At 45.6% G+C, this 242216-nt stretch overlaps 2 protein-coding genes across 3 annotated transcripts; both read left to right on the plus strand.

Moving 5' to 3' along the window:
• Window positions 1-66562: 66562 nt before the first annotated feature.
• On the plus strand, window positions 66563-231596 carry ANK1 (ankyrin 1). 2 transcript variants are annotated; one of them, XM_049866339.1, is made up of 41 exons: window positions 66563-66653; window positions 110771-110872; window positions 135931-136029; window positions 141499-141597; window positions 142476-142574; window positions 143675-143860; window positions 145053-145151; window positions 145697-145795; window positions 146107-146205; window positions 149691-149888; window positions 151487-151585; window positions 152043-152144; window positions 152644-152742; window positions 154285-154482; window positions 155077-155166; window positions 155632-155730; window positions 167454-167651; window positions 169992-170090; window positions 172270-172368; window positions 172612-172710; window positions 177178-177270; window positions 177738-177804; window positions 179327-179411; window positions 180573-180648; window positions 183110-183207; window positions 183316-183540; window positions 184529-184683; window positions 185064-185275; window positions 185877-186081; window positions 186462-186558; window positions 187036-187264; window positions 188447-188572; window positions 188701-188820; window positions 190096-190174; window positions 190857-190931; window positions 192690-192821; window positions 194133-194279; window positions 207608-208166; window positions 213826-214006; window positions 221718-221783; window positions 228774-231596. In XM_049866339.1, exons 1-41 carry the CDS (start codon window positions 66627-66629, stop codon window positions 228798-228800), a joined length of 5343 nt encoding a protein of 1780 aa, XP_049722296.1. In that variant the 5' UTR covers window positions 66563-66626; the 3' UTR covers window positions 228801-231596. The 2 variants fall into 2 exon arrangements, with proteins under 2 accessions (XP_049722296.1, XP_049722295.1); XM_049866338.1 differs by lacking the exons at window positions 66563-66653; window positions 110771-110872; window positions 135931-136029; ... (35 more) ...; window positions 213826-214006; window positions 221718-221783 and adding exons at window positions 219569-219882; window positions 220595-220678.
• A 3183-nt stretch (window positions 231597-234779) lies between these two features.
• Window positions 234780-239928, plus strand: NKX6-3 (NK6 homeobox 3). The gene is made up of 3 exons (XM_049866808.1): window positions 234780-235161; window positions 237333-237502; window positions 239689-239928. Exons 1-3 carry the CDS (start codon window positions 234780-234782, stop codon window positions 239926-239928), a joined length of 792 nt encoding a protein of 263 aa, XP_049722765.1.
• Window positions 239929-242216: the final 2288 nt, after the last annotated feature.

The raw sequence follows: 242216 nt of genomic DNA on the forward strand, positions 1-242216 counted from the left end.
GGCAAAGGGAAGGGAAGGAAGAATAATTTGTCCAAATCACAACCTGCAAGGATCAGGCTAAACGCTGAGAAAACATTTCTGAGAAAATCCGGCTAAATAGGGGGAAGCTGTAGAGCAGCCTTCTTCATTGAAGACCTTCAAGAGAGGGACAAATCAACCTATGTGGTGGTGAGGATTTTGAGGGGCGAAGATTGCGGCCTTGTGGCTAGACTGACCTGAGTTTGATTCCTGACTCCACCACCCACCAGCTATGTTGTCCTCAGTAAGTCACTAAGTATCAGCCAGCTTCTATCTTCTCAACTCTCTATTTCCCTTAGAAGCTGTTTAAGAGGTGAAAGGAGACCTTGCATGGTTAATGGTGGGCAGATAGCAAATGCTTAGTAAATGGTAGCCACGTGTACCCTTCTATCAGATCGGAATATCTGAAGTTTCTCTCAGCCTCTTCCTCTCTATGTTCCCCATTCCTATACCCCAGGAATGTAAGGGAAGCTTGTGCTTCTCTTGTGTTGTTGTTAGGTACTGTTGAGTTGGTTCTGACTCAAAGTGACCCTACGTACAACAGAATGGGACACTGCCCAGTCCTGCGCCGTCCTACAATTGTTGCTATGTTTGAGCCCATTGTTGCAGCCACTGTGTCAATCCATCTCGTTGAAGGTCTTCCTCTTTTTTTTTGCTGACTTCCTACTTTACCAAGCATGATGTCCTTCTCCAGGGACTGGTCCCTCCTGATAACATGTCCAAAATATGTGAGATGAAGTCTCGCCATCCTCACTTCCAAGGAGCATTGTGGCTATACGTCTTCCAAGACAGGTTTGTTCATTCTTCTGGCAGGCCATGGTATATACAGTATTCCTTGCCAACGCCATAATTGAAAGGCATCAATTCGTCTGTCTTCCTTACTCATCGTCCAGCTTTCGCATGCCTATGAGGCAACTGAAAATGCCATGGTTTGGGTCAGGTGCACCTTAGTCCTCAAAGGGACATCTTTGCTTTTCAACACTTTAAAGAAGTCTTTTGCAGCAGATTTGCCTAATGCAATATGTCATTTGATTTCTTGACGGCTGCTTCCATGAGAGTTGACTGTGGATCCAAGTAAAATGAAATCCTTGACAACTTCAGTATTTTCTCCATTTATCCTAATGTTACTTATTGGTCCAGTTGTGAGAATTTTTGTTTTCTTTATGTTGAAATGTAATCCATACTGACGGCTGTGGTCTTTGATCTTCTCTTACATTCTACTAAATTAACTGTTGGGCCAGAAAAATCTCTAGAAATCTGAGAATGTCAGGGTGAGAGAACAACAGCATTTTTGAAAGGAAAAGTACCAGAAAATCCTGGAAATCTTCCCATTGTCCCAGCAAGATCTAGTTTTCATAATATTACTAGAAATTTTCTTTAATTATTGCCTCCCTTAGAAATTCTTTTGGCATTGTGTAACAGAGACCAAAAAAACTGTGTTTTGAACAAATTGGGATTGTTTGGTGGTGTTTTTTTATGTAATAAAAATCCAGAACTGATTTAGGGGTTCCAGAATACCAACCAGGACCACGGCCCTTCTCTCTTTGCCTAGCCATCCCAATGCTTGCCTCCCCATGGCCACAGAATGGCTGCCTCACCTCCCACACAGTGTCTGAATTCCAGGAAGAAAAAGGAGAAAGGCAAATGGCAAAGAGGGGCATGTGTCGGCTCCCTTTCAAGAGGCTTAAGCCTTTTATATCTCATTGGCCAAATTGTGTCACATGATCCTCTAGCTCCACGGGAGGCTGGGAAATGTAATTTTTTAACTGGACAACAATGCTTTCTTAACTAAAATAAAAAAAAAAAATTTTTTTTTTTTTTAAAATTGGGGTTATGTTAATAAAGACAAAGGAGAGAATGCATACTGGGTAGACAAATAACAGTCTTTACCATACTACCATCTGCCAAGGTGACGTTAAGCCCTGAGAATGTCCTGAGAATCCAAGAAGTTCAAAGCCCATAGCTGGTTCTAGATAGAGGGAAGACACATCCTCAGTGAACTAGTACAACACAGAGCCCTGTACCTCGGGAACCTAGCTACATGTTTATACACAGATCTTGATCAAAAATGTCCAGAAATGAGCTGAACTCAAGGTCACCTTCCTCCTCACTAAAAGTCAGAGCCCTGGGGTCCTACATGCCTGGCAGGGTGGTAGGGTGTAGGAGAAGTGGATGGGTAGGACTGTGCTTGTGCTGCACACCTCTTGCCCCGTCAGGAGCAGCTACTTGCCCCCTCAGAGGTGACTCAGTGGGTGGGAGTGGGGTGGGAGAGGAGGAAGACTTTGAAGCCCCCTAGGAGCAGGGGTCTTGTCTGTCTTTTTCACTGCTTGCTGTGCCCCAGTGCCTGCAATAGCCCCTGGCTAGCAATCAGTAAATACCTACCAAGTGAATGAAGAGGTAAGAGGTGGTCTTGGTTCTGGAGCTTATTCAAGCCCCACGTCAGGTGCCTGCCTCACTGTTTATCCTGCCCATCGTTTCACATCCCACCCATCCCATATGCACCTGTCAGTTTGTCGTGCTGTGGGGGCTTGTATGTTGCTGTGATGCTGGAAACTATGCCACAGGTATTTAGATACCAGCAGGGTCACCCATGGCAAACAGGTTTCAGCTGAGCTTCCAGGCTAAGACAGACTAGGAAGAAGAACCCAGTGGTCTACTTCTGAAAAGAACTGGCCAGTGAAAACCTTGTGAATAGCCGTGGGACATTGTCTGCTATAGTGCCAAAGATGAGCCCCTCAGGTTGGAAAGCACTCAAAATACAACTGGGGAAGAGCTGCCTCCTCACAGTAAAGTCAATCTTAATGACGTGGATGGAGTCAAGCTTTCAGGACCTGCATTCGCTGATGTGGCATAACTCAAAATGAGAAGAAACAGCTGCAAACATCCATTAATAATTGGAACATGGGATGTACATGAAGTATGAATCTACGAAAATTGGAAATTGTCAAAAATGAAATGGAATGCATAAAGATCAATATCCTAGGCATTAGTGAGCTGAAATGGACTGGCATTGGTCATTTTGAATCAGACAATCATATGGTATACTATGCTGGGAATGACAGCTTGAAGAGGAATGGTGTTTCATTCATCATCAAAAAGAACGTTTCAAGATCTATCCTGAAGCACAGTGCTGTCAGTGATAGGATAATATCCATATGCTTACAAGGAAGACCAGTTAATACGACTATTATTCAGATTTACACACCAACCACTAAGGCCAAAGATGAAGAAACTGGAGATTTTTACCAACTTCTGCAATCTGAAATTGATCAAACATGCGATCAGGATGCCCTGATGATTACTGGTGATTGGAATGCAGAAGATGGAAACAAAGAAGAAGGATCGGTAGTTGGAAAATATGGCCTTGGTTATAGAAATGATGCCAGAGATCATGTGATTGAATTTTGCAAGACCAACAACTTCTTCATTGCAAATATCTTTTTTCACCAACATAAACACCAACTATACACATGGACCTCACCAGATGGAATACATAGGAATCAAATTTACTATATACATGGAAAGAGATGACGGAAAAGCTCAATATTATCAGAACAAGGCCAGGGGCTGACTGTAGGTCAGACTATCAATTACACATATGCAAGTTCAAGTTGAAACTGAAGAAAACTAGAACAAGCCCACAAGAGCCAAAGCACAACCCTGAGTATATTCCACTTGAATTTAGAGATCATTTTGAGAACTGATTTGACACATTGAGCACTAATGATCGAAGACCAGACGAGTTGTGGAATAACATCAAGGACATCATACGTGAAGAAAGCAAGAGGTCATTAAAAAGACAGGAGAGAAAGAAAAGACCGAAATAGATGTCAGAAGAGACTCTGAGACTTGCCCTTGAACATCGAGTTGCTAAAGCAAAAGGAAAAAATGATGAAGTAAAAGAGCTGAACAGAAGATTTCAAAGGGTGGCTCGAGAAGACAAAGTATTATAATGACATGTGCAAAGACCTGGAGAAAGAAAACCAAAAGGGAAGAACATGCTCAGCATTTCTCAAACAGAAGAATTGAAGAAAAAATTCAAACCTCGAGTTGCCATACTGAAGGATTCTACGGGGAAAATATTAAACAACGCAGGAAATATCAAAAGAAGATGGACCGAAAAGAATTGGTCGACTTTCAAACATTTCAGGAGGTAACATATGATCAGGAACTGATGGTACTGAGGGAAGAAGTCCAAGCTACGCTGAAGGCATTGGTGAAAAACAAGGCTCCAGGAATTGATGGAATACCAACTGAGATGTTTCAACAAACAGATGCAGCACTGGAAGTACTCTATACCAAGAAATTTGAAAGACAGCTACCTGACCAATCGACTGGAGGAGATCCATGTGTATGCCTGTTCCCAAGAGGGGTGATCCAACTGAATGCAAAAATTATTGAACAATATCATTAATATCACTTGCAAGCAAAATTTAGCTGAAGATCATTCAAAAGCAGCTGCAGCAGTATATCGACAGAGAACTGCCAGAAATCCAGGCCGGATTTAGAGGAGGATGTGGAACCAGGATATTGCTGATGTCAGATGGATCCTGGTTGAAAAGCAGAAAGATGTTTACCTGTGTTTTATTGACTATGCTAAGGTATTCCACTGTGCGGGTCATAACGAATTATGGATAACATTTCAGAGAATGGGAATTCCAGAACACTTAATTGTGCTCATGAGGAATCTGACCATGGATCAAGAGGCAGTCATTCGAACAGAGCAAGGGGATACTGCATGGTTTAAAGTTAAGAAAGGCACGCATCAGGGTTGTATCCTTTCACCATGCCTATTCGATCTGTATGCTCAGCAGATAATCCAAAAGCTTGCTATATGAAGACCAGGGCATCAGGATTGGAGGAAGACTCATTAACAACCTGCGTTATGCAGATGACACAATCTTACTTGCTGAAAGTGAAGTGGACTTGAAGCACTTACTGATGAAAATCAAAGACCACAGGCTTCAGTATGGATTACACCTCAATGTAAAGAAAACAAAAATCCTCACAACTGGACCAATAAGCAGCATCATGGTAAATAGAGAAAAGATTGAGGTGTCAAGGATTTCATTTTACTTGGATCCACAATCAACAGCCATGGAAGCAGCAGTCAAGAAATCAAAAGATGCATTGCATTGAGCAAATCTGCTGCAAGAGATCTCTTTAAAGTGTTACAAAGCAAAAACGTCACCTTGAGGACTAAAGTGTGCCTGACCCAAACCATGGTGTTTTCAGTCGCCTCATAGGCATGTGAAAGCTGGACAATGAATAAGGAAGACCGAAGAAGAGTTGAGGTCTTTGAATTGTGGTGTTGGCAAAGAATATCGACTATACCATGGACTGCCAAAAGGATGAACAAATCTGTCTTGGATGAAGTATAGCCAGAATGCTTTTTGAAAGCAAGGATGGCGAGACTGTGTCTTACATACTTTGGAAATGTCAGAAGGGTTCAGTCCCTGGAGAAGGACATCATGCTTGGTACAGTAGAGGGTCAGCGGAAAAGAGGAAGACCCTAAGGACTGACACAGTGGCTGCAACAGTAGGCTGAAGCATTAGCACCAATTGTGAGGATGGAGCAAAACTGGGCAGTGTTTCCTTCTGTTGTGCATAGGGTTGCTATGAGTTGGAACTGACTCGACGGCACCTGACAAGAACAAGAACAAGAAAAACAACAACCTTCCATAAACCCATGGATGATTCCTGGATGCTGCAGGGCCATTTATTCATCTCTGGCTCCACCTTAGGTGTCCAGCCAGCACAGAGCGGCCCTAAGCACACACCATGGCCCACCCTTCCTGATCTTCCTCCAACGTTAGGTCCTGGTCAGGTAGAGCCTGTGCGTTCTACCCTGTGGTCTGACGGGGTCCACATGACAGCTTGACCCTAAGCTGCCTTTTGGTTCTTTCCTGTCGGAAACCCATTAACTCCCAGATTAGAACAGCCAGAGGCTGTCGAGTTCAACCCCTCAACTATGTTGTTATTGTTAGTTGCTGTTGTCTTGGCTCCACCTCAGGTGACCTCGTGAGTAACAGAACAAAACATTGCCTGGTCCTGTACCATCTTCATGATTGTTGGTATATTTGAATCCATTGTTGTGGATGTCCTTTTTTAGTGATTGGTCTTCCCTGATGTTGTGTCCAAAGTAAGGGAGTTGTTTCTGACAGGGCTCACGATAGAGGGTTCTGGACAGAGTGGGAGAAAAATGTAGAAAAAAATTCAAATTCACTAAAAAAAAAAAAAAAAAGACCAGACTTACTTGTTTGACAGATACTGGAGGAACCCTTGAGACTATGGCACCCGGACACTCTGCTGACTCAGAACGGAGACCACTCTTGAAGTCCACCTTTCAGCCAAAGATTAGACAGGTAAACTTGAGGACCATGCTTCTTAGTTCAATCAAGTATGTGAGACCAAATGGGCAACACCTGCCCAAAAGCAAAGACAAGAAGGCAGGAAGGGACAGGATAACTGGATGAATGGACACAGAGATCCCAGAGTGGAAAGGGAAAGGGGGAGAATGCTGACACAATGCAAGGATTGCAACCAATGTCACAAAACAATTTGTTTATAAAGTTTTTGAATGAACAACTGACTTGCACTGTAAATTTTCACCTAAAGCACAGTAAAATGAAAAACAAAACAAAACTGAGTGAGTTGAAGTCTTGTTTTCCTTGCTTCTAGAGAACATTCTGGTTGTACTTCTTCTAAGACTGATTTTTTTATTCTTCTGGCAGTCCTTGGTATATTCAATATTCTTGGCCAACGCTACAGTTCGAATACATCAATTCTTCTTCTGTCTTCCTTTTTCATTATCCAACATTTGCATACACATGAGGCAATAGAAAAGACCATGGCTTGAGTCAGATGCACTGTACTCATCAAAGTGACATCTTTGCTTTTTAAAACTATACAAGATCTTTTGCAGCAGATTTTCCCAATGCAATATGTCGTGGATGTTGTTAAACCCCTTAAATATACAGATGGGGAAGCTGAGGCCAAGAAAAAGGAGAAGACTTGGCCTATCATCACCAACTAGTTATTGGAAGAATAAAGACCAGGACTCAAGCCTTATGACTCCCAGTACAGTGTTTTGTTTTGTTTTCTGTTTGAACATGTTTTTCAGGGGCTTGATTCTGATACGGAGTGATATTTAGCTAATGACCCAATTTGTGTGTTAGGACATAACATTTTCCAGAGCATCGCCATATGTATTTTCTCGTTTGAGTCTTAACAACAGCTGGTTAAGGAATAAATCTCATTTTCACATACTGAAACTGAGGCTCAGAGACGTTAAGTGGCTTGCCCAAGGTCACTGAATGAGTTATTGGTTAAAATGAGCTTAAAACACAGGTTTCTAATTAAATTCCAAGGGAGGGTTTTAACCTCTGTACCAGAGATGACAGATTGGTTTAATACTGTGTGCTAGCTCTGGTCAGTTTTCAGATATTGCCTGGAGTAAGTAAGTACTGTGTTGAGAAGGACTCTAAGGTTGTGTTTTGGTTCAGTAATATAGAGTGCTGTGATCAATTAGCAGAGTCTCTCACAAGTACAGGAGAGGCAAATGGTGACACCAACGTGTCACAGTTGCCATCTAGTTCCTACACCAAGCCTTCTGCCCCATGCTTTCCTCCAAGCACTCAGCCAGGGGCAGAATCTTAGGATGGGCCAATCCCTCTTACTGCCCCAGTATCACTTTCTTGGTATCTATTCCATGGCTAATGACTTACAGGATCTCCCACTTCTCCATGTACTTAACATTGTCTTCCTCCTACCCTAGAGGCCTTTTCAAGGCCTGCTTCCCATTCAATGTTTGGAACACCTAACTTTGTTCTCCTCCCCTCCACCTGAATTTTCCCTCTCAGGTAGACGTCTGGGGCTTAACGACCTACTAGCTCTGTGATATGGATGTTATTTTTCATCCTGAAGCCTCAGTTTCCTCAGCTATAAAATGGGGATAAGGGTACCTAGCTGATAAAGTTGTTCTGAAGATCAAGGATAATATACGTAAAGCACCTTGTAGTAGGTTATAATAAGCTTGTTTGAGCTGAGGACTGGGGCCAATGGTGGAAGAATAACCAGAATAACCGCTGAGCCAGTTAATATATTTGCATTTGCATTTAGTTTTCAATAGTTGGATGCGGAGATGCAGTCCCTAGAGGCTGAGTGGTGCAGTGGAAAGCCTAGCCAGCAGGCACCAGGGAGGAAGAATTAACATTATTGAGTGCCTGCTCTGTGCCAGGCACTGTGCTGGGCCCTTTTTATTGATTTAGCCTCCTAAGACTCCTTTCCCCACCTCTGTTTCCCAATCTAGGAGATTTAGTTCCAGTGGGTGGCAGGGCAGGGCTCTGGCTTTCAGGCTGGCCCTGCAACAAGCCATTGCCCATCGTTCACATGTTCTCTGCTGTTCTTGGAAGCCTGGTGAAGCTTTTGAGAAAGAAAGAGAGAGAGAACCAGCTGAATAAGCAGATGACCATGCTGTACTGTTTAATATTGATCATTAATTGATTCCTTTCTGTGAACCCTACTGCTCTGGTATTGATCTCTAAGCACTAACATCAAATAGGAAGACATCTTACTGTTAAAGGTCAGGTGTGCTGGCCAGCTCAGACGCTGAGGTGAATTTTGAGTGAGGACACAAGGAAGATTTCTGAGGGGGGACTTCTTTTCCCCCCCCAGAGATCACTGAAGTCTCAATCATCTTTCTTCTCTTTAAAGGACTTCCCATGTGCGGCGATTTGTTTTCTAACAAAAGAAGAAAGGCAGCTTGGTGTGAGGGCAGGAAGAGGGCTTAGAGTGAGACAATACCTGGGATTGCCTCCTGGCTCAGCCATTTACCAGCTGTGGGACTTCAAGCATATTGCTTAACCTTTTCATTTTGTTGTTGTTCAACAGCTATTCATTGTATAGAACACCTTCATTCAATAACTATTTAATGATCACCTACTGGATACTCAGGATATACCAGTGAAGAAGATAGACCTGGTACCTGGCTTAGTAGCATTCTTTTTCTTTCTTTATTTCTTGGAGAGTAATTTTTTTTATTTAAAATGTTTATTATACAACAAAATTAAATATACATGGAAATAGATGAAGAGTTTTCACTAAACCCCCATTTAACCACCATTCAGATTCAACAATTATCAAGCATTCTGGCAGAACTTTTAGAACATTCCAATACTGTAACAAGAACTGAATCTGAAATTGCTGTGAGATCTGAAGCGAGTTACTTAACCACCCTAAGCCACAGTCTCTTCATCTGCAAAGTGGGAAAAATAACAGTACTCACTTTACAGGGTGGTATGGAGGATTAAATAATGCGCTCCGTGTAGCCCGCTGAGTACAGTGCCTGCAGGATGGTAGGGAGATCGTGTGAGCAGGGTCTGTAGGATGGTGTGAGGATGAAGGAGAGGACGTACGTGAGCCCTGTTGTGAGGTGATGATGGTGGTGACAATGGAATAAGGGAGCAAGGATGAACATTGCTGCTGTGATGCTGACTGATCAGAGCCTGGCCAATAGCGGGCACTCTGTAGATGATGATGAAGGAGGAGAAGAACAAAGAGGAGAAGAAGAGAAAGAAAAAGTAGGTGGAGGAGGAGAAAGAGGAGGGTAAGGAGGAGGTGAGGAGGAGGAGGAGGCGGAGTGGTGATGGAGCAGGAAGAGAACAAGAGGGGGAGGAGAAAAAGGAGGGGGAAGTGATGATGGGGCAGGAGGATGAGGGGGGAGGAGGAGGAAAGGAAGAAGATGAAGAAGAAGAAAGAGAAGGAGAAGGAGGAGGGGAAGAAGAAGCAGAAAAAGAGGAAAAAGAAATTTTCTCAAATTTCAGCATGGTTGATAAAAAAAAGAGTTAAGAATTTATACAGGAGAGAAAATTGTGACCAACAAGTGTTCTAATGAAAGGAGCTGAAGAGATCATTTAGAAAAGGCATTAACCTGTTAGCTGGAGATACATGACAGAGGGTATTGAAATGCTGAAGTGAAGGGAACCCCCAATGTGTGCTGAGTGCCTCCCATGTACAAGGCACTGGGCTGGGTTCTGTGGGGCTCACTGTCAGGATCCTGTATTTGCCTTCAAGGAGATAATAATTTATTTCAGGAAATAGGTTTGCCTTCAAGGAGATTATAATTTATTTCAGGAAATAGGACAGAAGCTCCTAATAAATTATGACAACAAATTAGTTAAATAATAGCCCAAGACCAAAGACGTGCTGATGAGGGGTGAAGCTGACTAACTGGCACGTGAATTGTACAGACATTAAGTACTCCTGAGTTAAGAGGCATTACGGATCACTCAGGTAAAGACATCAGGCAGTCTCACCCAGGAAATGGATTTCCATTAAGGCTTCAAGGTTGGTAGGAGATATTAAGGGGTTCCTTCCAGTAATGGTTCAGCAGTCAATCCAATAACATTAAAGATCAGTTCAAAGTTCAAATTTCTTACTGATTTTTGAATCATTTTTAGGTTTGGTTCAAGTCCCTGGTACCGTGCCTGGCACTGGAGGGTAGAAGCTCAATAAATAAAGGCCCTGTGGGAAAAGCTTTAGGACTGACAGAGTCCACTTGGGATGGCCTGGGGGCTGCTCCGAGAAGGCAGGGAGGGTTGGGCACTGGCGAGGGGAAGGGCTTTGCCTTGCCTCTCAGCTGTGTGGCCTTGGGCAAACTCGGAGTCTTCAATTGTAAAACAGAGTTGATGAAACCAACATTTCTGTACAGCGAGGATGGTTATGAGGATTACATGAAATTACCTTTGGGTACAGTGTATTCAACTGTGTAGACTCAGGCTGTTTCAGATTGATTCTGTGTCATCCACTTTCAAAAATAGAAACTTTTCTTCACATCAACACCACCCCTAAAAGGACCTGTTATGGAGTGAATTGTGTCCCCCCGAAATGTTTGTCAACTTGGCTAGGCCATGATTCCTAGTATTGTGTGGTTGTCTACCATGTTGTGATCTGATGTGATTATCCTATGTGTTGTAAATCCTAACCTCTATGATGTTAATGAGGCAGGATTAGAGGCAGTTATAAGATCAAGTTGTATTCTTGAGCCAATCTCTTTTGAGATATAAAAGAGAGAAGCGAGCAGAGAGGGAGAGGGACATCATGTCACCAAGAAAGGAGTGCTGGGAGCAGAGTGCATCCTTTGGACCCCGGGTTCCTACTCTGAGAAGCTCCTAGACCAGGGGAAGATTGATGACAGGGACCTTCCCCCAGAGCCAACAGAGCAAGAAAGCCTTCCCCTGGAGCTGGAACCCTGAATTTTGACTTCTAGCCTCCTAGACTGTGAGAGAATACATTTCTGTTAAAGCCGTCCATTTGTAGTATTTCTGTTATAGAAACACTAGATAACTAAAACGGTGTCCATCCCCTCCCTGTCTCCAGTATCCTGGGTGGTCTGATGAGGGGTTGTCCACACAGGACAGAGTCCCAGGGGACAGACGAGAGTCTCCCCAAAGCAGGTAGAGAACAAATGACTGATGTCAGGAGAAGAGAAGTCAGGACATCAGCCCTGAACCTAGTCTTCTTGGGTTTGGCTCTACATCTATCTATAAATGACACTGAGCTAAGGTGTGAGTGACTGGTAATGCTTCATGCTTTGCACTTCCCTGGTGAGGAATTTGCATTTTAGCCAAAGCTTCTACATACTCTACCTTTTCCGAAGGAATTATACGGCGGTGGAAATTTGGGAGGCTGTGTAATCTGGCAGAGAAAACACTGGATGTTTTATAAGGAGGAGTGTGTTAGATGTTTGTTGCAGAATAATGTATACAGTACAGTTTTTTTTGAAGAAAATGATAAAATGACTGTATAATTACTATGAGAACATATATGCATATGCATGCATGTAAAGAAAGATCTAGAAGGATACATATCTAACTGATAACAGTGAACCTGGGTGGGATCTGAGATGGGAGGTAGGATGGTCTCTATAATGTTTTAATTTTGCACAAGAAGAATGTATGTTACAGCAGGGACTTGGGATAAGAGCACTGGGTTCTCTGAATCTCCTGATGTGTAAAATGAAGGTAATAAATTCTCGATGAGCTCTGTGGAGATTGAATGAGATGATGTCCATGGGTGGCACAAACGATTAAGTACTCAGCTACTAACTGAAAGGTTGGCAGTTCTAATGCACCCAGAGGCACCTTGGAAGAGAAGCCTGATCTGCTTCTAAAATGCTATGAATCAAAATTGAGTCCATGGCAACTGGTTTGGTTTTGGTTTTTAGCACAGTGCTTGTCACGGAGAACTCCATCAATAAAAGCCAGTGTTATTATTCCTTTTATAGCAGAGACTGGATGGTTGTCACCTGTCCATTTCCTCTTTCTGATCCCCAGCCTACTTTGCAGTTAGCAATCATACAACTTGTTGTTGTGTGCCATTGAGTTGATTCTGACACACAGTGACCCTATAGGACAGAGTAGAACTGCCCCATAGGATTTCCAAGGCTGTAGTCTTCACGAAAGCGGACTGCCACATCTTTCTTCCACAGAGCGGTTGGTGGGTTTGAACCACTGACCTTTTGGTTAGCAGCTGAGTACTGAACCACTGTGCTACCAGGGCTCCTAGCATATAACTAGCTCTGGCCAATGGGATGTGTGCAGAAGTGATGCATTCATTTTTGGCCTGTCCATAAATCCACCCGTGCCATCCTCCTCACATTCACCTCCTCAGATGGTAGAGATGGTGGTGTCCCAGGATGGGAGGAGCCTTCATCCCTAAGTCCCTGAGGGTGGAGGACAGCAACCCTACAAAGCCGCTTGCTCACTTTAGACTGATATAAACAAGAAGTAAACTTTTATTGTATTAACCCCTGAGATTTTTGGGTTGTTAGTTGTCAATGCTAGGTGTAATATATCTTCTCACTTGGTTCTGAGTTTGAGGTTCCATTCTGCTATCTAAGTCTCAAGGAGCCCTGGTAGTACAATGGTCAAAGGCTTGGCTGCTAACTGAAAAGTCAGCGGTTCGAACCCACCCAGTAGCTCTCTGGAGGAGGCGGGGAGAAGGAAGACTTGGTGATCTGCTTCCATAAAGATTACAGCCTTGGAAACCTTATGGGGCAGTTTTACTCCGTCCTATAGAATTCCTATTAGTCAAAATTGACTTGACACGCTATAGGGCAGTTCTGCATTGTTGCATGGGGTTGCTATGAGTTGGGATCAACTTGATGGCACATAAAAATAACAGCTAAGCCTCAGTTTCTTCACTGTAAAATGGAGCATGTCACTTTTTTTTTTTGCCTTTCTTGCCTGCCTCAGAGGGTTGCGTGTGAAATTCCAGCAAGAGGTGGATTGTAAAATGGCTCTGTGACTGCAGAGGTGGGGTAAGCTGGCGGGGGCCTGGGCCTTTGAGAGCCTCTCCAGCTGTGTGCTACAGTCCAAGTTAAGTGGTCGTTTGGTGAGGCCTCTGAGGAGAGCCCGGCCTCAGATGGGTGTGAGGCACGTATGGTGGGGGACAGGATGCTGGGAGTAGGCCCTTTGGGCATCCGTCAGCTGAAGAGAGGAGCCTGTAGCGGGCTGGTTGCTGCAGCTTCTCCATTTACAATAGAATCCATGGATCAGACAAGGATTGATTCCCAAGATCCATTAACTGCAGGCTGATAAAAGATTCAATGTGTTTTTGGGGATTGGCCATTGCCCAGGCCCAAGCAAAAACTTGCAATGTAAGCAGTAATTAAGAAGCGATTTGCCCTTGGCCCCTGTTCCTGGGACCAGTGCCAACCTCTGTGAGCCTCCAGCGCTGCTGGCTCAAATGGGGACAGGTGACACATGCCGGCACATGATGCGGCCCATATAGGCCTTGGCAGGACTCTGTCCCCTCTCCAGGCCCAGCTCATCTGGGCCTCTGTTGTGTGGGTGACTACTGCAGGAAACTGAGACGGGCTTTTAGGGCACAGAGGTATCGGCTGGCAACTGGTCAGCGTGGTCCTGTGGAAGGTGCTGTGGACTTGGAGACAGGAAGCCTGGATTCTCTTTAGGGCTTTGGCTTTGTCAATAACAAGCTGCGTGAACCTGGCCACACCACAGCCATCCTCTGGGCCTCAGTTTTGTCCTCTGTAAAATGGTCAAGAGGGTCTTGTTTGTCCATTCACAGGCCCTGGGGACATGGTTTCCTTGTAGTGGGATGTGTTGTGTGTGTGTTGTGGTGTGTGTATGTGCAGTGTGTCTGTATATGTGGTGGTTTGTGTGTGGTATATGGTTTGTGTGTGGTAGTGTGTGCCTGTGTGTTTGTGTGAGGTATTATGTGTGTGATATTGTGTGGGCATGGTGTATTTGTGAGGTGTGTATGTGTTGTGTGTGAGGTATGGTGCATGTGTAGTGTATTGAAGTATTGTGTGTGTAGTGTGTCTGTGTGCTACTGTGTGTGTATGTGGTGTGTGTGAGCTATTGTGTGTGTAGTGTGTTTGAGGCACTATGCATGTTTGGTGTATGTGTGAGGTATTGTGCATGTGTGGTATGTGTGACGTATTGTGTATGTGTAGTGTGTGTGAGGTATTGTGTATGTGTAGTGTGTGTGAGGTGTTGTCTGTGTAAGGTATTGTGTATGAGGTATTGTGTGTGAGGTGTTGTGCGTGTGTGGTATGTGTGAGGTATTGTGAGTGTGTGGTTTGTGTGTGAAGTACTGTGTAAATGTGGTGTGTGTGTGTGGTACGTGTGTGAGGTGAGGTATTGTGTGTGTGTGTGTGTGTGTGTGGGGTATGGCCTGCCCTCAGGGAGCTTCCAGGCTGGCTTATCTCTAAGGACCCTCTCAGCCCAAAATTCTTAGCCCAAGATTCTTAGCCCAGGATTCTGAGGACAATGAACACTGAAATCTGAAGTGTTCCATTTTGCAGAGAAAATGTGGAAATGAAGTTGGGGATAACACAGGGGAAAGACGGAAGCAAGCAGGACTTTTGGGGACTCCAACATCTAAACATTCTGCCAATCTCTGTGTAATGTATGCACCAATGTGTACTTTTTGCGTGTGGAATCTTAAAATCATTTTGGTATGTTTAAGAAAGCAGTGGGAGGGGAAGAAGCAAAACAGATGGAGAAGAACAGAAAGACATTTCCTTTTGCCTTTACTCATGGTCTGATTATTTTGTAGGAAGGCATAATTTATGTACATCTATGCAAATAGTCATGCAAATGAGTAGTTTCCTAGAGCTAATCATTTTTCCTCCCCACTGAGTGAGTGGAGTTGCGGCAGGAAGAGGGTGACTCACTGTTTCACCACCAAAACCTCCCCCATCACTTCTCCCCAAATGCACACACCCTTCCACGGTAGGGTCCTTCAGGCCTCGAGAGACCAGCCAGCCACCCTGGTGCGAAACAGAGCTTACTGGGAGGGAGGCAGGCACCCAGGAAGACGAGGAGTGAATGAAGAAATCAGGGTGACAAGATTTGCTACCCAGCTGTTTTGGGGGGTGGAGTGTTTCTTTCAGCTCTTCTTGGGCAAAAGTAAAAATGAACTCAGTCAATCAGCTGAGCAAAAGCACCCTTTTCCTTCCTCCTCGCCATCTGATGGCAGCCGCACATTCAGCCCCTGGCCTGTGGGTGTGAAGGCGGGCCCAGAAAGCTTGTCCCAAGGGGCGATTGTTAGACTCCTGCTTCTCACTTTTTGGAGCCCTGGTGGCGCAGTGGTTAAGAGCTACAGCTGCTAACCAAAGGGTCAGCAGTTCGAATCCACCAGGCGCTCCTTGGAAACTGTATGGGGCAGTTCTACTCTGTCCTATAGGGTCGCTATGAGTCGGAATTGACTCAGCAGCAAGAGGTTTGGTTTTCATTTGGCTTACAAACTGATTAGCAACTTACAAAGTTCTTTCACACTCTTTTTCTTTATATTGGTTCTTCACCATGTCTCCTTGGAGGTAGGTTGGTACCTACATTCGTGGAAACCTTGGCTGAGGGAGATTAAATGCCGTGCCCAAGATCATGTTAGTGATAGGTGGCTCGGCTGGAGCCCAGAGCCTCTGACACCATATCCTGTGCTGGCCCTCCCTACCACTGTGTGTGTGTTCTGGTGTGTGCGGTGTGTGTTGTAGTGTGTGCCTCTGTTTGTGTATGGTGTGCCTGTGTGTGTTGTGGGATGTGGTGTGTGTATTCTTGTGTGTGTGGTGTGTGTGTTGTGCCTATGTGTATTGTGGGGTGTGCTGTGTGTGTAGTATGTGGAGTGATATGTGCCTTTGTGTGTGCCTGTGTTTGTGTGTGTGTGTGTATGGTATGCCTGTGTGTGTTGTGGGATGTGGTATATGTCTTGTGGTGTGTGTGGTGTGTGTTACAATGTGTGCCTCTGTGTGTGTGTGGTGTGCCTGTGTGTGTCATAGAGTGTGCCTCTGTGTGTGTGTGTGGTGTGCCTGTGTGTGTTGTGGGGTGTGGTGTGTGTGGTGTGTGTTATAGTATGTGCCTCCGTGTGTGTGTGTATGGTGTGCCTGTGTGTGTTGTGAGGTGTGGTGTGTGTGTTCTGGTGTGTGTGGTGTGATAGTATGTGCCTCTGTGTGTGTGTATGGTGTGCCTGTGTGTGTTGTGGGGTGTGCTGTGTGTATTCTTGTGCGTGTGGTGTGTGTGTTATGCCTGTGTGTATTGTGGGGTGTGCTGTGTGTGTTCTGGTATGTGTGGTATGTGGAGTGGTATGTGCTTTTGTGTGTGCCTGTGTTTGTGTGTGTGTATGGTATGCCTGTGTGTGTTGTGCAATGTGGTGTGTGTGTTGTGGTATGTGCCTCTGTGTGTGCCTGTGTTTGTGTGTGTCTGTATGGTATGCCTGTGTGTGTTGTGCAATGTGGTGTGTGTGTTGTGGTGTGTGCCTCTGTGTGTGCCTGTGTTTGTGTGTGTGTGTATGGCACCCCTGTGTGTGTTGTGCGATGTGGTGTGTGCCTCTGTGTGTGCCTGTGTGTGTGTGTATGGTATGCTTGTGTGTGTTGTGGGATGTGGTGTGTGCCTCTGTGTGTGTGTGTTTGTATGTGTGTGTATGGTATGCCTATGTGTGTTGTGGAGTTTGGTGTGTGTTATAGTGTGTGTCTCTGTATGGTTGTGTGATGGTGTGTGCCTGTGTGTGTTTGTAGAGGTGTGTGAGGGGTACAGCGGTAAGGCAGGGGGGAGGGTGTCATCTCTACTTATTTTTCCTGGGCTGGCAGGTGCGTAGAGTCTTTCTGACCTGACTCTGCTGTATGTTCACAGCTCAAATGCTGTGGCTGTCTCTGTCCTTATTCACAGTTCATCTCTGTCTGCCCCTGACGGGATACCAAGACCTGTTAGGATGAGGGGTTAGACAGGAGCAGGGCCCCAGAAGCCCTTCACAATTTCAACCTCAGAAGGCCCAGGACATTCCCAAACCTCTTTGGCTTCCCTCAGTGACAATTTATGGTTTCCTGATATGAGATTTATAGAAACCCTTCCTGGCCTCTTCCTAATTTCTAACCTGTGCTATGTCTTGAGTTAACAAGCTCCATATATTTAAAAGCTGCTGTAAGTTTGTTCTCAAATCACCTTCAAACTTAAGAGGCATCTGCTGTCCCTGGGATCCCGGGGTTTTGGTAAATACAGTTGCCCCTCTGTCTCCATGGGTTCTGCATCTGCTGATTCAACCAACCCCGGATGGAAAATATTTGGAAGAAAAATGTTGCGTTGTTGCTGACGTGCGCTATGTAGTTAGGCCTGAGGTGGTTGTGTCTGTAATGAGCATGTAGGGAGTTTTTTTTTTTTTCTCCTTGTCATTATTCTCTAAATGAATAGTACAACCACTATTTACACAGCATTTACATTGTATTAGGTATTACAAGTAACCTAGAGGGGGTTTAAAGTATGCAGGAGGATGTTCATAGGTTATATGCAAATATGACATTTTCTGTGAGGGACTTGAGCATCGGAGAATTTTGGTATCCGCGGGGGTCCTGGAACCAATCCCCCGTGGATACCGAGGGACAACCCTAAGTTAGTGCCTGCCAGTCCCCTCGAGATTTTCTAGACCCCCATCGTCATTTCCCCCACCTTCCCAGAGAGACCCAGAAATGCCTGGGGCATCAGAACGACTCCTGTGATTTTTCCTGGCTGCACTGGGTGCTTGTTCTGTGCGCAAGACATAGGGCGGAGAACTTTACATATGCGATCTCACTTTTAAACATATTTTCAGGTATTTTATCCACGTAATAGATGCATGTGGTTAGTGAAAGCAACAGTCCCCTATCCCATGCCACCTAACTTCAGGTTCTACTCTCAAACAAAACTACTTTTAACTGCTTTTTCTATGTAGCTCTTTGGGTGGTTACCTCCATAGCTCTGCATATTAATCCACCCTCTTATTCAGTCTCCACAATAGCCATATGAAGTAGGTGCTCCTATGATCTCCACTTTAAAAATGAAGAAACTGAGTCTTAGAGGGAATAAATGACTTACCCAGAGTTACTTTAGCTAAGAGAGGGCAAAGCCAAGGCCCTTGCTTGTGTCCAGATCTTTACCTGAAAGCCACAGAGCTGTGTAAGAAGCAATTCTGGGCTTCCCTTCTCTTACCACCTGGGTGTCCTCTGAGGCCCAGTGTCATTCTCCGGCTCTAGGGCAGCCTGGTGAGTGGTAGCACAGCACTTTCCGGTTTTGACTCTGTGTTTTTATAGTGTTACCAGCTCAAAGAATGCCTTCCTACTTGTTAAAAAGAGGCTGTTCCCTTGTATTCCAGTCCAGTATGATCAGTGTGTTTGAACAAACCGCTCATAACCCCACACTCAGTAACATTAGGCTATCTTTGCCGGAAATGATGCTTTCTTTACAACAGACCAGACTGGCTGATGACACGTGTTGCTCCTCAGACAGAGAGGAGGCTCCTGCTGGGACCCCTAAGTGTGTCAGCTTCGATGGAGATTTCCTGCTAGGACCATACTTCGCAGTTTATCCCTCAGGGAGAACACGAAGTGAAAAGTAGCGTTCATCCACACATACTTGATGTGTGGCAGGAAAGGTGGCTTTCATTTCAAATGGACCACAGTTCGGGTTTTTTTTTTTGGCACTTAAATACTCTTATTCAATTTAATTGAAATATGATGAAGTATAATTATAAAATTAAGTAGTATCATAATGCATATATGTTTTTTATAATCAATTTTGTTTTGTAGAACTCTTTTAGATTTACAGAAAAATTGCCAAGCTAGTACAGAGTTCCCATTTGTTCCACTCTGGGTTTTCCCTATTATTAAAGCCTTATCTACACAAGTATGAAACTTTTGTTACAACTAGTGAACCAATACTGATACATTATTATGAACTAAACTTTATGTGGATTTCATTCATTTACCCCTAGGAGACCTGGTGGCACCATGGTTAAAGCCTTCAGCCGCTGACCAGAAGGTTGGTGGTTTGAACCCGCTAGCTGCTCTGTGGGAGAGAGATGTGGCAGTCTTCTTCCCTAAAGATTTACAGCCTAGGAAACCCTATGGGGCAGTTTTGCTCTGTCCTCTAGGGTTGTAATTGACTCGACAGCACACAACAACAATGGTTTTCCTCTAACTCCTTGTTCTTTTCCAGGATCTCACCCAAGATGCCATATTACATGTAGTCATCATATCCTCTTTGGCTCCTCTTGGCTGTGACAGTTTCTCAGACTTCCTTGATGACCTTGGCAGTGTTAAGGACTCTGGTGCCCACTGCTGTTCTAGAATGCCATTTGGGCTGATTTTGTTGTTACAGTGTCCCAGTCATTGGTGAAGGCAAGGCTGAGACAGAATTGCCCAGGCCTTATGTTGAAGAGGTCCCCACAGTGGGGAGATTTGGGGCTAAATACACCAGTTTCCTGGGCAATATTTCAACCAAAGTAAACCTTTATCTCACCCATTTGTGCTAGTCAGAGATGTAAAAACCACCTCCAGGGCCTGGGGGAAGCCAAGCCCATCTTCTGCTGGGCACTGTCTATTTCATGGCTGTCTGGGAGCTAGGGGCCCTGCTTCACTATGGCGGCCCCTGAGCCACTGCACAGCACGGGGCGGGGCACATACTCAGCAGGCAACAGTGCAGCTCTGGAGCCAGACTGCCTGGGATCGTAGCAGGCTCTGCCACTACCAGCCTGGAAGACCTGGCCCAGTGACTCTGTTTCCTTAACTCAGTTAACGTGAGGATAACAGTCATGGCCATCTTGGAGTTTGATGAGGGTTAGATTAGTTGGTATGTGTGAAGTGACATAGAGCCTGCACTCTGGAGGTGTTAGCTGTTATTATTACATGAACGTACCAATTATTACATTGGAAATTACTGACTCATAAAAAAGACAGGTGAGTTCCTCTTTATATTGCTCAATTCCTAACTGATGCAGGTGGTAGGTTGTGGTTTTTTTTTTTTTTTTAACCACTGCCTGGGTAAGACAGAGGAGAAGAGTGTGTGGTACATAAATCAAAAGCCAGCTGACTCTGACTCGTGGCGACCCCGTGTGTGTCAGAGTAGAGCTGTGCTCCGTAGGGTCTTCAATGCCTGAGGCCTCAGAAGCAGACCACCAGGCCATTCTTCCAAGGGACCTCTGGGTGGACTTGAACCACTGACCGTTTAATTAGCAGCTGAACATATATATTAACCATTTGTACAACCCAGGGATGCCATACTAATAATAGCGAACATTAAAATTTTTTCTGTTTATTTTGTTGTTGTTGGGAATATTCACAGCAATTCCACAGTTTCTACATGTACCAATTTAGTGACATTGATTACATTCTTTGAGTTGTGCAACCATTCTCACTCTACTTTTCTGAGTTGTTCCTCCCCCTTTAACATAAAATTGCTGCCTCCTAAGGTTCCTATATAATCTATCGAGTTGCTTATGTCAGTTTGATCCCATGTGGATAGTTCTTAAAAGAGCATACTGCTCAAGGCAGTTATTTTTTACTAATTAAGCTAAACTATCGTTTGGTTTTAAGAAAACTTCTGTGGATATTTTTGGTTTAAGGTTTAAAGATTATCTCAGGGCAATAGTTAGAGGGATTCATTCAAACTTCATGGCTCCAGGATGTCTGGAATTCATGAGAATTGGAAATTCTGTTCTACATTTCCCCCCTTTTGGTCAGGATTCTTCCGTGGAATGTTTAATCAAAATGTTCAGTAATGGTAGCTGGGCACCATCCAGTCCTGGTCTCATGGCACAGGAGGCAGTTGTTCATGGAGGCAATTAGCCACACATGCCATATCCTCCTCCTGTTCCTGACTCTCCTTTTTCCTCTGTTGTTCCAGGCAAATAGAGACCAACTCTTGTGCCTTGGATGCCCACTTGCAAGCTTTTAGGACCCCAGGCACTATGCATCGAACTAGGAGGTAGGACTGAAGCACTAAACATGTTATTAGGCCCATTAACTGGGATGTCCCATGAAACTATGACCCTAAACCTCCAAATCAAGAAACCAAATCCCGTGAGGTTTTTGGTTGTACATAAACAGCCTCAGCAGCTACTCTTTTTCTTTTTTTTTTTTACTTTGTTATAAATATATCTATCACACAACTTTTGCCAATTCAACTTTTTACAGATGTACAACGTATTGGCAGCAATTATAATAATTGTCTCTGCAACCGTATCCTTAATCAACATGATATTTCCGCCACCATAAACCACCCCTGTCCCCTTCCCTCCTGCCCCTGGTAGTCACTAATCAACTTTGGTCTGTATATATTTGCCTGTTCTTGGCTTTTTATATAAGTGAGATTATACAGTATTTATTCTCTGGTAATTGACTTATTTCATTCAGCATAATGTCGTCAAGTTCCATCCGTATTGTAGGATGTATCAAGACTCATTTCTCCTACTGGCTGAGTACTATTCCATTGTATGTATGTACCACATTTTGTTTATCCATTCATCTGTTGATTGGCACTTAGGTTGTTTCCCCCTTTTAGCTACTGTGCATAGTGCTACAGTGAATATTCACGTACAAGTCTCTGAATCTCTGCTTTCAAGCCTTTTGGGTATGTACCTAGAAGTGGAATTGCTAGGTCATGTGGTAGTTACGGAAATCCTGGTGGCGTAGTGGTTAAGAGCTACAGCTGCTAACCAAAAGGTCAGCAGTTCGAATCCACCTCACACTCCTTGGAAACTGTATGGGGCAGTTCTACTCTGTCCTATAGGGTCGCCATGTATAGGATCGACTTGACAGCAATGGATTTTTTTTAGGTTATGGTAGTTACATTTTTGGTTTTTTGAGGAACCACCGCACAGTTTTCCACAGTGGCTGTATCATTTTGCATTCCCACCAGCAATGGGTAAGGGTCCCAATTTTCTCACATCCTTCACAACATTTGTTATTTTCTGATTTTTTTTTTAAATCTTAGCCATCCTAGTGGTAGTGAAATGGTATCTAATTTTGATTTTGATTTGCATTTCTCTGGTGGCTAATGACACTGAGCATTTCATGTGTTTAGTGGCTATTTGAACGTCCTCTTTGGTGAAATGTCTATTCAAGTCCCTTGCCCATTCTATGACTGGGTTGTTTGTCTTTTTGTTGTCAGGTTGTCAAAGTTGTATATATATTTTGGTTATTAGATTCTTGTTGGATATATGGTTTCTGAAAATATTCTCCCAGTCAGTAGCTTGTATTTTTCACTTTTTTGGTAAAGTCTTTTGATAAACAAAAGTTTTTAATTTTTATGAGGTCCCATTTATTTGTTTTGTCTTTTGTTGTTTGTGCTTTTGTTATTATATTAGATAATCCTTTGTTAAAATTGGGTCTGACAGCATTGCCCCAGCTTTTTCTCCTAAGAATTTTATGGTTTTCGTTTGCACATTTAGGTCCTTAATCCATTTTGAATTTGTTTTTGTGTATGGTGTGAGCCAGGGATCCTGTTTCATTTTTCCACATGTGGAGATCCAATTTTCCCAGCACCAGTTATTGAAGAGACTCTTCTTTCCCCATCAAATGGTACCCTTGTCAAAAATCAGTTGCCCATAGATGTGTCAGTTTATTTCTAGACTCTCAGTTCTACTCCATTGGTCTATGTGTCTTTTGTTACACCAGTAATAACAGCTAACATTTATTAAATACTTACGATGGTCGCTATGAGTCAAATTGACTTGATGGCAACTGGTATGTGTCACGTGGAGTCCCTGGGTGGTACAAAGAGTTAACGTGCTGGGATGGGAAGTAGGATGGTCTCTATAATGTTTTAATTTTCCATGAGAAGAATGTATTTGTGTGTTACAGCAGGGGACTTGGGATAAGAGCACTGGGTTCTCTGAATCTCCTCATGTGTAAAATGAAGGTAAGGAATTCTCAATGACCTCTTGTGGAGATTGAATGAGATGATGTCCATGGGTGGTGCAAACAATTAAGTGCTCAGGTACTAACTGAAAGATTGGAGGTCTGAGTCCACCCAGAGGCACCTTGGAAAAAAGGCCTGGCAGTCTACTTCTGAGAAAAAATCAACTATTGAAAATCCTATGGAGCACAGTTCTACTCTGACATTCATGGGGTTGCCATGAGTTGGAATTCATTCAACAGACCCACCCAGGTTATTCGGGTCATATAACCTGGTGGTTAACCTATAGGCTCTAGAGTCAGATTCTGGCTGCTCTAACCACATCCTGGGTGATGAAACTTTTTGTGCCTTATTTTCCCCATCGGTAAATTTGGCATGATAAAAGTAGTGCCTCTTCATAGGACTGGTGTGAGGATTAAATGAGATGATGGGTGTGTGGCATGTACCAATAAATGATAGTGATTAGGGTTATTAACACGTTTGTGGAGCTCTGTCTTCATGGAGGGCATTGTTCACAAACGGCAAGGAGGGAGGTGGATGTGTGGTAGAGATGAGACCCAGTCTCCCTTCCCCAGGACTCAGGTTGCCCAAGCTTTCCTGACAGCCCTGGTCTTTAAAGTGAATGTGCTCATGCTTTGTACTGTTCATTGGGTGTCACCCAATTCATTTAGTATCTTGAAGGTCTACTTTGTGCCACGAATCATGCTAAATTCTTTCATGCATATTATTTCATTTGATCTTCACAAAAATTTTCTTATTTACAGGTAGGGAAATGAAGGCTGAAATAAGCTTTCTCCGATCACAAAGGTATTGATTAGAATAGGAATTCTACCTGTCAAGGCCTTTTCTTCCCAACTTTTGAAGACAAGGACCATATGCTCAAGTCATAAGAAACAAACATTGTGTTTATTTATGAAAAGTAGACTTAAACCTCCATGAAATCAAGGACTGTTTCTGTCTTCTTCACCTTAATCTCAGAACTTAGCTCGTAAGTGGCAACTAAAAATTAAAAGAAAACCAATCCCACTGCCGAGTTGACTCCCACTCATAGTGACCCCATAGGGCTTCCAAGGGTGTAAATCTCCATGGAAGCAGACTGCCACATCTTTCTCCTAATGAACTACTTGGTGGTTTCCAACTGCTGACCTTTTGGTTAGCAGTCCATTGCTTTAATCACTATGCTACCAGGGCTCTTAGTGGCAGCAAGTGTTTATTGAATGAATACATGACTGTAGACATTTATAGTCACAAAGCTTTGCTGCATGCATCTCCTCACCTGAGCCTTGACACACCCCTGTGAGAAAGGGGTTGATGATATTTATTTTAGGAATCAAGAAAATGTAAGAGCTATGAACATTTATCAAGGGACTTCTGTACTAATTTCCTAGGTCTGCTGTAAGAAATTACCACAAAATCGGTGGCTTAAAACAACAGGAATTTATTCTCTCTCAGTTCTGGAGGCTACCCACATCCATTGCTGACGAGTCGATTCTGACTCATAGCAACCCTATAGGACACAGTAGAACTGCCCCATAGAGTTTCCTAGGTGCACCAGGTGGATTCAAACTGCTGACTTTTAGTTAGCAGCTGTAGCACTTAACCACTACACCACCAGGGTTTCCTTTTGGAGGCTAAAAGTCTGAAATCAAGGCATCAGCAGAACTCATTCCTTCTGGAGCCTCTGAGGGAGAATTTATTGCATCCTCCTCTCCTAGCCTTCTGGTGGTTGCCAGCATCCCTTGGCTTATAGCTGCACCACTCCAGTCTCTGCTTCCATCTTCTCATGGCCTTCTTCTTTATGTGTTTGTGTGCCTCTTTGTCTCCAAATCTCCCTTTCTTTATAAGGACAACTAATCCTTGGATTTAGGGTCCACCTCCAGTTACGACCTCATCTTAACTTCATTATGTGTCCAAAGACCCTATGTCCAAATAAGGTCACACCCACAGGTCCTAGGTAGACTTGAGTTTTGGGGCAAAACTGTTCAACTCACTAGACTTTCGGGCTGACTTTTTGCTGGCGCTATCTCATTTAATCAGTGCATCTTGTCTTTGAGGAAATGTCACAGGCTGCTGGCAGCAGAGCCAGGATTATGGCCTCCACATCCACACTCCCAGGCCCATGTTCTGCCCATCGCCCCTGATACCTCTTGCCCTGCTTTACAGAGGCCCCTTCCCTCACAGCCCTGAGCCCAGGCTGAGTTGTCGCTAGTGCATGGAGAAACGGAACTTTGTCTAGGACTCCATGACACTCAGGTCCCCTGAAGACCACCCCCATGCTGGGGAAGGCAGGAATTCTGTGTTGCTGAGATAATATCAGTAAAGGGTCTAGCTCGCGGGTTGGTCTCACAGTGTGGTGGCGATTGCCATTATGAGTTCTTGTCCTTTAACCACATGGTCCCTGCTACTGTAGGCAGGAGACAGGGCAAGAAATTACTGGAGGATGAAAAATGGCTTGCTCTCTCCACAGAAAGAGCAAGAACTGAGTTTTTTTTTTTTTTAATTTTGGTTGTTAACAAAAGAACGGAAACGTCAGCAGGTTTTTGTTGCTGAGAAGGATTTGCAGCACGAAAGGTCATTTCTGACAAGTCCTGCAAGCCGCACTGGGCACAGGGGAACTTTCTGGCAAATCAGGGCCTACCACAACTGCTGAAGTATTTTTTCTGAGGCCACAATGAGCCATGTACTTCCTGCCAGAGTTCCAAAGGGAAGCATCGGTCCTTCAACCTGAGCAGCTGTGCTGGGCACAAGCCCAGAGAGAGGCTGGGGATTGGGCTGCCCTGAGCAGAACTGTGGTGTCATGTGGTGTCAGCAGATTTGTTCTGAGATGCTCTTCTCCCAGCCCTTTCATCTCTTTTCCCCACTTCCCATAGCACTTGTCAGAGTTCCCTCTTGGGGCTTCGGGGAGGCTTGCTGGGTGGCATCGGGGGCCCTTTCGTGAGGGTCCCAGCAGTTGGGGAAGCTTTCCATTTGCTGGAGGAACCATTGAGCCCCTGGGTGGTGCAAACAGTTAACTTGCTCGGCTGCTAACCAAAAGGATGGAGGTTCGAGTTCATTCAGAGGTATCTTGGAAGAAAAGCCTGGCAGTCTGCATCTGAAAAAATCAGTTATTGAAAACCCTGTGGAGCACAGTTCTATTCTAACACATATACAGTGCTGCCATGAGTTGGAGTGTCTGAATGGCAACTCGTAAACCAGTTGGAGGAAGCGCAGTCCTCGCCAGGACAGCATCCCAGGGCAACCCTAACTCTCTAATCTAATGTCTTAGAGCCGGAGAGGCCTTGGCACTCAGCTATCCAGGCAAACCTTTCCTGCAAAAGGCCAGATAATAAATATTTTAGGCTTTGCGGACCATACGGTCTTTGTTGCAATTATTATTCTTCTCTTAAAATTTTTTCAACCATTTAAACGTATAAAATCCATTCCCAGCTGGCGGCCTGTACACAGTGGTCAGTGGGCTGGGTTTGGCCTGCAGGCTGCCATTTTCTGAGCCCTGATCTAGTCCATGTCTCTACTCCTGCCCACTCAAAGTATGAGGCTTTTCTGCCAAGACCCCTGTAAAAAGGGTCAATACCCAGCTTGGCCTGAACATCTCCAAACAGCATACTTTCTATTCACTTCTGGGTTGGGAAAAGACTCACTGGATCTTGGGTCCCTAGATCTTTTGAGTCTCTTAGGATACCCTCTTTCTTCTTGCTTGTAGCTGCTGTGGCCTGGTTCCTAACCACCTTCTCACTGCCTTAGATTCAGACGTTAGTTGCCAGAAATCCTTGCGAGGGCTCAGGGGCTCTTTCTCTAGCACCATCCTCAGGCAGGATGACCATCCTAGTGTAGGACATTGTACCCAGTGCTTCTGGGCAGTGGGGATGCTCAGTGGTGCAGGGAGTGTGTAATAGCAGGAGGGGAACAGTAGGCGGCAGCACTGAGCTGCATATGCTCATTTTCTCCCTCAGCAGGATCCTAAACTTAGACACAGCAGGATCGTCGTGGCCTTGGACACAATGTTATTGGACAGGCAAGGATGGGAAGGTCCCAGAGTGGAGGCAGGTGCTCTGGAATCCCTACCCAGGGCTCTATCCATCACATTGCTTCTGCCAAGATTGGACCATATTCTTGTACTTCCTGTGTCCTTTTGGATGCCTTCAGGATATGGCCCTGGTGACCACCAAAAGTCACCCCTGAACCCTGGTACCTCTATTTGCAGATCCAGGTGCAGCCACACCCATGCAACTATGGCTGAAACAGCAAGAGTGGGGATGACAAAGCAGCCTTTCTTGTGACTTGTGTCAGGGGTTTGGGGGATGGAGTCTGATTTGTGTGGGCAAGGGGCTTGGGTGTGTGCCAGGATACTGCACCCTGATGTCATAGTCACATCATTCGGATGATCCTAGCCAGGTGACTGGTGTTCGAAACCTGAAAAATTGTGGAATCTGGAAACTGGGTGTTAGGGATTGAATTGTGTCCCTAAAACATATGTGTTGTAAATCTTACTATCTTGTGGTTATAATCCCATTTGGGAATAGGATATTCTTTGTTATGTTAGTGAGGCAGTATTAGTGTAGGGTGTGTCTTAAATCAATCTCTTCTGTAATATAAAAGAGCAGATTAAGCAAGCAGCAAGAAAGCACACAAGATTTCCAATGAACTAAAAAACAAACTGAAGAGACAAGGACCTTCTCCTAGAGCCAACAGAGAGAAAGCCTTCCCTTAGAGCCAGCACCCTGAATTTTGAACTTCTAGCTTCTTAAACTGTGAGGAAATAAATTTCTGCTTGTTAAAGCCCCCCACGGGTGATATTTCTATTACAGCAGCACTAGGTAACGAAGACACCCGGAGCTCACCTTCTCCCACTTCTGCCTCACCTCCCACCTCAGTTAATCCCCATGTCTGCTGGGGTTACCTCTGAATACTTCTCAGACCCATCCCGTCCTGTCCACCTGCTTCCTGGCCTGATGGAAGCCTTGTTACCTCTACCCTGGTCACCTCCTAACGGGCCACACTCAGCTGTCCAAGTGACCTTTCTGAAAGGTACCTCTGGCTGTAGGATTCCCCTGTTAGAAACTCTCAGGCCTGCTCAAGACAGAATGAGAACCTCCCAGCAGATCATACTCAGCCCACCAGGACCTCCAGTCCTCTCTCAGCACTTCTGCTCTGACTTGATACTCCAGCCACACTGTCGTTCCCTGCACACTCCCGGCTGATTCCTCCCTCCATGCCCATGCTGGGTCCTCTGGCTGAAGTGCTGTCTCTCTCCAGGGTCCAAACTCCACCCCTCCTGTTCCCAGCTAACCTCTACATACCCTTTAAGACTCAGGTTGGACATGGCCTCCAGGAAACCCAGTCCAACCCTCCTGCCTGCAGCAGGGATAGGTGCCCCTCATCTGTGCTCCCATGAGTCTCTCAACTTAGCTCCAGTGGTGCCTTGGCCTGTTTTGGTGCTGGTTGTCCCCCAGAACATGACCTCCTTAAGTACCAGGACTGTTTTGTATACGTCTTTGTATCTACAGCACTTATACTGTGCCTGAAAACAGAAGGCTGTCAATACATGTTTGTTAAATGCATAAATGAATGAATGAATGAATGGGAGGAATGGATGAGAAATTGAGACACTATCTGGCCCTTCATTAGGCAAACTCTAACCATCTTTTGTGGCACAAATTGTTAAGCATTTGGCTGCTAACCAAAAGGCTTGAACCCACCCCGCGGTTTCTCAGGAGAAAGACCTGGCGATCTGCTCCAATAAGGATTACGGCCCAGGAAACCCCATGGGGCAGTTCTACTCTGTCACATGGGGTTGCCATGAGTCAGAATTCACTTGGTGGCACCCAGCCGCAACAAAGCATCTTTTGGAAACCCAGGAGCTTGAGGTAACCCAATCCTGTGTTGTGACCATCCTTCTTTTTGCAACTTGCTTTCTGGTATGTAACATAAATCCCCACTGCTTCAGTTTAACCTTGTTCTATCAACCTCGCAGATGGAGAGCAGCTGCTGAGCGTCTGCTAGAGTTTTAATATAAATTCTGGACAGATTTTCCCTTTGTTAATGGCCAAATAAAAAGCTCTGGAAAGGAAGTGCCACCCCCTCCCTGCAGTGTGGGGGTGGGGGGAAGATGGGGGGAAGCTTGGGTGGCACCTCTCCCAGATGCCTGCTGCAATCACAGGGCCTTCGAAAGTGCGGAGGCCACCATGGATCACCCCAGGGGTCACTGGGGAAGCTCTAGGAGGCTGGGCAGAGGGCATCTGTGGGGAGTGCCTCTTTCGGGGTGGTTCCTGGTAGCCTCTGAGAGGGTCTGGGTAACTTGGAGGGAGTCCTGGATGGACTTGGCACTGGCCTTGCCCTCAGGCTGCTCATGAATAGATTCTCAGTCTGGGTTTGCCTTTACCCCCGCCCCACTTATATTTGGCCTGGGAGTCCAGCTCCTGGTAAGGGGAGGTAGTTGGAGAGGTTATGTTACTTGCCTGGCTTTTTCTCTCCCTTCTCCAGCCCCCCAGTTGGTTTTGAAGTCAGGCTCTAGAGAGGTTGGAGCCCTGGTGGCGCAGTGGTTAAGGGTTTGGCTGCTAACGAAAAGGCTGGCAATTCAAATCTACCAGCCTTTCCTTGAAAACCTTATGGGGCAGTTCTACTCTGTCCTGTAGGGTCACTACGAGTTGAAATTGGAATCGATGCCAACGGGTGTGATTTTTTTTTTTCAGTGTTGGTAGGTGAGGCTACACCTCCTGGGTGGGAGGGAGGTTTGCCAGATTTAGTGACAAAAAATACCCATAGGCATTACTTGGAACAACGTTGTACTAAAAAAAATTCTATATTTTTCATCTAAAATTCAAATGTATTATTTATCCTGTAATTTATCAAGCAACCCTCATGGAGCAGTCTCCCTTGGAGGGAGTTGACATTCCCAGTGTCAGTCAATCAGGAAGAGGCGGGTCCTCATTCAGGAAATGGGAACCGGAAAGCTGGGCCTTGCTGCAACAGGTCATTCCTCTTGGCTTTGCTTTCTTGGGTCAGGATTTCCAGGCCTTTAGGAAAGCCTGAGAGCCCATGTGTGGTGCAAACAGTTAATAAACTCATTTGTTGACTGAAAGATTGGTGATTCAAATCCACCCAGAGGTACCCCAGCAGAAAGGCCTGGAGATCTACTTACAAAAAATCAGCCTTTGAAAACCCAGTGGAGCACAGTTCTATTCTGACACACTGGGGTTGTCATGAGTTGGGGTGACTTGCTTACAAGTGGTGGAGGGGAGCCTGGGTGGCAGAGAGGCATGGACTCTGCCCGTTTAGCACCAGCTAAAAAAAAAAAAAAATTTTGGGGGGGTTTATTTTCTCCTGGTGGGCAAGTCCTGGCTGCGCGTCAGCTAGGCTGTGATCTAAGGGAAGGACACCATCTATCCATGGGGCAGCAGTGCACTGAGGCCAGCAGGAAGTGCCAGTGGGAGGTGGGCTCCAGGGAGCCAGAGTTGGCTCAGAGGCACACTTCTTTTTCTCTGTTCCCTTCCCCCAGTGGGGAGTCTCACTCTCTTTTCTGTCTTGAACAATCTGGGCTTGATTTTTTTCCCAAGTTGATTGATAGTGCATAAACAAAACAAAACAAAACACCTCAAACAAACAAAAAGGAGGGTTGACTCACTCAGGGAGCACTTATAGATTGTTTGCTATTATGTCACTAGTAGCCGTGGATTCTGACTCATAGTGACCCCTTAAGGGTTCCTGGGGCTGTAATCTTTATGAAATCAGGCTGCCATATCTTTCTCCCTAAGAGCGTCTGTTGGGTTCGAACCACGGACCTTTTAGTTAGCAGCCAAGTGCTCCTTTGCTGTTATGTTAAAAATAAAAACCAAACCCTTTGTTACCGAGTCAATTCCAACTCATAGCGACCCTGTAGGACAGAGAACTGCCCTCTAAAGTTTCCAAGGAGTGGCTGGTGGGTTTCAACCACTGACATTTTGGTTAGCAGCCAAATGCTTAACTACTGCGCCACCAGGGCTCCCTGTTATTATGTCAGCTGCTGCTATTATCATTATTATGAATGTTGTTATTGTTCGTCAGGCACCATACAGTTTAAGGCTGAAATCCCTTTTATAGACTAGATCCTGAAGAAAACGTTCCACAAGAGCCAACATAATGCCCTTCTGAAGGATTTGTTCTCTATAACTCAACTTGGGTCAAATTCCATTTGTTTCATACAACATACTAATGCAGAGTCAAGTCTACTGAGAGAGTAAGACTCCTTTGTTTTTTTTTTATAGCAATTTTTTAATTTTTGTAAAAATGTGTATGAAATGTGCTATTTTAACCATTTTTAATATCCAATTCCGTGGCATGAATTATATCGACGATGTCGTGCGACCATCACTGCTATCTATTTCCAACACGTTCTCCTCGCTGCAAACAGAAGCTCTGCACCTATTAAGCAGTAATTCCCCATCTCGCCTTCCCCCAGCCCCTGGTAACCTCTAATTTACTTCCTGTCTCTATGAACTTGCCTATTCTAGATGTTTCGTAGGAGTCCCTGGGTGGCTCAAACGGTTAAGAACTTGATGGGTAGCTGAAAGGTTGGTAGCTAGAACCCACCTGGAGGTGCCTTGGAAGACAAGCCTGGCGATCTGTTTCTGAAAGGCCACAGCCTTGAAAACCCTATGGAGCGGTCTTACTCTGACACATGGGGTCGCCATGAGTCAGAATCGACTTGACGGCAGCTAACAACAACAGTTATTCCTTATAAGTGGAATCATACGATATTTGACCTTGTGTGCCTGACTTATTTCACTTAACTTTGGGGTTTTAAGGTTCATCCATTATTATGGATTGAATCGTGCCCCTCGAAATACGTGTTGCAAATCCTAACCTCTGTGCCTGTGGTTATAATCCCATTTGGAAATGGGTTGTCTTTGTTATGTTGAGACGGGATCAGTGTAGGGTGTATCTTGAGTCAATCTCCTTTGATATATAAAAGAGATTAAACAAGCAAGCTAGCAAGCAGGGATGGGGAAAGATAGATGCCAGGCCACAAGAGATCTCCAAGGAACCAGGAAACAAGCTGAAGAGACAAGGACCTTCCCCCAGAGCCGACAGAGAGAACACCTTCCCCTGGAGCCAGCACCCTGAATTTGGACTTCTAGCCCTCTTAAACTGTGAGAAACTAAATTTCAGTTTGTTAAAGTCATCCACTTGGGGTATTTCTGTTATAGCAGCACTAGGTATCTAAGACATCCATGTCATAGTATCAGATCTTCATTCTTTTTTATGGCTGAATTATATTCTCTTGTAGTGCTTGATTTTTAAAATAACTTAACATTTTAAAATTCATAAACAGTGAACTTTACTTCGCTTTTTGAACAGTCCTATGCATTTTGACAAATGCATAGAGTTGTGTACCACCACCACAATCAAGATATAGACCACAGTCAAGATATAGGACAGTTCCATCACCCTCCCCTGCCAAAAAAAAATTCTCTCTCTTTTAGTCAAATCCTCCTTATCCCCTAACAAGCACAGACCTGTTCTCTGTCCCTGTAGCGTTGCCTTTTCCAGAGTGTCATATAAATGGAGTCCCACAGTATGGAGCCTTTTGCATCAGCTTCTTCTACTCAGCACAATACATTTGAGATTGTTCCGTGTTGTTGCGTGTATCTAGTTCGTTTCTACATGGATGTGCCTCAGTTTGACATTGGGGTTGGTTCCAGTTTGGGCCAATTTTAAATAAAGCCACTGTAAACATTGTGTACAGGCTTTTGTGTGAACAAGGGTTTCATTTATCTGTCTATCTAGGCATGGGGCTGCTAGGTCATGTAGTAACTGTACGTCTAATGTTGTAAGAAACTCTCTGGGCTTGCTTTTTATCGCAGGAGCTGGTGGCTACCCACCGCTTTCCCTCACTTTTCAGATGATAGCATTATATGGCTGACTTCCTCTCAGTTTTACAGATGGGGAAATGGAGACCCAGTGAGGTTAAACTTCTAGTCCAGTGTCAGGGTCCAGGCCAGAATCTGGATCTCCTGTCTCCTGGGTCAGTGTTCTCTTGCCTGTATTGTGCAGTTCCCTTCATCATCTTTTGTGGCAACTTCATTCTCATGGGGACCCTGTTGGGGCCACTGGACAACCCTTACTGAGCTTCTGCATCCGCTGATAAGGAATGTGACCAAAAAGATGAATCCACTTGGTGATGAAAACCAAGTGTAGACACAACTATGTTGGTGAACTGAATTGCTCTTCAAGGGCTGTAATGGTTCTATAGCCACAGCCCTCGCCCGTGTATTTGGTATGATGGAATCCTCTGAAGTTTTTTCCTGAGATTCATGTACAAAATTATTCTTCTGAGATTTTTTTTCAAGTAGGGCCCATGTAGAATTGGTTTTCTGTGTTTTTCCTTGGGCAGTGGATACTGTTTCCTTTTTCTAGTTCAGTTCTGACTGCATCCCCTTTGTACCTGTCATTTGGGATTTTATGGTCCTGTCCCTGAAAGTCTGAGCCCCAGACAACCCTTCTTCCATTTGCTTCAAGCTTAGAATCAAGATAACAGGTCCCGATGCTCCCTGGGAATCTTGGCTTTACCACAATTACAGCTTTTGAACATTTCGATGGAAGATTAATTGTTATTTGTCCTGTCATTGTTATGTAGGTCACTTTCGCTTTGGAGCAAGTTGATGGGATTTTATTATCTGTGGAAAGCAGCCATGCCAGAATGGAGAACACTTTTGATTGATGATTTAGCTTTAAAATAGAGTTTCCTATTTTAAGAAGGCTCTTCAGGGACAGATGATCCCAGAAGGGAACTCCATGCTTATCTGGTGGCCTGTGTGACAACCTGTTCTTTCTGAGTATTTTGAAGAAAAGGAGAGGGAATGTGGCCACTTGGTCCTGGAGACTGGATCCAGTAACCTGGCATGGGGTATATATTGGCCTGCCCCAGTTCAAATGACTTCCTTCTGCTGGAGAAGTACAGTGTTTCTTACCCCAAGAAGAGGCAGACAATGGTTCAGTGAGTCTTTCCAGTTGCTTTCATGCAAACTCAAAATTTGATTCAACAGAGAGTTATTTAGTACTTGCTGTGTGCCCAGTAAGAAGCCCTGGTGGTGCAGTGGTTAAGTGCTCAGCTGCTAACCGAAAGGTTGGTGGTTGAAACCCACCAGCTGCTTTGCAAGAGAAAGATGTGGCATTCTGTTTCCATAAAAATTAACCCATTAAATACAAACCTGTCGCCATTGGGTCGATTTCGACTCATAGGGATCATATAGGACAGAGTAAAACTGCCCGATAGGGTTTCCAAAGCTGTAATCTTTACAGAAGCAGACTGCCACATCTTTCTTCCGCAGAGCGGCTGGTGAGTTTGAACGGCTGACCTTCCAGTTAGCAGCAGAACACTTAACCACCATACCACCAGGGCTCCTTCTGTGATGAGTACAGCCTTGGAAACTCTAAGGGGCAATTTTACTCTGCCCTATAGGGCTGGTATGAGTCGGAATCGACTCAACGGCAATGGGTTATGGATGTGCCAGGTGGAGTACCCGGGGTTGTACAAATAGTTAAAATGCTTTGCTGCTAACTGAAAGGGTGGAGGTTTGAGTCTACCCAGAGGCTCCTTGGAAGGAATGCCTGGCAATCTATTGCTGAAAAATCAGCCAGTGAAAACCCTATGGAGTACATTTCTACTCTGACACAAATAGGGTCATCATGAGTCAGAATCAACTTGATGGGAATTGGTTTTGTGTACCAGGCAAAGTGTGGTAGATATTTTCATTTATATTTTCTAGGGGATATTTGGAGCCCTGGTGGTACAGTGGTTAAGAGCTCAGCTGCTAACCAAAAGGTTAGAAGTTCAAATCCACCATCTGCTCCTTGGAAACCCTATGGGGCAGTTCTGCTCTGTCCTATAGGGTCGCTATGAGTCAGAATTGACTGGATGATAGCAGTGGGTTTGGTTTTTGGTCACGGGATATCTAGGCAAAGATAGACATATAGGGGACCCTTGCTTATAAAAGCGAAATACCTTGCCAAGCCAGATTTCTTTTTAAAAGGTCAGTTAGGGGACAGCAGTCTTTTAATCAGTGAGGTTCCCAAGTGCATTTCAGATGGATTTTGATTTGGTATAAACCCTTCAGAGAATGATTGTGTTTGGTAAGGTAAATAATAAATCCATTGAGAACGATTGTGTTTGGTAAGGTAAATAATAAATCCATTGAGATAGTAACCTCATTTCTCCCTGTCTGCCAAACACGCTCGTTTTCCTACAAACCTCCCAGCTCTTCCAGACCCCAAAAGTTACAGGAATGATCCCAGTAGTCATTTCTGGGTCTTCAGATGTGAGCATGCCTGGATTAGAGTTTTCCATTTTAGCAAATAAAAATACAGGGTGCCCTGTTAAATTTAAATTTTGGGTAAACAACTGCAACAATTTTTTTTTATTATTATTATTAATAAGTCCTAAATATTTCATTTTATCTGGCAACCCTAGTCTGGACCCAACTTCCTACCCTGGACTGCCAGGTGGCTGAACCTGGTAGAGAGCTGCAGGTGAGTCAGGCCAGGTGGGCTGGCTCTTTATTTCCATATACTGTCCATATACCGTGTCCTGGGCCTCAGAGACAACCTCCTCTGGGCACAGGGCATTATCAAAGACAGACTCTAAACTTTGGCAAACCGTGTATCCTAGCCAAAAAAAAAAAAAAACGCTGTCCAGTCAATTCTGACTTATGGTGATTCCATGTGTGTCAGAGCAGAGCTGTGCTCCATGGGTCTTTCAATGGTAGGTTTTTCAGAAGTAGATTGCCAGGCCTGTCTTCCAAAATACCTTGGGTGGATTTGAACCACCAACTTTTCAGTTAGCAGACTAGAGGTTAACTATTGCATCACCCAGGGATTCTTAACCCACTCTATAAGATCTGACTTTTACAGTGCCCTCCGATAGAGTAGGAGACGCTGGTAGTGTAGTGGTTAAGTTCTACGGCTGCTAACCAAAAGGTCGGCAGTTCAAAACCACCAGGCGCTCCTTGGAAACTCTATGGGGGCAGTTCTACTCTGTTCTGTAGGGTTGCTATGAGTCGGAATCGACTTGACAACAATGGGTTTCAGATAGAGTAAGTGTCCCTGGGTGGCGTAAATGGCTAACGTCTCAGCTGCTCACTGAAAAGTTGATGGCTTGAGTCCACCCAGAGGTACTTTGGAAGAAAGGTCTGGCAGTCTGTTTCCAAAAGGTCACAGCCTTGAAGACCCTATGGAGTAGCAGTTCTACTCCACATACACGGGGTTGCCATGAGTTGGAACGGACTCGAGGGCAACTAACAACAACAACAATACATGTAAAACAGCAACATATTTTTTTAAAAATTGGCATAGCGGTGCTTATGAAAATACCTGGGGGCAACAAACATGAAAGGCGAGTATTATTTGCGTAAAAATAGGATACTAGGAGGAAGTAGAGCAGGGAGTTGAGGACTGGGGTTCTGAAGTCAGATGGCCTGGTTTCAGATCTCCTCCTGGCTGTGTAGCCTCTCTGTGCATCATCTCCACGTCTGCAAAATAGGGATAGTAATGCCCGTGCCCCCCAAGGTTGCATAACGTGTGTAGTCCCCTGGCTTTCGTAGAGGTGCTGGGTGGTGCCAAGACCCTGTTCCTTGGGGTTTGTCCCAGCCACACAGGCGAAAATCATGAGGCCACAAGATGAAACCTCAGATATTTTTCTAGGAAATGCCGCGGTTGAGGTTTTCCCTTGAAGCCTTGTGGAGGAAGCTTCTGAAAACCAACTCTCACAGCCTGGAAAGAGCTGAGCCAGGCGCCCCCATTTGTAAACAGTGGGGCAGAGGCCAAGGAGGCCAGGATGGAACAGCAGTGAATGGACGCGGGCTGTCCCAGTGAACCGGGAGGGGCCCCTCTCCCCATTCAAACCCCACTGCCGGCGAGTCGATTGGGACTCACACTGACCCTATAGGACAGAGTAGAACTGCCCCCATAGGGTTTCCGAGGCTGTAAATCTATGGAAGCCGACTGCCACATCTTTCTCCCACAGAGCACTGGTGGATTCTAACCCCCAATCTTTTTGGTTAGCAGCCTAGCGCTTTAACCACTTCACCGCCAGGGCTCCTTTAGCCCATCAGTAATTGATTCTAAAATCGTGTCCAGATAGGATTCTTTTTCCCCCACCAGAAACATTAAGTCGGACCCAGGTTTGAGACAGGTGGAACCAAAACGGCGCACTGGGCGCTCTGGGGCGCTCTGGGGAGGACAGGCGCGGTCCTGGGCCACAAAGCCTGGCATGGTTTGGCTGGAACGGGTCCTTACCTCACTTTTTCAGGATTCTCCTGGGGAGGAGGTGCCACCTGCCAACACCCATTCTCTGCCCCACGATTGCGTTGTTGGCAAAGTCCTTTCCCAGGGTCTTCTCTAACTTTCAGTGGATAATCTTCAGGAAAATGAAGAATAGCTCCCCACCGGATGCAGACCTCAAACTCTTGTAAAAAGACCAGACTTAATAGTCTGACTGAGCCTAGACGTTCCCCAGAGGTCATGGTCCCGAGACGTTCTATTAGCCCAAGACAAGAACCATTCCCAAAGCCAACTCTTCAGACAGGGATTGGACTGGAATATAAGATAGAAAACTATATTGGTGAGGAGTGAGCTTCTTGTCTCAAGTAGACACATGAGACTATGTGGGCAGCTCCTGTCTGGAGGGGAGATAAGAGGGCAGAGGGGGACAGGAGCTGGTTGAATGGACACGGGAATACAGGGTGGAGAGGAGGACTGTGCTGTCTCATTGGGGGGAGAGCAACTAGGAGTATATAGCAAGGTGCGTACAAATTTTTGTATGAGAGACTGACTTGATTTGTAATTTTTTCCTTAAAGCACAATTAAAAAGAAAAAATAGCTCCCCCACCAAAGATGTAAATATCTGTGAAGCATGTATGAGACATGATGCCTGTTTGTGTTACACGTGGTTGCTCCCAGCCCTGCCGTTGTAGTGTGAACTAGAATAATCCAGTGAACAGTTGATTGAAGAGCATTTCAGTGCTCCTGTTCAAGCACGTAAAAACCCCGGGTATAAGACTCATCACAGAGGAAGAAACAAAATGTCTGTGCAGCCCAAAAAACAAACCAAATTTGTTGCCATCTAGTTGATTCTGACTCTTAGTGTCCCCATGCGTTACAGAATAGAACGGCTCCACGGCGTTTTCTTGGCCGTCGTCTTTACGGAAGCAGGCTGGATGGGTTCGAACCACCAGCCTTTAGGTTAGCAGTCGTATGTGCAGACTGTTTGCAACACATAGAGACCTGCTTGGAGCACGGAGGAGGAAAAAATTCATTCCATCTGGTGATGTGGTTAATAATAATAATTATAAGGAAAGATAGACGTTATGAAGGATGTGGCATTTGGGTTGCATTGGGGCTGCTGTTTAAGCAAAGGGGATTCGGAAAGGAAACAAGCAGATGGCTCTAAGATGGGAGCCCCTGGGTGGTGCAAGCAGTTAAGGAGCTCAGCTGTTAACTGAAAGGTTGCAGGTTCGAGTCCACCCTGGGGTGCCTTAATAGAAAGGCCTGGGGATCTACTTCCAAAATATCAGCCATGGAAAACCCTGTGGAGCACAGCTCTGTTCTTACACACATGGGATCACCATGAGTCAGAGTCAGCTTCATTGCAGCTGGTTTGGTTTTTGATTGGATCTAAGACAGAATCTGCAGTTCTCGCACCCCCATTAAATGTCTCAGACTGACGCTAAAATGTGGAACACGAAGAAGGAAATTTCATAGAATGTTGGGCCACGAGCTGGAAGGCGCTTTAGGAGGCTACGATGCATTTACAAATGGGGAAAATCAGCTCCGAGAGGTGAAGTGATTTGTCAACGTCACACAACAAAGCAAGGGCAGGGCCAGGGATGAGGGGTGGTGTATATATTGAAGAGGGCAGCGCTCGCATTTCCTGCTTCCGACATACACAGTTCTTTCTCCTCTGCACACAGCCTTTAATATGAAATTAAACATTAAACATGAGCTGACAAAGAATTGATAACTCTAAGTGGATACTGACAGCCTGGAATTATAATCTCTTGGGTGAACTAGGGTGAAAGTGTCCTGATTCGTTTCTGTGTCCCTGGGAACTGCACACAGCTCATGAATTAATCTGTTATTAGTAACAGGGGGTTGCAACAAGCAGGGTGTCTACTTTTTCCTGCTCGAGTGGGGGGTGTGTGTGGAGGGGTAAGGGGGTAAGTGTGGGTTTGTGTTTAGGACTGGAGGGAATTGTCTGTAAAATGGGAACAGAAAAAATGCTTTTCGTTACCTTAATGTTGGAAAATAACTGTCATTACTTTGTAAGCCTTTAAATTTTCATTGAAAGACCTTTTGATTTTATATTAAAGATGTGACAATAGTAGAGTTTGCATCTCATTATTTTTTCCTTCGATTGAATAATTTAGGCTTTAGGGTGGCCCACCCTCGGTAAATGCCATTCCAGAAAGGTCCAGGACATTCCACTCCGACTTCAGTGATTTTTAGAGAACTACATCAGCAAGGGAAGGGCTAAAACCAAACCAAACCAAACCCAGTGCTATCGAGTCGATTCCGACTCACAGCGACTCTATAGGACAGAGTAAAACTGCACCATAGAGTTTTCAAGGAGCACCTTGCGGATTCGAACTGCCGGCCGTTTGGTTAGTAGCCGTAGCACTTAACCACTACGCCACCAGGGTTTCCAGGAAGGGCTAGATTATGAAAATACATGATGCAAACTCAGACTTTTCTAAGACAAACTTTGCTAAAGAGCTCTCACCCTTTAGGTTGGCATTTACTCCTGGCTTCTCAGGGGCTGTCGCTGAGAATTCCCACTTTTGTATAGCAACAGCAATGGGTAGAGGAAGTAATGGAACCTACGAAATGCACAGCAATGTGAAAACCAGCAAATAGTTACTGAGCACCTGCTATGGATGACATATGGTCTCCGATCTTTAGGGGATTATATTATTGCCAGGAACATAAGACCAATTCTCAAAATTATTAAAAAAGGCCAGACACTATATCCAGCACTAAATTATGCCATCTGTGTAACAAAGGCTGAACTTATTGACAGGAACAAAATTAATACAGACTGGATTTATTAGGCAAGGCTTCACAGGACAGAGAATTAAAAGTAGGATAAGATTTGGTTGGGTGGCGGGGGGGGGATCTGAGACAAGAAGAACAGACCCATGACGATACATAGGCAAGAATAAGAGTGATGTGTTTACTGGTATGATGAGGGCTGAAATTTCAGGATGCAAAATATTATACATATACGGTATAATTCTAATACTGAGCGCAGCGGTGGCTCAGCGGTAGAATTCTCGTCTTCCATGCAGGAGACCTGGGTTCGATTCCCAGCCAATGAACATCATGTGATGCCACCACCCATCTGTCAGTGGAAGCTTGCGTGTTGCTGTGACACTGAACAGGTTTCAGTGGAGCTTTCAAACTAAGACTAGGAAGAAAGGCCTGGCAATCTACTTCTGAAAACCTTACAGATCACAAGAGTCTAGTCCACACCTGATCATGGGGAGGGGCAGGACCAGGAAGCTTTTCCTTATGTCGTTGTGCATGGGGTCGCCATGAGTCAGGTGCCTTCTGTACGGTAGCAAACAACAACAACATAATTCCAATTTAGAAAAAACTCGTAAGTATTATTTATATTCAAAGAAAAAAGTCTATAAGAAAATGTATCAAGATGTAAATCAGGTTTATCACATGATGGAGGGATTATGGGTATTTTTTATTTTCCTCTGTTTGCTTTTTGGTATTTTCTAACTTTTTGTAATGAAAAGATTTATTCTTATAACCAGAAAAGTGTTACTTATTAAAAGAGGCATGGACTCATGTACCTGTGGAATCCTGAGCACATGCTGCCCCGGGAAGGGGATGTGCCCTGGGGAGAAAAGGTTGACTAGCAAAGCCTGGCTCTGGGCAGTAGGAAGAGAGCCAGTGAAGGTCCCTGGGTGGTACAAATGGTTTGTGCTCGACTACTACTGATCTAAAGATTGGTGGTTTGAACCCACCCAGCAGTGCCACAGAAGAAAATCCTGGCAATCCATTTCTGTAAAGATTACAGCCCAGAAAACCCCATGGAACAGGTTTACCCTAACATTATGGGGTCACCATCAGTCAGAATTGACTCTATGGCAATGGGTTTTTTTTTTTTTTTTTGGAAGGGTGAAGCAGGGTGTGGAGGTGTACAGGCTGTATTTGAGATTTGTCCAGCAGCCTTAAGCAGGGCGAGCTGGAGAGGGATAGGCCTTGCGGCTCTGACAGTGAATAGTTAAGAGCCAGGGAGATAGATGAGCGACTTGGCTGCAGTGGGGGTTATGGACATTAAGGTAAAGGAATACATCAGAGCAACACTTCCTAGAAAAAGAGGGCAATTGCAAAGGATCCCCGGTAGTGCCGTGGTTAAAGTGGTGGACTGCTAACCAGAAGCCTGGTGGTTCGAAACCATCAGTGGCTCCGCAGGAGAGAGATGTGGCAGTCTGCTTCCTTAGAGATTTACAGCCTTGCAAACCCTATAGGGTCACTATGGGTCGGAATGACTCAACGGCAGTGGGTTTGGTTTTGGTTTTCGTTTGCAGAGGTTTCCTAAGGGAGGATAAAGAGCGGAACAGTTGGCATACTTGGTGGACTGTTAGGCTCTGAAATGCCTTTCCCATCTACAGGATTAGATGTCCTTCATCAGCAAGTGGGGAGAATTCCCAAGTTGCCAGACCTCTTGGATTGTGACTTTGGGGGATCGGTGGTGACCTTCTACGTATAGTCATTGGTATGCAGGACCAAGGGTGAGGTGGAGGGGAATCCCATCACTGTCCACCATCTGTCTCTACGTTTAGAAAGTGGGGGTTGTTGTCTGGTGCTGAGCTCACGACTGATGGTCCTTGGTGGGGCCCAGCCCAGCCCAGCCCAGCCACTGGGACACAATCCTCAGAGGCAGCTGCCAGACAGGTGGTCCCTGACGTGTGGGGCCGCTATCAGGAGGGAGTCCCCCAGGATGTGACACAGCTGTTTCCAGATGTAGAAGAGGGGCCAGTGCACATTCTGCTTAGGGTCCAGCAACAATGCTGATGCCACTGCTCCCCGATTAGGACACATTTACTGTCCCTAGACCCATGCTTCTCTGCTATCATTGTGTGCCATCGAACCAATCCCAACTCAGTGACCCTACAGGCCAGAGTACAAATGCCCCATACAGCTTTCTAGGCTTAATCTTTACGGAAGCAGATTGCCAGGTCTTTTCTCCCACGGAGGCGCTGGTGGGTTCCAACCACCAACCTTTTTGTTAACCACTGTGCCACGAGGGCTCCTTCTCACTTCTACAGACCTAACGAAATGTTGGAGCCAAGTTCAGCAGCCAAAATCACTTCTGATTTCTGTACAGTGGGTGTTGGAGGGTGGTTTTCCTGCCCAGCGCGAAGAAACGCAGTCATTGTGCATTATTGGCATAAATGTGACTAAAGCGAAAGTGTGACCCAAAGGCCAGTTCTGGAGGGGACAGAAGCAGGAGACTTTTGCAACTTACCAACAGTTACAATTAAAGATTAATAAAGTATGATCACTTATATCCATAAAAATATTTTTATTTACCTGACCCAAAGGGCAAGAACACTATGAACTAGGTAATCTTTTTAGCCAGAAACCAAATCCATTGCCATTGAGTTGATTCCGACGCATAGTGACCCTATACCTGTGTAATAAAAGCCTAGAGTGGGCTGAGGTCCCTCGATGCCACAAACTGTGCCTGACTACTAACCTAACGGTTGGCAGTTGAAACCCACCCAGAGGTGCCTCGGAAGAAAGGCCTGGCAATCTGCTTCCATAAAGATGACATCCAAGAAAACTCCGTGGAGCAGTTCTACTCTGTAACACAAGGGGTCGCCGTGAATTGGATTCAACTTGATGGCAATGAGTTTAGGATGGGCTGAAGTATTATATTTGGGTTCATCTGCTGAGAATTTGTGCATATTACGCGCGCTTTCTTGCTCCATCCATTGTGACCAGTGGAAGGCAACAAGGGAGGGCTGTGTGGTCCTCACCTTTGAGTAGAGTTATACAGCTGGAACCTCTGTCGGGGAACTGGCCCTTGAGCCAGACAGACCTAGCCAGCCTTCCGCTCTTACCTGCCCTGTGAACTCAGGCAGGTGACTTCACTTCTCTGAGCTCTGTTTGGCAGATCAATCCCTACCGTGGAGGGTGGTTTTGAAGCTGAGAGATCACTACGAGATAAACTAACCAGAGCCCGACTCGTAGTGGGAGTGCCAGAACCGGGGGCGGTTAATGAGTCTCTTTAGCATAAACTCTGAAGCAGATGCCTTGGGAACTAAACCCCCTTGGCTGGGATTCAAGGGAGTCTCACTCTATTCTGGACTCGGCTGTCTAGAAAATGAGGATTGTGAAGGTGGGGCTTCAGGGCTAAACTTCCCACCTTTCCTAGCTACTCAGTCTGCCTTCTCCACTCTTTTAGATATTTGTGACATGTCTTTATGCAGAAAATAATGCCCCGCTTCTTGAATCACAGTATCCGTCCTTGCTCTGCCTGTTAACAGGATGGTGGTTTTTCTCTGGAAGTAGTTTCCACAGAAGCTGCGAAATGAAACCATTAAGAATTTGCAAAGTCTGAAAATGAAAAGGGATCATTTTTCATGTCGTTTGTGCCGACATTTTTCTAGGATGGGAAGCCAAGGGATTTTTCCCTTTCTGTTACAATTAATCATGGCACACAGAACATGTTGTCATTAGCTGCTGTTGAGACAGCCCCCGACTCATGCCAACCCCGTGCACAACTGAACAAAACACTGTCCAGCCCTGCACTATCCCCGTGGTTGGTTATGGGTGAGATCGTTGTGATCCGTAGGGTTTTCATTGACTGATTTTTCGGAACTGGATCACCAGGCCTTTCTTCCTAGTCTGTCTTAGTCTGGAATTTTCGCTGAACCACATTCATCATCACAGCAACAGGCAAGCCTCTACCGGCAGATGGGTGGTGGCTATGCGTGAGGTGCATTGGCCAGGAATAGGTTCATGAGTCTCTCATGAAAGGCGAGAATTCTACACAGAACATAAACCAAAAAACAAACAAACAAACAAACCCGTTGCCACCACGTCGATTCTGACTCATAGCAACCCTATGGGACAGAGAAGAACTGCCCTATAGGGTTTCCAAGGAGCAGCTGGTGGATTTAAACTGCCGACCTTTTTGGTTAGCAGCCGAACTCTTAACCACTGTGCCACCAGGGCTCCACACAGAACATAGTAAAACAACAACAAAAAAAAACCAAACCCAGTGCCACTGAGTCGACTCCAACTCATAGCGACTCTATAGGACAGGGTAGAACTGCCCCATAGAGTTTCCAAGGAGCGCCTAGCGGATTCGAACTGCTGACCCTTTGGATGGCAGCCGTAGCACTTAACCATTACGCCACGAGGGTTTCCAGAACATAGTAGGTGCTTTATAAATATCTGTTACATGAATGAGTTAATAAACGAAGTAATAATAATAATTATATAATAATACAAAGTACTAATAATATACTAATGAAACTTTTTTAAAATGTAAAATTGTTCAAAACAGTACTATATTCTGTTTAAACCAAAACCAAACCCATTGCCATCAAGTCGATGCCAACTCATAGCGCACCTATAGGACAGAGTAGAACTGCCTCATAGGGTTTCCAAGGAGTGGGCTGGTGGATTCAAACTGCTGACTGTTTGGTTAGCAGCCTGAGCTCATAACCTCTTTGCACCAGGACTCCATCTTCTGTTTAGGGATGCATAAATATGTTAGAAAAATATATAGATAAAGGTGGGATGATAAACACCAAATTAATAATATTGGTTGGGGGGTGGCCAGGCATAAAGTGGATTAAACTGTGTTTACGATTTTTGCTTCTTGAGCTCAGTTGTGGATACGTGGGTGTCTGTTGTATTTATCTTTTTGTGTGTGTCTTAAAATGTTGCCTAATACATTTTAAAAATAAGTAAAACTACATTTAAAAAAGATCTCTAAAATCAAGAATTGCTCCACTGGAGAAAAAGTGGAGGGAGGAAAAGTTGAGTGAATATGTCTGTTTCTTCTCTAAGATTTGGCGCTTTCTTCTTATGTTCCTCATTAACTTCCACACCCTTTTTTATCTACACCAACCACTTCTCGCCCCTCGGACTGCCTTGCCCAGCCTTTCTAAGTAATTATCTTCAGCTACTGGCTAAGAGAAGGATACTTCCATGCATCAATGTGGAGGCCTTTAACGAGATCTGAGTGCCTTCATTTCTTACGGACACCACCTACTAAATAAAAAGATCACGCGCCGGACGTAAGAGGAAAGAAAATGTTTGTCAGGCACCAATTCTGTGTCAGGACTTGACACGTTACCTTATGTAATCCCTATAACAACCTGAAATGTAGGTATTCAATTTCTTTTGTTTTTTATTGTTGTTGAGGAGAGACACAACCAAACAGACACCAATTCGATACTTTCTACATGTACAATTCAGTGACATCGATCACATTCTTTGAGTTGTGCAACCATTCTCACCCCCCCCCCCCCCCGCTTTCTGAGTTGTTCTTCCTCCATTAACACAAACTCGCTGTCTCCTAAGGCTCTTGTCTAATCTTTCTAGTTGCTCTTGTCACTTTGATCTTATGTAGATACTTCTTAGGAAAAGAGCATAATGCTCAAGGCAGACATTCTTTGCTAGTTAATTTGCTTTCCCTTTTTATAGGTGAGAAATGTAGGCTCAGTGGTGCTTAGCACGAGTGAACTAAGTCAATCACAAAAAGACAAACACTGTGTGATCTCACTCATATGAAATATCTAGAATAGGCAAATGTATAGAGACTAAAGTTCATTAGTGTTACCAGGGGCAGGAGGGAGGGGGAGAGAGGGAGTCATTATTCAGGTAACACTGAGTTTCTGTTTATGGTGATGGAAATTTGGCAGCGGATACTGGTGATGGTGGCACAGCATGGTTAATGTGATTTGATCTCACTAAATTGTACATGTGAAACGCGTTCAACTGGCAAATGTGTTATATACAGTTGGCCCTCTGTATCCGCGGATTCCGCATCCACGGATTCAACCAACTGCAGATCGAAAATATTGAAGGAAAAAAAAAATTCCAAAAAACAAAACTTGAATTTGCAGAGAGCAGTGAGCACTATGCTGCATCCGCGCGAATGAAGTGATGTGTCGGCTTCCCCTGCTGTAGCGTCCTGCCATTTCACAGATCCTCAGTCTCTCTCCAGCGCTCATTGTTTCAGCATGGTTCCCCTTAAATCTTGTCATTATTCCCTAAACAATATAGTACTGTATAACAACCATTTACCTAGCATTTACACTGTATTAGGTATTACAAGTCATCTAGAAATGATTTAAAGTATGTGGGAGAATACGCATGGGTTATATGCAAGTACTACACCATTTTATATAAAGGGCTTGAGCATCTGAGGATTTTGGTGTCCGAAGGGGTTCTGGAACCAAGCCCGCCTGGAAACTGTGTATTTTTACAATAACAAAAAAGAAACGGTACTTAGCAACTTGCCCAGGATAAGCCACACATAGAAAAAAAAAAAAGAGGTCCCAAAATCACTGTCTGTGGCAGAAATGGGGCTCAGACCAGATCACCTCCATTGCCCATGCTCATGGCTGTCCTCCCAGAGTTCGGGATGATGATACAGCCACGTTTCCGGTTCTTGCCCTTGTGAACCGCGGCACACATTGGTGAGGTGCCTGAAAGGGTTAAGGACACAAGCTGTGTGGCTCTGAAGTGCAGTGAGCCTCACTGGCCTCCAGGGGGTTCCGTCGCCATCCTGATTTTGTTTCTAGTCCTGTGTCCACCGAAGTGGGGTGCATGTACCCCAGAGGGTATGCAAGATGGACCACTGAAATGCAGGAAGAAAATATTAGGGCTTCTATTAATCTAAATTTTAAAAAACTCAACCTTTTAAAATTTCCATTTCATTGTGTGTTACATAATGGATTGGCACAGTAGTACACGCATATATGCTTTGTAGATAAGTAAATGTACATGTATTGAAGGTATATGTTCAAAAATACATTTATTGATGTTGTGTGCAGTCTAGTCAACTCTGACTCATAGGGACCCTATAGGACAGGACAGAACTGCTCTATAGGGTTTTCCAGGTTGTAATTGTTACGGCAACAGACTGCCATGTCTTTCTCCTGAGGAGTGGCTAGTGGGTTCAAACAGCTGACCTTTCAGTTAGCAGCTGAGCGCTTAGCCACTGCACCACCAGAGGATCTTTTATTGATTGCAAAAAAAAAAAAAAGCTGCCGTCAAGTCAAGTTGATTCCAACTCGTAGTGACCCTTATAGGGAAACAGAGTAGAACTGCCCCGTAGGGTTTCCAAGGCTGTAATCTTTAGTGAAGCAGAGTGCCAGGTCTTTTCTCCCACGGAGTGGCTGGGGGGTTTTGAACCACTGACCTTTCAGTTAGCAGACAAACGCTTAACCATCGTAACATCAGGGCTCCTTTTTTTATTGGTTCGTTGTTGTTTTTGTTAGGTGCTGTCGAATCGGTTCCTGCTCATAGGGACCCTATTGGACAGAGTAGAACTGCCCCATAGGGTTTCCAAGCAGTGGCTGGTGGATTTGAACTGCCGACCTTTTGGTTAGCAGCCAAGCTCTCAACCACTTTGCCACCAGAGTGTGCAATTTAAAATGTGTGGAGACTTTACAAAGTCAACTCATCTGAAATGATCAACCTGGTTTCCTATCAGCTTTTAGCTGGCGAGTGTTAAATGAGCTCAGGGCTTCCACCCAGATGCAAGTCATTCCTGGCACTGAGTGACTTATGTTCACAGAGACACTCCTGGGAATGTTGATAAAATCATGACGAGCTGGAGAGGAAAGCTGGAGGAGACAGGTAGATGTCTCATTGTTTAAGAAAGCAAATTTTACAATGCCAAATTTTCTGCAAAAAAAAAAAAAAATTAGAATGGATTATTAAAGAGATGGTTTATGGCCAGTTTAGGGGGACATAGTGGTCTCTGGCAGCTAAGATAGGTTCTCTGGGAATGAGTCATGCCTAGCTAGACTCATTTCCTTTATAATACTCGATGGAGGTTTATTGGGAGAAATCACTGATTCACTTATGCACGTGTGCAGACATGCATGGTTCACTTAGCAGGCAACTACTGAGCAACAATTAATTATGTTTAAAATCCCAGGCTGGGATGACATCTAGTGATGAATATACTGCCATCTCTGCCCCCAAAGAGCTTACCCTTTAATAAAGGAGACAAAACATGTACACAAATAACTAAAATAAAGTATTTCTGAAGTACCTCAGCAGGATACAAACAATGAGACCAAGATTCAGACAAAGGGGACTACTGTAGGGACAATGACCCTGGATAGCAATATTATTCATTTCAGTGAGGAAAGAAAACAATAGACCATCTGTATCTATGTATTTTTTAAATGTCCTATTTTAAAAATTTATTTTTTATGTGTATATTTTATATTGACAGAGTCTCTTATAATGTCTTTGTGGAAAAGAGGAAGAAAAATGAGGAAATTTGGGGAGCCCTGGTGGCACAGTGGTTAAGAGCTATGGCTGTTAACCAGAAGGTCGGCAGTTTGAATCCACCAACTGCTCCTTGGAAACCCTGTGGGACAGTTCTACTCTGTCCTATAGGGTCATTATGAGTCGGAATCAACTTGACGGCAACGGGTTTGGTTTTTTAGGTTTGGATAATACAGTTAACTGATTTGGAACTGGTTGAACAGTCATCCCCAAAGAGATTTCCTTAATGGGCCAATGTCAGTCCAAAGAAGGTCTTTAGCGACATGCTACGGGCCTTGTTCTAGGCTGTTTACTATTTTTCACTTTACAGTTTACCGCAGACAGAGCAAGCATACTTCTTCACCTCTGGGGGGGCTGGACATGAAATGTATCCAGATGAACGAAGATCATAATTGCTCTCTGTCCTGTATGAGAACATATCTGGTATATTTCTCAGAATGGGATCACCATGAGTCGGAATCAACTCGACAGCAAGGGTTCCTTTTTTTTTTCCTTTAGGATCTCCAGATGAAAGACTTTGAGAAAAGTGGGCAAACTAAAAGTATGTTTGGAGAAAATAAAAGCAATAGTAACAGCTACATTTGCTGAGCACGTACTACGTGCAGGCACCAGGTTGAGGGCTGTGCACGCATTATCTCATTTAGTCCTCGCAATAGCCATATGAGGCAGACGCTATTGTGATTCCCACCATACAGATGGACACGTTGAGGCTTAGAGAGGTTAAACGACCTGAGGTGGAACTGGAATTCAAGCCCAAGCTTGTACTCTGACCACCTCAGCATGAAGGCTGGGTGAGGAACAGAGCTTGTAGCTGCAGGGGAGCCGGCCTGAGTGAGGGAGGGCAACACCATCCTATGTGTGATTAAAAGCGTAAGGAAAGTGGTGGGTTTATTCAGAATTGGGTCAATGGGCAGAACTGGGGTCAAAAGGTGGTAGTTCCAGGGGTCAGCTTCTCCTGGAATGAAGAGGGACCTTCTGCACCTTCTGTGACAGGCTGTTCTGGAAGGTACAGGGTAGGAGGCACCACTTCTTGTCAGAGCTGTGGGAGGAGGGATTCCGGCACTAGGTGACCTTTCAGATCTTTTTCAACGTTCAGATTCTGTGATTCTGTGTGAAATAATGGACTTGCCAGCCACTGCTTATAGATGGTGGTTTGTCAGCCATTAAAAGAGACATTAATATGGCTTCCAGGCAGTCTCCATGGAGGAGCCACAGATGGCTTCACTGTGGAAACTAAATTCCTTTCCAGAGAGATCAGATCTATGACCTGATCTGGTGGAAGGAACCTGTTTGAGCTGCTGTTGCCTGAGATTTACCTCTTTGAGGGGAATGGGAAAATAGCCTCCAGCCTGTAGACTTTTGAGTATGGAACTTTCGATTCGTTGATTATTCAGCTGGATTTCCAACAGTCAGCATTTGTCAGTATGGCTGATTCTCCTCCCCCAACACCACCAAATTTAGGAAATGCCAGGCTATAAATAATCTGACAAACTGTCCCATATCTGAAATCATAAGCTGAAGATTTTAGAAGTCTAAATGCCCTTCAGGTTAGAGAATGATCCTTAAACAGAATAGTCAACACTTTAAACCTTATTTTCAAGAGATTGGGGGTCAAGTGGGAATTTAGGGGAACCTCAAACAAAATTCTCTCTTTTCTCATCTAGTCTGGTCTTATCTCATCTCCCTGCTACACACAGAGTCTTCCTTTCCACACACATACACACATGCACACACACATGGACTCCACATCCATCTGATACCCTTGGTCCACTGTAAAACGATGGTGAGAAAACACCAGTGAAAAATGAACCCTCAACAACATGATTAATTTATTTTCAAAAAGTAGGAGATGCATTGTGGTGCGAAAGAGACTCTCAGTAATTGGTCGTAGGACCATGGGCAACTCGGTCAGATTTTCTGAGTTTCGGTTTCTCTCTTTGTAAAATGGAAATAATCATAATTATTAATGATAATAAAAAACTCTAGGATTGTTTTGAGAATTACACATGAGTGTATGTCGACATGTTTGCAGACTGTAAGTTGTTCTGCAGTGTCCATTATGACCGTGATTATTGTGAAATGGAAACCTCCTGCTGGCTTGGATGTTTAACAGAGGTGCGTATTTGGTATAAATTTAGTGTTTGCTTTATGAATCCTCAGAGGACTGGGATAATTAGGTAAATAAACCTCTGCTAAGACAGCATGTCTAATGCCAATACCAGGTGGTCATGCCCTTAACTCAGCAGTATGTACGAACAAGAACTGTAAGGAATGAGGTCAGTGTGGGGATTAAGAACAATTCCTTGGTTGAGGAGAGTTTCGCAAATCATGTAACCCGGGACAAGAAGGCCGTGGATTAAGGCACAGCTTGTATGGTCAGACAGGCCTGGCTGACCACATCAGGCCCCCAGCAAGACCAAGACTTGCAGGGCAGGGCATGCCGCTGTGTGAGTGGAGTGGGGTGGTGTCTTAGGCTGTGTTCTCTAGAGAAGGAAAACTGTTGTTGTTGTTAGGTACCATCGAGTCAGTTCCGACTCATAGCGACCCTATGCACAACAGAAGGAAGCACTGCCCGGTCCTGCGCCATCCTTACAATCATTGTTATGCTTGAGCTTATTGTTGCAGCCACTGTGTCAGTCCACCTTGTTGAGGGTCTTCCTCTTTTCCGCTGACCCTGTACTCTGCCAAGCATGATGTCCTTCTCCAGGGACTCATCCCTCCTGACATCATGTCCAAAGTATGTAAGATGCAGTCTCGCCATCCTTGCCTCTAAGGAGCATTCTGGCTGCACTTCCTCCAAGACAGATTTGTTCGTTCTTTAATTCAAAGGCATCAACTCTTCTTTGGTCTTCCTTGTTCATTGTCCAGCTTTCACAAGCACATAATGTGATTGAAAATACCATGGCTTGGTTCAGGCGCACCTTAGTCTTCAGGGTGACATCTTTGCTCTTCAACACTTTGAAGAGGTCCTTTGCAGCAGATTTGCCTAATGCCATGCATCTTTTGATTTCTTGACTGCTGCTTCCATGGCTGTTGATTGTGGATCGAAGTAAAATGAAATCCTTGACAACTTCAATCTTTTCTCCGTTTATCATGATGTTGCTCATTGGTCCAGTTGTGAGGATTTTTGTTTTGTTTATGTTGAGGTGTAATCCATACAGAAGGCTGTGGTCTTTGATCTTCATTAGTAAGTGCTTCAAGTCCTCTTCGCTTTCAGCAAGCAAGGTTGTGTCATCTGCGTAACACAGGTTCTTAATGAGTCTTCCTCCAATCCTGGTGCCCCGTTCTTCTTCATATAGTCCAGCTTCTCGGATTATTTGTTCAGTTTACAGATTAAATAGGTATGATGAAGGAATACAACCCTGACACACACCTTTCCTGACTTTAAACCAATCAGTATCCCCTTATTCTGTCTGAACAACTGCCTCTTGATCTATGTAAAGGTTCCTCATGAACACAATTAAGTGTTCTGGAATTCCCATTCTTCGCAGAGTTACCCATAGTTTGTTATGATCCACACAGTTGAATGCCTTTGCATAGTCAATAAAACACAGGTAAACATGTCCTCTTCTGAAACCGGACTGAATTTCTGGTAGTTCCCTGTCGATATACTGCTGCAGCCATTTTTGAATGATCTTCAGCAAAATTTTGCTTGCATGTGATATTAATGATATTGTTCTATAATTTCCACATTCAGTTGGATCACCTTTCTTAGGAATAGGCATAAATATGGATCTCTTCCAGTCAGTTGGCCAGGAAGCTGTCTTCCATATTTCTTGGCATAGATGAGTGAGCACCTCCAGCGTTGCATCTGTTTGTTGAAACATCTCAATTGATATTCCATCAATTCCTGGAGCCTTGTTTTTCGCCAATGCCTTCAGGTCAGCTTGGACTTCTTCTTTCAGTACTATCGGTTCCTGATCATATGCCACCTCTTGAAATGGCTGAATATCAACTAATTCTTTTTAGTATAATGACTCTGTGTATTCCTTCCAACTTCTTTTGATGCTTCCTGCATCGTTTAATATTTTCCCCATGGAATCCTTCACTATTGCAACTCGAGGCTTGAATTTTTTCTTCAGTTCTTTCAGCTTGAGAAATGCTGAGCGTGTTCTTCCCTTTTGGTTTTCCATCTCTAGCTCTTTGCACATGTCATTATAATACTTTACTTTGTCTTCTAGAGAGGCCCTTTGAAATCTTCTGTTCAGTTCTTTTACTTCATCAATTCTTCCTTTTGCTTTAGCTGCTTGACGCTCAAGAGCAAGTTTCAGAGTCTCCTCTGACATCCATCTTGGCCTTTTCTTTCTTTCCTATCTTTTCAGTGACTTCGTGCTTTCTTCATGGATGATGTCCTTGATCTCATTCCACAACTCGTCTGGTCTGTGGTCACTAGTGTTCAATGCGTCAAATCTATTCTTGAGATGGTCTCTAAATTCAGGTGGGATATACTCAAGGTCATATTTTGGCTCTCGTGGACTAGCTCTGATTTTCTTCAGTTTCAGCTTGAACTTGCATATGAGTAATTCATGGTCTATTCCACAGTCAGCCCCTGGCCTTGTTCTGACTGACGATATTGAGCTTTTCCATCGTCTCTTTCCACAGATGTAGTCAATTTGACTTCTGTGTGTTCCATCTAGCAAGGTCCATGCGTATAAAAAAAAAAAAATTTTTTTATTTTTTTTTTTTAATGCGTATAGTCACTGTTTATGTTGGTAAAAGAAGGTATTTGAAATGAAGAAGTCGTTGGTCTTGCAAAATTCTATCATTCGATCTCAGGCATTGTTTCTATCACCAAGGCCATATTTTCCAACAACTGATCCTTCTTTGTTTCCAATTGCCAGTAATTATCAATGCATCTTGATTGCATGTTCGATCAATTTCGGACTGCAGCAGCTGATAAAAATCTACTATTTCTTCGTCTTTGGGCCTAGTGGTTGGTGCATAAATTTGAATAATAGTCGTATTAACTGGTCTTCCTTGTAGGCGTATGGATATTATCCTATCACTGACAGCGTTGTACTTCAGGATAGATCTTGAAACGTTCTTTTTGACGATGAATGCAACACCATTCCTCTATGAGTTGTCATTCCCAGCATGGTAGGCTATATGATTGTCCGATTCCAAATGGCCAATACCAGTCTATTTCAGCTCACTAATGCCTAGGATATCGATGTTTATGCATTCCATTTCATTTTTGACGATTTCCAATTTTCCTAGGTTCATACTTCATACATTTCAGGTTCCAATTATTAATGGATGTTTGCAGCTGTTTCTTCTCATTTTGAGTCATGCCACATCAGCAAATGAAGGTCCCGAAAGCTTTACTCCATCCACATCATTAAGGCCGACTCTACTTTGAGGAGGCAGCTCTTCCCCAGTTATCTTTTGAGTGCCTTCCAACCTGGGGGGCTCATCTTCCAGCACTATATCAGACAATGTTCTGCTGCTATTCATGAGGTTTTCACTGGCTAATGCTTTTCAGAATTAGACTGCCGGGTCCTTCTTCCTAGTCTGTCTTAGACTGGAAGCTCAGCTGAAACCTGTCCTCCATGGGTGACCCTGCTGGTATCTGAATATCGGTGGCATAGCTTCCAGCATCACAGCAACACACGAACCCCCACAGTATGACAAACTGACAGACACGTGGGGGAAGGAAAACTAGTATAAATATATATACAGAGAGAGATTTACATCAAGGAAATGGCTCATGAGGTTGTAGAGACTGGAATGTCCCAAGTCTATGGGTCAGGATAGAGGCTTCTCCTGATTCATGTAGCCACAGAGGCTGCAAACCGAAGATCACCAGGTCAGAGAGTAGGGCTCTTGCTCACAGGCATTGAAGATCAATCAATCCCAAGATCAGCAGGCAAGATGGTAGGTAAGCTTCTAACTCAAATCCCAAGAACCGGAGATCAGACAAACGGGAGCCAGCTGCAGAATCCAGCAGGAGCAAAAAGCTCCCAAGCCTTGCTGGAATGTCCACTTATATACAGTGTAGGCCACATACCCAAGGAAACTCCTGTTCAACTGATTGGCTACCCATAGCAGATTCCATCATGGGGTGATCACACATCGAATCTCAATAGGGAAGTGATCACAACATTATACGACTGCCAAAACACTGAGGATCATGGCCCGGCCAACTTGACACACAATCTTAACCATCACAGATGGTAACCCTATATGAAGACATTTGCTTTTCAAAGAGTTAAAAATAAGTAACAATACTCATTGCTATCAGGGTGCAGGAAAGCAGTTACACATCTTCTGGAGGAAAATCAACAATGCCCATTGTGGGTTGAATTGTGTCCCCCACGTTGAAGTCTTAACCCCTGGTACCTGTCAATGTGACCTTAAAAAAAAAAAAAAAAAACAACTCATAGCAACCTTATGCACAATGGAACGAAACACTGTCCGGTCCTGCACCATCCTCACAACTTTTGCTGTTCTTGTGCCCATTGTTGCAGCCACTGTGTCAGTCCATCTCTTTGAGGGTCTTCCTCTTTTTCTCTGACCCTCTACTTTACCAAGCATGATGTCCTTCTCCAGTGACTGATCCCTCCTGGTAACATGTCCAAAGTATGTGAAACATAGTCCTGCCATCCTTGCTCCTAAGGAGCATTCTGGTCATACTTCTCGCAAGACAGATTGGTCCTTTTGGCAGTCCTTGGTGTTTTCAATATTCTTCACCAGCACTACAATTCAAAGGTGTCAATTCTTCTTCAGTCTTCCTTATTCATTGTCCAGCTTTCGCATTCATATGAGGTGATTGAAAACACCATGGCTTGGGACAGGCACACCTTAGTCCTCAAGGTGACATCTTTGCTTTTCAACACTTTAAAGAGGTCTTTTGCAGCAGATTTGCCCAATGAAATGCACCTTTTGATTTCTTGACTGCTGCTTCTATGGGTGTTGATTGTGGATCCAAGTAAAATAAAATCCTTTACAACCTCATTTTTTTCTCTGTTCATCACGATGTTGCTTATTGGTACAATTGTGAGGATTTTTGTTTTCTTTATGTGGAGGTGTAATCCACACTGAAGCCTGTGGTCTTTGGTCTTCATCAATACGTGTTTCAAGTCCTCTTCACTTTCAGCAAGCAAGGTTGTGTCATCTACATAGCACAGGTTGTTAATGAGTTTTCCTTCAATCCTGATGCCCCATTCTTCTTCATATAGTCCAGCTTCTTGGGTTATTTGCTCAGCATACAGATTGAATAGGTATGGTGAAAGGATACAACCCTGATGCACACCTTTCCTGACTTTAAACCATGTAGCATCACCTTGTTCTGTTGGAACACCTGCCTCTTGATCCATGTACAGATTCCTCATGAGCACAATTAAGTGTTCTGGAATTCCCATTCTCTGAAAAACCAAAACAAAACCAAACCCACTGCTGTTGAGTCCATTCCGACTTATAGTGACCCTCTAGGACAGAGTAGAACTGTCCTATAGAGTTTCCAAGGAGCGCCTGACAGATCTGAACTGCCGACCTCTTGGTTAGTGGGTGTAGCACTTAACCACTATGCCACCAGGGTTTCCGTTCTCTGAAATGTAATCCATAATTTGTTATGATCCACACAGTCGAATGTCTTAGCATAGTCAATAAAACACAGGTAAACATCCTTCTGGTATTCTCTGCTTTCAGCCAGGATCCATCTGACATCAGCAATGATATCCCTGGTCCCACGTCCTCTTCTAAATCCGGGTTGAATTCCTGGCAGTTCCCTGTCGATACACTGCTGCAGCTGCTTTAGAATGATCTCAGCAAAATTTTGCTTGTGTGTGATATTAATGATACTGTTTGATTATCTCCACATTTGGTTGGATCACCTTTCTTGGGAATAGGCATAAATATGGACCTCTTCCAGTCGGTTGGCCAGGTAGCTGTCTTCCAAATTTCTTGGCATAGACGAGTGAGCACTTCCAGCGCTGCATCCTATTGTTGAAACATCTCAATTGGTATTCTGTCGATTCCCAGAGCCTTGTTTTTCGCCAGTGCCTTCAGTGCAGCTTGGACTTCTTCTTTCAGTACCATCAGTTCCTGATCATATTTGCACCACCTAGGGACCTTATAATACTAAGATGTTGTTTGCTTTTTTCACTCCCACTTGTATTAGGGTGGGTTCTCTGGAGATACAAAACCAGTAAAGTGTATAAATATATATATATAGAGATTTATATCAAGAAAAGGGCTCACACAATTGTAGAGGCTGGAACGTCCCAGGTCCATGGATCAGAATAGAGGCTTCTCTTGATTCATGGAGCCTCAGAAGCTGGTGAACCCAAGATCAGCAGGTTGGAGAGCAGGGCTCCCGCTCACAGGCAGTGAAGGTTGAGGAATCCCAAGATGGACAGGCAAGCTGCTAGCTCAAGTCCCAAGAACTGGAGGTCAGACAAGAGACAGCTGCTGGATCCAGAAAAAGCCAACAACCCTGGCAAGGAATGCAGGAAGGAAGTAGGCAGCAGAAGGCAGAAAAATGAAGGCTGAGGGGGCAGTGAGCCGCCACAGGCCCTGCCCCCACTGGTACCACTCAGCAGATTCCATCATGGGGGTGATTACGTATCACATTTCAACAGGGAAGTGATCAGAACATTATACAACTGCCAAAACACTGCGAATTTTGGCCCAGCCAAGTTGACACACAATCTTATCCATCTTACCACTCTTTCATGAGTGTAAAGAATACAAGGAGTTCATTGATAAGTTGTCAGATTCTACACTACAACTAACCTGTAAGAAATCACCATGTGTCGAGTTTTGGTGTAGTATCCAACAAGAATATCCGCAGGTAAAAGAAAACGCTATTAAAATATTACTGTCTTTTCCAAGTACATATCTGAGTGAGGGCAGATTTTCTTCATGTACCTCAACAAAAACAACATATCACCACACACTGAGTGTAGAAGCAGGTATGAGAATCTAGCTGTCTTTCTTAAGCTAGGTGTTAAACAGATTTGCAAAAATGTAAAACAGTGACCCTCTTTTCACTAATTTTTTTTTTGTTTCTGTAAATATAGTTATTTTTCACAGAAAATTATTTATGTTAATGTGAAAAATGTGAAGTCATTTTATTATGCTATGTTTTCAGTAAATTAATGAATACATTTTTTAAAACTCAGTTTTAATTTCTAATATAGTAAATATTGACAGATATAACCATGTTTTTGTTTTGTTTTGTTTTTTAACTGTATCGCATACATATTTTTAAGAGTGAAAAGGGATCTTGAGACCAAAAGATTTCAGAGCCACCACTCTAATTACTAGAATGAGTGGGGATTGGCCATTGGATTTTTTTTTTTTTAACTAAGGGACTACGGAGCAGTTCTACTCTGTCCTATAGTGCTGCTATGAGTCGGAATCTCGGCTCGATGGCACTGGGTTTTTGGGATGGGACTACTGTTTAATGTCATTAATCTTTCGCTTCTCCCAACTCTTCATACTGAAATAGTTCTTAAAATGAATGAGGTCACTTCTCTGTAAGAGCAGTGTTTTGCCTGAGTGTAGAAATTTTGCAGGGCTGTAAGCCAGGGCTCTGTAGATGGGGATGTATAAGGTTTAAGAGACTGGGAATAAAGTTTTCAGAATCCAGAATATATCTTGACAGTTGATGAAAAAAAATCATTATCTTAATAAACTTGTAGCCTGACTAAACATATAACATTAAATAAAATTTATCAGTATTTAGAGTCTCCCTCCCATATATTCACATTCCCCCTGAAAAAGACACAAAGACCAGATGATTTTGCAAACAACAGTCACTGTAATCCTTCTCATAGACAAGTATGTCAGAGAATAGAAAAGGAAGGAAAGCTGCCCAACTCATTTTATGAGTTTAATAGAGCATGATAGGAAAACTGAAAGCTATACAGGAAAAGAACATAACAGACCAATGTGGTGGCTTAAAAATATGTCTACCAATTCCTTGATATGCTTCCCTTCAATAATTTCCCTACCCTTGAGTGTGGACTACTCTTAGTGGTTTGCTTCTAGTGAATAGGATATGGTAGAAGTAACAACGTGTGACTTAAGAGGTGTTGTGGCTTCTGCCTTGCTCTCTTGAACCACCCTGGGGGAAGCCAGCTGCCAGGTTGTGAGGATGCTGAAGCAGCCAGAGGTCCATGTGGCAAGAAGCTGAAGCCTTTTGCCAACAGCCATTTGAGTGAGGCATTTGAGGAGCCTGTGAATAACTCCTCCCACTGCAGTCAAACTTTCAGCTGACTGCATCTTCAGCCGACATTTTGACTTCAACTTCATGAGAAATCCTGAGCCAGAACCACCCAGATAAGCTGCTGCTTAATCCCTGACCACAGGAACTGTGAAATAATAAATTTGTTTATACTTTACATCACTAAAGTTTTGGATTAATTTGGTATGCAGAAATAGAAAACTAATGCAACCGATATAACTTATGAATATAGATGCAAAAATTCTGGATAAAACCTTACAACTCTAAATCAATAGTGTTATGTTAAAAGTAATACATCATTTAACTGAGAAGGGTTTAACCCAGGAATGCAAAGATAGTTTAGCCTTAGAAAAATCTAATAGTGCAATGAACCACATTGACAGAAAAGAACAAAAGCTTTACTTCAAACTTCATTCTTGATTAAAAACTTCTAACAAACTTTGACTAGAAGGTAACTTCCTTAACTAAATAAAAGCTATCACAAAAAACCTACACAAACATCACACTTAATGTGAAACTTTAAAAGCAGCCCCATTCAAGTCAACAACTAGATAAATAAGTTGCTATCACTGCTTCCAGTCTATGGGTGACACAAAAGGTTTGCTGTCAACTACTAACTGAAAGATTGGCAAATCGAACCCACCCAGAATCACCACAGAAGAAAGGTCTGGCTATCTGTTTCCACAAATATTACAGTCAAGAAAACCCCATGGAACTCCGTTCTACTCGGTAACACATGGGGTCACATGAACCAGAATCGACTTGATGGCAATAGGTTTGACTTTTTTTTTTATGACGGCTTTAATTCAATAATGTATTAGATACCATACCCAATATATTAGGGCAAGAAAAGAAAACAATAGGGCTTTGAACCGGTTCATACTGGTTCAGTCATGGCTGAGGAAGTGAAACTCGAGCAGACCCAAATTTTAAAAATTTGGGTGATCTGGAACCACATCCAGAACAGAAAAAATGATGGGCCAAAGCCCTGGAATGGGAGGTTTGGAAGAGGTGTAGTGAGCCCTTTCAGAAGCCTGATGCATGAGATTGGATTATTGCCAGGACTAAGGAGAGCAACACGCATTCAGAGTGGCACAGTCGGCCGCCTTCTTTGAGCAGGGCACCGCAGTTTCCGACTTCGCAAAATTCAATGGGCAAGAGATTTGGTTGCTGTGTGCCTTAGGCTAGGTTCTCTAGAGAAGCAAAACCAGTGAAGTAAGTGTACATGTATATATAGAGAGACAGAGAGAGAGTTATATCAAAGAAATGGCTGATGTAGTTCTAGAGGCTGGAAAGTACCAAGTACATGGATCAGGCTGGAGGCTCCTGACTCACATAGCTGCAGGGGCCGATGGACCCAGTTGGCAGCTCAGACGACAGGGTGCTGGTTGCAGGCTGTGGAGGCCGATGAATCCCAAGATTGGCAGGTAAGCTGCTAGCTCAAGTCCCAAGAACTGGAGTTCAGATGACAAGCCAGATGCAGGATCCAGCTCAAGCAAAAGCCCATGAACCTTGCCAGAAAGTCCACGTATTCTGGGTGCAGGACACACCCCCAAGAAAGCCCCCTTTCAACTGACTGGCTGCTCATAGTGACCTCATCATGGAGGTGATTACATTATATCAGATCTCGTTATGGAGGGCTCAACTACTGGAGGAGGACATGATGTTTGGTGAAGTAGTGGGCCAATGAGGGCAAGGGGAACACCTGGTGAGATGGATTGGCTCAGTGGCCACAGTGATGGGCTCAAACACTGCAGTGTTGTGAGAATGACAACCAGGCAGCATTTTGTTCTGTTGTACATAAGGCACCTATGAGTTGGAGTTGACTCGATGGCAGCTAATGAGATAAATAATAAAACATATCATAAATCAATAGCATTTGAGACAGTATGATATTGGCAAAGGATAGACAAATAGGCCAATGAATCATAAGAGAGAGCCCTGCCCACCAAAAGACCCATGCATATAGACTTATCTGTGATTGAGATGGCACCACAGTTCAGTGGAGATAGGATGGGCTATTCAATAAATAGTGTGAGAATAATTGGTTATCTATATGGAAAAAAATTGGAAATCTTAACTCACACCGTACACAAAAATAAGTCAGGTGGATTTAAAGACCTAAACTTGAAAAGTAAAACTATAAACTATTTATAATACAGGTGAATGTCTTTATGAGCTCAGATTAGGGAAGGATTTCTTAAACAAAAGCACAAACCTTCAAAGAAATGATTAATACATTTTGCCTACATTAAAATGGACAGTTTCTGTTCATCAAAAGACACCATTTTAAAAAGTGAAAAGATGAGCCACCCTCTGGGAGAAGGTGTGTGCAATGCACGTAACTGATAAATGATTAGTAACCAGACTGTGTAAAGAACTCCTGCAACTTGGTAAGAAAAAGACAAACAACCTAAGAGAAAAAGTGGGCAAAGGACTTGAACAGTAATTTCACAGAAGAGGAAAGATAAATGGCCAATAAACATGTGCAAAGATACTTAACCTCGTTAGCAATCAGGGCAAACCACAGTGCTATATCACTTTTTATCTACCAAACTGACAAAACGGTAAATGTCTGACGATACGAAGTGTTGATGAGCTTCAAACTGTCTACCCTGCTGTTGAGAGTGTAAATTGGAACGGCCAGTCTCAAAAACAACTTGGCGTTATCTAGTAGAGCTGAAGATGTATATACAGTACGATTCTGTAATTCTACTCTCACTAGCATACATGTTAGACAAATCTCGCACACATTGCAAGGAAGCTTTTATAAAAATATTCATAGTATTCGTAGCAGAATGTTTTAATCCCAAAAAGCTGAAAATGACTCAAATTTCATTAGCAGTAAAATGGATAATTTGTGGTATTTGCAAACAATGGAATACCATAGAGCCCTGAAAATGAGAAAACTCTTTCTGGCGGATATCAGGAACAGCATATTGCATTAAATGATGCAAAGAGCAGAAGAACCCATACAACACGGTTCCACTTATTCAGAGTTAGAAAATATGCAAAAATAGAACTAAACAATGCGTGATATGTGACAAAACTATAAAGAGAAGCAAGAGAACAATAAACACAAAACTCAGGATAGTGGTTACTTCTGCATTTGGGGGAGGGCTGAAAACAGCAGATGTAGATGGAATCAGATGAGAAAATGGGACACCTATAACCTATGACCTTCTCTTTGTTAGTTGGGTCATGGTATTCATTTTGTTGCATTTCTTTATGCTTTTCAGATGGGTATCAGTATTCTTTTGTGTTGAAAATTCACTAACCGGATAAACACCAAATTCAGATTAGTCATTACCTCTAGGATAGAGGGGGTGGGATCAAGATGGGTTATACAGGGACCATCAACAGTATTTATAATGTTTAAGAAAAATCTGACATGAAGGTGGAAAGTGGACACAGATATTCATATTGATATTCTCTGTAATTTTATTTGAAATATTTCATAATAAAAATTTAAAGATAAAACGTGTAGAAAGAGAGGCTGGAAGGAGACACCAAAATGGTAGCTATGATTGTGTTCAGTGGCGCTGAGGGGGATTGAGACTATATTTGAAGATTTTTTTGGTGTTTTTTCAATAAGATTGTCTTATTAATCTTATTATTTAAAAACCTATTAAAAATCTTCTATCAATTTATTTATCATCTTCTAAAAATAGAACACAGAGACAAGAACACTTGAAACATACAAGAAATGATTGCTGAATTTCCATACTTACTAAGGGAAAAGTACTGGCTGTGAACGGAACTAAATTAAATTGTGTTAATCTGAAAACAAAATGGCGGACTTGGCACCTAGTCTATGGATCTAGACTACTTGGCTTAGAAATCTGGCTCCCCTACTTCAAGGTTCTAGCTGTAGAATCTTGAGTAGATTTCTTGATCTCTCCCTGCCTCAATTTTCTCATTTGTAAACTGAGACTAATGATACCAATTACCTCACAAGGTAATTATAAGGATGATATATGTTACTTTTTTGTAAAGTCCTTTAGAACAGTGCCTGACACATAGTAAGCCCTATGTATAAAAAAAAACATTGGCTAAATAAATAAATGGTATAAATGAAACAAAGAAAGGAGGGACTTGTGATGGACTCATGGCGTGCGTGCGTGCGTGCGTGCGTGCGTGTGTGTGTGATTTTTTTCAAAGAATCCTCATAATCTAGGAGCAGAACATAAACAGGCCTGGCTTTATTTTAGTGAAAGTTCTAGCACATCAAGCATTGGGACAGCTTTTATGGCTCTCTGCAATTAACTGGGTGGGGGTGGGGGACAGAGGATATTCTATGTCTAGAGCACTTATGAAAGCCCTTGTGGGCAATCTGCTGACAAAAAGAGTGACAGTTATCTCTTCAACTCACATTACATGACATACCCCTTCTTACTCTTTTCATCAGCTGACATAAGCAACGCTGCCTCTGGGGATGAATTCCAGGGTGTCTAAAACATGTGTCGGGTTCCTTGAAACCAGGCTGTTTATATAACCAGGCCAGTTCTCTTTAGCCTGGCTGTTTGGTCTGCCCTTGAGTGTTCCTGGGCTTTTCTTCCGCCCTAGATGTATCCATAGGAGAAGAGTTTTACGTGGCCTTGAGGGGCCTGGTTCCGTGGTTGAATACCTGTCTCCCGGAGATGCTGGAGTTTCGGGCTTCAAGGATCTATGAGGGGCTGTGTTGCTGCTGAAAACAGCAGACAAGAATTTAGCACAATCTATCCTGCCTATAGGGTCGCTATGAGTCGGAATAGACTTGAGGGCAGTGCATTTAGTTTTATCCTGCCTGAGGTCTAACCTTGCTGAAGATTTGAAATTACAGTTTCTATTTACAGAGTGTTTTCTAAATCTCTGTTACACTCCATGCTTATTTTGCTGGCATTTTCTTCTCAGAGCTTGGGAACTCTGAAGAGAAACATTTTCTTCTTCCTCTTCCCTGGATGGTGAAAATGGCTCCTTGCATTTATCACCTTTGCTGATGACAACCATGGATTTATTCCAGAAACCTCTACTATTCAAGAGGACAGAAACACAAAGGCTTGAGAGGGGACGTTTCTCTTCATTCCTACACCTGTGTAGGAAACTCCGCCATCATGAACTAGCCTAGCCCAGTATTTGTTGCCAAACAAGATCATTTGTGCTGCAGTAGAGTTGCTTGAAATCATTCCTAACATGGCCTGCTTTTTTTTACATTTTTTAGCTTTCTGACCCCTTCACTCCCAACTGTGAAAAAAAATCCATAGTTTTGAGTCCAGTGCTTCAAAAGACGCCTGCTAAGGGCTAGTGCTGTAATTATTGTGGTAGTTTTAAAAAATTTTTTTTATTGTGCTTTAGATGAAGGTTTACAGAACAAACTAGTTTCTCATTAAACAGTTAGTACACATATTGTTTTACAACACTGGTTAACAATCCCACAACATGTCAACACTTTCTTCTCAACCTTGGGTTCCCTATTACCAGCTTTCCTGTCCCCTCTTGTCTTCTAGTCCTTGCCGCTGGGCTGGTGCACACCTTTACTCTCGTTTTGTTTTATGGGCCTGTCTAATCTTTGCTGAAGGGTGAACCTCAGGAGTGACTTCATTCCTGAGCTAAAAAGGTGTCCGGAGGCCATAATCTCGGGGTTTCTCCAGTCCAGTTGAACTGGACTCAGACTGGTGGAGGCCATGGTAATTGTGGTCCATTAGTCCTTTGGACTGATCTTTCCCTTGTGTCTTTAGTTTTCTTCATTCTCCCTTGCTCCCAAAGGGGTGAGACCAGTGGAGTATCTTAGATGGCCGCTAACAGAATTTTAAGACCCTAAACACTACTCACCAAAGTAGAATGTAGAACAATTTCTTTATAAACTATGTTATGCCACTTGAGCTAGATGTTCCCCAAGACCATGGTCCCCACTGCCCCCATCCCAGCAATTTGGTCCCTCGGGAAGTTTGGATGTGTCTATGGGGCTTTCATGACCTTGCCTTGAACAAGTTGTGCTGGCTTCTTCAGTATTGTGTACTGTCTTACCCTTCACCAAAGTTACTACTTATCTATTAAATGTTTTCCATCCCCACCCCTCCCCTCCCTCATAACCATCAAAGTGTGGTAGTTATTTTTAGTGAAAATGTGGCCTAAAATCTGCTCTACCCTCTCCATGCCTCCTGAGGTGCTGATCTGGTTGGAGATGGAGCCCCAGCCTCCACTGTGGAGCTTTCCAGCTGCTGTGGAAAACAAAGGGGTCACGCAGTGACCCTCAGTGGTGTTTTCCATGGCAGCTGTGTCATTGCCACAGGGCCTATTTGGATCTGCAGAAAAGCTCTGGAGCCAGATGGCTGCCTCCTCAGGAGACCTGGACCAGCTTCGGTGACTCAGGAGGCCACGATCACGTGAGGGAAGCTGGAGAGCCCCTTCTCAGTAAAGACTGAACCCAACAGCCACACCGCATAAATACACTGGTGGTGCAAATGTTTAATGCACTCATCTGCTAGCCAAAAGGTTGGAGGTTCAAGTCCACCCAGAGATACCTTGGAAGAAAGGCCTGTCTGTCTACTTCTGAAAAAACCAACCACTGAAAACTCTATGGAGCATAGTTCTACTCTGATACACATGGGTTCACCATGAGTCAGAGTGACTCAACAGCAGCTGTTTTGTTTTTTTTAAGAAATGAAAACAGTATACACAAGTGGCAGCCCCCGTCTAGGCCTGTGGTCACCAATCCCAGTCTCTAGGAACACTGCTATTCTCCAGGAGTCATCTGTTCCCTCTGCCAGCTACCAAGTGCCATCTCAGGGCAGTGTTCTCACCAGATAAAGCCACTCTGGGCAGAAGCCACCTCATCCCATTGTGGATGGATGTTGCAAAGGAACTCTGTCCCAGTGGAGGGATGCAGGAGTTTGGCCCAGGATGGAATGGGCCTGGGCTCTCTGGGGCAGCTGCGACCTGGCAGCCAGTTGCAGCTTGGTCTCCCTTCTCCCCAGCCGCTGTTTGCTGGTGACTCACCTCTGGTTCCCAGGAACGTTGTTATTTTTGGCCCCAGTGTCATTAAGATTGTGCCCAGAATCCTTGCAAGTCAGTAATTAAGGAACACAAGGGCTCCTAGTGAAGGCATGTAAAAAATAGAGGGCTGCCTGTCCTGGAGACCTGGGGCTGCTAAGTGGAGGACAGAGGCTCCTCCAGGGAGACTCCTCTGGCCATGGGAGGATGGCTGCCCACACCTGGGGGCATGGTCCCCAAGCCTCTTCTAGACAGCCCGGCCTCTGGAGGACTCCTGCGCCCTCTACTCTGCAGCCGGGCTAGCAGGGAGAGGTGGCTGGGGGTGATGTTCCCTTTGCCCCCTGGGCGGGCGCCGAGTCCCACAGCAGCTCTCTCCAGCAGCTGCTTCTGCCTTGTCTGCTCCCCCTTGGCCCTCTGGGAGGGATGATGCTGGCGGAGGCATGGTGAGTGGAGCCGGGTCCCTCCAGGTGGAGCTGCCTGGTGCGTTGGGTGGCGGGAACAGGCCAGGGTGTTCCTGTAATCTGCAAGCCCCAGGCGGGCGCCTCCCCGTCCACCTGCTTTCTGAGCCCGGGGAGCCCAGATAGGGTGTCTCTGCTGCTGATAAGGTCCAATGTGAGGACCCAGATATTCTAGGCCCAGGCAGAGGCTGCGGAGCCTCAGGCAGCCCCAGCTGTTCCTCCAGCAAACCTGACTGACCCTTGCAGGGTTCCTGGTTAGGAACCACCATGCCCTCTGCATTGGGCTTCTTCAGAGTGAGTACTTGAGCAGCTGCTCAGGAGGCAGAGAGGAGGGGATGGGGCTAGGAAGTGGTGGGCAGGCCAAGCCGGGAAGGGCAGCCCGGGCCAGAGAAGCCGCTGGGCAGGATGTTGGGATGTGCAGCTCTGCAGGGGACAGTCCCTGTGTGTGCCAGCGAGTGCGCACATGTGCGTGTTCACCTAGCGATGCGCTCTTCCTGTGGCTCTATGCTTCATAATAACTTCAGCACTCATTCGCTTTGTCACTGAAGGTAGCAGGTGGCCTCTGTGTGACTCGGTTAATCCAGCTTATATTTTTTACAGCCAGACATTTGCTGTCAAATTGAGTTCCACCTACCTGAGCCTCTGAATTATGTTCTCTCTGCTTTAGGGGTTAGGAAGAGTGGTCTTTGGAGTCTTCCTGTGGTCTGTCTAGTGAGATTCTGGAGGCTTTGCTTTGACTTTAGGGAGTGATGTGTTTTTTTAGGTGTGAGTTGTCTTAGTTACAGGCCCCTGGCTCTGAGAGAGAAGCAAAGAGCCTGTGAGAGACCACCTGCTCTGTTGGGGGCCCCTTCTGTTCTCTTTTGGAAGATCCTGGCTTGTTTGCTGAAAAGCCTGCAAAGGCCAGTGACCACATTGGCACAATTTCTCCACTAGTTCTTGAAATTTGAAGCTTTGGATTTAAGTTGCTAAACTAACTAGAGGGAGAGAAGTCTGAGAAGGAAGGAAGAAAAAGTATCAGTGTGGCCCAGGGACATAGGGTCTGACAGATATTTTTAAAATGATCGTGGTGGGTCACCCCACCTCACCCCCAATTCTCTCTGTGATGATAGGACGTATCGTTGCCCAGCAGCACAGAAGGGCTGTGCTGTTTTGAAAGTGTCAGTGTTGGGGATAAGGTTCTTGGTACTGGTGGTAGGTTCAGAGCCCAGAGTTGGCTACCAGGCCATGTTCTCATGAGCCAGGGAGAGTGTCTCTTTTCCTACTTGTCTAAAAGTCACTGGAAGCAGGGGAACAACATTAAATCGGAATTACTTTTTAGGGGTTTGGGATCTTCACACTTTGCCTTCTTAAGTGATTGATTGGGTCTCCCTCCATCCTCTCCCTGCCCCCCTCCACCCCAAAGGAGAAAGTCTGTGGAGGAAACCAGGGACTCCCACTTTGATTTAGTCTCACCAGCAGCCAAGCCAGGTTAAGTTCATCTGAGTCTTCCTTTTGCTTGACAACCTCCCGGGCCGTACACTCATAAGGTGTCCTGGAGGCTTGCTGGTAACAGACCTGGGAAAGCAAGGGAAGTGACTGTGAGTGTGTGGAACATAGGTTCTGTCTCTAGATCCAAGTACAAGCTCTACGTTTTGCATGATCAAGGAATGGCTGATGAAGGAAATGTTTAAAATTAGCACAACCGTTTTCACAGACCAAAAGATAGCCTTAGGAGGGCCATTTTTCTCTCTGTCTCAGTTTCCTTACGTGGGAACTGGGTCTGCTGTAAGGCTGAAGTGAGGTAATGGGGATGTGAACATTCAGAAAAAGAAGAAGAAGCCTTGAGGATTGTCGCTGTAATGAGGGTATCATAAAAACTCAGCTGACCCTTGACTTTATAGATCAATTAGAATTAGTTTTTTTTTTTTAATATTTTTTGTGTTTTAGGTGATATAATTAGTTTTTAAGCCCGGGTTCTCAACCACTCACCCTCAAATGGTTCAGCTATTGTCTTTGCAAAATCTGCTGACATATATTGGGATTAATCTAAGTAAAACGTGTTTAAAGGTAGAATTGTTTTTGCCCCTTTAACAAAGATAACTGAGTGCTTTCTAAAGGTAAAGTAACTGAAAATCTTTGTCCTCTGGGTCTGTTCAACAACATTTAACAAACATTTATTAAGTACCTGTTATGTGTCAAGAAACCCTGGTGGCACAGTAGTTAAGAGCTATGGCTGCTAAGCAAAAGGTCAGCAGTTCAAATCCACTAGGCGTTCCTTGGAAACTGTGTAGGGCAGTTCTACTCTGTCCTATAGGGTTGCTAAGAGTCTTTGAGTCAGAATCGACTCCATGGCAATGGGTTTGGGTTTGGTTTTGGTTTATGTATCAGGCCTTATCCAAAACAACCAAACTCATTGCTGTTGAGTTGATTCCGACTCACAGCAACCCTATAGGACAGAGTAGAACTCCCCCATAGGGCTTCCAAGGAGTGGCTGATGGAGTCAAACTGCTGACCTTTTGGTTAGCAGCTGAGCTGTTAACCACCACACCACCAGGTTTCCTTAGGTCTTATAGACATTGGCAATACAGCCATGAACAAACAGACAAAAATCTCTGCTCTCATGGAACTTACATTCCAGTGGCGAGAAGGAGACAGACTAAAAACAAAATAAATGAGTAAATTACACTGTGTATTAAGAGATAAGTGCTCTGAGGGGAAAGGCAGCAAGGGGGATAACAAGTGTGGGGAGTTCTTCAATTTAAATAGGGTGCATAGAGAAAGCCTCAGTGAGGAGCCAGTGAGCAAGGCCTTGAAGGCAGTGAAGAAGAGAGCCAAGCACAGATCTGGAGGAGGAGTGCACCAGGTAGAGGAAATAGCAAGTGCAAAGGTCCTGAGGCAGGCAAGTGTTAGGGGAGTAACCAGGAGGCCAGTGTGGCTCGAGCAGAGTGAGGGGGGAAAAGCAATAGGAGGCGAGGTCAGAGTGGTGGCAGGGAGGGTAAGATTGCTGGGTGGAGGGGACCCAGGGATGCAGAACATGTAGGGCCTTGTAGACCTTTGTAAGAACTTTACTTTTATCCTGAGTGAGACAAGAAGCACTAGATAGTTGTGAGTCGGCAAATGATATGATTTGACTTATACCTCAGACATTCTCAATAATGTCTTTGAAACCAAACTCCCAGAAGTGAGCTACCAAATAGAACTTCCTGATACAGCGTGTTATCTATCACTGGCCTCTAGTGCGATGGTCCTCGACCCTTTTTTCTTCTGGGATACACGGGGCTGGTTGTTGACATGGTCATGTGTGACATACCTCCATGGCCATGACCGAGTATTGATCCTCCCCTCTCCCTTACAGACTTCAATTTAATGAGAAAATAAATAACACCATGGATGTTCTTTACTTAAAAAAATTACCGCGGAGAAAATTCAGAAGGGAGTGGAAGGCGCTATAAAATCACAACTCATAAGCAGTTCAGTCATTTGTCACTACAGTTGCTAATGAGCCTCCTTTGTTGTCTTTGAACCTTGGCATGGATAACACCATGTGGTTCGGAACCTTGATTGGATGTCTGGGACACATGGAACACAGCTGTCAAGCGAGTTTATGGAATATAAGCAGGCCAGGGCAGAGTCCTCTAGAGAATAGCCTTGAATTTGCTCTGAGTTTTAAAAAGTAGAAATGGTCTTCCAGCAGGTGGTCTTGCTCTCTTTGATCTCTTCTTCACATGCAACCCCTGTTTAAACCTTCAGTGGCTTCATGCCGCTCTTAGGATAGAGTCCAAACTCCTTAATGTGGGACCTCCTGCCCTGGCCCCTGCCTGTCTCTCCTGCCCTGTTTCTTATTCAGGCCACCATTGTAACTGCCCCTGGCACACCGAACTTCTGTCAGTCCTTTAACAAGCCACGCTTGGAAATGTTTCACATTATAGTTGTAAGATCCATAGGGTGCGACTTGGGCTTGTCTTGCTCACTGTTGTATCCTTGGCACTTAACACAGTGCCTGGCACATAGGGGATGCCATTAAATACTGTTTGCCTTAATGAATGAATAACATATCATTTACAAAGCACCTCCCTATTGATTACAAATCTGGAATTGAAAATCATTGCCCTAGTGTATGTGATTTTTAGATTCTTTGCTCTTGAAGAAAAAAAAAATTTTTTTTTAATCCATAAGCTGGATTCTCCTTCCTCTGAATGCTCATTGCACTTATTAGACCCTCCCTTGAGGGCCTTCTCATTTTCTGCCACCTTTATACTTATTTACATCTGTGTCGTCTCTCCTACAAATATATAAGCTGGGGGCGGGAGGAGGGCAGCATCCCCATCTGACTCATCTTTGAGTCACTTCCGCTCGTTTTCCTCAGCATCGACCACAAGGTCTTGAATATTGGGCTTAAGAAATATGTTTGTGAAATGAATTAATGTAAAATGAAAGAATGAGTCTGAACTCTTGCATCTCCTTCACTTGCCCAAATTTTGAGCCTTGACTGAATGTTTGGAATGCATGGGGGTCATTTATTTAGAAAATCATTCTCAAAGCAGGTGGTCACACCCTACTGCCGCAGCAGGCAGAGCACCCAGACCCTCTGACACACCCAGTTGTAGACCTGGCTGGTGTGGACCTGCTGGTATGAACCTGCCCAGTGTACACCCGGCTGGTGTAAAGCTGCTCAGTGTGGACTTGCTGGTGTGAACCAGCCCAGCGTGGACCTGCTGGTGTGAACCTGCCCAGGGCAAGCGTGGAATTTGTCATCGTTTTCGACAGGCAGTGACAGCCAATTAGAGATCTAGTGAGAAATAGAATTGTGTTCCCCCTCACCTCCCTCTCACCCTTGACTACCCCCCTCCTCTGCGGCTTGCTATCTGAGCAGAGGCTGATTTATCTCCTGAATTTACTGTCACAGCACAGGAAGGAAAGCGCATTAAGGGAGGAAGCCGCCCCGCTGCCAGTGGGCCAGACTAACCAGCTGCTAAGATCTATTAGTACGTAGTGGAAGCAGGTGCAGGGATGAAGACAGAGTATATTGCTTTGGACAGATTAGTAAAAACACAACAGGCAAGCAACCCCTTCTCTTCAACCCAGGGTTTTCTTTCCTGAGAAAGCTGCACGCCACACAAGGGAAGTAGTGGGAAACTCTCAGGCCCTCCTTGGTTGGTACTGGTCCAAAAACTGCTCCGCCTTTTCCAGAAGTGGACAGTGAAGAAACAGTTTGTGAGAAAGAACACCTGGTTTCAATTTCCTTTTGAAAAACTACTGCCTATAAGAGCTGAAAAGAAGCTGGCTTGGATCCATCCTTTCTCATTCCCTGATGGCCCAGCTATTGATCACGGGTAATGATGATTCGCAAACAATGCAATGGTTTCCAGCTACTCTGCAAACCCATTTACGGCCTGAAGGAGAAGCTTTGTGAAGTTTGTCCTTCCCACTCCTACTCTGGCAACCTGTCTCTTGGGTGGGGGTGGGGTGGGGTCGGGTCAGGATGTGTGTAAGTGTTTGCTTCTCCAAGGGAAGGGAGTGGCTGGCTAGGAGTATATCATCTGTAAGTTTCTCAGCTGGGCGGCTAACATTTGGTCAACATGGTGTGATTTGTGAGCAGTTCTACTCTGTCCTGTAGGGTCGCCATGCGTCAGAATTGACCTGATGTCAACGGGTTTGGCTTTGTTATTGTTTTTAGCAGCATCCTGGAGCCCTGGTGGTACAAAGGTTAAGAGCTATGGCTGGTAACCAAAAGGTCAGCAGTTCGAATTCACCAGCCGCTCCTTGGAAACCCTATGGGGCAGTTCTACTCTGTCTTATAGGGTCTGTATGAGTCGGAATTAACTAGACAGCAACGAGGAATAGAATCCTTAGTCCTTGAGTACTTTTACCACCCACCTGCCATGGTTCCTGAAATTCCACCACTAGAGACTGTTCCTTAGGTTCTTAAAGCCTTGTTGGTATCTAAAAGTCTCCTATTAATTTCATACATGTAAGCCTTTATAGTAGGATCTTGAATCTTACTGATGCAAGTAACTCATTCTTGTTTTAGTGGGATTAGTTGAGAGTAGCCAAGAGCAAGAATAGAATTCGGAGCCGTTCATGGAATGGGGAGGGAAGGGAGGAGGTGCTGGTACAGTGAGGAGCGGGGAAGGAAAACCTCACTCCTCCACTTAGGGCAGTGACTGGTTGTAAGCTTCCTTCCCAGGTACTCATACATCCTAAAGTCTCGGTTCCAGGTAATCTGCACTGTCACAGTGTGGGCTATGCAATTTGATGAGTGATGTTGGACTTAAAGTGGAAATAGGAACCAGTGACAGGAGTCACTGAGATTCTTCACTCTCATGCCATCAGGTGGTAACAGGTCAGTGCGGCATCTTTGCCCCTCTGTTAGACTCCCAAACTCTGGGCAGAAGAATACAGCCTTATACAATATGCCAAGTGTAGCGTGTTCTTTGCTTACTTTATCTTCCTGTGGTAGTGAAACCGTCCTGTAAGGTAGGCATTATCCTCAATTCCCAGATGAGGAAACTGAGGCTGAGAACCTAATTAACTAGCCCAACAGCTCACATCTGTCTCCTAACAATCTACAGATGGATATTCATGGGTGTGTATCTTCTTTACCTCATGTACTGGTTACACCGAAATTCTAATGCCCATCTGCACTCCCAATGCCATAACCGTAGGATTCAACTGGACTCATTCAGGCAACATCTAAGGGTGGCTGATCTGACCGTGTTGTTGTTGTATGCCATCAAATCAATTCCAAATTATAGCAACCCTATAGGACAGAGTAGAACTGCCCCATAAGGTTTCCTAGGCTATAATCTTTACAGGAACTGGTAGCAGATCGCCAGGTCTTTTCTTCTGCAGAACTTCTGGTGGGTTTGGTCTGTTGACCTTTTACTTAATAGCAGCCACACACTTAACCATTGGGCTGCCAGGGCTCCTGATCTGACCATAAAAACCCCTTTCCATGGAGTCAATTCTGACTCATAGCGACCCTATAGGACAGAGTAGAATTGCTTCCGAGGCTATAATCTTTACAAGAGCAGACTGCCACATCTTTCTCCCATGGAACAGCTGGTGGTTTCAAACCGCCACCCTTTCAGTTAGCAGCCAAGCACTTTAAGCACTAGAAACCTAGCAGAGTGGTTCAACCTGTGGGCTCTGGAGCCAGATCACCTGGGTTTGAATTCTCGCTCTGCCACTTTCTAGATGTGTGCCCTTGGACACGCCATCCACTTTCTCATCTGTGAACTGACGTTGTTAGCGATTGTCCTGGGGTTATGAGGATTACATGGGACTGGTGCCTGGCATATAAGGAATTGTTGGCTACTGGAATTTGTTTAGAATCAGAAGTTCTTTTCTGGATCAATAACTTTTAACATTCTAAAACCTTTGAAAATTTAAAAAAGTCTTCCCGAGTCTAGCGTTTACATCAGCATGTCAGCTTATTAAAGTAGATATGACTTCTCTGGTGCTCTGGCGTTCTTTGTGTTCTTGTTCGTTTGTGTTCTCTGGTCAGTGAATTCCATCCCATTAAGAAAATCTAAATGGCAAGTCAGTTATAACCAGTGCAGTGAGAGAAACGGGAGGCAAAATCACGTTGAAGAAGAATATGTCATCAAGATTGTGGTTAGGACTGATGAACCATTCATGTCTCACTGTGAAGAACATTGCATTTGCTACAAATTGTTGATTAAACAACATTGGAATAGAAAATGAGTCTTATTGCCTCTGTCAATGCCGGTCTCATGGTAGCAGCTGCCTGGGTGCTGTGTTGAGAAAGATTTTGAAGCTAGTTTTAGCCTTATGGACAAAACAGCTGTGATAAACTAGCCCCCTCTGCCAGGGGTGCCAGTTAGGGGAAGTCGGGGTACAGTGGGAGTGGTCTAGGAGCCATATTTGGGCCATTGTTGTCTTCTTTTTCTTCTTTTCCACCTCTTTCTTCTTCAGTTTACCCTTAATCAGATGAGCACTGTGCTGACTGCTATTTATTTGAGAGACATCCTGTCTTTCACGAAGACTTCAGAAACTAACCAGCGTTGATTTTGCTGGCACACCTCTTAGAATACAATCTTATTTCCCTTATTTTCAAGTTTCTTTTCTCAGAACTAGTATCAGGCTCTGGGGTGGGGTGGGGGGGCTAAAGATAGGTCGGAGAGCCAGTAAGTGGCAGTCTTTATATTCAGATATAGACCTGTATGAGTACAAAGCCTGACTCTTTCCACTACGCTGAAGCAATAGGAGTAGGGGTCTTCTCATTGCCAAATGTGTGTAAATTGCCACTCAGTGTCACCTGTTAGAAGTCACTGGGTGGTGCAAATGGTTTACACTCAACTACTAACCTAAAGGTTGGTGGTTCGAACCCACCCAGTGGGACCACGGAAGAGAGAACTGACAACCTGCTTCTGTAAAGATTGTTGTTTTGTTGTTAGGTGTTGTAGACTCTATTTGATTCGTAGTGACCCCGTGTGACAAAGTAGAGCTACCCTAAAGGTTTTTCTTTTTGGTGGTAATCTTTTTGAGAACAGACACTAGGTCTTTCTCCTGAGGAGACACTAGATGGGTTTGAAGTGCCAACCTTTCGCTTAGCAGCCTAGCACTTAACCATTATGTCACCAGGGCTCAAAGAAGCCCTATGGAGCACAGTTCTACTCTGGAACACATGGGGTTGCCATGAGCTGGGATCAACTCCAAGGCAACTTTTTTTTTTTTTTAACCTTTTAGAATTGGAGCTCTCCAACCCAACTTCCCCAAGCCTTTGGTACAACGGCCAACACACCACAGCTATCCACCTCCAGGCTGGACCTGCCGCTCCACCTCCATTTCTCTGCACCTGTCCAAATGCTCTCGACCCTTTGGGCCAGAGCAAGGTCCACCCCTTCTGCAGCTGTCCCTCACCTCTGGGCCCCTAGGGCCATAGTCTCCTCCACCTCTGATCTAGGCTATCTATTGTACTGCATAAATACTTGTGGAGTTAAAATACAAGTGGCTATTGGACATTGACGCTGACATTTTTGTGAAACAGTGTGAAAATGTGTCAAAATTATTGCCATGAGCCATTCATTAAATGAGACTTGTTCCTCCACTACTTTTATTCCCCTCTTTATGGAATTCCTCTGTAGAAACAGCCTTTTATAGAACTGCAGTCTTTCTCAGATTTGGTTAAACAGCGTTTGCAAATGGAGTGATGACTGACAAGTTGGGGAGTTTGGATTTTCTGTCTCTGTCTAAACTGCCTTCATGTGGGGTTTTGGAAAATCACTCAATTTTTGATGTGCCGTTTCTCCATCAGAAAAATGCAGATAATAGTACTTGCCATTGACTTCCACAAAGGAGTATGGTGTCAAATGCTGAGTTAGGTTTAGCAGATAGTTTTGAATGTCTCAGGCACAAAGTGCTATTTAAATAGATGCTCCAGGTTTTGGATAACTGTACTGAGCCCTGTTTCTCTACCTCATTCACTCCCAACATGGCCATTAAGAACTTTAGGTTAGTCCTAAATAAATGTGATCCTTAAACTGCGGTGGCATAGTGGTTAAGTGCTATGGCTGCTAACCCAAAGGTTAGCAGTTCGAATCCACCAGGTGCTGCTTGGAAACTCTGTGGGGCAGTTCTACTGTGTCCTATAGGGTCGCTATGGGTCAGAATCAACTCAACGGCAATGGGTTTGGTTTTTTGGTTTTGGTTTATTTAAAGCAAGTGGTTCATGGGACAGCCTTAAGTTGCTGGTTAAAGGTCTTGCTTTGCTTGTTTGCATCTAGTAGGTGACATCACTAAGGAGGGCCTGGGGGGTGCAGACCATATGCCCTGACGCTGTCAGAGGGGGTGACACCAAAATGATCCCAGGGTCCACAGCAGCTGGCTTGGGCAGGGGGAGGGGCCACCAAGGCAGTGGTATCACTACGGTTGGTGTCACCACCCCGTCACGCACCAGTCACTAGGGTTGGTGTCACCCAGTGCAATAACTCGTCATCATCACACCTCCCCCATCACCCACCAGTCAGGGTGCCAGCGGCCCAATCACAATGCTCACCATTGGTGGAGAGGAGGGTCTCTGGCTTGGCCAGTGGGAGAGGGGAGGAACTGTGGGGAGCCACAGGAGGTAGGGATGGGAGGGGCCAGGCCACTCAGCCCCCTGTGGGAGTTCTACTGCTGGCCCCAACGACCTGGGTGGGGGCAGGTAACACTATGAGTTACCATTACCTCGCCGGGTGACACCAACTCTGGTGACACCAACTCTAGTGACACCACTGGCATCCACTTGTGCTTGCTTAGGGACATATTAGTGATAATTTTGAACTTGGCAAAGTGTGTTCTCAGAGTCTCCCACAGTTCAGTGCATCTCCTCTCGAGGGAGTCCTTTCGGGGTTCAGAGAAACATGGAGAGAGCCCTAGACTCCCTTCTAGTTATCACTTTCATACATGGAGCCCTGTACTGGGAAAGTTTCCTAATTCCTCTATCGCCATCATGACTTGCCCTCACTTCTGTTCCATCAGAGTCTTGTTCCATAGCATCTTCCAGAATGATGAGCAATTACTGATGGCCTGAGGTGGGTAAGGTCATGTGGGAGTGCAGATATAGCTGTCTGTGGGGGCTGCTCCTGAAGCACTTGGAGCTGGGGAAGGCTGATGAGGCGTGTCCACAAACAACTATCATCTAAAGTAAAAGAGATATAATGATTTGGAAATTCCAAAGAGGAGAGAATAGCGTAAGCAGAGGAAATCATGGAAAATTCCACAGAGAAAGTACCTTCAAATTGGCTCTCCAGGACTGATCTGATGTAGACATTCAGGAGTGGAGGAAGAGGCAAACTTGGAAGGGCTTCCCCGATGGAGAGAATGGCATGAGGAAAGACCCTGACCTGGCCGGTGAAGTTTCTGAATGGCTCAAGGCAGGCGAAGGAGAGAGGTATGAGATAGGTTGGAAAAGTAGCTGGAAAGTGAACCACGAAGGGCCTGGGATAGGTGTCCAACGATCTGGAAAGGAGCAACGGAAGGACTTGGAGCAGGGAAATAGCATGATCCTTGCTGTGGCTCAGGACGATGAGTCTTGTACCAGTGTGTAAAACTGATGGGAGAGGAGCCTGGAGGTATAGAGAGGTCAGTTAGGAGGTGATTGCTAAACAGTTCAGATGAGAAGTAATGAAAACCCAATCTAAGGTATTAGCAGTGAAAATAGAAAGCAAAGGATGAATGTGAGTGATCAAAGTGAGCCCAAACTAATACTCACTGAGAGCTTACTTACTCTGTGCCAGACCCTGTCAAATAACAATACAAGTTGTTGTTAGTGCAGTTGAGTCAGTTCTGACATGGGCAGAGTAGAACTGCTCAATAGGGTTTTCAAGGCTATGACCTTTTGGAAGCAGATTGCCAGGGCTGTCTTCTGATGAACACCTGGGTGGGCTTGAACCACCAATCTTTTGGATAGTCATCAAGAAAGGGACTCCTAGCAATACAAGTTATTAACTCATTTGATCCTGTGAGGTAACTGCATGTTACAGATAAGGAAACTGAGGCACAAAGGGATTCATTTGCTTGATTGCATAGTAAGCAGTGGAAATAGGATATGAAGCCAACCAGCTGGCCCAGAGCCTGGGTTCTTTACCAGGACGTTAATCTACCTTCATATGAATGTCATCTATAGGAGACTCAGGAAGAGAAGCAGGAGCTGGCTAGGGTTAGTGAGCATCATCCGCCTCCCAGGCCACGTGGTGGTATTTTGCATGGAACTCTTAGGAGCCCACTCGCCAAGTGGATGTCTGCAGGGTGGGAGTTTTGGCCCTGTTGCAGGGATTTTGGAAGGTCCTTCTTTTGTACTCTCCATATTACCCACTCTACCTGTTCTTTCAACAAAGACTTGTTAGACCCACTATGTAGACTTATTGGACCCACTATATACAAGGCTCTCCTCCAGACTCTAAAAAACAAAGACAAAAACCTCCATAAGTGGTTGGACTCAAAAACCAGATATGTTACGGGATGTTCATTCAATTTGCAAAAGCTTCACCATGGGGTTTCTTTAAGTAGCTAGCTCCCAGCACACATGAAAAATATTACATGTAGAATTCTCTGTGGAAGGCAAAACAAGGGGGGGAGGGCTTTAACTGAATAGATTTGGATATACTCGTATGCTAAAAGTATCTAAAAATGTTTCCAATTTTCTCCTTACCTTTCACATTTGTCAGTGAATTTAATGACAAACGTCAATCACTTGGAAAAAATATCAGTGTCATAAGTGGTAGCACTGAATTGTATCACAGGTCTTACTGCAGAGATGAAACTGAAATATACGAAAGTTCACATTTACAAAGCAGGAAAAGGATGGAGCTGATTAATTACATCCAAAAGGATGTTTTGCTTTAAGAAGGAATTCACTAAATACAGTTGGGTTTTCCTTTAAAATTCTTTGTCTTAAACTAGTTCCTGGTGGCCAGGGGGGCTGCTAGGGTGGTTAGAGCGAAAGAGGGGGGCAAGTGTTACAAGTTTTATCAAACTGGAGGTCAGTCGGAGTGAAAATGATTAGCCTTTCCTGAAGTGTGTTCCACAAAACAGACATTATGTTGGGGTAAAAAAAAGAGTTTTAGAGTCAAATACTAAATGGTTAAGCTATGGTTGGCTTAACCATAGCTCATCAGGATTCCCCAGGACTGCTGAGCTTTAGCATGCTTGCTTGTAGTGTGAGTCTCTAAGGATCAGGTGTGCATGTCTCAAATGTCCTTGTAGCAGAGCGCCCTTTGCGTTGTGGGCGGGTGACATCACACAAGGCTGGTGTTCCTGGGAACATACTTTGGGAAACGCAGCATCAAGCTACATTGAGAGGACAGTGTTCAGATCTTCATTGTAGGGGAGACCTTGATAATAAGGAGTACATACGTAGGCAGGGAGTCATCAAGGGAGAAAGCTCTGGGATCATGGCTGGGAGGGACCTTGAAGGAACCGAGGGAGAGAAAAGTCTAAAGAGGCTGAAGGTAAGTCCATAATTATCACCAGGTTGCCACTGGCAAGAGCAGAGACTCACCCCATGGTGTTCCCAAAGGCAGGACCAGGGAAGGGGTAAGCAAGAAGTTATAGGAAGGCAAATTCCAACTTTATATGAAAAAGAATTTTCCAACAATTGGAATTCTCCAAAGGTGGAGTATTTGAATAGAGGCCAGTTAGAAACCTATCAAGAATTTGAAGGAAAGATAATTGCATGGACCAGAGGTAGGACTTAGATGACCCTCGCAATGATAACCTTAAATGACTTAATTATAAGATACACAACTCAAATGAACACCTACTGAGCTGCATTCAATTAGATGTACTATTACCTCGCTAAGAACTGACTTATCTAAACATAGTCTACTTTCTTTCTCCTCCTCAACTGGTGGGTCTTTGATAGCATGCATGGTTGGTTTAATAGCTCGCTGAGGAAATGAGAAAATCATTCAATCAGATGAAATGGATTTGGGATAAGCAAAGAAGCTTTTCCCGTTGTGGCTATTTTAGGAATGCCTATACCACTTTTTTTTTTTTTTTTAATACCACTTAGATACCGTAGTTAGAAATCTTGGGACTTCCTGATCAGCCGGTGTGTAATGATCAAGTCAATGAAATACTTGAGATTTTATAAACTGAATAAGATGGAATTCTTTCATCTAATTTGGGATCCAGATTTGCATCTTGTTTACTTGGATTTGCATAGGTGATTAGAGAGGCCCTGACTCCAAATATGTAAGATGGAATAAAATTTAATTTATGCAATATAATACATTTTTATTAAAATAAAATGCTTTAGAGTTTGATTCACCAAGAATCTGAGACTACCTGAGATGGTTCTCAACAAGCGGGTGCCTATTCCTCTTGGATGTTAGAAAATACCTGGGGGACCTTATAGACATTTAGGGGATAGGCCTGCAGGATGCAGAAGTATCCCCCTGGGAAAGAAGACCTCGTTTTGCGGAGGTGGAAATTGGGGAGTGCAACGGTTAATGTCTTGCTTGCAGCACTCTCTGCTTAGCGGAAAACAGATAAAAGGAGGCACACCGAAGATTGACATTAGGAGGCCTGAAGGATAGCAGCTTTGCTCTCCCAGTTTGAAAAACCCACCCAAGAAATGCCAAGCATATCCTTACCCAACAGAGATGGGCTTCTTTACAACATACCAAATTTCTTTTTGGCCGGTGTTTAGGGGCCTTGAGAGTTTGTATGTTTGGTTTAACTCCCTCTAAGGAAATACTGGAAACCCTGGTGGTGTAGTGGTTAAGTGCTATGGCTGCTAACCGAAGGGTCAGCAGTTCAAATCCACCAGGTGCTCCTTGGAAACTCTATGGGGCAGTTCTACTCTGTCCTACAGGGTGGCTATGAGTCGAAATCGACTTGATGGCACTGGGTTTGGTTTTTTTTTTTTAAGGAAATACTCGGGGGCAGTGGTGGTTCGGTGGTAGAAAGCTCGCCTTGCATACGGGAGACCGGGGTTTGATTCCCGGCCAGTGCGTCTCATGCACAGCCACCACTTCTCTGTCAGTGGAGGCTTGCGTGTTGCTGTTATGCTGCACAGGTTTCAGCAGAGCTTTTGGACTAAGCCAGACTACGAAGAAAGGCCTGGCAATCTATTCCTGAAACACCAGACGATGAAAACCCTATGGAGCACAACAGTTGGATCCACAGCTAATCCTGGGGGTGGCGCAGGACCGGGAAATCCAACAGCAACATAAATCGAAATGCTCAGTGTGGCCCTATATCGGGGGTAGAATTTCCCAGTTTGGGGCTTGGGGACGACAGAATCTCTGGGAAAGGAGGGCTATGACAGGCAGGTCCTTACTGAAGGGCTCCTGGGGCCCTTAAGCTAGTGCCAGGTGGGAAAAAGCTGGCATGTGGCATATGAGCTGTCTACCCTCTTTGAGGATTTGCAAGTAGTTTCTGAGTTATCGTTTTGCACCTAGCAATACAAATCCCAAGTATTTAAATCCTTGAATTTACTTAGCTCCATTCCCAATTTGGCCAAAGTTGTAGTTGTCCCTGACTGCTCTGTCCCTGGCCCTTTCGATGAGGCCAGCCAACCTAGGTCCAAGGCACCAGCTGCCAGAGGTCCCTTAGCCCCCACCCCCTAGCCCATCCATTTGCCCTTTATCCCCAGCACTTACTGCTACCTCCCTGGTCCCAGATTCTGCATTTAGACCCTGAAGTTGGCATCTGCCCCAGCCTTTCTTGGCCTTGGAGACCCCCTGTCCTCCTGGCCCTTGGATCTCAGCACTTTGTTCCCCTTGCTTCCTGGCTTCCTGGTCCCTGTAGACCTCAGCACAGTCTCGTCCCACTATGGGCAAGGCGAAGAGGCTATGTGTGCAGACTCCAGGGATGAGGTAATGGGATGTACTAGACTAGAGGAGGAAACCTGGTGGTGTAGTGGTTAAGAGTTCACCTGGTAACCAAAAGATCGGCAGTTCAAAGCCACCAGGTGCTCCTTGGAAATCCTATGGGGCAGTTCTACTCTGTCCTATAGGGTCACTATGAGTCAGAATCAGCCCAAGAGCAGTGGGTTTAATTTTTTGTTTTTAGGACTAACAGACAGGATGTGGCTTCTGGTCTACCTCTGCCATGAACTGTGTGACCTTGGGCTGGGTACTTCATCTTTCCAGACCCAGAGATGAAGGGTTGTCTTCTAGGCCCCTAACTTTGTGCTTGTCTAGGTGCACTCAGAGCACAACGAACCCTCCAACTTTTGTCTGGATTAGGAAAGATTGCATGTTTAGTCTTCTGTAGAAGATAACAGCACCGTGTGCAAACCAAAAAAACCCAGTCGATTCCAGCTCATAGCGAGCCTTTAGGACAGAGTAGAGCTGCCCCATAGGGTTTCCAAGGCTGTAAATCTTTACGGAAGCAGACTGCTACATCTTTCTTCCAAGTTACAGCTAGTGAGTTTGAACTGCCGACATTTTTGTTGGCGGCAGAGCGCTTTAACCACTGCACCACCAGGACTCTTTAAGTAACGTATTTCATAAACTATAAATAAATTTGCTTACAAATACGACAGTGAAGCTTGCAGCCCTTTGCCCATCTCATCATCCCTTCCCTACACCCAAGAGACCCAACCACCCCATCTAACACTCTGTGATTGACTGCCTTGTCTAGCTGTCTGAAGTTGCCCTAACACTCATGATTTATTCACACACACGCACACACCCACCATCTCAGACTCCAGGAAAATTATTACCCTGTGGGCCTAAGACACATCAACCCATTTGGCTGGGAAGAACCTAGTAAAAGAAAAGAGGCCACCCCCCCACCAATCCCCACCCTGGGTGGGGTGTAGGAGGATGTCTCGATCCTCCCCCAGGAGAAGAGAATAAGCTGAACACTGTCATAATGAGTCACTCAGGTTAACTCAACAAACTCCTACAGGCTTTTGAAAAATGTGAATGTTATTCATGAATTCAGTCGGAGTCCAAGAGGAAATAATTGAAAGTTACTGGTTAAAAATGGAGAGAAGGTGAACTGGGGGCTCCTCTCTGGTCTGATTAGCCAACTGTGTTACAGGCGAGTCCCCCAGGGAAGCCCCAGGAGGTCTATTTCAGCTGTTTCTTACTTCAGCTTCCTCCGCTGGCCTCAGTACAGAGTAGGCACTTAGCAAATGCTAAATAATAATTATTGTAAGTGGCCTGGACAAAGCAGCACTGTACAACATGGCAAGCACAGTCCATTAGGGAACAGAGGCCTTCCTGGGGCTTTCTCTCATCTCCTTCCCAGCCAGACCCAATTCCCTTACTCATTACTTCCTCTTAGTTCCTGCACTGTCTGTCTTTCCACAGTCTCGTTGTCCACATATTTTAGGCACTGGAGCAGAACCCTTATGATGGCACACTTGGTTGGCTCCAGGTTGCTAAGTTCCAATCTCAACTCTGCTACTCACATGCTCTGTGACCTTGGACAAGATTTTTTAACCTCTCTGTGCCTCTGTTTTCCACTCATACAATAAGGAGGATTAGAACACCTACCTTATAGTTGCTGTGAGGGTTTAAATGAATTCACCCTTCTGTGAAATGCTTAGAACAGTACCTAGGACATAATAAGCAATGTTACCTATTTTTTTTTTTCTATTTTGGTTCCTCTACCAGCCACTCTGTCTTCTTGTCTGATGGGCATCAAAAGGTGCATACTAGCACCTGGAGGTGGAGAGGAGAGCATTCCAGGTAGAGATGGGAGAGGTGTGGAATGGATACTAGAGTGTTGTCTGACCATGCAAGCTTACTTCTCACAACCTTGGCATTTCCAGATACCCTGTGGTTCACTCCCAGCCTTCATCAGATCTTTCGTATCCAGCGCTGTCTAAGACCAAATCCCACATCCTTCTCCATCCCTTTCCCTGTTTGAGTTTTCTTTATAGCACTTCACTTCCCAATGTGATATATATCTTGTTCATTGGTTTACTTTCCCTCTCTCCAATTAGAATGTAAGCTGTCTGAGAGCAGGAGTCTACAGTGTCGCTGTGAGTCAGAAGTGTCTTGACAGCAAGGGGGTTGGGTTTTTTCTGGTTCAGTGCTAGATCCTAGAGTGTGCCCGCCACATAGCAGGCCTGCAAATACTTTGGAAATGAATGAATGACTATAGCAACCATTGCCTCACTTTCTTCTTTGCAGAAATATCTGCGTGAGGGGTGGAAACTCCCCTTAATGTCAGACAAGAGAAACTTAAAGTTTGAAAGCTAGACTATTGTTAGCAGTTGGTTACTCTTTTATGTAAGAGTCATGCAGTACCCTAGGATAGGCATATTGATTTTTATTGTTGTGGAAAACTGCAAAACACTTTTGAGTCCTGAATCTTTATATGTGTCTTTTTGTCTCCTTGTCTGGAAATTTTTAAGACTTTCTATTTTTCTCCATTCTTCTGAAATTTCTAAACGAACCATTGTGTCGTATTCTTACTATCTTTTTTTTTGTCATCTCAAGAAATAATGGTTTTAATTTTATTTATTATTGTACTTTAGATGAAGGTTTACAGAACAAACTAGCTTCTCATTAAACAATTAGTACACATATTGTTTTGTGACAGTGGTAACCAACCCAACGACATGTCAACACTCCCTTCTTGACCTTGGGTTCCCTGTTACCAGCTTTCCTGTCCACTTCTGCCTTCTAGTCCTTGCCCCTGGGCTGGTGTGCTTCTTTAGTCTCGTTTTGTTTTATGGACCTAATATATATATTTGAATATGTATATTTCAATTTACAATTGTTTGTTTCTGGATCCGTGTGTCCTGATCAGGAGGTCAGGAAGCAAGTGTTTCCTTTGGTTATCTTCTATAGCCAAACACTTGGAACACCAAATCAAGCCCATTGTTGTCGAGCTGATTCAGACTCAAGGCAACACTATAGAACAGAGTAGAACCGTCCCATAGGGTTTCCAAGGAGTAGCTGATGGATTCCAACTGTGAGCCTTTTGGTTAGTAGCTGAGGTCTTAGCCACTGAGCCACCAGGGCTCCCTCCTGGGGAACACAGTGGGATCCAAATAAGTCCTGGTGGTGTTAAAACAGAGCCCCTCAACTTTCTAAAACCTGGCAGCCCTTTAAGGTTCAGATCTCACTGCTCTGTGAGATCCCCCTAGTGCTGCCGATTCTTCTGATCTCAATCCCTCCTTTGAACTCATGGCTCTTCTAGCCAGAGTCTCTCTTGAAGCATTGCCTCATTGAGTATTTAATCCTTTTATTGTTCTATTGATTTTTCACGTGGAGATATCTTTTCACCCTTTTGTTGTCCTTAAGTGCTGTTGAGTTAGTTTCTGACTAATGGTGAACTCATGTTACAGAGTAGAACTTCCCCATAGGGTTTTCTAAGCTGTAATCTTTACGCTATGAATTGGAATCAACTCAACGACAATGGGTTTTAATTTTTATGGAAGCAGATCGACAGGTCTTTTCTCCTGCGGGGCTGCTGGATAGGTTCGAACCACCTACATTTCAGTAAGCAGCTGAGTAAACCACAGCACCACCAAATGAAAACCAAACCCATTGCCATCGAGTTGATTCTGACTCATAGCAACCCTATAGGACAGAGTAGAACTGCCCCATAGGGTTTCCAAGGAGCGCCTTGTGGATTCCCATATACCTCCCTCCACCCTGTACAGTTTCTTCTATTATTAACGTCTTGCACTGGTGTGGTACATTTGTTACCACTGATGAACCGATATCAATACATTATTATCTAAAGTCCATAATATACATTAGGGTTCACTCTTTGCGTTGTACGGTCCTATGGGTTTTGGAAAATGTGTGTCATGTATCCACCATTACAGTGCAGTGGGGAATAGTTTCATTGCCTTTAAAATGCCTGTGCTTCATCTATTCATCCCTCCCCCTTTCCCTCTGAACTCCTGGCAACAACTGATCTTTTTAATGTCTGTAGTTTTGCTTTTTCTAGAATGTCATGTAGTATGTAGCATTTTCAGACTGGCTTCATTTACTTAGCAATATGCATTTAGGCGTATATTAAATGAAAGAATAAATGAATGAGGAGAAACAGACCTATTAGTACCACCAAGTTCTTGTATTGATAACTTACCTGTTACAACCTGAGGTGCCTTGGTGGTTCAGTGGTAGAATTCTCACCTTTCATGAGGAAGACTTGGGTTAGATTCCTACCCAATGCACCTCATATGAAGCCACCACCCATCTGTCAGGGGAGGCTCGTGTGTTGCTATGATGCTAAAGAGGTTTCAGCAGAGCTTCCAGACTAAGCTAGAGTAGGAAGAAAGGCCTGGTGACCTACTTCTGAAAATCAGCAAATGAAAACCCTAAGGATCACAAGAGTCTGATCTCCACTCCATCACGGGGATGGCACAGGACTAGGCATTGTTTCATTCCATTGTGCATGGCGTCTCCATGAGTCCAGGGCTGACTGGATGGCAGCTAACAACAACAACCCTCACCCTAACAGCATTTCAGGGACTAAAGGCTGATGTGGATACTGGCAATGATTTTCCTCTGGAAATGTTGATTGGCATCTTTGTATCTTATTTCAGAAATCCTGGAAATGTCTCCCTTGAGGCTAAGAACCAGCTCAGTCATTACAGAAATGATCCTGGTTTTACTAGTGATTCGTTGCCCATTTCTCTCACTCATCTCTGATATTTGAGACTCCTTTGTTTAGGAGTTCAAGGCCAGTGTGATAAGAAAGGGCATTTTGAAAAGCAGCTTATGGAACTGGAGTTATAGGTCGATTTTAGACTAGGAATAGGCCTTCCCTCTGTAAAGTAAAAAAAAAATAAAAAGCTCTACAGACGAAAAGAACTTCAATAAATACATCTATAACTTTTTTTTCTTTAAAAATATATGAAGCCCAAGTTTAAACAGGGTACCATCTAGACATGCTTCATCACTGGGCAGATTAGAAATGTGCAAATTAGTAACATATTTTAGGATTCACCCAATGTAGGTGGAGTTCTCTACAGAAAAGAAATTCAGATGTGCTTGATGATTTAAAGCTTATTCTCTCACCTTTTTAAATTTAAATAGTTGTAAAAGGGGTGATATGAATACTCTATGAAAAGATATCTGGAAGAGGAGCAAGCCAGAATTCACAAGAGGATTAAATAGAAAGATAATGGTCTCTATTCAATTATTAAGAATAATATGACACAGACTTTCTATGGAAAGGAAAAAGGCCCCATGTAAGTAAAGCATTATTGAAGAAGAACAACAAAGTAGGAGGTCTCACACTATTCAATCTCAGAAATTACTGTACAGGCATAGTAATCAAAACAGCAGGGTACTGGTGCAACGACAGACACACAGACCAGTGGAACAGGATTAAGAACACAGACGTAAATCTGTCTATCTGTGGTCAGCTGATCTTTGACAAAGGGCCAAAGACCATTAAATGGGGGCAGAGATAGTCTCTTCAACAAACGGTGCTGGCGAAATTAGATGTCTATCCATAGAAAAACGAAACAGGACCCCTACCTCACACCATACACAAAAAGTAACTCAAAATAGATCAAAGACCAAAATATATGACCTAAAACTGTAACAATCATGGAGGAAAAAATAAGTACAATGCTAGGGGCCCTAATATATTGCATAAATAGAATGAATATCAAGCCTAACTAAAAATGCACACACAGCAAATGAACTAGATAAATGGGACCTCCTAAAATTAAACATGTATGCTCAACAAAAAAATTCCCCCAAAGAGTCGAAAGAGAACCTACTGACTGGGGAAAAAAATTTGGCTATGACATATCTGACAAAGGGCTAATCTCTGAAGTTTATAGAAAACTTCAACATCACAACAATAAAAAGATAAACAATCCAATTAAAAAATGGGCAAAGGGTATGAACAGACATTTCACCAAAGAAGACATTCAGGTGGCTAACAAACATATGAAGAAATGCTCGTCATCATCAGTAATTAACCCATTGCCGCCGAGTCGATGCCAACTCACAGCAACCCTATAGGACAGAGTAGAGCTGCCCCATAGGGCTTCCAAGTAGTGGCTGGTGGTTTCGAACTCCCAACCTTTTGGTTAACAGCAAAACTCTTAACCACAATGCCACCAGGGCTCCTCATTAGCAATTAAAAAAATTAGAGAGATGCAAATAGAAACTACAAAGAGATACCATCTCACTGGCAAGAAGAAGAAGAAGAAAAAAGAACAAATGTTGATGAGGTTGTGGGGACATTGAAACTCTTATACACTGTTGGTGGGAATGTAAATGGTACAACCACTAGGGAAAATGATATGGCACTTCCCCAAAAAACTAGAAATAGAAATGCCATATGATTCAGCAACCCTACTTCTAAGTGTATACCCTAAAGAAATAAGAGCCATGACACAAAAAGACACATGCACACCCATGTTCATTGCAGCATTATTCACAATAGCAAAAGGATGGAAACTACCTAAGTGCCCATGAACAGATGAATGAATTAACAAACTGTGGTACATACACACAATGGAATACTATGCAATGTTAAAGAATAGTGAGGAATCTACAAAACATCTCACAACATGGATGAATTTGCAGGACATTACGCTGAGTGAAATAAGTCAATTACAAAAGGACAAATAATTGTATAAGGCCGCTATTATAAAGTAATGACAAAAGGTTTAGACACAGACAAAAGGATAGAAAAACCATTCTTTGATGATTACCAGGGGTGGAAGGGGGAGGGAGAGGAAATTACCAATTAGATAGAAGACACACGTTAATATTGATGAAGGGAAAGGCAATACATAATATGAGGAAAGTCAGCACAGCATGACCGAGGCATGAGAGGACACTGAGCAGAACGCACGAATAAAGGGCAACTTAATAATTTATGAATGGATAAATAGGTAGAGAGATACGCCAAGAAGTGCGGGAGGTTGTAAGGGAATACACCCACCAGCAGATAGAGGTCTGGTGGTGGGTATTTCTACATACTTGACTGTAGGTATGGTTTATATAGAGCACAAAAGGAGTGCAGTCAGGGAAACCTCTTAGACATAACCAAACACCTTGCGGGATGAAGTTCCTATGCTAGAAGACAAAGGACCATAGACTCAAGGGACATCTACATCAATTGGCACAGCATAGTTCATAAAGACAATGTCTTGCATCCTACTTTGGTAAGGAGCATCTGGGGTCTTAAAAGCTTGCAAATGGCCATCTAAGATATAACTGTTGGTCTCTTCCTGTCTGGAGCAAAGGAGAGAGAAGAAAACCAAAGACTCAAGGGAGCAGTTAGTCCAAAGGACTAATGGACCACATGAACCACAGCCTATATAATCACAAGACCAGAAGAACTACATGGTGCCCAGCTACCACTACCAACCGCTCTGACTGGGATCACAACAAAGGGTCCCGGACACAGGGGGACAAAAATGTAGAACAAAAAATAAAATTCACAAAGACCAGAACTTACTGGTCTGACAGAGGCTGGAGGAACCCTTGAGACTGTGGCCCTAAGACTCCCTTCTGACCTGGAACTGAAGCCTTCCTGGAGACCACCTCCAGCCAAACAATAGACAAGCCCATAAACAATAACGCCCGAAAGGAACATGCTCCTAGAACAATCAATTATACGATATCAAAAGGGCAATATCTGCCCGAAAGCAAAGAGGAGAAGGCAGGAAGGGGTAGAAAATCAGGAGGAAAGGAAATGGGGAACCCAGGGCGGAAATCGGGAGAGTGCAGACCCATTGTGGGGAATGAAACCAAAGTCATGAAACACTTTATGTACGAACTACTCAATGAGAATCTAATTTGCTCTGTGAACTTTGACCTAATGCACAATAAAAAGAAGAAGATGAGGAGTCCCATGTGAGCTGTTTTGTGTGGCACCTGCTCTTGTTGCTTTGGTAGTAAAGAGAAAATAGGACTATGAAGTGGAAGACAGATGCCAAGGTATATTTCAGTGGTAGCTGCTAAGTATCCTGTTGAAAGGATCTTAAGAGCACCTCAAGGAAAGGACTGTCTTCTTGTCAAGTTGTGAGGAATGGGAAAATTCAAGGGACGGTAGGCCACTTAGTAATTTAATTGCTTTGAAATATTTCAGTGCTGGGAAGAGAGGAAACCTCTTCTGTCAGCATTCAGCCCAGCTCCTTCTGCCCCTGCTCATCCAGGCCTGAATGCAGGGAAAGAAGTTTGTTCCACAGCAGAGGGTCCCTAAGTGCTTTGTCTTCCTCATTATTCCTCCTTGGGAAATCAGGGCCAGCAGGGAAGGCTTATCACCTGTTTTCTGGACCTTTGTTTCAGGATTCAGATGTTATAATTCTAGAAAATTCTGTTGGAGTAGACTGGGATTAAAATCAGCCTTATTGTTTCAAGACTCTCCATTCCCCCAACACTCTTGGAAAGGACAATCTCAGCTCAACTGCCTCTCATTAATTAAACCTTTTGGGGCCTAGGTTCACAGAAACAGTGGCTTAACACATCTTCATAGAATGTACCTCTGATCAGTGGCTGGGGTCTTTTCTGAATAGAGTGGTCACGTTAATAAAGAGGCCCTGGTTGCACCCAAATTTCCAAGATAGATCAATTCTTACTCAAGAATATTGAATTTCAGTTTTCTCACCTACTCTAAAAACGGCTTCGTTCATATAAAAAACAAACCCAGTGTTGTTGAGTCAATTCTGACTCATAGGGACCCTATAGGACAAAGTAGAATTGCCCTATCATAGAGTTGTCAAGGCTGAAAATCTTTATGAAAGCAGACTGCCACTTCTTTCTCCTGTGGAGCAGCTAGTGAGCTCAAACCACCAACCTTTCAGTTAGCAGCTGAGAGCTTAACCACCGCACCACCAGGGCTCCTTAAGCTCATATAATTATACAAAAATTAAAGCAGCTCCCTTCACTCTGCTTCATACACTACCCAAAACATTGTGTTTCTCTTCGGTTGCTGTTGTCAGTTGCCATGGGGTTAGTTGGCTCCAACTCATGGCGACCCCATGCACAGCAGAACGAACCTTGCCTGGCCCTGTGATATCTTCCTGATCGAGTCCATTGTGGTCACGGTGTATTTTCAGTTCCTTCCAACCTTGGGAGCTCATCTGCCAGCACTGTATTGGACAGTCTTCCCTTGTGATCCATAGAGTTTTCATTGGCTGATTTTCAGAAGTAGATCTTTGGGCCTTTCTTCCTAGTCTGTCTTAGTCTGAAGGTCTGCTGCAACTTGTTCACCACGGGTGGCTCTGCTGGTATTTGAAATGCCAGCGGCATAGCTTCCAGAATCAGCAACATGGAAACCACAACAGTACAATAACTGGAAAGATTGGGTGGTGACTCTTGGGTTACTCTTGGATAACTTTGGGCAAACGACTTAAAGTTTCTGTGCTTTAGCTTCCGCATCTGTAAAATGGCGATAATAATAGTGCCTACCTCATAGATAGGGTTATTGTGAAGCTTCAATGAGCCAACTCATCTAAAATGTTTAGAATAGTGCTTGGTACATACATTTTAGCTATTATTATTTTCAAATCCTTCCCCCTTCCTGGGTCTTCTGTCTTGATCTAATTTGTACTCTAGTGAATTATAGGCCAGAGGGCATGAAAGGGGTCACATAAGCATGATCTTTTCAGGCCGCAATTCTAAGGATGGGGGCAAGGCCCCCTCCTCCAAGCTGGGAAAGCCTTGCTCCAGAGACCGGGCAACCTTCAGGGGGCACAGATCCCTCTGGAATTCTTTAGGCAGATTTCCAGGTGGCTGGCAGTAGACTAGCTGTCCTGGCTCAGGGTAAGTTGTTCAAATAAAGTATCTGGAATCCCTGGGTGGTACGAGCAGGTAAGGTCTTGCCTGCTAATTGAAAGATTGGTGGTTCGAGTCTACCCAGAGGTGATCTATTTCTGTTGAAGACCATACGGTGTGCAGTTCTCCTCTGACACACGTGGGGTTATCATGAGTCAGAATTGAAGGCATGGCACCGTTTTTTTGTTTTGTTTTTTTTTTGTTTTTTGAGTGGATCCACAGTCAGCCCTCCTGCCCCTGACGGTGGTTCCTTTCTAAGGAAGGGCGGGAACCTCAGTTACTTTAGATGAACGTGCCAGGCAGGGCTGCCCAAACTGGCACTGGGGCATCTTTCAGGAACCCTGGAATCATAGGCCTCACTGCCCATACTCAAACCTGTTTTGCAATTTGAAAAAAAAATACGTATTTTTTCATGTTAGTGTAGTTCAAGTCAGTTTGTTTTTTTGCAGCTTCTTTAATGTCTAATACTCCTCTTCCCAGGTCAGCAGGCTGTAGAGGAAGTTTCCATGATGTTTGGAAACACTGAACTTAGTTTAGTAAATGGGACCATTCTGGCAGTGCGTTTCATAAATGTCTTCCAGAATGGGTGTAATTTCCGCTCTGAATCTGAGCTCCCAGTCAGCAGTTGAGCAATACGTTCTGAAGTGTCAGTTCCTCCCGCAGTGGGCGAAATGAAGCATGACTCTGCGACACAGGCTGGTCCACTCGATGATGGGGATGCTTCCGAATTGTATTTATACACCCTCATGACACCCCAACATCTTCCCACCCTCAGCAGAGAGACATGAACTGCTGAAGAGCTGTCTGCTTCATTACCTTGAGAGGGAGTAAGAGAAGTAGCTCTGTTGAGTCTGGCCTGGCGATTTAGTACTAGTGTAGATGGTAGGGGAAGGCTGAGATGGGGTGAGGGAGGGAGCCTTTCCCTGCACCCCTTTCTCTGCTCTGGAATGGAAGGGCCCATATCTTCCCCATCTAGGAAAGGACAACACCCCAATGCTGCTTCCACAGGGCCAATCAACTTGTGGGAAAGTGAAGAATTAAGTCAACCAACCCCAAATATCTGATTTTTTTTTTTCACTGATATGACTCATTTTTAAATCATGAGTTGACTGGATTCATTTAGATTCCGATTCAGCTGACAGTAAGGAGCCTCTGGTGTGTGGCCAGCTAACACTCTCACACTTGTAGTTTTGACCAAGCCTGGACAAAGCTCCCATTTGGTTGACTAGGGGAACATGACTTAGTCTGAATCAAAACTTGACACTCTGTGCTAGGCTTGGGGATCCAGAGAAGAGTGTGAGAAGATACCTCATCTTGTGTTCCCTTCACAGCCCAGGTAGCCCCTGGTGGTCCCAGAACTACTCAGCAAAATCCTTCTCTTGTCCTCCGGGCATTCATGCTTGGGGGAGTCTGGTTCTATTTCATCTCCCAAAAGAGAAATGGCTACTGAAGCTGAAATTTGTTATTGTACATAAAACATTCTGTTCTCTTCAGCTGGGTGTTTGATGAGAAACAGTGAGGTTTGGACTCCTGTTTATTTCTGACCATCAGGAAAACAATCCTGTCCCTTGCAGTCTTGCCACTGGGTCCGTTCCCCCTCCCCCAGCCCCACCCCCCACTTCCCTGTAGCACAGTTTCTGGGGTTTCGAGGTGCTCAGGCTTTTGCTTGCTCATTGCATAGCCCAGCTTGGCTGTGGGCTCTACAGTGCTGTGGGGGCAATGGTGGTTCAGTGGTAGAATTCTCACCTTTCATGCGGGAGACCCAAGTTCAATTCCTAGCCAGTACACCTCAGACTTAGCCACCACCCATCTATCAGGGGAGGCTTGTGTATTCCTGTGATGCTAAACAGGTTTCAGAGGGGCTTCTGTTCTTTTTTTTTTTTTGATGGACTAGGAAGAAAGGCCTGGCAGTCTACTTCCAAAAACTCAAACAATGAAAATCCCATGGATCAGAGCAGTCTGGTCCTGTTGTGCTTGGGGTCACCATGAGTTGGGGACTAACTTGACAGCAGCTAACAACAGTGACAAGATGCAGTGCTAGAGAGAGTGGTGTCCAGAGCATATGATTTGAAAGAAGAATGAGGGAGGAGATGACATATATATAGAAAGTCCATTGGGAATAAACCAAATAAACCAAAAACCAAACCCGTTGCTGTCGAGTCGATCCTGACTCACAGCAACCCTATAGGGACAGAGTAGAATTGCCCCATAGGGTTTCTAAGGAGCAGCTGGTGAATTCGAACTGCTGACCTTTGAGTTATCAGCTGAATTCTTAACCATATTGTGCCATCAGAAAAAGTCTCAATGCCGAAAAATAGACCCAGCATGCAAAGCGCTTTTCCAACTCAAGGACTCATTAGAGTCAAATTCCACAGAGGCCTTGCCAAAGAGTGAACCTGCAAGTCAAGAGATCCCCTTGGAAGGCTAGGCAATATCTGCTCCCAGGAATAGGGGGAACCCCAGTGTGTATGTGAACAGAGAATCCTAGATTTAGCAGCTCTCTCTCCCCCTCTCTTCCCCTTCCAGTGATCTCGGGTTTACTGTTGGCCTTCTAGAATCCATGTAGCACCTCTCTCCTGGTTTTAAAAATAGAATCCAGGGCTGTCAACCCTTTTAAAAGGAACATGATAGAGATGAGTGCCAACACTGGGACCTGACACCAGGCTCTGATCAGTTCCCTAAATAAACCCCGCACTTGGGATCCCTTACTCCAGTGGGGCTGGGAGCCCAGTGTTACCTAATTAGCCACTAGGAGCTCCTCACAGAAAGTTCAACAGAAAAACAACCAGGACCCTCTTTTCTCCTCTGTCTTTCTTGTCTCATTGCTATAAAGGTTAAGAAGGAATTACAAGGCCTTAAGGGAATCAGACTGGTTTTCTTACTCACTTCGATATAACATTTGTGGCATATGTTCTGTAAAGTTCATTCCTGATTAATTGGGGAGGGTACGATTGTGTATATATGAAGAATAACATTTTTCTCACAATTATGCTCTCAATGGTTCATAAACCCCCTAGGGTGGCTGGAGCCTGGCTCCCAGTGGATGATAAACTGGCTTGCTTTTCTCAGTAAAGGGTGGGGTTCCTGGTAGCCACCCTTATCACCAATACCCAGAGTCTCTAGAAGCGGGGGTGACTCACCGTGTGTGAGGGGCAGAACAGATAGAAGAAGGGTCAAGAGCAAAGCTGTGCTTGTCAGCAGGTCACAATGCAGCCAGTGGCAGGAATATTTCAAGAGGAGCTGTCAGACACAGTGCTCTGGGAACATGGCTTCATGGCTTGAGAATTGTTTTATCACCGTAGAGAAAATGGAAAGTGAAATCCGTGCATTATAAACCCAAGAGGTCTAGGGGCCACAGCAGATAGGGGATTTTTTCGGGGTGCTATTCTCAGCCTTGGGTGTTTTCCCTTGGATAAGAGGTGACTAGGCCCTAGTTTTCCTGGGTAGAAGCAAGATCAATAACACCTCGTACCCGTGTGTGTGTGTGTTTTAACCTTTGAGAAAAGCTTTCGAGATATTTAGTTGAGAAAAAGGAAGGGAGGGAAGGAGGAAAAGAGTATCAAAACAAAATGCGCCAGAGACAACTCTAGGCATTTTTACATTATTCTAACAGTACTTGGAGAGGTGGTTAAGGTTATTTTCATTTTACTGAGAAGGAAACCAGTCTTCAGAGAAGTTCTTCCCCTTATCAGAAGTCATACAGCTCAGTTGTGGTAGGTCTACTAGCCTGGAATATTAAAGAGGCTGCCCAGAAAAGCAAACAGCAGTGTTGCTGTCGTCAAGTCAGCTCCATTTGAGCTGACCCCATAGGAGGGTCACCACGGGAGGAGCAAGAGGGGCGTGGCTGTCCTCTAATGACCTGCAGGGACAAGAGTAGTGGTCCTTGCCACACGAGTCCCTCTGAGGTGCCAGGAGGCCCTGCTCTGGGATCCCGGCTCTGCCCTGAGTCTCAGCTCTGATGTGCTTTGAGAGAGGGGCCAACTTGAGTCCCAGGCTGGCTACCACTTGAAGCTATCTGCTCTTGTTCCCCTGAAGTGCCCTGAGGAGGCCGAGTCATCTGACAGCCCCGCTCACCCAGGAAGCAAGCTCTTCTTTGCTTCAGGCTCCTGAGCAAAAAGTGTTCCACCAGTTTCCAGAAGAGATAAAGAATGACTAAACAGGCCTGTGGGGATGCATGCAGGCACGGTCAATAAGCCATCCCAGGTTCCCACTGCATTCGGGGAGCAGCCCACATGACCAAGCCGGAAGTGAGCCAGGGGTTTTAAGTGTTGTGTAGTGAATCTTTTCCCTTGCTTCCCCCCCACGAGGCCTCCTTCTGACCTAGTTTAATGTGGCCTTAAGGACAAAACTCCACAGCTGAAGCCTCCAGCACTTCATTGTGCCTGTCTGCTGAGGGAACTGCAAAGAGACAGTTGGTGAAATATTTAGCAAGACGGGAAAAAGCCTACAGACTCCAGGCAGCACTGTGGGATAGAACAAGTGGTTGATCTTCCTTACTGGGAAACTCTAGTGTTTTCTTTAGCCTAGCAAGTCTTTTTTTTTTTTTTTATTGTGGTAAATATATTTGTAATATTACATTTACCATCTCCACATTCTTTACATGCACAATTCAATGACATTAATTGTATTGAGGTTGTCAAGGATTTCATTTTCCTGGAACCCACAGCCAAAGCCCATGGAAGCAGCAGTCAAGAAATCAAATGATGTATTGCATTGAGCAAATCTGCTGCAAAGGACCTCTTGAAAGTGCTGAAAAGCAAAGATGTCACTTTGAGGACTAATGTGCCTCTGACCCAAGCTACGGTATTTTCAATTGCCTCATATGCATGTGAAAGCTGGACAATGAATAAGGAAGACCAAAAAAGAATCAATGCCTTTGAATTATGGTATTAGGGAGGAATGTTGAATATACCATGGGTTGCTGAAAGAATGGACAAATCTGTCCTGGAAGAAATATAGCCAGAATGTTCCTTAGAAGTGAGGATGTCAAGACTTCGTCTCATGTACTTTGGACATATTATCAGTAGGGACCAGTCCTTGGAGAAGGACATAATGCTCGGTAAAGTGGAAGGTCAGTGAAAGAGAGGAAGACCCTCAACAAGGTGGATTAACACAGTGGCTGCAATGATGGTTTAAGTATAGGAAGGATTGTGAGGATAGTGCAGGACCATGCAGTGCTTCGTTATATACAGAGAGTCGCTATGAGTTAGAACCAATTCAATGGCATCTAACAACAACAATTAATGTCATCACACTGTGCAGTTCTTTTTAGTTTGCTTTTGTTTTGTTTTGTGTCATGGATTGAACTGTATCCCCCCAAAATATCTGTCAACTTGGCTAGGCCATGATTCCCTTGTATAATTGTCTACTTTTTTATCTTCTGATGTGATTTCCCTATATGTTGTAAATCCCATCACTGTGATGTAACAAGATGGATTAGCAGCAATTATACTGATGACATCTACAAAATTAGGTAGAGTTTTAAGCCAATCTCTTTTGAGATATAAAAGAGAGAAGCGAGCAGGGACACATGGAAACCTCATACCAGTGCCAGGAGCAGAGCGTGTCCTTTGGACCTGAAGTTCCTGCGGTAAGATGCTCCCAGACCAAGGGAAGACCGATGACAAGGACCTTCCTCCAGAGCTGACAGAGAAAGCCTTCCCCTGGAGCTGAAGCACTGAATTTGGACTTGTAGCCTACTAGACTGTGAGAGAATAAATTTCTCTTTGTTAAAGCCATCCACTGGTGGTATTTCTGTTATAGCAGCACTAGATGACTAGAGTGGTTTGGTTTCAGTACCTCTCACTGGCAGAGCTCCTGAGTATACTAAGTACCTGCATTAAAAAAATACAAACCCTGCTGGATGGTGCCCGGCTACCAGTACTGATCACTTCGATCACAGATTTTATACAAGAATCCTGATCAAAATGGAGAAGAATGCACAACAGAATTTCAAATTCCCAATGGAAACCAGGCTTTCTGGAATCACTGAGGCTGGATGAAACCCCAAATCTATTACCCTGAGACAGTCTTTAAACTATCCCTTAAACCAAAACTATACCCTGAAATCTTCTTTGAGCCAAAAATAATTTATCTTAGTAGATAAAATATGTCTACTTTGAGCATTGTGGTCTTTTAAATAATTATCTATGTGAGATCAAATTGACAACAGCAACTGAAAAGGTTAGCTGAGAAGCTTAGGGAGCAATGAGTCTAAGTCAGTGGTGGGGGAATAATTCGGAGAAGGATGATGAGAGTGGTTGCATGACTTGGAGAATGTAATCAATGTCACTGAGTTATACATGTAGAAATTGTTGAAATGGTGGATGACTGTGTGTATTTTCACCAAAATAAAAATAAATAAAATGTAAAAAGTACAACCGTAGAGAAATATGAAGAAATAGGAGACAGAGAAGGAGCTAGGGTGATCATTTGTGGTCTAAGGGTGTGGTGGTGATGGAGGGCTAAGAAGGGGCAGTCAATTAATTGTGGGAGGGGGAAGATAATGGTTTGTCTTTCTGTATCCCTAGGGCCCAAAGAAACCTTGCAAGTCATTTTGTTTATCTTCCACTTCTAATGTGCCATATCAAAGGATCTCCGGCAAAGATGCACCCCTTTCTGAACAATGAGTTCTATTAGCTCACATCCCTTACAGCTGGAAAGTTCTTTCTGTCTAATTGAAATCTTCTTTACATCAATGTAACCCATGACTTACAGCTTTGGATGTTTCCTGATGATTAGTGGGGATGGCAGATATGTCATTCTTCATACGTCCATCAGTAAGCATTTAAGTGGCACCACTGTCCAGCACTGTGCTAGCCATGGATGGAGAGTGAGGAGTAGTGAGAAAAATGAGGAAGAGGAGCTGTGAATATAGAGCATGTGAGCCAGGGTGTGTGCCTGCCAGAGCTTATACCAGGCTACCACACCTGGGAAAGGGCAGCATATAATCAGTACCACGCTGGGGTTCCAAATGGGGCTCAGCTGCTAACCAAAAGGTCAACAGTTCGAATCTATCAGCTGCTCCGTGGAAACCCAATGAAGCAGTTCTACTCTGTCCTATACAGCCGCTATGAGTTGGAATTGACTTGATGGCAACGAGTTTTTCTAGGGTTCCAGGCCCTGGTACTGGAGGAGTTTACATTTCTAAGGGTTATATCCCTTAACTTTCTCTTCTTTAGTTTCAATCATCTTAGGTCCTTTAACTTCAGTCCTTACTGAACAACTTATCTGTAGTAGTTTCCTTTCTTTGCCCCTTGGGCCTTGCCTGACTCCTTGCATATCTAAGTTGCAAAGCTTCAGCCCTAACGAGATCATGGCTAATGTCAAGCATTCTTGGCAGTCCTGAGTATCCATGTCCTACTGATACTACCTCAGCATCTTCCCCATTTCTTTCACAATATTATGGATGTGTTCAGCTTGGTCCACTAAGACCATCTCATCTTTTTTTCTTTGTAATTATATATAACCCATAGCATTGTATGGTGTAAAGAACACTGGACTTAGCAGTCACAAGACCTGGGTAGTGAAACTGGACCTGGAATTTTTTGCTGCTTTATTCTGAATAATTCACTTTACTTACAAGATCTGTTTTCTCAGCTTTAAAATATTGTATATAAGGAACTCTCAAAATTCAGTAATAGGAAAACAAGCACAATTACACCAAAGAAGGTGTAATGGATGGCAAATAAGCACATGAAAAGATGCTCAAAGATCACTAGTCATTTAAAACAAAACAAAACTAACAAACAACAAGTTGCCATTGAGTCAACTCTGATTCATGGCAACTGTATGTGTTTCAGAGTAGACCTGTGCTCCATAGGATTTTCAAGGGCTGATTTTTCAGAAAGAGATCACTAAGCCTTTCTTCCAATACACCTCTGGGTGGACTCAGACCTCCAACCTTTAAGTTAGCATCCAAGTGCATTAACTCTTTTTACCACCCAGGGACTCCCATTAGTCATTAAACCAGAAACCAAAACCAAACCTGTTGCCATCAAGTCAATTCCGACTCATGGCAACCCTATAGGACCGAGTAGAACTGCCCCATAGGGTTTCCAGGGAGCCGCTGGTAGATTTGAACTGCTAACCTTTTGGTTAGCAGCCAAGCTTTTAACCACTACACCACCAAGGCGCCTCATTAATCATTAAAAAAAGAAATGCAAATTAAAGAGACAGTGAGATACTACTACACATCTATTAGAATGCCTAAATTGATGCTGACCATACTAAGGATTGTTAAACATGTGGGTCCACTGGCGGGAGGGAGGGATCAGGAGTGTACATGAGGAAACTTTTGGAGGTGATTGATATACTCATTATCTTGATTGTGGTGATGGGCTCATGGGGCTATACCTATGCCAAAACTTAGCAAATTGTACAGCTTAAATAGGCAGTGTATACTGTGTCAATTATACCTCAATACAGCTTTTAAAAGCTAGTCTTTCAGTTCATTGTGCCAGCCAATTACATTAGTGTTTGTGAAAGTGTTACACACATTATCCAGCCTCCATCTGAGTAGGGTATTTTCTCTCTCTCTAAATGTTAATGTTGGAACAGGGCTTTAGAATTCCCTGAGGTATTCCACTGGGCTATGATCAGGGCTGTTCCAGTAACCATAATTTATTAATTGTAGCTCTCTCGGTAGAGGATTCCAGCAAATCTGGGAGGCAGTTTTAAGAAGCACAGGGTAGGAGACCTGTAGGGGACCTGTGTTTAAAAAAAAAATCCGTACATGGGGAGAGAAGATGCTGCAGAGACTGTCCACATCTGGACACCCTACCATCTGGTACAGCATTGTAGCATTTTCTAGCTGCCACTCAAAGGTTGCCTGTCCTAAAATTCTTCCTCCAGTGGTGCTGAGGTTCTTGGGCCTAGAGAATTCTGATGTTGCTGTCTACAAATACCAGTCCCATGTATTTGGGGCTTTCTCCTAATTGTCAACATGGCTTTGAAGAGCACCTTACTTTGGAAACACTGTGAAGCTTTTTTGTGGCTTTCAGAAGCATCCTCCTGGCACGGAGCACTCTTTTTGTCAGGGAATCTCGCCAGAGCTGCTAATGGAAGGACTTTGGGTCACTTGGACCCACCATTTACCAGTGGTGACTTGGGTCTTGCCTCTTAACCCCCCTGTGGGGCTCAGTTCTTCATCCGTACAGCTGTAAGAGCATTGCCTAAATTGCGAGGTGGCAGTGAGCATTAAATGAAGTAATGCAATATGTCCACCACCTAATAGGTGCTCAGTGCATTAGTTCCTCACCATCACACAGCTCTCTGTACAATCAGAGTAGGAAGGGGAGGGGAAAGAGTATTAGGAATTGTATCCAGACTATTGTTTGAAGGGAAACCCTGCTGGCATAGTGGTTAAGAGATACGGGGCTGCTAACCAAAAGGTCGGCAGCTCGAATTCACCACGTGCTCCTTGGGCACTCTATGGGGCAGTTCTACTCTGTTGCTATGAGTTGGGAGGCAATGGGTTTGTTTTTTTTCTTTTTTTTTGTTGGTTGTTTGAAGAGACCATGGCACTGGGCTCATGATACAAAACATCCATGATTTGAACAAGCAATAATGCCAAGGGGGGCTGTCACCTGGCATTGTTTAGCTGACTGTTTCTCATCACTGAGGGTTGTGCCTACTCTTAAAAACCTCTGGTATCTGGCCCCCTGCCCCCACAAGACTTTGTTAACCAACTACATACATGCTTTTGACATCTACCCCTCAATGACCTCACGGAAAGGTGAGGATGGGCCCAGAGCAGAAATCTGGTTGCTCCGACTCCACGGACCACAGTCTTTGGTGACAACTCATGAACACCTTCAGACCTGGGGAGGGAGGGAGACTGTACTAACTGATCTGCGTCCTGCTCTGCAGCTGCCTTACTATGCATTGTGGGGTCCAGGGCAGTCTGGAACAGGCCGATTAGCTGGTGTTTCAGGACACGGTGCAAGAGCTCAAAACACGCAAATTGGTTATGGGGCGTAAATAGACTTTGCTGAGCTCACTCTGGCCGTCTTTGCAGGCTCCAGGGCCCATTCACTAGGGCAGTCCGGGTGGCAGGAGGCAGGGCAGGAGCGCCATGCAGCTTGGAGCTCCTCACCTCCATTGGACGTGTCTGCGTCCCTTCTACATCGACAGGACGGTTGCTCTCCACCGGGGGCCGGCCGGCACCTGGAGCTCCGACCGCACCCCGCCCGCACCCGCCACGCACCCCCTCCACTTGGCTTGGCAGCAGGTGCCTTCTCTCTGGAGATCGCTTCGCATTAACTTTCCCATCTGACATAATAATGGAGAGAAAATGAAGAAATCCCATTAGCGGCTGGCGGGCGGGCGAGCGAGCCAGAGAACGAGCGCAGGGTCTCGGGCGCGCCGAGCCGAGCCGAGCCGAGGGAGCCGTATTTTTAGCCAGATGCCGCGTAACTTGCTGGCGCTCCCCGCGCCGCCCAGCACATAACGGGCGAGGGGGAGCAGGGCGCCGGGCTCGGATTTCAGCGCGAGCGCCGGACGATGGCAGCGCGACAGGGCAGGTCCTGTCCAGCCCCTGCTGTGAGTATCCGACCTGCGCGGGGCCGCTCGGCCGTGGGCGCTCCTGGCGCTCCCCGGCCTCTCTCCCAGCGCCGCCGGCCGCCCCTGTCGCTGCGGGTCCCCCCGGGCTCCTCCAGGCGCCAACTTTCCCGGGCGGGTGCGGGGACGCGCTCCAGGGCTGCCCTTCTGCTGCCTCCACGCCGGCCACCGAGGCTTTCTAGCAGGATCCAGAGCAACATTCCTTCGGCCCCGAGGCGGCCGCCGCGAAGGGGCTGGTGCCGGGGCCGGCCCGCAGGCAGCCCGACCTGTGGCGGCGGCGGGGCTGGGAGCCGGCCGGCCGAGGCGGCTCATGCCGGAGCGCGGAGCGGCCGCGGAGGTTCCCGAGGGGCGCTCGGGGCCGGGGCGCGCGAGGCCGCGTCCCTCACCCCGAGAGCAAAGTCCCGCCGAGTGGATTTTGCGGCGGGGGCGCCTGGCTGCCCCTAGCGGGGTCCCTCCGAACCCACGGGGATGCCCGGCCTTGGCCACTGCACGCCCGACCCCTAAGCCTTAGGAACACGAGTGGCCCGGGGGTCCATAAAAAAATAAGCAGCGGGAAATGAATGGGGGCGAGGAGAAGGGAGACGTGTGTGTGCCTGGGAGCCGGGTGCTGCCCTCGTACGTTGCCTGCTTCCGTCCCCACAACCACCGAGCTAGCTGTGTGTTAGTCCCATTTTAGCAATGGGGAAATTGAGGTTTAGGAACTTGTACAAGGCACAGGATCAAGTGTCAGAGAGGAATCCACACCCGGATCTTCCCAACATCAGGGCCCACACATCCCTGCATCACCCCGCCTCCAACAACACAGACGCAGAAAGCACAGGGAAAGGACAGTGGTTTTCCCAAAGTCCTGCAGTCCTGCTGGGAGATTAGAACAAGACCCAGGACTCCTGCCTACATATCTTGTTCAACCCTTGGTCCTCCATGACATCTCTAATTTGCTCATGTTATCTTTGCCAGTGGCAGTCTGACTGGGGCTCTTTGAAACAGTTTGTAAAGCTGCAACAGCATAACTTTCCGGAAAGAAAAATCAAAACACAATGGCTTTGTTAACCAAACTGCGTTTTGACCAAACAAGGCCCCTTGGGAAAGAGATGTTGCCCTATCACTGTTGCCACGTCAATAGCTCAGTTTCCACTCATCTTTATTTATTTTTTAATTTTATTTTGCTTTAGGTGAAAGTTTACCATTCAAGTTAATTTCTCATTCAAAAATTTATACACATCTTGTTTTGTGACATTGGTTGCAATCCCCACAACGTGACAGCATGCTTCCCCTTTCCACCCCGCGTCCCCTGTCTCTTTTCGGGTCCTGTCCCTTCCTGCTTTCTCATCTCGCTTTTGGACAGGAGTTGCCCATTTGGTCTGGTGTGTTTGATTGAACTAGGAAGCGTGTTCCTCAACATGTTATTGCTTATTTTATAGAGCTGTCTAATCTGTCTGAGAAGTGGACTTAAGGAATAGTTTCAGTTTTGAGTTAACAGAGTGTCTGGTGGTCATAGTCTTGGGGGTTCCTCCAGTCTCTGTCAGACCAGTAAGTCTAGTCTTTTTTTTATGAATTTGAATTTTGTTCTACATTTTTTTTCCTTTTCAGTCAAGGACTCTCTGTTATGATCCCTGTCAGAGTTGTCGGTGTTGGTAGCTGGGCACCATCTAGTTCTTCTGGGCTCAGGCTGGTGGAAACTCTAGTGCATATGGTCCTTTAGTCCTTTGGGCTAATGTTTTCCTTATATCTTTGCTTTTCTTCATTCTCCTTTTGCTGCAGGGGGGATGGGACCAATAGATGTATCTTAGATGGCTGTTCACAAGCTTTGAAGACTCCAGATGCTACTCACCAAAATGGGATGTAGAACGTTTTCTTTATAAACTATGTCGTACCATTGACCTAGATGTACCCCCAGACTATGGTCCCCAGCCCCAAGATCCAGCAACTCAGTCCCTCAAGGTATTTAGATGTGTCTAGGAAACTTCTATACCTTTGCTTTGGTCAAGTTGTGCTGGCTTTCCCTATATTGCGCGTTGACTTTCCCTTCACCAATCCACTCCTCTTTTTTAGAGATGCAATTTGCACTGAAAAGTAAGTCATAATTTGTTCTGGGGAAAACTCAGGCCACTGCAGGCTCCAGAGAAGATGCTTAGAGGTCCTGGGATTCTTCTACCCCATCTGAAACTAAACTTTGCCTCGTCTCTGGTGTTTTAAAAGCCTTCACTGCTCTTGTGTTACCGGCACGCCAGCATTTAACAATGTGCTTCCGGCCTCTCCCTCCCAGGACACTGGAGCCCCTCGGCTATTTATTTATTGCTGTATCAGTATCACCCTACTCAGGAAGTGCATGTTTAATAATAGTCCGGGTATCTCAGGTAACCTGGGCTTACCTTCCTTTCAGAGAAGCCCCGATGAGAACTTGAGTCCCAGAAGGAATTCCATTCCCTTCCTTTCCCTTTCACTTCCTTTCTTCTGAAGTTTGATGGATGAAAGGAGCCCAGCCTCTGAGGGCAGGTGGAAGGCTTCCTTGAGCCAGAGCCAGAGGAATCTTGTGGACACTCAAAAATGCTTGGTTCAGGAGGCAGTAGATTACAGTGGTTAAGAGCACAGACCCTGGAGCTATATGGTTGCTGCTAGCTGCCATTTACGTCACTCCCGACTCATGGTGACCTCATGCACAAGGGAAGGAAACGCTGTCCAGCCCTGTACCATCCCTGTGATCAGTTGTGGACCAGACTGTTGTGATCCATAGGGTTTTCCCTGGCTGATTTTCATAAGTAGATTATCAAGCCTTTCTTCCTAGTCTGTCTCAGTTGGAAGCTCAGCTGAAACCCGTTCAGCGTCATAGCAACATACAAACCTCCACTGACAGACAGGTGGTGGCCGTGCCTGAGGTGCACTGGCCGGGAATAGAACCTGAATCTCCCATATGGCAGGTGAGAATTCAGCCACTGAGTCACCAATGCCTCATGGAGCTAGGCTACCGAGATTCAATTCTGCCAAGGCATGTATTAGCTGTGTGACTTTGGACAAGTTGCTTAACTTCTCTGTGACTCAGTTACCTCATCGGCAAAAAGGGAATAATAAAAGTACCTGCCTCGTGGGATTCTTGTGAGGAACAAAGAAATTAATTTGTGTGGAAGCTTAAAACATAGTAGGAGCTTTATAAAAGTAAATGTATTTTGTTTTGAAAGGAAGTTCAGGGGCATCACCTGGATAGTCCAGCAGGAATGTGAGCCAGGGACACATCAAAACGTATGCTGTCTTACTCACTCCCCCCGTGCAGGCATGGACAATTTTCTCACTGGTAAAGTTAGATTAAAGTTAGATTAAAATACAACTCAAGACCAGGAAGGGGCAAAGACACAAGAGAGCAGCCTTGACGGGCATGCAGGAGGGGGCTGACAGCCTTTTGGTGGTGATGCAAGGGGCTATGGACACTGTGGACTCATTTTCGATATAGTGTGAGCAGGCAGCCGTTAGCCTCCTCTGGCCTCCTCTCAGTTGGTGTAAACAGTTAACGTGCTCACTGCTAACCCAAAGCTGGGTGGTTTGAGACTACCCAGAGGTACCTCAGAAGAAAGGCCTGGGGGTCTACTTCTAAAAATCAGCCGTTGAAAACCTCGTGGAGCACAGTTCTGCTCTGACACACGCAGGGTTACCATGAGTTGGAACCCACCTGACAGAGGAGGTGTTAGTCTCCTCTGACAGAAAGGCCTCTCTGAGGCTACCCGGCAGGTGATGGCTGGGTCTCCAATTTACCATAGCCTTTTAAAAAATAGTTTTGGTTAGTATTTACTCAAGTAAATACATTTGAAATGGAAAATACTGGATTTTTTTTTTTAACCGTCTTTCTTTCTGTTGCATTCTACAACGTGTTCCTAGATGCACCAGGAAATTGCCCCCAAGGGGGTTTGGAATTGGAGGTAATCGAATCGGATAGATGGGCAGTACGGTTTGGAAGAGCAAGATGGTGAGAATAGGTCTCATATACCAACTAATGCCCCCAGGCCTTTCTTCCCAGGTGGGTGGACTTGAGCCACTCTGTAGCTTAAATGTTACCTGACACCCAGGAGTGCTCAGTGAACCCTTGTTGAATGAATCAGCGGATGCATGCACGAATGACCCCTTTATCACTCCATCACTTTATTCTTTCAAGCCACAAGGGCAGGGACCTATATTCTGATTTTTTTATTCTCTCTCCCTTTGCCTTAGCAGGATGCCGAACTTGAAATAGGACCTCAGTAAATGCATTATAGAATCAAACTGAGTGATCACAGTAGCCACTGAGAGTGATGCCATTATCTACAATTCACCTCTGAGATCCCCTGGGGATCCCGCTTATGCCCTTGACTACTCCATGCTTAGAGAAGACCAAAAAGAAAAACTGAACAAGTCTTAGCAGTTGAATTTCATCTGTAACTATTTGTGTGACCTTAGGCAGTCTGCTTCTGGAAAGATTACTCGTTGCTGTCAAGTCGATTCTCACTCAGAGAGAACCTTATAGGACAGAATAGAACTGCCCCATAGGATTTCCACGGCTGTAATCTTTACAGAAGGAGCCTTGATGGCGCAGTGGTTAACTGATTGGCTGCTAACCAAAAGATTGGCGATCTGAACCCATCCAGCGGCTCCGTGGGAGAAAAGACCTGGTGATCCCCTATAAAGATTACAGCCTAGGAAACCCTATGGGTCAGTTCTGCTCTACCATATAGGGTCACTATGAGTTGTAATTGACTGGACTGCAATAGGTAAGAAGGCAGACACTGCACCTCCCTGGGCCTCAGTTTCATCATCAGTGAAAAGAAGGACTGGGACTAGGCGATGCCTTTCTGGAGACCTGTCTTGGCCTTAACACGGAGCCCAGGGTCAGGACCAGGAACTGCTGGGACCTGCATGGGGTCTTTTGTCCATCACGGGGTCACTGTTTAACTGGCAAAAAGCACATAGCCCCGCCTACCCACTGCCAGTCAGTCAAGGCTGTCTGGGTACCCTCAGGTGTGAAATTGCTGAAAATGTGCCCTGGAGTCAAGGGCAGTATAGAGGCATAGGCTTTGATCAGGCCGACCTGGACTGAATCCCTGTTAACTCTCTGTGGAACTTGGGCAAGGTATTATCCACTTCAAACCTCAGTTTAGTCTCCTCTGAAATGGGGATAATAATTATACCTACCTCACAGGTTGTGATGAGGATGAAAAGATATAATGTTTGTAAAGCACTTTGGCCCAGTGACTGGTATTCTCTCGTAATTTCGGTGTTATATGATAGAAACTAGAGAAGCTGTTTAGCTTCCTCACTCTAGTCCAGATTGGGCTTCCTTTCCTCTCTGTCTGCTTGTTTGTCTGTCATAAACATTCCGCTTCGCTTCCGGGATTCAGGGCTTTGAGCAGTCAAATAGTGTCATTAGTTGATATTACATTTATTTTTTTCCTCCCATTCTCAGGCTTTCACCCTGAGTCTGTTATTGTGCTGCAAAAGATAGTTAGCTGCTGGAAGAAATGTCTCTTTAAGGCTCTCATTCTTGGAGAATAATAGAGTGTTTTTCCTAACAGTTGAATCCAGACAGGCTTTCTGAATCAGCTGGCTCCAGTTGAGTCTGGCTTCTCTGGGAATCTAGCTCCCGGAGAACCAACAGGCTGATCCTCGTTTCTGAAGTATTTCCTCCTACACAGATACCTTGCAAGAAATTGGGGGACATGAGGTGCCATGTGCTTTAGGCCAAGGGAGGCCTTGGCCTAGCAGACACCTAATGCTTTGAAGGATTCAAAAGAAGAGGTAGAAGAATTGGTCCTTGCCCCAAGAAGCAAACAGTTTGACTGGGGAGACAAGACTTACATGTATTAAGTAACTAGAGAAAAGGTATTTTAAAAATCAAGCCCCCGTTCTGTGTTTCCAGGATTTTGTCGTTGTTGTTAGTTACCGTCCAGTTAGGTTCAACTCATGGCGACCCCGTGTGTGCAGAGTAGAACTGCTCCATAAGGTTTCCAAAGCTGTGACCTTTTGGAAGCAGATCATCAGGGCTGTCTTCCGAGGGGCCTCTGGGTGGGTTTGAACTGCCAACTTTTTGGCTAGTGGTTGAGTGCTTCACCATTTATGTCACCTGGGGACTCCTTTCTGGATTTAAAGATGGTAACTATTGAATGGGCAGTCCTTGGGTAGAGCAAGCTACTAATGTGCTCAGCTACAAACAAAAGGTTGGCATTTTGAGTCCACCCAGAGACACCGTAGAAGAAAGGTCTGGTGATCTACTTCTGAAAAATCAGCCATTGAAATCCCTACTCCGGCATACGTGGGGTCATCATGAGCTGGGGTCAGTTGTGGTGGTGGAAATGTTGGGTATCTGGACAGCATGATGGAGGAGATAAGAAGCTGAGTCGGATCTTGAAGAGAGGGAAGATTGGTATTGGCAGTCAAGAGTGGGGAGGGCTTCAGAATCCAGGGAATAATCAGGGAGTGAGCCTGGAGGTAGGCAGAGTATGAGAATACCATAAGGGGACAGGGGAGGTGAGAGTAAGTGGCCCCCCTGCCATGTTGGGGGACAGTGAGATCTGAATGCAGGTATGTCATGAACAGGCAGCTGCAGAGCCAGAATTTGAGCTTATTTAGTAGGGGGCCTGTGTAGGTCCTGGAGTAGTGGGGGGCTGGCATGAAATCAGGATTTTAGGAAGATCAGCAAGGTGGGGTGGAACAGAGCTGGCTGTGATAGAGCTAGAGCGTTGCTTCTAGAGCAGTGTTAGAGGCCTGAGGTGGTGAGGCAGGGCGAATGGTGGGGCAGCATGGACGTGTGGAGTGGAGGGTCTTCAGATGAAGATAGACTGGAGGGTCATAATGCAGACATATTGCATTTGAGAAGTCAAGGTAAAGATCTCCCACTGGGGAGAGGATCCAGAGTTTAATTGTAGACATATGGTTTGAGATGTTGGCTCTAGATTTTATGGAGTCTTCTGTGTTTTTTTTTTTTTTTTTCTTTCTGTGTTTAGGATGATAATCATTAGTGTGTGTACTTGTTTCTTGCGACCGTCATAAAAAATTACCTCAAACTTGGTGGCTTAAAACAAGAAATTCATTCTCTCACCGTTCTGGAGGCTGGAAGTCCGAAGTCAAGGTGTCTGCAGGGTCATGCTCTTTCTGGAGGCTCTAGGGGAGAATCCTTTGTCTCTTCCAACTTCTGGTGGTTGCTGGCTTCCTTGGGTTATGGCCACATCACTCCAATCTCTCTCTCCATCTTCACATTGCTGTCTCTCTCTCTCTGTCTTCTCTTTTTCTGTTTCTTAGAATGACACTTGTCATTAGATTCAAGGTCCACTTGAGTAATCCATGATGATCTCGTCTCAAGATCTTTAACTTAATCATATCTGCAAAGACCCTTTTTCCAAGTAAGGTAACATTCACAGGCCTGGACATATTTTGGGGGGGATCACATTCAACTCACTACAGCATGTTTTCTGAGGAGGACATCTAAAGGCAGGAGACAGAGTGCTCCTGGGGGAGAGAGGAAACCACTAGGTATCTTCTGTAGAAACGGCTTCACATATGGCTTGTCACATGACAACTCTCACCTATTGAATTAGTTTCTAAGGCTGCTGTAATAAAGTGCCACAAATTGGGTGGCTTATAAGACAGAAATTTATTGTCTCGAGGTTCTGGAGGTTAGACGTTCAGATCAGTGTGTTGGCTGGACCGTGCTGTCTTCTAGGTCTCTAGGGAAAGATCTTTCTTGTCTCTTCTGGTTTCTGGTAGCCCCAGGCACTCCTTGGCTTGTAGATGCATCTTCCCGTAGTGGTCCTTCCTCTGTCTGTCTCTCCGTGTCCCTTCTCCTTTTTCATGAGGACACCACTCAAACTGGATTAGGACCCACCCTACTCCAGTATGACCTCGTGTTAACTGATAACATCTTCAAAAACCCTATTTCCAAACAAGGTCACGTTCACGGGTCCAGGGGTTAGGACTTCACGTATCTTTTGGGGAGACACGATTCAATCCATGACACCTATTAAGCTCAACCTGTGATTTGTGCCAGGCACTGTGCTCAATCCTTTCTGTATGTTATTAAAAAAAAAAAAAAAAAAAAAAAAACCTTCACAATAAGGGTGTGAGAAGTGTTTTACTCTCCCTGGCTGAGAGAAGAAAATAGAAGCAAAGGGTGGTTAAGTATCTGGGGTCCTTCAGTGAGTTGCAGTGGAGCTGCTATGAGCTTAGATCTGCCTCACTCTTTCCGCTGCACCTGTCTACACTTGTCTACATCAGTAGACTTTGTTTTATTTCCCTCAGCTCTCCTTCTTTCTGGCTGTCATTCTTCTTTAATGCAAACAGTGTTCATGGTGGCAGAGACTTGGATGCATGAGATAGGTGGCTGAGCAACAACTAAGACACAGAAGTGCTGAGTGTTCGACATTGGAATGGGATCCCTCTCAAAGACTGGTCTTTCCCAGGTCCCCTGTCAAGCATGTTTGCTTATAAAAATACCAAAAGGAAGGGAGTCCTGGCCTCTGAGGCCATCTCACATTATAGACCCGAGGGCAGTCCAACCAGGAGCTGTACAATGCCCGTACCATACTGGGTACCATTGTGGCCACAGCCTCCATAATGGGAAGGCACAGTGGCTGCTACAGTGGCCTCAGCCCTTTCCAAGGCCCATAGGCTTGAATGGAAGAGAGAGGCCATTACCACCCAAAGACAACCATGGTATGTTGTTTTTCCTCACAGGCCGATGCTAATCACAGCTTTCTGAAGGCAGCAAGATCGGGTAACCTGGACAAAGTTTTGGATCTCCTGCGGAATGGGGTAGATATTAACACCTGTAACCAGGTAAGTGGGATGGAGCAGACATGTTGTCTCTGAAGAATAATTCTTGCCTGCTTGCCATTTCCCAAGGGCTTGAAAACTACCTTTATTAACCTTTTCCCAATGGCCTCAAAACCCCCCCAAGGGTTTCCGCCTGTGGAAGGCCCTAACCTTGGTGTTTTGGTCCCTGCAAGTGCAGGTCCCCACAGAGAGGGGCTGACTCCTGAACAGTGTAGCAAGCCCAGCTCAGATTCCCTGTGATGACCTCTCTTAGAAACTGCAGTTGGTCCCTGCTGTTGTCATAGATGATATGGCCTTTGAAAGTGGGCAGGGCAGGAGGAAGTGCCTTTGAAGGGTGTGTGTCAGTGGTGACATTAAATCTCCTATGTCCACGAGCAGCCTTTGCAGAGGCTCAGCTGGGGCTAGGAAGAAAGCAGGTGAATGAAGCCTTGCTCTGTCAGCATGTTGAGGAAGGCAAGCCTGACTTAAACAGGCTTGCTTTTGCCATTCTTAGCACTAAACTACAGGTGCTTGGCTTGGGGACAGGCTGGTAAGAAAAAGGACTGTGTTCAGGATGGACTGGAGAACAACAAAGGGTCAAGTTTGGGCTAAAAAATCTAGGAATTACCTGAATGGAGAGGATATCACCCTCTGGAAAGAGAACAGGAGTCTGGCTTGGGCTTGTGGGTTGGATGATTTTTACAAAGCTGCCAGGGACAGATTCACAGAACACAGGTGACGTTTTCCTTGGGCAACTTGCCGCTGTCCCCCTTCAGACTCTCTTTCCTGCCCCTCCTGTCTCTGCTGAAAATGCAGAATACCACTCGCTCTCTCTCCCAGGGCGAGACCCCATTTGAATTCAGTAGGTCTTCTGATGGCATTAAATTCACGGCTAAAAGATCAGAGAGAGTGGGATGGGTGAGCTGTGTGATAGGAAACTAAAGTAGGGCTGTAATGTGAAGCAAAAGGCTGTAGAAATGGATTTCAGAGGGGAAATGAACCTGTGTGGACTTGAACGTACCAGCTAGGTGGGGAGGAGCAAGCCCTTCCTTCCCTACTCTCATCCTCCCACCCACATACATGGACTTGGGGACATTTGTTGTGACTCTAAGCAAATGTGTGGAGCTCAGGGTCAGCCTTGGGATAGCCAGTTTGAGACTCTGAATCCATTTCTTTCGAGGGAAGAGGCTGAAGGAACAAAGTGTGGGAGCAGGGGGAGAGTCTTGCCATTAGAGCACTTCAGGAGAGGGGGCTCGCGATGGTTTAAGACTTCCGCCTTTCAGACGCAGGCATACAGGCTGTGGTGCGTTTTCCCAGACCTCCCCACGGTAGGTGAGGGGGATTGTGCTCTCTCTCCACTCTCCCAGCTGCTCCCATTCCTGGGAGCGGAGCGATGAGAGTCCCCAGCTTTCTTTGTTCAGTGCTGTGGCTAGAGAAATACAGATGACTGTTTCTCCGCACTGCAGCTCCCTGCTGGGGAGTGTCGAACCTTCCAAGGCCTTCCAAGGGTTAAGATTCCAGCTCTCAAAGGAATCCATTTAGCAGAAATGGGGACAACTGAACGTGTTAGTAAGACTTGAGCCAGTGTTCATTTCCTGTGTGAAATTGGAAGGTTTTGATGACACGCGGGGAATAGCTTTGTCCTGATTGGTCCCCTTTTGCTGAGGCCAGAGGCTTGGGTGCAGCTGGCTTGTCCCTCTGCCTTCTTACCTCAGAGTACCTCCTTGGTTCATTTTGGCCTTGGAGAGCAGCAGGGACCAAGGAATTATTTGCACTTTATTCACACCATTTCCAATCAGTTCAGGGCCAGTGACAAGGAGCTATTAGTCCTGCTAGAGACTGAGAGAGGGAGGCTCCCACTGCAGACTTAAGACTGAAGTCCTGGTGAAGGTTAACCTCTTTCTTACAAAGATGGAAATGCTGTAAGCGAGGAAATGGATTTCAGAGGGGGGATGAAAGAAAGCATTTGCCACAGTGCAATACCCTCTGGCCTCTGGTATATCCTACCCTACCAAGCTCCTCAAATCCTGAGCCCTGTCGATCGGAGTCTTACAAGATCTCACCTCTGCAGTGGCCAGGAGCTGCAGACAGGCTGCCCAGGAAAAGGAGCTTGTCAGCTTTGCCTGAGTCTCCTTTTGGTTTTACAGGGAGGTTTCTTTGGTTTGGTTTGGTTTTTGAGGGGAGAGCATAGGTAGTGAGGGGGAAAGAGGTCTGTAATGGCCAAGCTTATGCCCTCATTAAGCACACTGGTGCATCCGTTGGGACGAGGCTGTTTCTTCATAATGTTTCCAGGACTAGCCTCGTGATGGTACATGGAACGTTCTTCTCTTCAAAACACACGTTTGCTGTTTAGAGAAGATAAAAACAGGCTGTTGTCCTGGGGTCATGGCTTGAAAATTTGCTTCTGGTTTGAATCTTTTGAACTTGTGGTAATACAGCAAGTGTTGATCCTTATATAAGTAAGACACTTTCAAAAAGTGTGTTTTGTGGAAGGAATATGTGCTGCCAGCCGAAATAGGAAATAATTACTCTAAGTAGCATGGAGAGAGGAATTCTTGGCTTATATAAGACAGACCTGAATATTTAGGGGCAGTTTCCTTATTGCATAAATTACATTCTGCTAGTATTTACTATTACCACAATTATTATACTTACAGAAAAAAAAAAAACAAATTCACACATAAGAAGACATCCATACACATGTGTATACCACTATCTCTATAGGAATCCCTGATTCTTAGATTTAATCAAGCATTGTTCAAGCTCCCAGCCGATGAATCTGGTGCCAACATATACATCTCCATGTAGATGTAGAGCGCTGGGCTTTAGAAATACTATAGTTAAAAGAAAAAGTTATAATTAAAAAAAAGAAATATAATAGGTAAAAAAAAAGTTATATATAATGGCAGTGAAAACTATTAATCAAATAATCACACTAGTTGGCGTGTAAACTCAGACTATGCTAGAAACCATGAAGGAAAGACATAGGGCTTTATGAGACTATGTAAGAGACGTGACCTAGAGTTGGGTTCAAAGACGGCTTCCATGAAGAACAAATAGTTGAGCTAAAGGAAAACCAAATTTAAAAAAAGCAAAACCAAACCCATCGCCATCCAGTTGATTCCGACTCATGGCAAACCCATTTGTTACAGAGTGAAACTACTCTGTAGGGTTTTCTGGAGCCTGGTGGTACAGTGTTAAGAGACGAATGCTAACCAAAAGGTTGGCAGTTCAGTCCACCAGTCGATCCTTGGAAACCCTATGGGGCAGTTCTAATCTGTGCTACAGGGTTGCTATGAGTCAGATTCAACTGGATGGCAAGGAGTTTGGTTTAGCTTTTGGTATATGGTTTTCTTGGCTGTAATCTTTATGGAAGCAGATTTCCAGGCCTTTCTTCCACAGTGCTGCTGTGTGGTTAGTAGCCAAGTGCGAACTACTTGCACCACCCAGGGATCATAGCTAAAGGAAAAGCAGGGTTAATGAGGTGAAAGGGGCAAGAGCATTCCAATCAGAGAGAACAGCCTGTGCAAAATCTCCAAGGCAGGGAAAAGCTTGGAGAGTTTAAGGAAGGGCAGAGGCCAAGAGAGGCCAGCGAAGGCCAGAGAGGTGAAGCTGGGATGGTCCCGAACCTTATATTCAACAACAGGAACATTGTGCTGCAGGGCTGGAGCAGTGTGTGCACAGGTGTGTATGTGTGTGCACGTGTGTGTTTGCCTCCTGCACTAGAAATTAACCCTGTAGTTGGTGGGTTAAACGAGGAGGCCTGGGGGAGGGGACAGGGTGGCCAGAGCAGCAGGAACAAGGGCCACTTGAGAGTTTGGGGCAATGGCTGTTGACCAAGAGGAATGGAAGTATTTCAGCATTTTAACAATCTGTATTGCTGGGTTAATGCATCCTGGTTGAATGTCCACCCAGCTTATATAGGCCATATTAAGGCCTTGATCTTCATCCCGAGGGTAGAAGATGTTAACAGTGGGTTCAAGCACAGGAGTGATAGAAACTGTCAACAACACACAAAAGAAGACATCAAAATGATAGCACTAAACTCACACCTATCCATAATTACTCTGAATGTAAATGGACTAAATGCACCAATAAAGAGAGAGTGGCAATATGGGTAAAAAAAAAAAAAGATCCGTCTATATGCCGCCTACAAGAGATACACCTTACACTTAAAGACACAAACACACTAAAACTCAAAGGATGGAAAAAAAATATAGCAAGCAAACAACAATCAAAAAAGAGCAGGAGTGGCAATATTAATTTCTGACAAAACAGACTTTAGAGTTAAATCAAGCACGGAAGTGACATGACCAGAGTTGTGCTTTAAATGATCACACTGGCTGCTGTGTAGAGAAGAGACTGGAGGACGCAGAGATGGATATGAGGAAGCCAGTTATAAGATTATTCCAGTAGTTCAAGAGAGAAATATCGGTAAGAGTTGTGTCTGTGGAGATGAAGCAAATCCAACAGACTGGGGTAATGACTTGGATAGTGGACGAAGGGGAAGAAGACTTCAAGAATGACTCTCAGGTGTCTCACTTTTGTAGTGGATACACGGTGGCACCATTCACTGAGACAAGGAATGCTGGGAGTGGCCTCAATGTGTGGAAACAGGGAATGAGAAGAAAAGAACAAGGCTGTGTGGAGATAATGCTGAGGCCTATGAGGTATCTAAGTGATATATGAGCCTGGAACTCAGATAAGAGGTTTGACCCAAAGGTAGATATTTGGAAGTCATTCAGCATTCGAGGAAGTTGGCTGGTGAAAACAGAGATGAGAGGCATATTGGATATAATCCCCACTAGCATCTTTGGGCAGTCATTCCATCTATGTTTATTGAATATCTACTTAGTACTGAGTCCTGTTCTAGGCACTGAGCAAGACAGACAGTCTCTGTTCTCATAGCACTTATATTCTGGTACAGAAGACAGACAATAACTAAGAGTAAACACTCTTGTAATTTTAATTAATGATAAATACTGTGGAGGAAAGTAAAGCAAGGTATTGCTGCCAAGTCAATTCCGACTCATAGCAACCCTATAGGACAGAGTAGAACTGCCCCATAGGGTTTCCAAGGAGTGCCTGGTGGATTCAAACTGCCAGCCTTTTGGTTAGCAGCCATAGCTCTTAACCACTATACCACTAGGGTTTCCAAAGCAAGGTAAAGGGACCAATTTTAGAGGGATAATTGGAAAGGCAACGCTAAGGAGATAACTTTTGAGAGATGTGAAAGAAGTAAGAGAGAGAACCATATGGTTTCTGGGGAAGAGCATCCCTGGAAGAGGGAGAAGCATGTGCAAAGGCCCTGGGGCAGGGGTGAGCTTGGTTTCTTTGGGGAACAGCAAGTGGAGTGGAATGTTTGAAGGGAAAGTGATAGGTAAGGAGCCAGGAGATATTGCCAGAGCCAAATCATGAAGGGCTTGTGGGCCATGGTAAGGGCTTTGGAGTTAAATCCAAGGGGGATGAGAAGTCAATGGAGGATATTGAACAGGAGATGCTCAATCTGATTTAGGTTTTTAAAAGATCACTCTGGCAGTTATGGGGAGAGTAGACTTGGGGCATAGGAACAGAAGCAGGGAGACTGGTTAGAAGGCTGAAGTAAAAAGGGGTAAACAGTGGAAGTGGTGAAGCCAGAGGACTTGCCTTCTGTCCTAGTCATCTAGTGCTGCTGTAACAGACATACCACAAGTAAATGGCTTTAACAAAGAGAAATTTATTCTCTCACAGTCTAGTAGGTTACAAGCCCAAATCTAGGGTGTCAGCTCCAGGGGAAGGAAGATCCTTGTCCTCAATCTTCCCCTGGTCGAGGAGCTTCTCAGATGCAGGGATCCCGGGTCCAAAGGACTCTCTCTGCTCCTGGTGCTGCTTTCTTGGTGGTATGAGGTCCCCAACTCTCTGCTTGCTTCCCTTTCCTTCTATCTCTTAAGAGATAAAAGGTGGCACAGGCCACACCCCAGGGAAACTCCCTTTACACTGGATCAGGGAGGTGACCTGAGTAAGGGTGGTGTTACAATCCCACCCTAATCCTCTCAACATAAAATTAGAATCACAAAATGGAGGACAACCACACAATACTGGGAATCACAGCCTAGCCAAGCTGACACGTGTTTTTAGGGGGACACAATTCAATCCATGACACCTCCCTAGATGTGAAGTGTTGTTGCCCTGGCCATGCTTGGCTTAGCACACACATAGGTGCCAGGAGTCCCTTACTCACCTAGAACTGTGCTATCTTTGCTACTACAGCAGCCACCTTGGGATGGATTCAGGTCTCAGCTCAAAAGCCATTGTGAAGGCATCCCTGATCCCTATAGCTTGAAGTACTCTTTCCCTTTACAATTTATCTGTAGCTCTTTTATAATTTCAGTCACATCCTACCATCTATTATGGTAACGTTGTGCATGTCTTATCTCTCCTAGTAGGCTATAAGCCATCTGAAGGCAAAGTTCATGACTGCTTATTCTTACTTTCCCCACAACACCCAGCATAGGGTCTGTCACATAGTAGATGCTCTAATATTCGTTTGAATAAATGGCTACCTAATTATGTACATATTAATATTAGCATCATGTGTTCAGTTTCCAGAATTATTGCTAGGTCATTTATATCAAATCAGAATATTTTAATATAAAAGCCATAGGAATTATAAAAAAAAAAAATCTCTGGGATGAGCTAATTGAATTTCAACATGGACCAGTTAGCCACATAAAAAGAAGGCAAGAGGTCAGAGCCTCTGTTCTCCTGAATTCCTGAATTTGTTGGGTCAACATGGATGCTCCATTGTGAGCCAAAGCTGTAACTGCAGGGGCAAAGAGCCTCATGACTTTAGTTTTCCCTTCTGTTCTTATATAACTAACAAACACTGGCTCACTTGGCCTCTCCTGATGGAAAAGAAAGTACTTGAGTCTAATACCCTAGGAGAAAATTTCACTCTCAGAAAAAAAAAAAAAGGGAAGCATTATTGTGTACAGCTCTGGTATAAGGCCAAAAGGGAGAAGGGAGGTTTTCTGGACCATTATCCTGTCTTATTTTTCTCCATAGTACTTATTACTACCTGACTTATTATGTATTGATGTGTTTGTTTATTTATTTCTGTCTTCTCCACTAAAATGTAGGCACCTTGAGAAGAGAGGACTTGTTTTATTTAGTATTCAATACCAGGAGCCTGCCTGGTACAGTGTTGTTGTTGTTGTTAGTTGTGATTGAGTCAGCTGTGACTTGTGGCGACCCCATGTGTGCAGAGTAGAACTGTACCACAGGATTTTCAATGCTGTGACCTTTTGGAAGCAGATTGTTAGGCCTGTCTTCCAAGGGGCCTCTGGGTGGGTTCCAACCTCCAACCTTTTGGCTAGTAGTTGAGCACTTAACCATTAGTGCCACTGAGGGACTCTTATGAACACATAGTAGGTGCTCATAAATGGTTGTAGAATGACGAAATGAAAATGGATGGGTGTTTAGATTGTAATCACTAATGATTAAAGATTATATATTTTACACTTGGAGTCCCTTGGTGGGTACAAATGGTTAATGTGCTCGACTGCTAACTGGAAGGTTGGCAGTTCAAGTCCACCAGCTGCTCCTCAGGAGAAAGATGTGGCAGTCTGCTTTTGTAAAAATTTAAAGCCTTGGAAACCCTATGGGGAAGTTCTATTCTGTCCTGTAGTGTTGCTATGAGTTGAAATCGACTCAATGGCAGTGGCTTTGGTTTGGTTTTGGGGAGCCTATAAACAATAATTTCTGCTACAAAGTTATTGTACAGCAGCCAAATGCCAAGTTTTTGGTCAGGATTTGTTGGGCTCTGATGACTGTGATAACTACTCCTTTTCTATGTTACAGAATGTTAGAGCTGGAAAGGCCCAGAGATCATGGAATTTAACTCTCTCTTGTTATAGCTGAGGAAACTGAGGCCTTGAGAGGCTGCTTCTGAATATCTTTATGAGTTTTTTTTACTTTGGTTATGCCATTGGTGAGATGGGCTTAAGAAGACCTACATGAATTTTCTTTACTCATTCATTTGTTCCACAAATTTATTGAACCCTTACAATGCCAGCCACCATGCTAGAGACGAGGGCTCACAAAGATGAATAAAATTTATCCTCTCCAAGAGGAGTGAGGTTTTTAAATGAAAAGTTACAAATTGTGATAAATGCCATCCAGCAGGTGCACCCATTTATTCATTCATTTGACAAATTTTTATTGAGCTCTTCTAATATGCTGAACACTGTGCTAAGTGCTGGCTAATGAAAGGTGAATAAGGCCCAATCTCTGCTCTCATGTTTCCTCTAATATGGGGTGGTGACTAAAATGCCAGTAGATCAAGGCAGTCTTTACAGAGAAGAGTCTTGAAGGAAGAATAGAAGTCTGCCAGGTAGAGAATTGGAAGAGGGAATTTAAGTGAGAGGGAACAGACTGCAAAGGCAGAGTAGTGAAACGGCACGGTGCAACAGGTAGTTCAGTGAAGCTGGAGTAAATGAAATGAAACAGGGTGAGGGAGGTGGTCTAGAGAGGTCCTTACGTAGATCAGTATAGCTGTAGAAACTTTTACTCTTCTCTGTCACCTTCTTTTTCTTAGGAAATGTTGACAGGAATAGAAATGGTATTTAACTACATAGTTCCCTAATTCTACCCTTACCCTCACAGGCTCACACAGAAAACCTTCCTAGTGTGACATCATTGGGAAAATCATGGTTTTCTTCACACCTAATCTGTGGTAGAAGAGCCCTGGTGGCATAGTGGCTAAAGCGCTCAACTGCTAACCAAAAGGTTTGCTGTTCAAACCCACCAACTGCTCCACAGGAAAAAGATGAAGCGGTCTTCTTCTGTAAAGATTTACAACCTTGGAAACCCTGTGGGGCAGTTCTTCTCTGTCCTATAGGGTCACTATGAGTCAAAATTAACTCGACTGCATGGAATTTAGTTTTTGGTAATCTGTAAGAAGGCACACTTGGATTTTCAGATTTTTAATCTGGTTTTAGGATCAGAATTATCTATCTATGTCCTTTCTTAAGCAAGAAGTTCTGAGTCTTTCCCAAAGGCTAACAAATTCCTGATAATTTTCTCTCTTTCTTAAAACCCATTGCCTCAGTACAGTTCTGAAATCGTGATGGGGAATATGTGATTGCAGGCCTCACGTAGGGAAGTAAAAAAAGAAGTAAGGTCTATGAAATACTATTAAACAAGACAAGCAACTAGATATCCTACACTAGGTGCCATGGACTCTTCTGAAGTTCTAATTCCCACCAGAAAAACTACTAGTGAAAAAGATGGAACTTGAAAACTTCCACCTCATGAATTATTTTAAGTGGGTAAATTTCTTTTGCATCTCAGCAAGAAATAAACTACTTGATGTCCATTTTGCTAATTACAATGACCAATTTACAGTTTTTTTAAGTAAGTTGATTACATGTCATGGGTCAGAGAGACCCAGGATATTCAATAATCACAGATTATAGTTCTGTACTACCATGAATGTATCAGTTTGTCATACCGTGGTGGCTGTGTGTTGCTGTGATGCTGGAAGCTATGTCATCCCTATTTCAAATACCAGCATGGTCACCCTTTATGGACAGGTTTCAGTGGAGCTCTCTGACTAAGAATAGACTGGGAAGAAAGGCCTAGCAATCTACTTACAAAAATTAGCTAGTGAAAGCCTTATGGATCATAACATAACATTGTCTTACTCATTTGTTTTGGACACGTCATCAAGAAAGACCAGTCACTGGAGGTTTAGTGAAGTAGAGAACCATTGAGGGCATGGGAGACTCTCAGTGAGATGGACTCGCACAGTAGTCACAACAATGGACTTCAACATGCTGACGATTGTGAGGATGATGCAGGACCAGGCAGTGTTTCATTCTGTTGTACCGTGGGTTGGAGTCAACTTGATGGCAAGTACCAACAACAACATTTCCATGGTGTCTGTGCTCTCCACAGTGCTTTTCTAGGCATGAACAGTTTTAATACATCACCCTTGTGAGGCAGATAGAGTGGGTGTTTGACAAGAGTCTCCCTGAACCAGAGCCCAGGCCTCTTGAATCCCAACCTGAATCTCTTTTCATTGCATTCCTCAGATGTGTTTAAAATTGAAGAGCAGAGCAGTTATTCCTCTGGGTGATCTTCCCCGGTACTGATTTCATTTTTCTTTCTTCACAGTGAAGGAAGAGTTAATTGACTAGTTCAGTTACATAAAAATGATGTTCATTTGTAGCAACACCAGGGACATCTCTGGGATCCTAGGGACCAGGAAAAGGATGAAAAGCCTCTTCAGGAATGATCTGAAACATATAGCAAGGAAAGCAACTGTTAGTAGAATACACCCTCCAAAATCCACTTTATGGTTCAGTTGCTCTGAATTTACAATATGAAAATCAAATTTTATTTTCTTAGCCTGTCAAAACTAAGAAAAAAGATAGCCCTGTGTGTGTGTGTGTGTGTGTGTGTATCAGATTGCAAAAATGTGTTTTCAGTTCCACAAACTGCCATGAAACACTCACTATGTACCAGGCTCTGTGCTGGGACCTGATGCAAATATGAGGAAAACATGGGTCTTAGATAAATAAATATTAGAGTGCCTTGGTGGTGCAAATGGTTAACATACCAGGGTGCAAACCAAAAAGTTGGAGGTTTGAGTCCACCCACAGGTGCCTCAGGAGAAAGGCCTGGTGATCTGCTTCTGAAAAATCAGTCATTGAGTACCCAATGGAGCACAGTCCTACTCTGATACACATGGGGTCACTATGAGTTGGAGTCAGCTTGGTGGCAAATGGTTTTATAGACACAAAACACATCTGAGAACTATTGCATTGTTTTATTCTTTGAGTTGTGGAATTAGGAGGAAGCTGAGAAATGAGACACCCCACGTGTCTGTCAGTTTGTTGTACTGTGGGGGCTTGCGTGTTGCTGTGATGCTGGAAGCTATGTCACCAGTATTCAAATACCAGCAGGGTCACCCATGACTGACAGGTTTCAGCTGAGCTTCTAGACTAAGACAGACTAGCAAGAAGGCCCCAGTGGTCTACCAGTGAAAAGCTTACCAATAGCAGCAGAACATTGTCTGATATAGTGCCGAAAGATGAGCCCCTCAGGTTAGAGGGTGCTCAAAAGATGACTGGAGAAGAGCTGCCTCCTCAAAGTAGAGTCGACCTTAATGACATGGATGGAGTAAAGCTTTTGAGACCTTCATTTGCTGATGTGGCATGACTTAAAATGAGAAGAAACAGTTGCAAACATGTATTAATAATCAGAATGTGGACTGTACAAAGTATGAATCTAGGAAAATTGGAAATCATCAAAAATGAAATGGAACACATAAACATCAATATCCCAGGCTTTAGTGAACTGAAATGGACTGGAATTGACCATTTTGAATTGGATAATCATATGGTTTACTATGCTGGGAATGAGAAATTGAAGAGGAATGGCATCGCATTCATTGTCAAAAAGAACATTTCAAGATCAATCCTGAAGTTCAACACTGTCAGTGATAGGATAATATCCGTTTGCTTACAAGGAAGACCAGTTAATATGACTATTATTTAAATTTACCCACCGACCACTAAGCCCAAAGATGAAGAGATTGAAGATTTTTACCAACTTCTGCAGTCTGAAATTGATCGAGCATACAATCAGGATGCATTGATAATTACTGGTGATTGGAATGCAAAAGTTGGAAACAAAGAAGAAGGATCGGCAGTTGGAAAATATTGCCTTGGTTACAGAACCGTTGCCAGAAATCGTCTGATAGAATTTTGCAAGACCAATGACTTCTTCATTGTAAATACCTTTTTTCATCAACATGAACTGTGACTATACATGTGGACCTTGCCAAATGGAATGCACAGGAATCAAATCAACTACATCTGTGGAAAGAGACAATGGAAAAGCTCAATATCTCAGTCATAACAAGGCCAGGGGTCAACTGTGGAACAGACCATCAATTGCTCATATGCAAGTTCAACATGAAACTAATAAAATTACAACAAATCCACAAGTATGACCTTAAGTATATCCCGCCTGAATTTAGAGACCATCTCAAGAATAGATTTGACACATTGAACACTAATGATGGAAAACCAGACGAGTTGTGAAATGACATCAAGGATGTCATACATGAAGAAAGCAAGAGGTCATTAAAAAGACAGGAAGGAAAGAAAATACCAAAATAGATGTCAGAAGAGACTCTGAAACTTGCTCTTGAACGCCGAGTAGCTAAAGCAAAGGGAAGAAATGAAGTAAAAGAGCCGAACAGAAGATTTCAAAGGGTGGCTCAAGAAGACAAAGTAAAGTATTATAATGACATGTGCAAAGACCTGGAGAAAGAAAACCAAAAGGGAAGAACATGCTTGGCATTTCTCAAGCAGAAAGAACTGAAGAAAAAAATTCAAGCCTCGAGTTGCAATATTGAAGGATTCTGTGGGGAAAATATTAAACAACACAGGAAGCATAAAAAGAAGATGGAAGAAATACACAGAGTCACTATACCAAAAAGAACTGGTCAACATTCAATCATTTCAGGAGATGGCATATGATCAGGAACTGATGGTACTGAAGGAAGAAGCCCAAGCTACACTGAAGGCGTTGGCAAAAAACAAGGCTCCAGGAATTGACAGAATACCAACTGAGATGTTTCAACAAATGGATGCAGCATTGGAAATGCTAATTCATCTATGTCAAGAAATTTGGAAGACAGCTACCTGGCCAACTGACTGGAAGAGATCCATATTTTTGCCTATTCCCAAGAAAAGTGATCCAACTGAATGTGGAGATTATCAAACAATATCATTAATAACACATGCAAGTAAAATTTTGCTGACAATCATTCAAAAACAATTGCAGCAATACATCAACAGGAGCTGCCAGAAATTGAAGCCAGATTCAGGAGAGGACATGGAACCAGGGACATCATTGCTGATGTCAGAGGGATCCTGACTGAAAGCAGATAATACGTTTACCTGTGTTTTATTGACTATGCTAAGGTATTCGATTCTGTGGATCATGACAAATCATGGATAACATCGTGAAGAATAGAAATTCCAGAACACTTAATTGTGCTCATGAGGAACCTGTACGTAGATCAAGAGGTAGCCGTCTGAACAGAACAAGGGGATACTGCGTGGTTTAAAATCAGGAAAGGTGTCTGTCAGGGTTATATCCTTTCACTTTATCTATTTAATCTGTATGCTGAGCAAATAATCTGAGAAGCTGGATTATATGAAGAAGAATGGGGCATCTGGATTGGAGGAAGACTCAAGAACCTACAACATGCAGAAGACACAACCTTGCTTGCTGAAAGTGAAGAGGACTTGAAGCACTTACAGATGAAGAGCAAAGATCACAGCCTTCTGTATGGATTACACCTCAACATAAAGAAAACAAAAATTTCTCACAACTGGACCCATAAGCAACGTTATGATAAACGGAGAAAAGATTGAAGTTGTCAAGGATTTCATTTTACTTGGATCCACAGTCAACACCCATGGAAACAGCAGTCAAGAAATCGAAAGACATTGCATTGGGCAAATGGGCTGCAAAAGACCTCTTAAAGGGCTGAAAAGCAAAGATGTCACCTTGAAGACAAAGGTGTGCCTGACTCAAGCCATGGTGTTTTCAATTGCTTCATATGTGTGCGAAAGCTGGACTATGAATAATAAAAAAAAAAAAAATCCATTGCCATCGAGTCTATTCCGACTCATAGCGACCCTATAGGACAGAGTAGAACTGCCCCATAGAGTTTCCAGGGAGCGCCTGGTGGATTTGAACTGCTGACCTTTTGGTTAGCAGCCATAGCACTTAACCACTATGCCACCAGGGTTTCCAGACTATGAATAAAGAAGACCAAAAAAGAATTGACGCCTTTGAGTTGTGGTGTTAGCAAAGAATATTGAATATACCATGGGCTGCCAAAAGGATGAACAAATCTATCTTGGAAGAAGTACAATCAGAATGCTCCTTAAAAGGAAGAATGGCAAGACTACATGTTATCCGGGACAATCAGTCCCTGGAGAAGAACATCATGCTTGGTAAAGCAGAAGTTCAGCAAAAAAAGAGGAAAACCCTCAATGAGATGGATTGACGCAGTGGATGCAACAATGGGCTTAAGGATAACAACGATTGTGAGGATAGTGCAGGACTGGGCAGTGTTTCGTTCCGTTGTACATAAGGTCACTAAGAGTCGGAATCGACTCAAGGGCATCTAACAACAACAACAAGAAATGAGAGCAGTTCTATCATTTTGCAAATACATAGATTGAGGCCCAGGGGAAGAAGTGATATGTAATGGAGACCAGTTTTGAGGCCTCGATTCCTTATCCGGTATTCCTTCCTTTGAATCCCTCTGCCCTTTTTCTGTTGCTCTGGCTCTGTTCTCTTTTTTTAAAGGAATACCAAGACCTCAGACACAAACTCTTTCTAGTCCATAGGAGATATTCTTAGCTGCCAAGCTTAATTTCAGAGTCCCGTTCTCTCATTAGCTTGAGCTCACGCTTCCTCCTCCAGGCTCCCATAGGGCCCTTCAACCTCTGCAGTTGATTTGCTGCTAAGCCTCAAAGATTTCTCCAAGCATGGGGGCTGCTGCTAGTTTTGTACAATCAGAGAGTAGAGAGAGGTGATCTGAGGTTGATTCATTTTCTTGCAGAGCTCTGAAAATAGTTGTGGGTTGGTTGGTTGGTTGGTTTTAAGATAATGAAAAGGATTAGAGCATTTTTCCTCTGCAAGAAGATCTAGTAAACTATGAATCTTAAGAGCTACCTGGGTAAATGTAGGAGAGCTAAATTTAGATTGTAATAAAACAAAGAAGAGAAAATGCTTAGAGCCAGTCTCATTCCTTTTCATCTGTGTCACTTCTTACTGAGTTTGTGCTTTCTTCTCAATTCCTTCTCTTATGATGTCCTTCCCGACCCTGGCACAAGAGACAGGTTTGCAAAGGAGATAAGGTGTGATTTTCTGCCAGGGTTCTGGCAGTTGCTTCAGCTTTGTCTAGCTTCTGATTCATTGGATTCCAAGATCATGTATTTTTATCAGACCTTTCTCACCAAGCAGTCTCTGTGGAACTGTAAAATATCTGGGTAAGAAAGAGGCTGCAGGCTGGATGGCCTAGCAGAACATAAATGTCTGCCCTCCAGAAGAGGCTTCCCCGACCAGTTGGTCCCCACCTTGGGCTTGTGGGCTGTTTTTTGTTGTAGTTTGGTGGCACTCTGGGCTTTCCATCCTGGAATAGTAGGAGAACTCCTGTAGTAAAAGGAGGGATGCGTGTGGTCAGATCCATGGCACTGACTCTGAGCCCTTAGATGTGTAGATATCGCTATCACCAGAGCTCACAGCTTTGCCTCATCTTCTCCAACAACCTCGTCAAAGCTTCTACCACCATTCCTCCCTGCCTCCCATTTTCTCTTTTAACATTTTAAATCATTTCAAACCCACAGATAAGTTGTAAGAACAGTACAAAAAATTCCCATGTTCTCCTTGTCCAGATTCTCTATTAACCTCTTACTGCATCTGTGTTGCTCTCTCCATCTATCTACAATATATAATATATATGATACAACTGCGGAAACCCTCGTGGTGCAGTGGTTAAGTCCTACAGCTGCTAACCAAAGGGCCGGCAGTTCGAATCTGCCAGGTGCTCCTTGGAAACCCTCTGGGGCCATTCTACTCTGCCCTACAGAGTCGCTATGAGTTGAAATTGACTCGACGGCACCAGATTTGGTTTTCATGATACAACTCCCCATCACCTCTCAACATTCCAGATGTTTAGTGCACCACCTAAAAATAAGGACACTTTCCCACATAATCATCCAACCAGGAAATCAACACTGATATAATAAAACCATCCAGTCTACCAATGAAACCACTTGCTGTCAAGTTGATTCCTACTCATGGCAACGCCAGAGTAGAACTGTGCTCCTTAGGGTTTTCTTTGGCTGATTTTCTCAACCAGCCCCTTCGAGCTGGTATCTTTGTTCTTTAACATACCCTTATCATTCTCTGAGCATTTCCTTACTTCCTGGCGCAGTAAGTTGTTCCATATTCATCCTGTACTTTCCCTGCCCTAGATCACCCATTTTTCTATGGAGCCCTGGTTTCTTATAGAGAAGGATGGTATTTAGACACCAAAATGAGATGTCCACATCTCTGAGCTGGGAGGGAAGGGAAGCAAAAAGGAAAAGAAGGGAAGATGAGATAGCTCTTTTTCATTTTTTTAATTTCATTTCTGTTTGGGAGAAATTTAATGCAGGAAACTTGAAGAAAGGAATGAAGATTTATATTGCTCTAGTAAGTTTTTTGCTAACTGCTTAATCTGTTTCCTCATCTAGTCAACACTTAGCAACAGTCCCTCCCTCCTTCCTTTACCAGCGTCCTTTGTTTTTTTCTAATGATTAAAAAACACAAAACCCAGACCCACATACTGAGCGGGTCTGGGTTTTGTTTTTTTAATCATTCCTTCTGCCTTCTTTGATTTCTGTGGTCTTTGCCTTTCTTTCTTCTCTTACTCTTATTCTCTTTTCACTAATTTCAGGATTGGGGGTGGGAATGGCAATCATTTCTGCCTTTTTTTTTTCTCTCCATAAGCCCTGTTTAGATTCTTATTTTTTATTCTGCATCAGGGTTGCAGACCCACAAATATATTGTGTCAGTGATCTTGGTCTACAAATAGAGACCAATAACAGAGCAAAGCTAGAGGTCACAAATGTACAGGCTGGTTGTTATCTAGGGAATTATACTCCTGTAATACAGAATATGGGGTCCTGAATGGTGCAAAGGGCTAATGTGCTCAGCTGTTAACTGAAAGATTGGAGGTTTGTGTCCACCGAGAGATACTACAGAAGAAAGGCCCAGTGATCTACTTCTGAAAAATCAGCCATTGAAAACCCTATGGAAAACAGTCCTACTCTGACGTACATGGGGTCACCATGAGTTGGAATCAGTTGGATGGCAACTTTTTTTTTTTTTATAGAGTATAATACTTATCTTCTCTGGACACATAGAACAAACTCAATAGAGAATCCAGATTGAGTAAGAAAGTGGAATATTAAATATAAAAACCTAGATATACAGGTGGTCCTGTATATACAGTATACAGGTAGTCCCCAACTTACGATGAAGTTCCATTCTGACGACTCCATCAAAAGTCGGTTCTGATGTAAGTTGAATACCTCATTTTGTTTTTTAGTTTTCGTAACTATTGCCTTTTATTATCAGTATCTTTATAAATCCGATCTTTATTTGTTTTGGGGAGTCGGCATGAGAATAAAAAAAAAAAAACCTATTGCTGTCAAGTCGATTTCAACTCGTAGCAACCCTGTGAGAATAACATCAGTAAATTACGCCCTGCAACACTGTATATAGTACATATTACTAACAATAAGATGTACAAAAAAAAGGATGGGCATAAGTGTGAGTTGGAGACTACCTGTATAGCCCTCTGTATATACATCTTTGTTCTTATTAAAGGTAAAATATAATTGGTTCTTTGCTGACCATGTGAGTAAAGTAGAGTGTGGTACCAAGGCAAAATTACCTAAAAGTTTCTCTCTTCTGCCTCTCTTCTTGCTCACTCTGGGATCCTTAGACTTCTTGGCTTTCGCTGTTATTGCTGTTTCTTTCTAGGAGTCTAGTCCTTTCCTTCCCCATCAAAACTTCTCCTGGCCAGTGTTCCAATACCTCTAGGCCTGGCTAGATGGTAGCCAACTAATCTGACAAATAGAACATGATAGGTCCTTACGAATAAAAAGGTCATGCTTCCTTGTTACTATATTAGCGTGTTAGCTTAAGTTCCCTGGACCAACCAGCCAACCAACCCATTGCCATCGAGTCGACTCAAACTCATAGAGACCCTGGAAGCACTATGCTTAACTAAAAAAAAAAGGGGGGGGGGGGTGGGGAGTCAAGCAATGAATTTCAGGAGATATGGAACGGGGAGGGGCAGATAGCCTGGGGAACTCCTCAGGAACAAGACCCAGCTGTGGCTGTTTGCTCCATGGGGGCAAGGGGCCAGCCACACTTAAAAGTAAAAAACAAAACAAAAACAGTTGTGAGAAGCGGAGGTGAAAGGTTTGTGCGTCCTCATAAGAATGTAAGCATCAACCTTTGAGATGTTTTTTCCATTTTCAAAGAAATAGAAGATCTCAGGGCATCAAGGCCTTTTTATTTCAGGTGGCTCCTCTGTTATTGATGAGAGTTAAATTTCCTTTGACATGTCTACTGTATTTGTACATTTGGAAATCAATTAGTATAATTGGAGCAATCAGAGGAGCTAAACAGAGGAATAATTTACTGAGAACAAATGTCTGGAATTGTGTGTTTTGCCAGTGGAATTTCTCACAGTTGGTACAAGAAAATACTCCAAATTAAATCAGTCAGACTGAATGTGGCTTTTTTTTTCCTTCTTCTTAAAAATGTTAAAAGCAACACAGCCTGGCTGAGATCTCTTCCCCCTCCCATCAGACAGATTGCTTCTCAGAAGAATCTTCTAAATTGATATTTTACCTGAAAGTGAGCAAAGGCAGATGAAAAACTCCAGGTGTTTGTGCTTGGCATGAATACTTTTACCAAAAAGAGAGCCTAAAAATGTTATCTGCTGTTTTAGGAACATGTAGAATGAGGCCATATGGGGCCAAGTGGCTTCAGACGCTCAGTGTAGGGAGCACTTAGGATTTGCTATGAGTCAGAATCAACTCGATGGCAACTGGTTTGGTTTTTTAGGATGTAGAAAGATTCAAAGGACATTACTTCCATCCTAACAATGCGAAAAATCTGGATAACGTACAAAATTATAAACTTTTTCCTGAGTTTATCAGAAACCTGAAGTAGCCAGGCAACCAAGTAAGCTGACTTCCAAAGGGGGACAAGCCCCTGCAAGGAAAGACAGGCCACATAAATCGTTTCAGCTTTGGCAGAGCACAAGAAAAAGAAGCATATACCATACAGCCAAAATCATAACAAATTCTTAAAGGTCAACTGTGGGCTAGTGCGTCTCGAATAGCTATCAGCTCCCAGACACAAGCCTTTCTTCACTGGCCTCCACTGGGTGCTCACGAGAAGTTTAGAGATAAGTCTGGAGACCAGAGAGAGCATCCTTTGGTGAGAGTGACACAGGTGTGCAGAGGTGATTGGTGGCTGTGGGGGCAGGGACAGAAGGGGAGGAACAGACACAAAAACTTTGCCTGCTTCTCTAGACTATTCTCTAATATGGAGCAAAAACAAACCTTCTTACCCTAAGACCACAGACCAAGATCAAGTCTCCTAGGCGAGAAATAGAAACAAAACCCCTTTGCCTCTAGGGGAAGAGTAGGAACCATTCTTGCCCTTAGGACACAGGCAAAAGAAAGGCAGATGCAAAGCCCCTCTACTCCTGAAGGATGGGCAGGAAACTGATCTACAGGATCAGCCTGGGATCCTACACCAATAATAAGCAGAGGTCTGCTACCACTGGAGGAGGAGCAAGTAACTCCCATCCAAGATCAAGTATATTATAAGGTACAATTTTGTTGCCACAGGGAAGAGGGGCAAGAATGCTGAAAAGCCTCATCTTTAAGGCCCAAGTGCACAGGGACTGCCTAAGACTGAAGCTGGATCAAGACAAAAAGACAAAAACAGAACTCCCCTGCTCCCACTACTTTAGCATCTTATAGTAAGAAAGAGCAGACTACTGTTGGGAGAAGGGCAAGAACATGGAGAAAAACCCCTTCTGAGGCATAGGCATGCAGGGGTGGCTGAAAGTTGAGGGGAAGCAGTTGTTCAACCCTCTGGTAACCAAGTCCCTACTCTAAACTTAAGATAACAATAGCCTGCCTCTAGAAGAATTTGAAGTCTGTGGTGCAATGAAGGTAACAACAAAATCCAAACCTAGGTCAACTTCTGACTAGATTGACTCAAGCCTCTACCCCATCCCCCAGCCTGACAGAAGAGGTATGCCTGTTTCCAGGCATAAATGCTGTTTACTTCAGTCTTTACTGTTCTTCTATACATGATATCTACTACTCAATTAAAAATTACAAGACACAAAAAAGTAAGAAAGAGCAAAAACATTGTCAAGAGACAAAGCAACCAGCAGAACCAGACTCAGAGATAAACCAGATGTTGGAATGATCAAATGGACTTTAAAATAACTGTAATTAATAAGTTAAAAGATCTAGCAGAAGAAGTGGTCAATATTCATGAACATATGGGAAATTTCAGCAAAGAGATGGAAATTATAAGAAAAAGCCAAATGAAATGCTAGAAGTTAAAAACCACTCAGCCATGAAGAATTTCTTCAACAGGCTCATCAGTAAACTGGACATAGCTAAGGAAAGAAAAAAAGAACTCAAAGATAAGTCAATAAAATTATCCAAATTGAAACAAAAGAGAAAAAAAGGAAAATGTGTGAGTGATGGGGTGGAAACCAGAGCAGAATATTTGAGACCTGTGGGACAGTACCAACTGATCTAACATAAATCCTAAAGAGGATCTGGAAGAGAAATCTGGCAAGATGGTGCTTTCTTCTGAAAAAGGCGTGTGGTTAGAAATTGGCTACAAGTAGTTATTGCTTTGCTTCCCAGCTTCTAATTTAGCTAAAGCATTTGCTCTCATATTCCTTTGCCTCCTTCTTGCTTATCTTCTGCACCCTGTTATTTGGGGGAGGAAATATGGGATTTATTTTTGTTTTCATAATCCCTCTCAGCAGCCCCATTTGGCATCAAGAGGAGTAACTGTGAAGGTTATAGTAGTTGAAAAGATGCAAGGCAAGATTCAATATTCTGCCTTTAACTTTCTGCAAACAACTTAAACATGATTCAGCTAAAACACATGGTTCCTGGTTTTGGGGGGGTGGTGGATTACAGTTCATCTCTGTCCATAGTTATAGCTAAGAACAAATAACTCACATAATTTACACGTCTCCCATTCCATTCTCATTTGAACAACAAAAAATCTGCTTTAAATAAAAAGAAAGTATTAAATAAATATGTCATTTATCCATGAAACACTCTTTTGTACAGCAAACAGCCCCCTGTATGGACTAGTTATACATTTAATAAGACAATTGTACAAGCTCCTTAGTGTATATGTGCAATAAATTCATTTTCAGGCATCCAGTGACTTCAGTTGCTGGGCGGTGATTATAGATGTTGACGAACCATTCACCTGCTGAGAACAGTTGTTGGAGAAAACTTGCTGCTGCTGGTCTTTATGTTTAGTCCCTTAAATTCAGATGCTTTAAGAAAGAATAAGGAGGGCACTTGAGAATGGCTGGGAGCATAGTTTCTTCAAATTTTAGCTTTGGGGTTTAGAATTTAAACTCAGACATGGACTCTCATTTTGCCATTATTAATAAACTTATAAGAATGGCTTTGTGTTTACTGGTTCCTGACTTGAAAAGACCTCTGTGAAGCTTGCCTTACCCCCTTGACAGAGCAGCTGTTTTTTCCTCTGTGCTACTTCTGGTCTTATACGTGCCACATTTTGGCATTTTCCTTTTACATGGTTTTACATTTATTTATTGTGTGCCTGTTTTCCCCACTAAGTTCTTCAAGGGTAAGGGTTTGTGTTTTTTTGTCTAGCACAATGCCAGGCACAGAATAGACTCTCAATAAATGTTAAATCTGATTAAGCAAATGCTCAGTGTGAAGTAACAGCAGTGACTATAACAAGTTGAGACAAGTGTTTGTTATGGTCATGTTCCATGTGTTATTTGGTTATGCATTAAATCCCTACCTGTCATTAGCTATGCCAAGTGGGGCTTGGTTCTGTGGCTCTGATGAGGGCATTGGATTCAGATCACCACGGTAATAGACTTGGAAGTAACATAGGGTGATTATGTTGAAAACAAACCAATTAAAAATAAAGTAGGAAAAATAATGGCAAAGTCACAAAGAAGAAAGACATTGTTGGACCAGGACCCTGGAATGGAAGCTTAGTAGAACTACCAGAGATATAGATCTAGTCAGATAGTCCCTTTCATGATCTTCATCATCTCTACCAAGTGTACAGCTTTGGGAAGAAGGCATATGGCACAGGGAGGGAAGAAGAGCTACTTTCTATGGTGCCAGGGAAATGCGTAAAAGCCTAGAGATCAATCACAGAGGTCACCACCCAATCCATATGGACGATTACTGCAACCAAGCTTTAGTGTCAAGCACCCTGATAATCAAAAAAATGGAAATCCATTTTCTCACCTGATAAAAAGAAGTACACATGTTCCTATGGGAAAAATCCCCAAACCTGCTTTCCTGGGAAATTCAGATTGCTTCTGTGTGTAGCTATGCTCTAGAAGAGCAGTGTGGTCTTAGTTAACCATTTGACTACTGTGAACCATGATTTCCTCAGCTGTAGATGAGGGGGTAGAATCCAGGGATCTGACACTAGCATTCTCTAGCATTTGACTCTAGCATTCTCTGGTCAGACAGGACTAGCCACCCTAAAACATTAATAGTAAACATTAGGTATTTGCCTTGCAGACTTGCCAACTTCCCAGCTTTGAGGCATTCAGAACAAATGCATGCCATCTGAGTGACTCTGGTGCCCAAGTAAGCAATAAAACCCCAGCAGTCAGCACCAAGTCAACACTCATCGCTGCTACTGCTGAGATCCCTCGTGGAAAGCAGACTGCAGCAGCTGCTAAGCCCGTCCTTCTAGTGCATCACCCAACAGCCGCAAACACCACCCTGAATTTCCCAGTAATCACAGGGTGCCTGATCTCAGCCCTGGGAACCTTCTCGAGGACGCTGAGTTTGAAGAAGGGATCACAGAGTTGCTAGGCTCTACCTGACTCAAACAGCACTGTTTTGGGAGAAAGGAGAAGCTCGTTGTGTGCAGACCTGCACCAGGGCTTAGCTGAGGAAGGCTAAGCTGGAGGGAGATGCTCCAGGCTTTCAGGGAATTGGTCCTGTGGCAATTGCTTCTTGGTGAATTTGTGTTTTACACATTGATTTGAGGGGAATTGGTTGATATCCTCCCCCAGATTCCTATTCTGGCAGACTGCTCTCTTACCTTCAGTCACTATCTCCCTTTCTGTGATCAAAACTGGCTGTGGCCCAGCTTTTATCTGATAAACTCCCTCACGCTGGAGTGAGAAGAATTCACACAGCTTTGGACCCTGCATTTAATGATGTACCAAAGAAGTTTCTAATGGCGATTCTCAGGCATTTGCATGGGAGAAGGGGGAGAGGAAGAAGGGAGAAAGGGGGAGGAGGGGGAGGGGAAGGCAGGGGGGAGGGGAAGGCAGAGGGGAGGGGCCCTCCTGTCCCCACCATCCACCTTCCCCCTTACCCCCATTCCCCTCACCCCCCAGTTCCCCACACCCAGGGAAGGCTGGCTGTGCTGATATGTAAAGATTTGGCCAACTGTACTCATTGGGTGTTTGGGGGTACAGGGCTAATCTGATCCATATGAGAAGTAGGTCAAGTTCCCTTGGGAGCCTACTCTCTCTTTTCTCTGACTTCCAAGGCCTGCTTTAAGAGAGTTTTTGCACCTTCCATTCCCCTACCTGTCCTGTATTTCGTTACTTCAGGCCATTTTCCTCTGCTGGTTATACGAAAGCAATGTGACTACTCTGTAAGTGGGTTAAAGTCTCACCGCTCCCAGGTAGGATGTTTGTGCTTACAGGACTTTCCTGACAGTGATGCCCCGACCCAAAGGGAGAGGGGGAATTTCAGGAACCCGTGATAGTAGGCTGTGTTGGGACTATGGAAATATTTGGGGACAGGTGAGTCAGGGACCCCTCAGATCATGCTGTCAGGAGCCAAGCCCGTCCATCTTGGTAGGGAGTATCTTTTTTTTTTTTTTTTTTTTTTTGTGATAATTGGAACCTGCAATGGCTCTGGGACAACCCCTGGAAAGGAAGGCACTAGAACAGGGTTGACTGAGACAGTAAGTGGGAAGGAGTGGGAGAAGAGTCAAGAACGTTGTTGTTGCGGGGAGGGAGTTGGCGGGGGGGAACAAAACAAAAAAGCAGGAGATAGAGATTGCTCACAGACTAAAATCATTTTCTATATGAAGCCAAGGTCTGCTTATCCATTGGAATTGAAGTTTAGTTCCAGCATGTTGTCAGAATTATTTGTGGCTCTAAGTAGCACTCTTCAAAGATGCCTTTTGCCAGAGTGCAAGGATCAGAAGAGGAAGTGTGAGAGGGATCAAAAAAACTTGCACTAGGCTAATTTCTAGAGCTCAGAAGTAGCTTCACCAGATATGTTTGCAATTTTAACTGGTTAGTGGAAGCTCTGCTTTGGTGGGCTGATGACTGGCATAAAAAATGTGGTTTCCCTTTTCACCCTTGGTTGGGTTCCTAAAACTTAGCTGTCAAGCAGGCTTTGGTCACATTTGAAATGGTGGGATGGCAAGAAGGCTGTATTTATACTGATTCTTCTATTGAGGAAATCTTATAGCTGGGTGGTTGGAAATAAGCCCCTATTTAGTTCACATATGGTCTTATCTTAAATTCCTCCTTTTGCCAAATATATGTCTATCTCTACAAATGTTTAGGATGCACTGATGTTACCTCTTTGCTTTTCCTGGTCCCTGTTGTGAAAATTAACTAGAAGGTTGAAGCAATACCATTCCATTAAGTGGAATGCATAATGCCGAGCCAAGATCAGAATTCCAAAGTCACCCACTGGTTTTGTGAGAGCTAACCACCCTTCATCCATATCCAGGGAGTGTGGTGATATTGTCATCACCCTCCCTTTCTTCTCCTAAGGAGCCCTGGTGGCACAGTGGTTAAGCGCTCAGCCGCTAAGCAAAAGGTTGGTGGCTGGAACTCACCAGCCACTCCGCGGGAGAGAGATGTGGCAGTCTGCTTCTGTAAAGATTACAGCCTTGGAAACCCTAAGGGGGCAGTTCTACTCTGTCCTATAGGGTCACGATTGAGTTGGAATTGACTCAATGGCAACAGGTTTTTCTTTTCCTGCTCTCCTGCTATCTGCTGCTGTTATAGAAGAGGCGCTGTGAGAGGCTGGGATGGCTCTGGCCTGTGCCCATTCTGATACCACTCAGAGCCCTTTCAGCTCTTCCCTTCCAGCCCTTCACACATCTCATCACCTCATTCGCAGCCACTTGGGACAGCTAGTCCTACTATCCACACCTTCCTGACTCTCTGCTCTTTACAGAATGGATTGAACGGCCTGCATCTGGCTTCGAAAGAAGGCCATGTGAAAATGGTGGTTGAGCTTCTGCACAAAGAAATCATTTTAGAAACGAAAACCAAGGTAAGTCTCATAAGGAATGGGGAAGTGTTTCATTGAAAATTCAAGTTTGTGGGTCCCTCAAGTATTTTTCCAAACCCTGGCATAGAAACCAACCCTTTATGAAAACAACCCAAAGCATGTTTCTGAATTTTTCTTATCCTTCCAATCACTTTTCTAGTTCTGTGAGTCCCTGAAGTTGCCTGAAAACACAGGACCCTGGTCCACACGGATTTAGTGGGTCTTGACTTTATTCCCATTGCTAGGTCATAAATCTAAACACATAAGCTCTATCTTCATGACTCCATGCTTTCTCTGGGTCCTTGGCTGTAATACAGGGGACTAAGGGCACTGGAAGCTCCAAAGTCAGGTGCCTGGGGTTCAAATCCCAGCTGAGCTGTTTCATACTCTAAGAAAGTCTGGGATATTACTCAACCAAGGTAAAGCCTCAGTTTCTTCATCTGTAAAATGGGGATCATAATATTTTTTACAGGACTGATACCAAAATTAGACAAGATAATGTACACAAAGTGCCTGGCATATAGAAAGGATTCACTAAATATTGGTGACTGTGTGGTTAACAAGGGTCGTAGAAGAAAGTCTAGATGCTTCATGATTAACCTAAGTCCAAAACAAAACTGTCTTAGTTATCTAGTGCTGCGATAACAGAAGTATCACAAGTGGATGGCTTTAACAAACAGAAATTTATTTTCTTACAGTTTAGGAGGCTAAAAGTCAGAATTCAGAGCGCCAGCTCAGGGGGAAGTCTTTCTCTTTCTGTTGGCTCTGGAGGAAAGTCCTTGTCTCTTCAGCCTCTGCTCCCTGGTTCCTTGGAGATCTTCACATGGCTTGGCATCAGCCTTCCCCCATCTCTGTTGCTCGTTTAGTCTCTTTTTATGTCTCAAAAGAGACAGCCTCAAGATACACCCAACACTAATCCTGCCTCATTAACATAACAAAGACAACCCATTCTTAAATGGGATTATAACCACAGGCGTAGAGGTTAGGATTTACGACATATATTTTGGGGGAGGCATAATTTAATCCGTAACACAAACCCATTGCCATCGAGTCGATTCCGGCTCATAGCGACCCTATAGGACAGAGTAGAACTGCCCCATAGGGTTTCCAAGGCTGTAATCTTTATGGAATCAGACTGCCATATCTTTCTTTATTGGATTGGGTGGTGGGTTTAACTGCCGACCTTTTGGTTAGCAGCCAGGCACTTAACCACTGCACACCAGAGCTCCTTAACTTAGGTCCAGTTCCTCTAATTTCTCCTTCTCCCTGTTCAGTCCCAAACTTACTGCCTTTCCTTACCAATTACCTTGCATGGCATCCTCTCTTTCTAGAAGGCACCTGGCACTTGCTGACATCACACCACTCTCAGCAATAGAATTCTCCCCATTATCAATAGCTTATAAACACCAGTGGCTTAACGTTCTGAAACAGTAGAGTCGTGAATTTGATGCTCACCCAAGGATTGAAAAATCAGTTTATTACTTACTTATATATGTGCATTTTATTTGTTTATTAAACAAGATGCAGCCAGCATTTCAAAACCAGACTAAACAAAAGACCATCTCAGTTACTAACTCGAATACTGTTTCCTCAATTCTTGTTTTCTCTTCTCTTCCCATGTTACTTTTCCATGATTTTCTTCTTGGTTTTTTTTTTCCCCCAGCTTCTCATTTTCCATTTGTTATTTATTAAATATGGTCTCACACTCACAGCCTCAGTGGCAGTTCCACACTGCAAACCGTTTGCCACCTCTCGAGCAGAGAACATGGAAGAGCAATACGTAGAGAACAGATATAATTTATGGTTATGAAGTGAGCTACTACAATATTTTGAAGGTAGAATCATCACCCGAGGTAAAATTCTGTAATTTTCATGTCATTTCCCGAACATGAAAAGATCTGTCTGCACCTACTGGCAAAATAAACTGAGTTGCTCTTTCTGCACGTATTTGGGCATTGTTTTTTTTTTCCAATCCATGACAAGCACCAATTGCTTCCACCCTGGTCCTTCTGTGGATGACGAGGATGCAATTATTTCTTCTTTGGATGCTTTCTCATACCTGGCTGCAAGCAGCGTGCCATCTGACAAGCTCAGTGTGTGCCAGAGAGCTTCTCTTTCCCTGGCATTCCCTCAAGAGCTGTACAGTCTGCTTCAGCACTTTTACTCTTTCTGAATTTCCCCATTTTGATTGTTATTTTGCAAGTGAACACTTGGTTTAGCCTTTTTATTTATAGAAATTTTATAAGCCAATGTGGTTTCAGAATACCAAACAGAAGGAGAGAGAGAGAAGGAGAAAAAAAAAAAGAGAGAGAGATGGAAACCGTGGGTTAGGGAAGACTCATAACAGATTGGGGAATTGTAATGGGTTTCCCAAGCATGAGAAAGATTTTTTTTTTAAAAAAAGGAAAAAAAAAAAGCCAAAACCAATATAGTTTTCCTAAACTGTGCTTAGAAATTTTAAAAGGACAAAATGAATGCAGTCTCTCTCCCCCACTCTCCCATCTCCTCCCTCAGAGGCCAGAGCTCAGCACCAAAGCTGTTAATAATGCAGGCTGGCTTGGAGAGGGCTTTCACTTCCATTGGAGAAAAGCATTCTCTCTGGCTCCAGCTCTCTCTCTCCTTGTCGACTGGGATTCCCTCAGCACCTACTTCAACTATCCTCCGTTCCATGGGCTCTGTGACTCCCTGAAAATGGAGAAATTGGGTTCATGGATTAACGACTAGCTAAGTAATTGTTCCTCCTCCTTTGAGGGCATGTTCCTTCGTGCTGAGGGAGAGGCAGAGCAGACAGGCGTTCACCATGCCTTCCCCTGTGACTCCCCTGACCCAGGGTCAGGTCTTTTTCTTGACCCTTGCAGTGTGTGTGTGTGTGTGTGTGTGTGAGAGAGAGAGAGAGAGAGCAGGTCCATTTCCCAGGGTCTTCCTTTGGCTCTGAAAACCCTGGTGACATAGTGGTTAAATGCTACGGTGCTCCTTGGAAACTCTATGGGGCAGTTCTACTCTGTCCTATAGGGTCGCTATGAGTCAGAATCGACTCGATGGCAGTGGGTTTGTTTTTTTTTGGTTTTTCCTTTGGCTCTTATTCCTTACCAGTGCTGGTCTCAGTCCAGAGGCAGATGGTGGCCAGAACCAAGATCCATAACCACGGTTCCACATCTGACCAACTTCCCCAAAACAGGGGCACCTTCCTCCCCTCAGAGGCAAAAGGGAAACTCCAATGTGTTTGACTTCAGGCAGAAAGGGTCAAATGAAAAGAAATATCTGGTATGAGCTTCTTGAGGGCTAGGAGCCCATCTGTCTCCAGTGCTCAGCCCAGTGATTGACACACACCCGCTCAGTGTTTGTTTGACGAAGAGAAAAATGTTCACAGCATGCCTCCTTCACCTAAATGGGAGACACGAAAACTCCACTTGATGTTCTGAGTCCTGATTTCTAGAGAAGGTTACAGTGCCAACAGCCCAGTTCTACTTGGTACAGGGAGTGAATTGGACCCGAGTGCCAAAACCTCTAAATGTAGGCTCTTTGTACTTCTATGAAAAATTATTAATTAGCACCTGTACGTTCATCTCTGGCATTTACTCTCTGTGTGATAATTGAGGAAGAACCCTTTTGTTTATTAAGTGGGTCCTGAGGAGAAATCAAAAAGACAACTTCAGGAATCCACCCACAGGAAACTCCTACCTGGTCCAGATGAATCTTTGAATTACTCGAATTACTAAAGAGCAAGAAACAAAGGCATGAGGCCCCTTCCAGGCACTCACCTTTGGTGAGGGTGCCCTCATCTGCCTGTGGATGCTGGAGCAGCAGTGGCCAGTGGCCACAGAGCTTGGTCCCTTGTGCTGCCCATTACCTCCTCAGTGAGGGAGCTTTTTTCCAGATCATAGCCATTGAAAACTCTATGGAGCACAGTTCTACTCTGACACACATGGGGTCAACTGGTTAACAGATGGCCACGGTGTATAGACTGATTTTCAAGTTTCTGCTTGTCTGGCCTTAAGTTTCCTGGCACAGATAATGTTTCTGTAGCTTAGTTAAAAACTATACACTACCTAAAATCAAGTGGGAAACCCTGGTGGCTTAGTGGTTAAGAGCTACATCTGCTAACAAAAAGGGCGGCAGTTCAAATCTACCAGGCGCTCCTTGGAAACTCTACGGGGCAGTTCTACTCTGTCCTACAGGGTCACTATGAGTCAGAATCGAATCGAGTTACTTGAACTCTCTGCTCCTTAAGTAGAATAGAGACAGATGGATCCAGTTATGGTTCCATTTTCTCCAACTTGTCTTGTTTGATGGAAGCTGTCAAGTGGATCCAGCACTGCCCAACTCTCCCTGTACGGGGTGACAGTGCGGGCCCCATTGGTCAGTCCACCCTCAGAGAAAGTGCTGACATCCCAGCCCCAGGACGTGGCAGAAGGCAAGGAGGATTGGCAGCATGGTTGGCCAGCCAGGGATGTCATTATCCTGGAAACAGATGAAGGCTGCTAGTCTAGCACCCTGTCTATGAATCGTTAAACATCCGGGATGAATCCAGGCAAAAAAAAAACCTGAACGATGCACTCACTTTCTTAGAACCTGCCCCCTTTCTCCATTTCTGTTACTGCTTCTTATCTCTTCAAAAGTTTACTTTGAAATGCTTAATGACATACCTCATTTTCTCCTAGTGTTTATTCTCTCTGATGTTCCTCTCTTATTTGGTGAAACCTTTGTCATATATTTTACTTATTAACATTTTAAATATTCTATCTTTCTATTTTCCTTTGCCAGTTTTTATTTCATTTTATTCTATTTATTTTCCCCATTTACCAGATCTTTGCTACTTCTCTTCCCTAAAAACATTATATAGTTTTGTTTAACACCAAAAAAAATTTTTTTTTTTTTATGGGTCTGGGTAACATCTTTACATATTTTTACCTTTTCCTTTTCTGCTTTCCACTTCCCTCACTCTCTTCCATTTTCATTTTCTTTGTCCTCTTTGGCCCTCCTTTTTGTCCACGGATGTTACCCGTAACAGCACCAAGAGTGCCAAGCCCCCTGTGCCTGCTGGCTTCTCTGAGCGCTCTGTATTATCCTGCAGAATTACAGGTTGAGAGGAGCCAAAAGTCCAAGGAAGACTAGACCTTGCCTGGTGAACATTACAGTGTGTGTCCTGAGAAATGCTGCCCATTTGCCAAGCCAATGACAGGACACGACACCTGAATGCAGCACATAGCGTGTTAAGATTTTTTTTTTTTTTTCTTTCAGGGTATTTTTCATGGTGAACAGAAAGAATTTTCTTCTTTCTGCTTTTAGGACTATTTCAAGATGTGTGGTGGATCAGGCACACACACGTGTGTTTTGTATCCCATCCAGCCATAAAGAAAGCCTGTTGCCGCTCCCCCTTGCCCACCGGGCACTCTTGAGCACGTTTGACAGTCATTTATGATGCAGGCCCAATGGAAACCATCTCTGTTTTCTCCCCCTGATGTGTTTCAGAAAGGGAACACCGCCCTGCACATCGCTGCCCTTGCTGGTCAGGATGAGGTGGTCCGGGAGCTGGTCAACTATGGTGCCAATGTCAACGCCCAGTCACAGGTAACGGCTCAGTCTGGTCCCGGGCTGGAGGGCTTTGCCTTTCTTCTTCACCTGCACTTCCTCCTTTCGTGTATGTAGTGGGCACATTGGCTACAGCATTAGTACACACACATTGTGTGGCTGAGTCTCGATTTATCAGCAGCATGTTTCTAGGCAATGATGACCCAATAACCGGTAGCCTTTGAGTTGAGTCTAACTCATGGTGATCCCGTGTGTGTCAGAGCAGAACTGTGTTCCATAGGGTTTTCAATGGTGGATTATTTTGGAAGTAGGTCACCAAGCCTTTCTTCTAAGGCACCTCTGGGTAGACTTGAACCTTCAATCTTTTGGTTAGTAGCCAAGCACATTGACCATTTGCACCACCAACCAGGGACTCCAAGCAGTGATGAAGCCATTCTTTTATTATTTCTTCATGCTTTGACTACATGTTCTAAGCATGATGGGGTTGGGTCATTGTGGACTGCATCTCTGTTCAGTAGACCAGCCAAATACACATTGAATTGAGGCTCATTAAGGGAGAGAAACTCTGCGTATGTGTGTGGGGGAGGGGGCCATGAAGGAGGGTGTAGAAATGGAGGGGAGCGAGAGCGTCAAAGAGGCTGACTGAAGCTTGTAAGGGACAGAAACGCAGACTTCATGGAGTGTCATCTCCACGTTGTGGCCTTGTGCAATAATCCTACGAAGCTATTTCTGCGCGACAATGAGTTTTTACAATAGGAGATATGGGTGGAGACGTTGCCCCATAGGCTAGGTGAAAATAGGATGAAAAGAGAGCTGTCCTCAAGTTTAGAGAGTTCTATGCCAGTTTTAGCATCTTTCACTATTGCGGGTGGATTTTCATGACTCTTCCATTTTTTTTTTTTCTCTGTGGTTTACAGAAAGGCTTTACACCACTGTACATGGCAGCACAAGAGAATCACCTGGAAGTAGTTAAGTTTTTACTGGAAAATGGAGCTAATCAGAATGTAGCCACAGAAGTGAGTACCTCAGAAAAATGGCCTCAGCACCGGAAGTCTCCTGGGTGGACAACCATTGTTGCTGAGCAGTAGCTTCCAGGGACCTGGCTGGAGATGCATCGTGTTGTGATCAGTGTAGACCTTCTGGAGTGCCCTCTACCTTCAGATCACTGCACTAATCCTGGGTGCTGTAGGGCTGTGCAGAGGAGTATGAGACAAAGTCATGTGTCTTGGGGAATGCCCAGGCACATACCAAAGAAATTACATCAGGGTCTACTATGTCATTCCCACTATCACCAACATTTAAGACTTGACAGGAGTCTGTGTATGTGTGTGTGGTTGACAAGTCTGTCTTGGTTCTTAATGAAAAAGGCACTTGCCATGGACCCACTGTACACCCTTGGACAAGTCAGTTTAGCTCTAATCTTGAGTTTCTTATCTTTACCTCTAATAAGTTTCCTCACTGGTGAAATAATGAAATTGGACTAGATCACGGCTAAGGCTTCTCTTGACTCTTAATTGTAAGACTCAATGATTACATGACTGTTATTCTGCTTCATGAGTTCATGGGGTCCTGTGTCCTGCAGTAAACAGCTGAGGGGACTGATCATAATAGCTCATAATAGAATCCTCCATGCCTAGCATGGTACTAGTATTTGGTAGGTGTCCAGTAATATTTGTGAAGTGAATTAATAATAATCTTTCATGTTCAAGGCACTACCGGGGCACCAGTAGATGGGGTAAGAGGGAGGGTAGGCAAAGAAACAAAAAGTTTCTCAAAGCACTCAGTCAGACTGGAAGCAATTATAAAGATTGCATATAATAACATAAATATACAAACAATTGAAAAATACGTTCTAAAGAAAAATGACAGGAAGGCTGTGTAAGATGGCAGAGAAGGAAAGTGGGGTCAATCAAGGTTTCAGGAAGGAGGTGGCATTTAAGCTGAGCTTGAAGGATAAAGAGTAATTCGAAGAGCAGAGAGTTGGAGGGGGGTCATTTCAGGTTGAGGGCCTGTTCTGAGCAAGAGTCCTAAGGTGTGAAAGTGTGTGTCCTGTTTTGAGGACAGCGAGTGGTCAGATATAGTCAGAGCACATCTATCTTTCCTCTCTTCTGGCCAGGACGGCTTCACTCCCCTCGCTGTGGCTCTGCAGCAGGGCCACGAGAACGTGGTGGCACACCTCATCAACTACGGGACGAAAGGGAAGGTGCGCCTCCCCGCCCTGCACATTGCGGCCCGCAATGACGACACCCGGACGGCTGCGGTGCTTCTGCAGAACGACCCCAACCCGGATGTGCTTTCCAAGGTGAGGGCAGCTCAGCGGAGGACAAGGAAAACTCTAGGGCCTGGATCACGGAAACCCATGGGTTAGAGAGCACCATCCAGTCCCAACAGTTTCCCAAGAACAGTATAAGAAACTCCAGCAGGTATTAACCCAGACCATAGATGGTGCCAGTTGTGCAAACTGAGCACACCATGCCTTCAGGTTTCCATTCAGAACATAGAAAAGCCACGATGGACAGGCCCACTTTAAATTGCTGGTGAACTCTGAGAGTAGTGTTCTTGGCAAGAAGGAGGAAAGGTTCTTGTTACTTCCAGTCATCCAGGAAAGTGTCCAGAGAGGACAGGGTGAGTCTGCGGCCAGAGGGAAACTTTGGAATCCCAGAAATAACCCAACCCACTGCCGTTGAGATCCCAGAAGGTGGTGTTTTTTAATTTCATCGCTGCTGTCCTCACCTGGCTGCCCCCTGGTGGAGGGAGGTGTCCCCACACGTGGAAATGAGACTGCAGAGGTACTGGCCTGTGGAGAAAGGGTTCCCCAGAGGGCTTGAACGGTTAGTTGTCTGAAAGCACGGTCTGATATTTTGAGGCAGTAGAGTGTTGATTCTGTAAGCTCAGAGTGTTAATTATGTATCTTTTGATGGGAAAGGATTAGCATAGAGTTATTTGCATAGTCCTTTGCCCCCACCCCATTCGGTTTCTCTGGAGTACGGTTGACTGGGGTTAGGCATGATCTGAGGTTATGGAACAGAATGATGGGACTGGACACAATAAAAGGTCAAGGGTTTGCCTTTGGCCAGCCAGCTGAGTCACCAGACCTTTTGGTGGTGGGGGGGGGGGGCTAAAAAAATCCCTAGAATTAAGATCATGGACCACATAGCACTTTCAATCAATTAACTAAAATCTCTTCATAAATTATCATTCAAGTGAATGGGCCCTACAGAATTTGAGGTAATCCTAGTCCATGGTTTGTCCACAAGAACAATGAGACAAATTATGGGGGTCACCCAGAGGTGGTACCTAGCTTTTGAATGCAACTTGCCACAAAGTATCTCTTAATCCCTTCAGCAAGTGTTCCCATCAGTCAAAATTTGCTTTATATATAGGGTCCCCTTGTCCTACCACTTTTTTCAGATTCCCTGGGCTGATTCTGAGACAGAAATGACTGTAAATCACATATGACAAGTTTTTTTTCTTCACTCTGTCTTGTGCTCCAGACGGGATTTACCCCACTCCACATTGCAGCTCACTATGAGAACCTCAACATGGCCCAGTTACTCCTCAACAGGGGAGCCAATGTCAACTTCACGCCACAGGTAATGCCATCTAGCAGGTTGTCCTACACGCTGGCCAGGGGTTGTCTAGAACCTAGTTGCTCCTACTTCTTACTTTGGTACCATAAATTTCGTCATTACTAGAAAAATGCCTGTGGGCAAAATAGCCTGGTGTCTGTTCAGGCTTCTTGTGGACAGGTTTCTGGCCATCTGCCTCAGATTTCACCCACGTTGTCTTGAGAAAGCACTGAACCATACTTGCCCATTCTAGAGATGGGAAACCTGGAGAGGGTGTTGGTTTTCAAGTAGCTGGCCTTCTTCCAGTCAGTTACATTTACTCTGGGAACTGACTGGAAGTTCAGTTGGCCAACTTGGTGTGATGAACTACTATGCTGTTATGTTCCTGCAGGTTGTGAAATATTTTCTTAGGTGAGGAATGCCCTCACTGTAGGCTTAAAGTGGCTGCTTGTACTGCAGCGGCTGCAACACTGGGGGGGAGGAAGGGACATGGGCAGTGGGGTGCGCAGCGGCTGCATTCAAGAGAAGGGTACAAGAACCTGACTGCTCTCTATATCTCCCCCCGCCAGAATGGCATCACGCCGCTGCACATTGCTTCCCGCAGGGGCAACGTGAACATGGTGCGGCTCCTGCTGGACTGGAAGGCCGAGAAAGAAACAAGGACCAAAGTAGGTGCCAGCAAGCTTGGTGGGAAGGCCAGGGAGGGAGTGCTGTCTTCAGGAGGCTCACAAGGAGGAGGGTGGGGGCTCTCAGTGACCTAATTAGGGATGCACCACCAGGCTCCAGAGCAGCCTGCAGCAGTTGCCAGAGTGCAGGGGGAGAGAAGAGTGAGACCGGGCCGAAGGTGCGCTGGTCCTCAAGGAAACAGCCGAAAGCTTCCCCTGGGCTGGGAACAATGCTTGCTGCAGGCCGCCTTCTCTCCAAATGGCCTCTGATAATTGCCTCTCAGGCTTTCTCTTTCTGACTATGTCTTTTAAAGGACGGATTGACACCTCTCCACTGTGCAGCTCGGAATGGGCATGTCCACATCTCAGAGATCCTGCTGGACCACGGGGCGACCATCCAGGCCAAAACCAAGGTGTGTGCCTCCTTCCTGTCAGGGGTGTCTTTGAGGCAGGGCTCCAAGTCAGACAGACCTGGGATCAAATCCCATTTCTCTAAAATGGAGGTGATAATGCTACTTAATGGGATAGTGCATGTAACCTTAACCACAATGCTGTCACACTGGAGAGCGCTGAATAGAATTCTAATTGTTATCTAGATCAAGGTTAGCATGCTTTTTTCTCTAAAGGGCCAGTTATTAAATATTTTAGTCTTTGTAGGCCACAGTCTCTGTTTCAAGGATTCGGCTGTGCCATTGTAATTGGAATGCAGCCGAAGACGATATGTGAGCTAGCGGCTGTGTTCCAATCAAACTTCATTCACGAACATAGATGGCGGGCCAGATTGGCCTGGGGGTGTAGTTTGCAAATCACTGGTCTTGATCAACCCCTATCTCTTTTATCCTGGCTCTAGAAAAGACAGGCCTCCAGAGCTGCCTAGGGTGTGAAAGGAAACAGACACTCTGAGAAATCTTAGGGGTGTGGGCTAGGATGGAGTGAAGTAAATCAAACAAAACAAAAAATGTCTTCTCAAGCACCAAAGCAAAGACCGATCCTTCAGTTCTCATGTGAGGTCTTGAGTCTTTTTCGGTTACAACTGTCAGACCACACAATGCTACTTACACCTTCTCCAAGCCCTCTGCCCCATTCTTTGGGGTGAATTTAGAAGACATGCCAAGTACAGCAAGGCAGAAACCAAGCCCATTCGCAACCACTGTGGAGGTTGTCTGTGAACTGCTCCCTGTCGTAAAATTGCAGCACAGTCTAATTTATTTCCTGACCAAGGATCATCTGAGTCATCTATACAGTTATCTTTAATTTGGGATGTGATTCACACACCCAGGCTGGCCCTTTCGTGTGTGTACGTGTTAGGTATTGATTTGTTGTTGTTGTTGATAGTTGCCGTCCAGTCCATTCCAACTCATGGTGACCCCATAGGTGCAGAGCAGAACCATATCACCCACTAACCCAGTTCACTTTGCATTAAGCCTCCATCCACTGCCAATTTGCTGTGCGACTTTGAGCATGCCTCTCACTCTCTCTGTACCTCGATTTCCTCAACTGGAAAGCTCTACCCCTCTTTGCTAGGATTGTTGGGATAGTCGTGTTAAACACGAGATAATGTCTTTAGAAGTACATATAAGCAAAAGTCCTTGGATAAATGAAGATAGAACTGCTATAACCAATTATAATATTAGGTCAGGCAATTCTCAAATTTTTTCCATAGAGGCTCTGTATTTAAACTGACGTAAATGTTCCTAAGTTATTAAAGAATTTGTATTATCCAAATTATTAAAATGGGGCTGAAAAGGATATTTATGCAAATTCTTTACTGAGAACTTTCAACGTTCCAGACAGTTGGGAAATATGGCCTGACCTTTTTAAATTGCAATGAGTGGTGACCACCGTTAGTGGTGATCCAGCCTGATTGTGTTTCTTCCTTGTTGAGAATCCTTCTCTCCATCTTCACTTTCTAAATAAAACTCCAGGTCCGAGTTCCTTAGCTTATATGGCTTGCATGGTGCGGCTGCTACCTTCCTCTCCAGCCCCAGCTCCATGCTTCCTATCACACCTTACCCTCCTGCGTGTTAAACCCTATAGAGGTCCCCGAGTACCCCTAGGATTGCTGCCTCTGTAGCCTCGCACATGCTAGTCCCTTCCCTGGGTTGTTCTTCCCTTTTGACTGCCTGGTGAACTTCCATTCAGCTCCAGTCAAGACCTAGCATAGGTGTCACCTCCTCCAGGAAACATGCTCACCATGTTCCTCCTTCCTCAGTGACTCTTTCCTCCTTTGGGCACCTCTGCGCTTTGATTATGCTCTTACCTTATGCTATCACACTGAATGGCAACAACTTACCTGTTTTCACATCTATTACCTAACGAGTTACTGTCGAGGCAATTCCAACTCCAGGTGACCCCATATGTATCAAAATAGAACTGTGCTCCGTAGGGTTTTCAGTGGCTGATTTTTCTGAAGTAGCTCAGCAGGACTTTCTTCAGAGGCACCAGTGAGAGGACTCAAGCCTACAACCTTTCGGTTAGCAGCCAATTGTGTTAACTGTTTGCACCACCCGGGGACTCAGTCTCTTACCTACTTATTTGTAAGTTTTCTAAGGTCAAGGATTATGTCTTATTCTATTCTGTTTCCCCAGAGCTTAACCCATCCTGGTGCACATCGATCACTTAATAAATGTTTGTTGAATTAATGTTTGAATGAGTGACTGAGTCTCCTCTGTGTTTAATTTTTTTTTTTTTTTTAACAAATTGCTGTCTAAGAAACAGTGAGAATCCTTACAAGAATTTTTTGAGTGATGCGCATTTGTTAGGGGCAAAGAGCAGAGGGATTTAGATACAAATTCTATTTCATTGTCTCTCATTCCTTCAAAACCACATTGGAGCTCTGGTGGTGAAGTGGTTAAGAGCTCAGGCTGCTAACCAAACAGTCGGCAGTTCAAATCCACCAGCCGCTCCTTGGAAACCCTGTGGGGCAGTTCTACTCTGTCCTAGAGGGTCACTATGAGTCGGAATCAGCTCGATGGCAATGGATTTGGTTTTTTGGTTTCTGTCAGGGTTGTAGGGAGGGTAACAAGTGCGAGAGGCAATCTCTAAATTGCAACCCCCCCTCCAAATTTCAAGATGAATAGACATTAATAGCAGCAATGAAAATGCCACGATTTCCCACCGGCCCGCTTCCCAGGCAGCTGGCAGACAGGCTGACAGGATGGCTCTAGGGGTGGCCGGGCAGTGGTAGTGGTGGCCAGAGCGGCAACTCCAGGTGGGTGAATCATCCCAACAGACACCCAGACACCAAGAGCGTCGGCAACAGAGAGCAGCGCCTAAACGTGGCTGAAGTGGGTATGGGCTTTCTGGAGCAGCTCTAGTCCTGCATAATTTGGTTCTGGACGTATCTCTGGGCCACCTGGTGTCACCCCCTCTGACAGCGTCACCTGGTGTGGTCCACACCCCCTTGCAGCCCCGTAGTGACGCCACCGGTGGCCCCTAGGACTTACGCTCGGCCCCTGCTCAATACGCCTCTGCGTGATGAGTGTTACATGTAAGAGATATTAGGTACAGTCACTGATCTTACGAAACTTGTAAGTAAGGAGAGGAGATACACACACCTGAAAAAATTAACACGAGGGCAATTAGGCAGATGCATGAATAAGTGGTGATGGTAAAATATAAAAGCCCTCAAGAGCCTGGGGTGGTCTGGGGAGCTTTCACGGAAAGGATGGGCCTGGCTGGAGCTGGCTCTGGGGATTTGGCTGGGTAGAAAGGAGAATATTTACCATCAAAGAGACCAGCAAGATCGCGGAGGTCTGAATGAACCAAGCTCTCTCACGTGCCACGTGGAAGCATCACGTAGGGAAGAAGGAGGCAGTGAGGTTGAATCATCGTCCTGCATTTCCATGTTCTGCCCCCAGAAGCCTTTGTGATTGCTTGTTTTTCCCTCCTCATGTAGAACGGCTTGTCCCCAATTCACATGGCGGCTCAGGGAGACCATCTTGACTGTGTTCGACTTCTATTGCAATACAACGCAGAAATAGACGACATCACTCTGGACCACCTGACTCCACTTCACGTGGCAGCCCACTGCGGTCATCATAGAGTGGCCAAGGTCCTTTTGGATAAAGGGGCCAAACCAAACTCCAGAGCCCTGGTGAGTGGGGTGGGGGGGCATGGGGCAGGGAGTTGTTGGAGAAAGTGCGGAGGGGTGTGGGCAGAGGGGGATAGGACCTGAGGTGAATGACTGAGCCTCAAGGAAAAGTCAACAGCTCGCACCTGACACTGGTCCAAAGATTCAGGGCCTCGAAGGTGTTAGCGCCTGCTTAGATCGAGAGGCGGGATAGTGCAGACACAGGGTAATAGCTTGGAGTTTACTCACCCTTCCGCACTCTGCTCCACTTCCAGCTGGGTGTTACCTCTTGCACCCAGTGACCATGACCTCCATGGTAACAGGATGAGGTCAAGGGTAGTTTGGGCCCAGAGACCTGACTCAGAAGGCAATGTATGTGGGATGGGGCTACCTCTCCAGACTGAGCTAGGCCGGGAGTTCAGGGGCAGAGAGTTATTAGAGGCAATCTGGCTTTTTTACCTGCTTTGGGGTGACTAAAGTGGCCTGAGGTAAACATGCTTCCTCTTTAGAAGGGCTTTCAGTTGACAGTTTCATGGCACTCATAGAAAGGTGAGTTTAGACCTAAGTTCTCTCCTGTGGCTATGGTTCCGTTCCCACCTCCCCAGGCCAGGGGCTCCCAGGGTCTTCCAGGCTGTGGTGGGCCGGGAGCTCTGCACAGAGCATACCTATGACACACCACGTCCCCCTGGCCATTCACAGAGGAGGAAAATTGAGGGGCAGGATATCCTCTGGGGATGGCAGAGGATAGCTCATTCATTCATTCATTCGAGAAGCTTTCATTGAGAATTTACCGCCTGGCAGGCACTGTTCTGTGGCAGGGTTTCTCAACCTGGGTGCAGCTGACCCTTTGGGCCTGATAATTCTTTACTGTAAGGGGCTGCCCTGTGCAGTGTAGGAAAATTTGTAGCATCTCTGGCTTCCATACACTAGATGCCAACAGTACCCCCCACCCCAAGTTGTAATAATCAAAAATGTCTCCAGACTTGAAAACCTGTCCTATGGGCATAAAGTAGTAAAAACAAACAAATAAAATCCTGCCCTCATGGAGTTTACATTCTAGTATATCATTTTAGAGCAGAGCCAAAACCAAAAATAAATCCATTGCTGTCAAGTCAGTACCTTATAGCACACAGTAGAACTGCCCCAGAGGTTTTCCAAGGAGCACCTGGTGGATTCGAACTGCCGACCTTTGGGTTAGCAGCCATAGCACTTAACCACTACACCACCAGGGTTTCCAAGAGCAGAGCAGATATAGAGATCCATTTTACTAAAACCGTAAGTGGTTTTGGAGAGGAGGGAATGTGATCTGCGTCACACGAGTACTCTTTATTGTAAATTTCTCCCTAAGGTAACTTTAAACAACAGTTTGTTTTGATGCATCCAAAAATATGATAACAATTTTTCAAAAGTTTAGAAACAAGATGCTCAGGATCATGCCTGGTCCATAAAGTGAAAGCCACCTGTCTCTTACATGCTTCTTATTAATTGGCATTTTATTCTCTTGGATTCTTCTAAGAGGCTGTGGCAGAGGCTGCCTTTTAGAACAGCAAGGTGATATTCTGGGTGTTCCTTGGGCTAGTGTGTAAGCTCTCCTGCTTATCTCCCTTCATGTGGGGCTGCAGAATGGCTTCACCCCCTTACACATCGCTTGCAAGAAGAACCATAGCCGTGTCATGGAGCTGCTGCTGAAGACCGGAGCCTCGATTGACGCAGTCACCGAGGTAGGAGACACTCTACACATAAGCGTGAGCTCCCTGCCCTGTGGTCTTCTTCCAACAGCATGCACGACTCCCTTCTCTGAGAGCTGCTCATCGTAGCTACACACGTGCACAGTTGCAGAGCTGCATGTTGTACATGTGAGATAAAAATTGAAATATAGACTGCTGGAAGGGATGAAGGTATTAATCAGAGGTGATTAAGACAGGGAAATATGTGTCACGTCTTAGGGAGCTTTCCAAGATCAGATGCAATTTTTCAAGTTGTCAAAGTGGGCAGAACTTGCCTGCCCCACGGTTATTTTTCTCCAGCCATTTTCTGGGAAGCAAACCCTCTTCACTTAACTCCCTTTTTTTTACAACCATTTGTGGCGCCCCTAGAGGCAAGAAAGCACTGGATATGGCTCTGCTCTCTCTCTTCCTTGTGGAGCAGAGAAGGACTCCTTTCTCTTCTGTGTTCCAGTCTGGCCTGACGCCTCTCCACGTGGCTTCCTTCATGGGGCATCTTTCCATCGTGAAGAACCTCCTGCAGCGGGGAGCGTCGCCCAACGTCTCCTCCAACGTGGTGAGTCACAGGGAGTGCAAGGCTCTTCCCCCTGGACCAAGAGCTCAGAGGTGAGCTCTCACGAGTGCTCTCAAGATCTCCTCTCCTGGGGTAGAGGTAGAATTCTCAGGCCAGCGGGGGCTTCAGAGTAGAGGAGAGCATCCCCATATACTGATGCGTTCCCAAGTAAACTTTTCATATCCCCAAAATCTTGGAGTTTTTATTTTGGACTGTAATTTGAGAATTTTTGTCTAAGTGTTACCTGGGAATACATTAACATTCTTTAGCTCTGAGGCTTACTTCTAAGTGTACCTGGGATATATATGCACACGCATACACATATACACACATGCACACACATACCAGGCATCACCAGGCTGAAAGAGCTGCAGGCTGGGGAAGCTCCACACTTTGCAGGAAAACCTGCCAAGATTCTCCCAGCTGGCACTTTGGAGCTCTGTATGTGTCCTTTTGGAAACCCAACATGTGTTAGCACTTCTGTAATTTTGTTATTTTACAGAAAGTGGAGACCCCATTACACATGGCAGCCAGAGCAGGGCACATCGAAGTGGCCGAATATTTGCTCCAGAACAAAGCCAAAGTCAATGGCAAGGCCAAGGTGAGTTTTGGAGGTGGGAAGGGAAGGATCCTGGAGTGTAAGCAATTCAAGTGCTGTGGGGAGAAATCCATCCTAATTAGAGGTCTGGCTGCAGCACTTGTAGCACAAAGATTACGTGCCATTCTATTTTAGGTTGCACTAAACTCTCAGACTTTGCAGGCGATATTTTTGTGTCAGAGAGCGATGGCTTTTTTAGGATAATGAAAGCCTCAAGTCCAAGGGGCATGGCTGGCCTGGCCTGCAATGTTTATTGGGCTGAAAGGTTTTATGATGCAAGCAGTCATGGTTTAAGAAAAGAAGCAACTTTTCGAAGAAAATGTTGCCAAGGAACAGAAGCCAGGAATTCCTTGGTCTTAAGAATGGGTGATTCCCTCTTGTTGTAAAACAATTTTTTGAGGGATCGGGAGAGTGAAGAAAAAGCTGACGAATTTGCAAATTGATTGGATGTGGCCCGAGTCAGGCTTTCCTAACCCAACAGACAACAGAAGGCTCCATTTGAGTTCAGTCAGTGATTTGTGTTTGGGCCACATGAGGGATGCCTCCAGGCCCCATGATTCCAAGAGCGAGATGACGGAACCCCTTTAGCCATCAGGCATAAACAGGAAGTGGGGCAAAAGAGGGGCACAACATCATCTTCCCCTTCAACAGTGTCTCCCACAACCCCTGGCATAGAGACAAAGTGGACTTCAAACAGAGACGAGAGTGTCCACTCAGGCACCACATGGGAGACAGTAACTACAACCACAATCTATTCATTACCTATTATGTGCCAAGAGTCCCCGAGTGGTACACATGGTTGACACGCTCAGCTGCTAACCAGAAGGTTGGAGGTTTGAGTCCACCCAGAGATGCTTCAGAAGAAAGGCCTGGCAACCTGCTTCTGAAAGATCACAGCCTTAAAAATCCTATGAAGCACACTTCTACTCTAATACACATGGGTTCGGCATGAGTCGGAATCGGTTTGAAGGCAGCTGGTTTATTATGTGCCAGGCACCATGACGAACACTTTATATATAATATCTGCCTGATCTGAACCATAGCCCTGTGAGGTAGATATTTATGATTCCCATTTTGTAGATGGAGTGCTGAGCCTTTGGGTTTTTGTCGTGTGCCATTGAGTTGAGTTGATTCTGACTCATAGTGACCCTATAGAACAGTGTAGAACTGCCCCATAGGGTTTCATAGGCTGTAACCTTTATGGGAGAGATCACCACGTCTTTTCTCCCATGGAGCTGCTGGTAGGCTCGAAATGCTGACCTTTTGGTGAGCAGCTGAGCACTTAACCATTGTGCCACCAGAGCTCCTTGAGCCTTTGGGTAGTTAAATGGAAATAACGACTAATTTGAGGGATTAAATGAGGTTGAGGATATTGGTTTCTGTAGGTCAGACCTGATTTGAATCCCAGCTCTTCATCTTACTAGCTGTGTGACCTTATGAAAGTCAATTTACTTTTCTGGGCCTCAACTTCCTTCTCTATAAAGTGAAGAATTGGGTTAGGTAAACTCAACACTCCCTGTTCTTTGTTTTCACTTTGGGGTCCAGGATGACCAGACCCCACTTCACTGTGCAGCTCGTGTTGGCCACGCAAACATGGTGAAACTCCTGCTGGACAACAATGCAAACCCCAACCTCGCCACCACCGCTGGGCACACCCCCCTGCACATTGCAGCCCGAGAGGGCCATGTGGAGACAGTCCTGACCCTTCTGGAAAAGAGAGCATCCCAGGCCTGCATGACTAAGGTACAGCCTTCCTCCTTCTTCTCTCAGGAAGCCATAGGCTAGTCACAACTGGGCCTGTGAGTGGGAGGAGATTCTCGTCTGATCCTCTTTGTTACCTTGATGACGATGATGCTGAAAGCTGCTGGGAGGGCTGGCACCCAAGGACTTGCCGCCATCTGCGAGCCTGATGTGCTGTCGTCCTTCCCCACAAAAAATGGTGAACCACAGTTTTGCATGCACCCACCTACCCATCACCTGCTTATCATGGAACAATTATTTGTAGAGCATGTGCTCTAGACAAAACATAGATAAAAAATAGGTGCTGGGAATTCATCAAAGATTGACTCAGTCCCTGCCCTCAAATAGCTAGGATCCAAGTAACAATACGTGATGGCTTTATACTGTATCACAGAGAGGCTCTAATGGTGAATGGTAAAAGAAGCTGCTAATTCCCAAGATCCTTGGCCTCTTGGAAGGATCAAAAATTGCTTTGTCCTTAATTTTATTGGCATCTCCATGCCAGTTAAGGTGGTAAACCTCCTTTGCCATGGGCCCTTTCTCCAGGGAGGACAGATGTGTCTCCCCATGGTCTTGATAGCCTGTGTTTCTCCTCAGAAAGGATTTACCCCTCTCCATGTGGCAGCTAAGTACGGGAAGGTCAGGGTGGCAGAGTTGCTGCTAGAACATCCAAACGCCGCTGGAAAAGTGAGTTTGAACTTCCCTCTCTCCTTTAGGTTAGAGGAAAGAACAAAGACTAAAGCTGGTTGTGCCTTTTAATGACTCCAGGTCATGACTGGCTCTGGAATTATTTTTAACGAGATTAAAGGTGGTAGAATCTTCACCTTCCATGAGGGAGAGCCGAGTTTGACTCGTGGCTGATGCACCTCAGGCACAGCTGCCACCCGTCTGTCAGTGGAAGCTTGTGTGTTGCTATGATGCTGAACAGGTTTCAGTGGAGCTCCCAGACTAAGACAGGTTAGGAAGAAAGGCCTGGCAATCTACTTCAAAAATCAGCCGATGAAAACCCTATGGATCACAATGGTCCAATCCCGTTGTGCAGGGGACCTACTCAACAGCAGCTAACAACGAAAACAACATAGCTAAAGGAATCCCTGAAAGAAATTCCATTAGAGTGAAGGCTGTTTTCTTTTGTGTCTTACCCCTCTGTAGAACGGCTTGACTCCTCTGCATTTGGCTGTTCATCACAACAACCTGGACATTGTCAAGCTGCTGCTTCCCCGGGGCAGCTCCCCACACAGTCCTGCTCTGGTAAGGCCCTGCCTTTCTCTACAGACTAGAGGCTCTTGACTGAGACGCTCTCATATCCTTTGGCCCCTGGAGAGCAGACCACCTGCCAGTCCTCCAGGGAGGGTTTTTTCAAAAGTAGCTGAAGAGTTTTTGTGTTTTGTTATTTTTACCTCAGAAATTTCACCTCACCTTCACAAACATTACCTACAGTATAATTGCTGCTTTTAGGGGACCAGGAGTGGAACGGGAAATGGGTAACACTTCTTAGCAACAGGTTACCTCACCGAGGTGGCGTTCATGTTACACAACAAATGTATTCCCCCAGCATGTCAGCTGGTGTCATGGATTGAATTGTGTCCCCCCAAAATGTGTGTCAACTTGGCTAGCCCATGACTCCCAATACTGTGTGATTGTCCACCATTTTGGTATCTGATGTGATTTTCCTATGTGTTGTAAACCTTACCTCTATGATGTTAATGAGGTGGGATTATGGCAGTTATGTTAATGAGGCAGGACTCAATCTGCAAAATTGGGATGTGTCTTAAGTCAGTTTCTTTTGAGATATAAAAGAGAGAAGTCAGCAGAGAGACATGGGGACCTTATATCACCAAGAAATAAGAGCCAGAATAGCGCATCCTTTGGACCCAGGGTCACTGTGCTGAGAAGCTCTTAGTCAAGGGGAAGATTGATGACAAGGACAGAGAGAGATAACCTTCCTCTGAAGCTGACACCCTGAATTCGGACTTCTAGCATCCTAGTCTGTGAGACCCCCACGCGCCTGTCAGTTTGTTGTACCGTGGGGTCGTGTGTGTTGCTGTAATGCAGGAAGCTATGCCACCAGTATTCAAATACCAGCAGGGTCACCCACGGGGGACAGGTTTCAGCTGAGCTTCCAGACTAAGACAGACTAGGAAGAAGGACCTGATGGTCTGCTTCTGAAAAGCATTAGCCAGTGAAAACCTTATGAATAGCAGCAGAACACTGTCTGATATAGTGCCGAAAGATGAGCCCCTCAGGTTGGAAGGTGCTCAAAAGACGACAGGAGAAGAGCTGCCTCCTCAACGTAGAGTCAGCCTCAGTGACGTGGATGGAGTCAAGCTTTCGGGACCTTCATTTGCTGATGCAGCACAACTCAAAATGAGAAGAAACAGCTGCAAACATCCATTAATAATAGGAACATAGAATGTGAGAAGTATGAATTTAGGAAAATTAGAAATTGTCAAATAATGAAATGGAGCGCATTAACATCAATATCCTTAGGTATTAGTGAACTGAAATGGACTGGAATTGGCCATTTTGAATCGGACAGCTGTATGGTCTACTATGCTGGGAATGACAAATTGAAGAGGAGTGGTGTTGCATTCACTGACAAAAAGAACATTTTGGGATTTTTCCTGAAGTACAATGCTGTCGGTAATAGGATAATATCCCTACACCTACAAGGAAGACCAGTTAATACGACTGTTATTCAAATTTACGCACCAACCACTAAGGCCAAATATGAAGAAACTGAAGATTTTGGCCAACTTCTGCAGTCTGAAATTGATCGAGCATACAATCAGGATGCATTGATAACTATTGGTGATTGGAATGCAAAAACTGAAGACAAAGAAGAAGGATTGGTAGTTGGAAAATATTGCCTTGGTGATAGAAACAGTGCCGGAGAGCGCATGATAGAATTTTGCAAGACCAATGACTTCTTCATTGCAAATACCTTTTTTCACCAACATAAACGGCAACTATACATGTGGACCTTGCCAGATGGAATGCACAGGAATCAAATCGACTTCATCTGTGAAAAGAGACAATGGAAAAGCTCAGAATCATCAGTCAAAAAAGGCCAGGAGCTGACTATAGAACAGACCATAAATCGCTCATATGCAAGCTCAAGTTGAAACTATAGAAAATAAGAACAAACTCCAACCTTGAGCATTTCCCACCTGAATTTAGAGACCATCTCAAGAATAAATTTGATGCATTGAACGCTAATGACTGAAGACCAGACGAGTTGTGGAATGACATCAAGGACATCATACATGAAGAATGCAAAAGGTCTTAAAAAGACAGGGAAGAAAGAAAAGACCAAAACGGATGTCAGAAGAGACTCTGAAATTTGATCTTGAACATCGAGTAGGTAAAGCAAAAAGAAGAAATGATGAAATAAAAGAGCTGAATAGAAGATTTCAAAGGGCTGCTCAAGAAGACAAAGTATTATAATGACATGTGCAAAGAGCTGGAGATAGAAAACCAAAAGGGAAGAACACGCTTGACATTTCTCAAGCTGAAAGAACTGAAGAAAAAATTCAAGCCTCAAATTGCAATATTGAAGGATTCTTTGGTGAAAATATTAGACGACACAGGAAGCATAAAATGAAGATGAAAAGAATACACAGAGTCACTATACCAAAAAGAATTAGTCAACATTCAACCATTTCAGGAGGTAGCATATGATCAGGAACTGATGGTAGTAAATGAAGAAGTCTAAGCTGCACTGAAGGCATTGGTAAAAACAAGGCTCTAGAAATTGACAGAATATCAATTGACATGTTTCAACAAATGGATGCAGCACTGGAAGTGCTCACTCATCTATGCCTAGAAATTTGGAAGACAGCTACCTGGTCAACCGACTGGAAGAGATCCATATTTATGCCTATTCCCAAGAAAGGTGATCCAACTAAATGTGGAAATTATCACACAATATCATTAATATTACATGCAAGCAAAATTTTTGCTGAAGATCATTCAAAAGTGGCTGCAGCAGTATATCAACAGGGAACTGCCTGAAATTCAAGCCAGATTCAGAAGACATGAACCAGGGATATCATTGTTGATGTCAGATGGATCCTGGCTGAAAGCAGAGAATACCAGAAAGATGTTGTTTACCGGTGTTTTATAGACTGTGCTGAGGCATTCGGCTGTGTGGATCATAACAAATTATGGATAACATTGCAAAGAATGGGAATTCCAGAACACTTAATTGTACTCCTGAGGAACCTGTATATAGATCATGAGGTAGTCGTTCAAACAGAACAAGGGGTACTGCGTGGTTTAAAGTCAGGAAAGGTGTGTGTCAGGGTTGTATCCTTTCACCATACCTATTTGATCTGTATGCTGATCAAATAATCTAAGAAGCTGGACTATATGAAGAAAAATAGGGCATCAGGACTGGAGGAAGACTCATTAACAACCTGCATTATGCAGATGACACAACCTTGCTTGCTGAAAGTGAAGAGGACTTGAAGCACTTACTGATGAAGAACAAAGACCACAGCCTTCAGTATGGATTACACCTCAACGTAAAAAAAACAAAAATCCTCACAACTGGACCAATAAGCAACATCATGATAAACGGAGAAAAGATTGAAGTTGTCAAGGATTTTACTTTACTTGGATCCACAATCAACACCCATGGAAACAACAGTCAAGAATTCAAAAGATGCATTGCATTGGGCAAATCTGCTGCAAAAGACCTCTTTAAAATGTTGCAAAGCAAAGATGTCACCTTGAAGACAAGCCATGGTGTATTCAATTGCCTCATATGCATGCGAAAGCTGGGCAATGAATAAGGAGGATGGAAGAAGAACTGACCCATTTGAATCATGGTGTTGGAAAAGAATACTCAATGTACCAAGGACTGACAAAAGAAGGAACAGATCTTTCTTGGAAGAAGTACACCCAGAATGCTTCTTAGAAGCAAGAATGGTGAGACTACGTCTCACATACTTTGAACATGTTATCAGGAGGGATCAGTCCCTGGAGAAGGACATCATGCTTGGTAAAGTAGAGGGCCAGCAAAAAAGAGGAAGACCCTCAATGAGATGGGTTGACAAAGTGTCTGCAACAGTGGGCTCAAGTGTAACAACAATTGTGAGAATGGCACAGGACTGGCAATGTTTCATTCTATTGTACATAGGGTAACTATGAGTTGGAACTGACTCAACGGCTCCTAACAACAACAACAACAGACTGTGAGAAAATAAATTTCTCTTTGTTAAAGCCATCCAATTGTAGTATTTTTGTTATAGCAGCACTGGACATCTAAGACAGAATCTGGTGGTGAGAGTGGAGTGCTGCTCTAACAGACACTTAGAGTGTGGAAACGGTTTTGAAACTGTGAATGGTAGAGGCTGAAAGAGTTCTAAAGTGCCTAACAGTAAAAGGCTAGATTGCCTTGAAGAGACTGTTGGTGGAATTACGGACATCAAAGACAATTCTGGTGAGGACTAAGAAGGAAATGAGGAGAGCTGTTACACTGGAGACAGCACAGGGGACCAGCAGTGGCAGAGAAATGGCAGCAGCAGAACCAGGAGACCAGCGGGACACAGCGCTGGAGCCAACCCACAGAGCGACAGAGCTGAGTGCCTTTGCACAGGAGGCTTCCTGGTGGAGTGGGGTGCCTCTGGGCACTTATCGTTGGAGCTCAGCTTGCCAACACACAGAGCAAGAGAGCTGAGCGCCGTCCAGCTGAAGCTTACTGGCAGAGTGAGGTGCCTCCAGGCACTTATCTATGGAACTACAGAGGCTTAGAACACTTGCCCCAGCAGGGTAGAGGCAGGCAGTGATGCCCAAAGGGCCAAGAGGCCAAGGAAGCAGGAAGTAGAAGCTGAATAGGCAAGGAACTCGGGAAGCAGAGCTGCCTCAGTTTTAAAGGGTAGAGTCGCCACTCACATGGACTAGGAGAATGGGGCCACCCAAAGCCAAGGGAGCAGAGTTGCCATTCCAGTGGGCCTGGAATGCAGAGCTGAAGCCCAGGGCCTAGGGGCCTCCATTCAATCTGGAGAGTGAGGCCAATACCTACAGCCTAGAGGGCAGGGCCATTGTATAAGTGGTGTCAGAGAACAGAAGATTATTTTCAAGCCTTGAGGGCTAATGTAATGTGTTCGACTTACTTGCTTGGTGCCTGTTATCCCTTCTTTCCCTTCAGTTTCTCCCATTTGTAATGGAAATGTCCAGTTTGTGCCTGCTCCACCATTATACTTTGGAAGCAGATAACTCATACTCTGGATTTCACAGATGAAGAGAAATATTTGGATTTTGGACTTGGAGTTGATTTAAGACTTTTGCTATAATATGATGTGGTGAGTGTGTTTTACATGTGGCAAGGACATGAATTTTGAGGCACCAAAGGGTGGAATTTCATGGAATGAATTGTGTCCCTCAAAAATGTGTGTGAACTTGGCTATTCCATGATTCCCAGTATTGTGTAATTGCCCACCATTTTGCCATCTGATGTGATTTTTCTATGTGTTATAAATCCTGCCTCTATGATGTTAATGAGGTAGGATTAGCAGTAGTTATGATAATGAGGCAGGACTCAACTACAAGATTAGGTTGTGTCTTAATCTCTTTTGAAATATAAAAGAGAGAAGCAAGTAGAGAGACATGGGGACCTTATACCACCAAGAAACAAGAGCCAGGAGAATAGCACATCCTTTGGGCCTGGGGTCCCTGTGCTGAGAAACTCCTTGACCAGGGAAGATTGATGACAAGGACCTTCCCCCAGAGCCAACACAGAAAGAGAGCCTTGCCCTGAATTTGGACTTTTAGCCTCCTAGACTGCAAGAGAATAAATTTCTCTTTGCTAAAGCCATCCACTTGTGGTATTTCTGTTATAGCGGCACAATATAACTAAGACAGCTGGGTTTTGTAAGCTGTCAAAATTCAGCACATATAAGAATCTCCTGGGGAGTGATGAGTCTTGTGCTCAGAAAGGCCAAGAAATCTACCTTTTAACCAGCTCCAGGTGGTCTGATGCTGAAGGTGCAGTGATCACACTTTGAGAAGGCTTCAGAGCTGTGGGAGAACTTACTGGATCCTTGAAGCAAGGAATCTACGTTCTTCAAGTATATTAATGCCAAGTGATTTATCTTCAAGTTCAGAAATTCTGACTTCTACTTGCTCAATTCTGCTCCTGTGACTTTCTGTTGAGTAGTCCACTTCTGTAATTTTATTGTTAATCTTCTGAATTTCTGATTGCTGTCTGCCTATGGATTTTTCCAGCTTATTAAATTTTTCATTATGTTCCTGAAAAATCTTTTTAATTTCTTAAATTGCTTTATCTGTGTGTTCCTTGGCTTGTTCTGCATATTGCCTCATTTCCTTCCTGATGTCTTGAAGGGCTCTGTATATTAATCTTTTGTATTCTGCCTCTGGTAATTCCAGGAATGCACTTTCATCTAGAAGATCCCTGGATTCTTTGTTTTGAGAGCTTGTTGAGGTGATCATGGTCTGTTTCTTTATGTGACTCGATATTGACTGTTGTCTCCAAGCCATCTGTAAGTTATTGTATTAGTTTATGCTTGCTTACTGTGTCATAGCTTCTTGCTTTGTTTTGTTTTGATATACCCAAATGGGTTGCTTGAGTGAGCTAGCTTATTATTTTCGCCTTTGGAGCTCTGATGTCCTGTCCCCAGATGGCTACAGCTGTTATCAGGTATATGAGTTTAGGAGTCCATTCACTTTTCTTGTATGAATTCAGCTCAGGTGTCCAGGTAGCTGATCATCAAGTGTGTAGTACGGGCTCTGTCCTACAGTCTTACATGGGCAGGGGTGATTGGTATATGTACCAGTATCTGATTGCAGCAGGGGGTCACACTCTGAACAAGGTAGGGGCCTGAGAACCGACCCCGAGTGTCTCTGAGGAAAGTGCGTCCCTGTTCCCTAGAGCGTGCAGGTGGGTGGGTTCTGCAGATGGACCATGGGCACCCAGTGTTTTTGGTTGTAAGGACTGGGAGGTACCAGTTACTCTTGGACCCCTGTTGCGGGTGGCTGGGTGACCTGAGTGGAGCTACCAGTCCTTAGGCCCCTGATGTGGGTAGGTGAGGACCCTGTTTAATAGGCAAATGTTCACTGCACAGCTGAAACAGTTGGAGTCTGCCAGCAAGGGCCTCTTCTCCTGAAATAGGCCCACACAGGTCCATGCAAAGGGGAAAGGTACTCAAAATCCATGGATGGTTTGTGCCTGGACGGTAGCTGCTTCTGTCCTCAGTTCCCCTGGTTAGTGGAGCTGGCAAATTATCTTGTCCCCCAGTTGCAAATTTTTTCCTTCTCCAAGGCTGGGAGGATAGCTCTAGGTGCTCAACAGGGCCTATCTCAGGCCTAGGGAATTCAGCCGCTGAAGCTGGCTTGGGGTTGGGAAGGGCGCGGTAAAATATACACAAGCACTTAGCTTTTGCCGAGAGTGCCGTTCTCCTCAGGTTCCTGAGGTGTGAGTGGGCTGTGTGGCTGCCTGCTTCTCCCTGAGGAAACTGCAGCCTAACACTAGTACCAGCCTGCCGCTGGCACTCTGGGAATGGTGCCTGAGGGCTCCCCGTGATTCAGGTCCTGCAACTCCTCTCCACTTCTGAACTGTCTCTTCCTCCCCCGCCCATTAGTTCATTTTCTAAGCTTGCCTTTGATGCTCAGGGCTCCTAGCTTGTCATAAATATACTCGTTTCACTTGTTTTTTCGGGTCTTTGTTGTAAAGAGGGCTCGCTGGAAGCGTCTGTCTATTCCGCCATCTTGGCTCCACCTCCTGATTCTCAAGGAACCTGTGTGGAGTGGAAATACTCACCCCAAATTTCTTTCTTTTATGAGTTCAGTCTTTTGGGAAGTGTTTTTTTTTTTTTCAATGAGGCACATCTTTATGTAGTACGCGTTACACATAAGTCTAGTGTGCCAATCTCATGCCATCCTCTGAAAAGAACTGCTCAGAGCAGTACGTTCATTGACCCTTAAGGGAACTAGAGGTAAAGGGAGCAGACATGAGTTGCTTAGGTAAGACCAGACTGGGATGGTGATAGTATGAGGCGTAGGGATAAAAGACCGGACAGAACACAAGGACTATTTTTTGGGAATAGGCTGCCTGCAGAGGGAGAATGAGGATGCTCAATGGTATGAGCCATAGAGGTGTCTTATTTGTATGTGGGGGGAAAAGGGCGTCATGGGGGGTGATGCAGGGACAGAGAAGGAGGGGAGAGACAGCCAGCACAAGGCTGAGGGCTATAAGGCACTCGCAGTCTGCGTACTCAGGGTGCTCGCAGGCAGCCAAGTCGCACGAGAATCAGTTGGTAATGATGGGAGAGCAGAGTCCAGCGCTCAGTCAGGCCACAGGTGTCTGTGTGTGCAGTGGAAGGACCAATGGGGTGGGTCCGCCAGGGGTTCCAGCTGACACCTGCTAACTACAAGGCAGATGTGGCCAAGTTAGTGAAACTCAGTGGGGCGCTGCGGTTCCTCGTCCCTTCTCAGATCGCATGCTCATCTTAATTTCACAGCATCGCTTTTCTGCAGACACAGCAGTGCTTGGGCCCCCCTTGTTTCCTTGGGCTTCTGTCTCTGCTACTGTTGTAGAAAGCTCCACGTCACTGTGTAGACCGAGCAGGCAGCTGGTGAGATGTCGACTTACTCCCGCCTCTAAAAATAAAAATCTGGGCTCCCCTCCTCCCCACTCTCCTACTTATATAAAAGAAACAGAAGCCAGATTTATGATATTTAAGGAGAGCTAAATCCAAGCACAAACACTGTACAGATGGGTTTTGCTTCCATGGCAAAAAATACTTTCCAAAGTAGTCTGGCAATTTTGTAGAATTTCACATGTAAATCTCTCTGCACCCAAACCAATCCTCCCCTTTCTAATTTTGATGCTGATACTGTTTTAACATTTTGGCAAAATTCTCTCACATGCATTCCTTTGGAGGAGCTGGTTTTCTTTGGGAAGAAGAGCCTTTCACTGGCACGTATCCCTCCCTAACCTCTCCCTGACTCTTACCTGGTTGCCCTTTGTCCTTGTCACCTACAGAAGGCCATTCATTTCCTTTAGTATTGGTTCTGGTGAAGCGCAGAGGGCGGTCCGTGTTCTGAAACTACTGACTTGTTCTCCTTTCTGGGCTCTAACCCCAAACTAAACTTGCTCTTGGCCAGAACAGAGTGCTATTCTTGATAGTGTGGACATCCACAGCTGCCCAAGTGGCCTGGGACTCCTGGTTATCCTTCCATGAATGTACTTCAAATTTCCCCAGCTACTGTCCTGGGAAGGACCCTGGTGGCACACCCAGTTAAGCATTTGGCTGCTAACCAAACAGTTGGTGGTTCGAGCCCACTGAGTGGCTCCGCAGGAGAAAGACCTGGCAGTGTGCTCCCATGAAGATTACAGCCAAGAAAGCCCTGTGGGGCAGTTCTACTCTGTTTCCTGGGGTCACTATGAGCCAAAATTGACTCAACAGCACCCAACAGCCACCACACTGTCCTGCGTACATTAAAAAAAGTCCTAGTTGCTCTCGTGTAATGAATGCCTGCTCTGGGCCAGGCTCTGGCGAGATGCTTCACCTATCCGGTCTCATCCTGGCAACAGCTGAGCAGACAGGCACTTTATGCTCCTTGCCTTAGAGGGTCTATGACCTTCACCCCCTGCCCAAGGTCACACAGCCAAGATGGCGACAGGCAGGAACCCAGACCCTCTGACTCCAAATCCCAGGTGTGAACCATTGAACCACACCTCTCTCCCCTCCTCCCCTTTGATACAGTAAAAAACCGTTCTGTTGAATTCATTTTATTATAATCAAGATGCCAATCTTGTTACATGTACCCAAGTAACAAAGAGAATTTAATATTTTCTTGCGAGTAAAATTAGAAAGGAGGAACACCAGCATGATTGACACCATTCTTCAAAGAGATTAAGGTTTTATTCAATTGAATTCTTTGAGTAAATGACAGCTTTTCCTTTTCCCATAAAATCTGTTTTACAGACTGACCCTGGTATCCCTTCTGCTGTCCTCCAATGCTGTAAAACTGGGATTTGACTGTATAGAGCCTCTTCTTTTCCCCTTTCCTCTTCCTTATCCTGGCAGAATCAGAAACATTGATTTTCACAGTAAGACAGTGGCTGGCAGGGGGAGAATTCAGTCAGCTGGGATGGCCAGAGGAATGCTGGCCAAGGTGAAGAAGCCATGAGCCTTACAACAAATCACATGTTAGGTGGCCATCTGCTATGGAACTGGGCTGGGCATAGGCCCAGAAAGTCTTGCCCAGGAGGCCCTCAGGCCTGGCCTTCGCCTTGGCCCTGGGGGCTCTAGGGCTGTGCCACTCAAAGTATGGTCTGTGGTCCAACAGCATCATCTGGTAGCCTATTAGAAATGCTGGATCTTGAGCTCTCTTGAATTTGAATCTGCTTTTCAACAAGAGCCCAGGTGATTTGTATACACCTTGAACCCAGGATTTGGACTCAGAAGGCCAGGGTTGGATTATCTCTTATTCCACTTACTAAGTGACATCAGATAAGACATTTAATGGGATAACGTGAATAATATTAGTGGTGCAAATGATTAACATGCTCAGCTGCTAACCGAAACGTTGGCGGTTCGACTCCACCCACAAACGCCTCAGAAGAAATGCCTGGTGATCTCCTTCCAAAAAAATCAGCCGTTGAATTGAAAACTCTGTGGAACACAGTTCTACTTGACACACCTGGGATCACCACGAGTCAGAACTGACTCCACGGCAACTGGGTTTTTGGGGTTGTTTTTGTTTTACTTACCTTCCATGGTTGCAGTAAAGTTCAAAAAAAACAATGTAGGTGAAAATGGTTTCTAACAGTGATGACCAAAGTAGCCAGTCTATAGACTGTAACCTGTCTGCGGTGGGATAAGGAGCTTGTCCAGAATGCAAATCCGTGCACTGCTTCCTTCATTGAGAAAGTCTTATAACACCTTATCCTCCCCCAAAAAAGTCAGTGGAATAAAGAGTGCATGGTGACATAGCTGATTTACTTTTGAGCCAAGCTCCTTACTCTTATGATGAATCTGTAACAGCTTGTGAACCAGTAACCCATAGACCACACTCTAAGCAACACCACAAAACCATGGTGCGAAAGTTTATTGCCTTTATACCTTGATTTTGGAAAGCACTTTCATATATATTATGATATTTGATCCACACCAGCAACTTTGAGAAATGAACAAGTAGATGTTACTATCCACTTTTAAGGAGTTTAAAATAAAAAAGAAGGAAGCCAAGACTGTTGAATATCTTGCCCCAGGTCACACAACTAGTTAAGTAAATGTGGAGCTAGTCCTGGCCCTCCGCAGTCCTCAAGCCCCTTTTATGCCACGCTGCCTAAGGCAGCCAAGCCCAGAGGGGAACGCTTGGTCCAAATGCACCGGGATAGTAGAAAGGCTGTTGTTCCCTTTCTTTTATTAAATGGCTGGGTTTTTTGGTTCTTATTGTTGTCAGACAGGGTAGTTTACTTACTTACCTAGCTTTCTGGTTGATCTATAAAAACCACCCAAACCCACTGCCGTCGAGTCGATTCCAACTCATAACGACCCTATAGGACAGAGTAGAACTGCCCCATAGAGTTTCCAAGGAGCGCCTGGCAGATTTGAACTGCAGACCTCTTGGTTAGCAGCCCTAGCACTTACCCACTATGCCACCAGGGTATCTGGTTGATCTATAGGGCTACCTAATTGAATCCTAGCTCTTCCTGGTGACAGATCACTTCCTGCCCAGCAGCTTGTCCTCCAAGTGTGATAATAGAAAATAGATTGTGGAAAAAAAAAGGAACAAGGTATTTGCTGGCTATGGAAGCCTTGAAAGCTGTCTCCAAATCAAATGGATCTTATTTTGTTTGTTTGTTTACAATGAATTGCTCTCCTAGGTGACCCCAGCCCTTCTCAGTAGGTGTCCTAGCAAGTGATTTAAAAGTTAAGGTGTGTATCCATATTGGGAGCTCAGGATTCCTGTAAGCAGGTATGGGGTGGCTTCTATTTCAGAATGGCTACACCCCTTTGCACATCGCTGCCAAGCAGAACCAGATGGAGGTTGCCTGCAGTCTCCTGCAATATGGGGCATCAGCGAATGCAGAGTCATTGCAAGGAGTGACACCCCTTCACCTGGCTGCCCAAGAGGGTCACACAGAGATGGTTGAACTGCTCCTTTCCAAGCAAGCCAACAGCAACCTGGGGAACAAGGTAAACATGGCGTCTTCCACTTTGCCCTGTAATTTCAGTGATGGGTGAGTGTCAGCTAACTAGATAGAATATCTGAATATGGAGCACCTACCATGTGCCCACGTTCTAGGTTAGGTAATGATGATATGTGTGTGTGTGCGTGTGCGTGTATGTATGTAATCCCTATAACAACCCTGTGCAAGTTTTATCTCAGTTTTGTAAATAAGAAAACAGATTCCCAAGGTTGCATAGTCCTACACTTGTCAGTGGTAGAGCTAGGATATACCCCCAGTCTATCTGAATGCCAGAACCTTTGCCAATTCTCCTCCACCATTCTGTCTTTCTAAATAAATTGACTCAAGAATCTGCCAAGAAGATCATTACTAAAACCTACAATATACTTTCCCAAGAAACGTGTTAAATAATTTGGTGCTAGAAATTCGTTTTCTGTGGAAGAAGATATTTTTTAAAAATACTGACCTAACTCCAAAGATGTAATCCATGTCACTGAACTGTCCATGTAGAAACGGTTGAGTTGGTTCATGTGTTGCTGTGTATCGTCTCAACAACAACGAAGTAAATTGAAAAGAAATACTGACCTATACATTAAAAAAAAAAAATTGCATTAGACTAGGAGTTTTCAATTTAGGGATGATGGGTGTATGAATATACAACCTTCTAAAATTGTACACAGCATTTTGGGAGGAGAGGCCTGTGAACATTTTTCTGGGTGAAGTGGTGATAGTTTTCATCAGCTTCTAGAAGGAGTGTCTGGCCCAAAAAAAGACTAAGAACTACTACTTCTTTTATAATCGTTTTATTGAAATGTGATTCATATATCATAAAATTCACCATCTTGAACTGTACAATTTAGTAGTTTTGTGTGCCCATCATCACTCTCTAATCTCAGAACGTGCTCATCACACCAAAAGGAAACCCCATACTCATTAGCGGTCACTCCCTACTCCTCACCCCCTCCGCCCAGCCCATGGCAACAACTAGTCTTCTGTCTCTATGGATTTGCCTCTTCTGGACATTTCACAGAAATGGAATCATGGAATATGAAGAACAACTTCTTTAGATGATAAATTGACATTGCAGTGTTTCAGAAAGATAAGCATTCTAAGGGTAACTTCAGATTTCCTAAAACCTTACAGTCCATTGGCTCTCTTTACAAAAGTTTAGACAGATGATCCCCAAGGAGGGAACTGTCATGGTAGCATCATTATAGTTAATGGGATTCTAGGTTTTCTTGGTTGTGCCATGTAAAACACATGTAAGGAGAGATTAATGATGGAATAATTCTCTGTACTGGGAATAGAGCCACTCACCCATTCACCACTCTCACATGGTAGACTATTGGTGTTATCCCAAGAATGGGTCAAGGCACTACACAATTATGGACTGTTCTCACTGCAGCCAAACCCACTTGCCTGGAGGGGCTGACCTGTTTGCTCAGGCTTCAGCTGGGGAAGGTTACTGTTCCTGGGGCTCTGGAGAAAGTGCAGAGAGCAGAAGAGGGGAAGCAGAGTCACTGCAGAGGAGACTAACCCTACTCACTGCCTTCTCAATGGCAGAGAGATTGGAACTTGGTTTATCCCACCATTGATAAAATGTATTGAGATAGGGAACAGGGGAGAAAAGACTTTTCTAGCATTTTTTTTTGAGCACCCACATAACAAACAAGATCTCTGATACACTAATATCCTCATGAGAAAGCTGTGACAAGAATATGATCTTTTCACTCCCAGGAGGATCCTCCACCCTCTTTACAGCACACCGTTGGCTGTGATATAATAATATACTACATTTACACGGCACATAGTGCTTTCAAAGTATTTTCACCTAGGTTATCTCAACTGCTCCCTACCTTGCCTTTGAGGTAGTTCAGTGATAATCTCCATTTTCTAGATAAGGAAACCAAGGCTCTAAAGCTCACCTAGAATCATAGGAATGGGGAATGTTACAGTTGGAAGGTACCTTAAAGTTTATCTAGTTAAGACACTAGGTGGATGGCCCTCCACCTGTTTGTGTAAATAAAGTTTTATTGGAAGACAGACACATCCATAATGTGTTGACCATAACTGCTTTGTCATTACAATGGGAGAGCGGGGTAGACACAGAGACACAAGACTAAAATATTGGCTACCTAACCCTTTATAGAAAAAACGGCTGACCTCTGATCTAGTTTAACCATCTCTTTTTTTAGATACGGATACTGAGGCCTAGAGCAGAAGAGATTTGCCCAAGGTCGAATAGCTCATTGGTGGCTGCAGAGCCAGATTCAGCTGCCTTAGTAGTTTCATTGTGGCCTGGAATTCTGCTCTGGATAGAAGGTGATGAACATCTTTTTCTTTCCAGAGTGGACTCACTCCCCTCCATCTGGCTGCACAAGAAGGCCACGTTCCAGTGGCAACGCTGCTGATTGACCACGGTGCCACAGTGGATGCCGCCAGCCGGGTAAGGCCTGCAACCTCACTCTTCGGCCTGTGTGTGTCCCCATCCTTCACCACCCCCCCTTCATGCTCACATGGTCCTCCCCAGTGGTCCTACCCCTCACACTTCTGAATGGTCGCTTCCACAGAGCTTTGAACCCAGTGGTGCATTTTTCGTTGTCACTCCCTCATGCTAGGAGTGGATTTTGCAAGAACCAATCCTAATTATCTCACTTCTCAGTTGGGAATTTTCAAACGTTTGCTAGGTCTTTGAGCCTCTGTAGTGGGAAACTGAAGGGAGGTCTGTTTGATCATGATTTCAAGATCTTATCTCAATAATGTCAAAATGGTAGACTTCTCTGCCTTCACACAAAAACCCAGCCCTATTATTTAAGCATTTAGCTAATTTCAGTTCAACTTTCTTTGAATCTCCCCTATGTGCAAGGAGCTATGTGAGTGGAATGAGAATAATCCTGTGGACAACACACTTGGTACCTACCCTCAAGGCATTTGGAGCTCAGTGTGTAGGAGATTGTAAGAGGCTGGAATGAACGGCGCAGTGTGATAGCTGGTAGAAGAGTAGAGCTGAACCACCTGGGAGCACAAAGGCAAAAGAGTGTTTCCATTTGATGGGAGGAAGGAAGCTTTATGGCAGAAGCATTTTCACCCATAAGGAAGGGACAATGTTATGTTGAAGAGTCTCCCTGGGGCAAAATACTAGAAACTGTTTTTCGTCCATAAGTGCCTGCAGCTTCATCAGGAATCTGCTTAGAGCCCAAGAATGTTCCGGATCTTCAAGGCTTCTCTGATGGGTCCAGTTTAGTCTTTTGGGATCCTGACCCTGCGAGACCCTACAGTGGGTGTTAGAACTACCTTGAGGGTCCCAGAGCCATCCTGTATATGAAGGTCCAGCTTACAGGGTCTATGGTAAGGTTGTCTCTGGAACCTGGCACCAGCTTCCCAGGGAAACTTAGGACCAAAGAGCTTGGAGATCCTTGGCTTGCCTCCCCCAGGGAACAACAAAATAACAAACAGGACAGATGCCTGCAAAATTAGCTCCTTAAAAGAATAAATACCCAATGCCCACTCATATCCAACAATGGTCAGTTCCTATAAATTCTATTGCGCTACAGCCAAGTAACTCAAACCGTTTTCTAGAATGGCATTTCAAGGAGCTCTGGTGCTACAAAAGGTTAAGCGCTTGACTGCTAACCAAAAGGTTGATGGTTCGAACCCACCAGCCTCTCTGTGGAAGAAAAGACCTGGTGATCTGCTCCTGTAAAGATTACAGCCAAGGAAGCCCTACGGGGCAGTTCTGCTCTGTCACGTGGGGCCGCTATGAGTTGAAATGTACTCTACGGCACTCAACAACAAAGGCATTTCATCTTTCTAGTGTAACAAGCCTATTCTTCAGCGATCTCCACGCTACCATCTGTCCTCAGCTTAGCCTTCTCAGCCACTGGGGGCCTAATAGCTCTTTCCTCCTTGAAATAATTTCCTTTGGCTTCTGTAACACAGTCTCTCCTGGTTTTCCTCCCACCTCTTTGCAGCCCCCTCAAGGTCTGACTCTCCCTCTAAATATAGCCTAGGTACTTAGGCCCAGCTTTTTTCTCTTTACCCTTTGTCCTAGGTGATTTCACTCATCTCGCTTCCATATGCTGATAGCTCCCAGATTTACCTCTCTAGCCTGGAACCCTGGTGGTGCAGTGGTTAAGAGCTCGGCTCCTAACCAAAAGATCAGCAGTTCAAATCCACCAGCTGCTCCTTGGAAATGCTATGAGGCATTTCTGCTCTGTTCCACAGAGTTGCTATGAGTTGGAATTGACTCAACAGTAACGGGTTTGGTTTTGGGGGGGTTTATATGCTGATAGCTCCCAGATTTACATCTCCAGGCTAGACCTCTTTGCAGTGTTCAGTATCAGTTTTCCAGTTGCCTACTTGTCATCTCCACCAGGGTATCTCACAAGCATCTCACACTTCACTTGTCTGAAACTGAACACTACCTTTTCAGGCCCATGGTATCTGATGGTAATAGCAGTACAGCTTATACCTTATAGCAGCTGTCAACCTTCCAGAATTTTCCCTGTCTAGCCTCTCTTTTAATCAAGTATGTTTGTAAGGACTTCATTAATGCACAATCCATAAAGTTTCCTGGTCTGCCCACAAGCCCTGTTGGCCATCCATTCTTATCTCTTGCTTTTCAGATGGGTTATACTCCACTCCATGTGGCCTGTCATTACGGAAATATCAAGTTGGTGAAGTTTCTGCTACAGAAGAATGCCAATGTCAATGCCAAGACCAAGGTACAGGGACACCTTAAACCTGACACTTAGGCTGATGGTTCTTAAGTGCCAAATTAGGGTGCAGCCAGAGCTGCACTGGGCGCACTGGAGGCTCTGCCATAATTTTAAGCTTTGACCGTGAATGAGGAAATATGGAAAATGCATTTTTTAATGTTGTGTGCAATAGATGGATAAGCTCTGTAGTATGTGGGAAATTCTTCCTCTAAGAGTTAACCTTGCCAAAACGTCTACCTTGTTTTATAGCTAGGATACAGCCCCTTGCACCAGGCAGCCCAACAAGGACATACAGACATTGTGACTCTTCTTCTGAAAAATGGTGCTTCCCCAAATGAGGTCAACTTTGTAAGTATCAACTGGTTTTCTGGTTTCAGAATATTGATTTCCATGGGAAGCCCTGTGAGACTTCCATTAACCATGGAGATTCATCTGGATGTTAAAAATAACTTGAATTATACTTCGAACTTGGCCAGTCTCTCTCAATCTGTACTTACTGCGCTATATCTGGGAGCTGGGAGGGGCTGCAAGACCATAAAGTTGCAGCTACTTGGGGTACACAAGACCCTGGGTGTTGTGATCAGTTTTTGTTTCTTGCTAACTGAAGGTTTTCCTTTTAAGCATCATTTATTTATTCTCCTCCTTTTACTTGTGTGTATATCCTCCTCTTGAATCCCTTTCTAAATTCTATGAGGCTGCTTCAAGTATGGTACAAACCAGCAAAATTAAATGTCTTGGGTGGTTCATGATCTTTTGGGGCCTCAGAATTATCCTTACCAACATCTGTGGCCATTGTTTGGTATGAATTTTCTGATCTTAAAATGTGGACGTTTTGTTAGATTGTCTCCATAGCTGCTTCTAGCTTTGAAAGTATGTGGACCTTTGTAGACGTGGTTGCTGAAATTATAACTGTGGATGGGACTGAATCTGTATGGAGCCTAGGGCACATTCTACCACTAAAGAACTTAAAAAAAAAAAAAAAAGCCTCGAAGTCAATTTATTTTTGCGTAACTCTTTCTCTCAGCCCCCTCTTACCTGTCAGTTTGTTGTACTGTGGTGGCTTGCGTGTTGCTGTGATGCTGGAAGCTATGCCCCTCAGGTTGGATGACATTCAAAATATAACTGGGCAAGAACTGCCTCCTCAAAGTAGAATTGAACTTAATGACGTGGATAGAGTCAAGCTTTCAGGACCTTCATTTGCTGATGTGGCATGACTTAAAATGAGAAGAAACAGCTGCAAACATTCATTAGTAATTGCAATGTGGAATGTACGAAGTATGAAACAAGGAAAGTTGGAAGTTGTCAAAAATGAAATGGAACGCATAAAGATCAATAACCTAGGCATTGGTCAGTTGAAATAGACTGGTAGTGACCATTTTGAATCAGACAATCATATGGTCTACTATGCCGGGAATGACAAATTGAAGAGGAATGATATCAAAAAGAGCATTCATTGTCAAAAAGAACATTTCAAGATCTGTCCTGAAGTACAGTGCTGTCAGTGATAGGATAATGTCCATATGCCCACAAAGAAGACCCGTTAATACAACTATGATTGAAATTTACATACCAAGCACTAATGTCAGAGATGAAGAAATTGAAGACTTTTACCAACTTCTGCAGTCTGAAATTGATCAAACATGTAATCGAGATGCATTGATAATTACTGGTGATTAGAATTCGAAAGTTGGAAGCAAAGAAAAAGGATCAGTAGTTAGAAAATATGGTCTTGGTGATAGAAGAACATATATGACAGTCATACACATGGACCTTGTCAGATGGATACATAAGAAACAGATCGACAACATCTGTGGAAAGACACGATGGAGAAGCTCAATATCATCGTCAGGACAAGACCAGGGGCCAACTGTGAAACATACCATCAGTTGCTCATATGCAGGTTCAAGTTGAAGCTGAAGAAAATTAAAACAAGTCCATTAGAGCCAAAGTATGACCTTGAGTATATCCCGCCTGAATTTAGAGACCATCTCAAGAATAGAATTGACGCAGTGAACGCTAATTACCAAAGACCAGACAAGTGTGGGATGACATTGAGGATATCATACATGAAGAAAGCAAAAGATCATTAAAAAGACAGGAAAGAAAGAAAAGACCAAAATGGATGTCAGAAGAGACTCTGAAGCTTGCTCTTGAACACTGAGTAGCTAAAGTGAAAGAAAGAAATGATGAAGTAAACGAGCTAAACAGAAGATTTCAAAGGGTGGCTCAGGAAGGCAAAGTATTATAATGAAATGTGCAAAGATCTTGAGTTAAAAAACCAAAAGGGAAGAACTCGGCATTTCTCAAGCTGAAAGAACTGAAGAAAAAATTCAAGCCTCAAGTTGCATTATTAAAGGATTCTCTAGGCAAAAGATTGAATGACACAGGAAACATCAAAAGAGGATGGAAAGAATACACAGTCACTGTACCAAAAAGAATTGGTCAACATTCAATCATTTCATCAGGTAGCATATGATCAAGAGCCAGTGGTACTGAAGGAAGAAGTCCAAGCTGCACTGAAGGCATTGACAAAAAAACAAGGCTCCAGAATTCACAGAACACCAGTTGAGGTTTTCCAACAAACGAATGCAAAGCTAGAAGCACTCACTTGTCTATGCCAAGAAATGTGGAAGACGGCATCCTGGCCAGCTGACTGGAAGAGATCCATGTATGTGCCCATTCCAAAGAAAGGTGATCCAACAGATTGAGAAAATTATTGAACAATATCATTAATATCATATGCCAGTAAAATTTTGCTGTGGATAATTCAAAAGTGGTTGCAGCAGTACATCAACAGGGAATTGCTAGAAATTGAAGCCAGATTCAGAAGAGGACAGGGAACTAGAGATATCATTGCTGATGTCAAATGCCTGAAAGGAGGGAATGCCAGAAAGATGTTTACCTGTGTTTTATTGACTATGTGGATCATAACAAATTGTGGATAATATTGGGAAGAATGGGAATTCCAGAACACTTACTTGTGCTCATGCAGAACCTGTGTATAGACCAAGAGGCAGTTATTAGAACAGAACAAGGGAATACTGGATGGCTTAAAATCAGGAAAGGTGTGCGTCAGGGTTGTATCCTTTCACCATACTTATTCAGTCTGTCTCCTGAGCGAATAATCCGAGAAGCTGGACTGTATGAAGAAGAACACAGCATCAGGATTTGAGGAAGACTCATTAACAACCTGTGATATGCAGATGACACAACTTTGCTGAAAGTGAAGAGGACTTGAAACACTTACTGATGAAGATCAAAGACTATAGCCTATGAATTACACCCCATCATAAAGAAAACAAAAATCCTCACAAATGGACTAATAAGTAATAGCACGATAAATGGAGAAAATATTGAAGTTGTCAAGGATTTCATTTTACTTGGATCCACAATCAATGCCCACGGAAGCAGCAGTCAAGAAATAAAGTGACGTATTGCATTGGGCAAACCTGCTGCAAAAGAACCTCTTTAAAGTATTCCAAAGCAAAGATGTCACTTTGAGGACTAAGGTGCACCTGACCCCAGCCATGGTATTTTCAGTTGCCTCATATGCATGCAAAAGCTGGACAGTGAATAAGGAAGACCAAAAAAGAATTGATGCATTTGAATTATGATGTTGTCAAAGAATATTGAATATACCGTGGACTGCCAAAAGAAAGAACAAATCTGTCTTGGAAGACGTACAGCCGGAATGCTCATTAGAAGCAAGAATGGCAAGACTTCATCTCACTTACTTTGGACATGTAATTAGGAGGGACTGGTCCCTGGAGAAGGACATCATGCTTGGTAAAGTAGAAGGTCAGTAAAAAAGAGGAAGACCCTCAACAAGATGGATTGACGCGGTGGCTCCAACCATGGGCTCAAACATAGCAACAATTGTGAGAATGGCGCACGATGGTGCAGTGTTTGGTACTGTTGTACATAGGATCACTATGAGTCAGAACAGACTCGATGGTACCTGACAACAACAACAACTTCCTCTTAAAATCAGAATATAAAAATATACCCCACCCTAATTTTGGTTATTCATGATTTTTGATTAGCTTGATAGCCATTAATTCAAGTATATGGATTATTTTAACTATTTTAATGACAGTAGCAGTGGTTCAATGGTAGAATTCTTAGTTTCACGCAGGAGATCTGGGTGTGATTGCAGGTCAAGGCACCTCGAGTGTAGTCACCACCCATCTGTCAGTGGCAGCCTGTGTGTTGCTGGGACGCTTAAGAGATTTCAGTGGAGCACAGACTAGGAAGAAAGGTCTAACAATCTCCTTCCAAAAATCAGCCAGTGGAAACCCTATGGATCACAACAGTCTTATCCGGTTGTGCATGGGGTCGCCATGAGTCAGGGGCGGACTCAACAGCAGCTTAACAGCTATAACTGCTCAGTTACTGACACCCAGAGACCTGATCTTTGGAAGTAGCATTGCTCTGCACTTATATTCTTAAAATTGCATATGGCGACTTCCTGGCCGATTCTTTCCCTGTTGCTTCCCTCTTGGCGTTTCTTGACTTGTCCTGGTGATGTTTGCCCCTGCTCTCATTTCAAGGCCCTCAAACTCAATGCTACAGATTTAAAATACCACTGCCCTCCCTTCTCCTATTCACCATGCCTCTGCAGGCATCGCCACTAACATATATATAGGCTCACACATGGGCAGGGATTGTTGTTCTTGGCTCCAAATCAGAGTCTATCCACTTAGGCTCTTCCGAACAATTAGAAGGTGAGCTTGTCTACGCACAAGTGGGGCAGGGCTTACCTCCCAGACTTGATTTCCTTGTTTAATCCTATCTTGCCCCTGCTTTTCTTCCCAGAATGGAGCCACACCCCTGGCAATAGCAGAGTGCCTGAACTACATTTCTGTAACAGAAGTGCTCAAAGTTGTCACGGATGAAATTGGTGTGAAGGTATGTCTGCTTCTCCCCCTTACTTCCCTCCTAAACACACAGCTGGACTGACAGGGTGTCTCTGTGGGTTAACCTCCCCAAAGTGGAGTGAGTTCCCTGGCTGTACACCTAGTAGGAAGCCAAGAGTGGGGAAGGTTGTTCCCCATCCATCAGGCGAAGTTGTACTGCCACCTAGTGGCCTGAGGAACTGAGATTGAGACCAGACCTAAAGGGGCAGCAGCAAGATGAGGTTTGGGGAAGAAATGGGGAAATGGGAAGCTGGAGTTTCCTGCTTATCCTCCTCATGGTTCCTGCCACATATCCGTTTCTAGGCTGAGAGCCTCTTAGCTTTGGTTTTCTTCATTTGGGATAAATCTCCTTTTCCATCTCCTCTCCACAGTCTCCACAATTGTGACCAGGTAACTGTTGGGTTGGTGAAAGGGCTCAGTGTTCCATTTGGGTTGAAGTCTCTGCTTCTTCTCATTTAGTCCGACAAGCACCTGAGGAGTCTCCCTGAGACAGTAGATGAGATTCCGGATGTCTCCGAAGATGAAGGTAAAGTCTGGGATAATGAGCTCAGGCTGCAGGGAAAAGATGGGGCTCTGGGCACTCACTGAGGGGCTTCCTGCTACCAGGCGTGTTGCACTCAAGGGTTCTCATGGCACACCCAAGTTCTGCAGACTTGAATTGAACCTGGAGATAGCCATTAAAAAAAAAAATGTCTGTTATCAAAAACACTCTTTTAATATAATTTCAGGAGAAGGAAGATTTACGTCTCCAATTAAAATATAAAATCCCATGAAGTTTCATAAATAGCTCTGGGTATGCATATCTTTGATATGTGTGTCAAACTGGAGGATAATTCTACTCAGATCACTTCTCAGAGCTGTAAGGAACTGTAAGAAACTTCTGCCTGGTTGCTTTCCTCCTGCTTTGAAGAAATAACAAACTGATTATTTAAAATCTGTAAGAATTTCTTTTAATAAGCTGCTCATAGAGCATTACTTTAACTTCGGCATCCATGAACCACAGAGGAGTTTTGTTCAGTGATTGTATAGCTTTGTCAACTAGAAGATGAAAGCTCTCCTTGTGTCCCCTTTGATAATATGCCTCTCACTTTAATTGACTTCAGTCCTATCCTTCCTTAAACTTGACTCTTCTTTGCTTTCCAGGAACTGCTCATATAACTATCATGGGTATGAAACGCTTTCTGTTTCCTGTGGTCCTTTCCACCAGAGTGCATTTCACCCTAAGCAAACCAAGCTCTCACTAATCCATTTATGCTTTCCACCCTCCTCTGATGGCTAACCCAACCGGAGCCAGGAGCTTAACTACAATAGGAAATTTACCATCATCAGATCCATGCCCTGGCAGGTTGTTCCTGCCTGTCCATCTCTGTGTTCGTGCCCATGCCGCTGTGTGTGTGATAATAACTGCATGAGCTGTTGTGATTTCATTCTGTCAGCTCCAGACCACAAAGGCAGAAAATTCACTGCTAAGTGACAGTGAATGACAGTGCAAGGTCAAGGGCCCAGGCACAGGGGGATGAGAGAGACAAAGGAAGCTGGGGTTGCCAGCGGCTGATTCACCCATAATTTGAACCTCTTTGTAGTGCGCTTAGGAAATAACGAGGTTGTAGCTGCCGTGGTTAGGAAAAAATCCTGCAGCCCTTCGAAATGAGTGGTTTCAGTTCCATTGCTGTTGGCCCTTCTGTGGTGTGTGGTACGGAAAAGAACAGGAACGACTTTCTTTGGTGTCTCTGGACACCAAAGAAGGGCTGTTTTCAAGTAGGACTTGTCAAGCTAAGAAAGTTTTTCCTGGCTGTATTTTCTTTTTTTCTTTACAAAGCCTCTTACAAGCTAAGATGTTAGGAGTTAGCTGCTCCATTCTATATACTGGAGCTGGAGGAACAGGAGTGGTCAAAGTCATTGCTAATGATCCCATTTGAGTATCAGAGACCTTCCTCCACTCCTCAGGTGCAAGCACTGAGAGGAGGACCAGGAAAAGCACTTTTTTAAAAAAGAAAGGCAATCTATTATCTCCATTCTGTCACTCACTTAAACTTGTGTGGTTCCAGGGGAAGACTTTGGCTTCAGAGCTGAGAAGTATTCCAGGGATGCATATGAAGAAAAAGAGCAACTGGACTTTATGCTAGACCAAATGTAAGAAGTACTCACACGGTGGATGGCCAAGGCTTAACCCTAGAACTCGAAGGATTCCAGAGCCAGGAAAAGTAGCAAGAAGGCCAGGCCTTGGATGTGGCTCTGACAAAGACAAATGCTGGGTTGGTTGGACTGTGGTCCAGATTTGCACCAGGATAGGCTGGCTCTGTGTCTGGGCTGCTGAGAGGGAATGGAGGCCTCTTTGATAGTGGGCTGCCTGGGAGCATGTATTCCCCTCTTCCCATCCCTATCTACCAGCTTTTTTCCTCCCCTCACTCACAGTCACATATTTACACCGTCTCTCACTCTCATGTGCTCTCAGCTTCTTACCAGACAATTCCGTTGAGGAAGATTTGCACTAGAAATGGCTGCCAAGCTAAGATCCAACACTGACCATGTTCGCCTGTCCACAAGCTATATTAGGTGAAACCCACCAAGGATTTGTGTCTGCTCGAACACCTTTCTCACTTCTCCCTGTGACTGTTGAGACTTCTACCATTGGGGGTACATTTGCACACAGAGATGTTTTGTGAATAGATCTAAAATAGTCAACTTTTAAAGACAGAAGCATGCATTCCGGTTTAGTTCCGTGGCTTATGCAAAATTAGTTCTGGTCAAACAAGCAGGCTGTGGAACTAAAAGGATATTTAATCAATTAGTACTTTCTGAACATCTGTTGGAAAGAATAAGACTTGGATCCTGACCACAAGGAACTTACAGATAGATTCATTTGGTGGGACCAAACACACACAAAGGGGTCATCTAGCAAAGCGGGATAGTATATTATTATGCCCAGCATGAGGCTCCATCACCAAGGGCTAGAGGACTACAAAAAGGGATGATCAGTGTGAGTTGGACTAGTCAGGAGAATACTTCATGGAGGAGGCAGCTCCTTCAGCTAGGTCCAGAAGGACATTTGGGCTCCATAGCAGCAAAGAGGAAAAGAAAGAGTCTGTAGGTGAGGCGAAGAGAATGGCCAGCACATGGAAGGGGAATAATTGTGTTGCATGTATGAATGGGGAGCTCAGAATGAAGAGAGGAACGTGGGATTGGACAGATTGTTATGGGGGTACAGAGGTGTTTCACTTAGGCCTTCCATGAAAGATAGGGGGCCACTTAGAAAGGTTGCCCTTTTGATTTCCCAATGTTCTTGGCACACAGTATGGAATCCCCAGCCATTCCGAGGATTCCTTGTGTCACACCTGAGATGGGGCTCTTCAGAACTGATGAGGAGCAGGTAAGAAGTGTTATTTCTCTCCCTTTCCTTTTGCAGAGTGAGTGGCCCAAGACTGTGATTTTTTGAGACAACCTGCACTACACTGATAGGAATTAACGATTGAAAAGCTTTTAGCATTTATATAGTCCCTTCGGATCCATGATCCCATGTGTTTTCTGTAGCCCTTAGTGTTGTCAGCATGATTATTATTATGCCAGACATTAATGACGTGCATGTCAGAGAGCCTAAGGGGTATGTGAAAAATCAGTGACCTAGTCCAGGGAGGTCGAGAAGTGACACCAGAAGTTCTGGCTCTGAAGCCCATGTTCTAGTAACCACCACCCCCGAGCACCTGGTTTCTGCCCATACGGAGACTAGAGGTCACAGTGCAAGGGAGGAGGCCATACCTTAAGCAGGCGTAGTGAACTAGAGGTCCACTTGGGTACAGCCTGTACCCATTGTGAAGCTCAGGGCCAGCCATGTACCATTTGTGACTTTCTTTCGCATGTGTAAAAAGGCAACAGCTTCTGCCTCACCTCACTCAAGGAGCTATTGGGATGAGAGTTTAAAAGGCTAATACAGGTATAAAAGTGATGTCAGTGAGCTATTCCAAATGTGGGGTATTATTCACTCTAGCACCCTATATTGTGGCTTCCCAGGATGCTACCTGAATTTTTCACACACACACACACACAGAGGAATGTTTTAAAACAATTTAATTCCCCCTAGTTTTTTTTAGTTTAATTTTATGCTGTTTGGGACTTTTTTCCAGGGCAAGGAAATTTTTTCGGGAAAAAAGAAAGCAGTATGGTGTTATAATCCCCACAAGTTTGGATGCGGCTGCTCTAAGGCTGATAGCTTTAGGTGTGTCTGTTTTCCATCTAAGGTTGATTTCCCCCTTGTCACCAAAGGGGTATATGTCTGAAAGAAACAGGGATAACCCTGGACGCATAAATGGCACCCAGGGATAAGCCAGCTTTTTAGCTGTCTGATCAGCCATTCCACTCGAGGACATATCATCATGATCAACATTGGTGCCACTGGGTGGCATTTGGGAGATATGGTCAATTATGGCCTTGTCACTGCTGGGGCATGTTCTCTGGATGCCTTGCCAATGAGATTGAGGAGAACCCAACCAGGTAGACCTGTGTCCTATTGTTCCTTGAGCAAACCATTCTCTCCAACTCTTTGCTTAAGTCATTAACTCAAGTCAGCAGGTCTTACTGTGTGCCCTGTGTGGGGCTAGATTCTATCAGAAACAGAGGAGGGCTATAAGAGGTAATACCCAGATACCTGGATACATAGGAACTTATGGTCTAACTGGAAAAGTAGACTTGGGTACATGAAACCAATTAGAAAAAATACAGGATGGTGAATAACGAAGTGCTAAATTTTGTGGTGTGAGTTCTTTGAAGAGTTCAGAGAAGGGAGTTTAGTGTCAACAGGAAGGATTCATAGATGCGATGAGATGCGAGAAATGGACAGGATTGGACTAGCTAAGGAGAGTCACAGGGCGTTCTGGAAAGCATGAGCGAGAACAGAGGTGAGAATAAGGCTGGAAGGTACCAGGACCAGATTCAGGTCCTGCTGGCTTTCATGAGTCCTTGTGAAGGACAAGACCCTGTGCAAGGTAGCCCCGTATCCCTGTATTTGCAATGTTACAGTGAGGTAGGAAACTCCCCATTTTACAGATGAGGAAATGGAAAGTTTCCACAAGGACAGGGGCCTTGATTCATTCACCTCATGTATCTCAAATGCCTACAGGATAAGTAGATTAAAAAAAACATTTGCCGTGCAATTGATTCTGACTCGTGGCAATCCCATGTGTGTCAGAGTAGAACTGTGCTCCGTAGGGCTTTTGATGGCTGATTTTTCAAAAGTAGATTGCCAGGCCTTTCTTCCAAGGAGCTTCTGGTTGGACTCGAATCACCACTCTTTTGGTTAGCAGCCAAGCGCATTAACTGCTTTCTACACCCAGAGGCTCCATAAGTAGCTTACCCAAAGCAAAATAGCTTGTAGGTGAGGGTGCAGGAATTCAAACCCAGAGGTTTAAATGCCAACTTTAGGGAGAAAACCAATCTGCCTAGAGCAGAGGCTTCATACTGGGGTGTAGCTAGAGAAAGGGGTGCCTAAGTCACAAGTGTGCGCAGTGGGCATAGGACCCCAAAGCCAGGCTAAAGAGTGTGGACTTACTCCATCTATTCTAAATAAAGATTCAAAGATCTCTCCCTGGATCTTGGGCCAACGAAAGGTGATGAAGGTAGGAAAATGCCTGTGCTCCCTTTTAGACTCTAAGAATGTCCTATCATGGAAAGGTTCGTGAATTAGTGTGCGGGAGTCATTTCTCCATTTGGCCACTTCGTTTCTGGCAATGAGACATTCCTGGGCCTTCTCAGCCCTGGCACAATACCCAGCTGACCTGAGACCAGCACCTGCGGTCCAGGAGGTGAAAGGACAGGAGGGGCTTTTCTCTCCTCCTCAGGCACTTGGAGAATATGATGAAGACTCGCTTATCCCCAGCAGCCCCGCCACAGAGACCTCAGACAACATCAGCCCAGTGGCCAGCCCAGTCCACACAGGGTGAGTCCCCACCCAAGTGCAGGGAACACCTGGGACTCTGGGCCGCCCGTTCTCCCTGTCTCAGAGGGGCTGTGTAGAAGCCCAAAATGGAACTGTCTGTGCTCCTAGATTTTTGGTGAGCTTCATGGTTGACGCCCGGGGAGGCTCCATGAGAGGAAGTCGCCACAACGGCCTAAGGGTGGTGATCCCACCTCGGTCCTATCCTTCGCCCACGCGCATCACCTGCCGCCTGGTCAAGCCCCAGAAGCTGAGCACACCACCCCCACTGGCCGAGGCAGAGGGCCTGGCCAGCAGAATCATCATGCTGGGACCCACGGGGTTCCAGTTCTTGGGGTAAGAGGTTGCTCTTGCTGGGTGTGCGTGTACAAGATGTGTTCCTAACCGGTTCCTGCCCCGCAGTTCCCATTACTGCTGCCCCCACAGCAACCCCCAGAACCACCCAGCCTCAGGGCAGGGGGGGAGGCGAGCCCCGGAGCCCCTCTTATTCCTCTACCGTCCTGGACAGGGCAACAGAACTGGGAGCTTTAGTCCCCTCTCACTTCCATTCCTAGATACACTAGAGAGTTCCTATCCTGGTGGAGCGCCATGCCCTCACATCTTGCTGTGACACGATAGGTAGAAATGGAGGGGAAGACAGGGTTGCTTGGGAGGCTCCCAAGAGGCTAATTATTTAAGCAATAAAAATAGTCTTCCTGCAAGGTCATTCCGCAGCAGCGCCCCGGAAAAAAGATTAATGGGCTTCAGAGGCCGACTCCTTCTCACCTTTTCTGCAGCAAACCAGGGTTCTCCTTGGACCTTTTTTACTCTTCAGGCAGGTCTCCGCCAGGGGCCCTGCCTTCCCACCTCTGCCTACTCTCCTTTCCCATCTCCATGTTTTCATCCACAATTTATAAAGCAGCCTGCAGAGTGCTTTCACCTTTTTAAATGTGATTCTCAAAACCGTCCTCCAAAGGTAATGGTATATCCCCATTTTATGGTCGAGGAAACTGAGGCTCAGAGAGGTTAGCTTACCTGTCTAACTGTGTCAGATGAGTTCCCGGTATCAAGGCCAAGGGCAGCCTTGTTGCCTGCGGGGCGGTGAGCAGACAGAGCTTCCTTTGTGAAACGAGGCTGAGCCCCTTCCTGGCATTCTGGAGCCTGATGGCAAGAGGAGCTGTGGAGCATCTCAGGCACCCAGAGGCTGGCACGTTTCACTGTAGGGACCTGCCAGTGGGTAGGGCCCCCACTGTGGCTTCAGTGCCCCCTCCCTCCAGACAGGAGCCTGACTGCCCTGTCCCACCTCCTCTTCCCTCCCCCATCATTTGCTCTGTCCTACCCCCAGCCCCGTGTTTGTGGAGATCCCCCACTTCGCCTCCCATGGCCGTGGGGACCGAGAGCTGGTAGTTCTGAAGAGTGGAAATGGCTCTATGTGGAGGGACCATGAGAAGAAATACAGCGAAAGTGACCTGGATGAGCTCCTCAGAGGGACGGACGAAGGTGATGAGCCATGTGGATTCCGGGGCAGAGTGCTCCTCCTTCAGGAAGATGGGGTTTGAGGTTGCAATTTTGGGGTTGATTGTTGGGGTTGCCTGGAGACTGGGGGACCCTGAAAAGCTAGAAATGGCCCCATCTGGCCAAGCTCCAGGTGTCAAGGGCACCTGAGTGGGTGCTTGGCCCTTGCCTGCAGCCCTCAGCAGCTTTGGCTGACCTGGACCCAGGGGTTTGCCTCTCCAGGCCATCAGCCTCCCTCCCCACTTTTGGGTGCCAGGGGAGGGCAATACAGCCAGTCAAGGATGAGGAGGCTCTGGGGACACAGAGCGGGGCTGAGCCTGCACTCAGAGTGACCAGTGGGGGTGGGCATCGCTGTGTGATTACAGAGCTGGAGAGCCTGGAAGAGCTGGAGAAAAAGAGAATCTACCGTATCACCACCGACAGCTTCCCCTTGTACTTCATGATCGTGTCCCGGATCTACCAGGACTCCGATAGCATCACCCCTGAAGGGGGCTCTCTGAAGAGCAAGCTCGTCCCCCTGGTGCAGGCGACTTTTCCAGAAAATGCTGTCACCAAGAAAGTGACGCTGGCTTTGCAGGTGACACACCCCCCCAGGCCAGCTGGGACCCCCCCACTTGGAGCGCATGGAGGGTGGAAGGACTTACGGCCCTCAGGAAGACTGCTCCTTGTCCCCGTGATGTCCCACACTTCTGTCCTTAACTTCCCAGTGAGAGAGCTGGTCTTCCGGCTCAAAAGAAGAACGGGTGGGTGTAGAGATGAGGCAAGACGTTCCCTGTTAAGTGGCAAAAAGCCCTGGATAGCACATCACACCACATGGCCAGCTGTGCTCAGCGTAAGGGCATACCATATCACTTCCTGGAGCAGACTGAGGCAGAGCAGAGGTGGTGATGTCCTGGCAATGGGAAGCAGCAGGGTGAAGGGGAGAAAGAGACCAGGGAGGAGAGCTAGGCAGTGACATCAGACCTCAGGCAGGCCCCGTGGCCAGCACAGTAAATAGATGTGGTGAGAGCTGCAACCAGGGCCAAGAACAGTAGTAGAGGAGACCCCGAGAGGAGCCTCTGTCAGGTGAATAGACAGACCCCACTCCCCCCTTGGGGATGATGCCTCCATCTCGTGTCTTGTCTGACAAGTTCCTCTCCTGCTCTGGAGCTGAGCATCCTACCTTTGACATTCCCCAGGCCCAGCCTGTACCCGATGAGCTAGTCACCAAACTCCTGGGCAACCAGGCCACCTTCAGCCCCATTGTCACCGTGGAACCGAGGCGCCGGAAATTCCACCGCCCCATAGGGCTTCGGATCCCGCTCCCTCCTTCATGGACAGACAACCCTCGGGACAGCGGAGAGGGGGATACCACCAGCCTGCGCCTGCTCTGCAGTGTTATTGGTGAGAGTACCATCCTGCCTCCATCCTGTCTTCTCTGCAGCAGGGCTCCTTCCAGCAGGCACTGGGGCAGGGAAGGCAGGAGGTTGGGAAACCGCCATCTCCTCACTCTTGATTTCCTGTGGGGTGATGTGCTCTTGGAAGAGATGGAGGGATGATGCATCTGAGTAAAAGTCCACGGTCCCTGACCCTAAGGAGAAGGGGGTGCTGCAGATGGCAAGCAGGAGAAGGAGAAAGTGAGAGAATAAGGTGTGCTCAGAGCCATAGACCAAGCGAGCCTCAGCCAGATGTGCCCATCTGTGCCTTTGCACATTCAGTCCTTAGTGTTTACATGTGCACAGTCAGAAGATGACCCCTCGGCCCCATTTCTGTTCTTGTTGCAGGAGGAACAGATCAAGCCCAATGGGAAGATATAACAGGCACAACCAAGCTGGTGTACGCCAATGAGTGCGCCAACTTTACCACCAACGTCTCTGCCAGGTGAGATGCTGCCTCAGCCCAACCTGGTGCTCCCAAGCTCCAGATAGATTATGGGGGTCGGTGCTGCCCCCACAGGGTAGCTGTCTTCATGCCCCAACCTGCACACCCTGAGGTTCCTTCACTGCCCCTCTCCACTTAGAGGAAGCTTTATTGAACCCCGAGGAGTATTAGACTTACAGATAGATAGCTCCTGTCTGGGTAGAAGTGAAGCTCTCCATCAGGCCTTTAGGAATACGCTGTATAATTAAACCTGTCGCCATTAAGTCAATTTTGACTCGTGGCGACCCCATGTGTGTCAGAGTAGACCTGTGCTTCATCAGGTCTTCTGTGACTGAGTTTTCAGAAGCAGATTGCCAGGCCTTTTTCCAAGGTGCCTCTGGGTGGACTTGAACCTCCAACCTTGTGGTTAGCAGCTGAGTGTGTTAACCTTTTGCACCACCCAGGGACCCCACTTTATAACGAGCCCTCCCTTTTTAGGTTCTGGCTGTCAGACTGTCCTCGGACTGCCGAGGCCGTGAACTTTGCCACTCTGCTGTACAAGGAGCTTACTGCAGTCCCCTATATGGCCAAGTTTGTCATCTTTGCCAAGATGAACGACTCCCGAGAAGGACGGCTGCGCTGCTACTGCATGACGGATGATAAAGTGGATAAGACCCTGGAGCAACACGAGAACTTTGTCGAGGTGGCCCGGAGCAGAGATATCGAGGTACTGCTCCTGGTCCTCTTTATTCCCGGGCACTCACAGGCCCTCCTCGTTTCTCACATTGAGACAAAACCTCCGGAGCTAGGATAGCGGCACTCTTGGTGTACGTTGTGACCCAGTGTAGTCAGAAAACCTTAGCTCTGTAAGGGAGAGGGTTTCTAGGCTGTGTCTTTTTGATTCCCTTCTTGAGAAACATCCTGAAGAACCTTTGACAAGAGTGAGGAAAGTTAACATGTGTATCTGAGGGCAAGCAGCAGAGCCTCTGATTTGTGACAGTAAGGAGCTAACATTTGTTGAGATCTTAGCTACCAGGGCTTAACTTGCTAAGCTCATTTAATTCTCATAACTGTGTACTTTTATTATCCCCAGTTTACAGATGAGGAAACTGAGGCCGAGAGAGGTAAAGTAACTTGCTCAAGGTCACACAAATAGTAAAAGGTAGAGAAAGGATTTGTCCAAGGAGTCTGACCCCAGAGTCCACACCTTTAACTGCTATGCTAGGGTTTTAACAGTGCTGAGATGGTGCAGCAGGGGAGAGGGCTCGACTATGGTGTGAATAAAGAAACGGGAACTAGATCTGAACCTATCACTGCTCCCAGGATACCTGAACATAAATTGTGTAATATGCCAGGACCGTTCTAGAACTATGGCCTCAGAGTCTATGCTGAGTCTTCTAAAGGAAGCACGGGACTGGAGCTCTGAGCCCCGAGCCCCAGTTTTCATCCTGTCTCAGGCACGAACTAGGCAAGGCACTTACTCTCTCTGGGCCTCAACTCCCTCAACTGTCAAATGAATTAATGATAACTTCTCAGCTGAAAGCATTATAGACGCATCTGGGATCATTAGTATAGGTGAGATTCAAATAGAACGTGGTCCTTCTAGCACGTCTCATAAATGAAAATTTGGGGGATGAACATAACAACCGATCCAGATTTTTAGAAGCCAAGTTCTGACATCCTAGGGATATATGGAGATCTTGCTTATTATGAGACCTTGTTAGGAAGGAAGCATGCCTCATTCGTCATAACCTTGAGGATAAAGCATCTTCGAAAACAAATAGTGGCATGCCATCTGTGCCCTGGCTGTAGAAAGGGTGTATCTTGGGAAGGAAAAGGTCAAAGCTTAAAGGTAGGTTACCTGGGCATTTCTACCTGACGAGGTGTATTTGCGTTTCCCTTCCTACAGGTTTTGGAAGGAATGCCCCTCCATGTGGAACTCTTCGGGAACCTGGTACCAGTCAGAAAAGCTGCCCAGCAGCGCACCTTCTACTTCCAAGCCTTTCAGGAGAACTGTTTGGCCATACCTGTAAAGGTGCCAGCATCCCTTGCTGACCTCTTGTCTGGGTCTAGAAAGTTGGGGAGGCAGAAATCCCCAAACCAAGCAGCCTGGTGGCCTGTAAAACAGCTCCCTGAGCCTTTCTTTTGTGCGATTGAATTTAGGTGCGGGACAGCAGTCGAGAACCAGGAGGATCCCTGTCATTTCTGCGCAAGGCGATGAAGTATGAGGACACCCCACACATTCTCTGCCACTTGAACATCACCATGCCTCCCTGCACCAAGGTGAGCTGCCTGGCCCACCTGATGAGGACCCTCAGCCAGAGATGGGGTCCCCTAAGAACATCTCAAAACAGATACCAGGTTGAGCACTTCCAAAGGGCTTCTCCCCATTGAGAAGCTACATTTGAACGCCTCGAGGTACAGAGAGGCTCTTCGCTCACCTCTGGACATTTGTCTATGGCTTAGCAGAGAGAACTTGCCAGACCCATTATGCAAAGCTAAGTCAAGCTTTGGTCACGTGACCTGAAGAGCAACCCATGTATCAGAGGAGAACATGCATGTTCGCCTTGTGGGCCCTGAGCTCTCTAGGATGGGAAGGTTAGAAGGGGCCTTAAATACATCTTCTTTGGCTTCCCTCGTCTGAGGCCTCAGAGGCTTCAAAACAGGTCCTGAATTGCTCAAGGTTACCTGGCCATTTGGTAGCTTTTATCAAGTCTCTTTTCCATTGACTTGCTCATCTCCCCCAGGGTGCCAGGCCCTCAAAAGAAGGGAACCCTGGCGTCCTCAGCCCTGCAAACAACCAGTTTTTTGAGCTCAGCAAAAGACTCTTGACCAGGTATGTTCATTTATTGATACCTGTGAGAGTATCAGAGTCATCTCCTACACGAGGGACTTTGGAGTGATCATCGTGTCTCCATGTCTTTTTATCGTTGGTGTTTTGTTGCTGTCGTTTTTCTAATCATTAGCCTTCCATGCGAAACTAGAAAAGAAGCAAGGTTACATTCACACACTCATGACTCAGTTTCTCTTCTCTTTCTGAGGACCACAGTAAACTAACTTCTGTTTCAAAAGAGGCTCTCTTGGGCAAGCGTCTGGGGGCTGTTCCCCAGTGCCAAGGGCTAAGCCTCCTCACTGGGGCCAGTATCAGAATTGGGTCTTCTGAGAAGAAAGGAATCCAAATATTATCTGCTTCACCACTTATTAGCTCGGTGACCTTGGGAAATTTAGTTAACTTCTCAGTGCCTCAATTTTCTCATGGAGGAAATGGAAATAATAATAGTACCTACTTCATAGGTACTAAACAGGGCCTCGCACATGATAAGTGCTACAGAGGTTTGCCATTATTATTATTAATAAAACGTGAGCTCCAGCAATGTCTCTTTACTGCCACCTCTTTCCACACTTCTGCTTCTTTTTGTTGTGCATCCAAAGAAATGGAGCTACTGTTTGCCAGGGTCATCATTCCCTACCCCACAGAACGTGGGCTCAAATCCCCTTTCTTCAAGACCAGGGAATAGCCACAAAGCAAATCACCCTTTCTTTTTCTTTCTTCTGCAGGGGAGTGGAGCTGATGATAGGAGAAGGACGCTGACACCCCTGTCCTTGAGATACAGCATTCTCAGAGAATCACCACTGGGTATGAACCTCTTTGTGATGATACGTGCTCACTCTCTTTCCAAGAAAGTTGTGAATTAGATCACTTCCCCCTCCTGGCAAGGGTGCTAGATCCTGGGCAGTGCAAACAATTTGAGCTTGTCTACTTTTACTAACCCTAGTGGTGTAGTGGTTAAGTGCTATGGCTGCTAACCAAAAGGCCGGCAGTTCAAATCCACCAGGCACTCCTTGGAAACTCTATGGGGCAGTTATACTTTGTCCTATAGGATTGCCATGAGTTGGAATCGACTTGATGGCAATGGGTGGGTTTTACTAACCTAAAGGCTGGTGGTTCAAACCCACCCGGTGACACTGCAGAACAAAGGCCTGACAATCTGCTTCCGTAAAGATTATAGCCAAGAAAACCCTATGGAGCACAGTTCTACTCTGTAACACACAGGGTCAGCACAAATCAGAATCCACTAGATGGCAATGGGTTTTAGCATAAGGGTTCTGCCATTGTCGTGGATTTACTCAGCCCACTGTGGATACAGCATATAGAGCCTTTGACTGGGGTCCCACCTGGGCCTTACAGGTTTTGCAATCAATCCAGGGGTACACGGAGGTCCATTACATGACCTGTGCCCCACCAGCATCAAGTCTTCACACCTGTCAAGGCTGTGTCCTGCCAAGGCTACTATATGAAATCTCCTGCTTCTCCCCAGGTGACCTCAATGGGACAGATCAAGCAGACATGAAAATGGCTGTTATATCAGAGCACCTTGGCCTCAGCTGGGCAGGTGAGTGTGGGAATTTGGGCTGTTAAAGCACTTTGGCTGTTTTATGTGTCCCCTACCCTCACTCCCTCTTAATGAGCCACTGGTGAAAGCATTTCTTACCCTCTCTTCACCCCTCTGTTGTGGATCTGATCCATTATGGTCTTGGATAGGTCTGTTGCTCAAGCAGGCCCAGGGTGCCAATGGAAAGGGGATGCTCCCTCCGTTCTCGACTCTGCTTGGTTTTCCCTTGTGGGAGAGAAGCATCAACTTTTGATACTCTAAGAGACCTTAGGGTTTGTCTAGTCCATCTCATTTTGCGGATGGGAAAACTGAGATGTGACCTTGTTGTGCAGCTAGTCAGTGACAGAGCCCGGGGAAGCAAGCATACAAACCACAACTATGTCTCTTGACTGCCTGGCCGCTGCTCCCACTTCTCTGTAAATTGCCTTGCCCCAAAGTCTGGCTTTGTGGAGATAGAGGAGGGAAGAAAAGAGAAAGTCAAAATTTTTCATTAAAATCTCCGGGTGTAGCTGAAGTCTACCAGAAGTCCCATCAACAATGGGGGTACATCTTATTTGAAGGGAGGCAAGTGGGCAGAATGAACGTAAAGGTCAAAATGCTCACAATGCTCAATCATTGACCCTGTAACCTAGTTCTCTCCCCCACCCCCTTTTTTTGCCTTTTTATATGAATGGATGCCCTCCACTCAGGCACCCTGCAGACCACTTTAGACACATTCAGAAACCTTAGCAAGAACTTGCTGAAAGGCAGCATGACACATACTCAGAAGCTCAAAGACAGTTCATCCTTTAAACCATCTCTATTACTGCTTCTTAAGAGTCCCTGGGTGGTTAGATGATTAACACACTCGACTGCTAACCAAAAGGTTGCTGGTTCAAGTCCACCCAAGGCGGCTTGGAAGAAAAATCATTGACTTCTGAAGTCATTGAAAATAATGGAAAACCCTATGGTGCCCAGTACTATTCTGACATATGTGGGGTCGTCATGAGACGGGAGCAACTCAATGGCAACTGATTGTTGCTGCTTCTTGGGGTGTGTGTGTGTGTGTGTGTGTTGTACATGCCTCTTCTGATTCTCCCTATCACTTTCCCTCTGATCGTCATCATCCTTGCAGTTAGACTCTGATGCTGTTTTCCCTTCTGAGGCACCTGTGAGATATAACAATAAAATAAGGAGGGCAGGGGAAGAGCTAAGATTCAATGTCATTACCTTGCATTTAGATGCTAATTTGTTATTTTCGTTTTAAATGTAAATAATGCCTTTCCCTGAAGAAATGTAAATACAGAGACACAGAGTTACCTGGATGCATTCCCGTTATAATTGATTCTTGGGGGAAAGTGAGTGCCATCCTGTAGAAACATGAGTATAAACGGGATAAACAACACTGGAGTGGGAATTGGTGGGCTCTGTTCACTCCTGGCTCTCCTACTAACTTGTCCTGTGACCTTGGATGAATATCTAACCTTGCTCAGTCTCATCATCTCATATGTGAAATAATAGAGAGAAAGAGCATTCATTCGTTCAATAGCTATTTATTAAGCACCCCACCCCCATCCCATTTTCTGGGGATGCAAAGATGTCAGTGATTGCATTTCGCTTATTATTTCTTGGTCAGAAGAAATATCAAATCCAAGGGAGAACTGTTCTCCAACTCCCCTTTCAACACCTCCACTCCACAACAGCTGGCTTGTGAGCTTGAACAGAGCTGGGCAGGGTCTCTGGCTTGGCTCACGTCTGATCTTGGTTCTTTGCTTTCAGAGTTGGCGCGGGAGCTGCAGTTCAGTGTGGACGACATCAACAGGATCCGCGTAGAAAATCCCAACTCCTTGTTGGAACAGAGTGCAGCCTTATTGAACTCCTGGGTCACCCGTGAAGGACAAGATGCAAATAGTCAGTACCCTTAAGCTGAGGAAGCCTTCTCTTTCCAAAGCATGTGCCAGGACCTACTCTTCACCAGTGGGGTTCTTCCTTCTAACTCCATTTGTCATGTTGGCCTTTTGGGAATCAATCAATATGTCTCTGTCTCTTTTTCTCACACATACACACACAGTCTTAGTTTCCTAGTGCTATGTAACAGAAATATTACTAGTGTGTGGCTTTAAAGAACAGAAATTTATTTTCTCACAATTCCGGAAGCTAGAAGTCCAAATTTAGAGTGTGGCTGTAGGGCTAGGTCCTTCTTTGTCTATTTCAGCTTCTGGTAGCTGGCAATCCTTGGTTCTTTAGTGATCTTCACATAGCATCTATCTTACCCCATTTGTGTTCACATATCTCTGTGTTTAGGCAGCTCTTTATATCACTCAGTAATGATTACGTTTAAGACACACCCTACACTGACATGGCCTCATTAACATAACACAGAAAACCCTATTTCCAAGTGGGATTACATCCACAGGGTCAGGATTCCAACACATCTTTTTAGGAGACACAATTCAACCCAGAACACACACATACACACTATATGCGCACACACCTCAGGGTCACTAGGTCTTCTAGCCAATCGTACCAAGTTACCACAGAATCTTGGCCTCGACCTTTCTCCCACCCTTGGAATAAGGTAGAAATTGTACCAGGACCCCTAGATTACAGCATATATCCAGGGTGTGTGACTCTCATCTTTGAAGTCTTCCTGCTGAATTTCTCAAACAAATGGGTACTGTCCTCTCAGGATAGAGTATGGATGAGCCGAGTCCATCTGAAACAGTTCTCGTTCTTACAGGGGCATCTTTTTCTCCAACCTGGAGGAAAGATTTGTCTCTCATTATCTTTTCAGCTCCTCCCCAACCAAACTCCCATGCCCAAAAAACAGTAAAAGGAAATTGAGTATTCCATTTGCATCCCAAATCAACTGGCAAGGACCAAGCCTTTCAAAAGGACAGAATCCAATCCTTCTCACCCTTGTTTTCTTCTGGTACTGCTCTCAGATTACAGAAACAAGCTTTCTGTGCTTTAAAATTGGCCATTGTTAGCCTTGGGGAAAAAACCAGTTAAAGTGTTTCAAAAGAAAAATTCTCCCAAGAGGCATTTCATTTTGATTCTGACCAAGAAAGGGTTGCCTCCATCTTCTGAAAATATAAGCCATCTCCTTTCTCACATCTTCCCCTCCTGGCCTAATGTTCAGAGCCCATGTAATATTTCCTTGCTGCCCTAGAAAATGGCAGTTCATTCACTAAGGGCCTGTTCTTGTCTGCTCCCTGGCAGTGGAGAATCTCTATACAGCCCTGAGGAACATTGACCGGAGCGAGATTGTGAACATGTTGGAGGGCCCTGGGAGACAAAACCGCAGCCTGAGACCAGAGCGGCGGCACACCGACCAGGACTACTTCTTGTCACCCCCTCAGATGAATGGTGAGTGTCTTCTGGAATGAGGTGGGGGCAGAGCTGGGTCCTACCTTCCAGAAACCAGCCCTTGAAGTCTCCTTGACATGAGATTTTTATCCCTTGATGTCATCTCTCCCGTTGGTGGGAGGTCTGTCAGCACCTAACTCCTAGGTGAGCAGAGGCCAGTGAAGGAGGCAGACTGCCTGTGGAGGTTGGTGTCCTCATCAGTGCCTCCAACCTCTGTAGTCATGTGAGAGAGGCTCTCTGACCATCAGCGACCAGGCTGGGATACCAATGGGGCCTGGTGTCACAGGGTAGAGCTTGACCCTGGAGGGCAAAGGGCTAGACTCTTGCCCCTGTGTGTGTACGAACACTCTGTATAGCTCTGAACAAGGTGTGGGTCCTCTTGAGGCTTCAGTGTCCCCACCTGAAAAATAAAGAATTGCGACTATGTAATATCTCAGCTTTAAACACCCAGTGACTGAGAAAGAAAAGGCTTGGAGATTCTTGCCCAAGGCCTGATGTAGATTAACTGGATGGAGTTTTAAAAATCCTCTTGCGGCCACTTCTGTGAGGCTTAGAGGTTTACTTTTCTCTGAGTCCAGTCTCCTTCTCTTTCTCCCTTTTTTTGCTTTCCATCTCTTACCTCTCACTCTTTTTGATGTGGTTCAGCATGGCATGGATCCTCCAGTGTGACCTGGCCTGAGGATAAGAGGCCTAGGGAGACCCTGACCTCTACCCCCAGCCCCCTACTGCTGCTTCTTCTGGTTGAGGACAGCTCTCCTTGAAGTAGCAGTGGAAGTAGCTAGTCCTATGAAGGCGCTGGGGCTTGGGTGCTTCCCACTCCTTCCCCTTCATCTGCTTCCTCTCCTGGTCCTCGCTCTCTAACCAGTGGGTATAGACACAGAGCAGAGGCCTCACTTCAACATCATTTCACTGTGGTGGGAAAAGCTTGGGTCTGGGAGTCAGGAGGCCTGGGTTCTTGTCCCTTCCCCCCACCCCCAATTCCCTGTGTGGCTGTTGTCGCTTTTAAAGTTAGGAGGTGGGATTTGATCCCCAAGATTCCATAGGGAGCTTGAAAGAAAGTACTTTAATTCTGTGAAACATCTTCCTCTGAGGCCTAATATGTCACCCCGGACAGCTACATCATGACATTTATGCTCCAAAGTTCCCAATTTTAACAGGCTTCTCAGGCCATGCACACTTGCACTGTTGTCCAGTGCACCTGACCACCAACAGGCCGGAAGGAATGACAGTGATGAGTCCTAGGCAGGGCTGGGCACTGGGCCTCCTTCTGCTGGGAGACTCCCAGCCAGGTGGAGTCCGCACATGCTGAGCCCCTCACACTTCTCTCTCTCCTGTGTCCTGTGTCTCCTGAAACATGCCATTAAGTGCCCCTGGATGCAGGGCTCACCTTATGTCAGTCATTTCCTGTCTGCCCTCTCTTCTACCTCTGACCTCATCTCGACCTCTAGTTTGCTCATTCTCCTGTACTGCCTGTCTCCACTGTCTCCACCTCCGCCAGGTGTGAAGAGCTGTCAACCTCCAAGAGATGCATGTCATGAAAGACTCCTAACCCTTTTTCCCTACTCTGTCTCATGGCTGTGTCTGTGGGCATACATGTATGTGTGTGTGTATGCACAGGGGTCTGTTGTTGTGCCTCCTTGTCCTGGTTGTACACTGTGCACTGCTCACTTTTCAAATCCACCATAAAGGGCTCCAAGACAGTGGTCCACACTCATGGACCCTTCCCTCAGATCACCTGGCTTGAACATTGCAGGAACTGCTAAGTAGGCCAATTCCCTTTCACAGAGAGAAACGGGAGGGCAGATGAGGAGTGCTACAAACTTCGGGAAACCCACATAACAGGACACTTCTCCTTCCCTACATGATAATTGGTCACTTTGTTTTGTTTTGTTTTATTTTGTTGTGGTGGTGGTGGTAAAATATATATAACAACATTTGCCACTTCAACCATTTTGATTGGGTTTTTTAATGACTCTGGTGCTGTTTCAGTAAAGTCAAATCAGCAAGTTTTTATTGAGCCTCAATTACGTACCTACAGGACAACATGCCATTAGAATTGCGTGAGTATAAACAAGGTAGTTACGGACCTACGCATTTATAGAAGTCTTTCATTGGACATAGGACTCACAGCTCCTCTCAGACCTAGAGACTATAGTGCATCAGCAGTGTTATACATACCTCTGTAGGGCTGTGTCTGTGTGTGCTCCAGGATGGGATGAGAAGTGCTGTGTTTCAGTCGGTCAGTTCATTTGACAAATTATTTTAACCTCTGGCTACATGCCAGGCACTGTTCTAGGCATGGGAAATCAGAAAGTTCTCACACAGCCAAAAAAACGCTGCCTTCTTGAACATTCTATTAGAATAGCCAGACAATAGCATGATATGTAGGTGAATTATATAATGCGCTAACAGGTGATAGGTAGTGTGGAAAAACATAAACTCAGGTTAAGGTGATCAGGAGTGCTGGGATTGTAGGGATTAAATAGTATGTGCTGTAAGTGGATAGCAAAGACTTGAAGGAGATGAGGGAATGAGCTGTGTCAATATCTAGAGAAAGAGCATTCCAGACAGAGTACAGCCATTTCAATGGCCCTGATGCAGGGAGTACATCTGGCATGTTCACAGGACAGGCTGGAGCAGAGTGTGGGAGGTAGAAAGGGCAAGAAATAAGTCAGAAGGGCAGCAGGAGGCAGCTCCTGTAGATTATCATAATGACATTGAGTTTTATTAGTAGTGAGATGGAAAGCCATTGGAGGGTTTTGAGCAAAGGAGTGATATGATCTAGCTTAAGTTTTCAAAGGATTCCTCTCCCTGCTTCGTTGATTTTATATTGTCACAAATTGAACACTTCTATACTTCCTGGCTCCTCTGTCCAACCTCATCAGCCCTTCCTGAGCCCTCTTCTCAATCCAAGTGTCCCAACAGAGACAGGCTACATCCCAATGTGCACCCCACCCACAACCCAGAGCTGACACTCGTAAATAGATGCCCAACTTGGCCAGCTCTGCCTTTCTAGGCACCAGAATTGGCTTCTGTGGGTTTTCTTGCCCTCTTTCCTGTCCCAGGAAGACCATCCCACACCTGGGTGCCCTTCTGGTCTGGAAAGGAGGAGGCAGGAAGAATCATAGGTATAAGGGTCAGGAAGTAGCATCCCCTTGCAACATGTCTGACTTTCTCCTGGGGAAGGTCACGTGATGACATGTCCTGGTGCCAGCCGAGCCCTTCTAGACTGATGGTCACAGTCATCACCTTGGCTCATTTGTGCTGTACCTCATTTCTCTGCTTGTCAAAACCTCGTTAATGAAGCCACAGGGACTAGGGGCAGTAATTAGTTGCTCCGTGTTCCTGTGGGTCTAAGAAAAGCAGGTGGTGTCAGGGAACTAGAAACCTTAGGTCTGTTTTCCTTCCCTAGTGACTCCTCTTGCCAAATACACCTGGATTGGCCAGAGCAGAGGGGAGTTTAAATCAAAAAGCCAGTTTGCTTCTCCTACATGGGAGAGAACTACCCTGGGAGCCTTGAAATAAATGTGAAGAAAAAAATTGCCTATAAAGCAAAAAAATATATTGCAAGTCCCTGAAAATAAAACAGAACAGATTTCTCACATAAAAGAAAAGATGAACATTGCATATCCACGCTATTCAGCTCCATTTGATTTGACAAAAGAATTGGACACATATTAATGTCTACCTGGAAATAAAATGTGTTTTAGCTATATCCGCTCACAATGAATAAGACTACTGAAGTGTGGTTCCTGTCTGAGGCCAGGTTGTCTGTCCACTCCTTGTCTAGCTTGCTACTGACATTAAACAGAAAAGGACAGTCATCACATCTGAATTAGTAGAGTCAGGTTGATGACCTGAGGTGAGGAGAGACCTGGCGAGGCAGACTTAGCGAAGCTGTAAGAGGAGGACGAACTGTTTGACTGTGCTCTTCACCAAAGCAATATGTATAGTTGCCTTTTACCTGATTTCCGCAAAATGGAGCTCCAGGCTAGACTGAGGGACAGGCTAGTGACCCAGGTGTGTCAGGGCCTCATGGGACTAATAGTTGGGGCACTTATAAAACCCAACCTAGTAGAGCTTATTATGGTGCCTAGCAAACGTTGCTCACAAAGACGTGTTTGGGCCTTAGTGAGCATTGCTCCAGTATAATAGTAGCCCCCACCAGCACCAAGGTTTTGGTCACTTAGAGCCCCAGATCCAAGCTTGTGTGGGTGTGGATGGATGTGTGGGGTCCTCTGGAAACTCACAGGGAACATCCATGAATGCAATCTAAATATTGTTACCAGGGCAGGGGCTCCAGGGTGAACATAAGCAAGGAAGTCCTGGGTCGGTATGTGTGTGCTCACGCCACGGACACATTTTTATCTGGATGAAATGTCGCTAAAGTGAACACCATGGTAGTTATGAAGTGGAAAAGTCACAAAGGATACCCAAGAATGAGCCTCAGATCTTCCTTGGCCAGCAGAGCTGGCCAAGATGGGGGCAACAGGGTCTGGATATACCCTCCTGCTTGCAGTGACCAAAAATGAGCAAAATACATGAAACAGCAGTTTCAACACATTGGGCACCAGACAGAAAAAAATAAGGATTCATGCAAAAGAAGATTAGTGAACGGGACAGCATAGTAATATAAACTCTCCAAAATTAATAAAGAGAGAAAATAAAATAATAAAAAACTGTGAGCTATAGGACACTTTCAAGTGACCTAATATATGTGAAAGTATAGTCCCCAAAGGAAGGGGGGCAGAAAAGGTATTTGAAGAAATAATGGCCATATTTTTTCTAAATTTGATGAAAACTGTAAATACACAGATCAAAGAATTACAACAGATCTTATGCACAGGAAACATAAAACAGCTACACCAAAATGCATCATAAACAAACTGCTCAAAAGCAGTGATAAAGAGAAACTCTTAAAAGCAACCAGGGTAGGGGGCAATATGTACAAAGGAATGCAGATAAGGATGACATTATATTTCTCATTAGTAGACTGCATCTTTAAAGAAGAAAAGAGCAACCTCTCTAACATTACCTAGAATTCTATACCCAGCAAAAATAACATTCAGAAATAAAGACAACCATGGAAGATGTCCTAAAAATTAATTAATTTAAAAGATGTCCTAAAAATTAATTAATTTAAAAGCTGAAAGAATTTATCACCAGGAGACACATGCTACAGGCAATGTATTTAAAAAAGTTCTTCAGGCCAAAGGCAAATGATACCAGACAGAAATCTTAAAAAAAAAAAAAAAAAAAAAGACAAATATAAAGTATTTAAAAAAGTTCTTCAGGCCAAAGGCAAATGATACCAGACAGAAATCTTAAAAAAAAAAAAAAAAAAAGACAAATATAGATCGACATAAATGAACGAACAGTGCCAGAAATGTTAACTGTGGGAGTAAATATATAAGATTTATTTTCTCATTATTTAAATATCTTTAAAAAAGATAACTAAACAAAAATAATAACAATGAAATACTGGGTTTACAACATATGTAAAAGTAAAATTATGACACCAATAGCACAAAAGTTGGGAGGGAGAAATGGAAGTATAGTATCATAAGGTTCTTATGTGCAAGTAGTACAATATCACTTCAAGGTAGAGGTAAAGATTTATACTATAAACCCTAAAGCCACCACCAAAATAATAAAATATTATTAAATATAAATGATCTAAATACCCCAATTGAAAGGCAGGGATAGTCATACTGGATACAAAATAAAGGCCTGACTGTATGCTACCTACAAGAAATGCCTTCAAATATAAAGACACAAATAGCTTAAAAGTAAAATGATTGGAAGAGATAAAAGTTGCTAATACCAATCAAAAGAAAGTTGGAAAGTCTATATTAATATCAGAAAAAGTAGATTTCAGAACAAAGAATATTACCAAGGATAAAGAAAGCAATTTCATAATAATAAATTGGTAAGCTCATCAAAAGAACATTGTTGTTGTTGTTAAGTGCCATCAAGTTGGTTCTGACTTACAGCAACCCTATGTACAAAAAAAAAAAAAAAAAAAAAGTACAACGGAAGCAAATATCATCCGGTCCTGCTCCAGCCTCACAATGGTTGCGATGTTTGAGCTCATTGTTGCAACCGCTGTGACAATCCATCTCATTGAGGGTCTTCCTCTTTTTCACTGTCCCTCTGCTTTACCAAGCATGATGTCCTTCTCCAGGGACTGGTCCCACTTGAAAGCATGTCCAAAGTATATGAAATGAAGTCTCACCATCCTCACTTCTAAGGAGCATTCTGGCTGTACTTCTTCTAAAACAGCTTTGTTCGTTCTTCTGGCAGGCCATGGTATATTCAATATTCTTCACCAACATAGCAATCCTAAATGTAAACATTTAGGATTATTTAAAAAAAAAAAAATGAAACTGATAGAACTGCAAGTAGAAATAGACAAAAATACAGTTATAGTGGGAGATTTCAATACCCCTCTCTCAATAATTGATAGAACAAGTAGAAAAATCACTAAGCATGTAGAAGATTTGAACACTATCATCCAACTTGATCTAACTGGTGTTTGTAGAACATTATAGTAACAGCAGAATGCACATTTCTTTTTAATTGCACCTGGAACATATACCACAATAGACCATGTTCTAGATCGTAAAACAAGTCTCAATAAATTTGAAAGAATCCAAGTCATACAAAATATGTTCTCAGGTCACAGTGTAATTAAATTAGAAACTAATAACAGATACACGGAAAATCCCAAATATTTGAAAACTAAATGATGCCCATATAAATAAACCATGAATCAAAGAAGAAATTAAAGGGAAATTAGAAAGTATTTTTTCCTGAATGAAAATTAGAGTACAAGGTATCAAAATTTGTGGGATGCCACTAACACAGTACTTAGGGAGAAATTTAAGGCATTAAACATCTACATTAGAAAAGAAAGTTCTCAAGTCAATGACCTCAGCTTCCACCCTAAGAAATGAAAAGGACAGAAAATTAAACCCAAGTAAGTAGAAGAAATTAAATAATAAGAATTAGAGTGAAAATTAGGAGCCTAGGTGGTGCAAGCAGTTTGCAATTGTCTGCTAACTGAAAGGTTGGTGGTTCAAACCTACCCAGAAGCTCCGCGGAAGAAACACATGGTGAACTGCTCCCATGAAGATCACAGCCAGGGAAATCCTATGGAGCCGTTCTACTCAGTAACATGGGGCCTCCGTGAGTCAGGGGCTGACTCGGTGGCAGCTGTCATAACCATAGCTAGTGCTGCTAGAACGGAAATACCACAAGTGGATGGTTTTAACAAAGAGAAGTTTATTGTCTCACAGTCCAGTAGGCTAGAAGTCCGAATTCAGGGCGCCGGCTCCAGGGGAAGGCTTTCTCCTCTGTCGGCTTTGGAGAAAGGTCCTTGTCATCAGCCTTCCTTTGATCTGGGAGCATCTCAGTGCAGGAACCTGAGGTCTAAAGGGCACGCTCTGCTCCTGGCACTGCTATCTTGGTGGTATGAGGCACCCCCTCACATCTCTCTGCTCCACTGGCTTAAGGCTCTATCTAATCTTGTAGATCCCAACAATATGACTGCTGCTAATCCATCTCCTTACATCATAGTGATAGGATTTAGGACACATAGGGAAATCACATCAGATGATAAAATGGTAGAGAATCATACAAGGGAGTCATGACCTAGCCAAGCTGACAGGTATTTTGGAGGCACACAATTCAATTCATGACAGCAGCTAACAACAAAAGAAGAGAAATCCCAGGTTCCTAGGTGACACAAATGGTTTGTGCCCAACTCTTGAACTAAAGGCTGGTGGTTCAAACCGACCCAGGGATACCACAGAAGAAAAGGCTTGGTGATCTGCTTCCGTTGAGATTACAACCAAGAAAACCCATGGAACGGTTCTGGTCTGTAACACATGGGGTTACTATGAGTTGGACAATTCCAACTTGACGGCAACCAGAAACAACAATAAAGCAGAAATCAAAGACAATGAAAACAGAAGAACACTGGAGAAAATCAATGAAATCAAAAGCTGGTTCTTTGAAAAGATCAAAAAAATTGATAAGCTGACAGCCAGACTGATCAGGGAAAAAAAAAACTAAAAATTACCAATATCAGGAAGAAGAGATGTAGCATCACTATGGATTCTACAGGTAGTGAAAAGGTGATAAGGGAATATTATGACAATTTTGTGCTGATAAATTAAAAAGCGTAGATGAAACTGACAAATTCTTTGAAAGACATAAACTATCAAAGCTTATTAGGAAGAAACAGATCACCTGAATAGCCCTGTATTTATTAAAGAAATTGAATTTTTGTTAAAAATATTCTTAGAAAAAAACTCCAGGCCCACATGGCTTCACTGGTGATTTCTACCAAACATTTAAGGAAGAAATAACTCATTTAGAAAATTGAAAAGGAGATATCACTTCCCAACTCATTCTATGAAACCATGATTACCCTGACATAGAAAACAAAGACATTACAAGAAAAGACAACTATAAATCAATATCCCTTATGAACATATATGAAAAAAATACAAATTTTAGCGAGTTGAATCCAGCAATATATAGAAAGGGTAATTATACCGTGACCAAGTGGGATTTATACAATGAATACAAGAGTGGTTTAATAATCTTCAATCAATCTAATTCACCATATAACAAACTAAAAAGAAAAACCATATAATCATTGCAAAAGCTATAGAAGGAGTATTCAACAAAACCCAACCTTCCATTCCTAGTGAAAACTGTCGGCAAAGTCGGAATATAAAGGAGCTCAACCTGATAAAGGGCATCTTCAAAAAATCTAAAGCTAACATCATACTTAGTGGTGAAAGGCTGAATGGTTTCCCTCTAAGTTCAGTAACAAGACAAAGATGTCTATTCTCACCACTTCTGTTCAACATTGCGTTAGAGTTATACCCAGAACAATAAGGCAAGTAAGAGAAATAAAAGACGACCAAATTGTAAAGGAAGAAGTAAAGCTGTCTGCCTTCACAGATGACATGATTACCCATGTAGAAAATCCAATGGGACCTACCAAAAAAAAAAAAAAAAAAGACTAATAAATGAGTTTGGCAAGGTTACAGGATACAATTTCAATATATAAAAATCAATTGGTAATCAAAATTTTAAAAAAGTACCATTTACAATGGCATTGAAAAAATTGAAATACATGGAGATAATCTGACAAAATGTGAAAAACCTGTATATTGGAAACTATAAATCCTTGCCAAGAGAAATTAAAGACCTAAATAAACGTAGATATATATCTTATTAACGGATCAGAAGACTCGATATTGTTAAGATGTCAGTTCTCCTTAAAATGATCTATAGATTTGATATAATCCCAATCAAAATCCCAGTAGGCTTTTTTTGTAGAAATCAACAAGATAATTCTAAAATTCACATGGAGAGGACCTAGGATAGCCAAAATAACTTTGAAAAAGAAGAAAAAAGTTGGAGGACTCACGCTAACTGACTTCAAGATTTATTACAACACTACAGTAATCAGTATAACCTAGTATTGGCACACAGATAGATAAACCAGTGGAACAGAATAGAGACTCCTGAAATAGACCCATACATATAAGGACAACTGATTTTCAACAAAGGTACAAAGTCAATCCAGTGGAGAAACGACAATCTTTCAACAGAGTGCTAGAACAATTGGATATTCATATGCAGCAATGAACTTGGATTCATACATCACATGATATGCAATTTTAACTCAAAATAGATCATATATTGAATGTAAAACCTAAAGCTATAGAACTTCTAAGACCTTGGGAAAGGCAAAGATGTCTTAGATACAACAACAATCCATCAAAGAACAAATTGATGAATTATATATATACTTCATCAAAATTTAAAATGAAAAGATAAGCTACACAGTGGGAGAAAATATTGGCAAATAATAATCTGATAAAGGACTTTTATCCAGAATATATAAAGAGCTTTCAACACTCAATAATAAGAAAACAACCCAATTTAAGAAATGGGCAAAAGATTTGAACAGAACCTTACCCCAGAAGATATACAGGTGGCAAATGAGCACATGAAAAGGTACTCAACATTATTAGTCCTTAAGGAAATGCAAATTAAAACTATAAGCAGATACTACTACACACCTATTAAAATTAAAAAGGCTAACCACACCAAGTGCTGATGAGGATGGGGAGGAACTGGAACTTCCATACACCGCTAATGGGAGTGCACAACCACTTTGGAAAACACCTTGATAAAAAGATAAGCACATACCTTCCATAGGATCCAGCCATGCAACTTCCAGGTATTTACCAAGAGAAAAGAAAACATACTCCCATACTGACTAGCAGCTTTATTTGTAATAGTCCAAAACTGGAAGCAACCCAAATGTCCATTAGCAGATGAATAGATAAACCAACTGTGGTATATCACACAGCTCGGCAGTGAGGAAGGATAAACTATTGATACACGTAACAACGTGAATGAAGCTCAAAAATTCATGAGGCTGAGTGAAAGAAGCCGGACAAAAAAGAGCACATACTGTATGATTCCATTCATAGAAAATTCTAGGAAATGCTGATTCATGTATAGTGACAAAAGGCAGGTCAGTTGTTGCCTGAGAATGGGGTGGAGCACAAGGCAGGGGGTGGGGAGTGGGGGGGGTGGAGATTACAGAGAAGAATGAGGAAACCTTTGTGGGGCCGGTCATGGATGTCCCCTATCTTCATTGTGGTGATGCTTTCATGTGTGCATACATATGTTAGAACTTAGCAAACGATGCACTTTAAATATTGTATTTATTGTCAGTCAATTACACCTCAATAAAGCCATTTTAAAAGGAAATTAGTGGTAAAACCTAGTGGAAGATCACTCTTACTAGCTGTATGACGTTAAGTAAGTTGCCAAACCTCTAGTTTCCTTACCTATAAAGTAGGAATATTACCTCCCTCACAGGGTTGTTTTCGTTCTGTTGTACATAGGGTCGCTATGAGTCGGAACTGACTTAATGGCCCCTAACAACAACATGGGGTAGTTGTGGCAATTAAAAATGACAATATGTTAAATATGTTTTGTGCAAAGTAGATGCTTGGTAAATTACAGCAATAATATTATTTGCAAGAATAAAAATAAGAAACACAAGAATCACTCCGCTCTAAAATGTTCTGTTCACATGTCTCTGGAAGGGTTTCTATGGGGGGTTTGAGGATCCTTGCCCCTGGTTTTCCAGTTCCCCAGAAGGCCACAGTTTAACATACAATGACTTGGAGTTATTATCACTGTAAGATTCAACTCGTCCGTGTCTCCTACTCTCTCACCTTCTGCCAAAGGTTAACCTTCACCACCCATCACACAGCCTTACCCCCCAAACCACCCGACCACCTGTCTCTCCCTCCTTCCCTGTTTTGGGTCCTGGAACCACTTAGACTGATAGAGATTGGTCGGGAAGAAAACTCTTCTGGAAAGATTGAGAGAGAACATGTATGTCAAGCACATAGCTTGGCGCCTGGCACACTGAACACATACGTAAATGTTAGCAGTTGTGATTATACTCAGTGTGGGTGAGGTCCTTAGGTCTGGCTCTTGGGTCACCCTCACACAACTGGAGAGCTCCCCAGTGATCACTGGGGCCAGTGGATTCCCAATCCTGTTTTAAGCAAGTGGGAGAAAAAAGTAGACATCATCCCTGCCCCCAAAGAGTTTACGATTACGTGAAACAATTGTTTCAATAAGTAATTGGGGAAAGACTTCATGTGAAAGAACCTGTGTGTGTGTGTGTGTGTGTGTGTGTGTGTGTGAGAGAGAGAGAGAGAGAGAGAGACCCCTTTAGCACAGTGCCTGGCACGTAGTCAGAACTCAATTAATGTTTTTGGTTGAACCAGTGAGTGAGTGAGGATAAATGATAGGACTGTCAAAAGTAGAGAAGAGAGCATAAGGAAAGGAAGTTTTGGCAATAAGAAAAAGATCACTTTGCTAGAATAAAGGCTTAGCCCCCGAATAGTTGGAAATACAATCGGATGTGGGATGGGGTGAGTTTGAATGGCAGAATGAAGAGTTGGACAGTGGGCCTCTCTGGGGGACAGGAAGGTCCCAACAGACTCCGCAGTGGGCAGTCCCACTCATGCCCAGTGTCCTCCTTTGGCTCTGCTCAGTCTTCAGCAGTTATAGGCACACACCTGCTCCCTGGTTCCCCAGACAAGCTGAGCTGAAGGGAGAATCTTGTCTTCTAGTCCCTTCTCCCACCCACGTGTTTAGACACCCAGTCTGAAGAGAAGTCAGAGGCTCTCTTTCCTGGTAGCGAGGACCCCCACTCCTGGCTAGAGGAGAGCTAGGGAGCCCCCTGACAGAATATTGCCCATTCCACATTCATACAAGCTCCCGCCTACCTGCCATGTACATGCCACTCACTCAGTTTCTTAGTTTGTTAGTTTCTTTCTGAGCACCAGAGAGCCACTAATAAAGCCAGCCAGAAAACTCTCATGCTCGAGCCGGTCAGCAGAGAGCAAACATGTTAACGGACTGTGGTGACTACAGGGCCATGCACTTGGGGGCTGCCATTGGCCGGCTCCCATCCCCCCAGGTCATTGAAGACCTGGAGCTGGGATGACTAGCTCAGGGCTTGAGGGCAGAATATTGAAGCAGCAGCAGATATACCTAGCACCTCATGGTGCCCCTCTGACCTTGCCCCCTCTTTTGAACCCTTACAACCCTCATCTGTGCCACTTTAGATGGTTCAGAGTTTCTGGGACCAATACACAGCTTGAGGAACAATTACTTCATCCCAAACCAGAAGCCCATTTCCCATTTGACCACCGCACTGAGGTCTGTGGATGTTCAGCGTACCCCCGTTAGACCCCTGGTTTTGGATGCAGTGGTTCCTCCCTTTAGGGAACATTTCCGACAGAGCCCCTAAGGACTGTGAGGTTCTGAGCAAAGAGAGACCAACAGTTTTTTTCTGCACAACCATCAAGAAGTAGGGCTTTCGTATGATTTGAGACAGATTGGACCACAAGTCCTTTGGAAAAATGCTTCTTTATCTAGTGCCCTGGGCTGAATAAGAAAGAATTCCAATCTCTTCTCTTTGCCATCCAGCAAAACAGCCCTCCTCTCCCCCACTCCCTGGCTGCCACCACCCCCCACCCCCAACTCAGAGCCGTGTTTCTCTTGCTTTGGCGCCCCAGGCAGCAGCCACAAGGCCTGAGGGTTGGAACCTGAGCTCGGAAAGCCACCCCCACCCCGGCCCCGAATGTGCATGCGGATCTATGGCTGTGCCTGTGTGTGTGTGCGTGCACACGAGTCTACTTGCACGTAAGCGTGTGTGACAAAAATCGCTTCTGGAGCATGTTGCCCTCTGTCTGCCCATCCAGGTTACGCCTCGCTGCAGGACGAGCTGCCGTCCCCCACCTCCCTGCACTACATGCTTCCCTCTCCGCTGCGTGCAGACCAGGACTGGAACGAGGTGGCCGTCCTAGACGCCATCCCCCTGGCGCCCATGGAGCATGACACCATTCTGGAGATGTCTGACATGCAGGTGTGGTCTGCGGACCTCACACCCTCCCTGGTCACTGCTGAGGACTCCTCTCTGGAGTACAGCAAGGCCGAGGACTCTGATGCCACGGGCCACGAGTGGAAGTTGGAGGGAGCGCTCTCTGAGGAACCGCAGGGCCTCGAGCTGGGCTCTCTGGACCTTGTGGAGGACGACACAGTGGATTCAGATGCCACAAATGGCCTTATTGATTTGCTTGACCAGGAGGAAGGTCAGAGGTCAGAAGAGAAGCAGCCAGGTTCTGAGAGGCAGGATGACCCAACAGGTGCAGGGCAGGACTCAGAGAATGAAGTGTCTCTTGTTTCAGGCGAGCAGAGTGTGCAAGCCCGAATCACAGAGTCTCCCACCGTGAGTCAGATGATGGAGAAGAGCCAGGACAGGTAAGGGCTTTGCTGTGTGGGTGTCACTTTAGTCTTCCTGGGCTTCGGGTAACAGTGTGTCTGGCAATGAGTATGATAGAATTCTTAGGGGCTGCTGCCACCTCTGACCCTGAGTCCTAAATGCCCTTGAGCAAATAAATTCAATATGGCACCAGCTAGGAGTCCTGGTGGTTAAGCACTCAGCTACTAACTGAAAGGTCAGTGGTTTGAACCCACCAGCCAGCCACTCTGTGGGAGAAAGATGTGGCAGTTTGCCTTGGTAAAGATTTACAGCCTTGGAAACCCTCTGGGGCAGCTCTGTAGGGTTGCTATGAGTTGGAATTGACTCGACAGCATACAACATGGTATCAGCTTGCCTGTGAAGCCACCCAGCCCTCACTTAGACTTCTGTAATATCAGGGTGGAACTGTACCCTGCAAGGGCCAGTCCTTTCCCAGGACACTCCCCTGGTTGTGGCCAGCTGAGGCAGTTGAGAGGCTGAGGGACCAGGGGAGAGGGTACTTAGGAGAGATAATAAAGCTTGGTGAGATCATAGCTCTCAAATGTGGCTGGAGCTAGAATAGCTATCATTATCGTGGTTTATTGTTTAGGGCCATATTTAGAAGCCTAGAAGCAGCAGGACCCAGAGAAGTTATTCACATGTGGTCAACCAGCCTGTGTGTGATGGAGCTGATGGTGGGTAGGGTGTTCTTTCTATTATCGCCCTTTCACAGAGAGAGACTGATAGGCTGGTATAGGGCAGGGTGGGGCTTTCGACTGTTATGAAATGGTCATTCCTCAGGGTAACTCTCTCACCTTAGCTTCTGGTGATGAGGAGGAACGGCACTATGTGGTAACAGCAAACAGTGTTGGCAGTTTGGGCAGAGGGCTTTATGCACCTCTGCAGACCCTGAGAGTCCTCAGGCTGAGGACTGTTCTCTCTCTGTCCACGTGTGGACACCTACCACAAACCCAGCACTGTGCTGAGTGTGGAGGAGGGCGCAGAGGTCAGGAGTCCTTTGCAGTCTGGAGAGAGAGAGAAGATAGACATGTGGACAGGTATCACTTTGGTCTTCCTGGGCTCTTACATGGGGTGAGTGACAGAGGCCCTTTCCTCCATATCGCTTTGCTTCCTACATTTTCTCTAAACAAGGAGATCGCTCACCTGCTCCCAGAAGGCTGTGGTCACCCATGGAACTGAAGCCTGTCCAGGCTGTAGGAAAAATGTTCTCGTTTCCTCTTCCTGTCCTATTTGCTCCTCAGGCCCATTCTAAGGCCCAGACTGGTCAGGCCATTCCCCAGGATCCTTACAGGGTGACCCAGGTACCATCTGTAAACCCATTGCCATCAAGTCAATTCCAACTCATAGCGACCCTAAAGGACAGAGTAGAACTGCCCCATAGAGTTTTCAAGGAGCACCTGGTGGATTTGAACTGCCAACTTTTTGGTTAGCAAGCCATAGTTCTTACCCACCATGCCACCAGGGTTTCCCTAGGTACCATAGAAGAAGGGAAAAGGAATAGTTTAGGAGATAAGACAGCACAGAATTCATTAATTTCCTAGATGCATCCTTTGATTTGTGGGAAGGAATGGAAAGGCTGAGCCTGTGAGGGCTCAAAGTGACATACCGGTATTCCTGTAAGAGAGGCCATTTTTCAGCAACCTGTGGTGGTCATTCATTCAACAAGCATTTATTGAACACATGGCCACTGTACCATGATATAATAACAGGGCCACTGGATGGGGAGCCAGAGGCCTGGGCTTTGGTCTACTTCTGTCGCTTCCTGGCTCTGTGACTTTGGTCAGCCGTCCAGTGGGAACAGATGATTTTCATTCACTCACTCAACTATACTTATTGAGTGCCTGCTATGTGCTGAAGGAGCCCTGGTAGCCCAGAGGTAAAGTGCTTGGCTGCTAGCCAAAAGATCAGTGGTTCAAACCATCTAGCCTCTCCATGGGAGAAAGATGTGGCAGTCTGCTTCCATAAAGATTACAGCCTTGGAAACCCTATGGGGCAGCTCTACTCTGTCCTATAGGGTTGTTATGAGTCAGATTTGATGTGACAGCAACGTGCATGGTTTGGTTTACTAGGTGCTGGGCACTTTTTCTAGGTGCTGGGGCTATGGCATTGAAAAAAACAGGCAGAAGGGGATGATTGGAATTATAGATAGGGTGGCCAGAGAAGGCCTCACTGAGAGAGTGACATTTGAGTAAAGACTTAAAGGAGTGAAGTGAGCCTAGTGAATATCTGAGGGAAGAGAATTCCAGCAAAAGGAGCAGCTAGGGCAAAGGCCTTGAAGCAGAGCATGTCTGGCATGTTCAAGGAACAGTGAGGAGGTCCTTGTAGCTAGAGCAAAGTGAACAAGGGAGATGAGGTCAGGGAGGTAAAGGGGCCAGACCTGTAGGGCCTTGAAGTCCTAGAAATAACTTTAATATTTACTGAGTGAGATGGGAGCCATTGGAAGGTTTTGAGCAGAGGCATCATGTGATCTGCTATACCTTTTTACAGACACACTCTGGAAACTGCCTTGAGAATAGCCTGGCATGGCCAGGGATGGAAGCAGAGAGATAGTTAGGGGGCACGAGTTGATGGTGATGTAAACCAAGGTGGTAGCAATAGGGGTGGTGAGAAGTGGTTGGATTCAAGATATATTTTGAAAGTTGAGCTGGAAGTGTTTGCTGAAAAATAATGTTAAATAAGATGTGGAGTGTGAGAGAAAGAGAGGGGTCAAGGATGACACTGGCATCATTGACCTGAACAACTGAAAGGATGGCGATGCCATTAACTGCAGTGGGGAAGATGGTGCAACAGGTTAGGGAAGAAGATCGTAAGTGTGGATTTGATCATACTGTGCTTGAGATGCCGTTTAGAAGCCCAAAGTAGAGATGTCAAGGAGGCAGTTGGGCACGCACATCTGCAGCTCAAGGAAGAGATCTGGCTAGAGGCATACATTTGGGCATGATGAGCGTATAAACCAAACCAAACCCATTGCTGTCGAGTCAATTCCAACTCCTAGTGACCCTAAAGCTGTGGACTGAATTAGCTCACTTAGGAAGTAGAAGAGGCCTGAGCACTGACCCCTGGGGTACTCCAATGTTCAGAAGCCAAGGAAATTAGGAGGAACCAACAAAAGGCACTGAGAAAGAGTAGCCAGAGAGGGACGAGGAAACCAGGCAAATGGGATGACCTGGAAGTCACAGTAAAACATGTTTGAGAAGGAGGGAGGGAACAGCTGTGTCAGATAAGGACTGAGCTGTTTAGCAACTCAGATTCAGCAACGAAAGAGGGGACTGGTGACCTAACAGGAACCATGTCAAGGGAATGGGAACGTTCAAGAGAAAGTGACAGTAATGAGCAACGGTGGACCACTCTCGAAGGGAGTTTTTCTGGAAAGAGGAGCAGAGGGTTTGTTTGTTTGTTTGTGTGGAGATAAAACAGGTGCTGAGAATGATCCTGTGAAGGGGGAAATGTTGAAGGTAGAGGAAGGCCCACTCTCATTCTGGAGAACCTACTCTCATTCTGGAGAACCTACTCTCATTCTGGAGAACCTGCACTCACTCTGGAGAACCCACACTCACTCTGGAGAATGCTCACCCCCCCAGAGGGCTGGAACCCTGGGGGTTAGATGTGGTGGTGGGAATGCACAGCAGTTCTCTCCTGATCCCTTGAATTTTCTTGCAAAATAGGAAGCAGAGTCCTTTGAAGGTGTGAGAAGAGAGGAGAAAGTATGCAATAATCATCCAGGGGAAGACTTGGGCCTGGAAGGAATGTATGCTTGGTGGGCAGTGAGGTTGTTGTCACTGGGTGCCTTGGAGCCGCTTTTCACTCACAGTAACCCCGTGTGACAGAGTAGAACTGTTCCATTGGGTTTCCTAGGTTGTAATCTTTACAGAAGCAGATTGCCAGGTGTTTGTCCCAGGGAGCTGCTGGGTGGGTTCCAACTGCCAACCTTTCAGTTAGCAGCCAAGCACTTAACAATTGCACCACCAGGGCGCCTTTCGCTTGAGGTTAAAAAAAGAAACTTGCCGTCGAGTCGATTCCAACTCATATCAACTCTATAGGAGAGAGTAGAACTGCCCCATAGGGTTTCCAGGGAGCATCTGGTAGATTCCAACTGGTGACCTTTTGGGTAACAACCATAGGTCTTAACCCCTGTGCCACCAGGGCTCCTCGCTTGAGGTTAGTGGTTGTGAATTTCAAGCTAGACCAGTCAGGGTGGTTTGTGTTTCTCTTCAGCCATGTGCAGTGGCATCCACGCAGCACAGATAGGGTGAAGAGTAAGGTTTAATGAAGATCGATGTTTGGCCAAGGGAATACAAAAACAGTGTATGCAAGGTAGTTAGTATAATGACTAATCGCGGGATTCAGGCTGGGTAAGGAGGGGAGATGGGGGACATTGGTGGGTCAGTGGTAGAATTCTTGCCTTCCATGTGGGACACCCAGGTTCAATTCCCGGCCAATGTACCGCATGTGCAGCCACCGCCCATCTGCCAAAGCCTATTGTTATGATGCCGAACAGGTTTCAGCAGAGCTTCCAGACTAAGGTGGACTAGGAAGAATGGCCTGGTGATCTACTTTTGAAAATCAGCCAGTTGGGTCCACAACTGACCATGGGGTTGCCTGAAGTCCGGGCGGCATTTTCTTAGGTTGTTCATGGGGCTGCCATGAGTTGGTGGCCAATTTGACAGCTGCTAACAACAGCAAACGAAGGGGAGAAGGGATGTGAAGGTGTTGGACTGAAGGTCCTAGTATGGGGTTAAAGGGTTGTTGGAGTCAGCAAATGAAGGGGAGAAGGGATGTGAAGGTGTTGGACTGAAGGTCCTAGTATGGGGTTAAAGGGTTGTTGGAGTCAGAATTCTACAGGCAGTGAACTAAAACTAAAGGAGGAACTGGTTAGGAGAGTGATGGAGTGAAACAGACTGGAAGAGTGGCAGTTATTGATAAAGACAACAAGATCGAGACTATTGCTGTGGGAGTGAGAAGCTGAGGTAGGGTAGAGGTCATGTCACTGAAGGAGAAGAGGTCAAGGACCTGAAAAACCAGATGCTAGATATTGAAATCACCATCTATTTTGACATGAGAAGTCTTGGAGAGGAAACCCTGGTGGCATAGTGGTTAAGTGCTACGGCTGCTAACCAAAAGGTCAGCAGTTCAAATCCATCAGGCGCTCCTTGGAAACTCTATGGGAGGCAGTTCTACTCTGTCCTATAGGGTCGCTATGAGTCGGAATCAACTCTACAGCAATGGGTTTGGTTTGGTTTCTGTCTTGGAGAAGCCAGAACCTTCCAGAAGTCAGTAGGAATGACCTGGAAGACCGGAGGGGAGGTGGGTGGCATAGTCTGAGGATGAAAGATGGTGAGTGTGGAGGTACTAGTGACAGGGCCATCAGTACAAGCAAAGTGCCTCGGGAGCCTAGAGTGGGGAGCTGTTCACCCAAAGGAAGGGGGACCTGTGGCACTGGTATCCATGGCTCTTTCCACCAAAACTGTGGGCATGGACCATGTGTGACTCTATGGACCAGAAAGTGCTCACACTCTCTCCACCTTTGGGTGGACAGTACAGGTGTGTGAATGAGCCAGGGCTCCGGATGGGAAGGGTATCTGGGAGAGCAGAGACTGGAGAATGACCAGGTGTCCTTTCTCTCTCCTGCCCATCTCTGTCACTTCTCCTGGACCCTAGACTGCAGGACCCACAAGATGCCACACAAAGTTCTCAGCAGGAGGAGGTCATGGAAGACCCACACTCGTTCCAGACAACGGACAGTGGGTCTCAGGAGCATGAGACCGTCCTGGTGTCTGCAACCGAGCACATGGGGACAGAGCAACTTGAGGCTGAGAGCACCTTCTCCCAGGAGTTAGAGGTGAGAGCCCACAGGGAGCTGCCTGCTATTGCCTGTGTCGGCACCGAAAAGGGGCCTGAAGCACTGGGGCAGCCTCCCAATTCAAGCCCTGAGCCAGGCATGTTTTCTTTCTTTAAAATTTGTGGTGGTGACTTCACTTTCTCTAGAAGTAAGAATGCAAGGTCATGGTCCACCCCTCTGCCTCCTTGATCCCTACTGATGGAAGGAAGGGGCTACCATTTATGGAGCAACTGTGTGTTCCAGGAACACTGCAGGTGGTCATCCATCCTCACCACAGCCCCGGCAGCGAGGTGATGTTCCCATGTTGCTGCTGACAAACTGTTAGGTTAACCCTGGGTCTCTCTAGCTGTGTGACGTGGACAGGCCACTCTCGGCACCTCAGTTTCCTTGTGGTAATATGAGGGGTGACTGGATTATCACCAAGGTTCATCTGGCTCTGGAATTCTGCAATTCTGTGGGTGACCTCTGGGTGGGGGGTCACCAAGGTAGTTAGAATTTTCCCCATCCTAGGCCTTCTCTCTTCCTACCTCCTTCCCATTCCTGGGCCTGTCCTCTCTCAGGCCTCCTTCATGTCTGTCCTTCCTTTCCTCCTCTTCCCCGCCCTCCCTTTTACTTTGCCTTATTTTATTTATTTGCATTGCTGTTTTCTGCGTGGGTATTTTTAATATGTATATAAATGAAGTGTTACACGTGTCATTCCGTTTCTTACTCTCAACACTGTCTTAAGGTCTGTTGGTGCTGTTCTGTGCTCATCTCGTCCCGCATTTCTAATTGCCCTCCTCCCCTCTCCTTTTTCCTCTTCTCCCTCCTCTCTCCTGTGCTGAACCTTTTTTCTAGCCAAGCACCCCTGAGGACCCCAGGATGGGGTTTGCTCTAAAATGGCCCTGGGCTGCTGGCTCTGAAGAACTGCCAGGAATTAAATCGGGTTTTATTTAGAATACCTCCCTGCCAAGTATGTGCATGCAGACAGGACAGGCAGCGTGTCCGTTTTTAACCCAAGCCCACCCCCTTGCATTCTTTTCCATCAGGCTATTCCTTGGCACCCCGTCCTTGTCCTGTGGCTCCCAGTCACAGGCAGCCCAGTGCTTGCTGGAGCACAGGTGATCTTGCTTGGGTCTGTTTTCCTGAGTCCCTGGGGAAAGGGAAAGCAGCTAGGAAAATTCCCCTACTGGCCCTCTGCAGGCAGCCTTGGTGAGGGGAGAACTGGGGAGCAGAGGCAGAAAGCAGGACAGTCTGAGGAAATCATGGAGAGAAACCTTCTACATCATACTGCCCATCCCACTCATTTATACTGAGGAAACCCAGGCCCAGAGGGGCCAAGGGCTTCCCACAAGGTCATATAGTGAACGGATGTCGAGGCCAGGAAAGTCCTGATCTCCGGGTTCCCAGTCCCACATTCTTGCTGTCAGAGTGAGTATGCAGGGCCACCACGCCCAGCATTGAAATGGAGACCGCCTCCCTGACCTAGGACCCGATTGGATGGCAAGGATATAACTGTTGTCAGCAAGCATTTGACTGGGGTATGCCAGTGGGTGACAGTGAGGTGTGTTTAAGGGGATAGTTTGCAAAGCACCCATAAACTAGAATTTCCATGGACTCCCTGAAGACAGTGGAGTTGTGACAGATAGCCAGAGAGATACCATGTAATTTGCAGTTTAGGAGCGTTAAAACAAAAACCATATTAAGCCAATGATATAATCTGAAAATTGATACGGCATTTATTTAAAATACATCTTACAAATTGGGCAATACTTCTGACTAGAGGGTCAAGTGTTCCAAAGAGAAAAGAACTCCCAAAGATTCTTATACCCTATCTTATTGACATTGCCATGGAAAAGGCCAGGGAACAGTGTTGACATAATAACAACTTACCCTAAAACACAGCTTCCAGGCTGACCCCAGAGTTTCTGTTTCTTGAAACTGGCTGCACATAAATGATTCTTCAAAAAAGCCCAATGATAAGGCAAAAAGGAGCCGTGGTGATGCAGTGGTTAAGCACTCGGCTGCTAATCGGAAAATCGGCAGTTCGAACCTACCAGCTGCTCCATGGGAGAAAGATGTGGCAATCTGCTTCCGTAAAGACTTACAGCCTTGGAAACCTAATGGGGCAGTTCTACACCATCCTACAGAGTTGCTATGAGTCAAAATCCGGGCTTTGAACCAGTTAATTCCAGTTCAAACCCTTGCTGAGAATTTGCATGTCCACCTCTGATATCCCCTCTTGTTAAAATGTAGATTCTGATTCAGTATATCTGAGGTGGATACGCAACTTCTCAGCACAGGTTTGAACTGGAATTAGCCAGTTCGAGATCCTGGTCGAAATCGACTCTATAGCAATGGGTGGGATAAGGCAAAACGGACCCCACTAAGCTGCTTACTAGGCTTTTATTTGACTGAAAGGTGACTTTCAGACCAGTCTGCTCAAGGTTCAAAAGATCACCTTAGGGCGGCAGCCTGGGTGGGTCACCCCAACTCCATGGACTCTAGAAATCTAGATTCCATGAGAAAAAAAAAACCTGTTTCTCAGGAGGCAGGCCTGGAATGACTGTTGTTGTTAGGTGCCATCCAGTAGGTTCCAACTCATAGCAACCCTATGCACAACAGAATGAAGCACTGCCTGGTCCTGTGCCCTCCTCACAATTGTCACTGTGCATGGGCCCACTGTTGCAGCCACTGTGTCAATCCATCTCGTTGAGGGTCTTCCTCTTTTTTGCTGACCATCTACTTTACCAAGCATAATGTTCTTCTCTAGGGAGTGATGCCTCCTGACAACATGTCCAAAGTATATGAGATGCAGTCTTGCCATCCTTGCTTCCAAGGAGCATTCTGGTTGTACTTCTTCGAAGAGAGATTTGTTTGTTCTTTTAGCAGTCCATGGTATAGTCAATATTCTTCGCCAACACCACAATTCAAAGGCATCAATTCTTCAATCTTCCTTATTCTTTGTCCAGCTTTTGTCCAACAAAGATTTGTCCAACAAACAAATCTCTCTTCGAAGAAGTACAACCAGAATGCTCCTTGCAAGCAAGGATGGCAAGACTGCATCTCATATACTTTGGCCGTTAAAAACATCATGACTTGGGTCAGGCGCACCTTAGTACTCAAGGTGACATCTTTCTTTTTAACACTTTAAAGAGATCTCTTGCAGCAGATTTGCCTAATGCAATGCGTCTTTTGATTTCTTGACTGCTGCTTCCATGGGTGTTGATTGTGGATCCAAGTAAAATGAAATCCTTGACAACCTCAATCTTTTTTCCATTTATCATGATGTTGCTTATTGGTCCAGTTGTGAGGATTTTTGTTTCCTTTATGTTGAGGTGTACCCATACTGAAGGCTGTGGTCTTTGATCTTCATCAGTAAGTGCTTCAAGTCCTCTTCACTTTCAGCAAGGAAAGTTGTGTCATCTGCATAACACAGGTTGTTAATGAGTCTTCCTCCAATTCTGATGCCCTGTTCTTCTTCACAGAGTCCAGCTTCTCAGATTATTTGCTCAGCCTACAAATTGAATAAAAAATTGTGAAAGGATACAACTCTGACACACACCTTTCCTGACTTTAAACCATGCAGAATTCCCTTGTTCTGTTTGAACAACTGCCTCTTGATCCATGTACAGATTCCTCATGAGCACAATTAAGTGTTCCAGAATTCTCATTCTCTGCAGTGTTATCCATAATTTGTTATGACAGTAGCCCAGCTGATTTCTCTGACAATCGGTAGAAATAGCTGAAGTTGGTCTCTTCTTGTCTGGGACAACCCCAAATGGTCCTGATGACCAGCTCCTTGGTATATGTTATGGACTTTTTTTTCTGGGTGCGTTCTTGTTGACGTGAGGCAGTACATGTAGTGATAAGAGTTTGAAATCTGACTCTTACTCTTTCACCTAAGCAAGTTACTTAACTCTCTGTGCCTCCGTGTCTTTTGTGTAAAATAGGAAAATTACAGAACTCACCTGGTAGCATTTTTATAAGGTTTAAATGAGTTATCGTCTGAAAAGCTCACAGAACAATGTCTGTGGAGTGGTATGCACTATAGTGTTTGTTATTATTATTAACAGTAAAAGAAAAAAAACCAACAGTTGCCATCAAGTCAACTCTGGCTCATGGCGACCCCATGTGTGCAGAGTAGAACTGCTCCATAAGGTTTGTATGGCTGTGACCTTTTGGAAGCAGGTTATCAGCTCTCGAAGAGTAGCCGGGCACTTAACCATTTGTACCACCCACCAAACCCACTGCCGACGAGTCAATTCCAACCCATAGCAACCTTACAGGGCAGACAAGAACTGCCCTATAGGGTTTCCAAGGAGCACCTGGTGGATTTGAACTGCCGACCTTTAGGTTTGCAGCCGTAGCTCTCAACGACTATGCCAGCAGGGTTTGGGACTTCATTATTCACAATAACAGTACTCATAAACCATGTGATCTTCACAGCAATCTTGAAAAGTAGTAGATTGCACTAGCACCCCTGTTTTACGGATGAGGAAACCGAGGTACAGGAAAGGCACCCAGCTTTCCTAAGACCTCACAGTAAGTTAGTGGCAGGTCAGTGTGCTGTGTCCCAGATCTTTGTTCCTTCCACCGTCCTAGGCTGCTCATCAAAGAGGGACAGCCAGATCCAGAAAGTGAAATTTCTTCCAGCCACAGCTGCTGCTGCCGCTGCATTTGTGAATCAGCTCTGTGAAAGCAAGTTAATACGCGTGGTTCCTGCTCAGTGGGTGTTGACAGCCTAGCATGGGAAGAGCCTTTAAGGACAGGCCTTAAATGGACATGCCAGTTCTATGCTAAAGGGCAGGGCTTCCGTGCCCAGTAAAGGAGGGGACCCAGGGCTGATGGGAAGTTTCACCTCCGGCCTCCAGGACTTACCAATGGGCTTCCAGGTGGCCCCACCACCTGTGCTGGGTCCGTGCTGTGCTCATTTGACTGGGCCTGAGTAAATCACTCACTCTTGGGGCTCTTTTTTAATTAAAGTTTTAACGCTCAGAGCATTAGCTAGTCCCATCCTTAGGGGCGGGGGTGGGCATCATTCTGATCACAGCAATAGCAGCCCCAAAGAAACACACAAGTAGCTACATTCTTGGATCTTCCCTCTCTCTCCCCACCCCCCGTCCCCTTATATCCCTGGGTGAGAACATTTCCCTGGGAAGAGCTCACTCACTCCCTGGCAGCACTGTCCTCTAGGTCCCCATAAGGATGCCTTGGCAGGCAGGCAGGAAGGAAAGGCATGAGAGCAAGACCCTCTCTGAGCATTCTCTGGGTGGGGCGGGGTGTCACTTGCACGGTGACTTTGACATGCGCTCTCAACGCAGAGGACAAAAGCACCTGCCGGCTTCCTTCTCGCCCAGTTGGACAGCTCCAGCAGCTGGTTTGGGGAGCTAAAATTATAGAAGCCTGACGTCACCCAGGGTGAGGGCAAAGCCTGGGGCTGCTCAGCAGGAGAGGCACTCAGCACGGGCTATTCCAGTCGTGGGGCCACTGGGTCTCCTGTCGTGGGAGAAAGGCGAGAGACGGAGAGAGAAAACCAGAGACAGAGAGAGAATATGGATGGGGCGGCTGGGAAAATCAGGAGTCCGAGAGGAGAATGAGAGGCTGGACTCCTGCAGTAGCCAGGCCCCTGGCTCCGCTGGCCACTGGAGGGCCAGGCCGGTGAGGAGGAGGTGAGGATGTGGACCTTCATCATCCAGCTCCTGGTCACACTGGTGCTCCTGGGCTTTTTCCTGGTCAGCTGTCAGAACGTGATGCACATTGTTAAGGGCTCCCTGTGCTTTGTACTGAAACACATCCACCAGGAGCTAGACAAGGAGCTGGGGGAGAGCGAAGGCCTGAGTGACGACGAGGAGACCATTTCCACCAGGGTGGTCCGGCGTCGGGTCTTCTTGAAGGTAAACGCCAGGCAGGCAGCAGGACTGGGCTAGAGGAGGGAGCCACTGGGGGCCAAGGCCAGGGCAGAGGGCCGTGCTGGGCATGGGGAAGAGTGGGAGAAAGTGCTAGATGCCAAGTCAGGACACATGGTAGAAAAGACGGAGCGGACAGACCTCGGTGGATCGAGTCCTGCACAGAGAGCCAGAGCTCTGTGCAGCACCCACCCAGGCCCCCCAGCAGCATGGGATGGCAGAGAAAGCCAGCTCTGGGTGTTAGAGGCCTGTTCTTGTCCTGCAGCTTCCAGATTGCAGGCCAGTCACATGCAGGGCAATGGAGTATGTGGGAGTGCTTTCTAAACTGTAAAGTGCTGTAGAAGCATAAATTAGGTGCCTCGCTTCCTCTCTCAGGGCGTCCCCTGTAAATCGTGTATGGTGGTCCTGGTGTTGCCTACTCCCTGGGGCTGTTGTGAGGATGGAGAGCACAAAGCTCTTGCAGGCTCTAGGCTCCATCCTGTCTTCAGGCCCCACTGGGGTGCCTCTGACACTCAGTGACCCATTGGTTTGGCTGCAGCTCCTTGCCAAGTTGGAGTTCCCTGTGATAGTGGGGATTTATTGGACTGAAACTATTGCTGCTGCTGCTGCTGCCGCTCCTGCTATTTTACTTCATCTTCCTCTTATTTCCAAACTATGACTTCTCAACCTCAGCTTTTCTTCTGCCTTTCTCTAATTCCAGGGGAATGAGCTTCAGAATATTCCAGGGGAGCAGGTGACAGAGGAACAATTCACGGATGAACAGGGCAACATTGTCACCAAGAAGGTGGATGTAGAGTCACCCTGAGCTGGGAGGGGCAGGTGGGCTGGAAGCTGGTAGGCGGGCGGAACTCACAGCTTCTGGCTCCTGCCCTCACAGAGGGGTATAAGCATGGCTGTGGCTGCCGTCTTTACTGCTCAGTAAGCATGTTCAGATGCTGGGAGCTTCCGGGCTTCTGCGGTCCAGATATGGTGTTCCTCATAGCTTCTTTGCCTGATTCAGCCTGAGTAGTTCGCACTACTCTGTTCCTGAGGGAACTGCCCCCATGGAACAGCCCAAACCTAATCCTGAGATGCCTAGCTCAGAAAATAGAGCTTTAAGAGAGCCTCCTAAAACAAAAGGATGTGGAAATTCATGGAATTAGTAGCAGGTATTAATTCAGCAGCCATGATTTTGCCTACTGAGTGCTGGGCACTGTGCCAGGTATGAGCAAAAGGGAGAAGAAGGAGCAAAGGGAGGACCTTGTGTGTGTCCACGGGGATACCGCCCATGCCCCTGTGCATCCGTCTTTCCTCCCACACAGGAAGCTTCTTGCAGGCAGGGACCATGCTTATGTTTTCATCTCCCCCTCCTAGGACATGGCAGGTAGATGCCAAGTACACGATAGTTTGAATTTTGGGATGAATGAATGAGGGAATGAATGGATTCAATCGCATTGCATTACCGTAGACAACAAAGAAATGTCTTCTGCCTTCAGGAGTTTATAGTCCTATGGGAAAGACACACAGCATAAACTTTTCTTCATACCACAGGGCAGAATTCAATAAGGGCTTTTGCCTGGAGATAGAAGGTACATGTGTTCAAACCTTGATCCTTAAGCCTGCTAAGATCCCTCTTCAAATTCTAGCCTCTCTGAGGTTGTCCACTGTGAGTTTTCCATACAGTGATGGGACGCAAAAGAGCATCCCTTCTCTCTGCCAGTCAAGGAAGGGCCCTTTAGGACAAAGGCTGCCTCTGCCTCGGATCTCATTTCCAGGGACCTTCTCTTCTCAAACTCTGTCTTGATTATTTGACCAGCCCTCTCCCCCTTCCCTCTCTTTTCCAGATTGTTCGCAAAGTTGTTCGGGAGATAGAGTCATCTGGTGCTGAAGACACCCAGATGCATGAGAAGGTGACTGTTAAGGGGCCCCTGGAGGATGCTAGTGAGCTGGACGCAGATCTCTTGCTCTTCCGAGTGGTCCGGGCACCGTTATCTGCTGCCCCATGTCCGCTCCAGTTCACTCTGGGTTTCCATCTGGGCCGTGCACTCACCCCTTCCTTTCGGCTCTCCCCTGAGCCTCCCTTCCCCACGACCTCCAGACGATCTCTTTTTCATTCTTTTGCTTATGTTCTGCCTGTCTCGCTGTGTGATCTGTCCTGCTTTCTGTCTCTGCTGCCATCTCCAGGTGGAGCCCAAAGGAAGTAGCCTACAGCCGGACCTGATAGAGGGCAGGAAGGGGGCTCAGATAGTGAAGTGGGCCAGCCTGAAAAGGGGGAAACAGTGATCTCCCAGCCTCTCCCCCAGGAATAGCCTCTTTGGAGGTAACACCGTCTTTCTCCATCTGCTGTGCATGGCCTGGTGTGCTGGTGGAGAGCCGCCCCTGCATGCTTCCTCCTCTCCATCCTTTTTCCCCAGAGAACTCTGCTCTCAGGGCCCTTTCACCCCATCCGAGAACTCCAGCCCTCTGCCAGCATGATGTGGCATGAAAAGAAGCCCTTACAGCTGGGGCAGGGAGCAAGGGCACTCCTGAGGCATTGATTTTAGTTTGCCAACCTACTAACTGCATCTCTGAGTCTCAATTTCCTCATCAAGCAACTAACAATACCTACTTGACCTAATTCTCAGGAAGTGCTTGAGAAAAATAAGATTTGAAAAACTGCTTTAATGAGTGAAAAGCATGCTGTAAATCTAAGCAGTACTGTTATCTTGGAAACCAAGCAATGGTGCTCTAGAGATGGAAAGGACAGGGCGCTGGAGGGGGTAGTGGAATCTGTGGAGCGTGTAGCAGCCAGCGTAGGTCCCTGGGAAGAGCTCCAAGAGTGACAGACAGATGTCCAACTATCAACCATTTTTCCAGGTGTCTCTTGAACCTGAAACCTACGGAAGTTTGATGAACCCAAGATTTAGATTCTCCTTGGTGCTTCTTCAAACATGCTTCTCCTTTGCTTTCTAGGAAAGAGCGAAGTTGAACAGAACCAGGGCATCTACGCCATTCTCCCTGCAAGGCAGGGTGGTTGGGTGGTTGTCAGACTGCATGGCATGCGTGCGCGCAAGCATGGGGGCCCCCCGAGGAGGAGGGTGTGCCGTGCTGTGCGGTGAGGGGGCGCGGTGAAGACGCTGCGCCGGTGGATGGTCCTCCACGCGCCCTGTGCAGTGCTGGGGACTTCAGCGGCCAGCTCTGGTCTCCGTCCTCCCTGATGGATCCTGTACTGAGCTGCCCCGAGGCCCTTCATTGTGCCCAGCTCGGGGCAGCTCAGTACAGGATGCATCGGGGTGGGAGTCAGCAGGACGCAAGGAAGCACTGAGGCCCCAGCACAGCACTGCCGAGGCTGTTACCCTTTTAAGACCCCAGGGCAAGGCTGTGGGGCTGAGCCCACGCAGGCGCTGCCTTTCTGCACTCAGGCCAAAAGCAAGCCCACTGCCTTCTGAGCCGCCAGAACTGCTGACTCTGTGCTTCCCATCATATCTCAGCACTTGGGCAGAAAAGAGGACTGGCGGATCTAGTTATAGGATAAAATTAGACCTGACTCCTCAGCAGCTTAAGGAGGTCACTGCATTAACCCTGGCACCGCCAGGCTGTTGCTTCGAGGCTGTGATGGCCTGCGTCTTGGTCCTGGAAATAACGCAAAGGTGCAGATAATTTGAAAAAGCAGGGAGTGGAAGGAAAAGGACACTTTTCTGCCTTGTTTTTCTTGTGGTAGCAGCAGCCGTGGCTCTAAAGTTCAGCTTCTGTTTGGCTCAGATTCTGCTGATATTGTTCAACAGGAGAGAGACAGCCCAGAAGCCAGGCTGGAGGAGGGGAGAGGGGAAGCTTAGAATTATTAGTTTTTTTAATTTGCTATAGAAGATCTCCGAAGTGGCCAAACCCCCAAGGGCAATGCAGGGACCGGACCACACAAGAGTGGGCATCAGGAACACTGAGCAGGTGGTCTCCAGGATGGGTCAGGGGTCTCTGCCAATAGGAGTCTAGGAGGAGCAGAGTGTGTGGGGGGCGAGGGGGACACACAGTGATGAGGAAGCCAGCAAAGAGGCAGAGCTCCTACCTAGACCCCTTAAATGTTCAGGAGGTGGCGTAAAACCCTTTACCCTCACAATAAAGGAACTGAGTGCTGTCCGATCCTCAATACTCACTCCCACCAGCCGCTGCCAAACACGTGTTTATTTCAGAGAGAGTGAAAGCTGGGGCGTTGGAGTCTAGACTCAAGATCTAGCTCCCCCTATTTCCAGATTAAAAAAAAAAATGTTGCCCGGGAGTTGACTCTGACTCATAGTGATCCCACCTGTGTCACAGTAGAACTGTGCTCCGTAGGGTTTGTAATCGTTGATTTTTTGGAAGTAGATTGCCAGGCCTTTTTTCTGAGAAGCCTCTGGGTAGACTTGAACTGCCAACCTCTTGGTTAGCAGCCAAGCACATTGACCCACATTACCTTGAACAAGTCGTTTAACTGCACTAGCTCAGCCTCCTTGAGGACGGATGATAATAATCTCTTCTGAATGTGTGTTACTCTTCAATAAAAAAGTTTAAAATAGTGACGTAATTGTGAAAGCTGTGGTAAAGAGTAAATAACATACGTATTCTGACAATCAATTGTAGATCTGATTGGTAGTGTGACCCGGAACAAGTCGATTGACCTTTCTAAGCCTTGGGCTCCTTATTCATACAATAGCAATAATGCTGATGATGTTTGCTCACAGGGTGGTTGTGATCAGTGTGTTTGTCTGGGATGGGGCTGTGTAACGGATGACAGTCTAGTCCACTGTTTCTCAAAGTGTCATCCACAAACCCTCTGGCTTAGAATTGTCCAGGAGGCTTGTTAAAATACAAATTCCTGCCCCAGACCTTGTGAATTAAAGTTCTGGCACCTGGGATTCTGCCTGAAACTCCTGAAGTGGCTTTTATGCGTACTGGAGGTGACTTTATGATGTCCAATGTTGGTTCTCCTTCCCAAACTTCCTAGAGGTGGTGTGGCACAGTTGTAGACTGTATGTCTAAAACGTGAGTTGTAATGAATGACGGTAATAGGCCGTCAGAAGATGAGGAACACCCCCAAAGGGTGGAATGTCCCAGTGAGGGTTGGGATGAGGATGGAATGGACTGGAAATGCCCACTCTGATTCCCTCACTACCACTCTCAATGCTGGGAAGGTGCTTTCTGGTAATATTTTCAGAAGCCAGAAAATTGCAGTTTAGTCAGGGGATGAGTGCTGAGGGCACACAATAGCAGGTGGTGGGTTTTGCTTTGTGCCTGAGTATACAGGTCCAAGCATTAGGGTCTCAGTCCCTGGGGAGTGCAAACGGTTAAGGCACTCAGCAGCTAACCACAAGGTTGGAGGTCAGAGTCCACCCAGAGGTGCCTTGGAAGAAAGGCCTGGCCATCTACCTCTGAAAAATCGGCCATTGCAAACCCTGCGGAGCACAGTTCTACTCTGACACACATGGGGTCGCCATGAGTCCGAATTGTCTTGAAAGCCACTGGTTTTTTTTATTAGGGTCTTGCTAAAGGGACAGAATGGAGTCAGGAAGCTGGAAGGGCTGGTAGCAAGACAGCCCAGCAGTGCTCTGGGTTCCAGAAGCCAAGGCAGGGGACTGATTCTTGGCAGCCATCTGCATCTGCAGATGCAGAATTCAAAGACTGCAGCCTTTTTTATTTTTACAGAGATCCTTTCCATTTGGATACTCTGGTTACAAGACTTGCACTAGCTCTGACAATGAGATATTTTGAATAAGTTAAAAAAAAAACAATCAATAATCTCAATGGGGAGGGGGCAGGGAGGCAGGTGTTTTAATTTGCTGTTTTATTTTGTTTTAAGTTACAATCCACCCTCACTCCCCAGACATTGCAAGTATATTAGAATCTGGGGTTGGGAAGGAGAGGAGAGAGCGGCAAGCACTGGCTAATGGGGCTGCGGGGACCAGGTGTTACAGCACAGAGGGACAAAACGAGGGAAAGAAACTGACCAACACAGCCATGAGGAGTGGGAAGGGGCTATTTTCTAAGCTTTTTAGAGGGCAAGACCTTTCTCTGAGTGGAATTAGGAGAAGAGGTGTGGGACAGTGGTAGAATGAGCCAGAGACTTGTGTTCTAATCCTGCCCCAGCCACAGCCTGTAGGCTCCAACTGGGACCGGCCACAACTCCTCTCTGAGTCTCAGTTTACCCAATGATGAAATGAGAGCTTCTGCTGGAATGATCTCTAAGGCTTGAAATTTCTCCTCTGCTCAGTGCCTGGGTAGAAACCTGGGTGGGAAGTATTAACCTGTCTTTCACAGACTCAAGATTTTATAATTGTCTCTTATTTGAGGAATGCTTAGCCCTGGTGGCTCAGTGGTTAAAGCGTTCGGCTACTAACTGAAAGATCGGTGGTTTGAACCCACCAGCTGCTCCTCAGGAGAAAGATGTGGCAGTCTGCTTCCATAAAGATTTACAGCCTTGGAGACCCTATAGGACAGTTAAACCCTGGTAGTGGTTAAGTGCTACAGCTGCTAAGCAAAAGGGCAGCAGTTCGAATCCGCCAGGCGCTCCTTGGAAACCCTGTGGGGCAGTTCTACTCCGTCCTGCAGGGTCGCTATGAGTCAGAATTGACTCGACAGCAGTGGGTTTTTTTATAGAGTCTCTGTATGAGTCAGAATCAACTTGACAGCCACTATACTTTTTTTTTTTTTTTCAGCAGCACTGGAGTAAACACTGTAGGAAACACCAAGAAGGCTAAGACCTAGCAATTGCCCTCTATCAGTTTCCTTCGAATTGACCTTGACTGACGGTGACAGTAAAACTGTATTCCATGGGGCTTTCAATGGCTGGTTTTTCAGAAGTAGATTGCCAGGCCTTTCTTTCAAGGTACCTCCGGGTGGACTGAAACTTCCAATCTTTCAGTTAGCAGCCAAGCACGTTAACCATTTGCACCATCCAGAGATTCTAGCAGTTGCCCTCAAGAGTGTTCATAATCCAGCCAAGGAAATAATGCAGACATAAAAAATGAAAGGATAAAAACAGATTTCCAGAGGTCCCAGTAATAGTTTACATTCATGTAATGCCCACTATTCTAAGCCGTTTATATATTTCAACTCTTTTAATTATTGCAATAATCTAATGAGATAGATACTGTTTTTTTTTCCTTATTTTATTGCTGAGTCACAGAGAGCATAAGTAACTTGACCAAAGCCACACAGTGGGTAATTGGCAGAGCCAGGATTTGAATGCATGCAGTCTGGCTCCAGAGTTCTTGCTTTTAACCACTACATTCTACTACCTCTCTAAATAAAAGGTAGTGACTGGAAGGAAGAGTTTCCGGAGCGTAGAAGAGAGAATACGAGAGAGCTGGAGTTATCTGAAGGCTTCATGGAAGAGGGGACTTGAATTTTGTCTTAAGGGCGGTGGGTGGGACCTCAGCTAAGAAAAGGGTGGAGAGGATCTTTGTCAGGGGAGAAGCACAAGAAGAGGCAGAGAGACAGGGGGCCTTGTGGTTCAGAAGACATGGAGGAAACCGACTTGGCTGATAGGAAGGCTCAGGCAGTTCAGGGGGAACCCAGGTTTCTACCTCTCTAGATAAAAGAGTCCTGCCCTTGAGGATAGCAGTTCATTCAAGTGACAGAAGTAGAAGGGCCTGGACTTTTAGCTTTACAGCAGCATCTGGCAAGAAACTCAACACCACCCCTTCCATCCCTGGAGAACCACACAGAGTTGAGTCCACCTGGTCACCTTCAGCGTTCCTCCCCAGTCCCCTTTCCTGTGGACCCTGTCTGGGGACAGCCCTGCATCAGAATAAGTTCCTGCCTTTCTGTGCCACTTCCTCTTTTATATTCAAGAGTCCTCTGGTTGCTCTTTTCCCCATTGGTCCCAAGGTCCCGGCAGACAGAATCCCGAATGGCTGGTCTTGAAAGCATGGAGTTTTCACACAGGTTGGAGGATGAGGTACCATGAGGCTAGGATGGTGCCTTGCTGTGAATCCCAGGCTGCTGAATTGGGCCTTTACTCTGCAGGCAAAGCTGCTACTTTCAAGCCTAAAACACACAGTATTTTAGAGAGGAGGCACCTCTTCTTCAAGGATTCTTTGCCACAATATTATCCATCCATGGGACATGGGAAAGCAGCCAGTGTCACTTGACAGTAAAAGCTTGTAGACCAGAGCCAGTAAAAGCTCCCCAGCCAGAGACCATATCTGCTTTGTCCCTGGGTCTCCAGGGCTGGCGCATAGCAGACATCGATACATGTTGGCTGAACTGAACTGAAAAAGTAGAGGGCTCCATTGACTAGCCTAGCCCCTTTTGTGGTACAAGTCCTGACTCATGAAAATGGCCCCCTCTCCTAAGGTACAAGGACCTGCTCATGGGGATTTCTCTCAGGTGACAGCATAGGCCTGAGAGCGGCCTGCCTCCTCTCTGAGGGCACAGAGCTCTCTTTAACCCACACAGGAGGGTGCTCTCGGGAGCTCATCTACTCAGTTGGGAACCTGGGCAGCTGGCTCTGAGAGGCAGCCTCTGGGTTGGAGGGTGGGTAGATGGTAGTTCAGGAAAGCCAGAGGCCGAAAGCTCAGCATCTTTTATCTCGTCACCTTGCTAGTTACCAGTACCAGTTGCCATCAGATCAACTCCAACTCACGGCGACCCCATGTGTGTCAGAGTAGAATTGCGATCCATAGGGCTTTCCATGCTGATTTTCAGAAGTAGATTGCCAGGCTTTTCTTCTGAGGACCCTCTGAGTGGACCGAAACTTCCAACCTTTTGGTTAGCAGCTGAGCACGTTAACCATTTGCACCACTAAGGGACTTCCCTGCCTTGCTAGGGGCGGCTGTTTTTCCTGAATCAGATCTGCCTGAGCAACTAGACACAAAACTATTTGAGTTTTTTCTGGAAATTGCCCTTTTAAATTTTAAGTGACCCCTTTCTCTCTTTCTGTCCCTCAGGATCATACCTCGACACCCAACCCCTGAACTCCACACACTCTGCCATGCACACAGGAGGAGAGCTGGACCAGAGGGCAACAGAAGCGGTGCACACGTTCCTCTAGGCTCACGGCATGATCTCTGTAAGAGACTTCCTGTAGTCTCCTATTCGCATGAACGACCGACTGTAGACGCATGACCTACAGTCCTCAATCCTGCCTCTAGTGACAGATCTCTGTCGGAATCAGGACAAAAGCAGCAAGAAGGGGAGAGAGAGAGAAAAAAAAAAAAGAAAGACACCTGAAGAGAGAGTGAGAACGCCAAAGTCAACAAGGGCTCTTTGTGGCTGGGGATGGTATTTCTTTTTAAATCATCTTAATTTTGACCTCGTACAGGGTAGATTTTTTTTTTTTCAACCTCATCAGTAAGAAATCCATGTGGGCTTCCTGTAAAGAAAAAAAGAGAAAGGAAACCAGGCAAGAAATAGTTCAGCACCTTAATCCCACGTCCCCATCTGCCAGGCTTCCCCATCCACCACACAACTCCATTCCATTTGTGACTGTCCCCTTCCGTTCCCCAGTGGGACTGCTCCTCCCAGAACGCGCCACATGACCTTCAGGACACACACACGTTCACCTCTCCCCTCCACTCAGTATACACAGATTTTACTGTGATGTCGGAAGCTATATAGACTCTCCTGTGGATAAACTGGAATTTTTTTTACATTGTCTCTCTCTCTCTGCCAGTTTCAGTATTTATCATCTTCCAATGAAAAATCATTACCTTTAGAGTGCATTCGGGGTTCCTTGTGTTAGGGACTTAAGAATCTGAGGTGAGGACCCCCAGGCTTAGCTGTAGGGCTCAAAGGGAGCCGGCACCCCATCTGAAAGGGTCTTCTCCCTCAGTTGGGGGAGGGCCGGTGGCTGTCCCAGGATTTGCACCAGCATGTTCAGTAGAGAAGAGGTTTTCTATATCTTCAAGCACTTATATCATAGTCTGTGTTCAAAGTGTAAACTGTACAGTAATCAGCCTTGTGTATATGAAAAACAATAAATACTATGCAAACCAATAGAAACACTTTAGCAGTATGTACAAAGCACTAACAGCTGAGCTCCTGAGGACTTCTCCAGGCTGCAGGAGAAGGAGCTACATACAGCCTGTCCTTTCAGTGAAAGAGAAAGGAAGGGAGTTGAGCTAGTGAATGTATCTGCCAGTTCTTAGAAGTCAGCGACAATCCCAAGGTCTCCCAGAGCGAACTTGGTGCTGTAACTCCAGGCAGCCGGCAGGATGGGGGGTCATGGGTGCCGGTACTAGGCTCTCGGGCTCGACAGCCTCAGTACCCCCACTTGACTGACCAAGCCCCTCTCGCCCCACCTGGAGAGGCAGAGCGAGGGGACCACTCCTGACCACATGCCCAGGGAAAGGACAGCAGGAGAAGAGAGCAGCTGACGACCAAGTTGCCCGGGGCTAGGAAGGAGACCCTTCTAGGCCAGGCTCCGGGTCAGGGCAGAAAGGAAGCTCGCCTCGGTGCCATCAGGGAAGAGCCTTAAAGTTACACTAGCGCCTCCGGCCGAGGGAGGCCCGAATCAGCACAACACGCCCGGCCGTCGGCGGCCGGCGCCCTCTAGGGCCAGGAGAGTGACTCCGGCAGGCTCTTCTCGCTCTCCAAAGAGCCACTGTTTGTGGATGTCCTTTGTCACTTCCTCCCCTGCCGCTCGTCTGAGTTGTCCTCGGGACACCTTTAAACCTTCCGAGTAGCACAGAGCTCCCTCAGTGTCAGAGACCCCAAGGCCCTGTGCCTGCGACCAGCCCCAAAGATCTCCCCGCGGCGCGGGGACAGCTGGCCTCTCGTCACAGGGCCCCAGCCCGCCGGTCCGGCCCCCTCGGTGCCCTCCCCGGGCCGAGCGCGGACTGCACCAGGGGCCGCGGAGCCGCCCTCCGGCCTGCTCGGGCCCGACCGGCAGCCTATCGCCCGGGCCACCCGGATACAGCTCGGTCTGCGTCCTGAGCCCGCCAGGATCCGGCGCCCCGACCCATGTGTTCTCGTGCGTTCCCGGCGGGATTTGCTTTGCTTTCTTAGAGAAGTGGGGAGGAGAGAGGAAGTTCAAATGTGTGGCCTACGTTCTCCCTGAAGGCAGTCGGAGGAAACCCAGCCTCCGGGCCTCCTCCTCCTGGGCCGCGCAGGTCAGGGTGCCCCTTGCCAGTGGGCGCTGCCGTCCCCACACAGAGGCCGGGTCTGGCTCGGCTGTAGCGGCGCGAGGGAGGAGAGGCGCCTGCTTGTCCCCAGAGCACCCCCCCCCACCCCGCCTCGGTAGTGCCACTCGTCTGGGGGCGCCGCCGCCTCGCGGCCTGGCCCCAGGCTCTTCCCCGGCCGCAGCGGGAAAGGACAGGCAGCGCGCGGCGGTGGGTTGGGTGAAGAAGGCCCCAGGAAGCCAGGCGCAGGGCTCGCCTCTGCCACCTTGATTCTGTACCTCCCTCTCCCGGGTCGCCGCTGCAGCCGAACCCAGTAGCCCCTCTTAGAGCCCCGCGTGGGTCTCGCGGCTCAGGCTCCGCTTTGGCACCTTCTGCTCTGTCTGGCATGGCTGCTTGGCCCTCCGGCCCCAGGCCCTCGGCGGCATGGCTGCACGCTCCAGTTGCTAGTAGGAGCTGTTAGGGGAGGAGTTTGGGGTCTCCACTTGATGCCTAGAGAATGCTGCAGTCTGCACATTAGACGCTTTTTAGAAGTTTTGAAATTACCTTGATTTTTTTAATTGTTATGAAAATGAAATCTTTTCTTGACTCTCTCCCACATACTCTGTTATCGGGAGAGAACTCCCCAGCCCCCACTCTGATGTATAGACCATTCTCCCTACACCAGCTGAACAAATGTCAAAATTAATAAAGAAATTGACTCATGGCACAGGGCTCCACCTCTCCTTCTTGGCTCTTCTTTGGGGGTTTGAGGTGAAACCTGGGGGGAAGTGAACCTGGGTTGGGACGTGAAGGGGTTTGAGGGTATGATCAGCCCACTGGGAGGCCTGCACCCCAGGGAGGGGCCCACCAATGCCTGCCTCCTTCATAGAAGCCTGGGCAGCCCCTCAGTCAAGACTCCCACCCTGGGAGAGGCACCAAGAGGGAACAGAGAAGATTTCTGTCCCACCTAATAAGTGGGGAATTGGGGTCACCACACACCACCGGGATACTTGGTCAGGCCCACAGCCAGCATACACTCAGGATAACCCCTAAGCGTTCCTTTAAAAGGTGTCTGGCCCCTGAACTCAACACCACTCATGAGTTCAAGAAATGCAGTAGTTAAGAACTCGGCTACTAACCAAAAGATATGCAGTTCGAAACCACCAGCTGCTCCTTGGAAACACTATGGAGCAGTTCTACTCTGTCCTACAGGGTTGCTATGAGTGGGAATTGACTCAATGGCAACGGGTTTGGTTTTATAGAGGAAAATGGAGTCCCTGAGAGGTGGAAATGTTAAGTGCTTGACTCCTAGCCAAAAGGTTAGCAGTTCAAAGCCACCCAGAGGCACCTCAGAAGACAGGCCGGGCAATCTGGCCCTGAAAGGTCACAGCCTTGAAAACCCTGTGGAGCAGTTCTACCCTGCACACAAGGGGTTGCCATGAGTCAGCACTGACTCACCAGCAACTAAACAACGTGGAGAGAAGAGTCTAGTTCCATTCATAACTAGCTGTGACACTTTGTGCAAGGCTAGTCACCAAGCTGGACTCAGTTTCCTCATCTGTCAAATGAGAGGATGGAGTAAGTGATTGATTAAAACACTGTCCAGTTTGTTAATGCTGGGATTCACAAATATGAATGCCTTTATCAGGCTTGGAATTAAATCAGAATCATTTGTTGCAATTTTTTTTTCTTCATAAGTGCCCATCTCAGGAGGTGACCAAATCACAGTCATACCCCAGAACATCCGTAATCCCCACCCCTCTCCAAATTTCTCTCAGAATCAGAAAGACCACCGAGGCCAGTGGGCCAATGATGGTTCTACATCAGCATCACCCAGAGGGCTTTTTAAAAGCAAAGATTCACAGTCAGAATTGCCTGGGGTGCTGGGGTAGGAACAGGAGTGGGAACTGAATTTCCCAAAGGGTTGTGATGTGCAGCCTGGTAACAAAGCCAACTCAGACGTATGAGAACCTTTTTGTTGGCAGTGGTGTTCTGAATCCAAACTTCTGGAAAAGTAATTTCCACAGCCTTTGTAAGGTCTTCCTTGTTAGGTTCCTTGAATCAACCTAAATCATTTATACTACAGAAAAACCAGTTCTATCAAGGGCACATGAAAGTAGCATGGGAGAGTCAGGCTGTGTGAGAGGGGACCCTTTCCTTAGCCCCCTCTCTGCTGGAAACCATGGAGAAGCCTGGTGGTGAAGGCTGTCTCTTGTTTCCCCGCCTGCCACAACGCAGACAGAAGTTAGTGAGCGCATCCAGCCTGATAGAGCCCACAGCCTGGTCAGGAAGGACTCTGGAGTCGCCAGGGAGGAGAGACAGAAGTCCATTGGTCTGGCAAAGCTATTTTTCCTGTCACTTTGCATGGTCAGACCAGCGGCATGCTGGTTTCCATTTTTAGTAACAAACTTCAAGAAAGAATGCTGCTAGATGTGTATAGAAAGAGCCCAAGTCTCTGGTCCTCCATACCTCAGCTTCCTTGTTTATAAAATGGGAGTCTGCCCCCATTTTACAAACACGAAAACCTTGCTTGTAAAAATTCACTAGAAAAAAAAGTATATGGGTGCCCTGGGATTCATCCAGTGCAATCCATTGAATCCATCAAACATTCCCTGAGCACCCACTAAATGCCCCACATTGGGGTTCTCAGGTGAATCATCTGCCATCCAACATCAAAGATTTCAAAGCCAAGCACTACACCAGAAAGAACGGGGCACTTGCTCCAGCAGAGGCGCCCAGAAGGAGGAGGCGATTCTGACAGAGGGAATCAGAGAGGGCTTCCCAGAGGTAAAGGTAGGAACACATGCACGGGCTCTGCCCCCTCACTTCAGCCTCAGTGGACAGGGATGTACACACACCCCCACCACTCCCAGAGGTCCTCTTTGCCCCTTGCCCCGATCTGCCCCTCTGCCCTGGCAGTCCCCCACTCAGGCTCTCAAGCCAGTCACAGGAACATGCATCCACCAAACAAAGTAGACACTGCCCTGCCTCCCCACTTACCCCAGCCCAGCACAGAGAAGGAGGGAAACTTCCAGGCTCAGTCTCGAGCACCCTGCTTCCCAAAACGTATCCGTACATAAAGGGGCCTGAACACCTCAGGAGTGACCTCTGAGACCAGCCTCTTCTCCCTCAGGGAAGCAACTGCAGCAACTATGACTTCTATCTGCAGGAGCCTCCAGGGACTTGCAGGCACCCATCTTTACCTAGATGCTGGTGTTGGGGAACCAGGAGCAGATGGACCCTCTGACAAGAAACAGAGCTACCACAGCTAATTTCTCTCTCTCTCTCTCACACACACACACAGGCACACACACACAGGCACACACACACACACAGGCTGATTTTACAGTCAATCTTTCAAAGTGCAATTTGTCTAGGAAAAGCCAATGTGAGGCCCGTGCGCGTTCTGACCAATGGTGGCGCGGCTCTCACAGCTCAGCCAGTCTCGGGCCTGTATTCTAATGGGCCATATCTTTATCAAGGAAATATTGGTTCTCTGAACTTAAAACTTCTCATGGAGGGTCCCCAGACTCAAAGGCAGAGGAGGGGTCTGAGGTGAGGAGTGGGGAGTTACCTCCTCCAGGCCAGGCAAGGAGAGCTGAAGAAAAACTGGTGAGGGCTCTCACCTGCCCTGGGGAGTACCTCCCTTCCGAGCCGCTGACGTGGGTGCCCAGTCCTTGGGCAAAGGCTGGGCCTGATGCTTTAGGTGGGAGGGCAGTCTGGGGCTCTGGGGCCAGTTTTGACCCTCCAAACTTGCCATGGGGTACTGGGCCAGAGCTTGGGCTCTCAGGCTTTAGGGACCTGGATTTGGGCAGCCAGGAACCTGCTGCCTTCCCCCTCCCTGTCCTGGGGATCATGGAGTCCAACCTGCAGGGGACGTTCCTGCTGAACAACACATCGCTGGCTCAGTTCTCAGAGATGAAGGCTCCCATGTGCCAGTATTCAGTGCAGAACTCCTTCTACAAGCTCAGCCCTCCAGGACTGGGCCCCCAGCTGGCTGCCGGGACACCCCACGGGATCACGGACATCTTGAGCAGGCCGGCGGCCACGCCAAACAGCAGCCTCCTCTCCGGCTACCCCCACGTGGCAGGCTTTGGTGGACTTGGCTCCCAGGGGGTCTACTATGGCCCCCAGGTGGGGAATTTTTCCAAGGCTGGGAACGAGTACCCCACCCGGACCCGGAACTGCTGGGCGGACACAGGCCAGGACTGGCGAGGCGGGCAGCAGTGCAGCAACAGTAAGTACAGGGCAAACCTTCACCCTTACCCCAGTGGGCACCATGAAGAATTGCAGGGGGAGAAGGCGGAGAGGAGAGGACTCTCCCGGGGCAGTCAGCACTGGCCACCCACCTCACTCATCATTAGACAATCCCGCTCAGGCCCCTGGGTTTATTTCCTTAGCTTAGCATAGGGCTGAATTCCTGCCTGCACCCGCCCCACGCCCACCCCAGCCTTGCTTGTACACAGGTGTCCTGACCCCCAACCCCACACCTTACCAGCTGCCCTCCTAGGGCACCTGGGGAAACTCCACGTGTGATGAAGGCCACACAGGCTGCACCCTATATAGGGTCCCAGCTGGCAGCTCTTCTTACTTCTCCCATCCAGAGCCCATGGCACCATTGCTTCACCCCAACCACCATCCAGTCCTCAGAATGCAGGCAAACGCCACCCCCAGCAAGGAGACATTGCCATAGCATTTTCTTCCCAAAGAGCCTGCTCATGCCCTGGCATCGTTCAGGGACTCAGAATGTACCCTGACTCCACCCTGACCCCACCTGCAAGTGAGGGGGCCATTTCCCACCTTCCACCCCAGGGTTTATATCAATAGTAGCAGCAACAACCACCCAGCTGCTGAGCCCAGTTGGTGGGGAGGGACAGTCTCCTCACCCCACCTGTTTCCAAGCCATGGTTTTGAGAGCTGATCCAGGGGCCTGATGATGGCAGTTGGGGACTAGAGAAAGTGGCAGAACAATCACAGCTAGGTGGGGCTTACCTGAGAGGCAGAGAGAGTGACAGTGTCTGTGGGAGCCGTCCTTGACCCCTTGACATGGCCAGGTCATGTAGGAGCAGGGGCAGAGGGAGCTGCTACTCCTGTCTGATCTCTGGGCTCCCCACTGCAATAGGGGCTTGGGGCAGCCATGGAAAACCTCAAAAGCACACCTGCCCCCTTCCACCTCCCCGCCCCCCACCCCAGCTTACACTGCTCCAGGCCACGGTGTCTGCCAGTCCACCCCTCATGAGATGGGGAAGGTCTGAGGTGGGGGACACCCACCGCAAGCCACCAGCACACTTGGCCATGCCCACAGCTGACACACACCGAGGGGCTCCCAGCTGTCCCGTAATGGTGTCTGGCCTCTGTATGCAATGCCACTCATAAGTTCAAGAAATAGCCATGCTGTGGAGAGAAAATGGAGAATTAAATGGGGAGGGCGAAGACCTCATCCCCTGTAACCTATTTCATAACCCTGTTTCGGGGTGCTTTGAGACCTGCCTCAAGCTCTCCGTCTTTCTCTCTCACCTCTACTTCCACCCACCCACCCACACACACACTTTCTCCTCCCACTATGTTCTAATCCCAAATGCACACACACACACAGGAAAATAGCTAAGAAAGTCAGTGGCTGGATGAAGGCCAAGGGAGAGAGGATGGAAGACTTCTCTCAAGAGGTCTCTTCCCCCTTCTGTGCCTCAGTTTCTTCACCTGTAACAGGACAAGCTGGGACATGGACTGTTAGGCTGCCCTGAACAAGGTCTGACTCATGTGGCCTGACTTGTAGGATTTCTTCTTCCCCTGAGCCCCTGCTGCCTTCCAGCCCAGCTCCTTCCCGGCAGGCTATGGGCTCAGGGTCTCCAGCCACCAGGCCCAGGCTCTCCAGTGTGGTCGAAGCCTCATGGCTCTCAGGCCTGGTGATATGGAGAGCACCTCCTTGGGGCCTGAGGCTCACCCCTCACTGCTTTTCCTGGAGACCTGGGAAGTTGGGACACAAGAGCACAGAAGTGAGAAGGCATTCATAGGCCCCTGGGGTCCTGCTTGTGGGTGGAGTTGTCAATACCTGTCTTGGTAACCTCATGGGAAGTCCCGGAGACAGACAGGAAACTGAAGAAGGGGAAGTAGCTTCACATGAGATGGAGGGGCACAAAACCTGGATTCCAAGCCCCTCTGTCCCTAAGAAGCTACAATCTGGGGCAGCTACAACCTCAGGCCCTCTGCCCACTCAGACTTGGCAGAGGTCACAGTCACTGTTACCTGAATGCCAAGAATGCCACAGTGCCCCAGGCAGCCTCAGTGGCATCTCTGTTGGAGGAAGTACGCCCTGGGGAAAAGGCAGGACAGAGCTGGCATTCGGTAGGTAGTACAGTCCCTGGTCCCCACACATCCTGCTCACACTCACTTCCTTCCTCCTGCCAGCACCAGACCCCCTGAGTGACAGCATCCACAAGAAAAAGCACACCCGGCCCACCTTCACAGGACACCAGATCTTTGCCCTGGAGAAGACCTTTGAACAGACCAAGTATTTGGCTGGCCCTGAGAGGGCGCGGCTGGCATACTCGCTGGGCATGACCGAGTCCCAGGTGAAGGTGAGTCTGTGTGGAAGACAGTCTTTTCCAGCCCCTCCCAGTTCCTCGGAGTAGGTCTTTGGGCACTGCCTGTCCCCCTAACTAGCCTGTTGTGCCATCGAGTTGAGTTTCGACTCATAAAAAAAAAAAAAAAAATTTTTTTTGCAGCTCCATATGACAGAGTAGAACTGCCACAGAGGATTTTCTAGGCTGTAATCTTTATGGGAGCAGATTGCACAGTCTTTCTCCCATGGAGCCACTGGTGGGTTTGAGCTGCCAACCTTCCGGTTAGCAGCTGAATGCTTAACCTTTGCGCCACAAGGGCTCCTAGAGATTGTAATAATTAACAATAACAAAATATTGGCCCCATTCTGAGAGCTTTGTATGTAGTACCTCATTTAATCCTCACGGCATCCTTGAGGTAGGTATTATTGTCCATTTTACAGATGAGGAAACAATCTCAGTTAAGCCTCTTGGCCAAGGTCACCCAGCTGGTATGTGACAGAGATGGGACTGTTAAATCTGTGGGATTCTAAACTTCATTTTTCCCTCTGCATTGCCTCGGTCAGAAAGTCCAAGAGCTGATGGTAGCCTCTGGACTGGGTTAGGTACTTACCTCTACCCTTAAATCTGTCACCATTTTATAGAACAGGGCAGTTCTGGCTTAGGTCAAAGCTTTCTTCTTTGGTGCCCCGCACCCAAAGTTTCTCTGGAGACCTCTTCTGGCTTCACAGTTGGAGAAGTTGCCCCCAGGGAGTCTGAGGAGGTGGAAATCAGTTTAGTAAGGCTTGTTTGTGAAGGCATTTCTAGCTTCTTTGGTGTGTAGTATGAGAGAATGAGTTTACCCTCCCTTGCCTTGGAAACCCTGGTGGCATACAGGTTAAGAGCTGCGTCTACTAACCAAGAGGTTGGCAGTTCAAATCCATCAGGTGCTCCTTGAAAACCCTATGGAACAGTTCTGCTATGTCCTATAGGGTCACTATGACTCAATAGCAGTGGGTAACCCTTGCCTCAGGCTCCACAGCTTCATACTTCTGATATTCCATCTTCAGTTGGATGGTCCTGGGTAGGAGGAGGTGTTATCTTCATTTTAAAGATTAGTAAGCTAAGGACAGGAGGGCATTGGTGGTTCAGTTGTAGGATTCTCACCCACCATGCAGAGGACCCTGATTCTATTCCTAGTCAATGTACTTCAAGCACAGCAACCACCCATCAGTCCTTAGAGGCTTACATGTTCCTATAATGCTGAACAGATTTCAACAGAGCCTCCAGGCTAAGACAGACTAAGAAGAAAGGCCTGGCTATCTACTTCCAAAAATCGGTCAAAGAAAACCCTATGGATCACGAAGGTCCAATCTTGTTGTGGATGGGGTTGCCATGAGTCAGGAGTCAACCTGACGGCAGCTGACAGCAACAACAAGCTAAAGGTAACTCCTTCTGTTAGCTAACGGAACAGACTTGAGCCCAAGTCCCCAGACTCCTAATCCAGGCCAGTGGCTGCCATCAGCTCTTGGAATTTCTCACTAAGGCAATGCAAAGGGAAAGATGAGGTTTAGAATCCCACAGATTCAACAGTCCCAACTCTGTCACTTACCGGGGGGTTGCCAGGCCGGGTCAGGAGCCTAGCCAGCCACCTCATAGTAACTCTGCTGGGGTGACAGCTGATGAATTTAAATGGAAGGAAATGACATGGGCCCCTCCCACACATTCTGCTTCTTTAAGGGCTTTTGTGCACTTTTCAGCTGTCTCAAGAGAGGGGTGTTTGTTTTGTTTTTATAATTAGGGGAAAAATCATTCATGAGGCCCCAGTTCTGTGAGGTCTGTAAACCAGAAGAGGAGGGGTGACTCTTTGAGCACCTCCTGATGTACCTTAACCTGGACTCAACCTTCCCGCCACCCCCTGGGGCATTCCAGCATCTTCCACCCAAGTGCCCCAGGTGGCAAAGGGGAAGCAAGGTGCACCACAGGGAGCGGAGCCGCGCTAAAAGGTTGCTGCATTCACGACACTTACTTTTGTTTTATTGGCCCTTCCCCAAGGACATCATGTGATATTACAGTCCACTCCACTACTGAGCCATTTATCTTACAATAATGGAGTATTTGCCACCGAGCGGAGTGACCGTCCTAAAAGCGGGCCCTGCTCGTGCTGTGATTCCGGGTGCCAGGCCCTGTGGGCCACATGATTCTCAGAGTCTTTCTCATCCCAGGTGTGGTTCCAGAACCGAAGGACCAAGTGGCGGAAGAAGAGTGCTCTGGAGCCGTCGTCGTCCACGCCTCGGGCGCCGGGCGGCACGGGCGCGGCCGGGGACCGCGCGGCCTCGGAGAACGAGGACGACGAGTACAACAAGCCGCTGGACCCTGACTCTGACGACGAGAAGATCCGGCTGCTGCTCCGCAAGCACCGCGCCGCCTTCTCGGTGCTCAGCCTGGGCGCGCACAGCGTCTGACGCCCGGTCCGCCCGGCCCGCTCCCTCCCCAAAGCCCGCAGCCTCCGGGCCAGACCCGGCCCGGTCCCCGTCATCCCCATCACAGCAGCCCGCAGCCGTCCAGGAGACTTCCTTCCCCTTTCCGTCCCCACGCTGCTGGGGGAGATGGGCAGAGTCGAGCGTCCCCTGTCAACCTGGGTTGGGGGAGGGGAGAGGAAGAAAAGGGAGGGGACTACTCCAGCTAAGGGAGAAGGGACACAGACGTCTCCTGAGACCTGTGGACTCAAACTTCTTTGCCGTCTTGCACCTGTGGGCAGAGATCTTGCCCTGCCAATTCTGCCGATTGGTAAGTACACAGACAGGCTAAAATGGCCAGGCTCTGGCAAAGCAGCAAAGGTCGGGGTGGCATTTCCAGATACACTCCACAGACCTTTGCCCAGGAAGGATCCCACCTGAGGGGCCAGGGCCCAATAGCATAGCCCAGGCTGGAGGAAACCACCTCAGGGAAGAGAAGTGGGTCCCAGTTAAGAAAGGCTCCTGACACCAAGTTCAAGCATTTACCCCTGAGCAGCAAAAGTCCCCTGTGGGCTCCTTTCTCCACCTTTCCCTAAAAGGATCCTCAAGACAGGATCCCAAGGGCTTGGAAAGGCAAACTTGCAGGCGAAGGCATATAAAAGATGAGAGCATCCTAGAGGCTGGGGCGCACCTGACAGCTGCCCCACTTGGGCCCCCCGTCAGCAGCGATGCAAGCACAGGGCCACCCGGAAGAAAGGAGTGTCCCAGCTGAGGAGGGAGGGGGCAGTGCTGGAAGGACCTCAGAAACGTCTGCTTCTCTCCAACGGGGGTGCCTATGACAGGAAGAGAGAGGTACCTGCAGAAGAGCACCTTAGGGCAGAGAAAGGGGTGAGGGAGTCGCTGAATGAAGGGCCTTCCTTGTTTGGAGCACCCTTCAGCCTGGCACTGCCTGGCTTGGTGCTGGGGGAGGTCCTGGACCAACACAGTGATATTATCTCATCAAAGCTGATTCTGAGCTACCGGCAGGTGGGAGGGGACAGGGCTAGAGGAGGTGGGTGGGAGGCTGACCATAGAGAAACACAGCCCAAAAAGGACCAAGCATTTGCCCCATCTTCACTGGCTTAAAAAAAAAATGAAGAGTAAAAATAAAAGTCCCAGAAACCTCCCCATGGCTCATGTGCTTCTGTGAAAGGAATGAGTCACAGGAAACTGGCTGCGGGGTCCCAGATACAACGATTGTGATCCAGCTGAGGGGTCTTGCCCAGAGGGCAGAAGTCTCTGTGGGGGTGGGGTAGAAGGTCAGTGCTCTGAGAGTCTGGAGACCCAGGTGCTGGGCCCAGGTCTGCCATTGTCTGCATGCCATTGTCAGTATGCCATTGTCCGCATGCCATTGTCTGCATGCCGTTGGTCAATTTGAATTCTTCTCTCCTGGCACTGGCACTGTCCTAGGTGCTGGAAAAGCCGAGAAGGACGTAATGGGTCCCTGACCTCCCAGAATTCACAAACTAGTGAAGATAATTATGTTTGGGGCATTAGGTACTGCAAGAAAAAGATAATTGGGAGAGAATAGAAGAACCATTGAACACCTACAAATTTCCCCCCACGTTGAATGCCTGGATTATCTCATTTGCCCCCACAATAACCCCATTGTTGTTAGTTGCCATTGAGTCAGTTCTGACTCATGGCAACCCCACATGTTACAGAGTAGAACTGCTTCATAGGGTTTTCTTGGCTGTAATCTTAACAGAAGCAGATCGCCAGGCCTTTTCTTCCACAGTGCCACTAGGTGAGTTCAAACTGTCAACATTTAGGCTAGCAGTCAAGTGCAAACTGTTTGCACCACCTAGGGACCTCAATAACCCTGTTGCTGTATGCTGTCCACCCAGTTCTGACTCATAGTGATCCTGGCTCATTTCAATAACCCTAGGAGGTAGGTATTATTCTCATTTTACAGATGAGAAATCTGAGGCTAAGAAAGCACCTAAACAAAGTCACAGAAGTGGGAAGAGGCAAAATCAGAGCTGATTCCAAGGTCCTCACTTCTACTTTCCTGGGCTACAAATAATAACTACTTGAAGCCTTTTCTATAAAATGAGGGACTGGAATATCTACTACTTTTGAGGCCCTTCCAACTTCAACAAGTTATGCAAACACCAACAGGCCTCAGGTGGCTGTAAACACCAGCCTGACCCCTTGGCTGTCCCGAGAGTTCTTCAGCCCATCCCTTGGACCCCCAGGGCAGGAGAATCTGACTGGGTGGCCTCAGCCCAGAGTGGGAATGAGGGTGGGAGGAA

The sequence above is a fragment of the Elephas maximus genome, chromosome 22 (genome assembly GCF_024166365.1).
Source record: "Elephas maximus indicus isolate mEleMax1 chromosome 22, mEleMax1 primary haplotype, whole genome shotgun sequence".
NCBI classification, from domain to species: Eukaryota; Metazoa; Chordata; class Mammalia; order Proboscidea; family Elephantidae; genus Elephas; species Elephas maximus.

Bases quoted from the DNA above. Each gene is read 5' to 3' on its own strand.
- ANK1 (XM_049866339.1), top strand. From the start codon at position 66,627: ATGCCCTCTGCATTGGGCTTCTTCAGA. The intron at 172,711-177,177 runs GTAAGTATCAAC...TTTTCTTCCCAG, and splicing joins CCCCAAATGAGGTCAACTTT to AATGGAGCCACACCCCTGGC. The intron at 183,208-183,315 runs GTGAGTCCCCAC...CTGTGCTCCTAG, and splicing joins GCCAGCCCAGTCCACACAGG to ATTTTTGGTGAGCTTCATGG.
- NKX6-3 (XM_049866808.1), top strand. From the start codon at position 234,780: ATGGAGTCCAACCTGCAGGGGACGTTCCTGCTGAACAACACATCGCTG. The intron at 235,162-237,332 runs GTAAGTACAGGG...TCCTCCTGCCAG, and splicing joins CGGGCAGCAGTGCAGCAACA to CACCAGACCCCCTGAGTGAC. The intron at 237,503-239,688 runs GTGAGTCTGTGT...TTCTCATCCCAG, and splicing joins TGACCGAGTCCCAGGTGAAG to GTGTGGTTCCAGAACCGAAG.